At 45.5% G+C, this 287057-nt stretch overlaps 5 protein-coding genes and 1 pseudogene across 10 annotated transcripts; all 6 read right to left on the bottom strand.

The window, feature by feature from the left end:
• Positions 1-3775: 3775 nt before the first annotated feature.
• On the bottom strand, positions 3776-39546 carry LZTS3 (leucine zipper tumor suppressor family member 3). 4 transcript variants are annotated; one of them, XM_087962669.1, is made up of 4 exons: positions 39522-39546; positions 9588-10019; positions 6290-7126; positions 3776-4632 (listed from the first exon to the last, which is right to left on the bottom strand). In XM_087962669.1, the coding sequence occupies exons 2-4, from the start codon at positions 9993-9995 to the stop codon at positions 3916-3918; spliced, it is 1962 nt and encodes a 653-aa protein (XP_087818795.1). In that variant the 5' UTR covers positions 9996-10019; positions 39522-39546; the 3' UTR covers positions 3776-3915. The 4 variants fall into 4 exon arrangements, with proteins under 4 accessions (XP_087818795.1, XP_087818794.1, XP_087818792.1 ...); XM_087962668.1 differs by lacking the exon at positions 39522-39546 and adding an exon at positions 28578-28768 and having other exon boundaries at positions 9588-10042; XM_087962666.1 differs by lacking the exon at positions 39522-39546 and adding an exon at positions 28578-28768.
• LOC148130628 (uncharacterized) lies at positions 24931-41575 on the bottom strand (annotated as a pseudogene).
• Positions 41576-76527: 34952 nt separating this feature from the next.
• Positions 76528-102966, bottom strand: DDRGK1 (DDRGK domain containing 1). 2 transcript variants are annotated; one of them, XM_087962686.1, is made up of 9 exons: positions 102852-102966; positions 95167-95322; positions 90226-90332; positions 87861-87962; positions 86079-86201; positions 83445-83483; positions 80610-80666; positions 79206-79254; positions 76528-77324 (listed from the first exon to the last, which is right to left on the bottom strand). In XM_087962686.1, the coding sequence occupies exons 1-9, from the start codon at positions 102937-102939 to the stop codon at positions 77152-77154; spliced, it is 894 nt and encodes a 297-aa protein (XP_087818812.1). In that variant the 5' UTR covers positions 102940-102966; the 3' UTR covers positions 76528-77151. The 2 variants fall into 2 exon arrangements, with proteins under 2 accessions (XP_087818812.1, XP_087818813.1); XM_087962687.1 differs by having other exon boundaries at positions 90226-90329.
• A 7958-nt stretch (positions 102967-110924) lies between these two features.
• On the bottom strand, positions 110925-111908 carry LOC113427341 (vomeronasal type-1 receptor 93). Its single transcript, XM_026689825.2, has one exon. The coding sequence runs from the start codon at positions 111906-111908 to the stop codon at positions 110925-110927; it is 984 nt and encodes a 327-aa protein (XP_026545610.1).
• Positions 111909-126840: 14932 nt separating this feature from the next.
• LOC113430274 (5-hydroxytryptamine receptor 7-like) lies at positions 126841-129157 on the bottom strand. Its single transcript, XM_026692731.2, has 2 exons — positions 128680-129157; positions 126841-127727 (listed from the first exon to the last, which is right to left on the bottom strand). Exons 1-2 carry the CDS (start codon positions 129081-129083, stop codon positions 126956-126958), a joined length of 1176 nt encoding a protein of 391 aa, XP_026548516.2. The 5' UTR covers positions 129084-129157; the 3' UTR covers positions 126841-126955.
• Positions 129158-143235: 14078 nt separating this feature from the next.
• On the bottom strand, positions 143236-278615 carry SLC4A11 (solute carrier family 4 member 11). Of its 2 annotated transcripts, XM_087962658.1 has the most exons (20): positions 278462-278615; positions 246651-246701; positions 229322-229474; positions 206894-206940; positions 200973-201204; positions 196836-196917; positions 183362-183485; positions 182025-182231; positions 179460-179544; positions 175813-175938; positions 171449-171562; positions 170179-170311; positions 169126-169199; positions 161999-162215; positions 160078-160184; positions 155957-156125; positions 153399-153572; positions 148522-148717; positions 146302-146471; positions 143236-144861 (listed from the first exon to the last, which is right to left on the bottom strand). In XM_087962658.1, the coding sequence occupies exons 1-20, from the start codon at positions 278499-278501 to the stop codon at positions 144798-144800; spliced, it is 2565 nt and encodes an 854-aa protein (XP_087818784.1). In that variant the 5' UTR covers positions 278502-278615; the 3' UTR covers positions 143236-144797. The 2 variants fall into 2 exon arrangements, with proteins under 2 accessions (XP_087818784.1, XP_087818785.1); XM_087962659.1 differs by lacking the exons at positions 206894-206940; positions 278462-278615.
• Positions 278616-287057: the final 8442 nt, after the last annotated feature.

The following is a 287057-nucleotide window of genomic DNA, read 5'->3' as shown; positions in this document are numbered from 1 at the left end:
GACCAGGGGAGACAGGAGATCAGGGTTCAAATATTTGAGGGGCTGCCACAGAGAGGAGGAAGGGGTCAAGCTATTCTCCAAGGCACCCAAAGGCCAGACAAGGAATAATGGATGGAAACTGAACAAGGAGAGATTCAACCTGGAAATAAGGAGGAATTTTCTGACAGTGAGAACAATCCACCAGTGGAACAGAAGTTGCCTTCAGATGTTGTGGGAGCTTCATCTCTAGAAGCTTTCAAAAAGAGATTGGACTGCCCTCTGTCAGAAATGGTGTAAGGTCTCCCGCTTGGGCAGGGGGTTGGACTAGATGACCTACAAGGTCCCTTCCAACTCTGATTATCTGTTATTATCTGTTAGGGAAGCCTCCTGGGTGGTGAAAAATTTTGAAGCCGTCTGAGGGAAGTACAACAGCGAAGAACGGGATCAGCTGTGCCGCGTGATTTAGATCGGCTAGAAAGCAAGAACTCCGATGATTTCCTGCTTTCTAGCTGATCTAAATCTTGTGGCACACCTGATTGTTGCCCCAGCTGATCGTCGGAAATACCGGGTTGGTCTGAACCGGTAGCACTTTTTTTTTTTTTATTACTGGTTCAGGCGAACCGGGCCGAACCGGCAGCATTTCATCTCTGGTCCTCGATTTCCAAGAGTTTAATTTAGTGATTGTTCAAAGTTACAACGGCACTGGAGGAAAGGACTTCTGACTTTTTCACACTTACGACCCATCGCAGTGTTTGGACATTCGACAACTGGTTCGTATTTATGACCGTGACGGTGTCCCCGGGGATCATGGTGATTCCCCTTTGGCATCCCTTAGGACAAGCAACGTCAATGGGGAAAGCCAGATTCGCTTAACGACTGTGTTAACCAATTTTAACATCTGCAGCGCTTCACTTTAACGGCTGTGGCAAGAAAGGTCATAAAAAAGGGGTTAAAACTCCCTTGACATACTGTCTTACTTAGCAACCGAAATGTTGGGCTCAGCTGCGGTCGTAAGGCAAGGACTACCTGTAGAGAATCTTAAAGGCCACTCGTCTGTAAGGGGTTAGGGTTAGAATTAGGCTGCACTCTCCTCCACCACCGTCTCTACGGGATGGTTTGGGTTCTGATGGACCTTCCAGCTGCGGCGGTATCGACGCCAGTTCTGGAGCCCCAGAATCGCTCGTCGTATCGTCGCGACGTCAGCCCTCCCCACCAAAACACCAATTTTGGATCCGCAACCTTCACCTGCAATGAAGACCTTGCCAACAGCAAATCAGGAACATGACGTGGGAGAGAGCAGGGATTGGACAAGAGCTACAACCAGGAGGAGATTAAGATACTTCCTGAACGATTAGACAAGAGCTCCAACCAGGAGGACATTAATATACTTCCTGAACTCCCACACTTCTCACTAGCTCCCATCTTTGGTCTAGAGGACCACAGCATACCCCACAATTATATGACAGTGCCAGATGGACCCAGTCACCACCATCCATTGATGGTTGGGTCAGGGTTGCTTCCGAACCTAAGATTGCTCTGAAAGGATTCAAATGATGTCCTTTAATTTCTGGCAGGCTTTAAAAAAGACGCCTTTTGAGGTATCCTATAGTCGAAGACTACTTTTAAACGTCTCAATAGGTAGGTAGGGTTCCTCTCAATGAACCTTGGGAATGGTAGTTCTCTTAGGGAAACGTGGCATTCTTTGGGAGACACCGCCTTCTCCCGGAGTGATGGAAGTTAAGAATTTCACAGAGGGAGAGGGGAAGGGCAAAGGAGGAGGTGGGTGAGGACAATCCCACCTGCCAGGAGTTCAGAGGCTCAAGAGAATATCTGTAGCCATGGGTTGAAATGAGGAGTCCTTGGGGCTCTCTGAGCTTGGTTGTTTTCTTGCAGACGTTTCATGACCCAACTCGGTAACATTATCAGTGGTGGAAAGGAGTGGGTTTGCAGAGAGGAGAAAGGAAGGAAGGAAGGGAGGGAGGGAAGGAGAGAGGGAGGGAGGGAAGGAGGGAGGGAGGAAAAGAAAGGAAGGAAGGAAGGGAGGGAGGGATGGAGGGAGGGAAGGAAGGAAGGAAGGAAAAGGAAGGAGGAAGGAAGGGAGGGAGGGAGGGAGGGAGGGAAGGAAGGAAGGAAAAGGAAGGAAGGAGGAAGGGAGGGAGGGAGGGAAGGAAGGAAGGAAGGAAAAGGAAGGAAGGAAGGAGGAAGGAAGGGAAGGAAGGAAGGAAAAGAAAGGAAGGAAGGGAGGAGGAAGGGAGGGAGGGAGGGAGGAAGGAAGGAAGGAAAAGGAAGGAAGGAAGGAAGGAAGGAAGGAAGGAAGGAAGGAAGGAAGGAAGGAAGGAAGGAAGGAAGGAAGGAAGGGAGGAGTGAGTGAGTGGGGGTATGCAGGGAAGGGAAGAAGGCAGCTTTGGGCTCCTTGGTGCTCTCTGAGCTTGGCTGTTTTCTTGCAGACGTTTTATGACCCAGCTAGGTAACATCATCAATGCTAGAAAGGAGTGGGGTTTACTCTCTGTTTATATACAAGTCAGTATTAGTGGAAGTATTCTAGGTAGTTCCTTGATTAGGCTGTCGTTTATTGTTTGTTTGTTTGTCCGAATTGTTAGTTCCTTGACTGGGGTACATTGTTTGCTTCTTGATGGTTGGTCTGGTATTAATCTTGGGTTTTAATCTCTGCTTATCTGGGTGACGTTTGCTGGTGAGGGCGTGTTTTTGTTTCCTTTGGGGCTTTTTGATTGTCTCTTTTGAATGGCATGTAAATGTTGTTTATCCCTATGTGTCTGTTGATGGCTGATTCGTCTGAGTGCCCAGCTTCCAGGAATTCTCTAGCATTTATGGACTTAACTTGGTCTAGGATGAAAACACTTTCCCAACTAAAACTATAGTTTGAGCTGTCCACATGTAGGAGTTTTCATCATGCCTGTTTCTCCTACAAAGCACTGATGTTCCCTAGTTGGGTCATGAAACGTCTGCAAGGAAACAATCAAGCTCAGAGAACAACCAGGACCCCACAGAGCTAAACATGCCATATGAAGAATTTGAGAAGTGCATTGTCTAATGGAGTCGTAACAGAAACCACGTCAACTCAAAGCCCAACACAACAACACACAGAGAACTCCTGATGTCAAGTCATCCCTGGAACACAAAAGTACACCTGTGGTTTTTCCCACCCCCTCACCCCTACCCCGTAAAAAGTTACCGTATTTATCGGCGTATAACACGCACAGGCGTATAACACGCATCTTCATTTTAAGAGGGAAATTTCACCCCACTCCCACCCACGCGCGCTTCAATCCACAGTGTCCCATTCTGCCTGCCTGCCTGCCTGCCTTAGTTTCTGGTTGTTTGGGAGCAGCTTCGGCTGAGAATAATAACTATTCGCCTCTTTTACTCAGCCGAAGCTGTTCCGATTCAACCATTAACGAAGGCAGGCAGGCAGGCAGAACGGAGCACTGCGGGCGGGCGGGCGGGCGGGCGGGATGGGGTGGGGGAGAAACGGGCGCTTCAGGAAGCTGCGGCGACAGGAAAAGCCCCCGCTTCTTTGAAGCAGTTTCTTCCTGTGCTGGTGGAGGAGCGAGAGAGCGACTGAGAGAGCTGACCCAAAGAGAAGGACAGGCTTCGGTTGCTTCCTCCCTCCCCTTCTTTCATTTGTGTCCTTGATCCCGATCCAGCAGCATTCACGAAGGCTTCTTAACATTATATCGGCGTATAACACGCATACATCATTTGCCCCTATTTTCAGGGGGAAAAAGTGCGTGTTATACGCCGATAAATACGGTAATTTGTAGAGCACCAAAGTATATTTTGAGGGGCCAAGTGCAAAGATTTATGCTGCTGGTTACGTCACATATTCTACTTGGGAAGATCTCCAGCTGAATTACAGGCACCGTAATTAGAAAGAAAAAAAAAATTGTACTCAAAAATGCCTTCTGGTTCTTTCCCTTAGATTTCTGTGGACTCTATCCTTTCCAGTCTGGATGGAGTCCACGTTTTTTTCTCCTCGGCGTGGGAGAGGCTGGTGGCCTTGTTGGCCATGTCGTTCACTTTGTGCTCCAGGAGTTGGTTCTTCTGATACATCTCCACATAGTTCAACTGCAGTTGCTTCTGGTACTTGATGACTTTCTCCTTCTCCTCCTGCCACGTGCAACGTTCCTCCTCGAAGTCCAGCACCTGCTGCTGCCGTGACTGGCGCTCGGCGTTCAGCTCCGCCTGGAGCCTCTCCACCTCCCTCTTCAGGGCATGAAGGCTCTCCTCACTCTGCCGTTTCATCTTGGCCTCGTCGCTCTCGCAGGCCAAGGGGTCCCGCGCCAGCCTCTCGGGGAGCTCCGACGGGACGTGGTTCGGGTGTCCCCCCAGGTGAGCCAAGGTCTGCTTCAAGTTGGAGACTTCCAGCTCGCACTGGCTGAGCTTCTCCCTCAGCATCTGGACCTCCGCCATCTTGAGCTGCAGCTCGTTCTCGCAGAAGTCCAGGCTGACGCTTTTGGTGCCGTAGGAGTCTTTCAGCGTCAAGATCTGCTCTTCCTTCTCTCGGAGGAAGCTCTTGCCTTCCTTGAGTTGGGTACGCAGCCCAACAATCTCGTTCAGCTTTTGGGAAACGTCAGCCTGGGAATCCTTCAGCTGTTGCTTCAGCAGGGAGATCTCACCTGCCTTTTGGCACACCTAGAAGAGAGAGAGAGATTCACATCAGGTAACCTCTTCAACAAAGCCGGTTACTGCGCATGACCAAATGAAGTCCCAGAGCTTCACAGAAAACAAACTGAGCCCTTGTGGAGTCCTACAATCGCCTGGTAGGCCGTCCCAAAGGTGTTTTTTTCCCCCCCCAAGAGGCACTTTCTGGTTTTTTCTTTGAAGACATTTTGCTTCTCGTCCAAGAAGCTTCTTCAGCTTCTTGGATGAGGAGAGATAGCCTTCTGCAGCATTTTCTCCATTTTCACCGGCAGGAAAGTGTTGTTGTGGTTCTCCGGCAGCCGGTGCAGACGACAGCGGAATCGGACAGTGGGGAAGAACGGGGACCAGTCTGGGAGTCTGGAGAGGACTCGGATGAGGGTCCTGCATTCAAGGCAGGGATGGGGCCAGGACCATCTGGGAGTGGGGTGCTGCCTTCGGAGCCTGGCAGCAACGAGGCAGAGGACCCAGGGGAGCCTGTTCCCAGTGCGCGTATGCGCAGAGCTGCTAGAAGGCGAGAGCAACTGAAACTAAAGGGGCCCCTCCCATAAGGGATAAAGGACAGGCAAAGGTGACGAAACCTTTGCAGGAAGCAAAGTTGTTCATTCGGTTCAGACTCATTCTTGAAGCTCTTTGTATTTCGGTTGGTTTTTTTCCCTAGTTCATTGGACACTTCTGTTATTGGCAGCACTTCACAGGGAAGAAAGGTGGGTGCTTATCTCGAGGGACTGTTTTGAGATTCATTACCGGCTGGGAATAAAAACAATTCCCAGCGTTGCAATAAAATAAGTCTTGTTTTTAAAATAAACGTATGCGTAATTACAGTCTAGGAAGCCTTGGTCAGAACAGCTGTCGCGGCTGAAAACGGGGCCTGAGGAGGCCATATGTGGCCCTCCCAAGTTCTGTTTTCACTGACAGAGGCACCGCGGGACAATCCTTTGCTGTTTCCAAAGTGGCCCCGCGGGTCAGATCTAAGCACCCCTGTGTTGTGGCCTGCTGGCGGCTAGCAGAGCTGGCAGCAGAGTCGGACAGTGAGGAGGTTGGGGAGGAATCCGGGCCAGTCCTGGAGGCTGAGGAAGGCTCGGACGTGGGCTCTGTGCCAGAGATGAGGCTGGCAATCGTCAGCTGCATTCGGGCTCGGACAGCAGTGAGGTGAGGAAGCTTCTGGAACCGGTTCCCAGCCTGCGCATGCGCAGAGCTGCCAAAAGAAAAGAACAATTACGAACTAAGGGTCAACGTGGCAGTAAGGCCACAGATGGACATCGAAAAGAGGAGCAAAAGAGGAGGGGAAACAATTCGTTCGTTGCAACAGTGTGAAGATCTGCCTGTGCATCTCACAGACTCTTTGCCGAGCCCTTCCTTGTCAGCACTGCGTTTGGAAATAGTTACTTGGCAGCTCTCCAAGCTAGATAAGGTCTGTGCTCCTAATTACACCCCTGAAAGACAGTTGGCCAGGCCTTTGACTGAATGTGAATGCAAGAAATTCACCTTTGTTTAATAAAAGGGGTTTTGCCGAGACAAAGAATTGGCCTAGTGTTTTTGGGGGAAGCCGAGGTCAGAATACCCTGCTGTAGAGACAATACATGCATAGCGCTCTCAAGTGACAAGTGTATGTGAATTTTCTCCATATACAAGTAAATCTGACTCTCACCTCCCATTTGGTCTCTTCAATCTTGGGAAGAAACTCCGCCTGTTCCTTTTTGAAAGCCACAAATTTCTTCTCCAGCTCTTCTCGTTGTTGAAGAAGTTGAGCCACGTCGTCTTGGAGCTTCTTCTTCTCCTGCTGGAGCTTGAAGATCTGGAACTGGAGCGCTTGTTGAGCTCTCTGGGTTTTCTTGGAGACTTGCTGGAGCTTGTTGGCATAGTTCTGCCTCAGCTCGTCCATCTCCCGTTCCCAAATCTTTTGCTTCTCCTCGAAGACTTGGTAGATGGCCGCCTCGCTCTTGTCCAGGTTCCTCCTCATCTGGAGGACCTCCTGTTCCTTCTCCCACAGCCGGTTTTCCAAGTCTTGGATGACGTCGTCCGTGGAAGGCGAGTGGAAAGGCATCGTTTCGTTGAGATGGTTGAGTCGGCTGAAGGAAGAGGTGCTCTTGGTGGAAGATCGGCCGCTGTCTGAGGTAGATATCCCGTTGTATCCCACAACGTTCTTCTCGCCGTAGGTGGTCCCGATACGGTTGATGTGACTGGTGGAGGCGCTCATGGGGCCCACGTGCTGGCTGTAGCCCGTGCCGTAGGTGGGCAAGCTGGTTAAAGAGTTGCGGCCAGAATCGGAGAGGCCGACTCCTGGGTTGGTAGTCCTGTTAAGGCTGGCCTTCTCCAGGCTGCTTTTGACCGGGGCAGGACTATTGCTGTGCGTGTGATTTAAAGTCTTCCGGTTCTCGGTGACGCCGTTGTTCTGCGGTGGACACAGGTTTTGCATGGAATGGAAGTTTTTAGGAACAACTGGCTTAAAGGCTGAAGGTCTAACTAAGGGCTCAGTATTCTGAAACTGAGAAGAAGACACCAAATAAAACAATTTATCTATTTATCTATTATCTATCCATTTATCTACCATATCTATCTATCTACCATATCTATCTATCTATCTATCTATCTATCTATCTATCTACCTATCTATCTATCTATCTATCTATCATCTATCCATCTCTTTTTCCATCCATCACTATCTACCTACCTATCTCTATCTGTATCTACCTACCTACCTACGTACCCACCTATCGTATCCATCTGTATCTATTTCTATCTATCTATCATCTATCTATCTATCTATCTATCTATCATCTATCTATCTATCTATCTATCTATCATCGTACCTGTGTGTGTGTCTATCTATCTACCACTCTCACTTTCTATTTGTCTGTCTGTATCTATCTATCCATCTATCTGTATCTATCTGTATCTATCTCTATCTATCTATCTATCTATCTATCTATCTATCTATCTATCTATCTATCATCTATCTATCTATCTATCCATTCATCTCTTTTTCTATCCATCTATCACTATCTACCTACCTATCTCTATCTGTATCTACCTACCTACCCACCTATCGTATCCATCTGTGTGTATCTATTTCTATCTATCTATCTATCTATCTATCTATCTATCTATCTATCTATCTATCTATCGTACCTGTGTGTCTATCTATCTACCACTCTCACTTTCTGTCTGTCTGTATCTATCTATCCATCTATCTATCTCTATCTATCTATCTATCTATCTATCTATCTATCTATCTATCTATCTATCTATCTATCTATCTATCTATCTATCTATCTATCTATCTCTATCTATCTGTATCTATTTCTCTAATTTATCTCTCTACGGTATCCATCTCTCTCTCTCTCTCTCTCTCTCTCTCTCTCTCTTCATCCATCACATTTATTAAATTGGACTTATTTATTTATTACATTCCCAGGAAGACCTTGACTTAAAACAGTTCATTTAGAGACCGTTCAGAGTTACAACGGCACTGAAAAAAAGTGACGTATAAATGTTTTTCACACTTACGACCGTTGCAGCCTCCCCGTGGTCACGTGATCAAAATCCAGGCGCTTGGCAACTGACTCATATTTATGACAGTCGCAGTGTCCTGGGGTCACGTGATATCTTTTTGCAACCTTCTGACAAGCAAAGTCAATGGGGAAGCCAGATTCACTTAACAAATGTGTTCCTCGCTTAACAATGGTTCATTTTACAACTGTGGCAAGAAAGGTTGTAAAACAGGGCAAAATTCACTTAACAGGTGTCTCGCTGAGCAACGGAAATGTGAGGCTCAATTGTGGTCGTAAATTGAAATACATTTAATAAATAAATAAAGCAACATTTTAGGTCAAGGATGGGGAATTGTGGATCTTTTAGGACCTGTGGACTTCAACTCCCAGAATTCCTCAGGAACTATGGGCCCTTTATGACTTGTGGACTTTAACACCCAGAATTCCTCAGCCAGCATGGGGAACGATGGCCATTTTATGACTTGTGGACTCCCAGAATTCCTCAGCTAGCATGGGGAATGATGGCCCTTTTATGACTTGTGGACTTCAATACCCAGAATTCCTGAGCCAGCATGGGGAACGATGGCCATTTTATGACTTGTGGACTTCAATACCCAGAATTCCTCAGCCAGCATGGGGAATGATGGGCCTTTTATGACCTGTGGACTTCAACTCCCAGAATTCCTCAGGAACTATGGCCCTTTTATGACTTGTGGACTTCAACACCCAGAATTCCTGAGCCAGCATGGGGAATTATAGCCCCTTTATGATTTGTGGACTTCAACACCCAGAATTCCTCAGGAACTATGGCCATTTTATGACTTGTGGACTCCCAGAATTCCTCAGCTAGCATGGGGAATGATGGCCCTTTTATGACTTGTGGACTTCAACACCCAGAATTCCTGAGCCAGCATGGGGAATTATAGCCCCTTTATGATTTGTGGACTTCAACACCCAGAATTCCTCAGCCAGCATGGGGAACGATGGCCATTTTATGACCTGTGGACTTCAACTCCCAGAATTCCTCAGGAACTATGGCCCCTTTATGATTTGGGGACTTCAACACCCAGAATTCCTGAGCCAGCATGGGGAATTATAGCCCCTTTATGACTTGTGGACTTCAACACCCAGAATTCCTCAGCCAGCATGGGGAACTATGGCCCTTTTATGACCTGTGGACTTCAACATCCAGAATTCCTCAGGAACTATGGCCCTTTTATGACTTGGGGACTTCAACACCCAGAATTCCTGAGCCAGCATGGGGAACGATGGCCCTTTTATGACTCCCAGAATTCTGGGATTTGAAGTCCACAAGCCTAAAGGGGAAACAGTTCCCCACCCATTAGGTTCTCTGTTGACTGGCAAAGAACCCACCCCCACCTTGGGGGTTGGACTAGAAGACCTCTAAGGCCCCTTCCAACTCTTCTGCTTCTCATCTGAAGACGGGACACCCACCTGGTCCAGTTTCCCAGAGACTGGCAATATCTTTGGTGGCTTATTGGCTTCTCTGTACTGGGGTAGCGGTGGAGGCATGTTCTTCTCGTTGTTGGCTGCCACGCTCCCACCAACCTCGCTCTTGCGCACGTCCCCATTGATGTAGACGGAACTGGAGGCCACCTTCTCCTCCCCGGCGTGGCGCGGGGCGAGGGAGTAGCTACTCCGCGTCCCGTCCAGCTGCTGGCTGGGGTTCTGAGGCCTGGCGACCACCAGGCTCTTCCCGGCAAAGTCCTTTTCGTGAGCGAGGCCGCTGCCCAGGCTGCTCTGCGAGGAGCACTCGGAGGTCCTCGGGTGGAAGGCATGGAAGGTCTCCTGGCTGTGGTAGCTGGCGTCACTCAGGACCGAGAGGGTCTCTAACTTGGCCATGGCAAAAGGTGGGCGTCGGTGGCTCTGGAAGAGAAGAAAACAGCCCCCTCAAAAGAGAGAAAAGAGCATTGAGAAGACGACAAAAATGCTATTTGTTTCTTTCTTTCTAGGCGGGAGTGAACATTACAGAAACACGGAGACTGCATAGCACAACCGCCTGGGTGAGGAGACGGGGGCTCTCAAAGCTGGACCAGGAGTAAGGATGAATATTTGGAGCTCGGGGTTGAATTGCATGTGTGGGGAGGGGGGGGATCATTGCTCTTCTGGGCTTGCTTGTTTTCTTGCAGACGTTTCATTACCCAACTAGGTAACATCCTCAGTGCCACAAGGGAGTGGGGTTTGTGGAGAGGAGGAGGAGGAGGAGGAGGAGGAGGAGGAGGAGGAGGAGGAGGAGGAGGAGGAGGAGGAGGAGGACTGTCATTGGTTATCTCTGGCCTTGTTTGTTTTCTTGCAGACGTTTCATTACCCAACTAGGTAACATCCTCAGTGCTACAAGGGAGTGGGGTTTGTGGAGAGGGGGGGGGGGGGGGGGGGGGGGGGGGGGGGGGGGGGGGGGGGGGGGGGGGGGGGGGGGGGGGGGGCGGGGGGGCGCCCCCCCCCCCCCCCCCCCCCCCCCCCCCCCCCCCCCCCCCCCCCCCCCCCCCCCCCCCCCCCCCCCCGCCGCGGGGGGCCCGGGGGGGGGGGGGGGGGGGGGGGGGGGGGGGGGGGGGGGGGGGGGGGGGGGGGGGGGGGGGGGGCGGGAGGAGGAGGGGCCCCCCGGGGGCCCCCCCCCCGCCCCCCCCGCCCCCCCCCCCCCCCGCGCCCCCCCCCCCGCCGAGGAGGAGGAGGAGGAGGAGGAGGAGGAGGAGGGGGAGGAGGAGGGGGGGACGAGGACTGTCATTGGTTATCTCTGGCCTTGTTTGTTTTCTTGCAGATGTTTCATTTGGGCCCAACTAGGTAACATCCTCAGTGCTACAAGGGAGCGGGGTTTGTGGAGAGGAGGAGGAGGAGGGGAGGAGGAGGGAGGAGGAGGAGGAGGAGGGGAGGAGGAGGATGGAGGACTGTCATTGGTTATCTCTTGGCCTTGTTTGTTTTCTACGCAGATGTTTCATTACCCAACTAGGTAACATCCTCAGTGCTACAAAAAAAAAAAAAAAAAAAAAAAAAAAAAGGGGGCGGGGTTTGTGGAGAGGAGGAGGAGAAGCGGGGTTTGTGGAGAGGAGGAGGAGAAGGAGGGGGAGGAGGAGATGATGATGGAGATGATTGTGGGGTCCTTGGTGCTCTCTGAGCGTGCTTGTTTTCTTGCAGACGTTTCATTATCCTACTAGATGACATTACCAGTGCTAGAAGGGAAGGGGTTTGCAGATAAGAGGAGGAGGAGGAAGGAGACTGTGGGGTCCTTGTTCTCTGAGCTTGGTGTTCTTTTGGCAGACATTTCATGATCCAATTAGGTAATGTTATCAGTATTAGAAGGAGGAGGAGGAGGAGGAGGAGGAGGAGGAGGAGGAGGAGGAGGAGGAGGAGGAGGAGGAGGAGGAGGAGGAGGAGGAGGAGGAAAAGAAGAGAGGACTATGAGCTTCTTTGTGTTCTCTGCGCTTGATGGTTTTTTTGCAGATGTTTCATGACCCAGCTGGGTAACATCATCAGTGCTAGAAGGGAATGGGGCTTGCAGGGAGGAAGAGGAGGAGGAGAGAGGTCCTTGTTGCTCTCTGGCAGAATTTATTGTTCATTTAATAAAAGTAGGTAACATCATCAGGTGCAAAACAGAAGAAAGAAGAGCCAGCCTTGTTCCAAAACAAGGAGAAAAAGTTAATGAGCGTTGCAGAAACTTGCTTGGATTCTGGCTTCTAACGTACAGGCACCCACCAACCATCCACTGCAAGCGAGAGAGCCCTTCAACAAACTTTACAGGTGCTTTTAAAAACTGACCGTGGTAACACCTGGCGATTGGGAGAGGTGTTACTTTTCCCACTTTCTAAACAGTGAGAGAACTGCCTGGAAGGGAGACATTTCGAGATGCAGAGATCAGGAAAAGAAAAAGAAAAAAACCATTCTGTGTGCTGCCTCTCGTTTAAGCTGTGAAAAGCCCAGGAATTGGGTCACAGCAAAAATAAAATAATCCTTTCCTTCAAGCTCATTTTATTTAAAAAAAAAAACAAAAAAACTAAATCCGGGTGGCAAATATCCAGCCAGCCACAAGAGGGCAGGAAAGGGTAAATGCTTTTCGGTATATAGCCATGATGGCGAACCTATGGCATGTGTGCCACAGGTGACACGCAGAGCCATTTGAGCTGCAGCCAAACTTACCTCACTGTGCATGCATGCACCTCACAGCTGATTTTCGGCTGGTTTGAGGCCTTTTTCGGCCTCCCAGAGGCTTGAGGAAGGCTTCTGCAGGCTTTGCAGGCCGAAAACTAGGCCCGTTTCGTCACTTCCTGTTTTTCTGGAAATACCGGAAGTGTGCGAAGCGGCCTAGGTTCGGCCTGTAAAGCCTGCAGAAGCCTCCTCAAGCCCTGGGAGGCGCCAAAAGCCTCAAACCGGCCAAAGCCTCAACTGTGAGCGCTGAGTGCAGGCAAGGAAGCGGAGGGGGTGGGTGGGTGGGAATTACGTACGTGCATAGGGGGTGAGGGGTGTGCATTGCCTTCTGGGTGCTGGCACGCGAGCACAAGTGTGCAAGCGCGCACACAGTTTTGGCACAGGAGCCCAAAAGGTTAGCCCCCACTGTCCTAGAAGACTGAAATATTTTGGGAAATATTAAAAAAAAAAAGGCAGGATAGAATATTTTCCCCTAAAGGAGAATTGGGGGGAAAAAATTCTTCAGGGAGGCAGAAACCAGCTCCAGTCTTCCCTGCCCGAAGCAGAAACGGAGGAGGCCACCTTTTAGAAATGCAGACTTGGTAATCCATTCGGAAAGGCTGGGTCAGGCGGAAAGTCCAGAGAAGCGATACTATTAGGCAAGACAAGATTAGCTCAGATAAACACCTAGGACTGCAATGGTGAACCTGTAGGGAAAGATGCGTGCTTGCATGCCTACCGAAGTGGCTCTGCGTGCCACAGGTTCCTTTTTTAACTCTCACAACTCTCAGCAAGCCTCCTTCGACGTTTGGAAAACACTGCACTTGAAGGGGATTTGCTAGACTCACAGAGGACTGGCCTCTTGCTTTTTAATTAGCTGAACTGTATTAAAAGTCTTCACGAACTCAACTGGGCCAACCTCCCCTTCTAAACCTGAGGTCTGATTTCCTCCTCGCTGTTCAACCTGGCCAAGACGGACGGCCAGATCGTTCTAGCAAAGCTATCCGGAAGCAAAGGTGATATTCAACCGGTTCGGACCGGTTCTCCAGAACCGGTAGCGAAATTGTGAGTAGTTCTAGAGAACCGGCCAATCCCACCTTTGACTGGCCCGCCATCCCCATCTCTTCTCTGCCTCCCATTGAGTCCCAGCTGATCGGCTGGGTCTCCTTGGGTTGCCCCCATGAGAGGAAGCGGAGCTGGAAAGCAGGTTAGTGGAGTACGGAGGAAATGGGGATTTTGCAGTATATCCTTCCCCTCAGGAGCAGGGAGAGAATGTGGTTTCTTCCCCAAACCCCAAAAACTTTAACCTTAGACTGTCTATTATTGACCTCACCCCTTTCCTAAGAGCCTGTAGGGGGCGTGCATAAGCGCACCAACGTGCCTATCGTCCCTGTCCTATTATTTCTCTTATTTTTCTTCTAAGTATCCATGTATTCATAACTATGTTTTTACTTATACCTATTATCTTGTAAGCAATTGACAAACCAAATAAATAAAATAAATAAATAGAATAAATAAATAAATAAATAGAATGGGGATTTTGCAGTAAACTTCCCCTGCCATGCCCACCAAGCCACACCACGCCACGCCTACCAAGCCACGGCCACAGAACCAGTAGTAAAAAAAAATTGAACCCTAAAATTTTGTTCGGAAGGCTGATTTTTCCCCCCCCAATTCTAATGCAATTAGCAATAAACTCTTTCTCTGGCTGAAGCTGGGAAGGATTTACTCCACAAAACTCCACTAAACCAAGAGTCAATATTTAACCAGCCCCTCCCCACTCCAAAGGCACTGAGTCTCTATTAAGATATTTTTTTAAAAAAAAAAAGACAAAAAGTGCTTTTCTTTTATTGAGGCCAATCTCAGCGGCCAACTCCATGGGGAGGAGTGGCGGTGGCTGAATTGGGAGTTATTTGCTTTGCTAATTCTAGGTTCGATTCCCCACTTCAAAAACCTTCAAAAGCAAACTCAAAATTCCTCCCCTTTTTTCTTTTTGGCCAGATTATAATATAGGTAGCCCTCAGCTTACGACCAACAAACGAGCCCAAAATTTCTATTGTTAAGTGAGACGTTTCTTAAGGGGGTTTCGCCCAATTCTACGCCCATTCTTTGCTTATGGTTATTAAGCGAGTCACTGCGGTTGTTCAGTTAGTAACCCGGTCGTTAAGGGAACCCAGGCTTCCCCGTTGACTTTGCTGGTCGCAAAAGGGGATCGCGTAACCGTCATAAATATGAGTCAGTTACCAAGCTTCCGAATTAAATCACGTGACCACGGGGATGCGACAATGGTCGTAAGTGTGAAAAAGGGTCATAAGTCACTTTTTTTCCTTCCAATCTCTAACTTTCTTTACTCACAGAGGATTTAAGGGAAGGAGGAAAAAAACAACAACTAAGAGTGCCATGAAAGATTTTTTCTCTGCAGGGTTTTGACATTTCCAGGAAAAAATATATATTTCACAACGTTATTGGCAAGAAAATTCTGCAGGATTTCAAAGGGGAAAAGGGATGTTTTTAGCCTGTATTTGCTTTCTTAATCAGAGTAGAGCTAGAGGGGACCTTGGAGGTCTTCTAGTCCAGCCCCCTGCTCAATCAGGTGTTCTCACCCAAACCTTGTTCCAAGGAAACAAACACCAAACAGAGGTAACAGCAAAACCTTTTAATGATTCTTTACAAATTCCGTTCCTTCCCGGTTAAAAGGTTGTTTCAAACTAACTGTTTCTGATAAGAACCAGCCTTGCCAAGGTGGTGCAAGGCTGCCAAGAACACGAGATAAAGTTGCCAAGAAATATTCCAAACACAAAAAGTCTCCAAACACAAACTAAGAGAGTCCGAACGTCCACAAAGCTTGAGTGCAAAAACGTCTTTGCTTCCTGCAAAGAACTCCGGTTCCTCAGCTGGCTTTTATCTCTTGTGGGAGGGGCGATCACCTTGCAGCCTTACTCCTGAGTTGCCCGTGCTGCTGCAGCAGCTCTTTCCTTCGAGCAGCCCTGCACGCATGCACATTGGGCACAGGCTCCTCGGGGGCCTCTTCCTCACTGCTGCCAGCCTCCACCATCTCCGAAGGCAGCACCCCACTCTCCGATAGTCCTGGCCCCATCCCTGCATCACACGCAGGCCCCTCGTCCGAGTCCTCGCTCTCCGAGACCTCAGCCATCCGTACCTGCTGTTGGCGAACCACAACAGCAGGAGACCCTATACCACTCCAGAAAATGGCTGTCCTATCTCTTCTTTAAAAACCTCCAGTGGTGAAGCACCCACAACTTCTGGTGGCAAGCTGTTCCACTGGGGAATTGTCCTCACTGTTAGGAAATTCCACCTTAATTTCAACTTGCTTCTCTCCTTGATCAGTTTCCACCCCTTGTTTCTTCTCTTACCTTCTGGTGGCTTTGCCAAATCAGTTGACCCCCTCTTCTTCTTTGTGGCAGCCCCTCAAATACTGGAAGTTAGTATGTCCCTCCTGGTCCTTCTTTTCTCCAGACTAGCCAAACCCAATTCCTGCAACCGTTATTCCTATGTTTTTATCTATTTATCTCATTATTTATACCTTATTTATCCCCCCAACTCAAAAGCCTGACTTGAGTAACTTCGGAAAAGTTGAAGGAGCCCCCAGAATTGCAAATTTTATTTATTTTTATACGCCCCAGTGAGTTTGGGAGCTCCTAAAAACCCTCCGTTTGCACAGAAAGAAAAGGGAGGAAAGAAAAACACAGAGACTTATTTGTGTCTTTTGTGAGCCAATAATGAGATAATTGTAGGGTTTTCTTGTCTGGAAAACAATATTGCGTTTCTGGCTTGCATCACCCATGGGTGGAAGCCATCGGAAGACAAAGGACAATTAAGACTTGACACTGACTGAAATCAACAACTATGCAATGATAACAATGACAGAAAACCAGAACATTCTTCTGTGTCCTCAGTTTCCCTTACATCCATGTTAAATTTGACCATGTAGGTCCTGAAAAAAACAATGTTCTGACTTCTCAAGATAACCCTATCCTGAGAACAATTTTTTCAATCTGACTTATTTTTTATTCTGCACACAAGGAATTTGTCTTTGGTGCATAAGCTCTCAGTGTGCGTAAGAAAAAAATAAAATACACTCATCAAGAATCATAAAATGCAACAGTGATAGTCATAGGTTACTAATACGCAATCAAAGCATACTAGGAAAACAAATAAAACCATATAAATTGTAAAGATAAAAGCAACACGGTTATAGTCATAAGTGGGAAGAGATAGGTAACAGGAAGGATGAGAAGAAGAATTTGTAATGCAGTCTTGCTAAGCAATTTGACAGCATTGTGGGAGTTAGTTGTTTAGCAGAGTGATGGCGTGTGGGGGAAAAACTGTCCTTATAAATAATATAAATAAATAGAATTGACTAAGATGAGAGAAAATGACTTAGGAGGAATGAATAGAAGGTGAAACTCATCAAATCTGCAGATGATCCCCAAACTGGAAACACCCCAGAAGGCAAGATCAGGATCCCAAAGGATTTTGATAGGGACCTTATCCAATAAATTGAAATTGAAATTTTGATAGTAAGAACAATCAACGCATGGAACAGAAGTTGCCCTCGGAAGTTGTGGGAGCGCCATCACTTGAGACTTTCAAGAAGAGATTGGACTGCCATCTGTCAGAAATGATGTAGGGTCTCTCCTGCTTGGGCGGAGGGTTGGACTAGATGACCCACAAGGTCCCTTCCAACTCTGATTACCTGTTATCTGTTAACGTGGAGAAAAGCAAGGTTTTACACCTGGGCAGGTAAAAACCAAGGGCACAAGTATGGATTAGGCGAAACCTGGCTCAAAAACAGACTGTCAGGATTCCAGCAATTGCCCTAATTAAATCATAAGCCTCGTGCCAAGTTTCAAAAAAACTTCAAAAGATTTATTAGGAGCGACACAGTCGCTGTGAGGGGGACCTTGGAGTCTGAGTGGACGATCCCTTAAACGTGGTGGCAGCCGAAACAGCTAATACGATCCTTGGTTGTATAAACAAGAGGCATGGAATCCAAATCACGCGAAGGATTAGTACCGCTTGATGAAACCTTAGTAAGGCCTCACCTGGAATACAGGTGTGACCATTTTTTTTCACAGTAAGGACCATTGCAGCATGATCATGTGTGATCAAAATTCCAACCCTTGACAACTGACTCACGTTTATGACCATTGTGCCAACTCATCAAATATTTCTATGGTCTTTTTAGAGTTGCCAACAGAAAGGGAGGGGGGAAAGGGGTTTGAAAGAGCAGTGCAGCAGCTTGGAAACCGAAAGCGCATTCCATAAATAGTTTTTCAAAGATAGCGACTAGGTGACTGAAGTTTCTGCCGTGCAAAATTCTAACTGGAGAGCCCGATTGATGACTCTGGGCTATGGACGTGTCCCATTGGAGAATACGAATTAGGATACACCCAGGGGTTGGCGGGGGGGAAACCAGGGTTAAGGGTGACAATGAATTATGTGTCTCAGAGTCGGCTACACCCAGGCAGTGCCGGACATGTCAACTCCCAGTAAATCCTTTGGAAGTTTGGCTCAAGACTCATGATTTAAATTGGGGGTCACTGCTGGAATCCTGTATTGTGGTTAGCCGGCAGCAGGGGCCAGGACCATCAGGGAGTGGAGTGCTGCCTTCAGAGATTGTGGGGGCCAGCAGCAGCAATGAGGAGGTTCCCGAGGAGCCTGTGCCAAGTGCACGTGCGCGCAGGGCTGCTCACAGGAAAGAGCAGCTACAACAGCACGGGCGACTCGGGAATAAAGCTGCAAGGTGATGGTCCCTCCTTCAAGAAGATAAAAGCCAGCTGTGAATCGGACGTTCTTTGCAGGAAGCAAAGACATTTTGAAACTCAGCCTCGTGGACATTGCAGTATCTTAAGTTGGTATTTGAAGACTTGTGTTGTAAAATATTTCTTATCTGTGATTCTTGGTAGCCTCGCAGAGTTTTGGCGAGGCTCATGCTTATCAAAGTTAATTAGTTTGCAGCAGCCTTTTAACTGGGGATTTGTACGAATCGTTAAAAGATTTCTGTTCCCTTTGGTTTGTGTTTGTTCTCTTGGAAAAGGGTTTGGGTTAGAACATCCTGACAGCTGTGTCCTGGACCTACGTGATCCCCTTTTGCAACTTCCAGACAAACAAAGTTAATGGGGAAGCCAGATTTGCTTCACAACCGGATTACTAACTTGTCGTCGTCGGCGATCCACTTAACAACGGTGACAAGGAAGGTGGTAAAATGAGGCAAAGCTTGCTTAACAAATGTCTCGCTTAACATAAGGAAATGTTGGGGCTCCATTGGGGTCGAGGACCGCCGGTAGTTGAATTTGACAGGCACAATACCAGCAGTCCTCGACTTACGACCGTTCGTTTAGCGAAGTTGCAACATCGCCGAATAAAGTGACTTATGACTAGCACTTGATACATTTATAGCATCACAGCGTCCTGACAGTCGCATGATCTGAATCTCGGCACTTGGCAACTGGCACATACAGCAGTATCTCGGGAGCACGGGATCATTGAAAAGCCAAGCCATTGGTGGAATCTGGATTCACTTAACGACCAGAGCCAACTCTATTGAGGTATCTGGATTCACTTAACGACCAGAGTGATTCACTTAACAACCATGAGGGGGAAAAAAGGTTGTAAATTCCAGAGTGACTCGCTGAACAACCGCTTCGTCCGGCAACTCCATTGAGATCGTAACTCGAGGACATCTTGTACCTAATTGGGGGGAAATGCCCAGCCAATGGCGGAATCCGGATTCATTTAACAACTAGAGTGATTCACTTAACAACCATGAGGGGAAAAAAGTTTGTAAATTCCAGAGTGACTCGCTGAACAACCGTTCTCCTGGCACCTCAACTGAGGTCGTAAGTCAAGGACTTCCTGTACCAAACTGGGGGGGAATGCCCAGGTCGTGGTCGGAAGCCCTTCCTATTTTGCTTCTCTGTCCTATTTCACGACGTCCCGAGTCTCTTTTGGTTCAAACCGAACCAGGAACGAAAGCCGAGACGGGCCCTGCGCCAAAGCCAGAATTCTTTCGGCATCAAAAGCCGTCGGTTCCTGCCAGAAAAATCAGGCTTGGCTCCAGCCGGTTTTACAAAGTCTTCGGGTCTCACGGGAAGATAAAAAGAGCATTGTGACTTTCCCGTATTTGATGTCAGGCCCCAGAAACGAATAATCCTTTTTTTAAAAAAAAAATAACAATGAAAAGGTTTTCCTGCCTAGTTTTTTTTTCTCCTTGAAAAGGCTCCCTTTTATGCAGGTGGTCCTCAACTTACGACCACGATAATCTAAAAAATAAAAAAAAATAGGTTCACCTGCCCACATTATTCTCCTGAAAATAACCTCTTTTATGCAGGTGGTCCTCAACCTACGACCGTAATAATCTAAAAAAAGAAAAAATAGGTTCACCTGTCTACCTATTTCTCCTGAAAATAACCTCTTTTATTTAGTAGGTCCTCAGCTTATGATCACAATCACCAGGAGACGGTGAGTTCTAGTCCCGCCTTAGGCATGAAAGCCGGCTGGGTGACTTTGGGCCAATCACCAGGAGACGGGGAGTTCTAGTCCCGCCTTAGGCTTTGAAGCCAGCTTGGGTGACTTTGGGCCAATCACCAGGAGACGGGGAGTTCTAGTCCCGCCTTAGGCTTTGAAGCCAGCTTGGGTGACTTTGGGCCAATCACCAGGAGACGGGGAGTTCTAGTCCCGCCTTAGGCTTTGAAGCCAGCTTGGGTGACTTTGGGCCAATCACCAGGAGACGGGGAGTTCTAGTCCCGCTTTGTGCATGAAAACCAGTTGGGTGACTTTGGTCTGCAATTGCTCGCTTAGCAACATCAATGCTGGGATCAATTGTGGTCATAAGACAGGGACTAGCTGTACACAGTTTGTAATTTCAGGTTCTCTTCCTTTCTAAATGTCGCTCAGCCCCACCCCCCACCCCCAAAAAATTGCTGGTGCCAGAGCAGGAGGCGTGGGTGGTGGGAACTGGACTTCTTGCCCTTGAAAATCTTTATACCTAGTTAATGACAAATCGGCCTTGTGTTCCTGGCGTGGGAGCTCAAACCATTTCCGCTTGCCTTAGGCATGAGGGTAACTTGCACCTCAGCTGCGGTGTACTTTTCCTTCTCCTAAGCACCTGGGACTTGAAGCGCTGAATTCTGTTCCTGCCTAGTCCCTTTCTTTTGTCATTTATAAACTGTCTTGGTTGTTTATTTATTTGTACAAAATAACTCAAGGCACCTGACAGATCCAGCCCACCTTCTTCCTCCTATTTTCCTTGCGACAATAACCCTGTAAAGCCCTGTATTGACACCTATGAGGTGGGTGGGGTGGAGGATGAGGGACGAACCAAAATCACCCAACTGGCATTCATGCATAAGGCGGAACTAGAACTCCCGTCTCCTGGTGATTGGCCCAAAGCCATCCAACTGACATTCATGCCTAAGGCGGAACTAGAACTCCCGTCTCCTGGTGATTGGCCCAAAGCCATCCAACTGACATTCATGCATAAGGCGGAACTAGAGTCTCCTGGTGATTGGCCCAAAGCCATCCAACTGACATTCATGCATAAGGCGGAACTAGAACTCACCGTCTCCTGGTGATTGGCCCAAAGCCATCCAACTGACATTCATGCATAAGGCGGAACTAGAACTCCTATCTCCTGGCGATTGGCCCAAAGCCATCCAACTGACATTCATGCATAAGGCGGAACTAGAACTCACCGTCTCCTGGTGATTGGCCAAAGCCATCCAACTGACATTCATGCATAAGGCGGAACTAGAACTCCCGTCTCCTGGTGATTGGCCCAAAGCCATCCAACTGACATTCATGCATAAGGCGGAACTAGAACTCCCTGTCTCCTGGTGATTGGCCCAAAGCCATCCAACTGACATTCATGCATAAAATGAACTAGAACTCCCCGTCTCCTGGTGATTGGCCCAAAGCCATCCAACTGACATTCATGCATAAGGCGGAACTAGAACTCCCCGTCTCCTGGTGATTGGCCCAAAGCCATCCAACTGACATTCATGCATAAGGCGGAACTAGAACTCCCGTCTCCTGGCGATTGGCCCAAAGCCATCCAACTGACATTCATGCATAAGGCGGAACTAGAACTCACCGTCTCCTGGCGATTGGCCCAAAGCCATCCAACTGACATTCATGCATAAAGGCGGAACTAAAACTCACCGTCTCCTGGTGATTGGCCCAAAGCCATCCAACTGACATTCATGCATAAGGCGGAACTAGAACTCCCTGTCTCCTGGTGATTGGCCCAAAGCCATCCAACTGACATTCATGCATAAGGCGGAACTAGAACTCACCGTCTCCTGGTGATTGGCCCAAAGCCATCCAACTGACATTCATGCATAAGGCGGAACTAGAACTCACCGTCTCCTGGTGATTGGCCCAAAGCCATCCAACTGACATTCATGCATAAGGCGGAACTAAAACTCACCGTCTCCTGGTGATTGGCCCAAAGCCATCCAACTGACATTCATGCATAAGGCGGAACTAGAACTCCCCGTCTCCTGGTGATTGGCCCAAAGCCATCCAACTGACATTCATGCATAAGGCGGAACTAGAACTCACCGTCTCCTGGTGATTGGCCCAAAGCCATCCAACTGACATTCATGCATAAGGCGGAACTAAAACTCACCGTCTCCTGGCGATTGGCCCAAAGCCATCCAACTGACATTCATGCATAAGGCGGAACTAAAACTCACCGTCTCCTGGTGATTGGCCCAAAGCCATCCAACTGACATTCATGCATAAGGCGGAACTAGAACTCCCGTCTCCTGGTGATTGGCCCAAAGCCATCCAACTGACATTCATGCATAAGGCGGAACTAAAACTCACCGTCTCCTGGTGATTGGCCCAAAGCCATCCAACTGACATTCATGCATAAGGCGGAACTAGAACTCACCGTCTCTGGTGATTGGCCCAAAGCCATCCAACTGACATTCATGCATAAGGCGGAACTAAAACTCACCGTCTCCTGGTGATTGGCCCAAGCATCCAACTGACATTCATGCATAAAGGGAACTAAAATTATCCCGTCTCCTGGTGATTGGCCCAAAGCCATCCAACTGACATTCATGCATAGGCGGAACTAGAACTCACCGTCTCCTGGTGATTGGCCCAAAGCCATCCAACTGACATTCATGCATAAGGCGGAACTAAAACTCACCGTCTCCTGGTGATTGGCCCAAAGCCATCCAACTGACATTCATGCATAAGGCGGAACTAGAACTCACCGTCTCCTGGTGATTGGCCCAAAGCCATCCAACTGACATTCATGCATAAGGCGGAACTAAAACTCCCGTCTCCTGGTGATTGGCCCAAAGCCATCCAACTGACATTCATGCATAAGGCGGAACTAGAACTCCCCGTCTCCTGGTGATTGGCCCAAAGCCATCCAACTGACATTCATGCATAAGGCGGAACTAAAACTCCCCGTCTCCTGGTGATTGGCCCAAAGCCATCCAGCGGGCTTTCATGCATAAGGCGGAACTAGAACTCCCCGTCTCCTGGTGATTGGCCCAAAGCCATCCAACTGACATTCATGCATAAGGCGGAACTAGAACTCCCCGTCTCCTGGTGATTGGCCCAAAGCCATCCAACTGACATTCATGCATAAGGCGGAACTAAAACTCACCGTCTCCTGGTGATTGGCCCAAAGCCATCCAACTGACATTCATGCATAAGGCGGAACTAGAACTCCCGTCTCCTGGTGATTGGCCCAAAGCCATCCAACTGACATTCATGCATAAGGCGGAACTAGAACTCCCCGTCTCCTGGTGATTGGCCCAAAGCCATCCAACTGACTATTCATGCATAAGGCGGAACTAGAACTCCCCGTCTCCTGGTGATTGGCCCAAAGCCATCCAGCGACATTCATGCATAAGGCGGAACTAGAACTCCCGTCTCCTGGCGATTGGCCCAAAGCCATCCAACTGACATTCATGCATAGGCGGAACTAGAACTCCCGTCTCCTGGTGATTGGCCCAAAGCCATCCAACTGACATTCATGCATAAGGCGGAACTAGAACTCACCGTCTCCTGGTGATTGGCCCAAAGCCATCCAACTGACATTCATGCAAGGCGGAACTAGAACTCCCCGTCTCCTGGTGATTGGCCCAAAGCCATCCAACTGACATTCATGCATAAGGCGGAACTAGAACTCACCGTCTCCTGGTGATTGGCCCAAAGCCATCCAACTGACATTCATGCATAAGGCGGAACTAGAACTCACCGTCTCCTGGTGATTGGCCCAAAGCCATCCAACTGACATTCATGCATAAGGCGGAACTAGAACTCCCCGTCTCCTGGTGATTGGCCCAAAGCCATCCAACTGACATTCATGCATAAGGCGGAACTAGAACTCCCTGTCTCCTGGTGATTGGCCCAAAGCCATCCAACTGACATTCATGCATAAGGCGGAACTAGAACTCCCCGTCTCCTGGTGATTGGCCCAAAGCCATCCAACTGACATTCATGCATAAGGCGGAACTAAAACTCACCATCTCCTGGTGATTGGCCCAAAGTCATCCTATTATTATTGTTGTTGTTGTTATTATTTGCAATTTTTTTCCCCCCAGAGAAAAATTTCCAGAGGGAAAAAAACTGCAGACTACAGGAACGATTAGAGGTGACCCTGAGGACCAGCGGTGGTATTCAGCCAGTTCGGACCAATTCTACAGAACCGGTAGCAGAAACGTTGAGTAGTTCTGGAGAAGCGGCCAATCCCACCTCCGACTGGCCCCGCCAATCTCATCTCTTCTCTGCCTCCCATTGAGTCCCAGCTGATCGGCTGGGTCTCCTTTGGTTGTCCTGCACAGGAGAAGGGAGCTGGAAAGCAGGTTAGTGGGGTGGGGAGGGAAGGGGGATTTTGCAGTATATCCTTCCCCTGCCACGCCCACCAAGCCACACCCACCAAGCCACACCCACCAAGCCATGCCCACCAGGCCATGCCCACAGAACCTACCCCTGCTCTAAAAGGATGCAAATGACCAGCTGTCTGCAAGGAGTATCAATCCTTCCCTTCCCCTCCATCCAGTCAGAGCTGAAGAAGCTTCTGGGATGAGAAGAGAAACATCTTCAAAGAAAAACCCAGAAAGTCCAGGTGTCTCTTGAAAAAGCACCTGTGGGACAACTGAGGACACAGACAAACTTCCAAGTGGCCTCAATGACTGTCCAAAAAGGATGCAAATGACCAGCTGTTTGTAAGGAATATAAATCCTTCCATTCCTCACCATTCAGTCAGAGCTGAAGAAACTTCTGGAAGGAGAAGTGAAATGTTTTCAAAAGAAAAAACAAGAAAGTCCAGTTGCCTCCTAAAAAAGCACCTTTGGGACAACCAGAACCTGGATGACTGAGACTCTCTGTAGATATTTTACTCTCCTCTCCTCTCCTTTGTCTTCCTTTCCTTTCCTCTCCTCTCATTTCCTCTCCCCTCCTCTCTGTTTCTTTCCTTTCCCTTCTTTTTCCTTCCTTTCCTTTCCTCTTCTCTTCTCTCCTCTCCCTCCCTCAAAGGTGCTTTTTTTCAAGAGTCAACCGGACTTTCTGGTTTTTCTTTGAAGACGTTTTGCTTCTCATCCGAGAAGCTTCTTCCGCTCTGACTGGATGGTGAGGAATGGAAGGATTTATACTCCTTGCAGACAGCTGGTCATTTGCATTCTTTTAGGGAGTTGTTGAGGCAAAACGTCTTGAAAAGAAAAGAAAAAAAGAAAAAAGAAAAGAAATGAAAAGAAAGAAATGAAAAGAAACAAAAAAAATGAAAAGAAAAGAAATGAAAAAAATGAAAAGGAACAAAAAAAATGAAAATAAAAGAAATGAAAAGAAACAAAAAGAAAGAAAAGAAAAAAACAAAAAAATGAAAAAAGAAATGACAGAAAAAATGAAAAGAAATGAAAAGAAAAGAAAAGAAAGGCAAAACAAAAAACAAACAAAAAGGAAAGGAAAGGGAAAGGAAAGGAAAGGAAAGGAAAGGAAAGGAAAGGAGGAAAGGAAAGGAAAGGAAAGGAAAGGACAAAACAAAGAAAGGAAAAAGGAAAGGAAAGGAACAAACAAAGAAAGAACAGAAAGGGAAAGGAAAGGAAAGGAAAGGAAAGGAAAGGAAAGTCCAGTTGCCTCCTGAAAAAGCCCCTTTGGGACAAACAGGACCTGGAGGATGGAGAATTTCTGCAGACTTTTTCCTGCAAACTGCACAGAGTCACCGTGAGTGAAAAGGGCAGCCATAACCATTTTCTCAATAACTAATAAATAAATAAAACACCTTTTTCTTCCTCAAGTGGCTTTCCTTCTGTTTTGTGCGCATCACCAGCAAAGCGCTGATGCAATTGTTGATCGTCTTCTCTCAGCTCTCCTTTGGGATCCAAGTCAACACTCCGCCCTCCGAACCGAAGTCCCTAATCGGTGACTTCATTCCGCGGCTCTGGGGCCAAATCCGTTACAAGCCGAGCCCTCAAGCAGCTCAGCTCAAGCCAACTTCAAGGCCTGCAATCTGTGAACACCACGATGTAACTTTCTAAAGAACTGCTGCTGCGGCACCGAAGAGCACAGATAATGCTCTAGAATTGTCCGGGTTCTAGATTCCTGCCCCCTTCAAAGCAAACATTCAACAGAGGGCCGGCAATCATATTATTTGTACAATATTGCTTTTGTTACAGTTGTTTTGACCCTCCTACTCGATTAAATCCTCTATCATATCACATTCTAGGTCTACTCATCCTGATTGCTAGGTGGTTTTCTTGCAGACGTTTCATGACCCAGTTAAGTAACATCATCAGTGCTGCAAAAGAGGAGGAGGAGGAGGAGGAGGAGGAGGAGGAGGAGGAGGAGGAGGAGGAGGAGGAGGAAACGACTATGGGGTCCTTGGTGCTCTCTGAGCTTGGTGGTTTTCTTGTGGATGTTTCAAGACCCACTTAGGTAACATCATCAGTGCTGTAGTAATAGTAGAGCAATCAGTAACATCACTAGCACTGATGATGTTACCTAGGTGGGTCTTGAAACGTCTGCCAGAAAACCACCAAGCTTAGAGAGCAAGAGACCCCACAGTGCCTCCCTCCTCCTCCTCCTCCTCCTCCCAAGCCCCACTCCCTTCTAGCACTGATGATATTACCTAGGTGGGTCATGAAACGTCTGCCAGAAAACCACCAAGCTCAGAGAGCAACACAGCTAAAGTTCCATACTTAGGTAATTCCCTAATTAAGTAATTCCCTAAATCAAGGAACTACCAAGAAAAAAAACAACCCACAGCCCCGCCAGCATTAGCAAGGCAAACCACTTGTACTTTGAGAGCAAACCCCATTCCCTTCTAGCATTGATGATGTTACCTGGTTGGGTCATGAAATGTCTGCAAGAAAACCACCAAGCTCAGAGAGCACCAAGGACCCCACAGTCCTCCTCTTTCTCCTCCTCCTCCTCCTCTCCTTCTTCTCCTTCTTCTTCCTCCTCCTCCTGCTGCTCCTACGCCTCTCCACAAATATTACCCCCTTCTAACACTGATGAAGTTACCTAGTTGGGTCATGAAACGTCTGCAAGAAAACAACCAAGCTCAGAGAGCACCAAGGACACTGCAATTTCATTCTTCTCCCTCCCCCTCCTCCTTTCTAGCACTGATGGTGTTACCTAGTTGGGTCATGAAACGTCTGCCAGAAAACCACCGAGCTCAGAGAACACCAAGGACCCCACAGTTCAACCCTCAACTACAAATAATTCTCTTCAAGAATTACATTACAAGAATTACATATATTCACTCATTTATTGGGGGCCTATCTCTTTTCCTCCATTGCCACTACATTCTTCCTCCCTCCTTCCTTCTCTTCCCTTAATTTGATCCACAACAAAACCCTCCGAAGGAAGTCAACTGCAAATATCACAACTGGTCCACAATCAACGAGTGAACTCAGTGACCAACCCTGGACTTGAACTCAGAACAGAAAGGACAAATTTCACAGAAAACCCTTATCAGGCTGCTTACCATAACAGAAAACTCTTTTCTCTAACTTTCCATATTAGAGAACGTGTTATGTAATCTAATATTTGTTTCAAGTTTGGGAAAGTTTATAACTATTTGTAGACCTGTTATGTAAACACATGAGATACTTTTGATGTTTGTTAGCATTCAGACAGGATGGGTTTTTTTACACTGAATATTAATATGAATGATATATTTATTATTTTTATACACTTTTTTATTAGTACCAGGTGACAGTCAGCTTGATTCTTCTTTTTTTTCTTTATTTTGTATTCTAACTTTGGCAAAAAATAATAATTAAAACCCCTTTTCTCATTTAAGCTGCCTCTGCTTTGCAAAACCGCCGAGAGTTTCTAGAAATAAACCCACTGAAGACAAGCCACGATTGTCCAAACTCACATCAAACCAGAATAAAGACTCAGCCTCTGGTCCTTATTAAAAAAAAAAAAAAACCAGCTGAAATTCTTCTGCAGGCCAGAGCTGTTGTTCAAAAACAAAGAGTTGCTCAATGCATATGCAGAGTGCCAGCCATGCTGATTGCCACCTTCCCAAATGCATTCCAAATGCCTGAGAGCCATTTTTAAACAACGACCCACAATTGCAAAAGGAAAAAAATTATTCTGGTTTTTTTTCCTACCACAAATTTGTCCCTCCAGAGTTTATTTTCTCCAAAGATAGAAAGTCAAGGCTGGCTTTAAGAACCCAAATAAAAGTTATTTTTAAGCTCCGCTCGGCATGCCGCTCCAACGGGAACATGCAATTATTGTTTATTTCAAGATAATTCGCCTGCTGCCTTCATAGTTGGCATTCTTGGCTTGCGTTCACCCAGAACCTTTGCCCGTACTTAAGTAAATATACACCCTTTGATTCAATTAATCAGGATTTTTCCGCTGCAAACCCCCACCCCCACCCCCCTAAAATCACAAACTCACCCCAAGAGATGAATGCAGAAAAACTCACTTAAGTCCAAACAGAGTGGGCTGATCTTTGGCTGAACAGGTTGTGTGAATGCAACCCAAACTTTGATCCCTGGGCTCACATATGGGTTGCAATTCCAGGCAAGGCTCAGCAAAACAATCCGAGAAATTTAACCAGGCAACATTGGGGGGGGTGGGTGGAGGAAGACTCCCCAAAATCCAAGCAGGAGGAGGGGCTTAAACCCCCCATCTCCTCCCCAAGTTCTTTGAAAGCCCCCTGCTCCTCAAATCAGTTTTCAAAGAGACTTGCCTGCTTGTAAAAGCCTGTTGAGAAAGTTCTCTGTGCAAGAACGAATGCAAAGAACGACACACAAAAACGTTTCGGAAACGAAACCTACTTTTTCTCCAGACCCTTACCTGGAAGATGTCCCAGGGAGAGTTTCCTTCACATAATTCCACCAGAAACTCGGGTTTAAGGGGTTTCCTCGCCTCGTAGGCACTCTGGAGAAAGAGAAAAAGGGAAAAGCAGAGGCTAATACTTGGGAGTAAGTCCGTGCATCACCTGTTCGCTCAACTGAAGCAGGACTGAGCCTTGTTCCTGCCGATGGCTGAAGCCAACCAGGAAGTCCTCAAGCTCACAAACGGCCAGATTCGTTAACTCTTCTCTGGCAAGCTGGCAAATTTTCAAAAAAAATAAGCCAGACAGGAAAAGGGACTCCGATTGGGACACCGCCAAAGAATTCGGAGGTACCGCAAAGAGCTGATAATCCTTTGGGCCGTTTGCAGATTTTATAACCACAATACAGGGTGCAAAATTTCCCCTGTTAAGTGATTGATGTTTCATTAGAATATTTTGGACATGGGATGCAACACCAGGAGAACTCACCGTCTCCTAGTGACTGGCCCAAAATCACCTAGCCAGCTTTCAAGGCAGGACTAGAACTCACCGTCTCCTGGTGATTGGCCCATAGTCACCCAGCTACCTTTAAAGCCTAAGGCAGAACTAGAACTCACCGTCATCTAGTGATTAGCCCAAAGTCACCCAGCCAACTCTCATGCCTAAAGCGGAACTAGAACTCACCATCTCCTGGTGATTGGCCCAAAGTCACCCAGCTGCCTTTAAAGCCTAAGGCAGAACTAGAACTCTCAGTCTCCTGGTGATTTGTCCAAAAGTCATCCAGCTGGCTTTCATGGCTAAGGCAGGACTAGAACTCACTGTCTCCTAGTGATTGGCCCAAAGTCACCCAGCCATCTTTCATGCTTAAGGCGGTACTAGAACTCACTGTCTCCTGGTGATTGGCCCAAAGTCACCCAGCCGGCTTTCATGCCTAAGGCGGGACTAGAACTCTCAGTCTCCTGGTGATTGGCCCAAAGTCACCCAGCTGCCTTTAAAGCCTAAGTCAGGACTAGAACTCACCGTCTCCTGGTGATTGGCTCGAAATCACCCATCCAGCTTTCGTGCTTAAGGTGGGATTAGAACTCAGACCCTCCTGGGTGATTGGCCCAAAGTCACCCACCTGGTTTTCCTACTTAAAAGGCAAAACTAGAACTCACCATCTCTAGCCTGGTGCCTCAATCCCTAAACCTCTGGACTTTCACTCTCTCTTTTTTTTTCCTGCTGCATCCTCACAACTTTGTTTTCAAATCAACCCTTGTGGTAAACCCAGGTCATCCTTTTTTACCTAGTTCAGTTTCAAAACAAGGCTTTCTCTTTCTTGCAGCCGACAAAGCTCAGCTCTTTTACCTGGGCACAATCCGACATACTTTATGCTTGGCCACTGTTTTATTTTATTTTATATTTATTTTATTTTGTCAAGCAATTATAAGATAACAGGTATAAGTGTAAACATAGTTATGGATACATGAAATGGATACATAAAAGAAAAATAATGTAAAAATGTAGGCTAGCACACACAGACGCACACACACCTCTCCAGTCCTGTAGCCACTGTCCCCCAGATCACAGGACGATCAGGTTGTTTTTCGAACCAACCTTTTCCTTGTACTCACCTGTCAACCTTCAAGGTAGACCTTACCTACCCAACCACAATCACGCCGGCTAATCCTGCTCTGGCTTATAAGGTTACAGTAATAGAATCCCTGCAGGTCTGAATGCACTTCCGGCCTCCCCCTTTCTACCTGCGTGGGAACTAGGGAGGGTTTTTTTTTCTGAGGCGCTTTCTCAGGTTACGGTTCTGGCCCGGACTCAGTTTTTCATTTTTCTTTTTTTTAAATCTGAGCGTGGTCTTGGTTGCAACTTTTCCTCCTGTTTCTCAAGGGCGTTTCCTTCCGCCCATCAGACCACCAGATCTCTGGGTCGATCCAGAGATCCTCCTTCTCCTCTCCTCTCTCCTTTTCCTTCCCCTCCACAAACCCCACTCCCTTCTAGCACTGATGATGTTCCCTAGTTGGGTAATGAAACGTCTGCAAGAAAACTACCAAGCTCAGAGAGCACCAAGGACCCCACAATCATTTTCTTCCTCCTCCTCCTCCTCCTCCTCCTCCTCCTCCTCCTCCTCCTCCTCCTCCTCTCCACAATCCCCACTTCCTTCTAGCACTGATGATGTTACCTAGTTGGGTAATGAAATGTCTGCACAAAAACAGCCAATCTCAGAGAGCACCAAGGACGCTAAAGTTGTCATTGTCATCCTCCTCCTCCTCCTCTTCTTCCCCATAAACCCCACTCCCTTCTAGCACTGATGAGGTTACCCAGTTGGGTCATGAAACGTCTGCAGGAAAAGCACCAAGCTCAGAGAGCACTAAGGACCTCACTGCCCTCCTCCTCCTCCCAACAAACCCTACTTCCTTCTAGCATTGATGTTACCTAGTTGGGTCATGAAACGTCTGCAAGAAAACCACCAAGCTCAGAGAGCACCAAGGACCCCACAATCATTTTCTTCCTCCTCCTCTTTCTCCTCCTCCTCCTCCTCTCCACAATCCCCACTTCCTTCTAGCACTGATGAGGTTACCTAGTTGGGTCATGAAATGTCTGCCCCAAAACAGCCAATCTCAGAGAGCACCAAGGACCCTAAAGTCGCCATTGTCATCATTCTCCTCCTCCTCCCTTTCTCCACAAACCCACTCCCTTCTAGCACTCATGAGGTTACCTAGTTGGGTCATGAAACGTCTGCAAGAAAACTACTAAGCTCAGAAAGCACCAAGGACCCCGCAGTCATTTTCCTCCTCCTCCTTCTCCTCCTCCTCCTCCTCCTCTCCACAATCCCCACTCTCTTCTAGCACTGATGTGGTTACCTCCTTGGGTCATGAAACGTCTGCAAGAAAACTACCAAGTTGAGAGAGCACCAAGAATTCCTTGTGTGGTGCAGGAAATTTGGGGGCCTTAACAAATGTGTCACTTAACAACAGAAACACTGGTCATAAGCGGAGGACTACCTTGCATATGCAGAGATACATTTTTGGGACTGTGAGCTGCCCAGAATTACCCTGTGGTACGATGGGCAGCCAATGCATGTTATAAACACATTTTATTCATACACGCCGTGACTCTTTATGCAAGAGACGAAAAGGGCAGCTGACAACATGGCCTTGCAATGACCTACCCAGTCTCTTCTAATAATTGATATATGGCTGTGTTCGTCAGTTGATTCACGGGGCCATTAAATTAATCAATGTGTTCCCCTCCATGCTTAAAAAGCCACACGAGTTGGAACGCTGGGGAAAGAGGAGGGAAATGGAGGCGCATTAAAGGATTTCTCAGATGCGTGGAGCGCATGTGTCCTAGCAGCTGCTTGGAGGCCGACTGAGGCCTCTGCTGACGAGAAGTCACTGCGAAGAGAGTCTGGAAGAAAAAAAAGACTTATGACCACCTTCCACACTTACGACCATAAGAATGTAGTTTTTAAATGTGAATGAAACTGATATATTTTCTTTTTTCTTTAATTGCTTTTTAAGGATTATTTTTAATTTATACATGGATAAGAACACAAAGACTATCGTTAAAATGCATTATGAGGATCCTAGTGAAAAGACTAATATCAGTTTTCTATAATTAACTGAATAGATCGATATATTTGAAATAATAAATGACTTAGAAAGTAATTGAGGGAAAAGAATGTCATGCAGAATCTTGCTTAAAATATATATATGCACATGTGACATATAGTAGTTAAGAGATTGTTGTTATTAAACTAGAATGTGGTAATTATATAGTGATCATATTATAAATTTTGATTATGGATTAAAGGGGAATAAATTGAGGGGTGTATAAGATAAAAGGGTGGCATGCTCTAATTGGTAATTAAAGGGGGAAAATTTTGGTATTAATAGATTTAAGTTAAAATTTACTGAATAATGAAACAAAAGTATGTGATAAAATTACAAATATGACAGATAAAAGTATAAAGGAATAATGAATTTAGAATAAAAAAATATGAATGTTAGACTATGAAACAAAGTATATTTAAAGAAAGAGGAATTAAGTTAAGATATAAATTGAACATGGATTTAATAAGTGTAAAGAAAATAAGAATATTGGAGAAAATTTATTGTCAAATGGAAGTAGATAAAGAATTGAATGTGAAAGATAAACATATACTAAGGTCATGTTTGTGTTGAAGTGTAAAAACCTGGAACCACATTGGTCACGGAAAGAGATGTTTCTAAAATGTACAAATAAAAAATTGATTGCAAAAAAAAAAATATTTATGACGCTTGGCAACTGACTCACAGTTATGACAGTTGCAAGCCAAGCCCATGGACGGGGAAGGCAGATTCACTTAAGAACCGTGTGACTAACGAACAACTGATGGGGTTGGGGCAAGAAAAATGGGGCAAAATTCATTTAACGACGGTCTCACATCACAACAGAAATTCTGGGCTGAATTGTGTCCGCAAGTTGAGGATTACCTGTGTGGTTTTGCTCAAAAACAGGGCTTGCAGGAGTACATGAACACCACACAAGGTTGCCTTTTAATGTATGTGAACCCCTAGAAAAATACCTGTGTCAAGAGTGATGGGTTTACAAGTATATATTTAAGGCCCAAGAAAGGCAGAGGCTGTTATTAGCATTTTATAATGCCATTTGTCATATTAAAATAAATAATTAAAATAGAGTCCCCGGGAGTCAGCAGGTATATCAATTTAATAAATTGCTGTTATTACTATTATTGAAGCCTGTTTTGCATCCCGTTTAAAGAACAGCGGGCCCAATATAATCCCTTGCAGTCTGGCTTCTAAATGGGAATATTTAGAATATTTTGTCTACAAATATTGCAAATTAGTAGATACATTAAAAGGGGGAAAAAATCAGAAACCCAACTGTTCTTTTTTACTTTCCCTTTTATTTTTTCCCCCCCCTTTCTGGTGTTTTAATTCTTGTTAACTTTGCCTCATTTCTTTTTTTTTTTTTTTCCTTCCTTTCATCGGCATGTACAAAGACAGACAGATGCTAGGAAACAAAACAATGGAGACGTTGGTGTACAATAATCAAGGTTAAGATTGAAATCTTTATTGCATCGCAAATATTTGGATGGGAATCACAGCTGCCCGTTCTACTCTCCTTTGGATGAAAAAGGCAAATCCTTTCATACTTGTAATGTTGACAACCTAAATTGTAACGGATGCTGCAACAGTCGTTAAGTGTGAAAAGCCATCACTTTTTTTCCAGCGATGTTGTAACTTCGAACGGTCACTATATGAACTCAAAGACTCTCTGTACATGACAGTTACAGTAGGCAGTCCAATAATAATAATAATGATAAAAACAACGAAGAAAAAAAGCTACGCTTTTAGACACATACACAGATGGTCCTCACTCAACAACCTCAGTCGAGACTGGAATTGCGACCACAGTCTAAATCAGTGATGGCGAACCTTTTCGGAACCGAGTGCCCAAACTGGAACCTGTGTGCATGTGCCAGAGTGTCAGAAACCCAAAGACCAGCTGGCCGATGCGCGCATGCCTGTTTTTTGGCTGTTTCTGGCCCTTTGGGGGGGCGTTTTTCAGGCCATTTTTGGGCTGTTTTTCAGGCCATTTCAGGCTGTTTTGGGGGCATTTTCAGGCTGTTTTCTGGGCCTTTTTAGGCCATTTGGGGGCCATTTTCAAACAGTTTTTTGGGCTGTTTTCAGGCTGTTTTTGGACCATTTTCAGGCAGTTTTGGAGGCCATTTTCAGGCTGTTTTCTGGGCTGTTTTCCAAGCCATTTCAGGCCGTTTTTGGCCCAAAAAACAGCCTGAAAGCACCTTGAAAAAGCCCTGGCGGACGGCCTGAAAAAGGCCTGAAACAGGTCCGAAAAAGGCCGTTTCCCAGGCTGTTTTCTGGTGCTCCAGCACCCCGAAGACCAGCCGGCGCACATGTGCATGCCAGAAACCAGACGAGCAGCTGGCAATGGTGCGCGTGCCCCAGAGAGGGCTCTCTGGCACGTGTGCCATAGGTTCTCCATCACGGGTCTAAATGAAGCAGTCATTTGAGGGGAAAGCATCACGTGACCACACTTATGATGGCCGCCGTGTCTCCAGGTCACGTGAAGTCCCCTTTTGCGGCCTTCTGACCAGCAAAGTCAATGGGGAAGCCAGATGGTTCACTTAACGACCGGATTATTAACTAAACAAAACTGTGGGGGGGGGGTCTACCTAACCAGGGTGGCAAGAAAGGTTGTTAAAACGAGGCAAAGCTCAAATGAACCACTGTTTCACTTAGCAACAGAAGCGTTAGGCTGCACTGTGGTCATAAGTTCGAGGACTACCTGTAATAAAAACCGCTCGGCCTCAGACAAGGGTGCCAAGCTCTGTGCGGTTGTGTGTGTGTGTGTTCCTCATCTCTGCCCCTGCCAACACACTTACAACATGCCCAGCCAGTCTGGAAATAAAACACAAGCGCTCGGAACCCAGCTAAAAGAGGATTTATTTCCTGGATTTTTCCTGAACGCAACCCTGCAGATTTGAGTTGCTCTCGCTCTTTTAAGAAAAAGAAAATAAAAGCTGCCACTAAAATGCACGTACACACTCCCCAAAGCACTGGGATTAGATGCCGAGCTACACAAAATACCCCTCTCTGGATTTGTCCTGCAGCCATGCCATCCACCAGACCAGACCACGATTGGGGGCGGGGGGAATATCTAAAAATAAATAATAATAATAAGATTCAGCAGAATAAGCCATTTTATTTCTCTCCTCTCCTGCTAGCTAGACAGTCAGGAAAAAAAATTATGTCTCTCCTGACATCGGTGCAAGCTCATGTTAAGTGTTCCAGTGCAGGAAGTTAACACCCGCCCCTCACCTAAAAATGAAATATTCTAGGAAATATTAAAAAGGCAGAATATTTCCCCTAAAAAAGAGTAAAGTAGAAACTCAGAGAGGCAGAAGTTCACCCCCCACCTTCATTAATAAGTGGGCCATTAAGGCCAGGGCCAGCCTAGTCTACATAACAAAGATCTACTCCACGTAGAGCTATAATAGGAATTGCCCAAAGCCCTTTCATGACATCATCATCCAGCAAGGCTCAACCAAGCCTGGGACTCAGGACAGCCTATAGAGTTGCCCCTGCACGGCCCCATGGGAGTCTGACAACCAATCAGAATACAGGCTCCAATTCAAATCCCAGCAGAGGGTATCAAACCCAGGCGCTCTCAGCATCTCAGTCCTCTTTCTTGACCTTCTCTTCTCCCCTTGAAGCATGTGACCATCCTTTTCACTTTGGAGCTTCAAAGCCATGTGGTCCTGCTGTCCGCCCATTAAACCTTCCAAACCGCCTCCATGTTTCCAGTGTCTTTTCCCCCCCACTTGGAACTGAACCCAGAAGGATATTTCTTCCAACAGGAGATTTTAAAAAACAACATTTTCTGAGGGAGGGGGAAAATAAGACCAATTTCCAATCAACCCAGAGAGGCACAAGAACTGACTTTTAAAACATTCGCCAGGGACGAAAAAAATTTAATTAAACAAATCCCAAATTACTGGCGTGCAGGAGAGACCCACCTGCATTCCAGCTAAAAGGGATTTAAAAAGTTGTTGGTTTTTTTGCAAGGGGATAGGATCAAAGACCAGGGAGAAAAGCAAAAGACTTGCCAAAAACAAAAAAAACCCAAAAGGATACTTTTTAAATGTATTTATTTATTTAGCTTACTGGCATATCTTAACAGGGATTTGCATATTAATGTTTCATCTCAATTAAAAACAGTAAAATACAAACTTTCAAAAAAATACCAGTGTCTTAGGCCATCTAACTGTCTCAAAAAGCACAGTGAAAAAAAATCAGATACTAGACCGGTATGTGTATGTGTGTGTGTGTGTGTGTGTGTGTGTGTGTGTGTAAGTATGCATGTATGTACGAAACTATGTGGTCGGGCTTAGTTTTTGGGGAGGAAAATAAGAGGGGGGGAATTCTGCCTCTGCCTACCAGCCTCCATCGGTATTCATCTGGCTAGCATCCTGTCAGTGTGTGAGAGACTGAAGGGGTGAAAGAGTATTTGCTGTGTGAGCAAGGAGACAGCAAGGAGCCTGGGCAGGGCTTAGCTCAACTGTTGTGTACTAAAGCTGCTTGGTGCTGCTGTGAAACTGAAACTGAGACTCCTCTCCTCTGCTTGCTGTTTGCATTTGGAAGAGACTTCTTCAGGGGTGGGATTCAAATTTTTTAACAACAGGTTCTGTGGGTGTGGCTTAGGTGGTGGGCGTGGCTTGGTGGTCATGTGACTGGGTGGGCATGGCTTAGGTGGTCATGTTACTGGCTGGGCGTGGCCAACTCAACATCACTCACATCGAGGCACGCATCTCCTTGCCTGGACTCTCATGTGACTGTGGGGATAGTTCAACAGTTGTAAGTGTGAAAAATGGTCATAAGTTACTTTTTTCAGTGCCATTGTAACTTGGAATGGTCACTCCACACAAGCAAAGTACCAGCAAAGGAGGGAAAAATAACTCCAGAGAAGTTCCTGAGACAGGAAGTCCAGTCCTGCCAAGAATGTAATGAGGGTTAACGGAGAGGCAGTTTCTGTAAGCAACACCAGAATGTTTCCTTCCTGCCTTCCTTACAGGATTAGCTCAGTAATTTCTTCTAACAACCGGTTCTCCGAACTGCTTAGAAGGTTAACAACCGGTTCTAGCGAATAGGTGCGAACTGGGAGAATCCCACCCTTGGACTTCTTTCCAGGTGGGGAGGGGGAGTAGATCTCCTTAGCATTAGAGCATGTTAATAATAATAACAATAACAATAATGATATAGAAAATGCTCTAAATGCTCTGATGGTCTTTTGGAAAAAATCCTTTCTTAGTGAGCCCCTAGAAGCCAAGAGGAACATAGATGCCTAATTTCAAGTTTGTAGGCTTTGCGGTTCTGGAGATTTTATGATGATGCGTGAGGGGTTTTCGCTTTTTATATATATATATATATATATATATATATATATATATATATATATATATATATATATATATATATATATATATGTATGTATGTATATGTATATGTATGTATATGATGTATGTATGTATATGTATGTATGTATATGTATATGTATATGTATATGGTATTCAGCTTTGTTAGGGTATTTTCCCACGTCATTACAGTTGTGCTTTTAAAGTTGTAGCAACGTTTCGGCAGCATCTCATCTGCCATCATCGTATTGATATACAGAATACAGAATCAATACAGAAGCCTGATGATGTCAGATGAGATTCTGCCGAAACGTTGCTACAACTTTAAAAGCACAACTACAATGACGTGGGAAAATACCCAACAAAGCTGAATGCCATACATGTAAGTACCATGAAAACTTAAGAAAACATATCTCTATCTCTATCTCTATCTCTATCTATCTATCTATCTCTATGTATCTCTCTAATCTGTCTCTATCTATCTATCTATCTATCTATCTATCTATCTATCTATCTATCTATCTATCTATCTATCTATATCTATCTATCTATCTATCTATCTATCTATCTATCTATCTATCTATCTATCTATCTATAACTATCGGTCTATGTATCTCTATCTATCTATCTATCTATCTATCTATCTATCTATCTATCTATCTATCTATCTATCTATCTATCTATCTATCTATCTATCACACACACACACACACACACACACGATCAGGGGGAAAAGGACTGGACTTTATTTCCGAAAGAGGCTACAATATTTAAAAAGTGACCGGTCTATATTTAAATCAGGGGTGTCCAACCTTGGCAACTTTAAGACTTGTGGACTTCAACTCCCAGAATTCCTCAGCCAGCAATGCTGGCTGAGGAATTCTGGGAGTTGAAGTCCACAAGTCTTAAAGTTGCCAAGGTTGGACACCCCTGATCTAAATAAAGTCCAGTCCTTCTTCCCCCTCCACCTCCATCGTTCTATATCCTGCCTCCACCTGCATTCCCAATGACAAGCAGAGGGTGCTTTTTTTTTATCCTAAGCCCAGATAGGTTTGCAAATGTCTGTCTGTCTGTCTGTCTGTCTGTCTGTCTATCTAGGATTAAAATCCTTTGCCTCTCTCTGCTCTCTTTTCCCATCTCTCTGCATCATTACTCAGCCCCCAAAAGGGTGGCGTGATCAGCCAGCCTCCCCACACAGGATGACATAATCGGAGCCGCCGCCGGCTGCTCTCCAAAATCCAGGCCCCCCCCCTCCCTCCCCCCCTCCCGCTCCATCCTCTCCCGGACGCCGGACGGTCCCCGCCTTTACGACCTCCTCCTCCGTCCCCAAATCAAACCCATTTTTTAAAAAATTGATTTCTAAAAATCCAAACTAAACCCAAACCTCCCTTGCACCCGACACGCATCCTTCTTCTTCACAAACACACCCACCCTTACCCAGCACATACACTCTTCCTTCCTTTTCCCCCCCCCACCCCCAATCCCCACAACGCCTTCTCTCCACGGGACCTGGACACGCGTCTGCTGCACACCCGGGGGAGACGCAAACAGGCACGCGCCTCGTCCGTGCAACCTTTTTTTTTTTTTTTTGCACGGGGACGGAGCAAACGTGTTGGTTTTTTTTGCAGGCGATGCCTATTTATTTGCAACGGAGCGCACAACACTCCTCTTCCGACGCATGCACGCACACACACACACACACACACGAGCATCCTTCCTCCCCACCCGCGAGGTAGCTTCTTCTCCTCCCAGGTGGGTGTGCTTTGCACGCACGTACACACACACACACACACAGGCGCGCGCACGGAGGAGCCGCGGATGTTCACGCAGCAGCCACGGGGCGGGGGGGCAGGTTGCAAAAGCCCCCACACCCCCCCAGCGGAGCTTTCCCTCTTCCACGCCCCGCTCCCACCCTTGCCCCAAATCCCCTCCGGCCGGGGTGCAAAGGGAGGGAAGGGGGAACCCCGGGGATTCCCTCCCCACCCACCCACCCTCCTCCTCCTCCTCCTCCAGCGCGCTTTGCCCTCCTTACTCTTTGCAAGCTCAGGTGCTCGGGCGCTTTTTTTTGCTTTTGCTTTTTGCAATCCAAAGGCGGCTGGGATAGGATCGCGTGTCTGGGGTGGGGGTTCCTCAACCCCGAGCCCAGCCCAGGCAGACCCGCCTCCGGCTCTCGGAGCGATCCGGACGGCCCGCGCAAGCCGGCGAGGAGGAAAGCGAGCGCCGCGACCGGCGGGCTGGCATGGCAAAAGCCCGAGAGTCGAGCCGAACCGCGTCCCCTCGCCGACACGCGTCTTTCGCTCCCTTTTCTTGCGGCAAACGGCGGCCACGCCCCCCCTCCCGGCCGGCTCCGGCCTCAGCCTATCAGCGGGCAGGATCGAGGAGGAGGGTGGATCGCCGGCTTTCTAACTCTTCCCCCCGCCCCCTCCCGCAGAGCGATGCCCCCGGGGCTGCGAGTGGCTTCGGGTCCGGTGGTCCCCACGTGCACCACGCGGGAAGGGAGCGTAACGTGGGAATGCAAAGGGGAGGGGTGCTTGCGCCGGAGGAGAAGCCCCCACGTGCTGCTTGGTTGGGTGGTGCGTATCGGGGGCTGGTCCCCTACCGGAAAGCGAAAGGCAGGGTTGTCGTGTGAAAGGGGCTGACGTTCGCGCTGGCGTGTTGGGCCTGCATCGGCTTGGGCGGACAGCCTGCCCTGCACGTGTGCAGGTATATATATGCCTGCGGTTGTGTGCGCGCGTCGTTGCGTGGATGCGTGGAGACACCCTGCCTAGCTATGTATCTATTATAGACAGGTAGACAGATGATACACAGAGGATAGAATAGGTTGGATGGATGGACAGACGGGCCCAGATAAGAGGATAGAGTAGAGAGTAGACCGATAAATACAGAACTGGTAGATCATAGAAAGAGACAGACAGATAGACAGATTATCCAGACAGATGGTAGGGTGGTAGGTAGGTAGATACGTGGGTGGATGGATAGATAAGACGGTATATAGATGGATAGGCAGGTCGGTAGGTAGACAGAGATAGAAATAGATAGATAGATAGATAGATAGATAGATAGATAGATAGATAGATAGATAGATAGATAGATAGATAGATAGATAGATAGATGATAGATGATAGATAGATAGATAGAACAGTAGATAGATGGATAGGTAGGTAGGTAGGTAGATAGGATGGTAAATGGATGCATGGATAGGATGGTATATAGATGGATAGGTAGGTCGGTAGGTAGAGATAGAAGGTAGGTAGGTAGGTAGGACAGTAGATAGATGGAAAGGTAGGTAGGTAGATAGGACAGTGGATGGATGGATGGATAGATAGATGGATAGATAAATAGATAGAACAGTAGATAGATGGATAGGTAGGTGGGTAGGTAGATAAGACGATGGATGGATGGATAGGTAGGTCAGTAGATAGAGATAGAAATAGATAGATAGATAGATAGATAGATAGATAGATAGATAGATAGATAGATAGATAGATAGATAGATAGATAGATAGATAGATAGATAGATAGATAGATAGGACAGTAGATAGATGGATAGGTAGGTAGGTAGATAGGATGGTAAATGGATGCATGGATAGGATGGTATATAGATGGATAGGTAGGTCGGTAGGTAGAGATAGAAGGTAGGTAGGTAGGACAGTGGATGGATGGATGGATGGATGGATGGATAGATAAATAGATAGATGGATAGTAGATAGATGGATAGATGGATAGGTAGGTGGGTAGGTAGATAAGACGGTAGATGGATGGATGGATAGGTAGGTCAGTAGATAGAGATAGAAATAGGTAGGTAGGTAGATAGATAGATAGATAGATAGATAGATAGATAGATAGATAGATAGATAGATAGATAGATAGATAGATAGAACAGTAGATAGATGGATAGGTAGGATGGATGGTGGATGGATGGATGGATGGATGGATGGATGGATAGGTAGGTCAGTAGATAGAGATAGATGGATGGATGGATGGATGGATAGATAGATAGATAGATAGATAGATAGATAGATAGATAGATAGATAGATAGATAGATAGATAGATAGATAGATAGATAGATAGATAGATAGATATGGATAGAACAGTAGATAGATGGATAGGTAGGTGGGTAGGTAGATAGGACGGTGGATGGATGGATAGGTAGGTCAGTAGATAGAGATAGAAACAGGTAGATAGGTAGGTAGGTAGATAGGACGGTAGATGGATGGATTGGATGGACGGTAGATGGATGGATTGGATTGGATGGAAAGGACGATTGATGGATGGATGGATGGATAGATAGGACGATGAATGGATAGGTAGATGAATAGATGAGAGAATCAAAGAGTAGATTGTAGAAAGAAAGAAAAAGAAAGAAAGAAAAGAAAGAAAGAAAGAAAGAAATGGATGGAGGATAGATATTATGGAAAGAAAGATAGATAGTGATATTCCCACTTGATTGATGGTGTCTGTGTATAAGTCTTCAAGGGCAGCCCCGTGGAGAGTGAATTGCAGTAATCTAATCCAGGAACACCAAGGGTGCAAGCAATCGCCCTGAGTGGCCCCTGTTCAAGGCAAAAGTGATGCAGAGCTGGTCAAAAGTCCTCCAAGCTACCGTCGCTCATCTGCCTGGTGGCAGCAACTAACCAACTTTGGCTAACATCGGTGACCCATCTAACCTTGGCATCGGTGGGCTGAGGAATCCACCGGCTCCTCCATCTTGCTTGGATTGAATCTGAGCCTCTCCTGAATTTCCATCTCCTGGGGAGGAACTCTTGGGGGCAGGGGGGACAGGGCAGGTCATCTTCCAGCTAATAAAGTAATGAATTTTACAAGGGTCCCACACAGACCCCCCCTCCCATTTGCCCCCTTGCACCCACCTTTGTTGCAGGAATTGGGTGTGTCTTGTAGTTTAAGGAAAAGACAAAGTAGGGACGGCATGGTAACTCTTCCAACTTTGGAGGGGCTATCACAGAGAGTGGGGCGGGCATCCACCTATTCTACAAACCCCCTGAAGACAGGACAAGAAGCAACGGATGGAGACTCATCAAGGAGAAAAGCAACCTAGAACTAAGGAATAATTTCTTGACAGTGAGAACAATTAAACCGGTGGAACAGCTTGCCACCAGAAGTTGTGGGTGCTTCCTCACGGGAGGTTTTCAAGAAGAGACTGGACAGCCATTCATCTGGACGGCTATTGGTTCTCCTGCTTGAGGAAGGGGCTGGATTAGAAGACCTCCAAGGTCGCATCCAGCTCTGCGGTTCTGTACTTTTGCCATTCCTGCACTGGCTTTTTCCATCTCCCACGGATATTATGCTGCTATAGAGACAGGGCTGAAATAAACTCCAACTTGCTAAGCACACAAGTGAAAGTCATTATACAACGGCAATGCTGCCGGTGCATCACACGTCTTTTTTTCAACCGGGGCAGGAATACTTGGCACGATTTTTATGTTAGTAAGGTAAGAGGTAGGCAGAAGTCAGGATCCTGAAGGTAGAGAAGGGTTTGAAAGAAGAAGAATTACGAGAAGAAGGACCTGGGCATCTTATCATTTTCTTGCAGATGTTGTGTTACCGAACTGGGTAATATCATCAGTGCTAGAAGTGGAGTTTGCAGGGGAGAGCAAGACTGTGGGGTCCTTGCACTTGATTGTTTGCTGGCAGATGTTTCATGACCCCACAAGGTAACATAATCAATGCTAGAAAAGAGTGAGGTATGATGTCTATTATATACAGTAGTGTGCCCTCTTAATTGGAAGGTGGTATTTTCTCCTTGGTAGTTCCTTAATTAGGGAGGCGGTGGCTCAGGGGCTAAGACTAAGGCTGAGCTTGTCAATCAGAAAGGTCGGCGGTTCGAATCCCTCGCACCATGTCACAGAGTGAGCTTCCCGTTCCTTGTCCCAGCTTCTGCCAACCTAGCAGTTCGAAAGCACGTAAAAAATGCAAGTAGAAAAATAGGGACCCCTTTGGTGGGAAGGGAACGGCGTTTCGTGCGCCTTTGGCGTTTTGTCCTGCTGGCCACATGACCACGGAGACGTCTTCGGACAGTGCTGGCTCTTCAGCTTTGTCACGGAGATGAGCACTGCCCCCTAGAGCCAGAAACGACTAGAGGGAAAACTTTACCTTTTAGTTCCTTAATTAAGGTATGGTTTTCTGCTTGATTGTTTGATTGTCTGGGGCTTAATCCCTGCTTATCTGGATGCTGGAGAGGAGTTTTCTGCATGGTGTATGAACACCTAGCGAGGTGACCCCACCCCAGCCATGAAACTGGAGGAAAGGAGCTCCAGGTTTAAGATACCACCTCAGGGGGAGGCCATGTTTGCAAACCTCCCCCTTTGGAACATTCCCGCTGGTAAAGTATCTGCGTGTTGGTGCAATTTTGCCAACTGCGGCTTTGGCATTTGATCTGTTTTCATCCAGCAGAAGAACATTCGTAGGCGTTATGGAGGCTCCAAGGCACAGCTTTCGACGGGCTCCTTTGCTCAGGCGCAAAACGTAGCAGAAGAGAAGGCTGTCCCAGGTCCTGCAGGCAGAATTGCTGGTTTGTGTTCGCACAACACACCGAGTCGCCGTAGAAGGTTGATTGGTCTGTGCAGGGACATATAGTAGCGCTGTCTTATTCACCATTCCTATTCTAGCCCAGCCCCTCCAGGACAATCTAGCAGGGTGCATTAAAAAGATGGACGAAGGAGCCTCTTGTAGGCCTCTTCCTTGGGATCTTCTGGTGGTCTCCCATCCAGGTATTAACTGTGGGATACTTCAAAGTGTTTTCCCTCCTTCTTTTCTGCAAAATGTCTTGGTAACTATTTTAAACATCTTTCCCCCTCCTTCCTTCTTTCTTTCCTTCCTCCCCTTCCTTTCTTTATCCATCCCTCCCTCCCTTCCTCTCCTTTTTCTTCCTTCCTTTTTTCCTTCTCCCTTTTTTCTTCCTCCCTCTCTTCCTTCCTCCCTTCCCTCCCTCTTCCTTTTTCTTCCTTCCTTTTTTCCTTCCCCTTTTCTTCCTCCCTCCCTCTCTCCCTTCCTCTTTCTTTTCTTTCTTTCTTTCTTTCTTTCTTTCTTTCTTTCTTTCTTTCTTTCTTTCTTTCTTTCTTTCTTTCTTTCTCCTTCCTTCCTTCCCCTTTTCTCTCTCCTTCCTTCCCTTCCTTCCTTCCCTCCTTTCTCCCTACCTCCCTCTCTCCCTCTTTCTTTCTTTCTTTCTTTCTTTCTTTCTTTCTTTCTTTCTTTCTTTCTTTCCTTCCTTCTTCCTTCCTTCCTTCCTTCCTTCTTCCTTCTTTCTTTCTTTCTTCCTTTCTTTTCTTTCTTTTTCTCTTTCTTTCTTTCTTTCTTTCTTTCTTTTTCTTTCTTTCTTTCTTTCTTTCTTTCTTTCTTTCTTTCTTCTTTCTTTTTTTTCTTTCTTTCCTTCTTTCTTTCTCTCCCTCCCTCCCTCCCTTCCTCTCCCACAAATACCTAACACAAATACCCCCAGATGTTCTGGGCTTCAATGCCCAAACACTGGTGGGGGGAAAAAGCACATCTGGGCCAAGCTGCCTGTCTCCCTTTCCTCCTCCACCTTCCATTTTAAATTAGAAAATGCCATTCTCCCTCATCTTCTTTTTCTATTTAGCTGAGGAGCGATTACTTTTGCCAAGATCTCCCACTGATTTCTCTGGCATATTTGTGGGTGGACAAATTGGAATGGATTTCTTTCTTTCTTTCTTTCTTTCTTTCTTTCTTTCTTTCTTTCTTTCTTTCTTTCTTTCTTTCTTAATTTCTGAATTTCTGAATTTCTGAATTTCTTTCTGAATTTCTTTCTGAATTTCTTTCTTTCTTTCTGAATTTCTTTTGCCATGGAGGAAAATCTCTTAATTTCAGAGGAATTCTGCTTTAGAAGTGACAGAAGAAGCTGCATTAGTCAATAAGACCCCCTCAGCCAAGAATTCCCTCCTGACGTCTTATCCCAAAGATGTTTGTTTTTTTCAAAAAAGGCAACTGGACTTTTTTTTTTTTTTTTTTTTCCCCCTTGAAAATGTTTCACTTCTCATTTAAGAAGCTTCTTCAGTTCTAAGTGAATGGCAGGGAAATGAAAGACTGATAGGTAGTCCTTGAATTACAACCACAATTGAGCCAAAAATTTCTTTTTTTCTGTGTGAGACATGGGAGTTTAGCCCGTTTTACACCCTTTCTTGCCACGGTTGTTAAATTAATCACTGTAGTTGTTAAGTTAGTAACACGGTTGTTGACTTTGCTTGTCAGAAGGTCAAAAGGGGGGGAAATCACGTGAGCCCGAGGCACTGCAACCGTCATAAATATGAGCCAGTTCTCAAGCATCCGAATTTTTGATCCTGTCGCCACAGAGATGCTACAATGGTTATAAGGGTGAAAAATGGTCATCATTCACTTTTTTCCAATGCTGTTGGGATTTTGGGCAGTCCTCAACTTACAATGGTTCATTTAGTGACTGTTCAAAGCTACAATGGTACTGAAAAAGCTGCCTTATGACCGTTTTTCACAGTTACGATCTTCCCCGTATAATAATCCTGTGATCAAAATTCAGATACTTGGCAATTGGTTCATAGTTATGACCGTTGCTGTGTCCTAAGGTCATCTGATCCCCTTTTGTGACCTTTTTGTGACAAGGAAAGTCCAGGGGGAAGCCAGATTCATTTAACGACTGGGTGACTAATGTAGCGACTGCAGTGATTCACTTAACAACTGTGGCAAGGAAGGTCTCAAAATGGGGCAACTCCCTCAACAAAAGTCTCGCTGAGCAACAGGAAGTTTGGCTCCATTTTTGCCATACGTTGAGGACTACCGGTATATATTTTTTTGCAAAGAATATAAATCCATTGTGTCGTGTTCTTTTTTTCTCCTTCCTTCTACCTTTTACAACATTGGAGCCTTCTCCAGAGAGCTGCCAACATTTTCGGTCCATCGATCGATCAGAATAGAGCTGGAAGGTACTTCGGAGGACATCTAGTCCAGCCCCCTGCTCAGGCAGGAGACCCTATTATAGACCATTTCAGACAAGTGGCTGTCGACAAGTGATGACACGATGGATTTATATGCTTTGCAGTCATCTGAGGGGAGGACCCTTAGCCTGCCGATGACCATGTGCCTGTAAAAACTATACAGATCGTCTTCGAGTGACGACCACAATGAAGCCCAAATTTCTGTTTTTAAGGAAGACATTGGTTAAGTGATGTTTTCTTCTTAAAAAAAAATCTCCCACAAAACAGCTGGGTCATGAAGCACCCGCAACACAGCTGGGTCTTAATCTCTGTTTAGATATTTAAAATTTAATAGCCGGAGTAGTGAAGGATTAGACAACAAGTAAAGACTGTGCAGGTGTAGCTAATTGATTAAAGAGACTGCTGCATGGCCGCTGCATGAGGGAATCTGAGCTGTGATTGGTTGCAGAGTGTAAAGGGGGCGTTACCTATTTTCCCGCCTTTTTCCCCTCATGTGCCGAGTGGGCTCTCTGTGATTTACCTCATGAGGCTCCTGTTTGCCTCTCTTATTTACTTATTTATATACTGTATTTATTTAGCACCTGCTGATACAATTCTACAGAAGAATTATGGAGTCTGTCATTTGTACCTTTATAACTATTGGCCGCTATAGAGCATTGCATGCCGAAACAAGCGGACATATAGATTTCCCCCACCATGCCATCACTTTGGGGTTGGACTAGATGACCTACAAGGTCCCTCCCAACTCTTGTTCACTCTGTATCTGACTACCTGTGTCTGACTTTGCCAAACAACTAATTCCCACAATGTCAAAACTGCCTAGTAGAGCAGTAGTACTATTATCCTTCTCGTCTTATGACTATAACTTCGTGGCTTGTATCTTATGATTTGTATTAATTGCTTTATTTAGTATCCTAGTTGGATTTGGGTCGATTGCTTATTGAGTAGCCTATGACCACCACTGAGATGGTTGTATCTTATGATTTCTGACAAATGTGTTTCTTATGGTTGTAACGATCATGATTTATCACATATGGCTTGTATGTACACAGAGTGCTTAGGCGCTGGAGTCAAATCCTTTGTGTGTGTTCAATCACACTTGGCCAAAAAAGAATTCTAATCCTAATTCTAAATAAAACCACAAGTTCTTGTCAGCGTCTCTGACTCAGTTTAGACACCAACCACGCAATTCCCTGAAAACATCATGTGTCCACAAAGGAGGATAATTCGATCATTTGGTCATTTGTGCCTTGAGTGACATCTCTGGGTTGATAGAATGGAATGGAATGGAACAGAACGGAACAGAACAGAATAGAATAGAATAGGAATTTAGAATAGAATAGAATTTAGAATAGAAAATAGAATAGAATAGAATAGAATAGAATTTAGAATAGAAAATAGAATAGAATACAGAATAGAATATAATTATCTTTTTACTTATACCTATTATCTTGTAAGCAATTGACAAAAAAAATAAAAAAAGAATAGAATAGTATAGTATAGAATAGAATAAATAATAGGAATAGAATAGAATAGAATAATAGAATAGAATAGAATACAGAATGGAATACAATAGGAATACAATAGTATAATAGAATAGAATAGAAATACAGAATAGAATAGAACAGAATAGAATATAGAACAGAATAGAACAGAACAGAACAGAATAGAATAGAATAGAATAGAATAGAATAGAATAGAATAAGAACAAAATAGAATAAGAATAGAATAGAATAAGAACAGAACAGAATAAGAATAGAATAGAATAAGAATAGAATAGAATTAGAATTAGAATTAGAATAGAATAGAATAGAATAGAATAGAATAGAATAGAATAGAATAACAGAGTTGGAAGGGACCCTGGAGGTCTTCTAGTCCAACCCCCTGCTTAGGCAGGAAACCCTACACCACTTCAGACAAATAGTTATCCAACATCTTTTTAAAAACGTCTAATGTTGGAGCTTCCACAACTTCTGGAGGCACGTTGTTCCACTGATTAATTGTTCTAACTGTCAAGAAATTTCTCCTTAGTTCTAAGTTGCTTCTCTCCTTGATGAGTTTCCACCCATTGCTTCTTGTCCTGCCTTCAGGGGCTTTGGATGATAGCTTGACTCCCTCTTCTTTGGGGCAGCCCCTGAGATATTGCAACACTGCTATCCTGTCTCCCCTGGTCCTTCTTTTCATCAAATTAGCCAGGCCCAGTTCCTGCAACCGTTCTTTCTATGTTTTATCCTCCAGTCTCCTAACCATCTCTGTCGCTCTTCTCTGCACTCTTTCATTGGTTCGATGCTCCATTCGTTTTTCATGGCTTTCGTGTTTCGTGACTCTCCACCGTCTTCTCAGGCATCTTCTCAACACCAAAATTCAAAGCTGCCTTTCTCTCCCTTCGAGTCCAACTTTGGCTTCCACAGAGAGGGGCCACGGTGAAAAACCATAGCTTGCACAATTCACTTCAGGGACTAACTTTTGCTTTTTAAAAATAACGTTAATAGATTACATAAGTTTTTAATTTAATTGAGCGATGAGTCACTCCGTTTCGCAACTGAAGGGGAGATTTCTATCTCTTTTTGGAACTCCAATAGTAAACCGAAGCGTGCGCGCACACGCACACACACACACACACAGAGACATATGTTCCCACTACAGCTTTGAGGCTGGGGTTGTAGCTCGAATCTCTGTTATGAGAATAGCACTAGCACTTAGACTTAAGTACTGCTTCACAGTGCTTTCCAGCCCACTCAGCGGTTTACAGAGTCAGCCTCTTGCCCCGCAACAATCTGGGCCCACATTTTACCAACCTCGGAAAGAGGGAAGATTTGAGTCAACCTTGAGCCGGTTAGGATCGAACTGCCAGCAGTAGGCAGAATTAGCCTGCAATATTACATTCTAACCACTGCACCAACAGGAAAAGGGATGAGAAAGGGAAGGAAGGAAGGAAGGAAGGAAGGAAGGAAGGAAGGAAGGAAGGAAGGAAGGAAGGAAGGAAGGAAGGAAGGAAGGAAGGAAAAGCACTTAGACTTATATACTGCTTTACAGTGCTTTCCAGCCCCCTCTAAGTGGTTTACAGAGTCAGCCCTTTGCCCCCCAACAATCTGGACCCTCATTTTATCAACCTCGGGAGAATAGAAGGCTGAGTCAACCGTGAGCTGGCCAGGATTGAACTGGCAGAGTGGGCAGAATTAGCCTGCAATATTACATTCTAACCACTGCACCAGCAGGAAAAAGAATGAGAAAGGGAATTAAGAGAGGAAGGAAGGAAAGGAAAGGAAAGGAAAGGAAAGGAAAGGAAAGGAAAGGAAAGGAAAGGAGGGAAGGGAAGGGAAGGGAAGGAAAGGAGATAGCAGCAGCACTTAGACTTATATACCACTTCACAGTATTTCCCAGCCCTTTCTAAGCAGTTTACAGAGTCAGCCTCTTACCCCCCAAACAATCTGGGTCCTCGTTTTACCCACCTCAGAAGGACGGAAGGCTGAGTCAATGTTGAGCCTGGTGAGATTCAAACTGCCAAATTGTAGGCAGCCGGCAGTCAGCAGAAGTAGCCTGCAGTACTGCATTCTGACCACTGCACCACCATGGCACTATAGATAGAATGTATAGGTAGTCCTTGATTTAAGACCACAGTTGGTGCTGGAACTTCCATTGCTAAGCAAGGGTGTTCTTAAGTGAGCCGCGCTCTATTTTACAACTTTTTGCTGCCATGGTCGTTACATGAATCACTGAGATTGTGAAGTGGAATACAGGGTCATTAAGCAAATCCTTGTAAATGACAATCACATGACCTGGGCCACTGCAACTGTCATGACTCCATGCCAGTGGCCAACCACCCACCCTTTGATCCCATGACATCAAGGACGCTGTGATAAATGTGAGGAGCAGTTGTGTAAGTCGTTTTTTTTTTTCAATGCTCTCGTAACTTTGAACAGTCGTGAAACAAATGGATTAAATGTGAACCTTCCCCCAAATTAAATTCATTTTTTACTCCATATATATATACTTACTCCAAGAAGCACAAAGCCGAAGACACAAGCCTGAAGATGATGAATGAGACTTCATCAAAACGTCGCCTAGATACTTCCAATTTTACGAGGTAGAAAACCCAAATAACCAAAGATCTACATACAAATACCCGTGAAAACCTCAGAATAAATAAATAAATATAAATATAAATATAAATAAATATAAATAAATATAAATATAAATATAAATATAAATATAAATATAAATATAAATATAAATATAAATATAAATATAAATATATATATATATATATATATATATATATATATATATATATATATATATATATATATATGTTTTCTTAAGTTTGGTACTTACATGTATGGGTTTGACAGCTCTGGGTATTTTCCACGTCATTGTAGTTCTTTTAAAGTTGTAGCGTTTCAGCAGATCTCATCTGCCATCATCAGGCCTGATGATGGCAGATGAGATTCTGCTGAAACGTTGCTACAACTTTAAAAGAACTACAATGACGTGGGAAAATACCGAGCTGTTTAACACCATATATATATATATATATATATATATATATATATATATATATATATATATATATATATATATATATATATATATATATATATATATATATATTTGTTTTCTTAAGTTTTCATGGTACTTACATGTATGGCCTTCAGCTTTGTTCGGGTATTTTCCCACGTCATAGTAGTGGTGCTTTTAAAGTTGTAGCAACGTTTCAGCAGAATCTCATCTGCCATCATCAGATGAACACTATACAGAAGCCTGACTTTAAAAATACCAGAACTATCGCCAAAACCCAACACTTCAACAACAGAATAATCAGAGAAGCCATAGAGATAGAAAAACGCCCACACAGCATGAATAAAAGAGATGACACCTCCCGCTTACCAGCCATTTGGAAACCCGCCCTCATGAACAGACGAGTGCCTAACATGATGAATGACACCAGACCCACACCCACGAGGGCCACACAAGATGCCACCACCACACTTCCACGTAAAAGCAGACTCACACCCACACAGAAGATGAGACACGACCACAGACCAGAAGCCGCACTGCAGCTGCATCATTACCCACTTCAAACCCTCCGAGCCATACATGAAGCGAACTGACCTCCACCATGAAGATGCGGCACGACCACGAACTTCGGAAGCCAAACAGCAGAATCACAGCTCACCAGCTCAAATCCCCAGCAACTAAGACTAACCTGAGCACAACCAAGCCCCCACCTGAACAGAACACACCTCCAGCCAATCAGAACACGGCCAACCCCCAACCAATCAGAACACAGCCAAACCCCCAACCAATGAGAACACACCCCACCCAATCAGACACAGCCAAGCCCCCACCCAATCAAGTCACGCCCCCACTAGCAGTTAAAAGGAAGAAGCAGCTGCAAGCTCACGTCACTCTGAGAAGCACAGAGCTGAAGACACAAGCCTGAAGATGATGAATGAGACTTCATCGAAAACGTTGCCTAGATACTTCCAACCTTACGCGGGAGAGAAACCCGAATAACCAAAGATAGATAGATAGATAGATAGATAGATAGATATAGATATATAGATATATAGATGATATAGATATAGATATAGATATATATAGATTAGATAGATAGATAGATAGATAGATAGATAGATAGATAGATAGATAGATAGATAGATATTTTCTTAAGTTTTCGGGTACTTACATGTATGGCATTCAGCTTTGTTCGGGTATTTTCCCCACGTCATTGTAGTTGTGCTTTTAAAGTTGTAGCAACGCTTGGCAGAATCTCACATCACTCTGAGAAGCACAGAGCCGAAGACACAAGCCTGAAGATGATGAATGAGACTTCATCAAAACATTGCCTAGATACTTCCAACCTTACGCAGGAGAAAACCTGAATAACCAAAGATCCACATACAAATACCAGCGAGAACCTCAGAAAACAAATTATTATATATATATATATATATATATATATATATATATATATATATATATATATATATATATATATACACACATACATACATACCTACATATACATATACATATACATATACATATACATATACATATACATATACATATACATATACATATACATATATACATATACATGTACATACACATATATATATATATATATATATATATATATATATATATATATATATATATATATATATATATATATATATATATATAAATTTTTATAAACGATTATACATCAAGAACCAATGGTTGGAAGCTAATCAAGGGGAGAAGCAAGCTGGAATTCAGGAGAAACTTTCTAACAATTAGAACAATTAAACAGTGGAACAAGTTATCTCCAGAAGTGGTGGCTGTTTCATTACTGGAGGCTTTTAAGAAGGCAGTCATTGTCTGAAATTATATAGGGCTTGAGCAGGGGGCTGGACTAGAAGACCTCAAAGGTCCCTTCCAGTTTCTATTCTACTCTATATACATTTTTCATCAATACTCATTAGATTACATTAAGTTACATTACATTCAGCAGGTACTTCAACCCTGATTTTGTTTATCTGGGTTTTAGCCATTTGATTTCAGCAGGCATCCATTTCACCATACAATATACAAGTAGTCCTCAACTTACAACAGTGTCAGGACTCCAACAAATCCACCCCCATTCAAATCATGTCTCTAGCCGCATCTCTCAGGGAAAAGAAAATTGATTTATTAGAAGTGGCCATGTTGGTGTTAGCTGGATGCAGCTGACTCCAAGAGACATCATTCATTTCCCCTTAGACCCTGGTCTTCCCTCCACCCCCTGGATGTATATTCTCCAATGGGACACATCCATAGCCAAGAGTCATCAATCAGGCTCTCCAGCAATATTCTTGCACTCCAACAACTTTGGGCTGCCAGGGTGATTATCTAGGCACTTAAGGAATGCACTGTTTTACTCCACTCCCTTTTTCTGGCAGCTAAAAAGACCAAAGGAGTATCTTCTTAGTTGACAAACAGTTCATTTAGCGACCAAAGTTACAACAGCACAGAGAAAAGTGGCGTATGACGGATTTTGATACAACCGTTGAGGCTTCCCTGTGGCCACGAAATCACTGACTCATACTTATGATGGTTGCAGTCTCTCCGTTCGCAGGATTCCCCTTTTGCGACCTTCTGACAAGCAGACGGGGAAGCCAGATCCATTTAACAACCATGTTACTAAGTTGACAACTGCAATGATTCCCTTAACAACTGTGGCAAGAAAGAGGCCATTAAAAAGAGGCCCTGGTCTACTTTAGCAACAGAAATTTTGGGGCTCCGTTGGGGTTGTAAGTTGGGGAGGTTCCTAACTGTTGGGGGAAAATCACATCAAGGGTTTAGGAGAATTCCCAAGGAGTTCATCGAGAAGAACTGAATTCAAGAACTGTTAGATCGGGTAGATCGGTCCCATAGAGACGCGAGACCAAAGTGAACAGTCAGCTCTTTATTGAATATACAGTTCTGTACAAGACCTGCGATTCGCGGCGGCTCTTCATATAGAGCTAGCGCGCGGCTTGGCGGCCAATGACATCGCTTTGAATCTCCCGCGATCGGCTCGGCCAATCGCGGTAGATTCTTAGCGCACCAATCACGGCCGCTTAGTCGGCCAATCAGGTTGCGGTCCGTGCGGACCAATCAGAATTCAGGATTTGGAGAATGTTAATATAGAACAAGAACCTATGAATGCTAACCGTTCTGGTGACAGAAGGCTAAGAATATATATCACCAGTGACCTAAATTTCACTCTCCAAATAGCCCGGAAAGTCCTTTGGTGACCTTGGAGGGAATATGAGCACAGAGGAGGAATTTAATAGTTGCACAGACCTGCGCAAAAATGGAGGTCGCCCAAGGAAGGTTGTGAACTGCACAGAGTGGATGAATTAAAGGTAAAGCCTACTTCAAAGGACTGGTTTAGTTTAATGGTGAAGGCACCAGCCTAGAAACTGGGAGATGGTGAGTTCTAGTCCTGCCTTAGGCATGAAACTCAGCTGGGCAACTGGGTCAGCCCTTCTCTTTCAGACCAACCCACCTCTCAGGGTGGTTGTTGTGGGGGAAAGGGGGAAGAGGAAAGGAGTATTAAGCAAATTCACTACCTTAAATGACTGATAAAGTAACAAAGGCGGGATAAAAATCTACTAAAATAAACCCCCATCACTTGTTGTTTATTTGCTTCTCTGCAGCCTGTCAGCCTTCCCATTTATCCACTTTTAGAAAGCACAAAAACGGACTTTCCTTAGAATGATTTGTCCCCAGCTTGCTGCTTCGGTGATATCTCCAGCGAAGAACAAAATAGAAATAGAAATAATAGAAATAGAAGAAATGGAATAGAATAGAATGCAACGCAATGCAATGCAAAGGAGAGAACAGAACAGAACAGAATATAGAATAGAATAGAATAGAATAGAATAGAATAGAATAGAATAGAATAGAATAGAACAATAGAACAGAATATAGAATAGAATAGAAATACAGAATAGAACAATAGAACAGAACAAAATATAGAATAGAATAGAATTAGAATCGAATAGAAATACAGAATAGAAATACAGAATAGAACATAGAACAGAACGGAACAGAATATAGAATAGAATAGAATAAAATAGAACAGAAATACAGAATAGAAATACAGAATAGAATAGAACAATAGAACAGAACAGAATATAGAATAGAATAGAAATACAGAATAGAAATACATAATACAATAGAATAGAAATATAGAATGGAACAATAGAACAGAACAGAATAGAACAATATTTATTTATTTATTTATTTGATTTGTCAATTGTTTACAAGATAATAAAGTATAAATGTATACATAGTTGTGAATACATGAAATGGGTACATATAAGAAAAATAAAAGAATAAGAGAAACAATAGGACAGGGACGGTAGGCACGTTGGTGCGCTTATGCACTTATGCGCTTATCTAGACTAGACTAGACTAGAACAGAACAGAATAGAACAGAATAGAATAAACAGAGTTGAAAGGGACCTTGGAGGTCTTCTAGTCCACCCCCCTGCTCAGGCAGGAAACCCTGTACCATTTCAGACAAATCTCTTCTTAAAAAGCTTCCAGTGTTTTTATTCAGAACTTCTGAAGTTATTCCACTGATTAATTATTCCCACTGTCAGGAAATTCCTTCTTAGTTCCAGGTTCCTTCTCTCCTTGATTACTTTCCATCCGTCGCTTCTTGACAGAAGAAACTTTTCCTGAGTCTTTTTCAACTTGCAAAGCGTAAGCATTAAAAAAAAAAAACCCACCAAAAAACCATCTCAGCCAACAGCATCAATGCTTGCTTCCAGCTATAAAGTCAGCAAACCCCCCACCCACCCAAAAAAACGCCAACACCAGAGAAAGATGAAAGCAAATCTCTTAAAAGAACACAGAAAAAGTGAAAGTCTCTTTTTTTTAGGGTAAGAAAACATGTCAGAAATCGCAAAGCATATTTTAGCACGGCAAGAACATTTGATGTGGGTTCTTTACAAGTGGCAGCCTCAGCTTCAGAGGTAGATGCTGCTGTTAGGCCCTTCCTTCATATCCCTTTTTTTAGGGCAGGGAATTGCTTATTTTGAAATAGAGACACCGAGGATTGCACAGTTGTTCCCTGCTGCAGGTAGTCCTCGACTTGTGACCACAATCAAGCCCACTATTTTATAGGTGGCATCTCCCTTCAGCAGGACTGGCCAAAATGCTCAGAAATCTATCACCGAAATGTTGGAAATGCAAGGTTGTATCGGGAACATACTATCACATGTGGTGGACATGTAACCACGCAAGGAAATATTGGCGACAGATTCAGAAAGGGTTAGAGCAAACGGTGGGAGAACATATACAATTTAAGAATGATTCCTATTAGGAATAATAACAGACCTACAGTAAAGGCTCAACTGTGATGACCCAAGGGGGCATTGACACAAAAGCAACAAAGTCACAAAAGTAGGTAAAGTCCCTTGAATTCCTCCAACTTGGCCCCCAACGTCCAGTTATCATCGGATGGAGAAAAAACTCTCCCAAGAACAGTTTTTAAGGGGAAGAAATTCAGTCCGAACCCAAAGTACATCTAAATTATAAATAAAAACCAACACAAACCACACTGCAGCAATTAACGAGACAAGGCAGGATAAGGAATTGAAGACTTCAAAAGATAACGAAACACACACAGTTGGGAGGACACCAGAACCCAGATAAGACTTGACAAACAAAGATAACTCACGCTTTGCTTCCAGCAAGTTGCTGTGCGCAAACACCCTTTTTAAACCCTGTTCTCCCAGCTGCAACCAATGAAAGGGATCAGGACCCTTTTCTCTCCCGTAAGCCAGTTTGCTCCCTTCTCCATTCCTCCCTGCGTGCCCTAGGATGAAGAGGGGTTTGCCCTGGATCTTCCTCTGAATGCCCAGCCGGAGTGTGCCCTTCCCCAGTTTCCTCCACAGCCACCAGAGCCACACTCCCACTCCCTGTCAGCTGCTCAACCTCCCCCTCAGAATCAGATTCCAACAGGGGCATGACACAAACATATTTAATACCACATATACTGACAGCGGCGAGAATGGTTTAGGTGCAGCAATGAAAGAATATTAATACAGCATCAGAAAGAGAGATAATAAGGAAAATACTGGCTTGTGCAGAACTAGATAGACTAACTTTAGAATTGAAAAACAAGGAGGAAACAGAATACGATGATACTTGGAACAAGTTATATCATTGGTTGCAAAAGAGAGGGAGAGGTGGGAACAAAAAGTAACCAGGATGAATAGACCTAGAATGTGATATGATAGACCAGTGGTGGGTAAACTTTTTCGGCTCCCGTACTGATAATTATGCGTGCGCTCGGTTGCGTGCGCTTGTGTGCCAGCACCTAGAAGGCAATGCATGCTGGCCTCCCCCATGCCCCCTGTGCATGCTCGTGCGACCCTCACACGCCGTGCATCTGTGTATGCATGTGCAATTCCCCCCTCATGTGCCGTGCGTCTTTGCATGCTCACACATTCCCCTCGCACGCCATGCAATTCCCCCTTGTGCACATGCGCCTTTGCACATGCATGCATGACTCCCTCCTCATGTGCTGCATGTCTGCACATGCACACGCTTTTCCCCCTCGTGCGCAATGATCCCCTTGTGCACAGCGCATCCCTGCACATGCGCACGCGTCTCCTGCACAGCCCCCCTCTGCCCCCTGTGCATGCGCACTAGATATCCGACAATCAGCTGTCAGGTGGTGGCACACGTGTGTATGCGCAGTGGGGCACTTCCGGCAGGGGTGGGATTCAAATTTCTTAACACCAATAGGAGAGGGTCTCCTCTCCTATTTTTACACACAGACACATATAATGAAATGTGCTTTGTGGAATATATGGGGCAGATATTGACACTTTTTTTTTTACAATGTTTGAAGACAGCATTAAATTAGGTTCACACCTTTTTCAGCTGTATAATAAAAAGTGTGAACAAGTTCCCTGAAGACAACAAAAATTAACTTCTTAGAATGTACTGCTAGCTCACACAGCAAGAAGAGTGGGCTCGTAGTAACTTACATACCATAGTATAAGGTAGTTCAGTGCATACTGACTGGCTGGGGAATTCTGGGGGTTGAAGTCCATACATCTTAAACTGGCCAAGATTAAGGAATATAGTTCTAAAAGATGGAAGCTCACATTCCAACTTTCTCTGAAAAGAAAGTGATTGGCCCAAAGTCACTAGTTGGTTTTCATGCCTAACGCAGGACTAGAACTCACCGTCTCCTAGTGATTGGACCAAACTCTCCCAGTTGGCTTTCATGCCTAAGGTGAGACTAGAACTCATAGTCTCCTGGTGATTGGCCCAAAGTCACCCAACTGGCTTTCATGTCTAAGGCAGGACTAGAACTCACCGTCTCCTGGTGATTGGACCAAAGTCATCCAGCTGTCTTTCATGCCTAAGGCGGGACTAGAACTCCCCGTCTCCTGGTGATTGGACCAAAGTCATCCAGCTGTCTTTGATGCCTAAGGCGGGACTAGAACTCCCCGTCTCCTGGTGATTGGACCAAAGTCATCCAGCTGTCTTTCATGCCTAAGGCGGGACTAGAACTCCCCGTCTCCTGGTGATTGGACCAAAGTCATCCAGCTGTCTTTCATGCCTAAGGCGGGACTAGAACTCCCGTCTCCTGGTGATTGGACCAAAGTCATCCAGCTGTCTTTCATGCCTAAGGCGGGACTAGAACTCACCGTCTCCTGGTGATTGTGACCAAGCCTGAAGTCAACAAAATTAACTTCTTAGAATGTACTGCTAGCTCACACAGCAAGAAGAGTGGGCTCCCGTCTCCTGGTGATTGGACCAAAGTCATCCAGCTGTCTTTCATGCCTAAGGCGGGACTAGAACTCCCCGTCTCCTGGTGATTGGACCAAAGTCATCCAGCTGAATATAGTTCTAAAAGATGGAAGCTCACATTCCAACTTTCTCTGAAAAGAAAGTGATTGGCCCAAAGTCACCTAGTTGGTTTTCATGCCTAACGCAGGACTAGAACTCACCGTCTCCTAGTGATTGGACCAAACTCTCCCAGTTGGCTTTCATGCCTAAAGTGGGACTAGAACTCTCCATCTCCTGCTGATTGGACCAAAGTCATCCAGCTGTCTTTCATGCCTAAGGCGGGACTAGAACTCCCCGTCTCCTGGTGATTGGACCAAAGTCATCCAGCTGTCTTTCATGCCTAAGGCGGGACTAGAACTCCCCGTCTCCTGGTGATTGGACCAAAGTCATCCAGCTGTCTTTCATGCCTAAGGCGGGACTAGAACTCACCGTCTCCTGGTGATTGGACCAAAGTCATCCAGCTGTCTTTCATGCCTAAGGCGGGACTAGAACTCACCGTCTCCTGGTGATTGGACCAAAGTCATCCAGCTGTCTTTCATGCCTAAGGCGGGACTAGAACTCACCGTCTCCTGGTGATTGGACCAAAGTCACCCAACTGGCTTTCATGTCTAAGGCAGGACTAGAACTCACCGTCTCCTGGTGATTGGACCAAAGTCATCCAGCTGTCTTTCATGCCTAAGGCGGGACTAGAACTCCCCGTCTCCTGGTGATTGGACCAAAGTCATCCAGCTGTCTTTCATGCCTAAGGCGGGACTAGAACTCCCCGTCTCCTGGTGATTGGATCCAAGCCACCCAGCTGGCTTTCATGCCTAAGGCGGGACTAGAACTCACCGTCTCCTGGTGATTGACCATTGCAAAGTTGCCTGAAGCCCTTACATTCTGTGCCTCAGTCACCTCTTCCTTTAATGCAGGCATAGAAATGAAATATCCCAAGGCTGCTTAAAAAGCATCCAGCATCCAGCCAGCCTCTGTATGCACAGGGGACATCTGGAGGGCACAGACACCCACCCCGGGGGGGGGGGATTTTTAGAGACAAAGCCAGTGGAAATTCTTGCAGATCTCAAAACCCTCTGTAACAACTACTAAATGGCTTTGTTAAAGCTCATTGAACAAGCCCGTCGTAATGCGACATCAGCCACTGATCTAATCCCTGGGTTGTTGATCCATTCAGAGCCGAGTGTTTGATGGATATACAGCATGACACGGCTTCCGGGATGGGAAAAAACGACGGGCTGCAGATACTGGAAAAGATAATTAAAAAACAGATCTGTCAACATCTAGAAACAAGTAAAGGAATAACGAGCAGTCAGCACGGGTTTGGTAAGAACAGATCATGCCAAATCAATCTTATTTTATTCTTCAACACAGTGACTAAATTAGTAGACCAGCAAAATACTGTGGACATAAGATATTTAGATTTCAGCAAGGCATTCAACAAAGTAGACCACAACCTACTTCTTAGTAAGCTAGAAAAAAGTGGAATAGATAGCACCACCACTGCATGGACTCGCAACTGGCTGACACATTGTACTCAACGAGTAGTCCTTAATGGGTCTAAGTCTACATGGAGGGAAGTAAGCAGTGGGGTGCCACAAGGTTCCGTCTTAGGCCCAGGACTCTTCAATATCCTCACTAATGACTTAGATGAGGGAATAGAAGGGGAACTTACCAAATTTGCAGATGATACTAAGCTGGCAGGAATAGCTAACACCCAAGAAGATAGGCTCAAGGTCCAGATGAATCTCGACAGACTAGAAATACTGGGCCCTATCTAACAAAATGAAATTCAACTTAGAGAAAAGGAAAGTCCTACACTTAGGCAAGAAAAACCAAAAGTCCACATATAGACTGGGTGAAACCAGGCTCAATAACAGGAACTGGGAGAGAGATCTTGGAGTCTTAGTGGACAACCAGCTAAATAGGAGCCAGCCATGTGCAGCAGCCACCAAAAAAGCCAATGCAATCCTAAGTTGCATTAAAAGAGGGATACAGTCAAGATCAAGGGAGGTACTAATACCACTCTATAAAGCCTTAGTAAGGTCACACGTAGAGTACAGCATCCAGTTTTGGTCACCACACTATAAAAAAGATGTTGAGACTCTAGAAAAAGTGTTAGATAAGAGCAGGGGTGGGATTCAATTCTTTTAAACAACCGGTTCTGTGGGTGTGGCTTAGGTGGTGGGTGTGGCTTGGTGGTCATGTGACTGGGTGGACATGGCTTGGTAGTCGTGTTATTGGCTGGGCGTGGCCAACTCAACATCATTCACATCGAGGCACGCATCTCCTCGCCTGGCCTCTCATGACTGTGGGGATGCTGCAACAGTTGTACGTGTGAAAAATGGTCATAAGTCAGTTTTTTCAGTGCCATTGTAACTTGGAATGGTCCCTCCACACAAGCAAAGTGCCAGCAAAGGAGGGAAAAATAACTCCAGAGAAGTTCCAGAGACAGGAAGTCCAGTCCTGCCAAGAATGTAATAAGGGTCAACGGAGAGGCAGTTTCTGTAAGCAACACCAGAATGTTTCCTTCCTGCCTTCCTTACAGGATTAGCCCAGTAATTTCTTCTAACAACCGATTGTCCAAACTGCTTAGAATGTTAACAATCAGTTCTAACGAATAGGTGCGAACTGGTAGAATCCCACCCCTGGATAAGAGCAACCAGGATGATTAGGGGATTGGAGACTAAACATATGATGAATGGTTGCAGGAACTGGGCCTGGCTAGTCCAGTGAAGAGAAAGACCAGGGGAGACAGGAGAGCTGCCTTCCAGTATTTGAGGGGCTGCCCCAGAGAGGAGGAAGGGGGTCAAGCTATTTTCTAAAGCCCCTGAAGGCCAGACAAGGAATAATGGATGGAAACTGAACAAGGAGAGATTCAATTACAGAAATATGGAGGAATTTTCTGACAGGGAGAACAATCAACCCATGGAACAGAAGCTGCCTTCAGAAGTTGTAGGAAATTCATCCCTGGCGGCTTTCAAGAAGAGATTGGACTGCCATTTGGTGTAGGGTCTCCTCCTTGGGCAGGGGGTTGGACTAGATGACCTACAAAGTCCCTTCCAACTCTGATTGTCTGTTATCTGTAAATTGAGATGGCGGCAGAACAATTGGCATGGGAGGGGGGAGAAGGAATGGGATTGGTGGTTCTCTGAACTGCGCAGAATCTTAGCATAGGGGCTCCTCTGAAACCCTGCGCACCCCCAGCAGCCCTGCCCTGGTTTCCCCCCCATTTCAGCTCTCATTTATATCCCAGAAGCATTTGGTTCCAGGATAATTATGCCAAAAAAATCCAGAAAATATGGTTGTCACGCACTCAACTTCGACATCCAGCTGGGTTTCATGGCTAACATGAGACTAGAACTCATCTCCTGGTGATTGGCCCGAAGTCACCTAGCTGACTTTAATTTTCTAAAGCAGGACGAGAATTCACTGTCTCCCGGTGATTGGCCCATAGTCACCCAGTTGGTTTTCATGCCTAAGGTGGGACTAGAACTCCCCGTCTCCTGGTGATTGGACCAAAGTCACCCAGCCGGCTTTCATGCCTAAGGTGGGACTAGAACTCACCATCTCCTGGTGATTGGACCAAAGTCACCCAGCTGGCTTTGAAGTATGACTAGAACTCCCCGTCTCCTGGTGATTGGCCCAAAGTCACCCAACTGGCTTTCATGCCTAAGGTGGGACTAGAACTCACCGTCTCCTGGTGATAGGCCCAAAGTTACCCAGCTTTCATGATTAAACCGGGATGAGGACACCAAGTTTCATGCATTATTTTGGCGGGCCAAACCATGGATGTGGCCAGCCAGAATTGTCTCTCGCTTTTTTCGTGATGTGGATGTAATGGGAACCGTTTCCTCCATCCCTGCATAGACCAATCGGGGGAACGTTGAACCTTTCCAAAGTCACAGCAACACTTTAATTTCGCACAGCCGCGGTGGCCACGAAGGGTAAACCGAGCTGTAAAGGGCCCCTCGTGGGTGCCCATTTCTGAATGGCATAGCCGCTGCAGGCAGCTGTGGTACAATTACACACCATAGTCATTTGCTGCATAATTCGATTAAATCTTTGCTCGGCTTTTAACTCAGCGTGCCAAGGCCTCCACTGGAGTCATTGTAAGTCGGATTAGGGGCTAACTAACTAGCTACCTAGCTAACTAGGAGGGTGGTTAGCATGGCACAGTGGTTAGAATGCAGTATTGCAGGCTAATTTTGCTGACTTCATCTAATATATATATTTAAAAAGGGCTTTTGGAAATAAAACAGGTCTAGGACTATGGTAAATAGTTAAATAACCTTTATTTTTAAGTTTTCTTATTTTTTTTTTTATAGAAGCAGAGGAAGGTCTGTCTTGATCCCTCTGAGTCGATCCCAAGATAATAACTCTATGAATGCTGGATTCGAAAGACGTGCCCCCCAACTCCCAGCCTCCAAGTAATTTTTTCCCTGTCCTCTTTTCCTACTGTGGAGATCCCACCTAGCCAGAATGCCGCATGGTGTCTCCAATTGAGATATCTCCATCTTTTTGGGTAGAAGACGGGATTCTGCGGTAAAGAGAGGGTTGGGTTTTTTTTTTACCATATCACAAAAAGAGTAGGAAGGAAGGAATAAAGGGAAGGACAGAAGAGAGGAAAGGAGGGAGGGAGGGGAGGGAGTGAAGAAGGAAATGGAGAGGGAGGATGGAGAAGGAGGGAGGGAGGAAATGGAGAGGGAAGGAGGGAGAGGGAGGAAGGGGGAAGGAAGGAAAGTGGGAGGGAGGGATGGAGAGGGAGAGGGAGGGAGGAAATGATGGGGAGAGAGGGAGGAAGGAAAGAAATAGGGATGGTGGAAACGGAGAGGGAGGGAGGGAGAAGGGGAGGGAGGGAAGAAGGAAGTGAGGAAGGAAGTGAGGGAGGAAATGGAGCGGGAGAGAGGAAATTGAGAGGGAGGGAGGGAGGAAAAGGAGAAGGAAGGAGGAAGAGGGGAGGGTGAGGGAGGAAGGAAGAAAAGGGAAAGGGAGGGATGGAAAGGGATGATGGGGAGGGAAGGAGGGAGGGAGGAAAAAATAGAGAGGGAGGGTGGAAATGAAGAGGGAGAAAGGGATGTAGGGGTTGGGAGGGAGGGAGGGAAGGAGGGAGAAATCACGAAATGCAAGATTTGGGTCAGATGTTTTCCTTGTGGCTCTCAAGGACAGAAGCCAAGTTTTGAAGTGGCCCGTTTTGTGTGTGTGTGTGTGTGTGTGTCTTCTATTGCTTTGCGTCGGGAGCTTTGCTGGGTGTCTTCAGCTTCAAGTTCAGCCTGATGGCGCAGAGGGTGAAGGTCACAGCCCAGGTGACACAGCCGAAGGCCAACAAGCCGATGTAGAAACTCTCTCCAAAGTGGACCATCATTGGGTATTTCTTCCCTTCGGATTCCACGAACCATCGACTCACCTTCTCAAAGCACCAAACGCAGATCGCCACGAGGACCATGGTGGATATCCCTGTAAAGAGGAGAAGGTGGGATCCAGGGGTGGGATTCAAATTTTGTTAACCACTGGTTCTGTGGGCGTGGTCGGGCGGACGTGGCCATGTGACTGTGTGGGCATGGCTTCTTTGGGGGGCAGCACCCTCTCCCCTGTTTTGGGGCATCCTGGGCCTCAGGGAAGCCTCCTGGGCAAAGCAGCGAGGGGGATCCTGGCACAGCTGATCATCGGAACAGCTAATTGTCCTCTCCTTCCTTCCTCCTCTCCTCTCCCTTCCTCCTTCCTTCCTTCCTTCCTTCCTTCCTTCCTTCCTTCCTTCCTTCCTTCCTTCCCTCCTGGGCGGAGCAGTAAGACAGCGAGGGGATCCCGGCACAGCTGATCATTGGAACAGCTGATTGTCCTCTCCTTCCTTCCTCCTCTCCTTCCTTCCTCCTCTCCTTCCTTCCTTCCTTCCTTCCTCCAGGGTGAAGCAGTAAGACAGCGAGGGGGATCTCAGCACAGCTGATCATCGAAATAGATGATCGTCTCTCCTTCCTTCCTCTTCTCCTTCCTTCCTCCTCCTTCCTTCCTTCCTCCTCCTCTCCTTCCTTCCTCCCTTCCTTCTTTCCTCCTTCCTTCTTTCCTCCCTTCCTCCCTCCTGGGCGAGAAGCAGTAAGACAGTGAGGGGATCCCGGCACAGCTGATCATAGGAACAGCTAATTGTCCTCTCCTTCCTTCCTCTTCTTCTTCCCTCCTCCTCCTCCTTCCTTCCTTCCTCCTCCTTCCTTCCTTCCTCCTCCTCTCTTTCCTTCCTCCCTTCCTCCCTTCCTTCTTTCCTTCCTTCTTTCCTTCCTTCCTTCCTCCTGGGCGAAGCAGTAAGACAGTGAGGGGGATCCTGGCACAGCTGATCGTCGGAACAGCTAATTGTCCTCTCCTTCCTTCCTCCTCCTTCCTTCCTTCCTCCTCCTCTCCTTCCTTCCTCCCTTCCTTCTTTCCTTCCGTCCTTCTTTCCTTCCTTCTTTCCTTCCTCCCTTCCTCCTGGGCAAAGCAGTAAGACAGCGAGGGGGATCCCGGCACAGCTGATCATCGGAACAGCTAATTGTCCTCTCCTTCCTTCCTCTTCTTCTTCCTTCCTCCTCCTTCCTTCCTTCCTCCTCCTTCCTTCCTTCCTCCTCCTCTCTTTCCTTCCTCCCTTCCTCCCTTCCTCCCTTCCTCCCTTCTTTCCTTCCTTCCTTCCTCCTGGGCAAAGCAGTAAGACAGCGAGGGGATCCCGGCACAGCTGATCGTGGAACAGCTAATTGTCCTCTCCTTCCTTCCTCCTCCTTCCTTCCTTCCTCCTCCTCTCCTTCCTTCCTCCCTTCCTTCTTTCTTTCTTTCCTTCCTTCTTTCCTTCCTTCTTTCCTTCCTCCCTTCCTCCTGGCGAAGCAGTAAGACAGCGAGGGGATTCCGGCACAGCTGATCATCCGGAACAGCTAATTGTCCTCTCCTTCCTTCCTCTTCTTCTTCCTTCCTCCTCCTTCCTTCCTTCCTCCTCCTTCCTTCCTTCCTCCTCCTCTCTTTCCTTCCTCCCTTCCTCCCTTCCTTCTTTCCTTCCTTCTTTCCTTCCTTCCTTCCTCCTGGGTGAAGCAGTAAGACAGTGAGGGGATCCCAGCACAGCTGATCGTCGGGAACAGCTAATTGTCCTCTCCTTCCTTCCTCCTCTCCTTCCTTCTTCCTCCTTCCTTCCTTCCTCCTCCTCTCCTTCCTTCCTCCCTTCCTTCTTTCCTTCCTTCCTTCCTTCCTTCCTTCCTTCCTCCTGGGCGAAGCAGTAAGACAGTGAGGGGGATCCCGGCACAGCTGATCATCGGAACAGCTAATTGTCCTCTCCTTCCTTCCTCTTCTTCTTCCTTCCTCCTCCTTCCTTCCTTCCTCCTCCTCTCTTTCCTTCCTATCTTCCTCCTTGCCTTCCTTCCTTCCTTCCTTCCTTCTTTCCTTCCTTCCTTCCTCCTGGGCGAAGCAGTAAGACAGTGAGAGGATCCCGGCACAGCTGATCATCGGAACAGCTAATTGTCCTCTCCTTCCTTCCTCCTCCTTCCTTCCTTCCTCCTCTCCTTCCTTCCTCCCTTCCTTCTTTCCTTCCGTCCTTCTTTCCTTCCTTCTTTCCTTCCTCCCTTCCTCCTGGGCAAAGCAGTAAGACAGCGAGGGGATCGGCACAGCTGATCATCGGAACAGCTAATTGTCCTCTCCTTCCTTCCTCTTCTTCTTCCTTCCTCCTCCTTCCTTCCTTCCTCCTCCTTCCTTCCTTCCTCCTCCTCTCTTTCCTTCCTCCCTTCCTCCCTTCCTCCTTCCTCCCTTCTTTCCTTCCTTCCTTCCTCCTGGGCAAAGCAGTAAGACAGTGAGGGGATCCCGGCACAGCTGATCGTCGGAACAGCTAATTGTCCTCTCCTTCCTTCCTCCTCCTTCCTTCCTTCCTCCTCCTCTCCTTCCTTCCTCCCTTCCTTCTTTCTTTCTTTCCTTCCTTCTTTCCTTCCTTCTTTCCTTCCTCCCTTCCTCCTGGGCGAAGCAGTAAGACAGCGAGGGGGGTTCCGGCACAGCTGATCATCGGAACAGCTAATTGTCCTCTCCTTCCTTCCTCTTCTTCTTCCTTCCTCCTCCTTCCTTCCTTCCTCCTCCTTCCTTCCTTCCTCCTCCTCTCTTTCCTTCCTCCCTTCCTCCCTTCCTTCTTTCCTTCCTTCTTTCCTTCCTTCCTTCCTCCTGGGCGAAGCAGTAAGACAGTGAGGGGATCCCGGCACAGCTGATCGTCGGAACAGCTAATTGTCCTCTCTTCCTTCCTCCTCTCCTTCCTTCTTCCTCCTTCCTTCCTTCCTCCTCCTCTCCTTCCTTCCTCCTTCCTTCTTTCCTTCCTTCCTTCCTTCCTTCCTTCCTTCCTTCCTTCCTTCCTTCCTTCCTCCTGGGCGAAGCAGTAAGACAGTGAGGGGATCCCGGCACAGCTGATCATCGGAACAGCTAATTGTCCTCTCCTTCCTTCCTCTTCTTCTTCCTTCCTCCTCCTTCCTTCCTTCCTCCTCCTCCTCTCTTTCCTTCCTATCTTCCTCCTTGCCTTCCTTCCTTCCTTCCTTCCTTCTTTCCTTCCTTCCTTCCTCCTGGGCGAAGCAGTAAGACAGTGAGGGGGATCCCGGCACAGCTGATCGTCGGAACAGCTAATTGTCCTCTCCTTCCTTCCTCCTCTCCTTCCTTCTTCCTCCTTCCTTCCTTCCTCCTCCTCTCCTTCCTTCCTCCGTTCCTTCTTTCCTTCCTTCCTTCCTTCCTTCCTCCTGGGCAAAGCAGTATGACAGTGAGGGGATCCCGGCACAGCTGATCGTCGGAACAGCTAATTGTCCTCTCCTTCCTTCCTCCTCTCCTTCCTTCTTCCTCCTTCCTTCCTCCCTCCTCCTCTCCTTCCTTCCTCCCTTCCTTCTTTCCTTCCTTCCTTCCTTCCTTCCTTCCTCCTGGGCGAAGCAGTAAGACAGTGAGGGGATCCCGGCACAGCTGATCGTCGGAACAGCTAATTGTCCTCTCCTTCCTTCCTCCTCTCCTTCCTTCCTCCTCCTCTCCTTCCTTCCTCCCTTCCTTCTTTCCTTCCTTCTTTCCTTCCTCCCTTCCTCCTGGGCGAAGCAGTAAGAGAGCGAGGGGTATCCTGGCACAGCTGATCATAGGAACAGCTGATCGTTCGGAGGGGGAAAAAAGAAATACCGTAAGAAGTGACTGGGTGGGGAGAACGCAGTCAGCCATGTGTTGTGCATACATGATAAGGACTGACTGAGTGGGGAGGGGAGGGGCAGGCAGAGAGAGGAGGGGAGGGGCCAGCCAGGGGCACAATTTGCCAATTCTCCGAACTGTGCAGAATCATAACAACCAGTTCCATAGAACCAGTCTGAACCGGTAGAATCCCACCCCTGGTGGGATCCCTCTTATGGGCAGAAGAGACAGGGCCAACATGCCAAGATCCCAGTTCTCCAGATCCAGGCTGAGACACGAAGGCTGGGTGTGCAGAGATGCACAACAAGACACAGAGTCACTGCAGCATCTGAGCACCTGAGGAATTTAGCCCCTGGCAATTTTCTCTGCAAGAAAAACCCAAAATTCTGTTTTATAGTGTTCCTTTCAAAATGCAAGCTAGGTTTGATAGACATGATGGAATGCTGTCCATCCTGAGAAATGGAGGTAGTCCTTGACTTAATGACCACAATTGGGATTGGATATTCTGTCGCTTAGTGATGCACCAATTCAGTGTCCCATTTCGCTACTTTTCATTTTTGCTGCAGTTGTTTAGCAAATCAGACACTTGTTACGCAAATCCGGCTTCTCCCACTGGCTTTGCTTGTTGGAAGCTGGCCAGGAAGCTCACAAATAGGGATCATGTGATCCTGGGATGCAACCATCCTAGATACATGCTGGTTGCCAGGTGCCCAAATTGGAATTGTGTGGTCATGGAGATGCTGCCACAGTCATAAGGGTAACGAGTCGGTCATAAGTCACTTTTTTTCAATGCTGTTTAAACTTTAAACCAAGGGTTTTCCAACTTGGCAAGTTTAAGACTTGTGGACTTCAACTCCCAGAATTCCTGAACTAACATGATTGGAGGAGGAATTCTGGGAGCTGAAGTCCACGAGTCTTAAAGCTGTCAAATTTGAAGACCCTTGAATTCTATCATTTATCTGTCTGTCTGTCTATTGTCTCCCCATCCATCCATCCATCATCTATCACCAGGGTCTCCAAACTTGGCAAGGTTAAGACTTGTGGACTTCAACTCCCAGAATTCCTGGAGCTAACATGACTGGAGGAGGAATTCTGGGAGCTGAAGTCCACAAAGTCTTAAAGCTGTCAAGTTTGAAGACCCCTGAATTCTATCATTTATCTGTCTGTCTATCGTCTCCCCATCCATCATCTATCACCAGGGTCCTCAAGCTTGGCAAGGTTAAGACTTGTGGACTTCAACTCCCAGAATTCCTGAACTAACATGATTGGAGGAGGAATTCTGGGAGCTGAAGTCCACGAGTCTTAAAGCTGTCATGTTTGAAGACCCCTGCTTTAAACTATTGTTAAACAAATGGTTTTAAGGTGTGGGATATCTGTAATTCTCCAGTTCTCATGCAGGCCTTTGCTTCACCAGGACAGGAAGTCGAGTGGTTAAGTATCAGGCTAGAAACCAGGAGATGCTGAATTCTAGTCCCACCTTAGACACTAAAACCAGTGGGGAAGGAGGAGGAGAGGGAGGAGGAGGAGGAGGAGGAGGAGGAGGAGGAGGAGAGTGAGGAGAAGGAGGAGGAGGAGGAGGAGGAGGAGGAGGAGGAGGAGGAGGAGGAGGAGGAGGAGGAGGAAAAGAAGGAGAAGAAATAGAAAATGGAAAAAGAACTAGAAAAACTAGATGAGAAAAGAAAAAGAACTAGAAGAACTAGAAGTAGAAGTAGAAGATAAAAGAAAAAGAACTAGATGAGAGAAGAACTAGAAGAGAAAAGAACTAAAAGAACTAGAACCAGAGAAATTAGAAGAGAGAAGAAGAACTAGAAGAATTGGAACTAGAAGAACTAAAAGAACTAGAAGATAGAAGAAAAGGAACTGGAGAGAACAAAAAGAACTAGAAGAGAGAAGAAAACTAGAACTAGAAGAATTAGAACTAGAACTAGATGTAGAAGATGGAAGAAAAAGAACCAGAAGAACTAGAAGCAGAACTAGATGATAGAAGAAAAAGAAGAGAACTAGAAGAGAGAACTAGAAGAATTAGAACTAGAACTAGACAAACTAGAAGATAGAAGAACTAGAAGAACTAGAAGTGGAACTAGATGATAGAAGAAAAGAACTAGAACTAGAAGAGAGAACTAGAAGAATTAGAACTAAAAGATAGAAGAAAAAGAACTAGAAGAGAAGAAAACTAGAAGAGAACTAGAAGAATTAGAACTAGAACCAGATGTAGAAGATAGAAAAAAAAGAACTAGATGAGAGAAGAACTAGAAGAGAAAAGAACTAAAAGAACTAGAACCAGAGAAATTAGAAGAGAGAAGAAGAACTAGAAGAATTGGAACTAGAAGAACTAAAAGAACTAGAAGATAGAAGAAAAGGAACTGGAGAGAACAAAAGAACTAGAAGAGAAGAAGAAAACTAGAACTAGAAGAATTAGAACTAGAACTAGATGTAGAAGATGGAAGAAAAAGAACCAGAAGAACTAGAAGCAGAACTAGATGATAGAAGAAAAAGAAGAGAACTAGAAGAGAGAACTAGAAGAATTAGAACTAGAACTAGACAAACTAGAAGATAGAAGAACTAGAAGAACTAGAAGTGGAACTAGATGATAGAAGAAAAAGAACTAGAACTAGAAGAGAGAACTAGAAGAATTAGAACTAAAAGATAGAAGAAAAAGAACTAGAAGAGAAGAAAACTAGAAGAGAACTAGAAGAATTAGAACTAGAACCAGATGTAGAAGATAGAAGAAAAAGAACTAGAAGCAGGACTAGATGATAGAAGAAAAAGAGAACTAGAAGAGATAACTAGAAGAATTAGAACTAGAACTAGACAAACTAGAAGATAGAAGAAGAACTAGAAGTAGAATTAGTTGATAGAAGAAAAAGAACTAAAATTAGAGATAAGAACTAGAAGAGAGAACTAGAAGAATTAGAACTAGAACTAGAAGATAGAAGAACTAGAGGAGGAGGAGGAGGAGGAGGAGGAGGAGGAGGAGGAGCAGGAGGAGGAGGAGGAAGGAGGAGAAGAAGAAGAAGAAGAAGAAGAAGAAGAAGAAGAAGAAGAAGAAGAAGAAGAAGAAGAAGAAGAAGAAGAAGAAGAAGAAGAAGATGGTCACGAAGCCAGCCCTGTCCAGATATGAGCAGATCCAGATTCCTTCTCAACCTCTCCCCAAAGAAATCACTAAAACAGAGCAAGCCAATCTCTAACTCCTTAAAAACAGGGGGGCAGCCAGGCCATTACCTGAGAAAATGTGGAAGGAAGAGACCAGCATAATCCGATACTTCTCCAGCACCTGGAATTCCAGGTAGTCCAGGAGAAAGGCTGTGATGCCAAAGCACAGGTTCAGAAAGCAAACAGCGATCACAACTAGCTTGAGCACATGTTGGTCCTTCTGGAAAAAATATAAATATTCTGAAAAAAAAAAAGAGAGAGAGAGAGAGAAAGAAGACCAAGACGTAGGTCATCAAATGCACATTGGCAAAAGGCAGGAGCAGAGTCTTATTGGCTTTACAGGGAGTCCTTGAGTTAAGACCACAATGGAGCCCCGAATTTATGTCGCTAAGGGAGAAATGCGTTGAGCGAGTTTGCCCCATTTTATGACTTTTCTTGCCATGGTTGTTAAGCGAATCACTGCAATTGTTAAGTTAGGAACACGGTTGTTAAGTGAATCTGGCTGTTCTGACCCAGGCGTCGTAAACCATAATTATTCACATACTTGCTTTAAAAGCAAAACCTATTTTATTGCAACGCTGGGAATTATTTTCATTCCCAGCCTGTAATGAATCTCAAACCGTCCCTCGAGATAAGCACCCACCTTTCTTCCCTGTGAAGAGCTGCCAATAACAGAAGTGTCCAATGAACTAGAAAAAGACCCAACCGAAATACAAAGAGCTTCAAGAATTAACCTGAACGACTTTGCTTCCTGCAAAGGTTTCATCGTCTTGGCCTGACTTTTATCCCTTAGGGGAGGGGCCATCACCTCCCAGTCTTACTCTCAAGTCGCCCCTTTTGTCTCAGCTGGCTCTCGCCTTCTAGCAGCTCTGCGCATACGCGCACTGGGAACAGGCTCTCCTGGTTCCTCTTCTTCGCTGCTGCCAGACTCCAAAGGCTCTGGAGGCAGCACCCCACTCCCAGATGGTCCTGGCCCCATCTCTGTATCGGACGCAGGACCCTCGTCCGAGTCCTCTCCAGACTCCCAGACTGGTCCCCGTTCTTCCCCACTGTCCGATTCCGCTGCCGTCTGTACAGGCTGCTGGCGAACAACAACACCGGCTTCCCCACAGACTTCGCTTGTCAGAAGGTCGCAAAAGCGGATCACGTGACATTCAGGAGGCTGCAACCGTCATAAATATGAGTCACTTGCCAAGCGTCCAAATTTGGATCAGGTGACCGTGGGGAATACTGCAACGATCGTGTGAAAAATAGTAATGTCACACAATTCCTTGGATTGCTGTGAATTGCCCAGAGTTGTCATGCCCCTGTTGGAGATTGACTCCGAGGGAGAGGAGGAACAGCCGACAGGGAGTGGGAGTATGGCTCCAGATGTTGTGGAGGAAACTGGGGAAGGGCACAGGCCAGCTGGGCATTCAGAGGAAGACCCAGGCCCATCCCCTTTCCATCTGAGGGCACGCAGGGAGGAGAGGATAAGGGAGAGACGTGAATGGCATGGTCTATGGGGGAGGAAAGGGCCTTGATCCCCTTCATGGGCTGCAGCTATGAGAACTGTTTAAAAGGCTGGAAGCAAAGCATGGAAATGTCTTTAGTCTGTCCATTCCTATCTGAGTTTGGCATCCTTCCCAGTGTGTGTTCCGATATCTGTGGACGTCTTCAAGCCCTTATCTTGCCTGGTTCCCTTAATTGCTTCAGTGTGGTTTGTGTTGTTTTTGCTCTTTATAATTTATAGGCATTTTTAGTTTAAACGGCGTTTCCTCCTTTTCGTAACTGCTTGTGGGGGAGTTTTTTTTTGTCTCCAGTCAAGGATATTTGGAGCTTTGAAGCCAAGCTGAAGGAATAAAAGGAGCTTCACCTGTTTTTGTGACTGTGTTTATTTTGTATCCCACCCTGGGATAAGAGTCATTGAGTCGGAGAGTATACACATGTGCTCTACAAGTAGTCCTATGACCTGTGACCAGAAGGAAGCCTACAATTCCTGCTCTTAAATGAGGCCTTTGTAAAGTGAGGTTTTCCTCCATTTCATGAACTCTCACCACGCTTCTTAAGTGAATCACTGCAATGGATTGGTTAGTCACCCGGTTGTTAAGTGAATCCGGCTTCCCCATGGACTCGGCTTGTCCGAAGGTCGCAAAAGGGGATCACAAGACCCAGGGAAGCTGCACCAGTCATAAGTGTGAGTCAGTTGCCAAGTGTCTGAATTTTGATCCCGTGAACATGGGGGAATACTGCAACGGTCATAAGGGTGAAAAAATGGTCATCAGTCACTTTTTTCAGAGCCGTTGTAACTTTGAACTGTTGTAAGTCAACAGTTGTGTACTTTAGTTGTAAAACGGGGGCAAAGCTCACTTAACAAATTCCTCATTTAAGGACAGAAAGGTTGGGCCCAATTGTGGCCTTGTTGAGGACTACTTGTGTAAGGCGGCTTGGCTGTCATCCAAGGTCCCCCTCTAGCCATCATCGTCACCTTTGAACGACCCCACAATCCCTTGCGTGGGGTGGAGTCTGGGGCAACTGAACGGAGCTAGCAGAGTGTTTACCGGCCGGATGCCTTTCCCGTTGCCAATGAGGGGTTTTGTTCGGCAGATAATATTCTCATTGTGCCCAGAGAGAGTGAGATATCTGCCTCTGGCCCAGGATCGAACTCACAGCCTCCTGATTGTGAGGCGAGAAACTCCACCTCTAGGCCACCACCGCACCACTCCAAAGGTGTTCCTCCCCCCCCCCAGCCATCCTGGGTGCCAATAGGTGTGTCCGGGACGTGCTCTCACCTGAGGCGTTCCTCGAGGTGTTCATCTTGTAGGGTAGCCCGAAGGTGTAGAAGACCAACGGCTGGGGTCCGAGCTGGGCTTCGTCGGGCTCCAGCCAAACCCAATTCTGCATATAGATGGCCACGCAGAGGAGGACCATCCCGATGACCTGCATCAGGGCAGCCAGGAGGTTGTAGGCCTCGGGCAGCGAAAGGTCCTCGGCGATCACCTGGGGCTCCGACAGGCGGCTGGAAGAGCGCCTCATGGCTGGCTGGATGGCGGGCAGGCTCAGCATCTGCCCCAAAGGAGAAGCAGCCGGGCCTCAGGGTCCCAATCCGCCCTGGCCCTCCCTCCCTCCTTCCTTCCTTCCTTCCTTCCTCTTCTGTTCCTTCCTCTTCTTCCTTCCTTCCCTTTTCTCTTTCCTTCGTCCCTCCCTTTTCCTTCCTTCCTTTCTCCCCTCTCCCCTTCCCTCCTCTTCCCTTCCTTCTTCTTCCTCCTTCCCTTCCTCCCTCTTAAATTCAACCTTCCTTCCTCCTCTCATTTTCCTCCCTCCCTCCCTCCTTCCCTCTTATCTTCCCCCTCACCTCATTTTCCTCCCTCCCTCCCTCCCCTTCCTTTCTTCCCTTTTTCCTTCCTTCCTTCCTCCCCTCCCCTCCCCTTCTCTTCCATTCCTTTCTTCCCTCCTTCCCTTATCTTCCCCCCACCTTATTTTCCTCCCTCCCTCCTTCCCTCCTTCCCTTTTCTTTCCTCCCTCCCTCCTTTCCCTTCCTTTCCCTTCCTTCCTCCCCTTCCCTTCTCTTCCATTCCTTTCTTCCTTCCTTCCCTTTTCTTTCCTTCCTCTCTCCCTCCCTCCCAACTTTCCCTTCCTTTCTTTCCTTTTCCTTTCTTTCCTTCCTCTCTTCCCTTTTTCTCCCTTCCTTCCTTCCTTCCTTCCTTTCATTCCTTCCTCCCCTTTTCTCCTCCCTCGCTCCCCTTTCCTCCTCCTCCTTCCTTCCTCCTCCCTTCCTTCCCAACCCAACTACCCTGATACTAAACCAAGCTTCATGGGGGGAAGTCAACAAAGACAAGATGGCAGCTATGTCCCTCTTTTTATGGGCATCCAATCACGTGACCCCCGGCTACCATCTGATCTTCCCACGCCCCTCCCCCCCTTCCCTGCAGTCAAAGTTACGACAACCCAGTGCCCACCCGGGTCTCCTGTGATAGTCTCAACAAGGGATTGTGGGAGATGTAGTCCCAGCCATCTGACGGGCACCAGCTCGTGCCAGTTGCATGAGCTCAGCCCGGACTTTGGGGAGGGGGGGGTCTTCTCCCCTCTTTAAGCCCCCTCAGAAGACAAAGGCCCAAGGCCAGGTTTTGCCCCCTGCCCTGCCAATTCTGCCAATGGTGGCTGTGGTACCTGGCTTTTTTTATGCTCCTGTTCTGGCTCTCACTTGTGTCCGGCGGTTGGCTTCCAGCCTGTTTTCTCCAGTGTAGTGTGTGTGTGTGTGTGTATGTATAGGAAGGGACAACTTCTATGGAACCGACAGTTGTGGGCAGACAACTCTGATGACAAGCATCACTGATGGCCAATTGTTGGTCGCCTGGCAACCATATTCAACAACGGAGAAGGCGGTTTGGCTCCATCTGTTTCCAGAATTCCTAGTCTGCCCTTCGCCCCCTCCCGCCCCGAGATTTCCTTGTGGTGCCCTGTTCTGGGTTACTGTTGGGAGTCTGAATCCGAGGAGGCAGATAGACAGCCGACAGGGAGCGGGAGTGTGGCTCCGTTGACTGTGGAGGAAACTGGGGAAGGGCAAAGTCTGGCTGGGCAGAGCAAGGGAGAGGTAGAACAAGGGAGTTCAGAGGAAGACTCAGGCCTGCCCCCTCTTCATCCTAGGGCACGCAGAGAGGAACGAGAAGGGAGCAACGTGGGTTGCGTGACTTACGGGGGAGGAAAGGGCTCTGATTCCCTTCATTAGCCACAGCTGGGAAGAGAGTTTAAAAGAAATACATGCTGAGTGCAGCAGCTGCTGGGAACAAATATGAATTTATCTTGTGTTGACTTTGCTTATCTGCGTTCCTGGCGCCTTCCCAACTGTGTTGAATTACTGCCGTTCCTTCATGTCTGGAATTCCTTCTCCTGCCCTGCCGGACTAATTACCTCATTTTGCCTTGATTGGACTTATAGTTACAGTTTATGTTGACCATCTTTTGGACTTGATTCCCTGCAGCCCAAGGCTGTTCCTGGGAGGGTTTTTCTCCAGCCCAGAAGGTAACCGGGACACTGGGGGCAAAATTGGAGCTAATAAAGGGACTCCTACTGATTATCTGGCTGTGTTGCCTTTGTGCCACACACAGAAAAAATATTGGTTCTCCATGCAACATGCATGTCTGCATAACCTATTCATTTGTCCCAAATAGACAATTCTTTTCCCTATTTAAAATGACAAGAACCAGTTTGGCTGTGGCATATGGAACAGGGGGAGGATTACTTTTGAGGCTGTGTCTCAAAAACCACCTTTCTCTAGACAGTTTTAAAGCACTTCCTCAGAGATCTGGTGAAGTATTTATAATCCAGAATTGCCTTTACTAAATGGGATTATATTTATCTCGGATATGTTTTTTTAAAAAATGACAATAGGTTTCAAGTATAATTTGATCATCTAGTTTAGGGGTGGGGGAAACACAATTTCTGCCTTTGCTGTAAATATTGAACATCATAAATCCAGTTAAAAACAACCACCACCAAAGATTGTGTATTTTTCTCCACATTTATTCACAGTTCAGGAGAAAGTCAAATCTTGAAATAGCCAATATCTTTGCCCTCATTTTTGTATCAGTATCCATAACTTTGAGACACACACACATCAACTAAAGTCATAATCCCATACCAATTATCCTCTTCTTTTCCATATAATACAAATTGGAAAAATGATAATAAGAAAACTGCAGTCGTTCAAAAGCTATTGCAATGGTTCGATTTTGAATCTCTGGGACTGTTGTGACGCAGGGCAATTTAAACGGGAAATGTATTTCTTTTAATCAGAACTGTTGGGTCACAGCTTGTCTACCTTCCTGGGTGGATCAGGAGTATGGGAGTTGTAGTAGAGAAAGGCTGTGATTAGAAATAGAGGCGAAGGCCTACAACTTCCCAGTTCTAAACTTTCAATACTGGTTGCGACCTTCCACAAACAGCAAACAATTCACCAGGAAAAGCCTGGGTAAAGGATGCTCCCTGTTGTATTCTTAAGTGACTTCTTTATATAAATGTATTCCGAATGCATCAATGTGACTGAGTGACCCTAAGGGCCCCCCGATCCCAAAAAGCAAACAAAAAAAGACTTTATTTTATTGGTCCCTCCCAAGTATAGAGGGGGCTTCTCAGCCCACGCTTTGGCTAAGGAAACCGGCCTCCATCTGCAGGTTGATGAGGGAGTTGCTTTCTTGAGCCAGCTCTGTAATGGAGACGCGTCCTCGACGCCGAATGAACTCCGCCACGGCCGTCAACTCTTGGGGTGTGATGTAGATGAATTTGCCTCGGTCATCGATCACCCCTGCAGGGAAAAGGACAGATGGCCCTACATTAAAACCCGGCCCTGTCTATTGGGGTTGAATTAAAAGGGAGGGACATGGGGCCTCCATTTTTCCAGTATTTTTTTTTTCTTTTTCTTTATGTACACTGAGAGCATTTGCACCAAAGACAAAATTCCTGGCGTGTCCAATCACACTTGGCCAATAAAAGAATTCTAATCTATTCCAGTATTTCAAAAGGTGAAAGACGCGCCATTCACGAAGGGGATTGAAAGGGTCTCGCTATTTAAATGGGAAAGTTTGTTTGCATTCCCTTTCGTAGATGTACCTGCATTCCAGGTAGAGTGGGATGCTTCCTCTTCCTCTCCCCTTTTTTCTCTCCCTTCCTTCCTTCCCTCTCTCTCTTCCTTGTCTGTCCTCCCTCCCTTTCTTTCTTTCCCTTTCTCCTTTCCTTGTCCCCTCCCTCCCTTTTTCCTTTCTCCCTCCCTTCTCTTGTCTCCTCCCTCCCTTTTTCTCCTCCTTTTCCCTTCCTTCCTCTCTCCTTTCTTTTCTCTCCTCCCTTCTCTTGTCTCCTCCCTCCTTCCTTTCTTCCTTTTCCTTCTCTTCTTCCTTTCCTTGTCCCCTCCCTCCCTTTTCACTTTCTCCCTCCCTTCCATGTTCCTCCCTCCCTCCCTTCTCCTCTCCCTCCCTTTTTCTCCTTCCTTTCCCTTCCTTCTTTCCTCTCTCCTCTTCCTTCTCTCCTCCCTCCCTCCTTCCTTTCTTCCTCTTCTTCCTTTCCTTCTCTTCTTCCTTTCATTGTCCTGTCCCTCCCATCTCCCTTCCTTCTCCTCTCTCCTTTCTTTTCCTACCTTTTTTTCTTCCTTCTCATCCTCCCTTCCTCCCTCTCTCCTCCTTCCCTTTTCTCTTCCTCCCTTCTCCTCTCACCCTTCTTCCCTTTCCCTTTTCTTTCCTCCCTCCCTCCCTCCCATTTTCTCCTCCCTTTCCCTTCCTTCCTTCCTCTCTCCTTTCTTTTCTCTCCTCCCTTCTCTTGTCTCCTCCCTCCTTCCTTTCTTCCTTTTCCTTCTCTTCTTCCTTTCCTTGTCCCCTCCCTCCCTTTTCACTTTCTCCCTCCCTTCCATGTTCCTCCCTCCCTTCCCCTCTCCCTCCCTTTTTCTCCTCCCTTTCCCTTCCTTCCTTCCTCTCTCCTCTTCCTTCTCTCCTCCCTCCCTCCTTTCTTCCTCTTCTTCCTTTCCTTCTCTTCTTCCTTTCATTGTCCTGTCCCTCCCATCTCCCTTCCTTCTCCTCTCTCCCTTCTTTCTTCCTTCTCATCCTCCCTTCCTCCCTCTCCTCCTTCCCTTTTCTCTTCCTCCCTTCTCCTCTCACCCTTCTTCCCTTTCCCTTTTCTTTCCTCCCTCCCTCCTCTCTCCTTTTCTCTCCTTTTTCCCTCCCTCCATCCATTCTCTCCACCTGATGACTGAGAAAGCATCTTGGGATCTGAATTTGAAGGATTATACCGAAAAAAAACCCCTGTGCAGTGTGGCAGCTTGGGAGGAGGGGGGTGGAGAAGCAGCTCTAACCACTACACCACGGCAGGTGCAAGCAAAGGTAAGGAAGCAACCACGCACAAGGATGACATCCTCCCGAAATAAGTCAAAAGCCTCCACTCGGCCCAGGCAAAATCAGCATATTTTGGCCAACCAGCTGTGAGCCAATGAAATATCCCAACCGTGACATATTTTGGACCTATTTCGCTGCGTTGTATGTATGTTCTGGAGCCCAAAGAGCTGTTATTTTCTGAGCCGCCATAACCTTGGCAAAGAGCCATTTGCAACCGAACAGAAGCGATCGTCGACATCGGCAGAAGATGGCGACACCCGCTTTGGCCTATACAAGGCCAGGAAATCCCGCCAGGGGTCGGCTCTCACCTGTGAGCGTGCCGTCGGCCATCAGGTCTTGCACCCTGTTGATGGCATCCTGTGAAGGGAAAAACCAAGCAGGTAAACTGCACCTCTAGGACTGTCTGGCTCGGTTCTGCAACCCAACAGGAATATGCAGGGGTGGGATTCTACCTGGTCGGACCAATTCTATAGAACCGGTTGTTACGATTCTGCACAGTTCGGAGAACCGACAAATCGTGCCAGTGGCTGGCCCCTCCCCTCCTCTCCCCTCCCGTCCCCGCTGACTCCTTACTGGCATGCAGGCCATCCAACCTGCCTGCGTTTGGTAAGTTGCTATTTTTTCCTATTTTCCCCCCAGACCCATCAGCTGTTGTGCTGGACATCATCGCGTTCCTTGCTTTCAAGCTAATCTAAAAGCAGAGCCGAACCTTCCTCAGGGCTGAAGCTTCTATTATTCAGGGCAGACTCGGGCAGCAGATTGTAGAAAGGTAGATCTCTGAGTGAATCTGTGATTCTGTGAGCAACTCAATCTGCCTGCCCGCTTTGCCTGATTTTGGGTCAAAGTTGCTCTTTTTTAAATAAAAAATTCAATATTTACATGCATGGTGTGTTGTGAGTTAATTTTGTGAGTTTACTCGCAAGCAAATTTTATGTGACAGACTCAGGTAGCAGATTGCAGAAAGATAGATCTCTGAGTGACTCTGTGATTCTGCGAGCAACTCAATCTGCCTGCCCGCTTTGCCTGATTTTGGGTCAAAGTTGCTTTCTTCTTTTTTTTTTTATAAAAAATTCAATATTTACAGAAATATTTATAATATTTATATACAAGTCACGCCCACCCAGTCACATGACCAAGCAATGCCCAGCCAGCAAGCCACGCCCACCCAGTCACATAACCACCAAGCCACACCCACAAATTAGGCCACGCCCACAGAAGTATTTGTTGAGGCATTTGAATCCCACCCGAGAATGTATCTACTGAACAAAACTCCGCATCGGCGACAGGAAGGGAATCCGGCCAAGGATTACAGAGTCATTAAAAGACACACACACACAAAAGTAGGCATTGCATACTGAACAGGTAGTCCTTGACATATGACCACAAGGAAGCCCAAAATGTCTGTTGCTACGTGGGACAGTTCTTAGGTGAGTTTTTGCCTCATTTTACGACCTTTCTTGCCACCCTTGCTAAGCGAATGACTGCAGTTGTTCAATTAGAAACACAAGCGTGAAAAGTGGTCACAAGTCAGTTTTTTTTTTCCTCAGTGTCATCATAGCTTCGAACGGTCAGTAAACAAAGTGGCCGCAAGTCGAGGACTACCCGAATTTGGTCACCAGGCATCCACCCGTGGGGAACTTGACCATCGCTAATGGAAAGAGGGACACAGACTCGCGGACAATCGGCAACGCCCAGCTCGCAAACACACCTACCTGTGTTCGGAGGCCCAGGTGAGAAGCCAGATCTTCCAAAAGGACCACTTTTGCATTCTAGGTGAAAGGGACAAGTTTGGAAATTATTATTTCGTTCCTTCGTTCATTTTAAATAATTGAATGGGGAGGAATTTCTTGACAGCGAGAACAATTGATCAGCGCCAGCCAGAGGGGTGAGTGCTCCATCACTGGAGGTTTTCATAAAAAGATTGGGCAATCGTTTGTCCAGGATGGTATCAAGACTCCTGCCTTGGGGTGGACTAGAAGGCCTCAAAGGTCCCTTCCAGGCTTATGAGTCTATAATTCATATAGCCACCCATCTTAATTGAGGAGGAGGGGAGGAGGAGGAGAAAAAGGAGAAGGAGGAGGAAGAAGGAAAGAAGAGGAAGAGGAGAGGAGAAGAGGAAGAAGAGGAAGACGAAAGGAGGAGGGAGGAGGAAGAGAAGAAGAGGAAGAAGAGAAGAGGAGGAGGAGGAGGAGGAGGAGGACAGAGGAGGAGGAGGAGAGAAGGAGAGGAAGAGGAAGAGGAGACGAGGAGGAGGAGGAGGAAGAAGAGAGAGAGGAAGAAGACGAAGAGGAGGAGGAGGAGGGAGAGAAGAGAGGAGGAAGAGAAGAGGAAGAGGAGGAGGAAGAGGAGAAGGAGGAGGAAGAGAAGGAGAGGAAGAAGACAAAGAGGAGGAGGAGAAGGAGGAGAAGAGGAGGAGGAGGAGGAAGAGACAAGGAGGAGGAGGAGGAGACAAAGGAGGAGGAGGAAGGAGGAGAGGAAGAGACGAGAAGAGAAGAGGAGGAGGAAGAGAGAAGGAGGAGGAAGAGAAGAGGAAGAAGAGGAGGAGGAGAGGAGGAGGAGAGAGAGGAGGGAGAAGAGGAGGAGCAGGAGGACTGTGAGGTCTTCAGTGCTCTATGAGCTTGGTTGCTTTGTTGCAGACATTTCATGACCCAACTAGGGAACATCATCAGTGCTACGTAGGACAAACAGGACGAAGACTAGCCTCCATGAACACCAAGGAGTAGTCAGAAGACATGAGGACAACTTGCTAATTTCACAATGCATGGAGAGAGCCAACCGTCATTGCAACTGGGGCACTGAATATCCCAGATCAAAACCCCTAGAGAATGCCTAGAATCCTGGCACTCAAACAAATCAATCTATACAGATTTAACAGAGTTGGAAGGGACCTTGTAGGTCTTCTAGTCTAACCCCCTGCTCAACCAGGAGGTCTTACACCATTTCAGACCTGTGACTGTCCAATCTCTTCTGAAAAACCTCCATGGTTGGAGCACCCACAACTTTCTCCTTAATTCCAGGTTGCTTCTCTCCTTGGCTAGTTCCCATCCATCATTTCTTGCCTTGCCTTGGAAGAAACAGGCACACAGAGGTAAACCACAACTACACGCCATTCAAATGAGACAATCAAGATGTTTCATAGATGGCATTGGACACCGGCGAGATTGGCCAAAATATACCCTAATATGAAACCGCAAGGCTGGAAATGTAAGCTCGCAGACGGAACATACTATCATATGTGGTGGCAATGCCCCCAAAGTTAAAAAAATACTGGGAAAAATTGAAAAAAATGGGTAAGATAAATTACAGGGTACGACATTGAATTTAAGCCAGAAGCGTGTTTTTTTTTTTGCTGGGGATGATTAAAGGAAACCCAAAGAAACCTATCTAATACAAAAGCTGGAATATAGATGATGTACCTTCAGAAAAATATGATCATAAATAAAATGCTTGATTGTGCCAAGATGGACAGACTGACGAGAAAACTAAAAGGTAAAGAGGAGTCTGAGTTTTATGAGGTTTGGGAAATGTTGTATATATATATATATATATATATATATATATGGATCTTTGGTTATTCAGGTTTTCTCCGCGTAAGATTGGAAGTACCTGGCAGCGTTTCGATGAAGTCTCATTCATCATCTTCAGGCTTGTGTCTTCTGCTCTGTGCTTCTCAAAGTGAGAAGCACAGAGCAGAAGACACAAACCTGAAGATGATGAATGAGACTTCATCAAACGTTGCCTAGGTACTTCAATCTTAGGCGGGAGAAAACCCGAATAACCAAAGATCCACATACAAATACCGCGAGAACCTCAGAATGAATATATATATATATATTTTCTTAAGTTTTCGAGGTACTTACATGTATGGCCTTCAGCTTTGTTAGGGTATTTTCCCACGTCATAGTAGTGGTGCTTTTAAAGTTGTAGCAACGTTTCAGCAGAATCTCATCTGCCATCATCAGGCTTCACAGAAGCCTGATGATGGCAGATGAGATTCTGCTGCGTGCTACAACTTTAAAAGCACCACTACTATGCGGGGAAAATACCCGAAAACTGAGCCAACAATACATACATACATACATACATACATACATACATACATACATATATATATATATATATATATATATATATGGTTAGATAAAAGAAATAAGGTTTGATATGAGGGAAGAATTGTAAATATTGTATTTAAGTATAGAAGTAACACTTGACACAGAACTGTTAAAATGTAAATTTTATGTGTATTTTGAAAATAAATAATTTTTTTAAAAAGAGAGAGAGAAAGACAATCAAGTAGGTGAACGCCATCTGTACCAATGATATTGCCCTGATGACATTATCTAGTAGGGTGATGAAACGTCTGCCAAGAAAGCCACCCAGCTCAGAGGGCACTAAAGACCCCAGAGAGAGACCTGATTGGCACCAAAGAGGAGGTGATAGTATTTTACTCCTAAGTGAGCCATTGCTTGAAGTATAGCAAAGGCCAGGAAGTAGGAAAGAACTGGGTAGAGATGCGGAAAGACTTCAAGTACGGAAGAGGAACTTACCTTAATGTAATTGAGCAGCTCTGTGACGAAACTACGGGACTGGACACAACAAGAGGAAGAACAATAATTAATTCACCAGAGAAGGAAGTACAAGGTAGTCCTTGACTTACAACAGTTTCATTTAGTGACCGTTCAAAGTTACAATGGAAAAAAGTGACTTTTTCATACTTTTCCACACGATCTTGGTTTAAGAGCCCCATGATCACGTGAATAAAAATCCAGAGGCTTGGCCATGGGTTCATACTTATGACAGTTGCTGCATCCCAAGGTCGTGTGATTTCCCCTCTGGCTTAACGACCCGGCTTACTCACTTTATGCCCTGCAGCGATTCGCTTACCAACCGGGGCGAGAAAGGCTGCAAAATGGGACAACGCTCGCTTAACAACAGAATATTTGGGGCTTCGATTGCGGTCGTTAAGTCGAGGACTGCTTGTAGATGCATTTTAAGAAGCAGTTTCTTATCCAGGGCTGAAAAAAACAAACAAACCCCGAATGCTGATTGTGGTGGCCTGTTGGTTCCTGCGTAAATAATACATTTTTACGCCTGGGCAGGAATCTAAATACATATTCAGAATGCCAATAAATAATAGCTAATTACTAGAAATCATCTGAGTACATTCCAGGCAGGGAAATTAAATTTGCTGCACAGGCCTGTTACGGCGGAGTTTTTGATGTGACACAATTACGTCTTCTGGCCTTTTGAAGATTTGGAAGCTGTCCTTCCCGGCTGCAACTAATCTCTTGTTTGATGGCTAATTTTGCATATAAATGATAAATGACCCCACGAAGAAAGGCTCAGCCGACGGATCTATGGACTTGCGGGGGAAAAAATGCTCAGACTGCCCAAGGAGCTGCTGATCCGGTTCTACAGAGGAATGACTGAGTCTGTCATCTGCACCTCTATCACTGTCCGGTTTGGTTCTGCAACCCAAGAAGACAGACACAGACTCCAGAGAGGAATTAGGACTGTGGAAAAAAGCAATTACTACCAACCTGCCTTCCATGGAGGACCTGTATGTACACTGCACGAGTCCAAAAGAGGGCTGTGAAAATATTTACAGACCCCTCACATCCTGGACATAAACTGTTTCAACTCCTTCCCTCAAAATGACACTATAGAGCCCTGCACACCAGAACAACTAGACACGCGAGAGTTTTCCCCCCGAAAGCCATCACTCTGCTAAAGAAATAATTCCCTCAACACTGTCCAACTATTTAGAAAGTCTGCACTACTATTACTGTTAATCTTCTCATCACTCCTTATCACCCATCCCCTCCCACTTGTGACTATAGAACTGTAACTTTGTTGCTTGTATCCTTACGATTTATATTTACTATTTCCTAGTATGATTTGATTGCTTATTAGTAACTATGACTATCACTGAGTATTGTATCTTATGATTCTTAATGAATGTACTTTATTTTTTCTTCATGTACACTGTGACCATTTGCACCAAGACAAATTCCTTGTGTGTCCAATCACACTTGGCCAATAAAGAATTCTATTCTATTCTATTCTATTCTATTCTATTCTATTCTATTCTATTCTATTCTATTCTATTCTATTCTATTCTATTCTATTCCATTCCATTCCATTCCATTCCATTCTATTTCTGTATTTCTATTCTATTATGTATTTCTATTCTATTCTATTCTATTCTATTCTATTTATTCTATTCTATTCTATTCTATTCTATTCTCCATTCATTCTATTTCTGATTTCTATTCTATTCTGTTTTCTTCATCATTCATTCTATCTATTCTATTCTATCTATTCTATTCATTCATTCTATTCAGTAAATCAGAAAGGGGCAGTTCAGAAGCAGTGCCTTAGAAGGTTTTCCTGCAGTTCTGTCTTATTTTGTCCTTTTACCTCCTATTCTAGTTTGTCTGAGGGTCAGGCTTAAGGGCAGATTTTAGTTAAAATCATAAATGTAAAGACAGTATTTATGCAATGATTCTTCTCCAATCATCCCTCTCTTCTTTGTTCTTTCATCCCTATCTCTCTCTCCCCTTCTTCCCTTCCCAACATTCCCTTCTCTTCTCTCCCTTTCTCTCCTTCCTTCCCTCCTTCTCTACCCACTCTTCCTTCCTTCCACTTCCTTCCCTTTTTCCTGTATTTCTTCCTCTTTCCTTCCCTTTCTTCCATCCCCTCCCTTTCTCTCCTTCCTTCCCTCCTTCTCTACCCATACTTCCTCCTTCCCTCCCTTTTCCTTCTTTTGTCTATTCTTCCTCTGACCTTCTCTTTCCTTCCCTCCTTCCTTCCCTTTCTTCCATCTTCTCCCTTTCTCTCCTCCCTCCCTCCTTCTTCAGCCATCAATCCTTCCCTTTCTCTTCTCCTTCCTGACGTTCCCTTCTTTTCCCTCCTTCCTTCCATCCTCTCCCATTCTCTCCCCTCCCTCCCTTCTTTCATCTTCTCCTTTCCTTCCTTCCTTCCTTCCTTCCTTCCTTCCTTCCTTCCTTCCTTCCTTCCTTCCTTCCTCCCTCCCTCCCTCCCTCCCTCCCTCCCTCCCTCCCCCTCTCATACAGCTGAGCTCTTCCTTCTCTTAAAAACAACTAATCCCATCACACCATTCTTATCTTCCACTCTTCCGCCTCGTACCTGCCCTCTCCAAACCAGCCGACCCAACGTACCTGCTCCTCCGTCATGGCTTCATCCATCCCTTCTTCTTCCACCACAAATCCCTCCTTCAGCTTCAGGTATTCCTCGTACTCCCGCCTCTCCTCTTCCTCCTTGGCCTTCTTCAGCTCTTCCTCCTGCGCGGAGGGAGGGAGGCTCGGGTGAGTTTATGCTTCTCCTATATATAAAAGGGCTGTTGGGTTAGCCTTTCCCAACCCAAGGTTGGACTCCAACTCCCAAGATACTCAGCTACTATAAGGCCAGACCTTTAAAGCCAACTACACCAGGATTTTTTTTCCCATTCTGTCCACTGTTTATCAATGGCTGTTGTATTGCTTCATTGAGTGGCAGGATTCTTAACCAACTTCCAGGTTGTTAAAAGAGTCTCTCAAAGCAGCTCCGTGAAAAGGCGAGAGTGTCCCTATGCTCAGGTGCACAGAGTGAGAGACACGCTAAGAAAGGAGGGAGGGAGGGAGGCTAAATACCCAGAAAAAAAGTGATCAACATTAATTTTGCATCAATTAAATTAAAGACAGCCCTTTCCTTCTGCCAAATTCCTCCTATTTTCCCCACAAGAACAACCCTGTGAGTTGGCCTGGGCTGAAAAAAAGTGACTGGCCCAAAATCACCCCGCTGGCTTTCAGGCCTAAGGCAGGACTAGAACTCACCGTCTCCTGGTAATTGGATCAAAATCATTCACCCAGCTGTCTATCATTCCTAAGGCGGGACTAGAACTCACCATCTCCTGGTGATTGGCCCAAAGTCACCCAGCTGTCTATCATTCCTAAGGCGGGACTAGAACTCACCATCTCCTGGTGATTGACCCAAAGTCACCCAGCTGTCTATCATTCCTAAGGCGGGACTAAATTCACAATCTCCTGGTGATTGGCCCAAAGTCACCCAGCTGTCTATCATTCCTAAGGCGGGACTAGAACTCACCGTCTCCTGGTGATTGACCCAAAGTCACCCAGCTGTCTATCATTCCTAAGGCGGGACTAAAATTCACGTCTCACAGTCTCCTGGTGATTGACCCAAAGTCACCCAGCTGTCTATCATTCCTAAGGCAGGACTAGAACTCACCATCTCCTGGTGATTGACCCAAAGTCACCCAGCTGTCTATCATTCCTAAGGCGGGACTAGAACTCACAGTCTCCTGGTGATTGGCCCAAAGTCACCCAGCTGTCTATCATTCCTAAGGCAGGACTAGAACTCACCGTCTCCTGGTGATTGGCCCAAAGTCACCCAGCTGTCTATCATTCCTAAGGCAGGACTAGAACTCACCGACTCCTAATGATTGGCTCAAAATCACCCAGCTGTCTATCATTCCTAAGGCGGGACTAGAACTCACCGTCTCCTGATGATTGGCCCAAAATCACCCATTCAGCTTTCATGCCCAAGGCGGGACTAGAACTCACCATCTCCTGGTGATTGGCCTAAAGTCACCCAACTGGCTTTCCTGCCTAAGGCGGGACTAGAACTCACCATCTCCGACTTTCTAACCTGTCACCTTGACCCTTAGACCAAATTAATCAAGGAACTCCCAAAGACAAAAACCACACCTCCACCAACACTGGCAGGACGAACAACTTATACAAATGGGAAGGAAACCCCACCCTCGCTAGCCCTGATTGCGTTACTTAGTTGGGTGATGAAATGTCTGCAGGAAAAGTTCCCAGCTCAGAGAGACTCCAACCCTGAGCTACAGATAACCTCTTCTAGGGGAATACAGAAGAGAAATCCATCCTGGTTTCGGTCCATTTTGGGCATCCCAACTTGGTTCATCTCTCACACCTCACCTTCCTCTCCTCCTCCTGCCGCAGCCGTTCTTCTTCCAAACGCCGTTCTTCGTCCCGTTTTTGTTCCACTTTCTTTCTTTCTTCCCGTTCAGCCTCTTCAGCCTTTGGACACGGAGAAGGGGGAGAAAAGTAAGAGTGTGTTTGTTTGTGTGGGTGGGGCACTAATACCGCTCTATAAAGCCTTAGTAAGGCCACCCCTGGAGTCCCGCATCCAGTTTTGGTCACCACATTATAAAAAAGAGGCTGAGAACTCCGGAAAAAGAGCAGAGAAGAGCAACCAGGAGGATGAGGGGATGACTGGAGGCTAAAACATACAATGAACGGTTGCAGGAACTGGGCCTGGATGGTCTAGGGAAGAGAAGGACCAGGGGAGACAGGATAGCGGTCTTCCAATATTTGAGGGTGGGGGGTTGGACTAGATGACCTACAAGGTCCCTTCCAACTCTATTAATCTGACTTTAATCTGATTTTAATGGACAAAAGGACCATGGGAGACAGGATAGCAGCCTTCCAATACTTGAGGGGCTGCCACAGGGAGGAGGAGGGGGGTCAAGCTATTTTTCTAAAGCGCCTGTAGGCCAGACAAGGAATAATGGATGGAAGCTGAACAAGGAGAGATTCAACCTGGAAATAAGGAGAAACTTTCTGACAGGGAGATCAGCCAATGGAACAGAAGTTGCCTCTGGAAGTTGTGGGAGCTTCATCATCACTGGTGGCTTTGAAGAAGAGACTGGACTGCCCTCTGTCAGAAATGGTGTAGGGTCTCCTGCTTGGGTGGGGGGTTGGACTAGATGACCTACAAGGTCCCTTCCAACTCTGATTATCTGTTATCTGTTGTGGAAAACTCCCTCCTTCCTGAAGCACGTCCCTCAGACGATTTTAAAAATGTTTCCACACCCCCCCACATCTTGACACAGAAGCAAATATACATACATACATATTACAACAAGGAAACGCCGCCGCGCCTGAGATCTGCATGGATAGTCCTCACTTTACGACTACAATTAAGCCCGATGTTTCTGCTGCTGAGCAAGACAGTTAAGTCACTTTTTGCGCCATTTTATGGTATTTTTGCCACTGTTGTTAAGAGAAACACTGTACTGGTCCTACAACAGTTTGTTTAGTGACAATTCAAAGTTACTGAACTTCGAGGCGCTAAGAGAAAAAAAAAGGGGGGAACTTCCACTTACGACCAATGCAGCAACGCCGTAGAGACGTGATCAAAATTCTGACACTTCACAACCGGTTCATATTTATGACCATTGCAGCGTCCTGGGGGGTGGTGGTGGGGGTGGTCATGTGATCCCCTTTGACAAGCAAAGTTTCACTTAACAACCACGTTAGTAACTTATCAACTGCCACAATTCACTTCACGAGTGTGGCAAGGAAGGTCGTAAAATGGGTTTGTTAAGGCTCGCTTAACAAATGCCTCACTTAGCGACAGAAATCTGGGGGCTCCATGGTAGTCGTAGAATGAAAACGACCTGCGCTTAAAAATTCCCAGGGCTTGTTAGAAAGAGAAGTTCTTCTGTCTACCAACAACCACATTTTAATTTGTGACTGTCATGGAGTCTGATTCTGAGGGGCAGATTGGGCATCTGACAGGGAGTGGGAGTGAGGCTCTGGTGGCTGTGGAAGAAACTGGGGAAAGGCCCAGTCCGGCTGGGCATTCAGAGGAAGACCCAGGGCCACCCGCCCTCTTCATCCTAGGGCACGCAGGGAGGAACGGAGAAGGGAGCAACGTGGCTTATGGGAGAGGAAAAGGCCCTGATTCCCTTCATTATCTGCAGCTGGGAGAACAGGATATAAGTGGGGCGTTTGCACACAGCTCCTTGCTGGAAGCAAAGCGTGCATTATCTTGGTCGAGGCTTATCTGGGTTTTGGCGTCCTCCCAACTGTGGGTGCTGCGTTATCTTGTGGAAGTCTGCAATTTATCATCCTGGCCTGCCGTGTTAATGACTTCAGCGTGGTTTGTGTTGGGTTTTAAAAAATTTCTAATTATTTTTACTTTGGGTTCGGACTGCATTTCTGCCCTTCGTAGACTGTTTTTGGAAGAGTTTGATCTCCAGCCGAGGATAAATGGACATTGGGGGCCAAGTTGGAGGCATTAAAGGGAATTTATTCTCTTTTTGTGACGTTGTTATTTTTGGGCCATGCCCCAGGTCACCGCAGTGACTTAAAACAAAAATACAAATAATGGTTCCGTTTCCCTACGCCTGGGAATTGTGTTCCCTTCTCTTTACGCCAGGATGCGTTCTCTTAACTCGGTCCCTTCTGAGTTTACTACGACTACAACGCCCTGGATCCCTAAGGGGAACGATCCAATCAAAGAATGCTGATTTATAAAATGCAGCGGGAGACTCACCTCTCTCTGAACTTTCCTTGCCTGCTTCTCCTCTAACTTCCGCTGTTTCTTTGCTCCAATCTTTCCGGAAATTTGGAATTCAGCCGGTTCGGCTCCATCGTCTTCTTCTAGTTTAACAATGGTTTTTGAAGGAGGAAAAAAAGAAAACGGAGAAGGATCATCAAAGTGCTAGAAAGGAGAGGTGTGTGTGGAATGATGGAGGAGGAGGAGGAGGAGGGAGGAGGGACTACTACAGTGGAGTCCTTGGAGCTCTTGGAGGTTGGTTGTTTCCTTACGGATGTTTCATGACCCAACTAGGTAACATCATCAGGGCTAGAAGAAAGTGGGGTTTATAGAGAGGAGGAGGAGGAGGGAGAGGAGGAGGGAGAGGAGGAGGAGGAGGAGGAGGAGGAGGAGGAGGAGGAGGAGAACAGAGGGGTCCTTGGTGCTCTCTGAGGTTGGTTGTTTCCTGGCAGACGTCTCATGACACGACTAGGGAACATCATCAGTGCTAGAAGGGAGTAGGGTTGGCTTTCTGGCTAACCCTGTATGTGTTGGTGGAATGTTCCCCAGAAACCACCAAAAACAGCCCCCATCAACAGTGCCAGGGCAAGCCATAAGTATGTAAACAGAGAACAATCCCCCCTCCTCCCTTCTAACGCTGATGATGTGTTACCTGGTTCGGCTCACGAAATGTCTGCTAGAGCAGTGGTCGCCAACCAGTGGTCCGCAGAGAAAATTTTGGTGGGCTGCAAAGAAATGTCCCCCCACCCAAAAAAAAGCAATTAATCCAGGCTGCACGGGAACACAAGGCTGCGTCACTCGCCCCACGCACCTGGCCTGGCCACTGGGCTGCTTCTTTCCGCTTCTTTCTTCTTCTTCTGCTTTTGGCTGAACGCAAGGAAAGCAGCAGAAGTCTTTCTTTCTCTCCCCCAAACTCCACCAGAAATGAGTCTTTGGGACCCTGCAAGGCCTCCTGCTCCAAGAGGCTGTGCCGGTGTGACAAGTCTCACAAAGACTAATTTCTGGTGGAGTTTGGGGGAGAGAAAGAAAGACTTCTGCTGCTTCTGCTGTTTTCCTTGCATGAAGCCAAAAGTCTCTCCCCTTCTCTCTCTCTTTCCCCTTGAGAACGGAGCTGGAGACGGTATCCTGCGATCCCAAATAAAGAACGATCGATCGGTAGGAAAACAGGGTGGGGGATTTTCCAGCAGACTTTTGGGGGGATTTTCCCAGGGTCTCTGGTCTGTAGGATTTCAAATGATGAGTTTGGGGGTCCCTGAGGTCCAAAAGGCTGGGGACTCCTGTGCTAGAAAGCCACCCAGCTCTGGGAACACCAAACCTGTTTGCATCAGCTCATAACCAAGCTTAATTTTTTTTAAAAAAAAAATCCCTTTATTTACTGGAGTGTTTAACGTCTCTGGATCAAAAACAAAAACACCCCTAATTGCCTGAGTACCCAAATGCTGCAAAGCAGAAACGTACTGAAGTATCAAAGGGAGTGCCATTCCTTGAGCATTAAAGATGCTCCAAAATTGGATAAAAATAATAAAACGCACTGTAAACTTGGATGGGCATCTAAGGCGGAAGAAGTGATATATTGCCTTCTCAAATAATAACATTGGCCAACTGATTTGGGTCTCTTAACTTGAGTAGCCCTGGCTCCTTTATCCATCTTTTTTTTTTTTTCCTGAGCTGAGAGATGCCGCCCGTAGCCTTCGAGGAAACTTCAAGGAAGATGGGTAAATTGGACGGAAACGAGAAGCCAAAGGCTGCCCTGGAAACATCAAAATCCCCCTATTTCCCCTTTCTTCTTCTTCTTCTGATTTTATTCTTTCCCCCCCCCCTCCCGAAACGCAAATTTTGCACTTCAAAGACATCCAACCTGGGTTGAAAAGTTCAGGCTTCTCAACCGAGCAGCACAAAAGCAGCTGGTGTCAATTCCGCCCTGGGCCAAGTTGGGAGAGCAGAAAGAGAAAGGGATGGGGGGGGGGGGGGTGGGGGGGGTGCGGGCTCCGTCAAAGTGGGGAGGGGACAGAGAAGCGCCAGGAAAGGAAAAGCAGGAGGGGAGGGGAGGGAAAGGGGGAGAACGCGTAAGTATGGAGACCGGCCTACCAACGGTGAGTTGCTGCTGCCTGCCCACCCCGGGAGGTGTGTGTGTGTGTGGAAAAGCTAGGGAGCGATTTTCGTGCTGATAACATTTCCCCAATAAGAAAATGGATGCAATTGGCGAAAGTCAGGTTTATCTAGGAGCGGAAGGAGGAGATGGTGAGTTCTAGTGCTGCCTTAGCCATAGAATAGAATAGAATAGAATAGAACAGAACAGAATAGAAATATAGAATAGAATAGAATAGAATAGAATAGAATAGAATAGAATAGAATAGAATAGAATAAAAATACAGAATAGAATAGAATAGAATAGAATAGAAATACAGAATAGAATAGAATAGAATAGAATAGAATAGAATAGAATAGAATAGAATAGAATAGAATAGAATAGAATAGAATAGAAATACAGAATAGAATAGAATAGAATAGAATAGAAATACAGAATAGAATAGAAATACAGAATAGAATAGAATATAGAATAGAATAGGATAGAATAGGATAGAATAGAATATAGAGTAGAATAGAATAGAATAGAAATACAGAATAGAATAGAATAGAAATACAGAATAGAATAGAATATAGAATAGAATAGGATAGAATAGGAATAGAATAGAATATAGAATAGAATAGAATATAGAACAGAATAGAATAGAACAGAATAGAATAGAATAGAATAGAATACTTTATTGTCCAAGTGTGATTGGACACACAAGGAATTTGTCTTGGTGCAAATACTCTCAGTGTGCATAAAAGAAAAGGTACATTCGTTAAGAGTCAAGAATCATAACGTACAACACTTAATGATAGTCATAGGGTACAATCAGCAATCAAATCATACTAGAAAACAGTCAAGTGGGAGGGGATGGGTGAGAAGGAGAGATGAGAAGATTAACAGTAATAGTAGTGCAGACTTTCTAAATAGTTGGACAGTGTTGAGGGAATTATTTGTTTAGCAGAGTGATGGCTTTCGGGGGGAAACTCCCCTTGTGTCTAGTTGATCTGGTGTGCAGGGCTCTATAGCATCATTTTGAGGGTGGGAGTTGAAACAGTTTACGTCCGGGATGTGAGGGGTCTGTAGATATTTTCACAGCCCCCTTTTTGACTCCTGCAGGATACAGGTCCTCCATGGAAGGCAGGTTGGTAGTAATTGCTTTTTTCCACAGTCCTAATTACTCTCTGGAATCTGTGTCTGTCCTGTTGGGTTGCAGAACCAAACCGGACAGTTATAGAGGTGCGGATGACAGACTCCGTCATTCCTCTGCAGAACTGGATTAGCAGCTCCTTGGGCAGTTTGAGCTTCCCGAGTTGGCGCAGAAAGAACATTCTGACTTTGGGCCAATCACCAGGAGACATTGAGTTCTAGTCCCGCCTTAGGCATGAAAGCTGGCTGGGTGACTTTCAGCCAATCACCAGGACACGATGAGTTCTAGTCCTGTCTTAGATATGAAACCTGGATGGGTGACTGAGCCAATCACCAGAAGACAGGGAGTTTTAGTGCCGCATTAGCCATGAAAGCCGGCTGGGTGACTTTGGGCCAATCACCAGGAGACTGGGTGTTCTAGTCCCGCCATAGGCATGAAAGCCGGCTGGGTGACTTTGCGCCAATCACCAGGAGACTGGGTGTTCTAGTCCCGCCATAGGCATGAAAGCCGGCTGGGTGACTTTGCGCCAATCACCAGGAGACTGGGTGTTCTAGTCCCGCCATAGGCATGAAAGCCGGCTGGGTGACTTTGCGCCAATCACCAGGACACGATGAGTTCTAGTCCTGTCTTAGATATGAAACCTGGATGGGTGACTGAGCCAATCACCAGAAGACAGGGAGTTTTAGTGCCGCATTAGCCATGAAAGCCGGCTGGGTGACTTTGGGCCAATCACCAGGAGACTGGGTGTTCTAGTCCCGCCATAGGCATGAAAGCTGGCTGGGTGACTTTCAGCCAATCACCAGGACACGATGAGTTCTAGTCCTGTCTTAGATATGAAACCTGGATGGGTGACTGAGCCAATCACCAGAAGACAGGGAGTTTTAGTGCCGCATTAGCCATGAAAGCCGGCTGGGTGACTTTGGGCCAATCACCAGGAGACTGGGTGTTCTAGTCCCTAGGCATGAAAGCCGGCTGGGTGACCAATCACCAGGAGACTGGGTGTTCTAGTCCCGCCATAGGCATGAAAGCCGGCTGGGTGACTTTGCGCCAATCACCAGGACACGATGAGTTCTAGTCCTGTCTTAGATATGAAACCTGGATGGGTGACTGAGCCAATCACCAGAAGACAGGGAGTTTTATGTGCCGCATTAGCCATGAAAGCCGGCTGGGTGACTTTGCGCCAATCACCAGGAGACTGGGTGTTCTAGTCCCGCCATAGGCATGAAAGCCGGCTGGGTGACTTTGCGCCAATCACCAGGAGACTGGGTGTTCTAGTCCCGCCATAGGCATGAAAGCCGGCTGGGTGACTTTGCGCCAATCACCAGGACACGATGAGTTCTAGTCCTGTCTTAGATATGAAACCTGGATGGGTGACTGAGCCAATCACCAGAAGACAGGGAGTTTTAGTGCCGCATTAGCCATGAAAGCCGGCTGGGTGACTTTGGGCCAATCACCAGGAGACGGTGAGTTCTAGTCCCTCCTTAGGCATGAAAGCCAGTTGAGTTGACTTTGGGCCAGTCCCTCTCTCTCTCAGCCCTTTCCACCTCACTGATCTGTTGCTGTTGTAGGGATAACAGGAGGAAGACGACACATGAGGTGTGCTCCCCGCCTTAAACTATTTGCCAAAATAATATAGGCGGGATATCAATCCATAAAATCAGGAGCAGGCAAACATTAGTTTTAAAACCTGGACCCCAAGGAGCTGCTACGGTACCTTCCGCTGCCTCCTCCGCTTGCTGCGAGCGTCGCAGGGCCACCAGCCTGTTTCTTCGGTGCCTGGGCATCCCTTCGCCCCGCTCGGCCGCGACGGGCTGGGGTCGGGCGGCTGCTGCCACTGCTGCTGCCACATTCTGACGGTGTTCTTCATCGCCTAGATGAGAAAAGGAAGGAGTTTTAGGGGGCGCTGCAGATAAATGAGGGGGTAGTTTGGTGCAGTGGTTAAAAGCACAAGGCTAGCAAACAAGAGGGCCGTTTTTGCTTTAAACCAAAAGTTCTTTTTTTTTTTTTTCCAAGAGGCAACTGGGACTTTCTGGGTTTTTTTTTTCTTTGAAGACGTTTCGCTTCTCATCCCAGAAGCTTCTTCAACTCTGATTGAATCTGTTGAGGTAATTCCCCGTTAGGAGAATGAGCGCATACAGGGAGAGATGTATTTGAGAGCAGTGTTTGAATAATACACACACAGCACACAGATACACTGTACAGTAAATGTAGGTTTTTACTTCCAATAAAGGTTTTAAGCAAAGTCCAAAATAAGCAATCCAAAGTCATTCACAAGTTAAATCAGTCAGTTTTCAATCCAGGGATAATCCAAATAGGAAAGTCCAGTGTGAAAAAACAGTTCAGTATCAGACTTACATTAAATCCAGTAATATCAGTCAGTTAGAAGAAATGGAGCAACGGCAGTACTTTCCAACAGAAGGAAACAGAGATACTCACTCAGACGCACTCTCTTCTGAGACTAAGACTAAAACAAACCAGGTTTCTGGCTCCATCTTATGGCCGTTTGAGAAACCACACCCAATTACACTTTTAGAATTCTCTTAAAGAGACAGTACGAAAATGTCTATCCTGGTTTATATATTTGTAACCCAAATACCTGTTAGGTGACTTATATTCCTAACAGAATCATTCCCCACCATCCTGTCAGAGCTGAAGAAGCTTCTGGGATGAGAAGTGAAACGTCTTCAAAGAAAAAAAAACCCAGTTGCCTCTTGAAAAAAAGAACCTTTGTGACAACCATCACCTGGATGACTGAGAATCTCTACAAACTTCCAGACAGTTGGAACAATTAATCAGGGGAATGGGAGTTGCTTTCAGCAGTTATGGGTGCCCCATCGCTGGAGGTTTTCGAGAAGAGGTTGAACAGCCATGTGTATTGAATGGTATAGGGCAGAGGTCTCCAAACCTGGCCACTTTTAAGACTGGTGGACTTCAACTCCCAGGATTCTCCAGCCAGCTATGCTGGGAGTTGAAGTCCACCAGTCTTAAAAGTGGCCAAGTTTGGGGACCCCTGGTATAGCGCCTCCTCTTTGAGCAGGGGGTTGGACTAGAACAGCGATTGCCAACAAGGGAACCAGGGACCACTGGTGGCCCGTGAGAAAATTTTGTGGTCCCCAGAGAAGTGTCACCCACAAAGCACTCCCAAAAACAATGGATTCAGGATGTGTGCACTGCCCACATGGCCCGCGGGAACACAAGGCTTGCGTCGCTTGCATTGCGAACAACAGGAGGTAGTGAGGGGAGGAGAGAAAGGGCGGAGTGGGGGAACTTGCCCCACTCACCCCACACGCCTGGCCTGGCGACCAGGCTGCTTCTTTCCACTTCTTTCTCCTTCTTCTGCTTTTGGCTACACGCAAGGAAATCAGCCAAAGTCTTTCTTTCTCTCCCCCAAACTCCGCCAGAAATGAGTCTTTGGGACCCTGCAAGGCCTCCTGCTCCAAGAGGCTGCGCTGGCAAAGACTCATTTCTGGTGGAGTTTGGAGGAGAGAAAGAAAGACTTCTGCTGCTTCTGCTGCTTTCCTTGCATGAAGCCAAAAGTCTCTCCCTTTCTCTCTCTCTTTCCCCCTGAGAACGGAGCTGGAGATGGTATCCTGCAATCCCATCGATAGGTAGGAAAATGGGGTGGGGAATTTTTCTGCAGAATTTTGGGGGGCGATTTTCCCAGGGTCTCTGGTCTGCAGGATTTAAAATTATGAGTTTGGGGATCCCTGAGATCCAAAAGGTTGGCGACCCCTGAACTAGAAGACCTCCAAATCACTCCATAAAAACACTTATCCAGACCATAGCAACATCACCCCACATCCCCAACATTAGTGCCATTTAGATTCTTCCTTAAAAAAAATAAAATCATTTTAAAAGTGTCTTGTTCTGGCACCAAATAGAAACTAAGACACCCTCTAAATAAGACATTCTATTAATGGATGTCTCATTAGGCAAAGTCTGAATCTAAACATACAGACAAGCTGGGGGGGGGAAATTTTTTTATTGTTGCCAAGGTAATAATAAAGATTATTGTGATCCCGTTCATTATGATCCTTATTCATCGATAATAGGCATATTAATTTCTGCAATTATATTTTACTTATATTCATGCCCGTTTTTCTTTTGCACAATTTCCTCCTCCTGCTTTATACATATATTTTAAAATGGGCCAGATTAATTGATGAAGCAAAGTAATTTGTCGTTAAAACGGCAGGGGATAAAAAATGCAAGGGTAAAAATTTCTCGTCGCTCATATTGCTCTCCTGGATACGTTCTTGGCGGAAAGCTTGAGTGGGGTAGCCTGTTTTTCTTTTTTAAAAAATGTTTTTTTAATTAAATATAATTTAAAAAACATTGAACGTAGTGGAGTTGTTTTGACATAACTTTTGGTCCTCATTCTAGTGAAATAGAATAGAATATAGATCTTATATACATTATATAAGTACATATATATATATATATATACACATATATATATTTATTCATCCTTATTTACATCTTCCAGCACTCTTGGAATAATTTAAGTCTGATGATCACAGATCTTAACAATTCTGTTCAAACTTAAACCCTTCCTTTCTGTCCCCACCAATAGTAAAATCGATTCCAAATGATATAATATTCCGATTCATCCTTATTTTTCATCTCTAGTATTAGTCTATCCATTTCAGCGCAAATCAAAATTTTATTTATTACTTCATCTTCACTAGGAATTTCTTTCTCTTTCCACTTCTGGGCAAATACCATTCTTGCTGTGGTGATGACGTGTATCATCAAATAGAACTCTTCCTTATATTTTTTGGGTATTTGATATATATATTTTTTTCCAACCAAGACATTTTATTAAAAATCCATTTTTGTGCTGTAGTACAGTTTGGAGCTAAGCACTCTGTGCATTTCATGAAGCTGCAGCTTATGAAATCTAAAAAAATAATAATAATAGTGCCATCAGCAACTCCATTTCAAAATATTCAGAGAGAGAGAGAGAGAGAGAGAGAGAGAGAGAGAGAGAGAGAGAAACTGGGTTAAACTCAGAATTCCACAGAACTCAGGTTTTGTTTTTTCTAAACAAAGAGGAAAAACAGAATTGCAGAAGCTTGTTGTGGTTTGCTGGCAGCTGGTAGCAGAATGGGGGCCAGTCTGGGAGTCTGGGGAGGACTCGGACGAGGGTCCTGTGTCCGATGCAGAGATGGGACCGGGGCCGTCTGGGAGTGGGGTGCTGCCTCTGGAGCCTCTGGAGTCTGGCAGCAGCGAGGAAGAGGAACAAGGGGAGCCTATTCCCAGTGTGCGTATGCACAGAGCTGCTAGATGGTGAGAGCAGCTGAAACAGAAGGGGCAACTCGGGAAAAAGGCTGGAAGGTGATTGTCCCTCCCATAAGGGATAAAGGACAGGCCAAGATAATGAAACCTTTGCAGGAAGCAAAGTCATTCATTCTGTTCGGATTAATCCTTGAAGCTCTGTGTGGACTTTGTACTTCGGTTGGGTTTTTATAGTTCATTTGGCACTTTAGTTGTTGGCAGCAATTCAAAGGAGAGAAAGGTGGGTGCTTATCTCGAGGAACTGTTTAGGACCCATTATGGGCTGGGAATGAACATAATTCCCAGCGTTGAAATAAAACAAGAGTTGTTTTAACTAAGTGTGTGCTTAATTACAGTCTCAGGAAGCCTTGGTTAGAACAAGGCTTAAGTGTGGTCTACTCATGATTCAACACCACTATCCAAAAGATTAGATCCATTAATTCAACCCCAGTGCAGAAGAACATGCCAAACTATACAGATAGTCCTCAACTTACAACAGTTCGTTTAGTGACCGCTCAAAGTTACAACGGCATTGAAAAAAAGGGACTTATGACCGTTTTTCAGAGTTACCACCTTTGCAGCCTCCCCGTTGGTCACGTGATCCAAATTCGGATCCTTGGCAACTGACTCATACTTACGACCGTTGCTGTGATCCCAAGGTCACGTGATCCCCTTTTACGACCTTCTGACAAGCAAAGTCAATGGGGGAAGCCAGATTCACTTAACGACCGGGTGACTAACTGATCAGCTGTGGTGATTCACTTAACAACCGTGGCCAAAAAGGTCGTAAAACGGGGCAAAACTCACTTGACAAATGTCTCACTTAACCACAGAAATTTTTGGTTCAATTGTGGTCATAAGTCAGGGACTAGCCTGTACTAGGAGTAATGAGCAAAGTGATGCTTGCATGGGTGAAAATAAATACTTTTTCCTCTGGTTCAGTATATCCATATATCCATATGCTTATATCTATCTATCTATCTATCTATCTATCTATCTATCTATCATCTATCTATCTATCTATCTATCTATCTATCTATCCATAGTTTTATCTATCTATCTATCCATCCATCCATCCATCCATCCATAGTTTTATCTTTCTATCTCTATCTATCTATCTATCTATCTATCTATCTATCTATCTATCTATCTATCTAATCTCTCTCTCTCCCTCTCTCTCTCTCTATATATATATATATATCCCAATTTTTTCGTACCTATTTCCTGTATTCTTACTCATGTTTATACTTATACCTATTGTCTTGTAAGCTATTGACAAATCAAATATATATACAGAAGCCTGATGATGGCAGATGAGATTCTGCCGAAACGTTGCTACAACTTTAAAAGCACAACTATAACAACATGGGAAAATACTCGAACAAAGCTGAATACCATATATGTGTGTGTGTGTGTGTGTGTATACATACATACACACATATACATACATACTTACATACATACATATATATGTATGTATGTATATACAGTATAAAGCATTATTGTAAGCGGGGGGAAATGCAAAAAATAATCTTTTTTTCATATAGGGAAACATTATATATTCCTTATCTGCGTGTGAATAAGAACTGGAGTACTTTATGTAACGGTTAAGACAGAGTCTTGCACACATAGGAGGAATGCAGAGGAGTCTGCAAAATAGACTATGGTACAACTACACTTACCAAAGAAGCTAACGGACTGCGAATATCACATCCTGTGGAAGCCCACACTGCCTGAGACATACCAATTCAGACCAGCTAAGTTGTGAAAGATCACACCTGATGTGTCACAGGTGGTTGGATACAGCTTGAACCGTTGCAGGATTTGGGTTTGGCTAGTCTAGAGAAAAGAAAGACCAGGGGGGACATGATAGCAGTATTTGAGGGCCTGCCCCAAAGAAGAGAGTGGGGCGGGGGTCAAGCTATTTTCCAAAGTAGTAGTCTCCAACTTTGGCAACTTTAAGACTTGTGGACTTCAATTCCCAGAATTCCTCAGCCAGCAAAGCTGGCTGAGGAATTCTGGGAGTTGAACTCCACAAGTCTTAAAGTTGCCAAGTTTGGAGACACCTGCTCCAAAGCATGGCAAGACAAGAAACAAAGGGTGGAAACTAATCCAGGAGAGAAGCAACCTGGAATTAAGGAGGAATTTCCTAACAGTGAGGTCAATTAACCAGCGGAACAGCTTGCCACCAGAAGCTGTGGATGCTCCATCACTGGAGGTTTTTAAGAAGAGACTGGACAGCCACTTGTCTGGAATGGTATAGCATTTCCCACTTCAGCAGGGGATTGGACTAGCTAAAGTTAGTCATTATGCCTAATAATAATGTAAGCCAACTACTCAGGTCCATAAACAATAGTTTTAAGTTGACTTGTCTGGCAAAGCTGGAGTTAAGTTTCACCAGTTGGTTGTGGTATTGCCATGAAAAGGAATAACAGAGTTGGAAGAGATCTTGGAGGTCATCTAGTCCAACCCCCTCCTCTCAAAGGAGATCTATACTATTTCTGACAAATGGCTATCCAGACTCTTCTTAAAAGCCTCCAATGATTGGGCAAAGGCAATTTGCTCCAGTGGTTAATTGTTCTCACTGTTAGGAAGTTTCTCCTTAGTTCTAAAGTTGCTCCTCTCCTTCATGAGTTTCTGTCAGAGGATTTGCAGTGTGACTGCTACTGTGAGACAACCCAGGAGCAAAACACAGCACAAAGAGCCTTAGACATTTAACAGTGGTTTATATACAACAGTTATATACAGACATATATGTGGTAAGCAGAATACCTTACAAGCAATCTATCTTCTTCTAGAAACGGAGAACTCTGCAATGAATACAGGACACAAGAAGAGAGAACACGCCCTCTAACGGCTGCCTTTATATAAACACCTCTTAAAGGAGAAGAACCCATCAGATAACAGATAATCAGAGTTAGAAGGGACCTTGTAGGTTATCTAGTCCAACCCTCTACCCAAGCAGGAGACCCTACACAATGTCTGACAGATGGCAGTCCACTCTCTTCTTGAAAGTCTCAAGTGATGAAGCTCCCACAACTTCCGAGGGCAACTTCTGTTCCATGGGTTGATTGTTCTCATTGTCAGAAAGTTTCTCCTTATTTCTAGGTTGAATCTCTCCTTATTCAGTTTCCATCCATTATTCCTTGTCTGGCCTTTGGGGGCTTTAGAAAATAGCTTGACCTCTTCCTCTCTGTGGCAGCCCCCATTCCCAGTCTTAAAGAGAAATACCCATGCTATGGTGATTCATCCCTATTGCATCAGCCGCATCTGATCAGCTTCACTGCTGGTTCGACTCTTAAATCCCAAGACTTTTCCATCCATTATCCCTTGTCCTGCCTTCAGGTGCTTTGGTGAATAAGTTGACCTCCTCTTCTTTGGGGAAGCCCCTGAGATATTGAAACACAGCTCTCTCATGCCACTCTTAGTCCTTTAAGCGAGACATTCCCAATTCCTGCAACCGTTCTTGGTATGTTTTATCCTCCAGTCCCCTAATCCTCTTCGTGGCTCTTCTCTGCACTTTTTCCAGAATCTCAACATCTCTTTTGTATCATAGCGACCGTGCAGTACTCCAGGTGTGGCCTTAACATTATAAAGGTGGTATTAACATTTTACAGTGATCTTGATTCTGTCCCTCTGTTTATGCAACCTAGAATTGTGTCAGCTCTTTTGGCAGCTGCAGCAAACACAGCTGGCCCATGTTTAACTGATTGTCCATTAAGACTCCAAGATCCCTCTTGCAATTGCTACTATTGTACCAACTAGTCCAAGGGTCCCCAAACTTGGCCAGTTTAAGACTTGTGGACTTCAACTCCCAGAATTCCTGGAGCTACCATGACTGGAGGAGGAATTCTGGGAGTTGAGGTCCACAAGTCTTAAACTGGCCAAGTTTGGAGACCCCTGGCTTTAAGGGAGTCAGTGAAGAAGGCGCTGGACTACAACTCCCAGACTCTCCAGACAGCGCAGGTGCTTAGACGCTGGCCAGAGGGATTGTGGGAGTTGTAGTTCCAGACGAACGGAGGCCTCCGGCCAAACTAGGCCTTCGCTCTCGCCCGGAAGGCTGCTTCTCCCCCACCCACCCCTCGCTGCAGACCCAACGACCCCTTTAGGCGAGGGTCCTACCCGCGCGCGCCTGTCCCCGGACGCGGCTGACGAAGACGAGGAGCGCCGCCAGCAGCACCGCCGCCACCACGTAAAGCACCGGGTCCATGTTCGTCACGTGGCCTCCGTAAGCCCCGCCTCTTCCGGTCGGGCCTCTCGGGACAGCCGAGCAATCCAGAAGCGAAGGTAAGGAAAGCGGAGGGCGGGGATCGGAGGCTATGGCCACGCCCACTCTTTGCCTGCCTGTTTGCCTGGTTGGTTGGCGCGCGGGCGGAAGAGGCAAAGGAAGGCGATCGGGGTTCGCCCTCCCGCGGCGTCGCCTAGCAACCCGAAGGCTCGACATCGGGCTTTGCTCCCCCGATGAGCTGTCCGACGAGGTGCCTGATTTGAAAAAAAATACTTTTGCCTTTATTTTGGCCTTGGAAATAGGCCAGGCAATTAATGAAGAGATTCCCAGATACACTGCGCTGTCTAGATATTTTATGAACGAAAGTTTAGAGCGGGTTTGTGTCTCCAAACTGGGCCACTTTAAGACTTGTGCACTTCAACTCCCAGAAGTCCTCAGCTATACATGGCTGGCTGAGGAATTCTGGGAGTTAAAAACGGATTAATAGATAATCAGAGTTGGAAGGGACCGCGTAGGTCATCTAGTCCAACCCCCACCCCGTCCAAGTGGGAGACCCAACACCATTTGTGACAAATGGCAGTCCACTCTCTTCTTGAAAGTCTCCAGTGATGGCACTCCCACAACTTCCGAGGGCAACTTCTGTTCCATGGGCTGATTGTTCTCATTGTCAGAAAGTTTCTCCTTATTTCCAGGTTGAATCTCTCCTTGTTCAGTTTCCATCCATTGTTCCTTGTCTGGCCTTCGGGTGCCTTGGAGAATAGCTTGACCCCTTTCCTCCTCTCTCTGGCAGCCCCTCAAATATTGGAAGTCTGCTATCATGTCTCCCCTGGTCCTTCTCTTCTCTAGACTAGCCAGGCCCAGTTCCTGCAACTGTTCATCGTATGTTTTATCCTCCAGTCCCCTCATCATCCTGGTTGCTCTTCTCTGTACTATTTCTAGAGTCTCAACATCTTTTTTATAGTGTGGTGACCAAAACTGGATGCAGTACTCTAGGTATAGTCTTACTAAGGCTTTATAGAGTGGGATTAGTACTTCCCTTGATCTGGATTGTATCCCTCTGTGAATGCAATTTAGGATTGCATTGGCTTTTTTAGCTGCTGCTGCACACTGCTGGCTCCTATTTAGCTGGTTGTCCACTAAGACTCCAAGATCCCTCTCACAGTTCCTGCTATTGAGCCTGGTTTCACCCAGTCTGTATGTGTGGCTTTTGGTTTTTCTTGCCTAAGTGTAGGACTTTACTTTTCTCTACATTGAATTTCATTTTGTTAGATACGGCCCAGGGTTCCAGTCTGTCTAGATCCATCTGGATCTTGAGCCTATCTTCTTGGGTGTTAGCTATTCCTGCCAGCTTAGTATCATCTGCAAATTTGCTAAGTTCCCCTTCTATTCCCTCATCTAAGTCGTTAGTGAAGATATTGAAAAGTCCTGGGCTTAAGACAGAACCTTGTGGCACCCCACTGCTTCCTTCCCTCCAGGTAGACTTAGACCCATTAAGGACTGACTACTCATTGAGTACAGTCTGTCAGCCAGTTGCAAGTCCATCTAGTGGTGGTGCTATCTATTCCACTTTTTCTAGCTTACTAAGAAGTAGGTTGTGGTCTACTTCAGTGATCCCCAACCTTTTTTATGCCGCGGCCCGGTACGGCATCAACTGGGCGCCACCATCTTTTTGATGAAAAAGTGCTTCCGGTGACCTCAGCCTTTGCTTTCGATTTGCCAGAGAGAGTTGCAGTTCCTATGTCATAAAGCCTCCAAATTTAGAGACTTCTGGTTTTAGGGTCTTTTTAAGGGCCTTCCCAGTAGCTTGTAGGAACAATAAGGAGGTGTCTAAGCTTCTGCCTGAGTGCAGGTGCCATGAAAGTGGCATAGAGAAGGTTGTGACTGCACCGGAATTCAGATAAAATAAAATAAAACTATCCATTGCAATGCCCTATAGTCCATGACTACTTCAGCTTCAGCTTCAACCTCAACAATACACAATAGATACAAACTCAGGGGTAAGCTCATGTACTCATAATCATGTTTGTACTTATATATGTTATCTAATACATGCTTGACTAAATAAATAAATAACTAAATAACTAAATAAATAAATAAATAAATAAATAAAATGCAACTTTTGCTATTTCCAGTACGTGCATGGGCTTTCTCTAAGAAATACTGCAGAGCACTCGAGCAACGTGCACCCACTTCTGCACAAAGCCAAATCAAACGTTAGTTTAAAAAAAAAAAACCATCAGGAAGGGGGGAAAGAAAACTAATTCGCAATCACAGATCTGATAGCATTTTTTTCAAACTCAGATCAAATTTAAGATGTGTGGGGCAACTGCCAGGAGTGCCCAGCCAGCATGCTGACTTCAACCAAGCTTTATACATCCATTGCCTCCCTTCCTTTCCCCTTCCCTTCTACTTATCCATCTATCTAGGTATTATCTGTATAGTTATTTATGTCCCTTCCCCTACTTATTATCCATGTGTCATAATATATACATTTTCCTTCTTTCTTTCCTCCTTATCCACCCATCCATAATACCCAATAATCTCACCTCCCCTTCTATTCATCCATCATATATCCTTTCTCTTCCCCTTCCTTTCTTCCTCCCTCCCCTCCTTTCCTCCCTTCCTCCCTCCTGTTCCCTTTCCTCTCCTTCCTTCCTTCCTTCCCCTTCCTTCCTCCCTTACTCCCTCCCTCCTTCTGTCTCCTTCCTTCCTTCTCATTCCCTCCCTCCTTCCTTCCCCTTCCTTCCTTTCCTCCCTCCCTCCCTCCTCCCTCCTTCTTCCTTCCTCCCTCCCTTTCCCTCCCCCTTCCTTCCCTTCTCCTTCCTTCCCCTTTCATTCCCCTCCCTCCTTCCTTCCCTTCCTTCCTTCCTTCTTCCTCCTCCTCCTTCCCTCTTTCTCCCTCCCTCCTTCTCTTTCCCTTCCCTCTCCTTCCTTCCTTCCCTCCTTCCCTTCCCCTTCCTCCCTCCCTCTTTCCCTTCTCTCTCCTTCCTTCCCTTCTTCTCTTCCCCTTCCTTCCCCAGTAGAATGATTATGTTCACTCCAAGGGGGTGTGTATGCGTGTTATCTATGCTGCATCAATTTGAACAAGAACACAACAGGTTGCATACTGCCTCCCTGTGGTCAGTCTTGAATGCAAACCATTTGTTCAGTAACCCAGGTTACAACGGCAGTGAAAAAAGTAACTTATGACTGTTTTTCACACTTATGGCCATTGCAGCATCCCCATGGTCCTGTGGTCAAAGTTCAGGCATTTGGCCACTGACTCATATTTATGACGGTTGAAGTGTCCCAGGGTCACGCGAATGTCTGACCTGCAATGGGGAAGCCGGATTCACTTAGCAACTCGCGATTCCCTTAACAACCGCGGTATGGCAAGTCGTAAAACGGGGGGCAAAATTCACGTAACACAGGTTTCACTGAGCAACAGAAGGACTCCCTGTAATGAGATTTTCTTTTTTTTTTTTCAGGCCTCTGCTGAAAGTATCGGAAAAGCCATTAGCAAATCTGCTGAAAGATATACTGTATAAACATTCACTCAGTCTGACATCCACATGCACACACAAACCCGGGTGCACGGACATCATGCACGCTGCTGTATTGATTCTGCCTTCAGCTCTTTGGTGTACTCAAATAAAGAAAGAAACCCCTTTGTTTGCCGATGGTAATTAGCCTTCCTTGAGAATATATGACTATCTGACAGTTATTCTTTTCCCCTAAAAGTGATGGTGTTACAATAGAGCAGCTGACAAGGGAAACTAAAGTCCTCCACCATTCAGAGCCTGCAGGAAGAAGAATGGCAAACGTGACCGGCAGATAAGGTTGGGTAAGTCCTCGCCTATTTGTTTGCTCTTTGTCCCAAAAGTGTTTTTCAAAAGGCAACTAACTGGACTTTGCTGGTTTTTCCTCCCCACCCCTGAAAACATTTTGTTTTTCATCCAAGAAGCTTCTTCGCCTCTGGCCAAACGGTGGAGGGTGGAAGGATTTCTATTCCTTGCAGCCATCTGCTTGTTAGCATTCTTTCTGATCCTATGAAATATTACTACTGCTTTGTAAAACCTTAGTAAGGCCACACCGGGAATCCTACATCCAGTTTTGGTCCCCACATTACAAAAAAAGGATGCTGAGACTTTGGAAAAAGTGCAGAGAAGAGCGACTAGGATGATTTTAAAGGCCTGGAGGCAGAAACATATCCAGAACGGTTGCAGGAATTAGGTATGGCCAGTCTGGAGGGAAAAAAAAAGCGCAAGGGATGACATGATAGCAATATTCCAGTATTTTGAGGGGCTGCCACAAAGAGGGGGGTCAACTTACTTTTCAAAGCCCCTGAGGGCAGGACAAGAAGCAACTAATAGAAACTAATCAAGGAGAGAAGCAACCTAGAAATAAGGAGAAACTTCCTAACAGTGAGAACAATTAACCAGTGGAACAGCTTGCCACCAGAAGTTGTAGGTGCTTCATCACTGGGTTTTTTTTAAAGAAGAGTCTGGACAGCTACTTGTCTGAAATGATATAAGTTATCCTGCTTGAGCAGAAGGTTGGACTAGAAGACCTCCAAGGTCCCTTCCACCCTATTCTATTCCTATTCTATTCCTATTCTATTCTATTCTATTCTATTCTATTCTATTCTATTCCATGTCTATTCTATTCTATTCCATTCCTATTCCTATTCCTTATTCTATTCTATTCTATTCTATTCTATTCTATTCTATTCTATTCTATTCTATTCCATTCCATTCCATTCTATTCCATGTCTATTCTATTCCATTCCATTCCATGTCTATTTTATTCTGTTCTGTTCTATTCTATTCTATTCTATTCTATTCTATTCTATTCTATTCTATTCTATTCTATTCTATCCTATCCTATCCTATCCTATCCTATTCCATTCCATTCCATTCCATTCCATTCCATTCCATGTCTGTTCCGTTCTGTTCCGTTCCATTCTAATTCCAATTCCATTCCATTTCTGCTCTTCTCTGCTCTATTCCCTATTCCTTATTCCCTATTCCCTATTCCATTCTATTTCTATCCCATCCCATCCCATCCTATCCTATCCTCCAGATTTGGGGAATTAATCTGTGCACCCAGAAATGTAATCCTAATGATGAGAAGAAAAGCATTTAAACTTGCTGAAGCATCCCGTAAGCAATGGAATTTTTGAAGCCAATATCTTTGAGATGCTTAGCTGGCTTTTGCTTTTTGCTTTTGCTCGTGTGTGTGTGTGTGTGTGTGTTTTTCCCCCCCTTGATTGTGCAAGGGGACCGAGAGTGAACATTGCAGCCCTTGAGGGCTTCTAGTTTTATTCTAGTGTTCCCGGGAGATAAACCTGGCAGCTGTTCATTTGTACGTAACGGACGGGAAGCAGATATTTATCCACTTTTTGCACGGGAAATAGCATATGTAAATGTACATTGTATGGTCACTCAGTGAGAGTGAACAGCGGGCTTGTTCCACGCTACTGTCATTTGCAGGAAGTAGAAGGAATAGAGAGGGGAGAAGGAAGAAGAGAAGTAGGAGGGAGGAGAAGGGGAAAGAGGAGGGTGAAGAAGAGGAAGAAGACAGTTAAGAAGTTTGTATAGAGGAAGAGGATGAAGAAGAAGAGGTAAAGGAGAAGAAGAAAAAGGAAGAAGGAAGAGGTGAGGAGAAGAGAAGGAAGAGGAGGAAGGAAAAAGAGAAAGAGGAGGAAGAAGAAGAGGAGGCAAAAGAGGAAGAAGAAGACAGGTTAAAAGTTTACAGGTCCATTCGGAGGAGGAGGAGAAGAGGAGGAGGAGGACGAGGAGGAGGCAGAAATTTAAACGTCCATAAATGAGATTGTAAAAATGTTCACTTTATTAAAAAAGACAAACACATTGTAATCCAAATATTGTACATCCTGCAAAATGACACTTGCAAAATTCCTACTCTTGGGTCAAGAATTACAGTCCAAACTGACCTCTCTGCTGTTGCTTGTGTTGTTCTGAGGAAGCAACAAATTTGTGTGCTCTCTTCTAAATTTTGCAAGATTTGAGACCGAGCAAATACTCCCCCCCCCCCCCTCTATTCAGCTTCCATCTTTTATTAAATATGTTTTTATCCTGCTTTTGTTATTTTTACAAGTAATTCAAGGCGGTAAATATACGGTGTATAACTCTCCTTCCTCTTCCTCTTCCCCCCCACAAACAACAACCCTGTGAGGTTGGAGAGAGAGAGAGAGAGAGAGAGAGAGAGAGAAGGAGGGAGGGAGAGAGAGGAGGGGGGGGACTGGCCCAAAGTTACCCAGCCAGCTTTCCTGCCTAAGGCGAGACTAGAACTCACTGCTCCTGCTTTCTAAGTCAGCACCTTAATCGTTACACCAAACTGCTTCTCATCTCCCTCCCTCCCTCCTTCCCAGTTTCTCAGAGTCACCACTGCTTCTTACTTCGTGCTTCCTCCTCCTTTTCTCTGGAGTCCACGCAATGAGAAGCCTCCATCGTGAATTTTAAAAACGCCTCCCTCCCTTGTCGATGCCTCTATTTGTGGGCCTCTCTTCCTTCCTCCATAACATCCACTGCAATATTATCTATCTGGTTAGAAGCCCCAACCTGAGATGCTTTCTCAAATGGAAGCTGATAAGCCCATAATTTTTGCAAACGGTGAAGAAGAGCGGAAAGCAGAGCTCAAAATTGCTGTCACTCCTTCCTTTTTGTCTGGCTGACATTCTCTTCCTGGAATTTGTCATCCCCATGGAGCCCAGAATCCAACAACCAGCAATAGTTTATTTTATTTTATTTTATTGCCGTTGCACCTCATACAACGAAATTAAATACCATCTTCAGTGTACATTATGACTATGAAAATAAACACAAACACATATCCTTCGCAATTGAATTGAAAACCCCTGATATTGCATTAATATTGCACTATAAGTAGAATTCAGTAGAGTTACTGCTATGGGATAGAAGCTGTTTTACAGCTTGTTTGTCCTTGTTTTTATTATTATCCTATTATTATTAGCTGCCAGATGGCAATAGTTAAAAAAAAAAGGGTGCCCAGGTTGAGATGGATCTTTGAGGATATTTTGAAGTTTCTTAAGGCAGCGGGAGCTATAAAGCTCTTCCAAAGAGGGGAGAGGGCAACCAATTGATCCTCAGGGCAATGACATTAAACCCTCTGGAGCATTGTCCTATCTGCCCCTGTGCAATTGGCAAACCATACAGGTGTGCAGTAAGTTAAGATACTCTCTATGGTGCAGCGGTAGAAGGTCACCAGCAGTTTTCCATCCACATTGTTGTTTCCTGAGAAGCCTCAGGTAGTATAATCTCTGCTGGGCCCTTTTGAGCAGGGCTGCAATGTGAGCCCCCCAGGTCAGGTCCTCTTTTAGGGTAACACCCAGAAACTTAAAACCGGCCACTTGCTCCCCTCGGTCTCCACTGATAAGCAAGGGCTGGATTTCTGACCTGTTCCTTCTATATAGTCCACTATCATCTCCTTGGTCTTCTTGGTGTTGAGGACCAAGTTATTGTCTCCACACCACGAAAACAACTGTTGGTCCACCTCATCTTGGTAGGCAGACTTATCCCCCCAAGAGATGAGTCTCACCACTGTTGTATCATATGGTTCCAGAAGTTGAAATGTTGAGGTTCAGACACCACACCAGCTCCAGAACCGATCCCGTTTTGTCTAGGTTGTAGCTTTCTCCACCAAGGACCAAAATTATGACACCCTCAAAGACAGTGGTTCTGTGAGTACGCACCTAAAGCGCGCAGCATTCAAAATACACCAATTTGAATCTCTACAGGGCAGCCCCGGTAAGTAGAACAGCTGAGCTACGCAAAATCCACTGTGCCGCGTGAATCAGTTGAGTTGAAAAAGACGGAAATATAGGACAGGATAGCGGGGCCAGCTGATCGACGGAACTACAGGTTCGCTAGAACCGCTCCAAACTGGCAGCATCCCACCACTGCTCGAAGAACAGTGTTGAGTTGTCCACTTGGAGGAGAACTTCTCCGTCATCTGGGGAGCGCATCCACCAAGGAGACTGCCTGAACCATCGTGGTCCTTCCACATCGCAAGCACCAGCACGTTTCTGCAAGATATTCACGGACCTTTTTGTACCCAAACACCATCACGTACGAGCTGGCGGAATAATATATGGAGGAGAGCACGCCGTACATGGCACTCAGAAAGCTACTCTCCATGTTGTTCCCGTTATATCCCAAGATGATCATGAGCCAGACCATGTCGTTCGCGATCCAGCAGACCACGTAAATGGAGAGCAAGGAGAGCAGGATTTTGGTGGCTTGGGCCGTGTGTTTATTCCACCCAGTCCCTCCAACAGAGGACGACGCTTTGACCTTCCTGTGGTGCTTCCAGAGAAGGTCTATGATGAAGCTGTTGAGGATCACGACCAAGAGAATGAGCACCAAGTCAAGGCTAATGGATGTGTAGGTGGTAAACTTCATGGCGAAGCTCTCCGTGGCTCTCAAGCAAGTAGAAGTTGCCAAGAAGGGAATCGTCTTATTTCTCTGACCGCCGGTCTTCTCGTACTGCAAATAAGGGATTTGCAGTAGGACACTGGCCACCCAACAACCAATGAGAGTGACGTTGACGTAGCGGGACTGATGCCTGTGGATCAACATTGTCCATCGGTAGTTGGGCCTTCGGATCTTGATGAGGTGGAGGATACTCAAGTTCTCCACTGACCAGATGCTGATCAGCCTGAGGGTGTGGTAGGTGTACAGGAGAACCCGGCAGCCCTCCACACCGAAGACTTTGGTGCTGCTGAAAACCAGCATCCCAGGAATGGCCTTGTAGCAACAGAGGAAGAAGTTCACCAGGCCCATGTTGACAATGATGCGGTCCAGAGGTTGGAGGGCCTTGTGCCGGACAGCGTGCGTCAGGAAGGCAAAGAGGACAATGAGGTTGCCGATCATGCCGACGAAGGAAGAGAGGTAGATCAGGATGGACACGAAGAACATGAAGCTGGAGGCCATGACGGTCCCATTTGGCTTTGGCCTTCAGACACTTCCTAGCCAGGCGTTGGTTCTCCTCCTTTGGCCCCAGAGATAGTGGGAGCTGAGATACATTGGTGGTTTTTTTTTTGCTTCTCAGTTCACCTGTCCAAGGAGGTTTTTCTTTTACTCCGCTCCGCTCCAGAGATCAGCTCCTTTTTTAGAAGTTCTGCCTGCCCACTGCACCTTCGCCGCGTTACGCGCAGCCACAATTACGCCTCTGTTTGTCTAAGGGACTCTTATCTCGGTTTGGCTGAAAAGCCTGAGGAACACAACCGATTGGCCAAAAGACAGATTGAAAGGGTGGGAAAAAAAGGACTCCGGAGAAGGGGAGGGAGAAGACCAAAGAAGGATGGGAACAGCCTCCTCCACCCCATCACCGGTCAATCTACCCCATTCTGATGTTTTACTTGACCTCCTGGTGTAGTTCTCAACTTTGCGACCACAATTTGAGCCCAAGGAGCCATGCAAAAATGAGACAAATCTTAAAAGCAATTAAAACAATTTTTTTTTTTTAAAAAAAAAAAACCCCATTCAGTAGGCGCTGTTTGGTTTTAGAACTTTAGAAATTGCTTCTGGAAAAAACAAACCCAGCAAAGAACGAGAGCAGGGGTGGAATTCTACTGGTTCGGCCCGGTTCTATAGAACCGGTAGCTCCGAAGAGCAGCTGACGCCAAACTAGTTCTGAAGATCTTTTCTTCGGTTGGGCCCACCTGCCCACTTGGGCTCTAGTCCAGTGGTCGCCAACCAGTGGGCCGGGGACCATTGGTGGTCCGCAAGAAAATTTTGGTAGTTCACATAGAAATGTCCCCCCCAAAGCAATTAATTCAGGCTGTGTGGGAACACAAGGCTGCGCCGCCCACATGGCCCACGGAACACAAGTCTTGTGTCGCTTGCATTGCAAACGACACAAGGTAATGAGGGGAGAGAAGAAAGGGGGAAAGGGCAGATGGGGGGAACTTGCCCCACTTGCCCCACTTGCCCCACGCACCTCGCCTGGCCACCGGGCTGCTCCTTTCCACTTCTTTCTTCTTCCGCTTTTGGCTGCACACAAGGAAAGCAGCAGAAGTCTTTCTTTCTCTCCCCCAAACTCCACCAGAAATGAGTCTTTGGGACCCTGCAAGGCCTCCTGCTCCAAGAGGCTGCGCCGGCAAAAAGTCTCACAAAGACTCGTTTCCTGCAGAGGTTGGGGGAGAGAAAGAAAGACTTCTGCGGCTTCTGCTGTTTTTCTTGCACGAAGCCAAAAGTCTCTCTTTCTCTCTCTCTCTCTCCCTGAGAACGGAGCTGGAGACGGTCTCCTGCGATCCCAAATAAAGAACGATCGATCGGTAGGAAAACGGGGTGGGGGATTTTCCTGCAGACTTTTTTGGGGGGGATTTTCCCAGGGTCTCTGCTCCGTGGGATTTAAAATTGTGAGTTTGGGGGTCCCTGAGGTCCAAAAGGTTGGCAACCCCTGGACTAGGTTGTCCTTTATTCTTACCTTAGTTGCTTTGTGCGGCACAGCTGACTCCCGCACAGCAGCAGGAGAAGGCGATTGCTTGCGGGAGAAGTCGTTTTGCAAGTACTGTGCATGCGCACGCAACTCACCGAACCGGTTGTTGTGCCCACCTCTGAACGAAGGCGAAAGAACTTGCCTCTTCCACAGCCTTCCCGGCTTTCCAAAGTTTGTGGGTGCCCCCCAAAAGTTAATTCCAGGTTGTTCCTCAACTTACGGCGACTGTCGAGCCCCAAACTTTTGTCACGTGAACTTTGCCCCGTTTTACGACCTTGCTTGCCACGGTTGTTAAGCGAAATCCCTGCAGCGGTTGAGTTAGCCACACGGTCGTTCAGTGAATCTGGCTTTTCCCCTTGGACTTTGCTTGTCCGAAGGTCGCAAAAGGGGGTCACGTGACACCCCCCCCCCCAGGGACGTTGCGGCCATTGTAAATACGAACCAGTTGAACTTGGATCACGTGACTCTGGGGAATGCCACAACGGTCGTAAGTGTGAAATCAGTCATAGGTCACTTTTTTCAGTGCTGTTGTAACTTTGGAACGGTCGCTAAATGAACGGGGGTAAGCTGAGGGCCCACTTGTACAGCAGCATCCCATAATAGGAGATAAGTGCACCCCTCATTTCAGGTAGAGCAGGGGTGTCAAACTCAAGGCCTGCTGGCTGGATTCAGACTGTGGGGTACTTAGATCTGGACCGCGGGGCCATCCTGCAAACAGCGAAGGACCAGCCCGTGGTGCCCCTGGCTAGCAAAAATGGAGTTTGGGGGGGCTATGCGCAGCCCCCCCAAGCTCCATTTTCACTGGCAGAGGGCTATCGAAGCAAACTGCAAGCAAAAGAAAAGGAGAAATGTTTCCCTTTTTGCATCTGAGCATCCAAGAAGGGGCAGGAAAGGAGAAAGGGAAAGAGGAAAGAGAAAAAAGAAGGGAAGGTGGGAAGAGAGCAAGGAAGGAAAAAGAAGGAAAGAGGGGAAGGAAGAAGGAAGGAAAAAGAAGGAAGGGAGGTAAGGTAAGAAGGAGAGGGAAAGAGGATAGACAAAGAAAAAGAAGGGAAGATGGGAAGAGAGGAAGGAAGAAAAAAAAGGAAAGAGGGGAGAAGAAGAAGGAAGAAGGAAGGAAAAAGGAGAAAGAAGGAGAAAGGAAGGAGAGGGAAAGACAAAGAAAAAGAAGGGAAGCGGGGAAGAGAGGAAGGAAGGAAAAAAAGATGGGGAGGAAGAAGAAAGAAGGAAGAAGGAAGAAGGGAAGAAGGAGAAGGAAGGAAAGAAGAAGAAAAGAAGGAAAAGGAAGAGAGGAAGGAAGAAAAAGAAAAAGAAGGGAAGAAGAAGGAAGGAAGAAGGAAGGAAAAAAAGGAAAGACAAAGAAAAGAAGGCAGGGGGAAGGAAGGAAAAGAAAGAAGGAGGAAGGAAGAAGAAAAAAAGGAGAAAGAAGGCAGGAAGAGAAAAGGAAGGAAAAAAGAAGAAAAGAGGGAGAAAAAAGGAAGGAAGGAGAGGAAAAGAGGAAAGACAAAGAAAAAAGGGAAGAAGGGAAGATGGGAAGAGAGGAAGGAAGGAAAAAGAAGAAAAAAGGGAAGGAAGAAGAAAGAATAAAGAAAGAAGGAAGGAAGGAAGGAAGGAGATTATAATGAGAGTGAGGGAGGGTCTCGGGGAAGTCCTGCCTTGGCCACCACAGGTGCCCCCGACACGAGTCCCGTGTCCCACCCATCAAGGCCACAAACCCCTGGCCACGCATGCACCACCACCCCGGCCTTGCGAGGTCAAACACAACCCTAATGCATCCCTCAATGAAATGTAGTTTGACACCCCTGAGACAGACCGATCAGGTCAGTTTAAAGCCAGCCTGACTCTCTAAAAATGAAAGACCCCAGTGGCACCCTGATGTCCTTTACAGTCTTTGGCTCTGGTGCCACCTAGTGGCCATTGCTAGGTGTTAGGAATGATAGTCACCTAACAGTTGGGGGTTGGAAATACGTATATAAACCAGGATAGTTATTTAATACTGTTGTATCTTTAAGAGAATGCTGTAATTGTGATTGGCTGAAGTTCCTCCAACGGCCATAAGATGGAGCCAGAAACCTGGTTTGTTCTCTTCTTGCATTTCCTGTTTTGCTGTTTTGCCTGATTGTCGTTCTGCTTGGATTGCTGTGAGTTTTGCAACTGTTAGCAAACTCCATTTACTGAACTTTGTTTATGATACTTGACTTCGTTTTTGGATTATCCCTGGACTGATACTAACTGATTTAACCATGTATGATTTGGACTGTTTGTTGGACTTTGTTTACCCGTTTAGTGGAAGTAAAACCTACATTTTACTATTCAGCGTATCTGTATGCTGGTTGTGTGTTATTCAACATCACTCTCACTACGTTTCCCCGAGTGCACTCATTCTCCTAATGGGGAATACCTCAACACTAGGTTTTAGATACATGGACATATTTGTCTCTGTGCTAAAAAGGTAGGCTGAAGGTAGGAACCGGAGCTGAAGAAGCTTCTTGAACGAATAACAGAATATCAGAATAACAGAGTTAAAAGGGACCTTGGAGATCTTCTAGTCCAACCCCCTGCACAAGCAGATTAATCAGTGGGTATCCCAGGTTGTGTTTCAAAAAGTGAAAGATGGCTGCTACGATGGGGCGAGCAATGCCGATCCCACCACCGTGGCTGCCATCTTGACTTTTTCGCCCACACTCTGGGGCGGCCCTGAAGATTGGTTAAAAAGAAAACTTGACAACATTTGTCAACGTTAAAACTGGGTCAGGATTTCCCCAGGTCGCATCGCGTGCTTTGAATGTCGAGCTGGAAATTCTGGCTTCTTGCTACACAAAGGTTGATCGTTTGGGAGAAAATGCATTGAAAGACATTTTTTTTAAAAAATATGATATTTCCCTGCAAATGTGTGTACTTTTTTTAAAAAAAACAGATGATTACAAACACAGGATGTGATTTGGTTCATCTTGGGAGGGAACGCCCACAAAAGAGACCTCAAAAGAGTGATTAATTGTTTAAGGTCAGAATTTGAGATTAGGAATTAAAGCATTCAAACTGTGGGAAGAAAATATCCATCTGGTTCAGTTCCAAGCCGGGAGAAAGGCCTTGGAGACAAAATGGAGGCTGACTGGAAAGAGGGTTTCATGATGAAGCAGAACCACATGGAGTTGAGAGTGAGGGGTTTTTACACCTTCTCTTGGGCTTTGCCCATGAGCTTCCTGTTCCTGTGCAAGAACATGTGTTCTATTGGCTGTTGTAGGACTCCCATGGTGCCATGTAGGCAGTGGTGGGATTCAATTTTTTTTTTACTACCGATTCTGTAGGCATGGCAGGGGAAGGATACTGTAAAATCTCCAGTCAGAGGTGGCATTTGCAGGTTCTCCAAACTACTCAAAATTTCCGCTACCGGTTCTCCAGAACTGGTCAGAACCTGTTGAATACCACCTCTGCATGTAGGGGTTACGTAGGGGTCATAGATGGCTCTATAGGTAAAGTACAAATCCTAGGTGTTTGTCTGAGCTAGGTTTGGTAGAAGTTTGGACCGGTGAGAAGACACAATGAAGAGGCTTGTGGTTCTGAAAGGGTGTTGGGCAGTTCTTATTATGGCTTAATGCAGTGATCCCCAACCTTTTTGATGCCACGGCCCGGTACGGCATCAGCTGGGCGCCGCGACCCGGTACCGGCATCAGCTGGGCGCCGCCATCTTTTTTGATGAAAAAGTGCTTCCGGTGACCTCACGGGGACGTTTTCATCCTAAAAAGATGGCGGCGCCAGCGCTCGGTGAGCTTTTCTACCGGAAAAGCTCACCGGGCGCTGGCGCCGCCATCTGTTTGATGAAAGCGTGCTTCCGGTGAGCTTTCCCAGAAAAGCTCACCGGAAGCACTTTTTCATGAAAAAAGATGGCGGCGCCCAATAGCCAGCGGCCCGGTAGGAGTTGTTCCGCGGACGGTACCGGTCCGCGGACCGTGGTTGGGGACCCCTGGCTTAATGGCTTTCTCCTGGTTTGGTTCTTGGGTGAGGTGATTTGCTTATGGATAGAGCTATCTATTTTTCAAGAAGCTCTTTATCTCTTTAAGTACTGACATCTGCTGAGGGCTATTAAGAAAGGTGGGGAACTGCTTTCTGACTCCAAGAGCACGTTTCTTCGTTCCTCCTTTAGGGGAAATATAATATTCTGCCTTTTAAATATTTTCTCAAATATTTCACTCTTCTAGGAGAGGGGTGGGTGCTAACTTTCTACAAAGCAATTCAAGAATGAAAGCAAGGTCCCTTCCAACTCGGTTATTCTGTTATTTCCCCCCCCCCCCCAATAAACGCAAAAACACCCCTTCAGTTAAGTCAAATTGCATTGCTGGTGATTTCACAGACCCCGGCTTAGTTATTTTGCTCAAGTACAATATATAATGGGGAATTAATTAATAATTTTTTCTGTCATTGACTTCTTATAATGAATTTTTTATTTATTTACTTGCTTATTATTTATTTACTTGCTTGCTTGCTTGCTCAATCCCTTACTTACTTATTAAAGTTATTTTTTTCTAATTAAAAATTTCTTTTAAAGGACCCGATAGCCAAACTGTCCAGCCAATTATAAATCACTTATTATTATTATTATTATTCACTTATTATAAACACTACTGCTATTTGTTGTTCTTGATAGGCAATTCTTGTCCATATCCCACTAATGTTCTGTGTGGGACATGATATGATGTCCTTTCCTATTGTATGTCCTTCCATATATTGTGTGGAAGCTAAATTGTTATGATGAACGATTGCAGGAACTGTATGGTCTGGTTTAATGAAAGGAAGTGAAATGAAAAATGAAATGGTATTGAATCTCCTGCTGGAGCAGAGGATTGGAATGGAATGGAATGGAATAGAATAGAATAGAATGGAATGGAATGGAATAGAATAGAATAGAATAGAATAGAATAGAATAGAATAGAATAGAATGAGAATAGAATAGAAGAATGGAATGGAATGGAATGGAATGGAATGGAATGGAATAGAATAGAATGGAATGGAATGGAATGGAATGGAATGGAATGGAATGGAATGGAATGGAATGGAATGGAATAGAATAGAATAGAATAGAATAGAATAGAATAGAATAGAATAGATGGGATAGAAGAGGATAGGATAGATATTGGAATGAAGAATTAGAACAGAACATAGAATAGAATAGAATAGAATAGAATAGAATAGAATAGAATAGAAATACAGAATAGAATAGAATAGAATAGAATAGAATAGAATAGAAATACAGAATAGAATAGAATAAAAATACAGAATAGAATAGAAATACAGAATAGAATAGAATAGAATAGAATAGAATAGAATAGAATAGAATAGAATAGAATAGAAATACAGAATAGAATAGAAATACAGAATAGAATAGAATAGAACAGAACAGAACAGAATAGAATACGGAATAGAATAGAATAGAATAGAATAGAATAGAATAGAATAGAATGGGATAGAATGGGATAGGATAGGATAGATATTGGAATGAAGAATTAGAACAGAACATAGAATAGAATAGAATAGAATAGAATAGAATAGAATAGAATAGAATAGAATAGAATAGAATAGAATAGAAATACAGAACAGAATAGAATAGAATAGAATAGAATAGAATAGAAATACAGAATAGAATAGAATAAAAATACAGAATAGAATAGAATAGAAATACAGAATAGAATAGAATAGAATAGAAGAAATACAGAATAGAATAGAAATACAGAATAGAATAGAATAGAACAGAACAGAACAGAATAGAAATACGGAATAGAATAGAATAGAATAGAATAGAATGGGATAGAATGGGATAGGATAGGATAGATATTGGAATGAAGAATTAGAACAGAACATGAAGAATAGAATAGAATAGAATAGATAGAATAGAATAGAATAGAATAGAAATACAGAATAGAATAGAATAAAAATACAGAATAGAATAGAATAGAAATACAGAATAGAATAGAATAGAATAGAATAGAATAGAATAGAATAGAATAGAATAGAAATACAGAATAGAATAGAAAACAGAATAGAATAGAATAGAACAGAACAGAACAGAATAGAAATACGAATAGAATAGAACAGAACAGAACAGAACAGAACAGAAAGAATAGAATAGAACAGAATAGAATAGAAATACAGAATAGAATAGAATAGAAATACAGAATAGAATAGAATAGAAATACAGAATAGAATAGAATAGAATAGAATAGAATAGAATAGAATAGAATAGAATAGAATAGAATAGAATAGAAATACAGAATAGAATAGAATAAAAATACAGAATAGAATAGAATAGAAATACAGAATAGAATAGAATAGAATAGAATAGAATAGAATAGAATAGAATAGAATAGAAATACAGAATAGAATAGAAATACAGAATAGAATAGAATAGAACAGAACAGAACAGAATAGAAATACGGAATAGAATAGAATAGAACAGAACAGAACAGAACAGAACAGAACAGAATAGAATAGAATAGAATAGAATAGAATAGAATAGAATAGAATAGAATAGAATAGAAATACAGAATAGAATAGAATAGAAATACAGAATAGAATAGAATAGAAATACAGAACAGAACAGAATAGAAATACGGAATAGAATAGAATAGAATAGAATAGAATAGAATAGAATAGAATAGAATGGGATAGAATGGGATAGGATAGGATAGATATTGGAATGAAGAATTAGAACAGAACATAGAATAGAATAGAATAGAATAGAATAGAATAGAATAGAATAGAAATACAGAATAGAATAGAATAAAAATACAGAATAGAATAGAATAGAAATACAGAATAGAATAGAATAGAATAGAATAGAATAGAATAGAATAGAATAGAAATACAGAATAGAATAGAAATACAGAATAGAATAGAATAGAACAGAACAGAACGAACAGAATAGAAATACGGAATAGAATAGAATAGAACAGAACAGAACAGAACAGAACAGAACAGAACAGAATAGAATAGAATAGAATAGAATAGAATAGAAATACAGAATAGAATAGAATAGAAATACAGAATAGAATAGAATAGAATAGAATAGAATAGAATAGAATAGAATAGAAATGCAGAATAGAATAGAATAAAAATACAGAATAGAATAGAATAGAAATACAGAATAGAATAGAATAGAATAGAATAGAATAGAATAGAATAGAATAGAATAGAATAGAAATACAGAATAGAATAGAAATACAGAATAGAATAGAATAGAACAGAACAGAACAGAATAGAAATACGGAATAGAATAGAATAGAACAGAACAGAACAGAACAGAACAGAACAGAATAGAATAGAATAGAATAGAATAGAATAGAATAGAAATACAGAATAGAATAGAATAGAAATACAGAATAGAATAGAATAGAAATACAGAATAGAATAGAATAGAAATACAGAATAGAATAGAATAGAAATACAGAATAGAATAGAATAGAAAGAACAGAATAGAATAGTGCCTACACTACTTCAGACAAATGGTTATCCAACATCTTTTTAAAAATGTCCAGTGTTGGAGCATTCATAACTTCTGGAGGCAACTTGTTCCACTGATCAATTGTTCTAGCTGTCGGGTTGGACTAGAAGACCTTCAAGGTCCCTTCCCTTCCAACTCTGTTATTCTGTATCAGGACAAGGGGTGACATGATAGCAGCCTTCCAGTATCTGAGGGGCTGCCCCAAAGAAGAGGGAGTCAAGCTGTTCTCCAAAGCATCTGAGGGAAGGACAAGAAGCAACGGATGGAAACTAATCCAGGAGAGAAGCAACCTGGAACTGAGGAGGAATTTCCTGACAATTAATTAGAAAAATTAATCAGTGGAATGACTTGCCTCCAGAAGTCTGGCTGCTCCATCACTGGAGGCTTTCAAGAAGAGACTGGGCAGCCATTTGTCAGGGATGGTATAAGGACTTGGGCACGGGGTTGGACTAGACAACCTCCAAGGGTCCCTTCGAGCCCTAGGACTAACCCAAATCCTCAACGGATGAAGCTACCAAAGTTGATTTTGGTAGGGTTATAATGACAAATTCTGTGTTGGACAAAAACTCCCCCTCTCCGTACGGTCTGGAAGCAGATGACTCCCAATAAATCAATTTGATTTTTTTTTTTCCTAATAAAAGTTCTGAAGGTTTTTGGCAGATGGTGGGTGGGAGGGAGCAAGGGAAGAGAGCCTTTTCTAAATGTGATGCCAACATGACGGGGGCAAAACCAACTGTGGATGAATTTACAGGAGGTCCTTCAAACACAGCATGGTTTCAATTGCTTTGTTTTAAATAAAAAATCTCTCTCTCTCTCTCTCTCTCTCTCTCCTTGTCTATTGTTTTCCTTATCGGCCATTTTCCTTCCCTGTCATGCCCCCCACTTCGGAGTCCGAATCTGAGGAAGAAGACGAGCAGCCAACAGGGAGCGGGAGTGTGGCTCCGTTGGCTGTGGAGGAAACTGGGGAAGAGCAAAGCCCGGCTGGGCAGAGCAGGGGAGAGGTAGAACAAGGGAGAGGGAGTTCGGAGAAAGACCCAGGCCCAGCCCCTCTTCATCCTAAGGCACGCAGGGAGGAACGGAGAAGAGAGCAACGTGGGTTGCGTGGCTTACAGGGGAGGAAAGGGCCCTGATTCCCTTCCCTAGGCACACCTGGGGAGGCAGTTTAAAGGAGAGGCAGCTGAGAGTGGCGGCTGCTGGGAACAAACGTGAGTTTATCTTGAGTTGACTGCGGTTAACTGTGTTCCTGACATCCTCCCAACTGGGTTGATTTACTGCCGTGTTGCTTCACTTCTGGAACTCCTTATCTTGCCCTGCCGCACATTTGCCCTGTTGGATTGATAATCTAAAGTTTTCTGTTTACAACATTTGGATTGGAATATCTGCAGCCAAAGACTGTTGCAGGTTCGTGGGAGAGTTTTTTTCTCCAGACCGGAAAATAACCGGGACATTGGGGGCAAAGTTGGAGCTAATAAAGGGACCCCTATTTATTCTTTGGCTGACTTGCCTTTGTGCCATGCCCCAGGTCATCACATTCCCTCATGTCTTCTCCAAAGAAAAGCAAAAATCCGAGGAGGGCTAGAGAAGAAACAAACTCATCTTAACTTTGCTCCAGATGATCCAGGAACAGGACACAGGTAGTCCTCAACTTACAACGGTTTGTTTAGTAACCGTTCAAAGTTACAACGGTCCTGAAAAAAGGGGACTTTTGTCTGCTTTTCACACTTACGGCCATTGCAGTGTCCCTGTGGTCACATGATCAAAATTCAGATGCTTGGCAAAAAATTCAGATGCTTGACTTATATTTATGACGGTTGCAGTGTCTCAGGGTCACATGCAAAGTGAATGGGGAAGCCAGATTCACTTAACGACCAGATTACTAATTTATGACCTGTGGGGATTCACTTCACCACGGCAGCAAGAAAAGTAATAAAATGGGGCAGAATTCATTTAACGAGCATCTCTCTTAGCAACAGAAATTTCGATCTCTATTGTGGTTGCAAGTCGAGAACTGCCCGTACTACAAATTTTTGAGCTAGATATGCCAGTTTTTGTTTTTGTTTTGTTAAAAACCCACTGTTGATTATTTAAAATTAAAAATCAATTAAGAGGTTTCTCCAACACGAGTCCATAGTGTGAATCAATTTAATTTCTCCAGAACAAAATATTTTCCAATAGGTTTCCTTATATTTCTGGCCAGAGAACCTGTTCCAACTGGTCTACATCAGGGGTTGCCAACCTTTTGGACCTCAGTGACCACCAAACTCATCATTTTAAATCCCGCAGACCAGAGACCCTGGGAAAATCCCCCCAAAAATTCTGCAGGAAAATTCCCCACCCCATTTTCCTACCTATCGATGGGATTGCAGGATACCATCTCCAGCTCCGTTCTCAGGGGGAAAGGGAGAGAGAAAGGGAGAGACTTTGGGCTTCATGCAAGGAAAGCAGCAGAAGCCGCAGAAGTCTTACTTTCTCTTTCCCAAACTCCGCCAGAAACGAGTCTTTACCAGTGCAGCCACTTGGAGCAGGAGGCCTTGCAGGGTCCCAAAGACTCATTTCAGGCGGAGTTTGGGGGAGAGAAAGAAAGACTTCGGCTGCTTTCCTTGCGTGCAGCCAAAAACAGAAGAAGAAAGAAGCGGAAAGAAGCAGCCCGGTGGCCAGGCCAGGCGCGGGGGGCGAGTTCCCCCCCTCCACCCTTTCCCCCCTCCCCTCCCTACCTCGTGTTGTTCACAATGCAAGTGATGCAAGCCTTGTGTTCCCGCGAGCCGTGTGGGCGGCGCAGCCTTGTGTTCCTGCACAGCCTGGATTAATTGCTTTGGGGGGGGGGGGCATTTCTCTGCGGACCACCAACATTTTCTCGCAGACCACCAGTGGTCTCAGCCCCACTGGTTGACGATCACTGGTCTACACGATGTAAATACCACATCTCAGTGACATAGACAGGAGTGGTGCCTAAAGGTGGAGTTCTCGCCTCACAATCATATCTGCTGAACAAAACTCCACACTGGAAACGGGAAGGGCATCCAGCCCGTTAAACCCTCTGCTAGCTCCATTCAGTTGCCCAAACTCCACCCCAATGCAAGGGATGATGGGGGTCATTCAAAGAAGAAGATGATCTCAGTGACAAGTCACCTTTCCATCCTATCCTGCATCAGTTGGATCCTGAAGGTGGATAAAATACAGGGTCAGCTTCGACGTCCAACCACAACGGAGCTCCGAATTTCCACTGGTAAGAGAGATGGTTCTTCAAGTGAGTTTTGTCCCATTTCACGGCCTTGCTTCTCGCAGTCGTTAAGTGAACTGCTTAGCAACCCAGTTGTTAAGTGAACCTGGCTTCCCTGTTGACTTTGATCAACAGTCGTTAATGTGAAAACATAAGTCAGTTTTTTTTTCTGTGCCGTTGTAAACTTTGTTCATTAAACAAATGGTAGTAAGTCAAGAATACCTGTACAGGTACTCTTCGATTTACAGCGGTTCTCTTAATGACCGTTCCAAGTTACAACAGCACTTTTTTCAGACCATTTATTCACACAGAGCTATATTCGGATGCTTCATACCTGACTCACATTTATGACGGTTGCAAAGTCCCGGGAGTCACACGATCCTTTTAGCGATGTTGACAAGCAAAGCCAATCAGGATTCCAGATTCACTTAATGACCTTGTTACTCACTTAACAACCGCAGCGATTCACTTAATGAACGGGGCAAGAGGAGTCATAAAATGGAGCCAAACACTTAACACATTTCTCGTGTAGCAGTGTATATGTTGGGCTCCATCATGGTGGCAAGCTGAGGACTTCCCGAATGGGCACTACTTTTATTTTCTTTCATAAAGTCTTTCTTGCTTCTGTTTGAGAGTCTTTGCATTTTGGGATTTTTTTTCCCCCAGTTCTTTCTCTTTTTGTGATGACCCAGAGTGTAACACAAACGTCACAAAATCCAAAACGTAAATAAATGTCCTTTAATGCCTCCAACTTGGCCCCACTGTTCAATAATTCCCAGTTGGAGATAAAACTTACTCAAAAATAGTCTTCAAAAGAAAGCAATTCAGTCCAAACTCAATGAGCAGATAGAGGTGAAATAAAAAACCAAAACAAACTACAATGAAGGAATTTCCACAACAAACCAGGATAAGTAATTACCAACTTCAAGGAGATCACAAGGCACAGTCTGTTGGAAGGATGCCAACCAAGATAACTTCAGCCCAAAATAAAACACGCTTTGCTTCTGGCAACGCTGTGTTTTAACCGTCTCTCTTATATACTATTCTCCCCAGCTGCAACCAATGAGGGGGATCATGGCCGCTTCCTCTCTCGTAAGCCAAGTTGTTTCCTTCTCTGTTCCTCCCTGCGTGTCCTAGGATGAAGAGGGGATGGGCCTGGTTCTTCCTCTGACTGCCCAGTTGGCCTCTGCCCTTACCCAGCCTCCTCCACAACCTTTGGAGCCATACTTCCACTCCCTGTCGGCTGTTCCTCCTCTCCCTCAGAGTTTGCCTCTAACAAGGCCATGACCCACTTCGCTTCTGCTATCTCCAAGTACCAACCACTGATCCAATATCCATTTATTTTGTATTCCTTATCAAAAATGCTTCATTCTTCCTGTCTCCTAGCAGAATCACCGGCTATGTTTGCCAGCGTTTAGGCCCCTCTTTCTCTTTTTGCACGCGTATTTCGCAAGGCAGCCTTTCCTAATTTCGGGAAAAGGTCACGTTAATTAAATAAATGGCCCCCGAGGAATGGAAATAGCGGGGTCTGCGCTCCGACAAGGAGAACCATCCAGCTGAGATAATTATTATGGGTAAGAAGTGTGAAATTAGATCATTACATTCAGACTCAAAATGGGGTGTTTTCGTTGGCGAGAAGGGGGGAGAGAGAGAGAGAGGAGGATTAAAGAAAGAAAGGCAACATTCATTCAATAATGGTAGAATATGGAGTTGGAAGGGACCTTGGAGGTCATCTAGTCCAACCCCCCCCAATCCAAGCACAGACCCTACTACAGCATTTCTGACAAATGGCAGTGCAATCTCTTCTTGAAAGTCTCCAAATGTTTCTTCATTTGAGGTCACTTCATTCCCGCCTGACATGCAGCTTCAGGGAGGCAGAAAGACAAACGTTATTCACCTGGAAATTGAGGTCCCGTGGGAAAAAGATGATACTTTTATTTAATTCAACAAACAAATTTAGGCAATTGTTTTTAAGCGACTGATTGTGTGTGTGTGGCAGGCATAAAGGAACGTGACTTCCTTGAATTACCTTTAATTATGCAACCATTCCTCCTCCTCCTCCTCCTCCTCCTCCTCCTCCTCCTCCTCCTCCCTCCTCCTCCTCCTCCTCCTCCTCCTTTCCATGTATTTCCCTCTCTTCTAGAACTGATGACGTTCCCTAGTTGGGTCATGAAACGTCTGCAATAAAACCACCAAGCTCAGAGAGCACCCAGGACCCCACAATCATTTTCCTCCTCCTCCTCCTCCCTCCTCCTCCTCCTCCTCCTCCTCCTCCTCCTCCTCCTCCTCCTCCTCCTCCTCCTCCTCCTCCTCCTCCTCCTCCTCCTCCTCCTCCTCCTCCTTTCCATGTATTTTCTCTTCTAGAACTGATGATGTTCCCTAGTTGGGTAACAAACATCTACAAAGAAAACAACCAAGAGAACACTAGGACCTCTTAGTCTTCCTCCTCCCTCCTCCTCCTCCTCCTCCTCCTCCTCCTCCTCCTCCTCCTCCTCCTCCTCCTCCTCCTCCTCCTCCTTTCCATGTATTTCCTCTCTTCTAGAACTGATACGTTCCCTAGTTGGGTCATGAAACGTCTGCCATAAAACCACCAAGCTCAGAGAGCGCCAAGGACCCCACTGGTTCAACCCTGAGCTACAAATAATTTCTCCCTTGTTGAGATCTAATTGTGGATTCCCTACAAGGCCAGGAATGCCCTACCTACCTCAATGAGATTTCATGAGCTTTCGCTGTCCTGGGCTACTTGTAGGTGGGTAGTTGGAGTTCTTGAGAATGGGCGGGGGGGGGGGGGCAACATTTCTAACATTGCCAAGGGTTCCCGTGTTTTAAAATACCCCCTCGTGCTTTTCGGTGGCTTTTAAGGCCTCGTGCATGCTTGCCGCCGAAAGTCTCCGGTTAATGTTCCGATAATTGCAGCGCAGAAGGTTCCAGAAAGTAGTCCTCAGGTCGCGGTTGAAGAAGGCGTAAATCAAGGGGTTGATGAGGGAGTTGGTGTAGCCCAACCACAACAAAGTCCGCTCCAACCACAGCGGGATGCAACTGCACCAGCTGCCGCAGAGGAAAGGCCGGGCGGTGGACATCAAGAAGAACGGCAGCCAGCAAACGGTGAAGGTGCCCACGATGATGCCGAGAGTCCGGGCGGCCTTCTGCTCCCTCTTGAAGATGGAGATGTTCTTGTGGTCTTCCTGAAGGAACTTGGACAACGGGGCACACTCCTTGGCGGCCTGGCTGCGTTTGACGCTGCGTGGTGGCCGTACGCCAGAGTCTACGCAGGAGATACGGTCCCGGTGGCGAGGCCTCGGGAAGTCCACGAAGCGGTGTTTCCGAGCGCAGGCTTTGGCCGCTTGGTAGATCCTGTGGTACATGACCAGCATAACAGTCGTGGGGATGTAGAAGGCCACGCCGGTGGAGTAGATGGTGTAGCCAACATCCTGGCTGATAAGACACACACAGTCCACCGTGACGTTCTTGGCCCAGCCGAACAAGGGAGGGAGAGTGATGGAAGCAGAAAGAAGCCAAACCACGAAGACCATCTTGGCCATCAGTTTCCCGTCTTGTCTCACCGGGTAGGTCAAAGGTCGAGTGATTCCCAGGTACCTGGAAAACATCGGTTCAGATTGAATGTACGGAGAGGCCTCAACTTAGGATTGGTCACTTAGCAGACATGCAAAGTTATGACAGACCTCCCCAAGGGCCTGTACTTTTTATCTAACTTTCTTTTATTGCTTGCCTGTTTTATTCTATTATTTAATTTAATCCCATTTAGTCATCCATCTGAGGATAATTCAGCTAAGGCTGTTTCCAGTAACTCTTACTTTATTGCAGTGTATTGGATTGTTTTACTTTTATTTTATTTTTATTTTACTGTTTCATTTTGTCTGTGCTTCTTAATCTAACTTTCTTTTATTGTTTACCTGTTTTATTCTATTATTTAATTTACTCCATGATCACTTCCCTCTTCTATGATCAAACCTGTCCTGCCCCTGGTGGAGATTAACTCTGAGGGAGACAGGAATAGCTGACAGGGAGTGGAAGTGGGGCTCCGGAGGTTGTGGAGGAGGCTGGGGAAGGGCAGAGGCCGGCTGGGCAGTTAGAGGAGGACCCAGGCCCACCCCCTCTCCATCCTAGAGCATGCAGGGAGGAGAGGATAAGGGAGAGACGGGGTCTACTCCGAAGGAGAGGGCTTTGATCCTCTTCATGGGCTGCAGCTGTGACAACTGGTTAAAAGGACGGACATGCGTATGGGCCAATGCTGGAAACCAAGCATGGAAATATCTCTAGTTTATAGTTCCTCTCTGAGTTTGGCGTCCTTCCCAGTGTGTGTTATCTGTGGACATCCTCCAGCCCTTATCTTGCCTGGTTTGTGTTGCTTTTTCCCTTCTTCGTGTAAAATGTGTGGGAGTTGTTTTGGTCTTCCATCAAAGATATTTGGAGCTTGGAAACAAACTGAATGAATAAAAGGGGCTTCACCTGTGTTCTGGGACTGTGTTTGCTTTGTATCCCACCCTGGGGCATCACAAAACCTGAAGAACATCCTCGCTGCCCTTACCTGTCCACACTGATGACGCAGAGGGTCATGATGGACGCTGTACAACACATGACGTCCATGGCAATGAAGAGGTTGCAGAAGACTTCCCCGAACAGCCATTTCCCTCCTACCAAATCCGTGATGATCACAAATGGCATGACCGCCAGGGCGACGGACAGATCTGCAGCGGCCAAAGAAACCACCAGGTAATTGGACGGTTGCCGAAGCTTTTTCACGGTGCACACGGAGATGACCACCAGGCTGTTCCCTGCAATGGTCAACAGGGTGATAGCGGAGATGACTATCCCAATGACCACTTTTTCCGCGTCCCCATACAGCACGGCATCCTCTCCGCAATCGGTAGAGCCGGTGGCATTGGAGAGCAGGGCCCTGGGTTCATTGAGTTGGGAAAGTCCTTCAGTCATGAATGTTGACTTCCAGGAGAAGGCGCTCCTGCTTCGTAGTCTCCAAAAGGAGTGGTTGCAGCTCCCAGAGTTGACTGGATCGAGTCTTGATCCACATCTTCAAGCTGACAGCTGCATGGAGAAGAGGAACGGAGCATGAGTTGGCTTTAGGTTTTCATAACCGGGGTGGGATTCTACCTGATCGGACTGGTTCTATAGAAACGGTTGTTACGATCCTGCACAGTTCGGAGAGCTGGCAAATCGCGCCACTGGATGGCCCCGCCACTCCCCTCCTTACCACTCCTTACTCACTCCTTACCTGGCATGCATGCCATCCAACTTGCCTGCCTTGTGCCTTCGCCTAATTTGTAATAAGTTACTGTTTTTCCTTTTTTTCCCCCGACAATCAGCTTTTCCGACTATCAGCTGTGATATTTAGATTAGCTAGAAAGCAGAAAATTGTTGGACTTCTTGCTTTCTAGCTAATCTAAAAGCAGAGCTGAACCTTCTTTAGGACCGAAACTTCTATTTTTCAGTGCAGACTCAGGCAGCAGATTGCAGAGTGGGAGATCTCTGAGTGAATCTGTGATTCTGCGAGCAACTCAATCTGCCTGCCCACTTTGCCTGATTTTGGGTAAAAGTTGCTCTTTTTTTAAATAAAAAAAAATGCAATATTTACATACCTGGTGTGTTGTGAGTTAATTTTGTGAGTTTGCTCGCAAGCAAATTTTATGTGACAGACTCGGGCAGCAGATTTCAGAAAGATAGATCTCTGAGTGAATCTGTGATTCGGTGAGCAACTCAATCTGCCTGCCTGCTTTGCCTGATTTTGGGTAAAATGGCTCCTTTTTTAATAAAAAAAAATTCAATATTTACATGAATATTTACAATATTGACATACAAGCCACGCCCACCCAGTCACGTGACCACCAAGCCACACCCACAAATTAGGCATATGCCCACAGAACCGGTTGTTAAGAAATTTGAATCTCATCCCTGTTCATAACAGTGCAGTGGTGAAATGCTACGGGTTCAGCCCGGTGGGGAAAAAAGCTCCGACGATCAGAAGAGAAAAGTGCAGGATCGCCCCTGTGCTTTTCCCTTCTTTCTCCCCTCAGCTGATGTTTGAGAAGCTGCGTGCATGCGCAAAGTGCGTGATGACCGAACCAGTAGGAAAACTGGTAGAGTCCACAGTGAGCAGTTAGCTACAGCAGATGACCTTGAAGCCAAAGTCATTGTTGTGGTTCGCCGGCAGCAGGTGCAGACGGCTGAGGTCTTGGAGAGCGAGGACTCAGAAGAGGGGCCTGCGTGGGATGCAGGGATGGGGCCAGGACCGTCAGTGCTGCCTTCGGAGGTTGTGGAGGCTGGCAGCAGCGACGAAGAGGACCCCGAGGAGCCTGTGCTCAGTGTGGGTGCGTGCAGGGCTGCTCGTAGGAAAGAGCAGCTGCAGCAACATGGGAGACTCGGGAGTAAGGCTGCAAAGTGATGGCCCCTCCCTTAAGGGATAAAAGCCAGCCCTCAGAGGTGGGATTCTTTGCAGGAAGCAAGGACGTTCTTGTACTTCAAGCCTTGTGGAAGTTCGGACTATCCCTGGTTTGTGTTTAGAGACCTTTGGTTTTGATTATTTCCTTGCAATTTAATCTAGTGTTCTTGGCAGCCTTGCACCACCTTGGCAAGGCTCGTTCTTATCAGAGACCATTAGTTTTTAACAGCGTTTTCCTGTGAATGAACAAAATTCACAGAGAAGCATTAAAAGGTTTTGCTTTTATCTCTGGGTTTGGTATTTGTTTGCTTTGAACGAGGCTTGGGTCAGAACAGTCATGGAGATACTTCGTCCTTTCCTCCATAAATGTCTGAGGAAGGACCCCAGCTACACAACCACCAACATGGCAGTCCTCAACTTACAACGGTCCATTTAGTGACCGTTGGAAGTTACCACGGCACTGAAAAAAGTGACTTAGGACATAGGACCATTTTTCACACTTATGACATCCCCAGGTCAGGTGATCCAAATTCCAACACTTGGCGGCTGACTCATATATTTATGACGGTCGCCGTATCCCGGAGTCACATGATCCCCTTTTGCGACCTTCTGAGGAACCAAGTCCATGGGGAAGCCAGATTCACTTAAATGACTGGGTGACTAACTCAATGACTGCACTGACTTGCTTAACAACCGTGGAAAGAATGGGGCAAAATTCACTTAACGACTGTCCTGCTTAGCAACAGACATTGTGGGCTCAATTATGGTCGTAAGTTGAGAACCATGTGAATTTGCATTACCTTTAATTCAAGCTTTTTCTGTAACCACACAATGATTTCAATCTTGAAATAAAAGTCTCATTTCTTTTTTTTCTATTCCGAGCTTAAAAATAACAGAAGCAATTTCCCCATGGAATCAGGACGGAATAAAATCTCCTCTTTTTTAAAAAACTGTTGACACTGCTACCCCAATCTCAAAACCATTTTCTCTCCCATCCATTTTTTCCCCCTCCGTGGTGAGAAATAATCCACCTTTCTCTTTATGTTTATTTGATTTTTCTGCACCATCTTCCTCTATTGTATCTGCGCCGAATCTTAACGAATAATAAAATAACAGAATGGAGTAAATTAAATAATTGAATAAAACAGACAAACAATAAAAGTTAGATTAAAGAGTACAGACAAAATAAAACAGTAAAATAAAATAATAATAGTAAAACAATACAATACACTGCAATAAAATCAAAGTTACTGGAAAAAGCCTTAGCTGAATTATCCTCAGACAGATGATTAAATGGGAAGCATTTGGAAATGAATCAAAATTGGCTATATACTACAAAAAAGGAGGAATTCTGAGAAGATGACAGCCAAAAAGACTTTCAGGAAGCAGAAAAGAAATAATATTTTTTGAGTGGGTGGGGAGAGATTTTTATGAGAGTCACAAGAGATTGAAAGCAATCAGCAATGAAATAGCCACAACCAGTAAAATCTTTTTCACCGTCTGTATCTCCTGCTTTTCATTTTTTCCTCTCATCCATCGTTTGCTTCTTCTTTAGCTTAGCCAGGACTGTATCTTAACTCCTGTTTCAAGATAGCCCCTCTTACATCTTGACCAAGGTGCTCCCCAAACATGATGAACTTTTCAATTCCCACCAGACTGTTAATTTGGTGCAATAAACTAACCCGGATACACCTGTGCAATTTCTTTCTTTTTTTTTTAAACATTACCTTTGGAAACATGGCTTTGAATAGGCGCGTATCGCTTGCGTTCCCTTTCAGGGCGAAGTATTTTCTATCAAATAAAAGATAAGCAATCCATTGGATGCTGCAATTCGAACGGCATATTATTAAAAGGGAGACCTTTTGCCTTAGCAAGAATTAAAAGTGTCAGACAGGAGGATGAACTTGGCTGCGATAGCTTGTGGTCAAGACAGGCAGTCCGTTCATTTAATAAATCGATAAAAATAAAATGGAGAGGAGAGGATCTTCCACTGAATCTTGTCTCTTTTTTCGTCAAGCAACAGGCCAGTGGTCCCTTTGTGCAATTTAGAACCAGGAGATGAGATTTCCTTTCGAAAGGATGAGGGGAGGGGGGAAAGAAATGTTACCTTGAAAGAGGCAAAGGAGAAGAGAAGGGTAGCCAATATCTCCTCTTGGGTTGTGGCATCTCCTATCCAGGGCTTCTCCTTTGTGGTCAAACTGAAGGATGCAGTCCAGGGCTTCAGCTGCAAGTGAGGAAGATGCTGCTAGCTAGAGTGAGACTAGATGCCAGTCTGGGGGGGAGGAAGGGGGGGTGCTGGCTTCAACTTTGCCTCCTCTTCCTAGCCAGCCCCAAAGAATTGGTTTGCTCCTGAGTCTTTGCTCCCAGATCTCCTCTCCCTTTTGGTTGGGGAGAGTAGGAAGGGAGGAATTGACAGGAGGGAGGGAGGCAGGAAGGGAAGGCAGAGAGGGAGGGAGGGAGGGAGGGAGGGAGGGAGGGAGGGAGGGAAGGAAGGAAGGAAGGAAGGAAGGAAGGAAGGAAGGAAGGAAGGAAGGAAGGAAGGAAGGAAAACAACCTCAGAGGGAGAAAAGAGGGATGGATGGGAAGGAAAGACAGAGAGAGGAAGGAAAAGAGGGAAGGAAGGAAAGAAGGGAGGGAGGAAGGAAGAGAAGGTAATGTCAGGGAGAAAGAAGAAAGATTGATAGGAAAAAAGGAAGGAAGGAAGGGGAATCTCAGGGAGAAAAGAGAGGGATTGGTGGGAAGGAAAGATGGGAGAGGAAGGAAGAGAGGGAAGGAAGAAAAGGAGGGAGGGAGGAAGAGAAGGTAATGTCAGGGAGAAAGAAGAAAAATTGATAGGAAAAAGGAAGGAAGGAAGGAAAATCTCAGAGAAAAGAGGAATTGGTGGGAAAGAAAAAAGGGAGAGAGGAAGGGAGGAGAAGAGGGAAGGAAGGAAAGAAGGGAGGGAGGGAGGAAGAGAAGGAAATGTCAGGGAGAAAGAAGAAAGATTGATAGGAAGGAAGGGGAATTTCAGAGAGAGAAAAGAGGGATTGGTGGGAAGGAAAGAAGGGAGAGAGGAAGGAAAAGAGGGAAGGAAGAAGAGAAGAGGAAGGGAGGAAGAGAAAGAAATGCCAGAGGGAGAAAGAAGAAAGATTGATAGGAAGGAAGGAGGGAGGGAGGGAGGGAAGGAAGGAACGAAAAGGAGATATCAGAAGGAGAAAGAAGAAGGATGGGAGGGAAGGAAGGAAGGAAGGAAGGAAGGAAGGAAAAGGAAGGAAGGCTTCACAGGTTCTTAAACTGAAATCAAAATCTTGCCTGCATTTCTGCTTTATAATCTTCATCATCTCCAATGATAAGTAAAACATTGCATCTCCTGGGAAACCTAAAACTGCTCTTTATCTTCAGTTTCTTTCAAAATATTCCTTGGGTTACCCATATAAATCATTAGAGAGTACCTGCCATCTGTGCCAATCACATGGCAAGGGAAATATCTTTAGCTCCTAGAACAAGTGAATTACTTCTTAAGATTGGAGAAGCGTAAATTAAGGGGCAGGATCCCCTCAGATGAGACAAAAGCTGAACCAAAAATAAATTTAAAAATTCATTAAGTATACAAATGTTTTAAATGGCATTTATTTAAATGTCAGGTATTTTTCCAAGAATTTGTTAGGATTATTCAGCGGTGGAATCATATTTTTTTTCTGCTTTTCTTTTTATGATGCGTTCCTTTGGGTTTCAGCCGCTGTAAGCTTCTCAGCTTTCTCTACCTAAGCATGGCTGGCTGGGGAATTCTGGGAGTTGAAGTCCACACAACTTAAAGTTGTCAAGATTGAGAAACACACTTCTGCACCAGCGTGGGGAATGATGGCCCTTTTGTGACCGGTGGACTTCCACTCCCAGAATTCCCAAGCCAACATGGGGAATGACGGTCCTTTTATGACTTGTGGACTTCAACTCCCAGGATTCCTGAGCCAGCATGAGGGAACGATGGTCCATTTATGACTTATGGACTTCAACTCCCATAATTCATGAGGGAACAATAGTCCATTTATGACTTATGGACTTCAACTACCAGAATTCATGAGGGAACGATGGTCCGTTTATAACTTATGGACTTCAACTCCCAGAATTCATGAGGGAACGATGGTCCATTTATGACTTATGGACTTCAACTCCCAGAATTCATGAGGGAACGATGGTCCTTTTATGACTTGTGGACTTCAACTCCCAGGATTCTTGAGCCAGCATGAGGGAACGATGGTCCATTTATGACTTATGGACTTCAACTCCCATAATTCATGAGGGAACAATAGTCCATTTATGACTTATGGACTTCAACTCCCATAATTCATGAGGGAACGATGGTCCATTTATGACTTATGGACTTCAACTCCCAGAATTCATGAGGGAACGATGGTTCATTTATGACTTATGGACTTCAACTCCCATAATTCATGAGGGAACGATGGTCCATTTATGACTTATGGACTTCAACTCCCATAATTCATGAGGCAGTAGCAAGGCTGGCTCAGGAATTCTGGGAGTTGAAGTTCACAAGTTCTGAAAGGGCCATCGTTCCCCACTCCTGCTCTATACCAGGGGTGTCAAACTCATGACATGCGGACCGGATGCGTCATGTGCTAGCATACCCATCACCATTTGCTAAAAGGGGTAAAAAGTCGCAATATGTCATGTAACGACAGAATGACACAAGTTTGACACCCCTGCTCTACACAGTCCATTAAAAAACAAAGCTACAATCCATCATTTTTTTTTGTATGTAAAAGAAGGCAATTTTGTAAAACCTGGGCTGCAAACAGAGTTCCATTCAGTTTTAATTCCAGCGAGGCAACATTCGAGCCACGTCCCGGTTCAATTTTCTTTTTCCAAGAGATTTTATTTTTTGTTTGCAAAACACCCTGGTATTTATGGATCACTGACTCCCAATCCAGAGCTTTCCAGAAGTTTTTGTTCTCAGGCTGGGGAAACAAAACAGCCCCTTCACAAACAGCGTGGCACAACATAGGAGAACAAACCCATCGGGATAAGATTCAGGTAAGATCCACCTGCATTGGACAGACAAAGGCTGCTCTTTTGAAGACGGCAAAGTCCCCATTTTGGGCAGAGAAGACCTCTGGTTTGAAAGAGGGGCTCAAAGAGGCCATCTATCTCGGGGGGGGGATGCAAATATTTTTATTACTGGTTCTGTGGGCGTGGCTAGGTGGGCAGGGCCATGTGACTCGGTGGGTGAGGTTTTTTCAATTTTTTTTGCAGCACCTCCCCAGCGCTCCATGTTTTTGCCTCCTGGGCCTCAGGGAAGCCTCCTGGGCAAAGCAGTAAGACAGCGAGGGGCATCCCAGCACAGCTGATCATCAGAACAACTGATAATCCTCCTCTTCCTTCCTTCCTTCCTTCCTTCTTCCTTCCTCCCTCCCTCCCTCCCTCCCTCCCTCCATCCTGGGTGAAGCAGTAAGACAGTGAGGGGGATCCCGGCACAGCTGATCATCAGAACAGCTGATAATCCTCCTCTTCCTTCCTTCCTTCCTCCTGGGTGAAGCAGTAAGACAGCGAGGAGGATCCCGACACAGCTGATCGTTGGAACAGCTGATTGTCCTCTCCTTCGTCCTCTCTCCTCCCTCCTCTCCTCTACTTCCTTCCTTCTTCTTTCCTTCCTCCTGGGAGAAACAATAGACAGCAAGGGGATCCCAGCACAGCTGATCATAGGAACAGCTAATCATCCTCTCCTTCCTTCCTCCTCCTCTCCTCTCTTTCCTTCCTTCCTCCTTCCTTCCTCCTCCTCTCCTTCCTTCCTTCCTCCCTCCTGGGTGAAGCAGTAAGACAGGGAGGAGGATCCCGACACAGCTGATCATTGGAACAGCTGATCCTCCTCTCCTTCCTTCTTTCCTTCCTCCTGGGAGAAGCAGTAAGACAGTGAGGGGGAGCCCAGCACAGCTGATCATTAGAACAGCTGATCATCCTCCTCTTCCTTCCTCCTTTCCTCCTCCTCCTCTCCTCTCTTTCCTTCCTTCCTCCTTCCTTCCTCCTCCTCTGCTTCCTTCTTTCCTTCCTCCTGGTGAAGCAGTAAGACAGCGAGGGGGAGCCCAGCACAGCTGATTGTCAGAACTGAGGATCGTTGGGAGGAAAGCAAAGAAATACTGGTTCGGCCGAACTGGTAGATGTTTTCTTATTACTGCTCTGGCTGAACGGGAGCATTTTTTACTACCAGTTCACTTGAACTGGGATGAACCGGTAGAATACCACCACCGATCTATCTCAAAAGTGCACATATTCTTTGCAAGAAGCAACCGTCATAACCCACATTTTTTTCAGTGTCGTGATAATTTCAAATGGTCACTAAATGAATTGGTGTAAGCCAAGGACTAACCTGTAGCAACATCTTGAAATTAGAAACCCAGTGCAGGATTTAAATGGTGGACCAAATGTCTCCTGGAGAACATCTTCCCACCAAGGAGGCTTCTCCTGTTCCAAGATGCCTGATGAAGTTTTCTGCTTTGAATTTCTGGCTCTTTGCCCAGAATTATAATTATATTATTCTCCTGGGGGAATCAGAAGAGAGGAAGCGGGAGGTATGACACGGGTGCCTGAAATACTTGACTTATTATTCCTGTGCATCTTGTTATTTCTTTTAAAATATACCCCGTTAGTCATCTCCCCATCTGGCCGGTCGAAAGAGCCAAACTGTGCAAAGAATTGGAGATTATTTATCATGTTTATTCATAGCTCATCACCCCATCAGGCGCTCCGGGTGTCCAGGCTTGGAGACTAGAACATGTGAAGAACAGTTGCAGGATTGGGGCTTGGCTAGTCTAAAGAAAAGGACTAGGGGGAACATGATAGCAGGATTCCAATATTTGAGGAGCTGCCACAAAGAGGAAGGGGTCAAGTTATTCTCCAAAGCACCTAAAGGCAGGACAAGAAGGATGGAAACTAATCAAGGAGAGAAGCAGCCTGGAATGTAGGAAAAGCTTCCTAACACTGAGGACAATTAACCAGTGGAACAGCCTGCCACCAGAAGTTGTGGATGCTTCATCAATGGACCAGGGTGGGATTCTACCAGTTCACACCTATTCGCTAGAACCGGTTGTTAACCTTCTAAGCAGTTTGGAGAACCGGTTGTTAGAAGAAATTACAGGGCTAATCCTGTAAGGAAGGCAGGAAGGAAACATTCTGGTGTTGCTTACAGAAACTGCCTCTCCGTTAACCCTTATTACATTCTTGGCAGGACTAGACTTCCTGTCTCAGGAACTTCTCTGGAGTTATTTTTCCCTCCTTTGCTGGTACTTTGCTTGTGTAGAGGGACCATTCAAAGTCACAATGGCACTGAAAAAAGTGACTTATGACCATTTTTCACACTTACGACTATTGCAGCATTCCCCACAGTCATGAGAGGCCAGGCGAGGAGATGCGTGCCTCGATGTGAGTGATATTGAGTAAGCCACACCCAGCCAATAACATCACCACCAAGCCACGCCCACCCAGACACATGACCACCAAGCCACACCCACCACCTAAACCACGTTCACAGAACCGGTTGTTAAAATATTTGAATCCCACCCCTGCACTGGAGGTCTTTAAGAAGAGTGGACAGTGGTGGCAAACCTTTTCCGGCTCCTGTGCCAATAATTGCACACGCACTTGTGTACTCACGCTTGCATGCCAGCACCCAGAAGGCAATGCATGCTGAGTGTTAGGAATCTGTCCACCAATTAGTTGGGTTGGCAATATATAAACCAACAATGTATGTTTTGTAGCTTTAAGACAAAATCACTGTATTGATTTATACTATATTCCAATTGGTTGATTATATTACAAATTACCATAAGAGGGAGCTAGAGATCATAGCTTGCTCTGACATCCTCTCTCTCTCTGACATTCTGTTGCTATCTAAGGTTCCCTGTTGTATTTATGCTGTGCTTATACTTTGATATCTTTGTTTACTGTAAATGACTAAGGCAACTGGTAAGAAGACTTTGTAGTTGGATATTCTTTGGACTGTTAACCGTATATGACCTGGACTGTTTATTGGACTGTGCTATTGCTTAAAGTAAACTTTAACTCAGTGCAGTGTATGGCTGTGTGTGGCTGGATAATTATTCATAACTATTCTCATAAATGTTTCCATGTGCATATCCTTGTTACTCAAGGGTTATTCCGTACATATCATAATACTGCGCGCATGTCTCCAACACACATGCGTGCCAGATACTCGACAATCAGCTGTCGGATGGCGGCGTGCGCTTGTGCAGTGGGGCTCTTCAGGGCACGCTCTCGCGTACCAGGGGAAAATGACTCTGCGTGCCACTTCTGAAACGTGTGGCATAGGTTCGCCATCACGGGCATAGGATCTCCTGCTTGAGCAGGGGGCTGGACTAGAAGACCTCCAAGGTCCCTTCCAGCTCTATTCTGATTCTGAAGCTGGTTTGCTCTCGCAACCTGGGGATGTTCCAAAAAGACAAGATGGCGGAAGGCGATGATGCAACCGAAGCTCTGAAATGCCTCTCAAAAAAGCAAACTGTGCATAAATCAGAGGTCCCCAAACTTGGCCACTTTAAGACATGTGGACTTCAACTCCTAGAATTCTCCAGCCACATTAGTCACACGGTCGTTAAGTGAGGTTTTGCTGACTGGAGAATTCTGGGAGTTGAAGTCCACAAGTCGTAAAGTGGCCAAGTTTGGGGACCTCTGATCTCCTGCTTGAGCAGGGGGCTGGACTAGAAGACCTCCAAGGTCCCTCCCAACCCTATTTTTGTACGTTCTATGTACTTTTGCCAAGAGTGCATTTGCTCCCTGCAAACAGTAGGTGGCAGCTTCATTCCACCTTTGGAGAGAAGAGGAAAGGAGGAAACACATCTAAAATTCACCAAAAATATTGTGTTCGGTGGAGGCGAAGGCAAGGAAAGCCCCTTTATTGCAAACCAGCAGGATCTTCAAAGACATACTAGAAGAGAGGACGTAGGTAGGTACAGGTTAACAGAGCTGGAAGGGACCTTGTAGGTCATCTAGACTAATCCCCCCGCCCAAACAGGACAGCCTACAGACAGATGGCAGATGGCAGTCCAATCTCTTCTGACAGATGGGAGTCCAGTCTCTTCTTGAAAGTCTCAAGTGATGAAGCTCCCACCACTTCCGAGGGCAACTTCTGTTCCATGGGTTGATTGTTCTCACTGTCAGAAAGTTTCTCCTTATTTCCAGGTTGAATCTCTCCTTGTTCAGCCTTCAGAGGCCTTGGAAAATAGCTTGACCCCCTTCCTCCTCTCTGGGGCAGCCCCTCAAATATTGGAAGGCTGCTCTCCTGTCTCCACCTGTCAGAAATGGTGTAGGGTCTCCCGCTTGGGCGGGGGTTGGACTAGATGACCCACAATGTCCCTTCCAACTCTGATTATCTGTTATCTGTTATCCTGCTTGCCAACCTCCCGACAAGCAAAGTCCATGGGGAAGCCAGAATTCATTTAATAACCGTGTTACTAACTTAACAACTGCACTGATTCACTTAACAATCATGGCAAGGAAGGTCATAAAATGGGGGCAAAACTCACTTACAAATGTCTCGCTTAATAGTAGAAGTGTTGGGCTCAGTTGTGGTCGTACGTTGTGGCTGTAGCATTCCAGACAAGTGGTTATCCAATCCCTTCTTAAAAACTTCCAGTATTGGAGCATTTACAACTTCTAGTGGCAAGCGGTTCCACTGATTAATTGTTCCTACCTATCAGGAAATTTCTCCTTAGTTTTAGATTGCTTCTCTCTTTGGGTTAGTTTCCATCCATTGCTTCTAAGCAGAGTTGGAAGGGACCTTGTAGGTCATCTAGTCCAACCCCCTGCCCAAGCAGACCCTACACTATTTCTGACAGATGGCAGCCCAGTCTCTTCTTGAAAGCCTCCAGGGATGAAGCTCCCACCACTTCCGAAGGCAACTCCTGTTCCATGGGCTGATTGTTCAGAAAATTTCTCCTTGTTTCCGGGTTGAATCTCTCCTTGTTCAGTTTCCTTCCATTGTTCCTTGTCTGGCCTTCGGGGACTTTGGAGAAGAGATTGACCCCCTCCTCCTCTCTGGGGCAGCCCCTCAAATGTTGGAAGATGCTATCATGTATGTAACTGTTAGACCTTCTCTTCGTTAGCCTAAGACAGGGGCCTTCAAACTTGAGAGCTTTAAGACGTGTGGACTTCAACTCCCAGAATTCCTCCTGCAGTCATGTTAGCTCAGGAATTCTGGGAGGTGAAGTCCACACGTCTTAAAGCTGTCAAGTTTGAAGTCCCTTGTAATAGATGATAGATGGATGGATGGATGGATGGATGGAGAGATGACAGACAGACAGACAGACAGATAGATGGTATAATTCAGGGGTCTTCAAACTTGACAGCTTTAAGACTTGTTGACTTCAACTCCCAGAATTCCTCCTCCGGTCATGTTAGCTCAGGAATTCTGGGAGGTGAAGTCCACACGTCTTAAAGCTGTCAAATTTGAAGTCCCTTGTGATAGATGATAGATGGATGGATGGATGGATGGATGAGATGACAGACAGACAGACAGATGGTAGAATTCAGGGGTCTTCAAACTTGACAGCTTTAAGACTTGTTGACTTCAACTCCCAGAATTCCTCCTCCGGTCATGTCAGTGCAGGAATTGTTTATTTCCCTCTCTTTCTGGAAGTTGAAGCCCACAAAGTCTTCAACGGGTTGAGCCAAGTTGGAAGACCCCTGGGCTAATTCCTGCAATCGTTCTTCATATGTTTTAGCTTCCAGCCCTCCAATTACCTTTGTTGCTTGTCTCTCCACGCTCTTTCAAGATGCTGAGACTCTAAAAATGTGCCCTGTTGGTACCCAGCTTAAAATGATAGGTGATGTGCAACGGAATAGGGCGCATGTAATGGAACAAATGGGCTTGGCTTCCATTTGCCCCTTTTCCTTATTAAGAGCTCTTCTCCTGAACGCATGGTGAAGCTGAGCCACCAGTTCAAAAGGAGCCAACCTGGCTACAATTCCTGTTGGCTCAGCAACAGAATGATGTGATTTTCATCAGAGCGATACAGCCGCCGGCCCTGCAGAGAATTGCGGTGTGTGTGTGTTATCTTAAATTGCGTTCTTGTGCCTGCAGGAAAAGCTGGCCTTTGGGGCCTACCTGTTGTGGATGCCATATTCTGCGGGGTCCGGGGTGCTCTCTGAGCCCTTTGGTTTTCCTGCAGACGTTTCATGACCCAACTATGTAACATCGTCAGTGCTAGAAAGGTGTGGGGTTGGTGCCCTCTCAACCTGTTTGTTGTCTTGCAGATGTTTCATGACCCAACTAGGTTACATCATCAGTACAAAAAGGGAGTCGGGTTTGGGGTGACGAAGAGGAGGAGGAGGAGGAGGAAAATGACTGAGGGGTCCTTGGCGCTCTCGGAGCTTGGTGGTTTTCTTGCATATGTTTCATAACCCAACTAGGTAACATCATCAGTGCTAGAAGGAAGTGGAGTTTGTGGACAGGAGGAGAAGGAGGAGGATTGTGGGTTCCTTGGTGCCCTCTGAGGTTGGTAATTTTCTTATAGGTATTTCATGACCCAACTTGATAACATCATCAGTGCTAGGAGTGGGGATATGACACCAGCTATCTCCAGTCTACAACCCTGTCCTTTCAGAAGCTCCAAGGAGGCTCCACACCCATTTGCAACACTCAGGTGACCCTGAGCACACAGACAAACCTCCAAGTGGCCTCAACGACCCTCTAAAAAAGGATACAAATGACCAGCTGTCCGCAAGGAGTATCAATCCTTCCGTTCTTTACCATCCACTCAGAGCTGAAGAAGCTTCTGGGATGAGAAGCGAAATGTCTTCAAAGAAAAAAAACACTAGAAAATCCAGTCGCCTCTTGGAAAAAGCAATGTTGGGAGAACCACGACCTGGATGGCTGAGAATCTCTACACCAGGAGTCTTCCAACTTGACAGCTTTAAGACTTGTGGACTTCGACTCCCAGAATTCCTCCTCCAGTCCTGTTAGCTCCAGGAATTCTGGGAGTTGAAGTCCACAAGATTTAAACTTGCCAAGTTGGAAGACCCTTGTGATAGATAGATGACGGATGGATGGATGGATGGATGAGAAGACGATAGATAAGACAGACAGGCAGATGATAGAATTCAGGTGTCTTCAAACCTGGCAGCTTTAAGATTTGTGGACTTCAACTCCCAGAATTCCTCCTCCAGTCACGTTAGCTCAGGAATTCTGGGAGTCGAAATCCACAAGTCTTAAAGTAGCCAAGTTGGAAGACCCTTGGGCTAGAGACATGATAAACTTGGGGATTGTCCTTGAGAACAAAGATCTTAATCTTCCTTCCAATCTCCCTTTTCATAATGCCCCCCCCGCTATCCATTTTATTTCCTGCAATGGGAACAATTAATCCGTGGAACGACTTGCCTCCAGAAGTTGCGGGTGTTTCAACACTGGAGGTTGTTTTGAAGAAGAGACTGGGACAGTCACTTGTCCGGAATGGGCACAGCGTCTCCTGCTTGATCAGGGGGTGGACTAAAAGACCTCCAAAGCCCCTTGCAATTCTCTTATTTGATGTTCTAACATTTTAGGACTCTCCCTCCATCTCTCTCTCTCTCTCTCTCTCTCCCTCCCTCCCTCCGGCTCCAGGCCTCGCGGGCGATTTCTTACATCCCACAAAAAGGAAGAGCGAGAAGGGGAAAAAAAGAAAAAGAAAAACAAAGACTCCGATCTCAAATATAACATGTGTTTTCTTTCTTTTCTTTTCGTCTTTTTCCAGGCCTCTGAAGGAGAGGGGTCAAAAGGGGACAAAACAGCCCCAATGCAGAAAACAAGTGACAATCCGGAGAAAATTACAAACTTTGAACATCATTCCAGAAGTACGATTTTGTGGGGAGGGGAGAGAAAAAAAAAACAACCAAAACTGGGAAGCCCGTGATAGAAATTACAAAGGGGGAGGAAAAAAGAAAAAAGAAAAAAGCAACGAGACCAAACCTTTGGTAAATTTTCTAGGAATTAAAAAGACTTCTTTGGAAGGTCTTGGGCTAAAGGTTCCCATCCTCCTGGGCTAATGGTGGACGATGGGAATCGAAACCTCCTCTCCCACCAACCCACTGGAAAGGCACCAAGCTGTGAAAAGCTGGCCAGAGCCAATCGAATACCCCACCCCCAAACACCCCCCACTCTCCAACGCCAGCAGCAATCCCGAGCGATGGGAATTAAAAGGCCAGAACCAACCCAATCACCCCACCCACCCGAAAAAATCATGTCAGCGATCCATGTAAACAAGGGGAAGAAAAATAATAACGCAAAATAGCAGTCTGTAAGAATTAAAAAAATAAACAAAATTGGGGGCGGGGGGTGAAGAGAGAAAATAACGAACGAGGTTCGGTTACAGTACGAGTTAACACTGATTGCACAAAAATCCTCCCCGTCTCTGGAAAGGACAGGCCTCCAGATATCCAGGGACACGGTATTGATATGCAAAATATATACAGAAAATTTAGATCCCCGCTATGTATATTTATGTACAAAGGGAAGGTAGTACTTGATACCCGGGCCAAGAGGAGGGAGGATCAAAGTCATAATGCACGTCGGAGGAGAGACTACTGCTGGGGGGGAAGCCAGCAGGCCAAGCCACACTGTGGTCGACCGGAAAGCAATCTCTCCAAAACAGTCTCGGGTTTCTTTGGCTGGGTTTGGGCGCTACGCCGGAACGCGCTTCCGCAACCCTCGCCGTGGGCGAAGACGACCCCGATGGAACGGGAGGCCGAAAACCCCCAACGGGGAGGACGCCTCGGTGTCTCCAGCAAACTCCTTGTTTGGAGGGAGGGGATGGGGGAATGGGACAACGGGGTACGTCTCATCCGGAAGATGACGGGCGTTCAAGGACCACAAATGGCTGGACAACGGAGCTCCCGAAATTTGCATAGAATTCACGTCCCAACGAAAAAGGGATCCGGAGCGTAATCGAGTGATCCGTCTATAAAAGAGGGGAGAGGTCTCCTTGCTTGTCCCTCTTGTGTCGTTTTTCCCCCCCTCCCTCCTCACACCCTGAAACGGGGAGGGAGTGGGGGGGGACACAACTTGGTCGGTCGATGGGGGTCAGGACTTTCGGTTGGAGTTTATAGTGCAGTACTAAAAGAAGGTCGCAGGTTTCTGCCCCGCGGTTGCAGAAACAAGCCAACGTCCAAACGAGCCGGTCGGTCGGTCGGTCGCACGGGCGGCTCCCTTATCCGTTCTGGAAGGCCAAAACAAGGGACGAAACGCCGCCAGGATGAAGATCCTTGTGTGGTTAGTGTTCGGCATCCATGGCGTCTAAATATTTCGCTTCAATGATGCTGGGGAGCAGGTTGTACCTGAGCGAGAAGAAGAGAAGAAACGGCACGTTGTTAAAGACGTTTTTTTTTTTTTTTGCCAGACGACTTGAGGAAACTTTTAATCCCTGTAGATAGTCCTCGATTTATGATCGTAATCAATGAGCTCGGTCATTTTAAGTGGGCCATCATGATGGATGTGGTTTTAGGATCTTTTTTTTTTTGGCAGCGGTTGTAAAACGAACGCTACGGTCATTAAGTGAAGCCACTGAAGTAAAACCTGGCTTCAGGTCATAAAAGGTTGTAAATTGTGATAATGTGAGTGTGGGATCGTGCCACAAAGAGTTGTAAGTGGGGCTGACTCAGCAGTGGCATTCTACTGGTTCCGCACGGTTCACCTGAACCGGTAGCTTTGAGGATCATTTGTGCGTGAACCGGCTGGCTCCGACGATCAGCTGTTGGCCCTCCCACCCGCCCCGGCTCTACTGATCTTTATTTCCTGCTTTTCAACCTCAGCCGCTTTGCGCGGCACAGCTGATTAACGCGCGGGAGCTGTTTTACACACAGGGCTTGCAGCAGAAGGTGAGTTGCAAACGCGGCGTGCACGCACGCAAAAGCACACACTCACATTGGACTGGTAGGAAAACTTTTTCAAACCCACCACTGGGCTGACTGCAGAATGTCTGAAATGTGAACATGTGACCTGGACGGGAGTGTTGTGGTTCACCGGCAGTTGGTGTGGACGGCAGCGGAATCAGACAGTGGGGAAGAATGGGGTCTGGGAGTCTGGAGAGGACTCAGTCGAGGGTCCTGCATCTGATTCAGGGATGGGGCCAGGACCATCTGGGAGTGGGGTGCTGCCTCCGGAGGCTTTGGAGTCTGGCAGCAGCGAGGAAGAGGAACAAGGGGAGCCTGTTCCCAGTACGCGTGTGCCCAGAGCTGCTAGAAGGCGAGAGCAGCCGAGACAAAAGGGACAACTCGGGAGTAAGGCTGGGAGATGATGGCTCCTCCCCAAAGGCATAAAAGTCAGGCCAAGATGATGAAACCTTTGCAGGAAGCAAAGTCATTCGATCGGTTCAGATTCATCCTTGAAGCTCTTTGGGCTTCGGTTGGCTTTTTTTTGTACTTTGGTTGGTTTTTTTCCTAGTTCATTTGATACTTCTGGTTTTGGCAGCACTTCACAGAAAAGAAAGGTGGGTGCTGATCTCGAGGGACTGTTTGAGATTCATTACCAGCTGGGAATGGCAACAATTCCCAGCGTTGCAATAAACCAAGTCTTGTTTTTAAAATAAGCGTGTGCGTACAGTCTAGGAAGCCCTGGTCAGAACAAGAGAAGTCATAGGAACCTCAAACCCAGATCGTAAGTAGCATAACTCTGTGAACAGACGCTAAGAGACGGGTCATTAAGTGAGGTCTCCCTGTATTTCCACCCTATCCTGTTGAAAGCAATCTCCGCAAAGGAAGCCACAGCCAAGATCTCACCTGATCGGGATCATTCCAATCATAATGAGCGGGAATATCATCTTCATGTAGGGCAGAGGAGACATCCCAAAGCTGCAGAGGATCAGAAGCTGGACGACCTGCAGGCCGGTGAAATAGTGGATCTTCCTTTGGGGCACTCGGCGGATGTAGTGCGTTGGAGGGTAGGCCGTCTGGAAGGAAGGAAAGAATCAGCACCCAACAGATACAGGTAGTATCTGAGTCATGGTGGTGCAGGGATTAGAATGGAGTAAAGGTAAAGGTTCCCCTGGCGCATGCGTGCTAGTCGTTTCCGGCTTTAGGGGGCAGTGCTCATCTCCATCACAAAGCCAAAGAAGAGCCAGCGCTGTCCGGAGACGTCTCCGTGGTCATGTGGCTGGCATGACTAAATGCCTTCAAAGGCGCACAGAGCGCTGTTCCCTTCCCACCAAAGGGGTCCCTATTTTCCTATTTGCATTTTTTACGTGCTTTCGAACTGCTAGGACCGTGAGGGCAGAGCCATTTGTGCCGGCAGGCAAGCTGCAGGCAAATTTACCTCATTGCGCATGTGCGCGCCTCACAGCCGATTTTTGGCTGGTTTGAGGCCTCTTCGGCCTCCCAAAGGCTTGAGGAAGGCTTCTGCAGGCTTTGCAGGCAGAAAACTAGGCCTGTTTCATCACTTCCTGTTTTTCTGAAAATACCGGAAGTGATGAAACGGGGCTAGATTTCGGCCTACAAAGCTTGCAGAAGCCTTCCTCAAGCCTTTGGGGGGGCCGAAAAAGGCCTCAAGCCGGCCAAAAATCAGCTGTGAGGCGCAGTGCAGGTAAGGGGATGGCAAGAGGGTGGGTGAGTATTGTGTGTGCATGCGTAGGGGATGTTGGGGGGGGGCATGCATTGCCTTCTGGGTACTGGCATGCAAGCGCGAGCATGCAAGCGCGCACACAATTTTTGGCACAGAAGCCCAACAAGGTAGCCACCACTGTGATAGGACAAAGGAACAGAAGCTCCCTCCGTTACGCGGCCCTCGGGATTCGAACCGCCGAACTGCTGACCTTTCTGATCGACAAGCTCAGTGTCTCAGCCACTGAAGCATCCCTTCAAATGCAATATGGCAGGCTAATATTGCCCACTGCCAGCGGTTCGATCCTGACCGGCTCAAGGTTGACTCAGCCTTCTGTCCTTCCGAGGTCAGTAAAATGGGGACCCAGATGGCTGGGAGGCAATATGCTGACTCTGAAAACTGCTTAGGGAGGGCTGTAAGGCACTGTGAAGTGGGATATAAGCCGAAGTGCTATTCCTACTTTTTCTAATTCTAATTCTATTATTTCTAATTCTAATTGTATTATTTCTAATTCTAATTCTATTATTTCTAATTCTATTTCTAAGTCTAAGTCTAATTCTATCTCTATTCTAATTCTAATTCTATTATTTCTAAGTTAATTCTATTTCTATTCTATTTCTAATTCTATTATTTCTAATTCTAATTCTATTATTTCTAATTATCATTTCTCATTCTAAATATATTTCTAATTCTAGTCCTAATTCTATTGCCATAGTAGCAGAGTTTAGAATGCAGTATTGCAGGCTAATTCTGCCCACTGTCGGCAGTTCGATCCTGACCTGCTCCAGGTTGACTCAGCCTTCTGTCCTTCCGAGGTCGGTAAAATGAGGACCCAGATTGTTGGGGGGCAAGAGGCTGACTGTGTAAACCCCTTAGAGAGGTCTGGAAAGCACTGTGAAGTGGCATATAAGTCTAAGTGCTATTGCTAGCCCTCAACTTATTATCACAATTGAGCCCAAATTTTTTGTTGCTAAATGAGAGAGTTCAGTGAGTTTTGCCTCATTTTACAACCTTGCTTTTCCCACAGTTAAGCTAATCCCTGCAGTTGTTCGAATCGCTTGCCAAGCAGCTAAATTTTGAGGGATGCTACAACGGTCATGTAACAAGTGTCAAAAACTGGTCACTTTTTTGAGCGCCGTTGTCACTCCGAATGGTCACTAAACGAACTGTCGTTAAACCGAGGACTAACTCTACCTAGCAAACCCCCTGGGAGGACACTCAAGGCCGCCAGCAGGGGCCTGTGACCAAGGAAGCCAGATCATAGATAGCAATCCGAGGGGACACCACAGCCGCGTTTTCCAAGGTGACGCAACCAACTCGGGAGGATGAGCTCCCTCGGGAAACGGCATCGGCCGTTGCTCTGCAGGGCCCAACCGGCTGCCCCGCCCCGTTGGAAGTTTTACCTGCTCCTTGAGCAAAAGGGCCACCCTCTCGAACAGCTGGTTCCCATCGATGGAGGTCAGGGCGATGTAGAGGAAGAGTCCATACAGGACGGGCTTCGGGATGAGCTGGAGGGGGAAAGGGAGCAGCAGGAGAGAAAGGCCGACCAGGGAGTTGGCCACCAACGTGGTCAGACGCGTCTCCTTCACGCTCACAATCCTAAGACAGGGAGAAAAATCAGGGTCGGTGTTGGACAGGTGGAGTTTGAGGTGGTGTTGATTTATTATTTCTGTCAGGGTTCCAGCGATTGCCCTAATTAAATTGTGAGACTCGAGCCAAGAATCCAAAAGATTTATTAGGATATGTCCGGCATTATCCCAGTTGAAGCCAACTCTGACACACATGATTTACAGTCACCTGTGACCCTGCTGGGTATGTCATCAATCAGATTCTCCAACAAAGAACATTCACAGGTTAGGCGTCATCAATCACATTTTCCAATGAAGAATTTTTGAGATCCGGTAGCCTAGCTACAATCTTTGTAAGGTAAGCGTGGAATGTACTTCTGAGTTTTTCCCTCCCTGATTACGGCAACTCAACATAGGAATGCTTTACGAGTTGACAATTTCGGTGTTTCTCAATCTCGGCCAGTGGAAGACGGGTGGACTTCAACTCCCAGAATTCTGGGAGTTGAAGTCCACCTGTCTTCCAGTGGCTGAGATTGAGAAACACTTAATAATTTTATTTCTATCTGGGCTTTATTGTTCTTGTGAACAATTCAAGGGGGCGAACGTACCTAACCGCTCCTTCTTCCCCATTTTCCACAGTGCAATCTTGTGAGGTGTGGTTGGGCTGAGAGAGTGTGATTGGACCAAAGTCACCCAGCGGGCTTTTATGCCTAAGGCGGGACTAGAACTTCCGTTCTCCTAGTGATTGGCCCAAAGTCACCCAGATGTCTTTCATGACAAAGGTGGGACCAGAACACCTGGTCTCCTGGTGATTGGCCCAAATTCACCCAGAGGGCTTTCACTCCTAAGGCAGAACTAGAACTCACCGTCTCCTGGTGATTGACCCAAAATCACCCAGCCAGCTTTCATTCTTAAGGCAGAACTAGAACTCACCGTCTCCTGGTGATTGACCCAAAATCACCCAGCCAGCTTTCATTCCTAAGGCAGAACTAGAACTCACCATCTCCTGGTAATTGGGCCAAAGTCAGCGAGCTGTCTTTCACATCTACAGTGGGACTAGAACTCACGGTCTCCTGCTTTTCTTTTGAGCCTGCTGCCTTAACCACTAGGCCGCGCTGCACTGCCTCTCGAATTAACCAAGCCAAGGCTGGTAAAGACCTTCTACTCCCATCTCTGGATGGGAGGCGTTTCAAATGATGACTTGCCGTTGAAGGAAGTCTAGGGATAGAGCTAGTTCTCGACTTATGACAGCTCGTTTAGTGACCAAAGTTAGAACCTCAGCGGGGAAAAAAGGGGCTTACAACCATTTCTCACACTTACGTCCGTTGAGGCATCCCCCAATGGTCACGTGATCACAGTTCGAAAGCTTGGCAACCGATTCATACTTATGACGGTTGCTATGTCCTGGGTTCTAAAAAGCAAAGCCAAAGTGGGGGCGGGGGGAGCCAGATTTACTTAACAACCAGGTTACTAACTTAACCCACCACAGCTTTACAACTGTGGCAAGAAAGGTCGTAAAATGGGACAGAACTCACTTAACACTGCCTCACTTAGCAACGGAAATTTGGGGCTCCATTGTGGACGTAAGTCGGGGACTAGCTCTATCCTGGGTTGTTTTTTTTTTTTAAAAAAAATGTCTGCTTTTGCTTTGATCTTAAAAAGCATGGCTCTATCCACCGAAAAAGACCAAACAAGATTTTGGGAAATACTCTTGAAATTCCCATTTCCATTCCGGCTAATGCATTTTGTTTCAACCCTTTCATGCCTTCCAATCGTCGGAGCTTAAAAGAAAAATGACAGACTCTGCTAAGCTTTTATCTCGCCGTGCCAGGCTCCCTTCTGCCTTTTTTAATCCTTCCTGGAAGCATCTCCTCCCCAAGGTTGGCCATCCAATCTTTCAACTTTCTTTTTTTTCAGAGCATTAAAAGAAAAGGGAGGCACGGAGGCGGGGAAGAAGGAAATAGGACAAGTCGAAAAAACAGGAGCTCAGCTTGGCAATTTATTTATTTTTAAATGTTCCTCTTTGACTGACCCAGTTGTTTCGATTGAACATCTGGATCAAACAAAAGACCTTTATTAATTCAACATTATCCCTGGGATGAAGTTTCAGCTCTTGAGCAAATGATGGAAAACACGCTTTAATGACAGCTGGTCCTTTGCATTCTTTCAGAGGTGTTGAGACCACTTGGAGATTTGTCGGTGTCCTCAGTTGTCCCACAGGTGCTTTTGCAAGAGGCCACTGGACTTTCTTGTTTTATTCTTTGAAGACATTTCACTTCTCACCCAAGAAGCTTCTTCAGCTCTGACCAGATGGAACAGAAGGATTTATATTCCTTGCAGACAAAGCTCTGGTCATTTGCATCCTTTTAAGGAGCCGTTGAGGCCACCTGGAGGTTTGTCTGTGTCCTCAAGGTCACCTGAGTGCTGCAAATGGGGTGTGGAGACTTCTTGGAAAGGACCATGTTGTGGAGCTGTTTTCTGCAGGATTCTTTATTCCCCGTGTCCCTTCCCTGTTGAACCCAGGTGCAGGCTGTTGGGCCTGAGTCTGTGCTGCCTCTGCACCTCAAACTGAAGCCCAAATAGTTCCTAAAGTCTGCCATTTTTTTCTGGAAATCCGTTGATACTCCTGCACTGTTCGAAGGACGTTCATCCCAAAGTCCATAACTAAATAACTGTGGAGATGTTCGGTCTATTTTCAAAGAAAACCCAGAAGGCCCAGTTGCCTCTGGGACAAAGGAGGACACAGACAAAACCTCCAAGTGGCCCGAATGACTCTCTAAAAAGGATGAAAATGACCAGCTGTCTGCAAGGAGTATCAATCCTTCCATTCCCCACCATCCGGTCAGAGCTGAAGAAGCTTCTGGGATGAGAAGCGAAACGTCTTCAAGGCAAAACAAAGAAAGTCCAGTTGCCTCTTGAAAAAGCACCTCTGGGACAACCGAGGACAGAGACAAACCTCCAAGTGGCCTCAATGACTCTCTAAAAAGGATGCAAATGACCAGCTGTCTGCAAGGAGTTAGAAATCCTTCCGTTCCCCACCACCCAGTCAGAGCTGAAGAAGCTTCTGGGATGAGGAGCAAAATGTCTTCAAAGAAAAAACAAGAAAGTCCAGGTGCCTCTTGAAAAAAAAAAAAAAGCACCTTTGGGAGATCCTGTTAAAGAAAGTCTACCTGTGGGATTTCTAAGAATCAATACTGGCTTTTCATGTTTTTTTAAAGTCAATTTGCATCCGCAAACTCCTAGGTCTGAAGCCACCTGAGATACAGGTAAGAGCTGGTCCAAAAAGATCTCTCGAACAAGTGCTGCCCTCTGGTGGCAGAGAGCTGCATTTTGTTTTCCTTCCTGCCAGGAAGAATAAACTTTCCAACCTGCTTGCTGACGGCCTGATCCCTTGAGAAAAAAAATGGCATTTCTTGCTTTTTAAAAAGTTAACTAAATAATTAAAAAAAATATTTAGGGACAAAGCAATGTAAATTTATTTATTTATTTGTTGAATTTCGCCCATGGCGACTCGAGGCGGCTTACAGAATGTAAAACCATATTTAAAACAAAAACATAAAAACTAACAAAAAGAATCAAATTAATAAATATAATAGAACAAAATTACTATTAATCCTCCCATCACTCCTTATCACCCATCCCCTCCCACTTGTGACTGTAGGACTGTAACTTTGTCTCTTGTATCCTAACAATTTATATGGGCTGTTTCCTAGTCTGATTTGACGGCTTATTGTATGTACCCTGTGACTATTATTAAGTGGTGCACCTGATGATTCTTGACTCTTGATGAATTTATTTATTTTATTTTATTTTATTTATTTGATTTGTCAATTGTTTACAAGATAATAAGTATAAGTGTATACATAGTTATGAATACATGAAATGGGTACATATAAGAAAAATAAAATAAAATAAAAGAAACAATAGGACAGGGACGGTAGGCACGTTGGTGCGCTTATGCACGCCCCCTACAGACCTCTTAGGAAAGGGGTGAGGTCAATAGTAGACAGTCTAAGGTTAAAGTTTTTGGGGTTTGGAGAAGAAACCACAGAGTCAGGTAGAGGATTCTAGACATTGACCACTCTATTGCTGAAGTCGTATTTCCTGCAATCAAGTTTGGTGCGGTTAACCTTGAGTTTGTATCTATTGTGTGCTCTTGTGTAGTTATGGTTGAAGCTGAAGTATTCATTGACAGGTAGGACATTGCAATGTATGATTTTATATACCATACTTAGATCAGACCGAAGGTGGCGTAGTTCTAGGTTTTCTAGGTCTAGAATTTCAACTCTGGTGGCATAAGGTATTCTACAACGAGTAGAGGAGTGGAGAACTCTTCTTGTGAAATATTTCTGGACTTTCTCAACTGTGCCAATATCAGATACGTAATGTGGGTTCCAGACTGATGAGCTGTATTCGAGTATTGGTCTAGCAAATGTTTTGTATGCTCTAGTTAGTAGTGTGATATTACCAGAGAAAAAGCTACGTAGGATTAGGTTAATGTATGAATGTATCTTTGCTTTTATGTACACTGAGAGCATTTGCACCAAGACAAATTCCTTGTGTGTCCAATCACACTTGGCCAATAAAGAATTCATTCATTCATTCATTCATTCATTCTTTCATTCATTCATCCATCCATCCATTTCACAGCCATCAGCCATCAGATGGCTTTGGACTCAACCCAAACAGAGCGACTTCTTCCCAGGACTTACGTCTCATAGATGTGGCCGTTCTCAACTCTTTCCTCCACATAGGCCAGGGCCCGGACGTGCATCGGTGAGTGAGGAAAGGCCGCGTGGATCCAAGGTAATCCGAAGACGGAGAGCCCCGTGTTGATCAGTGCTACCAGGAGCAGGTCCCAGTGATAAGCTGTCCCCTTCACCAACCTGGAATAAAATCTTTGTTAGAATCAAGATTCAGCGTAGGAACCCAGCCGGGACCAGGCCAGAACCATCTGTAACCCAAGAATCAGAACAATTCGGGTCTCCAATAGAAGAGAATAATTGTGGCTCAGGGTTGAACTTTACTAGGGGGTCCTTGGTGCTCTCTCTGACCTTGGCTGTTTTTTTTGCAGACATTTTGTGACCCAACTAGGTAACGTCATCAATGCTAGAAGAGGGAGGAGGAGAACTGTGGAGTCCTTGGTGCTCTCTGAACTTGGTGGTTTTTATGGCACTTTTCATGACCCAACTAGGTAACGTTATCAGTGCTAGAAGGGAGTGGGGTTTGTGGAGAAGAGGAGGAGGTGGAGGAAGACGACTATCGGGTCCTTCATGTTGGTGGTTTTCTTGCAGACATTTCATTACCAAACTAGGTAACAGCATCATGCTAGAAAGGATTGAGTTTTACCAGGAGGAGGAGGAGGAGGAGGAGGAGAATGACGACGACTGTGGGGTCCTTGATGCTCTCTGAGTTTGGTGGTTTTCTTGCAGACATTTCATTACCAAACTCGGTAACAGCACTGATAATGTTATCTAGTTGGGTAATAAAATGTCTGCAAGAAAGCAACCAAGCTCACAGAGTACCAAAGACCCCACATTTAATGTCTCATTAGCAAAACCTTGCCTTTAGCAAAGTTTATTTAGCTGTGGAACACCTTCAGATTTAATACTTAAAAATCAATTTCTAGTTGCATATTTTAATGAGCAAGGGAGGCAGAGTAATTTATAAATTCTACGGACCAACTTCCAGAGCTGTTGTAAGAGCCGTGGTGGCGCAGTGGTTAGAATGCAGTATTGCAGGCAAACTCTGCCGGCTGCCAGAAGTTCGATCCTAACCGGCTCAAGGTTGACTCAGCCTTCTGAGGTGGGTAAAATGAGGACCCAGATTGTTGGGGGCAAGAGGCTGACTCTATAAACTGCTTTAAAGCACTGTGAAGTCTTAAGTGCTGTTGTTATTCCTATCTGCTTATCTACATAGCTAGCTAGCTACTGTATACAGAATCTTATCCTATCCTATCTTATTCTGTTCTTATTCTCTTATTCTATTCTTATTCTTATTCTATATTGTATCGTATCTATCTATCCATCTGAGCCATGGGTGGCCCAGTGGTTAGAATGCCGTATTGCAGGCTAAGTCTGCCCACTGCCAGCAGTTCGATCCTGACCGGCTCAAGATTGATTCAGCCTTCCCTCCTTCCGAGGTGGGTAAAATGAGGGCACATATTGTTGGAGGGCATGAGGCTGACCCTGTAAACCGCTTAGAGAGGACTGTAAAAGCACTGTGAAGCAGTATATAAGTGCTGTTGCTATCTTCCTTCCTTCCTTCCTTCCTTCCTTCCTTCCTTCCTTCCTTCCTTCCTTCCTTCCTTCCTTCTTTCTTTCTTTCTTTCTTTCTTTCTTTCTTTCTTTCCTTCCTTCCTTCCTTCCTTCCTTCCTTCCTTCCTTCCTTCCTTCCTTCCTTCCTTCCTTCCCTTTCTCATTCTCCTTCCTGGTGATGCAGTGGTTAAAATGCCGTATTGCAGGCTAAGTCTGCCCACTGCCGGCAGTTCGATCCTAACTGGCTCAAGGTTGACTCAGCCTTCCCTCCTTCCGAGGTGGGTAAAATGAGGGCACATATTGTTGGAGGGCATGAGGCTGACCCTGTAAGCCGCTTAGAGAGGACTGTAAAAGCACTGCGAAGCAGTACATAAGTGCTGTTGCTATCTTCCTTCCTTCTTCCTTCCTTCCTTCCTTCCTTCCCCCTTCCTCCCCTTTCCTCCCTCCCTCCCTCCTGGGAGAAGCAGTAAGACAGTGAGAAGATCCTGGCACAGCTGATCATCCGAACAGCTGATCGTTCTTCCTTCCTTCCTTCCTCCTCCTTCCTTCCTTCCTTCCTTCCTTCCTTCCTTCCTTCCTTCCTTCCTTCCTTCCTTCCTTCCCTTTCTCATTCTCCTTCCTGGTGATGCAGTGGTTAAAATGCCGTATTGCAGGCTAAGTCTGCCCACTGCCAGCAGTTCGATCCTGACTGGCTCTAGGTTGACTCAGCCTTCCCTCCTTCCCAGGTGGGTAAAATGAGGACCCAGATTGTTGGGGGGGCAAGAGGCTGGCTCTGCAAACCGCTTAGAGAGGGCTATAAAAGCACTATGAAGCGGTATATAAGTCTGAGTGCCATTGCTGTTCAGAAATGCTGCAGAAACCCTTCGTCTGAGTCAGCGCTGGCTGCAGGTGAGGCCCATTGCCAACTCTGCGCATCCTCAGAGATCCCTCATTTTGTTCCAAGACGGGCCTTCAGCCAGAGAATCCCAACCTGAAACCCAAAAGCCGACGGGCCGCGCTATGGAAAAACCTACCTGTTCTCTGGGGCGTTGGTGAGCGAGGCCACGATGTTTTGCTCTATGAAGAAAAGCATAGAGAGGAGGAACCCCAGCCCCATGGCACTCATCACCGAGCCAAGGTGGAGATCCTTCAAGGGAGCCAAGACGAACAAGCTCTCCGACTGATTGTAGTTAAATTTGGACACTGGGGGGGAAAAAAGGAGGAAAGTGAACAGACCCACTCCATCAATGGGAGGCCTTCAAGAAGGAGAAAATATATTTGCTTGTTCGTGTATTAACTGCGGCTAGAATTGCATTTGCTCAAAATTCTTACTGATTCCTACCGATAAAAACTGTGATTAGAAAACTATGAGAGTGTGCAGAAAGGAATAGAATAAACACGTGCAATTAAGGAGAAGGAGCAAACTGAATATTATAAGAGATGGGAACTATTTTATCGATGGCTAGAGGAAAAAAATACGAAAGCTAGAAATAGCTAATAGATCAGCGAAATATAAAAAAAATAGGTTTGCAGAATTAAACATGCTAAGAAGAGGAGTGTTACAGTAACGTAATAATTAATATTGTACATTAATCGGATAAGAATAAGATAGGAATAGAGAATTAATACCTAAGTAATGAACATGGATGTAAGTTTTAATTGTTACTGCACAAGATATTTCTACCCAGATGACACACCGTTCAATGGGTGATGACTTTTATGTACCTTAAATAAATTTTTTTTTACACACACATACACAAAAAGAAGAGATTGCAGAGCCATTTGCCCAAAATAATAAGGTTAAGGGTGTCCAGCCTTAGCAAGTTTAAAGACTTGTGGAGTTCAACTCCCAGATTTCCCCAGACAGCCATTCCCTCCCTTCTTCCTGGGGGCGGAAGTTTTAATTTAAAAGGACCAGGAGACGATGAGTTCTAGTCCCAGCCTAGGCACAAAAGCTGGCTTTGTGACTTTGGGCCAATCACCAAAAGACGGGAGTTCTAGTTCTATCTTTGACATGAAAGCTGGCTGGGTGACTGTGGGCCAATCACCAGGTGATGGTGAGTTCTAGTCCTGCCTTAGGCCTGAAAGCCAACTGGGTGACTGTGGGCCAGTCACCAGGAGATGGTGAGTTCTAGTCCTACCTTAAGCATGAAAGCCAACTAGGTGACTTTCACTCAATCAAAAGGCGACGGTGAGTTCTAGTCCTCTCCTAGCCCCGAAAGCCAGCTGGGTGTCTTTGGACCAGTCCTTCTCTCTCAGCCCAACCCACCTCAGAAGGTTGTCGTTGTGGGGAAAATATAAAGGCGGAGGACCTATTAGGTATGTTCACCACCTCGAGTGGTATACAAACAGTAATGAAGGCAGGATACAAATAAATACGAGGGCTATCCACAAAATACATTACGTTTTCGTCTGTAGCAAGAAGGGGCGGAGCTAGCGCGGCCATCTTTGGTCTGTGCGTCCGCCGCTCAGTCTGCATCTAGTCGTGCTAGTGGGAGGTTCGTATCGTTGCCCGTTATTTCACAGCAAACGTTTGAAATGTGTGCTGCAATTGAAAATCCCGCGAGTTGTGAGGTGCGATCAGTGATAAGGTTTCTGTTGGCAAAAAAACCATAAACCGGTTGAAATTTTGGGCAACTGTGTGAAGTGTACGGGGACAACATCATCATTGAAGGTGGAGTGCGCCAGTGGTGCATTCAGTTTAAAAATGGCCGAACTACGGCACTCGAGAAGTCCTGAATGCTTTCAAGTGGGAGATTTTTCCTCATCTGCCCTACAGCCCCGATCACAGCGCTTTGATGACGACACGGAACTGCGGGAGGGCGTGACTGACTGGCTCAAATCTCAGGCGCCAAAGCGCTGTGTTCCAAGCCAGGTCTTCCTCCTCGGAAACAAGTGGTAGTCGCTTGGTGCAAGATCGGGGCTGTAGGGCGGATGAGGAAAAATCTCCCACTTGAAAGCATTCAGGACTTCTCAAGTGCCGTAGTTCGGCCATTTTTAAACTGAATGCACCACTGGCGCACTCCACCTTCAATGATGATGATGTCCCCCTACACTTCACACAGTTGCTGAAAAACTTCAACCGGTTTATGGTTTTTTTGCCAACAGAAACCTTATCACTGATCGCACCTCACAACTCGCGGGATTTTCAATTGCAGCACACATTTCAAACGTTTGCTGTGAAATAACGGGCAGCGATACGAACCTCCCACTAGCACGACTAGATGCAGACTGAGCGGCGGACGCACAGACCAAAGATGGCCGCGCTAGCTCCGCCCCTTCTTGCTACAGACGAAAACGTAATGTATTTTGTGGATAGCCCTCGTAGCTTAAAAAATAAATAAAACAAACAGGCACAGAGGCGTCTCTTCCCTCTTCGCAGCCGTGATGGATTTTGTGCATCCTTTCCAGGGCAAAGCAAAATCAGTGATGCTTAAAAGCACGGAGAAGTTGTCGCTTTGCAGCGAGGGAGCAAGGACACTGTTGTGTCAAGTCAACACATCTGCAGAGGTTTTGCCCCTTTCCGGTTCCAGGCGGGTGGAAATGCGACCCACACAAAAGGGGGGAGGAGGAGGAGGGGGCAGCGTGGGAGTTCTTCATTCCCTTTCATCCCTGTCCACACATTTCCAACCCACGTCATTCAGAGGATGGAGAATTGGGTTTTTCCCTTCCTCCTGCGGAAAAGGTGATCCGTTGGACCCCCCAACGGCAGCCGTGGATAATATTTTAGATTTCCTTCGACGTCCGATGCTCCTAAGGCAGCAGATGTTCCGGACCGTTTGCGCCGTTTTAACGAGCAAAATACAAAACAGCAGCATAAAAAGACAAAAAAAAAAAAAATCAAAGCCGGAGGGGAAAAAACCTCATCAAACTCATCCCTTTTGCACCACCTGTCTGTCCATCAGCGGTTCTTCCGGCCTCTGGAAAGTGAGGTAGTTGTTTTGCTGGATGCCAGAATAATTGTGTGTGTGTGGGGAAAATAAAAGGTTTTTTTTCTTCTTCTCAAAAACAAAACAAAAAAAACCCCACAACCCGTCAGTAAAGGTGCCTTTTTCCACGATAGCGAAATTAAACGGTGGACTAGAATCATTCAGAGAATTGAATATTCTGCGAATAGATGCTCGGTGTGGAGCGAGGAATTATAGGGACAAGTTCAAAGGGACACCGCTCAGGCCGAGATTGGAAAATTTCTGGTTATCGAGATATAGATCGGAACTCGGGTTGTTTGGCAGGACTAGAACTCCCAGTCTCCTGGTGATTGGCCCAAAGTCACCCAACTGGCTTTCATGCCTAAGGCAGGACTAGAACTCACCGTCCCCTGGTGATTGGCCCAAAGTCACCCATCCAGGTTTCATGGCTAATGCGGCACTAGAACTCTCTGTCTCCTGGTGATTGGCCCAAAGCCACCCATCCAGGTTTCATATCTAAGACAGGACTAGAACTCATCGTGTCCTGGTGATTGGCCCAAAGTCACCCAACTGGCTTTCATGCCTAAGGCAGGACTAGAACTCACAGCCTCCTAGTGATTGGTCCAAAGTTACCCATCCGGCTTTCATGCCTAAGGCAGGACTAGAACTCATTGTGTCCTGGTGATTGGCCCAAAGTTACCCAACTGGCTTTCATGCCTAAGGCAGGACTAGAACTCACAGCCTCCTAGTGATTGGTCCAAAGTTACCCAACTGGCTTTCATGCCTAAGGCAGGACTAGAACTCTCAATCTACTGGTGATTGGCTGAAAGTTACCCATCCGGCTTTCATGCCCAAGGAGGGACTAGAACTCATCGTCTCCTGGTGATTGGCCCAAAGTCACCCAGCCGGTCATTAACAACCGCAGCAAGAATGGGGAGAAAACTCACTTAACAACTTTCTCAGTTAGCCACAGAAATGCCTGGCACCATTGCAGTTGCAAGTTAAGTACTACTCATACTTTTCGACTCACAATATTATCTTAAAATAACCCTACCATAAAACAGAATTAGCTCATCTGGTAGTGATTCCAGCCTGGTTCCCCTGGCAAGGCAGACGCCATCTTGCAACGACACAGAGTTGTTTGCCACGAGGACGTTTGCGGCAAATAAATTCCGTGGATAAATCAAGGCTGGGAATTCCCTCCTCCCTTCCACTTCAACCTCACCCCCACCCGAGAGAGAACTTACTTTTTATTTCCTCAAAGAAGTGGGATCCGATCACAGAGAAGGTGAGGACCGAAATGGGCAGCGCACAATCCGAGAGGATCTCGCGGACGCGCGGATGGAGGTAGGGGCTGCAACGAAATTAGAAACACCGAATTAGGACTCCTGCCCTGTTGAAGGTGGTTGAAAGATCAGGATGAAACTCCCAACGATTGCTATACATTTTTTAATTTTTATTCCTTTAAACATCTCTTTAAGCTAACGATGTGATTTCAGGTTGTAGCCTACGTATATAATCATAATTACACGTTCGGCTTCCTTATTCAGTTTCATATGGTATCATTTACCTACTCCATTTTTCTTTTAACAACTCCCAACTATTGCTGGCCCAGAGGAAATGACCCTTTGCCTCAGCTGCTCAAGGAGAATCATTAGAAGGTCTCCAAGAGGCATGTTGGCCAAGTTTTCAAGGTTGGTCAAGATGCCAACATCCATGCCTAGTTAGGATGCTGGCCCATCACTCAGCCTCCCTCTCTCTCTGTTGAGTTCTGTTGAACAAGGTTCAGAGTGTAGGAGTTTTCCTTGGAGAAATGATAGTTATGGGGGTCCCTGGTGCTCTCTGAGCTTGGTTGTCTTCTTTCAGATGTTTAATGACCCAACTAGATAACATCATTAGTGCTAGAAGGGAGTGGGCTTTGTAGAGAGGAGGAGGAGGAGGAGGAGGAGGAGGGAGAAGAAGGAGGAAGAGGAGGAGGAGGAGGAGGAGGAGGAGGAAGAAGAGGAGGAAGGAGGAAGAGGAGGGAGAAGGAGGAGGAGAAGGACGACTGCCCTCTGAGATTTGTGATTTTCTTATAAACCAGGGGTCCCCAAACCTAGCAACTTTAAGACTTGTGGACTTCAACTCCCAGAATTCTCCAGCCAGCATAGCTTAAAGTCTTAAAAGTTGCCAAATTTGGAGACCTCTGCTACAGACATTTCATGACCCAACTCGGTAACATCATCAGTGCTAAAAGGGAATGAGATTTGCTCTCTGCTTATATACAAGTGGATTGCCCTGTGGTGTTAAGAGGTTGTATTGTTTTCTTCTTGGTACTTTCTTGATTAGGCTATTGTTTATTGTTAGCCTGTTTGTCTAAGATGGCAGTTCCTCCTACCACGTTCCTTTCACCCTATCAACGGGCTCTTTTGAGCCCTGTCACCACATTTTTTGCCGTTTTGGATCTATCCTTTCCTCTCTCCCATTCGGATCGTTCTCTTACACGGTTTTTTTTGTCCCAGCCTTCCAAAACGGAGCATCATTTCTCAACCGTGTCGACTTCAAGAGGCATGGCTGGGTGATTCTGGGAGTTGAAGTCCACAAGCCTTAAAGTTTCCCTGTTTGGAGACAGCCCCCCCCCCCAAATCTAGATGGCTGGCTGGGGGATTCTGGGAGTTGAAGTCCACGCGTCTGCAAGTTGCAGAAAACACTGATGGGGAGAAACAGTCAGCGGGCTCTGTGCACACAATTTACACCGGAAGGTAGCTTATGTCAACTCATAAAACATTCCTATGCCTGTTTTAGTAGTTGCCATTAAAAAAAGTGGGGGAGGAAGGAAATCTGGAAGAGTCGTGCAGCAGTTGGGAAGCGAGAGTACATTCCAACTCTTTATCTTTAAAAGATTGTAACTAAACTACCCAGTTTTTGCCCGGGAATATATTTAATTGGAGAACGTGATTGATGACACCCAGCTTGTGAAGGTGTTCAGTTGGAGAATCTGATTGATGACACACCCAGGGGAGAGGGAGGAAACAGGGTCCCAGGGGACTGTAAATGACATAGGCCAGATTTGGCTTCATACCGGACAGGGCCAGTATGTCGCCTCTAATAAATCCTTGGAAGTTTTTTGAAGTTTGGCACGAGAATCATGATTTCATTAGGGCGATTGCTGGAATGCCGACAGCTTACCTTTTCTTGAACTGATAGAGAGTGTGACCAAGCCACAACGTCCCCAGCATCAGCATGAGACTCAAAACGGCCGTTTCTCGCCCCTCATGCGGGGTGGCCGAAGGACCGTCGCTCTGATTTCCCATCGACGAACGTTCGGTGGAGATGTTCAGCAATAAGTTGGTGTTGTTGAGGGTCAAACTGTGAGATCTTGGGCCGTGGTAGTAGTTTGTAAAAACTGGAAAAAGAAAAACAAACTTATATATATATATCATATATATCACCCCTTTATTTAGACCCATGGACACATTTTGTTGTGGCCCGCTGGCAGCTAGCGGAGCTGGCAGCAGAGTCGGACAGTAGTGAGGAAGTTGGGGGAGGAACGTGGGCCAGTCCTGGAGGCCGAGGAAGGCTCGGACAAGGGCTCTGTGTCGGAGGCAGAGATGGGGCCAGGGCCGTCCGACAGTTATCAGCTGCCTTCGGAGTTGGAATTCAGTGGGGCAGAAGAACAGCTGGAGCCTATTCCCAGTGTGCACATGTGCAGAGCTGCCAGAAGAAGGGAACAGCTAAGGAACAAGGGTCGAATCGGGAGTAAGGCCACAGGTGGGCGCTGAATGGCCCCTCCCATAGGGATTAAAAGAGAAGCAAATGAGGAGGGGAAACAATTCGTCCGTTGCAGCCGTGTGAAGATCTGCCTGTGCATCTCACAGACTCTTTGCCGAGCCCTTCCTTGTCAGCACTGCGTTTGGAAATAGTTACTTGGCAGCTCTCCAAGCTAAATAAGGTCTGTGCTCCAAATTACACCCTTGAAAGACCATTGGCCAGGCCTTTGGCTGAAGGTGAACGCCAAAAATTCACCTTCATTTAATAAAAGGGGTTTTAGAGTCGGCTTAGTGCTTTTTGGGGGAAGCCAAGGTCAGAACACATTTATCAGAATTAGCTGTTATGCGAATGCTTCACTGGGGAGAAAGGGATTACAAGAGATTAAGCAATTACACAATGAAGAATACAGTCATTATTTGCATAGTACGCCCAATGGCTACTAATGTCTCCACGCTCCTTTCTATGTGCACAGATAATCCTTGACTTATAGCAATTCATTCAATGACCAAAGTTGTAACAGCACTAAAAAAAAAGGTGACTTGCAACTGATAGTCGCACTTGAAATGATGCAGCGTCCTCATGGTCACGTTATCAAAATTTGAGGGCTCAACAACTAGCATGCACAGTGTTTATGATGGATGGAGTATCCTCAGGCTACGTGATTGCCATTTGTGGCCTTTCCAGCTGGCTTCCGACAAGCGAGCTCCACGGGGGAGACCAGATTTCTTTTTTTAAGAGTCATGCAGTGAACAACTTGCAGAGATTTGGTTAACAACGATGGCAATAAAAGGTCACAAAATTGATTTGCACTTAACAATCGGCTTGCTTAAGCCATGGAAATTCTGATTCCACTTGTAGTAAAAAAAATTGAGGACTACCTTTATTTCACACAACGTTTCCTCTCTTATAATCCCTTCCTCTCCAATCTCTTCCGTCTGGCTTGTGGATGGGGAAAGTGGGGGGAAAAGTTGGATACAGGACAACGCTTATCTGACCACTGTCTTTGTAGTAGCTTTTCTTCGTATCCTTCAGGGCTATCCCCATATTCTCTGGCAGGATTAGCTAACACCCAAGAAGATAGGCTCAAGATCCAGACGGATCTTGACGGACTGGAACCCTGGGCCGTATCTAACAAAATGAAATTCAGTGTAGAGAAAAGTAAAGTCTTACACTTAGGCAAGAAAAACCCAAAGGACCCATATAGACTGGGTGAAACCAGGCTCAATAGCAGGAACTGTCAGAGGGATCTTGGAGTCTGAGTGGACAACCAGCTAAATGGGAGCCAGCTGTGTGCAGCAGCAGCCAAAAAATCCAATGCAATCCTAAATTGCATTAACAGAGGGATACAATCCAGATCAAGGGAGGTACTAATACCACTCTATAAAGCCTTAGTAAGGCCACACCTAAAGTACTGCATCCAGTTTTGGTCACCACACTATAAAAATGATGTTGAGACTCTAGAAAAAGTGCAGAGAAGAGCAACAAAGAGGATTAGGGGACTAAAACATACAACAAACAGTTGCAGGAACTGGGCTTGGCTTGTCTAGTAAAGAGAAGGACCAGGGGAGACAGGAGAGCAGGGTTCAAATATCTGGGGGGCTGCCACAGAGAGAAGGAAGGGCTCAAGCTATTTTCCAAAGCACCCGAAGGCCAGACAAGGAATAATGGATGGAAACTGAACAAGGAGAGATTCAACCTGGAAACAAGGAGAAACTTTCTGACAGTGAGAACAATCAACTAATGGAACAGAAGTTGCCCTCGGAAGTTGTGGGAGCTTCATCCCTGGAAGCTTTGAAGAAAAGACCGGACTCCCATCTGTCAGAAATGGTGTAGGGTCTCCCGCTTGGGCTGGGGGTTGGACTAGATGACCTACAAGGTCCCTTGCAACTCTGATGATCTGTTATTTACGCTCAGTTTCAAAAGAAAGCTATTTTGAGTGGGAGATACTTTGCAAATATGGAGACGCTCCTTTACTCCCTTATGACAGGGGGCTGTGCATCTAAAATTGATGCGAATTTGAAATGCTCCGCAGACGGTCATCATAAATCTCACTATAGGGGAAAGAAGAGTCCTCGTTGTCCCACGAACTGGACCTTACAGAAGACATCGTCCTGGATCAATTACGTTATGACTCATCCCGAGCCTTTTGCAAAGACAGGTCGTCCTCAATTTACAACAGTTCGTTCAGTGACCGCTTGAAATCACGACATCATTGAAAAAAAGGGATGTGACCATTTTTGACCATTTTTTTCCCACACTTACAACCACTGCAGCATCCTCACAGTCACGTGACCAAGGTTTGGATGCTTGACTCATATTTATGACGGTTGCATAATTTGATCCGGGCAAGTCAAGTCAAGAGGGAAGCCAGATTCAATTAACGACGGGGTTGGGGTTATCAATTTAACAGCAAAGATTCACTTAATGGCAGCGGCAAAAAAAAAGTCATCAAATGAGGCAAAGCTGGCTTAACAAATCTCTCACTTAGTGACATAAATTTGAGGCTCAATTATGGCCGTAAGCCAAGGACTACCTGTACATAGGACACCATATGAGAATTAAAATCTGTCTTACATAACAGAAGTTTAAATAAAATTAAGCAGGAATGGCTTCCATTCATATTTCATATTAGACAATTAGATAAAAACCAAATATTTAAAGTATGGTGTTTTTTTTTTAAGCCTGCATCAACAGATACTGTAAAATATTGGAGCACAAGAAAGAAAGACGGAAGTCAGAAACTAAATAGTTAACCATATTAATTTTTTCTTTTTAAATTGTTTGTAAATTATAACATAGTGGAAGTTTGGGGCATTAAAACTCAAAACTTTATGCTGCTTTTAGCTTTATATAAAGTAAGGTATGTCATAAAACAACTTGATATACTCAGCTCAATACCTTTTATTAATGTTATATTTATCAATAACCATGTTAACTTCAGGAATTACAATACTGGAAACACATCAAGGAGAGAAGCAACCTGGAATTAAGAAGGAACTTCCGGAGAGTGAGGACAATTGACCAGTGGAATGACCTGCCACCAGAAATGGTGGGGGCTCCATCACTGGAGGCTTTTAAAGAAGAGACTACTATCGAAAGTGCTATAGGATCTCCAGTTTGAGCAGGGGGCTGGACTAGAAGACCTCCAAGGTCCCTTCCAACTCTTTTATATTCTGGTTACCTGTATCAATGAACCGGTGGAACGGCTTCCCTGCAGAAGTTGTGGCTGCTGCACCATCATTGGAGGTTTTTCAAGGTGAGACTGGACAATAGTTTGTAATGGCATAGGGTTCCCCCTACCTGAGCAGGGGGGAGGGGTTGGACTAGATGACCTCTAAGGTCCCATCCCCCTCTGTTAGTCTGTATACAAAACGCTACCTTTCATCTTTCCCTTCCCAAAGATTGAGAACGTCACAATTTGCAGCAACATTCCAGGACGTGCTATGGGTCAGCGGCTTGCAACAGGCTAACAAAACTACACATCCTTTTGTCTGTGTGTGTGTGTGTGTGTCTTTATCAGTGTGGCAAGGGAGTTATTTAAGGTCCTTCTAATCCCATTCGCTGTCTCTTGTTTGCTTCGAAACCGGCTGCTCGCCCCGTTGTGTGTTTCCTGCCCGAGAGCAAAAGTCAAGATCAAACAGGTAGTGTTGCATCACGGCCACCACCACCCCGGTCGAAAAAGAAAACAGCAACCTTGCAGACCCCCCCCCTGTTCTTCCCCTTGACCTCCCCGCCCCCCTCTTCCCCCCCCCTTGCAATGTGATTTTTAAAACACAAAACACACCCGCCCACCCCTTTCCTGCTGGTGGTGGGGCACGAGAGCGCGAGGCATGAAAAGAAATATTCCGCTAAGCTTCCTTTCAGAAGGAAACCGGACGGACGGACGGACGGACGGACAGACGGGGGGCGCTTCCCAAGCCACCGGGGGGGGGGGTGGCTTTGAAAAAAGGTTTTGGAGATGAAATGAGAGCGAAGGGTTTAAAATTGTTTCCCGGGACGGCAGGGCCAAGAGAGGGTGAGAGACAGAGAGAGAGACAGAGAGAGACAGAGAGAGACAAAGAGAGAGAGAGAGACAGAGACAAAGAGAGAGACAGAGAGTAACAGAGAGAGAGAGAGAGAAGGGGACAGAGGGGGGACAGAGAGGGAGGGAGAGAGACAGAGAGAGAGAGAGAGAGAGAGAGAGAGAGAGAGAGAGAGAGAGAGAGAGAGAGACAGAGAGAGAGAGAGAGAGAGAGAGAGAGAGAGAGAGAGAGACAGAGAGACAGAGAGAGAGAGAGAGAGAGAGAGAGAGAGAGAGAGAGAGAGAGAGAGAGAGAGAGAGAGAGAGAGACAGAGACAGAGAGAGAGAGACAGAGAGAGAGAGAGAGAGAGAGACAGAGAGAGACAGAGAGAGAGAGAGAGAGAGAGAGAGAGAGAGAGAGAGAGAAAGAGAGAAAGAGAGAGAGAGAGACAGAGACAGAGACAGAGAGAGAGAGAGAGAGAGAGAGAGAGAGAGAGAGACAGAGACAGAGAGAGAGAGAGAGACAGAGAGAGAGAGAGAGAGAGAGAGAGAGAGAGAGAGAGAGAGAGACAGAGAGAGAGAGAGAGAGAGAGAGAGAGAGAGACAGAGACAGAGAGACAGAGAGACACACACAGAGAGAGAGACAGAGACAGAGAGACAGAGAGAGAAAGACAGAGAGAGACAGAGAGACACACACACAGAGAGAGAGACAGAGAGAGAGAGAGAGAGAGAGAGACAGACACACACACACAGAGAGAGAGAGAGAGAGACAGAGACACACAGAGTGAGAGAGACAGAGACAGAGAGACAGAGAGAGAGACAGAGATGGAGACAGAGACAGAGAGAGACAGAGAGAAAGAGAGAGAGGTTGGGGAGAGGAAAAGAAAAAGAAAAAAAAGGGAAATGATTATTTACATGGCTCGCCTTTGATGGAGGAAATTACAACAATGTGGCAACCTCTGGTTCTCCACTCGGAGCCAAAATCAAAAAAACGGGTTTTCTTTCGTCATGAAAAGCTGAGCTCAGTGCAGACAGCTGGCAACCTCACATCTGCAGCCCTTCCCCCCCATGCCAAAAATGAGGGGCAGCCTGTCTAATTTTGCAAAAGAAAGAAAAGTTGCGGAGTGACGGGGGGTTAGGGGTCTCCAGGAAAGTCTCTAAAATGGGGGAGAAGCAGACCTCAGGACTGGGTGAAAACAAGGGACAGAAATCTATGGGGTAACACATAGGAGTGTTTGTGAGAGGCCTTGGGAGTGTTGTGGGAGTGTTGTGGTACCCCAGCGGCCGACGGAGATGGCAGCAGAGGCGGACAGTGGGGAGGAAAATGGGCCAGTCCGGGAGTCTGGGGAGGACTCGGACGAGGGTCCTGCGTCCGACCCAGAGATGGGGCCAGGGCCATCTGGGAGTTATAGGCTGACTCCAGAGCCTCCAGAATCTGACAGCAGCAAGGCAGAGGAATAGCGGGAGCCTGTTCCCAGTGCGCGTGTGCGTAGAGCTGCCAGAAGCCAAGAACAGTTAAGACAAAAGGGGCGACTCGGGAGTAAATCTGGGAGATGATTGGCCCCTCCCGCAAGACATAAAGGAAGAACAAAGGGACAGGAGCCTTTGCAGGAAGCAACTTTGTTTGTTCTGGTCGATTCAAACTCTGAAGTTCTGTATGGACTTTGTGCTCCGTTTGGTCTTGTACAGCAAACTGGCAATTTAGTTGTTGGCAGCATTTCAAGGGAGATAAAGGTGGGTGCTTATCAGACTTATCCCAAAGGATTACGGGCTGTGAATGCATATAATTCACATATAATTCACAGCCGTTGACATAAAAACCAGGTTTTTGGGAACAGCATGTGATTGTTACTGTCTCAGGAAGCCTTGGTCAGAACAGGGAGGCTCAAAGAGTAGATATGCCTGCGCTAGGCCTCCCTCACCTGAAGCACCCCATTTCTCCCCCCCCTTTTTTTAATGACCCCGTGTTAAATTTAACATCTACGGAGATTCTCCGCCATTCAGATCGTTGTTGCCTCAAAGGTGCTTTTTCAAAAGGCAACTGGGCTTTGTTTTTTTTTCCCCATTGAAGAGGTTTCGCTTCTCATCCAAGAAGCTTCCTCGCTTCTGAGTTAATGGTGGAAGGATTTATTATTCCTTGTGGACATCTGATCGTTAGCGCTCTCTCTGAGAGTCGTGGAGGCCACTTGGAGGTTTATGTGACCTCATTTAGGGCACAGATAAACCCTCAAGTGGCCTCAAATCCTGGGACATTGCAACTTGTCAAGCCTCTCATAGGTGTAAAAAAGGGTCGTAAGTCACTTTTTTCAATGCCGTTGTAACTTTGGATGGTCACTAAATGAGCTTGTAAGTTGAGGACTACCTGTCAATGCATCTTTTGGGGGGAATTAAGACTAACCTGAAAGCAAAATTTGCTGCTCCCTGTGTAAAAAGTCTCATATCTAAGCATGGGAAACATTGTTTTCTGCAGAAAGAAAGGCCTGCTTTGCGTGAAGAAGAATTAATGAAGTAGCCAGGTGAGATATTTTTTTCCCACCAGATTTACCTTTTGTGATTCCTTTCAGGGCATCGAGCACGAATGTGATGGAAATAAAAAGTGCAATGATTTCTTCTGTGGACCTACAAAAAGACACACACACACACACACACACAACAGGAGAAGAGCGTCAACCAAAAGGCCAGAAATGACATCACGTCTCTCTCTAGGAGCATCTTTCGATACCTTTCTTGTCACAGCCGTTAAGTGAATCACTGCAGATGGAAGAATAGAGTAGAGAATAGAATAAAATAGAAAACAGGATAGGATAGGATAGAAAAAAAAAATAGAATGGAATGGAAAAGAAAAGAAAAGAAAAAATTGAAGAGAAACGGAAGAGAAAGAAGAGAAGAGAAAATAGAATAAACAGAACAAAACAAAACAGAATAAAGTTGGAGGGGCCTTCGAGGTCTTCTAGTCCAACCCCCTGTTCAGGCAAAACAGACTGTATAGCCATGATGGTGAACCTGTGGCAAGCTGCAGGCAAACGTACCTCACTGGGCATGTGCGCGACTCACAGCTGATTTTCGGCTGGTTTGAGGCCTTTTTCGGCCTCCCAAAGGCTTGAAGAAGGCTTCGGCAGGCCGAAAACTAGGCCCGTTTTGTCACTTCCTGTTTTTCTGAAAATACTAGAAGTGACAAAACGGGCCTAGTTTTTGGCCTGCAAAGCTTGCAGAAGCCTTCCTCAAGCCTCTGGGAGGCCGAAAATCAGCTGTGAGACGCAGTGCAAGTAAGGGGGCGGCGGGGTTGGTGTGGATTGCATGCGCATGCGTAGGGTCGTGTGGGAGGAAGAGGAGGATGGGGTGGAGGAAGAGGAAGAGGAGGAGGAGGAGAAAGAAGAGGAGGAGGAAGGAGAAAGGAGGGAGAAGAAGAAGAGGAGGAGGAGGAAGAGGAGGAAGGAGAAGAGAGAAGGAGAAGGAGAAGGAGAAGGAGAAGAAGAGAAGAAGAAGAAGAAGAAGAAGAAGAAGAAAGAAGAAGAAGAAGAAGAAGAAGAAGAAGAAGAAGAAGAAGAAGAAGAAGAAGAAGAAGAAGAAGAAGAAGAAGAAGAAGATTATTCCTTACCTTTTAAAGAGCTTCATTAAAAGACTGAAGTTGAAGAGGGAGTACAATACAAGGAAGAAACTATTCCAGAGTCCAACCCACGCATAAAACGCACGGAAGTCCAAGTTGTAATCATCACAGATTCCTTTGATCACTGGAAGCAAGGAAGCAAGAGAGCCAGTTTGATCTACTGATAAAAGTACTAAGTTGGAAACCAGGAGACCGTGAATTCTAGTCCTGCCTTAGACTTGCAAGCCAGCTGGGTGATTTGGGGCCGATTACCAGGACACCGTGAGTTCTAATCCTACTTCAGCCATGAATGTCAATGGAGTGGCTTTGGGTCTATAACCAGGAGATGGTGAGTTCTAGTTCCACCTTGCACCTGAAAGCCGGCAGGGTGACTTTGGGCCAATCACCAGGAGAAGGTGAGTTTCCAGCATAAGCGCGCCATCTTGCCTACCGTCTCTGTCCTACTGTCCCCATTTATTCGTATCTGTTTCCTGTATTCTTACTCACGTTTATACTCAGGCCCCTGTTGGAATCTGATTTGGAGGGGGAGGCCGAGTAGCCGACAGGGAGCAGGAGTGTGGCTCCAGTGGCTGTGGAAGAAAGTGGGGAAGGGCAAAGTCCAGCTCGACAGAGCAGGGGAGAGGTCGAGCAAGGGAGAGGGGGTTCAGAGGAAGATCCAGGCCCACCCCCTCTTCATCCTAGAGCACGCAGGGAAGAATGGAGAAGGGAGCAACGTGGGTTGCGTGGCTTACGGGGGAGGAAAGGGCCCTGATTCCCTTCATTAGCTGCAGCTGGGAACATAGGGTTTAAAAAGGGAAGCTGCACACAGCAAACTGTTGGGAGCAAATTGTGAATTATCTGGTATTGTGGAGGCTTATCTGGGTTCCTGGCGTCTTCCCAACTGTGTGTGGTTTGCTGGCCTTTCAAGTCTGCAATTCCTTCTCCTGCCTTGTCAAGTGAATCACTGCAGCGCGGTTTGTGTGGATTTTTAGTTACAGCTTGTATGTACTTTGTTTTCAGACTGAATTTTCTACAGTCAAAAACTGTTCCTGGGAGAGTTTTTCTCCAGCCCAGAAGGTAACCAGGACACTGGGGGCAAAGTTGGAGATAAAAAAAGGGATTCTTCTTGCTTATTTGACTGTGTTGCTTTAGTGCCACGCCCCTTTGGGTCATCACATTTATACTCATTCCTATTATCTTGTAAGCGATTGACAAATCAAAATAAATAGAGTAAAAAAATAAATAAAATAAAGTACAGAAAACCGAGAAAGGATGAACTCACCATTGATATACAGAGCCAAAGGAGCTGTGGTTAAAAGCACCACAAGCGGCTGGCCGGCAAAGAGCGCGTAAACCAGGCCGCCGATGCACTGGCCCACGATCGACTTTTGCACGTCTGGAAATCAAAAGACAACACCGGAGGGGGGGAAAACAATTCAGAATCAGCTGGAGTCAACCTGCTTTAAACCGCAGCATCGTCAGGCAGGAAAAACCAAGTCCAGGTTCAAAAGTCCAATTCAACCGCTTTATTGCTAAAGGGCTACGCGCAGGAATCTTCTCCACTTGAGGTAGTCCTCAACCTATGACTACGATTGACCCCGTGTTTTGTCAGAGTCTATTCATGAACTGGAATAGAGCATGGTAACAAGGTCAAGCAATGAATAGGCGTAGCAACTAAGTCAGCCAATGAGGACTGTTTGGAAACTGAAACTAGAAGGCTCTATATTAAGCTCTGCAACTTTGCAGCTATGTTGAGCTCTGAGTCTGTCTATTGAAGATGAAACGGCTTCTCTCCTCTGCTTGCCTGCTGAACTCAAGTGAAACTGAGGTCTGTTTCGGAGCTCCTGAGTTGCTCGATGGAGCTCTGAACTTGTAACATGTCTACCTCTGTCTGCGTTTGCTCCATGTTGGAGAAATCTACAACTGGTTTGTAAAATCTACTTATTGTGTTTATAAAGAGGTTCAATGAAGCATCAGCCATCGGTGTTTATTTTTCTGGCGCTGAATTATCGCTGTAAAACTCTGAATACGTTTCTGTCGCCCAGCGGCCGTTGTTAAAGTGAGTTTCGCCCCTGCGACTTTTCTCGCCACGGTTGTTAAGGGAATCTGGCTTCCCCCCCCTTGGACTCTGCTTGTTGGGAAGGTCGCAAAAGGCGATCCCGGGACGCTGCACCCGTCACAAATACGAGTCAGTTGCCAAGTGTCTGAATTTGGAGCTCTTGACCACGGGGTCAACATGCCGCAACAGTCATTAAGTGTGAAAGACGGCTGTTACGTCCCTTCGATCAGGGCCGTTGTTAATTTTGAGCAGTCACGGAATGAATGGTTGTAAATCAGTGGTGGTATTCTACGTTCAGCCCGGTTTGCGCGAACCGGTAGTCAAAAATGCTACCATTCGGCCAAACCGGTAGTAAAAAAAACAGCTACCGGTTCGGCCGAACCAGTATTTCTTTCTCTCTTTTTTCTTTTTCCTCCCAACAATCAGCTGTTCCGATGATCAGCTATGCCTGGATCCCCCTTGCTGTCTTACTGCTTTGACCAGGTGGTTTCCCTGAGGCCACGGAGGCAAGAAAAACCTGACCCATGAATGTTTTTCACACATATGACCATTGCAGCATCTCCGTGATCACATGATCAAAATTCAGGCGCTTGGCAACTGGCATGTACTTAATCAGTCGCAGCATCCCGGGGTTCATTTGTAACCTTCCGGCAAGCCAAATCAATGGGGGGGGGAGCCAGATTCGCTTAATGGCCGCACGATCCACTTAACAACTGCGGGGATTCTCTTGAACGACGCTGGCAAGAAAGGTTGTAAAGAGGCAAAACTCACTTTAACAACCGGAAAGTTTGGAGTCAACTGCGGTCGTAAATCGAGCACTGTTTGTATCCTCACACACCACAAGAAAGGCAAAGGATATTGCTATTTGGAGAGGAACACCACCCTGCTGGGGATGATGGTTTCTGAAACCTATCCAGTCTGGTTAAGAGAGGACAGAGAACAGAAACGTTTTGTTCCTTGCTCTGCCAAATTTAATTTCGTCGAAAATATTGTTAAGAGGAGCCTCTAGGAATAAACAAGGTTGAAGCCATAGTCTGAGACTCCTTTAGGTTTTCAGGGAGGTGTCTATGTGTATTTGTGTGTGTGTGTGTGTGTGTGTGTGTGTCAACTCATAAAACATTTTGTATACATGTTTTATAGTTGACAACAGAAAGAAGGGGGAGATTCAAAGGGCAGGCGGCACTGTGGGATCGAAAGTACATTCCGTTCCTATTTTCTTCAAACACGGATTAGATGACTGAAGCTTCTGCCAAGCAAAAATCGAATTAATCTAATTGATGACTCTTGGTTATGGACATTTTTCATTGGATGGTACACCCAGAGAGGTGGAGGGAAAAGCAGGATCAAGGGTGACAGTGAATTATGTATCTCAGAGTTGACTACACCCAGGTAAATGCCAGAATTTTACCTTCAAATAAATCTTTTTTTTTTTTAGTTTTGGGAGTGTGGCTCAAGGCTCATGATTTAATTGGAGTAACTGCCGGAATCCTGACATTTTTTTTGTGTGCCTTAGCACAACTCTGTCCCTGCAGCTCAGCAAGATCGGCTGTTCTTATCTTTTATATAACCTTCAAAATCAGGGAAAAAAATGGAATTTCCTGGACTTTGGGCCCCAGTAGACAAAAGCAGAAAAATAAAGCTAAGAGATCTTGGTCTGGTTCCAACAAAGGCTTGTGTTTTCCTTTGGACAGAAGACTGTTTTTAATTTTTTTTTAAAAAAATAAATCCTTGCTACGGCCTTTTATTTATTTTTAGAGCCGTCTCTAGCTAAAACGACCATTTTTAAAAGCCGTCCTTCCTTGCAAAGGGGTTTTATTTTATTTTTTTGCTGTTCATCGCTGCACTCCAACATTTTATCGGGTTTTTAAAGGCGGGGAGTCCTCAACATACATACGACCCGCAATGCAGCCCAAAATTTACATCGCTAAGTGAAGACATTTGTGAAGTGACCGTTTTGCCCCATTTTACGACTTTTCTTGCCTCGGTTGTGAAGGGAATCCCTGCAGTTGTTAAGTCAGTCACAGGGTTGTTAAGTGAGTCGGGCTTCCCCCGTCAACTTGGCTTGTCAAAAAGTCTCAAAAAAACAAACAAACAAGGGTCGGATTCACACAACTCCGGGACGCTGCAACCGTCATAAATGTGAGTTGGTTTTCAAGCATTCTGGAGGTAAATCACATTAACCGTGCGGGGATGCTGCTACAACGGTCGTTAAGTGTGGAAAAATGGTCACAAGCCACTCTTTTCAATGCCGTTGTAACTTCGAACGGTCACTAAAACGAGCTGTCGTTAAATCCAAGACTTAACCTGTACAAAGTAAATTCTGCAAATAATTCAAATATACATGTCAGGATTCCGGCACTTACCCCCAATTAAATCCTGAGTCTCGAGCCAAAACTTCCAAAACTTCAAAAGGATTTATTGGATGTTAAATGTCCGGCACTGCCTGGATGTAGCTGACTCTGAGGCACATCATTCATTGTCACCCTTGACCCTGGTTCTCCCCCCTGTACCTCCTGGGTGTGTCATAATTCATATTCTCCAATGGGACACCTCCATAGTCCCGAGTCATGCTCTCCAGTTAGGTATTTGCGCGGCAGAAACTTCAGTCATCTACTTCCTATCTTTGAAAACATTTATGGAATGCACTTTCAGTTTGCAAGCTGCCGCACTGCTCCCCCCTCCCTTTCTGTTGGCAACTCTAAAAAGACCAGAGACCTATTTTATGAGTTGACAGTACAGATGTTCCCAGTGTGCCAATTCGATTGAGGAGGGTTCGCAAAACTGACTTAAACCAGATTTCTCGCTTAGCAACAGAAATTTGGAAGGCAATTGCGGTCGTTAAGTTGAGGACTGCCTGTACTTTTCTGCTAGAGTGTTGTGGTTCACCGGCAGCAGGTGCGGACGGCTGAGGTCTCGGAGAGTGAGGACTCGGATGAGGGGCCTGCGTGTGATGCAGGGATGGGGCCAGGACCATCAGGGAGTGGAGTGCTGCCTTCGGAGATCGTGGAGGCTGGCAGCAGTGAGGAAGAGGCCCCCAAGGAGCCTGTGCTGAGTGCGCATGCGTGCAGGGCTGCTCGAAAGAAAGAGCAGCTGCAGCAGCACGGGCGACTGAGGAATAAGGCTGCAAAGCAATGACCCCTCCCTCAAGAGATAAAAGCCAGCTGAGAAACCGGAGTTCTTTGCAGGAAGCAAAGATGTTTTTGCACTCGAGCCTTGTGGACGTCCGGAATATCTTGGTTTGTGTTTGGAGACTCTTTGTGTTTGAAATATTCCTTGGCAACTTTATCTGGTGTTCTTGGCAGCCTTGCACCACCTTGGCAAGGCTCATTCTTATCAGAAACAGTTAATTTGAAACAGCCTTTTAACCGGGAAGGAACGGAATTCGTAAAGAATCATGACAAGGTTTTGCTGTTACCTCCGTTTGGTGTTTGTTTCCTTGGAACGAGATTTGGGTCAGAACAGAGAGGGATTATTTTTTTCCCCTTCTGCGCAGGACATGTTGACAAAGGGATTTTCCCCCCAATGCCCAGAAGGTTCCCTCCACCCCGCCGGGAATCCTGAAAGTCACGAAGGCAAGGCCAACTCACCGATGACCCCCTCGGTGTTTTCGTCATTGAGGGAGCCGAAAGCGATGGTGGGCAGGAGGCAGGCGAAGTAGAGGAAGATCATGGTGGTGATGTATTTCCCTATCGCTTTGTTGGTGCCGATGATGCCTAAAACAAAGGCCAGAGAGCGGGTTAAAAACCGTAGAAATGCACCAGGTGTGGGCCTAGGGGATTCTGGGAACTGTAGTCACAACAGCGTGAGGGCCATTGAGATTATTAGATATGGGCCTTCCTTCCTTTCCTTTACCTTCCCCTCTTTATTTCTTCCCTTCCCTTTCTTTCTTTTCCTCCCTCCCTTTATTTTTTCTTCCTTTATCTTCCTTCCTTAGTTCCCCTTTCATTTATTCCCTCTTTACTCTTCCTTCCCACTCCCCCTTTTTTCCATCCATCCTCTCATTATTTTCCTCCCTCCCTCCCTCCTTCCCTTCCTTCCTTCTTTCTTTCTTTCCTTTCTTTCTTTTCCTTCCTCTCTTCTTTATTCTTCCATTCTTCCACTTGCTTGCTTAGTTCCTTTCATTCTTTTCCTCTTGCTTCCCACTTTATTCTTCCTTCCCTCATTCCCTCTCCCTTTTCCAACTGCCCATCCTCCTTTTCCTTCCTTCCTTCCTTATTTCTTCTCCTCCCTCCCTCCCCTTTTTCTTTCTTTTCCTTTTCTTTTCCTCTTCTTTATTCTTTCTTCCTCTTGCATCCTTAGCTCCCCTTTTGTTCTTTTCCTCCCTTCCTCCTTCCCTTTCTTCTTCCTTCCCTCCCTCCCTCTTCCATCTATCCATCCATCCATCCATCCATCCATCCATCCATCCATCCTTCCATCCGTTCTCCCCTCCTTCCCTTGTATTCCTTCATCCCTCCCTCCCATCCTTTTATATTGCTGAGTTAAAACTTTCACCCCACCCCCAACTATTAGGATCAATAGTTACGGACAGGTAAGATTTATCAACTGAAGCATCAGAATGAAGCTGATGAAATAAGGTGTTCTATTCTGGGCAGTAAATCCTTCCTTATCCAGACCTTTTATAGCAAAGCCCAAGGAGAAATTTTTTGTTATATTTCATCTGAGTCTCCAAATAGCATGCAAACCTTGCAGAAAGACCCTTCACAGCCCTAGTTGCCCTTATTATATTTCAAAATGCTGGTTCTTCAACATTCCTTCACGCTCCATTGTCACCAATGAAATTAAAAATGGGGCAACGCGGAAGGAAGGAGTGGAGCTATTTTAAGTTCAAGCAGACAAAAATAACAATAATAAATGAAATACTCTTTCATTTTCTCTCCTATAATGGGAAGGTAGCTATGCATCCCTAAGAACGACATGCAACTGGGTCCCACATTTTCCCCTTGCTAAGCGTGACCATTGTGAAGTGAGTTCTGCCCCATTTTACGACTTTCCTTGCCGCAGTTGTTAAGTGAATCCCTGCAGCTGTTCAATTAGTGACGCGTTCGTTAAGTGAATCCGGCTTCCCCATTGGTTTTGCTTGTCGGAAGGTCTCAAAAGTGACCCTGGGACACTAAAACCGTCATAAATGCGAGTCGCTTGCCAAGCGCCTGACTTTAAAACATGGGAGGGATGGTCGTAAGTGTGAAAAACGGCCATAAGTCACTTTTTTCCAGTGCCGTTGTAACTTTGAACCATCGCTAAAGAAAGGTGGTTAAGTCGGGAATTACCTGTATTAGGAATGGCAGCTGTGCATTTCTGAGAAGGATGAATGATGTACAGTTAAGGGAATTCTGTATGTCTAGCTTAACAAAGAGAAAGACCAAGAGGACATGAGAGACAGCTTTAGATGCTTGAAGGGCTGCCCCAAAGAGGAGGGAGTCAAGACTCTTGTCTTGAGGAAGGAGGAGGAGGAGGAGGAGGAGGAGGAGGAGGAGGAGGAGGAGGAGGAGGAGGAGGAGGAGGAGGAGGAGGACAACTGTGGGGTCCTTGGTGCTCTCTGAGCTTGGTAGTTTTCTTGCTGGCGTTTCATTAGCAAACTATGTAACAGCATCAATACTACAAGGGGATTTATAACTATGTAAATAATTATGCAAATAAATATGTGAATATATGCCTTAAATTGAATGTAGAAATAACTGTAATAGTAATAACCTATACGTCCAGAAATGTGCCAATGTGAGTGAACACTGTTATGAACACGCTGTAATGAGTGGAAATGTGTTTTTAATTGTGAAAATAAATTGTTTAATAAAGATTTTTAAAATTTAAAAAAAATACTAAAGGGGATGAAGTTTGCAGAGAGGAGGAGGAGGAGGAGGAGGAAAATGATTGTGGGGTCCTTGGTGCTCTCTGAGCTTGGTGGTTTTATTGCAGACGTTTCATGACCCAACTAGGGAACATCATCAGTTCTAGAAGAGAGGGAAATACATGGAAAGGAGGAGGGGGAGGAGGGGGAGGAGGAGGAGCAGGAGGAGAACTGTGAGGTCCTTGGTGCTCCCTGAGCTTGGTAGTTTTCTTGCAGGCGTTTCATTACCAAACTATGTAACAGCATCAAGGGGATGCATAACTATGTAAATAAATATGTGAATATATGCCTTAAACTGAATGTAGAAATAACTGTAATAATACTTAGTAATAACCTATACGTCTAGAAATGTGTCAATGCGAGTGAACACTGTTATGAACATGCTGTAATGAGTGGAAATGTGTTTTTAATTGTGAAAATATGTTTAATAAAGATTTTTAAAATTAAAAAAAAGATACTAGAAGGGGATGAAGATTGCAGAGAGGAGGAGGAGGAGGAGGAGGAGGAGGAGGAGGAGGAGGAGGAGGAAGGAGGAGAAGGAGGAGGAGGAGGGGAGGGGAGGAGGAGGAGGAGGAGGAGGAGGAGGAGGAGGAGGAGGAGGAGGAGGAGGAGAAGAACTGTGGGGTCCCTGGTGCTCTCTGAGCTTGGTAGTATTCTTGCAGACGTTTCATTACCAAACTATGTAATAGCATCAATGCTATAAGATGATGGAGTTTGCAGAGAGGAGGGGGAAGGAGGAGGAGGAAGAGGAGGAGGAAGAGAAGGAGGAAGAGGACAAGGATGAAGAGGAAGAGGAGGAGGAGAAGGAGGAAGAGAAGGAGGAAGAGGAGGAGGAGGAAGAGGAGGAAAAGGAGGAGGAGGAGGAGAACTGTGGGATCCCTGGTGCTCTCTGAGCTTGGTAGTATTCTTGCAGACGTTTCATTACCAAGCCAGGTAAGAGCATCAGTGCTAGAAGGCAAGGGGGGTTTGGTGCAGGTATTTACTGCCCCTAAAGAAATGCTACCTAGTTTAGCAATGAAACGTCTGCAAAAAAACAACAACCCCCCCCTCAAACCGAGATCAGGGAGCACCGAGGACCCCCGTCAAACTCTATTTAAAAGGTGACTCTGCGAATGGGCAGGGGAATAACCACGCCGCGTGTTGCTCCTGCATGTAAACCTCTTGGCGCACCTGGATGACCCTGGGATGTGGTCGAGGCGGCGGGGCGGCATCCCTTCTGGCTGGAGACAGTGGGAATCAACCCCGCCGCTGCCCCAGCGCTCCATTTCCCTTTCAACAACGAGGCCGAATTGTCAGGCGCCGCCGGAAAACAGGACACGGGAGAAACGTGGCTCTCTTGGCCCCCCCCTCCAACACCCCTCCCCTCCCCGTAAACAACGGCTCGCCTACCGTCGGTGAAATCCAGAGCGTAGACTGGGAACCTCCGTGCGATGTCATCAAAAATCCCTTTGCCGACATTGCAGAACTCGTGCAGCTGAGGGAAGGAAGGAAATGTTTATTATTTTCGGGTCACACACACACACCCCCGCCAAAAAAAAACCCCACTCTATTGTTGGGAGGGAGAAGAAAAAAAGTCCGAGGGCCACGCCGGCCTTTCGCCAGCCAGGCGGGACAAAATCCGCGGCCGGGCTGCGTTCAAAGAAAGGAGGAGCGGGCACCCTGTACGCTGGGAGGAACTTTTAAAAGGAAGGAGGGAGGGAGGGGGGGGGAAACGGGGCCCTTCCAAAATGGCACCCGGGGTGCTCGAGAGGCACCGCGAAGAGGCCCAAGTGGGCCTGGCATTTGCACCGCAAAGCCATCGAAACCACCGCCAAAACTCAGGCAAAGTTGATTTGAGAAAAAGGTCTTTGAAGGTCGGGGGTTGAGTTCGGTGGTGGTTCTTGCAGATGTTTCATGACCCAGCTAGGTCATTTTGTCAGTGTTAGAAGGGAGTGAAGTTGAGGAGGAGGAGGAGGACGACGACTGTGGAATCCTTGGTGTTCTTTGAGCTGGGTGGTTTTCTTGCAGACGTTTCATGACCCAACTAGGGAACATCATCAGTGCTAGAAGGGAGAAGGATTTGTGGAGAGGAGGAAGAAGGGAAGGAGGAGGAGGGGGAGATGGTGGTGGTCTTTGGTATTCTCTCGAGCTTGGTGGTATTCTTAAAGATGTTTCATTACCCAGCTGGATAACGGCATTAGTGCTAGAAGGGAGAAGGATTTGAAGAGAGGAGGAGGAGGAGGAGGAGGAGGAGGAGGAGGAGGAGGAGGAGGAGGAGGAGGAGGAGGAGGAGGAGGAGGAGGAGGAGGAGGAGGAGGAGGAGGAGGAGGAGGAGGAGGAGGACTGTGAGGTGTTTGGTGTTCTCTGAGCTTGATGACGTTCTTGCAAGGGTTTCATTACCAAACTAGGTAACATCCTCAGTGCTAGAAGAGTGTGAGGTGTGTGGATTGGAAGATGAGGAGGAGGAGCAGGAGGACTGTGGGGCCTGACTTTGGTGGTTGTCTTGCAGGTTATTTCATCACCCAACAAAGTAACATCCTACTGATGTAGTAACAGCACAGTAATCAGAAACATCACTTGGCTAGCACTGATAATGTTACATAGCTGGGTAATGAAACGTCCCAAGAAAACCACCAAGCTCAGAGAGCACCAAGGACCCTATAGTCTTCCTCCTTCCTTCCTTCCTTCCTTCCTTCCTTCCTTCCTTCCTTCCTTCCTTCCTTCTTTCCTCCTCCCTCCCTCCCTCCCTCCCTCCCCCCTCTCAAACTCCACTCTCTTCTAGCACTGATGACGTTACCTATTTTGGTAATGAAACGTCCTGCAAGAAAACCACCAAGCTCAGAGAGCACCAAGGACCCCATAGTCTTCCTCCTTCCTTCCTTCCTCCTCCCTCCCTCCTCCCCCTCTCAAACTCCACTCTCTTCTAGCACTGATGACGTTACCTATTTTGGTAATGAAACGTCCGCAAGAAAACCACCAAGCTCAAAGAGCACCAAGGACCCCATAGTCTTCCTCCTTCCTTCCTTCCTTCCTCCCTCCCTCCCTCCCCCCTCTCAAACTCCACTCTCTTCTAGCACTGATGACGTTACCTATTTTGGTAATGAAACGTCCGCAAGAAAACCACCAAGCTCAAAGAGCACCAAGGACCCCATAGTCTTCTCCTCCTTCCTTCCTTCCTTCCTTCCTCCCTCCCTCCCTCCCTCCCCCTCCCTCCCCCTCCCCCCTCTCAAACTCCACTCTCTTCTAGCACTGATGACGTTACCTAGTTTGATAATGAAACGTCTGCAAGAAAACCACCCAGCTCAGAAAAGCACCAAGGATCCCCCCAAAATGAATTTCGCTTTCTGTTGTTTGCTGGCCGGCTGCTCCCCTGTCCGTCTTTGAGGGTCTTTATCCCTCAACTTTCAACCAACCTCCTCCTCCAGGTGAGGTTACGTAGCGGAGCATAAAAATTAAAACTACGTACAGGTAATCCTTGACTTACCACCATTCATTTGGTGAGCGTGAGAACCCACAACCCCACTAAGAAATAAAAAAAGTGACGTATCGCCGATGTTTCACACTTACGACCGTTGCAGCCATCCCAGGGGCATTGGGTCAAAGCACGGACCCTTGGCCTCTGACTCAGATTTACGACGGTCGCAGCGTCCCTGGGAGGGGGGGCAAAATCACACGATCCCCCTTCTGCGACCTTCTGACCAGCCACGGGGAAGCCCGATTCACTTACAACCACGGGGCTAAGTTCACAACCGTGGCGCTGCGCTTAACAACTCTAGCGAGGGAGGTCACAAAACGTGACTCTCTTGCTTAGCCATGGAAACTCTGGCCTCAACGGTGGCCGTAAGTCAAGGACCACCCGTCATTACACTTCCTTGAACTTAGGACGAGACCTGCAAGCAGCAACTCTTCTAAGAGAGACACGGTCGTATTCCAAGGACCTGAAACCAGGCGACGGCCACGCCCGTCCTCCCGTACCTTCAGCGGTTTGGAACCATGAGCCTTGTGGTCGCCGGTCACTGCCGAGGGCCTCTGGTTGACCACCATCAGCAAGTGACGCTGGTGGACTAAAGCCTCTTTGAATTCTTCCTCCGTCTTGGTTTCCAGGAGTTTCTGTCGGAAGGTGATGTCCGAAAACATGGTGGCAAAAGTCCGGCCCACTTCGGTTGCCGTTTTGGTACTTTTCTGAGGAGGCAAACGCCAGCAAAGTAAGGGAGCCGCGCTTTGAATGAATTAATTTCAATTAATCAGGGGAACAACTTGTCTCCAGAGGTTGGAAATGCTCCAACGCTGGAAGTTTTTAAAAAGATGTTGGATGACCATTTTGTCTGAAGTGGTGTAGGGTTTCCTGCCTAGGCAGAGGGTTGGACTAGAAGACCTCCAGGGTCCCTTCCAACTCTTGTTATTCTATTCTGTTCTGTTTCGTTCCGCTCCGCTAGATTCCACTCTATTCCTATTCTGTTCCACTCCACTCCACTCTATTCTATTCTATTCTACATTCCAATATTTATTCTATTCTCTATTCTATTCTCTATTCCAATATTCTATTCTATTCTATTCTATTCTATTCTATTCTATTCTACATTCAATATTTATTCTAATTCTATTCTGTTCTGTTCTGTTCTGTTCTGTTCTATTCTGTTCTATTCTATTCTAATTCTGTTCTTGTTCTGTTCTGTTCTAATTCTATTCTGTTCCAATATTCTATTCTAATTCTATTCTAATTCTATTCTTTTCTAATTCTATTCTATTCTACATTCCAATATTTATTCTAATTCTATTCTAATTCTATTCTAATTCTATTCTGTTCTATTCTATCCTATTCTATTCTTATTCTATTCTAATTCTATTCTACATTCCAATATTTATTCTAATTCTATTCTAATTCTATTCTATTCTACATTCCAATATTCCATTCCATTCCATTTCTCTGTTCTGTTCTATTCTATTCTACATTCCAATATCTAATCAATCCTATCCTATCCTATCCTATCCTATTCTATCCTATCCTATTCTAATTCTATTCTACATTCCAATATATCTATTCTATTCTATTCTATTCTATTCTATTCTATTCTATTCTATTCTATTCTATTCTATTCTATTCTATTCTATTCTATTCTATTCTATTCTATTCTAATCCTATTCTACATTCTAATATTTATTCTGTTCTGTTCTTTTCTATTCTATTCATATGATATCCCACATGGGAGTTCTTTCACCATCACTGGAATTACGGACGGATTCTGCTTGGAAACTCCACCCAGGCAAGGAAGATCAAGTCCCACACCAGCCCAGAAGGAAAGCAAACGTACCATTTTTGGAGGGGCCAGCACCAAAATGACGAACCTCACTTCACAGGAATTCTCCCCCCAATTCTGGGGTCTTTCAAGGCGGCTGATACAAACGTGACGTCGTTGGAGCGATTTTATAGTGCAACTGTCAAAACAAGATAGGAGGGTTTATCAGAGATCTAGATCGGGGTCGTCAACCTTTTGGACCTCAGGGACCACCAAACTTATCATTTTACATCCCGCGGACCAGAGACCCTGGGAAAATCCCCCCAAAAGTCTGCAGGAAAATCCCCCACCCCGTTTTCCTACCGTTCTTTATTTGGGATCGCAGGATACCGTCTCCAGCCCTGTTCTCAGGGGGAGAGAGAGAGACACACATACACACAGAGAGAGACTTTTGGCTTCGTGCAAGGAAAACAGCAGAAGCAGCAGAAGTCTTTCTTTCTCTCCCCCAACCTCCGCAGGAAATGAGTCTTTGCCAGCACATCCTCTTGGAGCAGGAGGCCTTGCAGGGTCCCAAAGACTCATTTCTGGCATATTTGGGGGAAAGGAAGAAAGACTTTTGCTGTTTTCCTTGCATGCAGCCAAAAGCAGAAGAAAGAAGCCGAAAGGAGCAGCCTGCCGGCCAGGCCAGGCGCGTGGGGTGAGTGAGGCAAGTTCCCCCCCCCCCGTGCCCTTTTCCCCCTCCCCTCACTACATGTTGTTCACAATGCAAGCGACGCAAGCCTTGTGTTCCCATGCAGCCTGGATTAATTGCTTTGGGGGTGACATTTCTCTGCGGACCACCAAAATCTTCTTGCGGACCACCATTGGTGCCCACCCCACTGGTTGGCGACCACTGTTCTAGAATATGGTTGCGATCATTTTCGGGGAAGGAAGGAAGTTGGCTTGAAAGGAAGGAACAATTAGCCCTTGCTTCCAAGGTGGATGAGTGAACCTGGGACCGATTAGGGAAGACTCTCATAATTAGCACAAAAAAATGTACCACACAGGCATCAAGCGCTTATTTCTTGGAAGGATCGTGAGGAAGTGACCCATTAACCCCCTTGAAAAAAAAAGGAAGGAGAATGTCAACAGAGATAAAACAATTGATTTCTCTCGTCTCTTGAGGATTCATGTAGAAACATGGGGTCCTTGGGGCTCTCTTAGGCTTGGTTGCTCTCCGGCAGACATTTCATGACCCAACTAGGTAACATCATCAGTGCTAGAAGGGAGTGGTGCAGGTGGAGGAGGAGGAGGAGGAGGAGGAGGAGGAAGAGAACTGTGGGGTCCTTGGTGCTCTCTGAGCTTGGTTGCTTTCCTGCAGACATTTCATGACCCAACTAGGTAACATCATCAGTGCTAGAAGGGAGTGGGGTTTGCGGAGAGGAGGAGGAGGAGGAGGAGGAGGAGGAGGAGGAGGAGGAGGAGGAGGAGGAGGAGGAGGAGGAGGAGGAGGAGGAGGAGGAGGAGAAAGAGAACTGTGGGTTCCTTGGTGCTCTCTGAGCTTGGTTGCTCTCCTGCAGACATTTCATGACCCAACTAGGTAACATCATCAGTGCTAGAAGGAAGGAGTGGGGACATTTCATTCAGTGCTAGAAGGAGTGGGTTTGCGGGAGAGGAGGAGGAGGAGGAGGAGGAGGAGGAGGAGGGAGGAGGAGGAGGAGGAGGAGGAGGAGGAGGAGGAGGAGGAGGAGGAGGAGGAGGAGGAAGAGAACTGTGGGTTCCTTGGTGCTCTTTGAGCTTGGTTGCTCTCCTGCAGACATTTCATGACCCAACTATGCAACATCATCAGTGCTACAAAGGAGTGGGATTGGTCTTTGTTTATAAACAATTAGCTTATCCTGTCAATGTTGGCGAGAGCGTTTTTGTGGTTTCTTGATTAGGCTGGACACCATTCATTTTTTCTCTCATTTCAGGATATTCTTCCCATATTTTTAATGTTAGGATAGCTGAAGGCCAAAATTCTCCTCCTCCTTTTTGATGTGGTTTGTCTTCCAGGCCTGCAAGTTGCTGATTGAGGGTTAAAGGAGTGGCAGTCCCCCATCAGATCTGAAAGTCCCCCGAGTCCAGTCTCTCTTCTAAAGGACTCAATCAAAAAAAGGGGGAAATTCATTCCATTGCTTCTTGTCCTGCCTTCAGGTCCTTGGGGGAATAATTTGACCCCCTCCTCCTTGTGGCAGCCCCTCAAATACCGGAATATTGCTATCATGTCCCCCTCTTCTCTTGACTGGCCAAACTCAAATCTTGCAACCGTTCTTCGTATGTTTTAGTCTCCAGGCCTTTCATGATCATCTGGATGCCTGGATGACTGAGAATCTCCGTAGTCACCCAGTGACAGTTCATCAATTAAAAATTAAAAATCTGTAAGAAATCTGGCTAATGAGACTTATAGGCTAAGCAGTTCATATCGCATTGATGTTGCTCAGCTCCACTGTGGATGGCTGAGAAAATCTTCCATCTGCAAAAAAGTTGGTTGCGTGTCCATTTCTCGCACAAACTTCCATTTAATTGCCATTAACGGGCAGCAGATGCAAGAGAATTTCTGGGTTATCTGTCAAATTCCCTGGCTTCTTAGATGGCTGGCGCCCTCATGTATATTCATCAGCCAAAACTGGTGCAAGAAGAGACCTGCTTAATGCCCTATTTGCAATTCAGGGTTTTGTTCTTCGCATCCACTAAGATGGCAGAACTTCCATTTTTATTCAATTGCAATAACATTGATTCCATCTCGGAGGGGACGGAAAAAAAAAGGCGTATTATTTCATTATTATATTTGGGAAACGCTGTGTTCCTCAAAGCATGTCCTTCTAGTGAAAAAACACTATAGGCAGGCTTCGGCCTAACGACCACAACAGAGCCCCCAAATTTCTGTTGCCAAGTGAGACAGTTGTGAAGTGAATGTTGTCCCATTTTAAGACCTTCCTTGCTATAACTGTTAAGTGAATCATCTGGACTTTGGTAAGTATGAGCGAGTTGCTAGCGCCTGGTTGTTGAGGTGGAAAACGGCCGGGAAGTCAACTTGTTCAGGTGTGTTAAAACGTAAGTCACTAAATAATGCGGGTGCTGTTGTAACTTCAGCCCGTGAAATTTGCCGTGACACAATCTTTTTGGAGGCCTTAAATGACCCGAAATCCAAGGAATTCATCCACCCCACCTCCTTGCAACCTACAAGGCAGCTGAGATTTCATAGTTTGGCTTGAAAAATAAAATTGCATTTTAAAATGAAATTCAGGGGCCCGAGAAGGCTTTGTGAAAAGCATCCTGAAGTGTGAAGAGAAGTTCTCACACTTGTCAGAAGTTTAAGAAAAAAAATATCTTGATGGCAGATCTGTCCATCTCTCTCTCTATATAAAAGCAAAATACCACTCACGCATCATCACAAAATCTCCAGAACCGTAAAGCCTACAAACTTGAAATTTGGGCACCTATCATCCTCTTGGCTTCTAGGGGCTCACTAAGAAAGGATTTTTCGAAATGACCATCAGAACATTTAGAGTATTTCCTATATTATTATTATTATTAACATGCTCTGATGCTAAGGAGTTCTTCTCCCCCTCCCCATCTGGAAAGAAATCTATTCCAAATACAAAACACAAGAGAGGAGAGGAATTTTGGTTTCAGTTTCACAGCAGCAGCAAGCAGCTTGAGTACAGAACAGTTGAGCTAAGCCACGCCCAGGCTCCTTGCTGTCTCCTTCTTGCTCATACAGCAAATACTCTTTCAGTTTCCAAACAGCCCTCAGCTCTCTCACACCCTGACAGGATGCTAGCCAGATGAACACTGATGGATGCTGGCAGCCAGAGGCAAAAATTTTATCTCCTTATTTTCCTCCCCAGAAACTAAGCCCGACCACATAGTTTCGTAGTGAAGCACGGGGTATCTATCTAGTTAACAATAACGAAAGCAGATGGAAACTGTGCTTTCAGCCCCAAAACGAAGGCTGTCCAACACAGTGGATATTGGGCAAGGGAAAAAAGAGAAAATTTGAATGCTGAATTGACTATAAATAGTTCTCTAGCTCCACCAAAGTGGCCAAAATTCTCCTGTAATCACTTTTTAGTTGTTTTTTGACGATCAAAAGCCCTTTTCAAAAGTTCTTGGAGGTTTGTGTGGCTAAACTGGTTCCTAAATCCAAAAATCTACCTTGGATTTTAGAGGGATTGAATAAAAGGCATTTCTATAAAAGACAAGAGATGATAGATATAGATTTTTTTGATTTTTTTTTAACATGGTGGTTCTTCGAAAACAGAGGTAGAAAGTAGAAATTGGGAAAATAGTATTATATATCCTGAAATATAATAGAACATATTATAATTAGTAAGGCATACACAAATGTTAGAAGTTGAAAAATTACGATTATGTATATTTAAATGATAATTAAATATTACCAATTTTCATTTAAATGGTAATCAAATATTACCATTTTGCAAAAAAGTATATTGATCCAGACAATGCATTGTTCGCCAAGCACTTTTGGATGTTAAAGAAAAAAAAATCATAAATAAAATTATAAAAAGAAAAAGAGGAATTTCTGGAGAAATTCAGAATCCAGCGAAGAAGGTGGCCTAAGCCATTATATACTACACAGGACCGTTGTTGTTTTTTAAAGATATAGGTAGTCCTCAACTTACAACAATTCGTTTAGTGACCGTTTGAAGTCACAATAGTCCTGAAAAGAGTGACTTACGACCGTTTTCACACTTATGACCATTGTAGCATCGATGTGACTTCTTTATATGCAAAGAAGTAAATAAATAAAGTGAATTAATAATTCCTAGGAAAACTACTCAGAAATGAGGTGGGATTCCCACCAGGTATCTTATGGTACCACCGCGTAGTATTTCATACTGTGGTTGAGTTATGGATTCAATGCTTCAGAGCTGGTCTCCCAGCATAAGAGAAAAACCAAAAGCAATAATAATAATGGAAAACAGATAAATTGCTTACATCACCCCAGAGGTTAGCTTTGTATTAAATCATGACGTTTTTTTTCAGCCCTTTGGAAATAAACAAAAAAAACCCTGCTCTTTTAAAACCATTGTTTGATAATGACCTGGATTACGCACGGTAATTCGGTCCCGCTAATGTAGGAGCTGCCTCCCTTCCAAGCAGGAGGCATAAAATTACTTTTAAATCACTTGCAGAAAATGATTCCGTGCTTCTCGGGGCATTTATGGCTCCTGCGGAGACGGGAAACGTGTCATCCCGAGACAAACGGCTGGCACAAAAAAAAGCCAAGTGGCCGTTGGCCAGTTTAATACAGAAGAAGAAGGGAGGGAACCCGAAGGTCTTCTAGTCCAACCCCTTCTCTAGCGGGAGCCCCCCTACCGTCCCAGGGAGCGCAGCACTGCAGGCTCATTCTGCTGACGGCCTGGAGTGCGATCTTCACCAGGCTCAAGGTTGACTCAGCCATCCCGTCCTTCCGAGGTCGGTAAGAATGAGGACCCAGATTATTGGGAGTTTTTCGGGGGCGATACTAGGGATGAGAGAAGTGGTTTGGTGAAGCAGTTAAGGTGCTCACCTAGAAACCAGGTGATGGTGTGTTCTAGTCCCGCTTTAGGCATGAAAGCTGGCTGGGTGGCTTTGGGCCAATCACCACGAGATGGTGAGGTCTAGTCCAGACTTAGGCCTGTAAGATGGCTGGGTGACTATGGGCCAATCACCAGGTGATGGGGAATTCTAGTTCTGCCTTAGGCATGATAGGCAACTAGATAGCTTTGAGCCAAGTCACCAGGGAGAATGGGAGTTCTAGTTCCGCCTTAGGCATGAAAGCTGGCTGGGTGGCTTTGGGCCAATCACTAGGAGACGGTGAGTTCTAATCCCACATGGCGTAGTAGCTTTCAATCAATTGAGTTCTAGTAGGCATGAAAGTCAATTGGGTACCTTTTGGCCAATCACTAGGAGACAGTGAATTCTAGTCCCACCTTTGGCATGAAAGCCGGCTAGGTAGCTTTCAGTCAATCACCAGGAGACGGTGAGTTCTAGTCCCGCCTTAGGCATGAAAGCTGGCTGGGTGGCTTTCGGTCAATCACCAGGAGACGGTGAGTTCTAGTTCTGCCTCATGCATGAAAGCCGTCTCTCTCAGCTCAGCCCAGCCCACCTCTCAGGGTTGTTGTTGGAGGTGAAGGCACATAGAAATCTGGGCCACTTCACTATTAAATAAGGACCAGGGCCCTTTTACTGCTATGAAAACGTTTCAACAGTTAATTCCCGGCCCCCCCTTCAAATCGATAGAAAACCAAAATATAGGAGAATATCTTAGGCCCGCCAGTACTTTTGCTTCCCGAGCCCTTCCAAAACCTCCAAGGAAACATTACTCAGCTCCTGCATTACTCAGTAAATGAATTACCCCAATCCTTATGGCAAGTGCATTTAATTAAAGGGAACATTTGCACAATTAAAAAAAAGCATCTTTTCTATCATCAAAGTGACAAGGGGGGGGGGAACAACCCCTAAGGCGGTAGAAGAGGAAGAATCTCTTGGAAGAATAATTTATATTTGCAATTGTTGGTTCTTCTCCTAAATTCTCAGGGTCTGGCATTTGGCTAAAAGAGAAAACAGGGAGTCAGAATAAGTCCTTAGGAACTAAGGCAGGAACGTGAATTCTACGGGCGGTCCTCGTCTTACAACGGAGCCCCAAATTTCCGTTGGTGAGACAGCTGTTAAGTCAGTTTTGTCCCGTGTTACGACCTTCCTTGCCACCGCTGTTAAGGGAATCCCTGCGGCGATTCCGTTAGTAACCTGGTTGTTAAGTGAATCGGGCTTCCCCGTTGACTGTGCTTGTCGGACGGCCGCAAAAGGGGATCACCCGGCCCCCGGGACACTGCAACCGTCATACATGTGAGTCAGTTGAGAGTCTGGATTTTGAACGTGTGACCACGCGGATGCTGCAACCGTCGTTAAGTGTGAAAAATGTTCCTATCACTTTTTTTTTCAACTTTGAACGGTCACTCAATGAACTGTTCTTAAGTCAAGGGCTCCCTGCAGACAAATGGCTCAAAAAAAATAAAGATTGATAAATGTCCACCTATTCTTTATTGCCCCTAGATCCTGAATATTACACAACGGTCCATGAATTAAAAAGTGCAACTTTTAAAGTTGCCAAGGTTGGACATCCCAGTTTTTGATTTAAGTTAAATTTTATTTTTTATTTTATTTTTTGGCAGTGAGCGTTCCTGGCTATAGGTAATTCGCATATATATATATGTCAGTTAACGCCTCCAACTTTCCCTCAGAATATTTTTTCCAACACTTCCTTGGGGACTTGTTAAAGTGAGGTCTTCTCGCATGCCCAGCCCACGGCCATAAACAGCTAAAATTGTGTTTTCCAGCTCAAAATAATTGAAACCTTCAAACTGGAATGTGAAAAAACAATACCAAACCCCACCGTACCTGAGTGCTTCAAAATAGGGTGAAGAAATGGTTAGAAGAAATATGTAGGATCAAAATAGAATATAGACCGGAGTTTTTTCTGTTAGGGATTAATGTGGGGGAAATATGATAAGGATAACATATATTTAATAATTCATATAATTACAGCTGCGAGATTGGCTTATGCACGACTATGGAAAGGTAAAGAAATTCCAAATGAATTAGAAATAATTAGGAAAATTTGGATCTGCGCAGAAATGGACCAATTGACGAAGAAATTAAAAAATAAGGATGAATCGGATTATTACAAAGTATGGGATAAGTTTTATGGTTGGTTAGAAAAGAGGAAGGATCAAGACAATAAGAAATGATTAACTGTATATATATATATGTATATATACTATATATAGAATGTAAATTAAATGTAAATATGTATTATTTTATGTGTGATTAAGCAACGTAAGACAAATATGTGGGTTAGGAGGATTGCACCATGTTCAATGTTTTTAATATAGGGCCAAGAATGTTTGGAACTCAAAAGTGGTGTAAAAAGTATGTCATTTTGAACAAAAGGGCCTTTTTTTTCCTACCAAGAAATTCTAAATTGTAAGGTTGCCTTAAAGCTTCGGAAATTTTCTTCCGATTAATGCAATAAGAGATTATTAATAATGTTAGCGTGAATTGGATTAATACGAATGATACTTAGTCAAAACTTCCCCATATGGTTATTGTGAATCAGTATGAAAAAAAATGGATAGAAATGGATATAATAATACGATTTGTTATAAAATAAACTAAGTAAATTAGTTATCTCATTAAAGTATGAATTAATAAAATTATAGTCAAATGATTGATATTTTATATAATTGATGATTGATAATATGAGTTATTATTTAATATAAATACAATGGAGACTATGAAATGGATGCACAAAAAAGAGTGGTAAACCAACCGATACACTGTCTGTAAATTTATGAAGGAGGATGATGCTTTTATGGTTTATGTTTTATATGTTTTTGCTCGTTGTTAAAACCAATACAACTTTTTTTCAAAAAAAAAAGAAATGGATATAATAATACAAGGAGGATTACATCAATATGATAAATCTGAGAGAGACTACTAACGGTGTTAGCGTGAATTGGATCAAATATGGAATGAAACTTTAAGTTAAATCTGTTTATGTACAATAGAGAAATGTTTAGATTGAATAAGAAAGATATAGATGAAGATAAAGATGAGGAGTTAGGCATTTTTCGCTTATATACAGTTGAAAAGCCTAATGACTTAAATTGGATAAATGTGATAGAGATTACTAACACTGTTAATGTGATTTTGATTAATATAAATGATACCCGGAACTAACTCTGTTCACAAACAACATGGATGTATATTTTTAAGTGTGTGTGTGTGTGTGTGTGTGTGTGATGCCGCTGTTGGAGTCCGACTCCGAGGGAGAGGAGGAACAGCCAACAGGGAGTGGTAGTGTGGCTCCGAAGGTTGTGGAGGAAACTGGGGAAGGGCACAGGCTGGCTGGGCATTCAGAGGAAGACCCAGGCCCATCCCCTCTTCATCCTAGGGCATGCAGGGAGAAACATGAATGGCGTGTCTACGGGGGAGGAAGGGGCCCTGATCCCCTTCATGGGCTGCAGCTGTGAGGACTGTTTAAAAGGACAAACTGTGCATGGGCCAGTGCTGGAAGCAAAGCGTGAAAATATTTCTAGTCATTCAGTTCTTGCGTCCATTCCAGTGTGTGTATTTCAATATCTGTGGACGTCTTCAAGCCCTTATCCTGCCTTGTCTCCTTAATTGCTTCAGTGTGGTTTGTGTTGTTGTTTTTCCTATTTATAATTTATAGGTGTTTTTAGTTTAAAGGCATTGTCTCCTTTTTGTAACTGTTTGTGGGGGAGTTTTTTGTCTCCAGTCAAGGATATTTGGAGCTTTGAAGCCAAGTTGAAGGAATTAAAGGGACTTCACCTGTTTTTGTGACTTTGTTGCCTTTATATACTACCATGGGTCATCACAGTGTGTGTGTGTGTGTGTGTGTGTGTGTATAAATAAAAGAAATTGTCTTCGTGAATACTGTATGTAAGTAAAATACAGGTAATTCTAGACTCAAATCCATTTGTTGAGTAACGGCATTGAAAAAAAAGTTATTGATCAATTTTTCACACTTACGACCAATTGCAGCATTCCCCCGTGGTCACGTGATCAAAATTCAGATGCTCGGCAACTGGCATGTACTTATGACTGTTTCAGTGTCCCAGGGGTCATGTGATCCCCCTTTGCAACCTTCTGACAAGCAATTCAATGGGGAAAAATCCAGAATCACTGAACAACCTTGTGACTAATTTGACAACTACACTGCAACGATTTACTTAACAACCGTGGCGAGAAAGGTCGTAAAAAGGGGCAAAGCTCATTTAACAAATCTTTCATTTAGCAACAACATAAATCCGGGGCTCGGTTGCGGTCGTAAGTTGAAGCCTACCTGCGCAGGTAGACCTCACTTAGCAACCGTCTGAAGATACAACAGCGTGACTTACAATCGATCCTCGCACTTATGACGGTTGCAGCACCCCCTGTGGTCGCCTGATTAAATTTTGGATGTCTAGCCTGACAGATGTATGACGATTGCAACTTTTGGGATCCTGTGATTGCCATTTGTGACTTTCCCAGCCGGCGTCTGACGAACAAAGTTGACAGGGTATAAGCTGGATTCGCTTAAGGACCGCATGATTCACTTAACGAATGCAGTGATTTGCTTAACAATCATGGGCAAAAAAGATCATCAAACCAGGCACAAATCACTTAACGATCGCCTTTCTTGGCAAACAAACTTCTGGTCCCAATTGTCGTTGTAAGTCAAGGACTAAGTCATAAATTACACTCAAATTTCTGGTCTTTTGCCTTTCTAAAGGAAGGAAATTTATTCCTTCATGATTTTCTCTCCCACGGTACCAAAAAAGGAAAGTAGAATATATATAAAAGCTTTTAAAAAATTCACCAACTTCCAAAGGACTGAAAATTTGTCCCATTTGTTCTCTGTACCACGGTTTTATTCTGCTTCAGCAGGTGCTGCTGGCATTGTATTCCTTCATTTTGCATTAAAGAATAATTTGGCTTTAAAAAAAAACTCAATAGTTAAGCTGAAAAGGAAGTTTCTCAGCTGAAAAGTCGAACAAAGAAAACTAGATAAATTAAGAAAGGTTACTTCGACCTGTACTTTTGTCTTCATTTTCACTTCCCACACCATATTAATTAAGAAGAGATGATGGAATAAATGCACAAAATGTTTTTGGGGAATACAGGTAGTCCTTGACTTACGACGGTAATTGGGCCCAACATTTCTGTTGCTAAGCAAAACATTTGTTAAGTGACTGACGGGCTCCGTAGCAAACTCAAACCCAACGCTAACCTTGCCTGACTTTTAGCCTTTCTTGTCAGATAAGAGTAGTTGCTGTTTGCTGATCTATGAACAAACCATCATTGTACTACAAAGAAGCTAGAGTTTGTATTCCTTTTAGGACAAACCTTCAGTACTCAAGGACTGGCTGAGAGTGACTTTGTCATGTTTTTACGACCTTTCCTGTCACAGCTGTTAAGGAAATCACTGCAGTTCTTCAGTTAATAACACCGTTGTCCTATACACCCAATAAAATTGTTTTCTTTTTGTGTTGTTCAAGAAGTGAGGGGAGCCGAATGTCAACTCATAAAATATTTCAATGGTCTTTTTAGAGTTGCCAACAGAAAGGGAAGGGGGGGGGAGCAGTGGGGCAGCTTGGAAATTGAAAGCACATTCCATAAATGGTTTTTCAAAAATAGTAACTAGGTGACCGAAGTTTCTGCCGCGCAAAATTCTAACTGGAGAGCATGACTGATGACTCTGGGCTATGGAGTTGTCCCATTGGAGAATATGAATTACGATACATCCGGGGGTGGAGGGAAAACCAGGGTCAAGGGTGACAATGAATTATGTGCCTCAGAGTAGGCTGCACCCAGGCAGCGCCAGACATGTTAACCCCCAATAAATCCTTTGAAATTTTGGAAGTTTGGCTTGTGACTCATGATTTAAACTGGGGGGTAATTGGGGACGCTGGCTTCCTCATTGACTTTGCTCATAAGACGATCACAAAAGGGAATCACTTGACTCCAAGACACTATAACTGTCATAAATGCGAGTCAGTCGCCAAACATCTGAATTTTGACCACGGGGGCTGCTGCAATGGCCGTAAGGATGAAAAACGGTCCTAAATCACATTTTGTTCAGAGCCGTCATAGCTTCGAATGAACTGTATTCACCCCAGCATCTAATATTTATCTGAGAAGATTCTTGGCCACGCAGGCAATCCAATTCAGTGCAGTGAAGGAACAGAGTCACAGAAGAGTTGCAAGGGACCTTGGAGGTCATCTAGTCCAACCCCCTGCTCAGGCAGGAAACCCTATCCCATTTCAGACAACGGTTGTCCCATCTCTTCTTAAAAACATCCCCCACAACCTCTGGAAACCGAAGTTGTAACCCCAAGTAGTACTCCGAGTCCTTGAAAATTACCGATTTCCCAAGGACTTGGAAGAACCAGTTCCTTAGAAGGACCAACTACTTCAACACCCTTTTCAAAAAAGACAATAAAAGCTAAGAAGAAAATTAAAAACAACAACACATCCTCTCCAGCAGCCAACAGACAGATAAGCAAGGATTAACGCCAGACAAACAGTCAAGCAGAAAACAGTACAAGAAAACTACCAACTCAGACGAACAACAACCTAATCAAGGAACCACCAGACTACTCCTACCAACACTAACAAGGCATATAAAAAGAGACCAAACCCCACTCCCTTCTAGCGCTGATGATGTTATCTAGTTGGGTAATGAAACGTCTGAAAGCAAATAACCAAGCTCAGAGAGCACCAAGGAGAGTTAAAATTCCTTTGATCAAGCCATTCCCTAACTAAGTAGTTCCTTAATGAGGGAACTAGTAAGGAAAAAAACCCCACATCCTCACAAACACTGGCAGCACAAGCTACTGTATTTAAACAGGGAGCAAACCCCTCTCCGTTCTAACGTTGATGATGTTATCTAGTTGGGTAATAAAACGTCTGCAGGGAAACAACCAAGTTCAGAGAGCACCAAGGTCCCCAAAGTCCTCCCCTTCCTCTTACCCCATTTTTCCTCCACCCTGCACACCTCACCTCACTCCCTTCTAGCACTGATAATGTTACCTAGTTGGGTCATGAGACGTCTGCAAAAAAAACCACCCAGCTCAGAGAGCACCAAGGACGGTTCAACCCCAATGTACAGCTATTCTCTTCTAACAGAATGCCAAGTTATTAATATGGGACCAAGGGTGCAAAACCTAAACCCTCTTTGATATTCAGCCTCTTGGGGGGGATGTTACCCTGTCGTAAATTCTATCACAGGAATGTTTTGTACTCCTGAATGCGCTATGAAGGGATTATAAACTATCAAACTAGAAAATTAAGCCCTTCTGTATAATTACTACATTGTTTCATTGCTTTTCTTTTCTTTCTTTCTTTCTTTCTTTCTTTCTTTTCTTTCTTTCTTTCTTTCTTTCTTTCTTTCTTTCTTTCTTTCTTCTTTCTTTTTTCTCTTTCCTTTCTTTCTTTCTCTTTCTTTCTTTCTTTCTTTCTCTCTTTCTTTCTTTCTTTCTTTCTCTTTCTTTCTTTCTTCTCTTTCTTTCTCTCTCTCTCTTTCTTTCTTTTTCCTTCTTTCTTTTTCTTTCTTTCTCAAGAATACAGCTCAAAGCAGCATCCCCAGGTCTCTAAGTGAGACGTCCCAGCGACTAATTTTCTTTTTAAACTGCCACCTAGTCACTACTCATTTAGTAGTTTGAAATAAAATATCCACCATCCTTAAATCTTGCACAAGTAGTCCTCAACCTACGTCCACAATTGGAACCAGCATTCCTGTTATTAAACAAAGCCGTTGTCAGCTATTAAATCTCCTATATCTTAACACAATTGCTTAGTAACAGAGGTTTTGGGCTTATTTCTACCTGTATAAACCTTCCACTAAGGCAGTAAACCAAACAGATAAGGAGATTTATTTCTGCGATAGAAGATTCGTAATTCTGCTGGCACCAAAATATTCCGGTCATTCTTTCAGATAAATTTTTGAAAGACTCACATGATACAGAGCCACGATTGCTGATACTGGATACCGGTAACTGTGGCCGTCACACCCTGAATTGTGTCCGACAAAAGGTGAACTAGACAAGAGAGAGAGAGAGAGAGAACACATTTTGATTTATCTATATACATATATAAGTGAAATTACCACTCATGCATCATCACAAAACCTCCAGAACCGTCAAGCCTACATCCTTGAAATGTGGCACCTAGGTTCATCCTTGAAATGTGGCACCTAGCATTATTATTATTATTATTATTATTATTATTATTATTATTAATTACATTATTATCAATTATCATCATCATCATGCTCGATGCTAAGGAGTTCTACTCCCTCCCCACCTGGAAAGAAATCTCTTCCAAAGGCAAAACACAAGCAGCCAGTTCAGTCAGAGCATAGCAGCTTTAGTACATAACAGTTGAGCTAAGCCACGCCCAGGCTCCTTGCTGTCTCCTTCTTGCTCACACAGCAATACTGTCTTAGTTTCCAAACAGCCCTCAACTCTCTACACACAGAGGACACTAGCCAGGTGAATACCGATGGAGGCTGGTTTTTTTTTCTCCTTATTTTCCTCCCCAAAAACTAAGCCCCACCACAGTTTCGAGCGAAGCACGGAGACCCAGCTAGTTTTTACATATACAGATGCACTTTCGTTCGCCCGACGTTTGCAAGAATGCTAGTATCTACAGCCAAACCTCGACTTACAACAGTTCATTTAGTGACCGTTCGAACTTACAACGGCACTGAAAAAAGTGATTGATATCCTTTTTTCCACGCTTACGACCATGGCGGTATTCTCCCCCCCCCAACAGTCACGTGATTTACATTCGGATGCTTGACAGCTGACTCGCACTTATGATGGGTTGCAGCGGGGAGGGGGTGTTTACATGATTCCCCTTTTGCGACATTTGATGAGGACAGTCGATGGGGAAAAGCCCGATTCACTTAACGACCGGGTGACTCATTTAACAAACGGCATCGATTCCCTTAACGAAGGTGGCGAGGAAAGTCGTACAACGAAGCAAAACTCACTGCATAAATGTCTCACTTAACAACATACGTGTTGGGCTCAGTTCTGGTCATTAACTTGGGGACTTCCTGTATGGCGGGGTATAGAAAATTCAGTTTTCTATATTCAGTTTTATGTTTCCTTCCAGTGGCCAAATCACAAAAAGGATGTCTCATTTATTCTGTCCATGCGATGTGGGGGAATTCTCTGGAGCCAGCAATTACGGTTAGTCCTTGACTTACGAGCACAACTGAGCCCCACATTTCTGTCACTAAGCGAGACGTTTAAGGGAATTCTCCCCCCCCTCCAATTTTACGGTATTTCTTGACACAAGTGTTAAGTCAATCAGTGCAGCGGTTAAATTAGTCACACGGTTGAGAAGTGAATCTGGCTTCCCCATTGACGTTACAGATTTACAGAGTTGGAAGGGACCTTGTAGGTCATCTAGTCCAACCCCCCGGCTGAGCAGGAGACCCTGCACCATTTCTGACAGATGGCAGTCCAATCTCTTCTTGAAAGCCTCCAGTGATGAAGCTCCTTCCGAAGGCAACTTCTGTTCCACTGGTTGATTGTTCTCCCTGTCAGAAAATTTCCTCCTTATTTCCAGGTTGAATCTCTCCTTGTTCAGTTTCCATCCATTCTTCCTTGTTTGGCTTACAGGCATTTTAGAAAATACCTTGACCCCCTTCCTCCTCTCTGGGGCAGCCCCTCAGATATTGGAAGACCGCTATCGTGTCTCCCCTGGTCCTTCTCTTCCCTAGACTAGCCAGGCCCAGTTCCTGCAACCGTTCTTCGTATGTTTTAGTCTCCAGTCCCCTAATCCTCCTGGTTGCTCTTCTCTGCTCTCTTTCTAGAGCCTCAGCGTCTTTTTTTCATCTCTTCTTTGTGGCAAGGCCTGAGATACTGGAAGACTGCTATCATGTCACCCCATCCTTCTTTTCCTTAAACTAGACATGTCTTCTGTCCATCCATGGTTTGCTCAGATGTCTCTCTTTCTTTCTTTTTCTTTCTTTCTTTCCTTTCTCTCTCTCTCTCTCATTCCTTCCTTCCTTCCTTTTGCTTTGGAAAATAGCTTGACCTCCTCCACCTCTCTGGGTCAGCCCCTCAAATATTGGAAGGCTGCTATCCTGCCTCCCCTGGTCCTTCTCTTCCCTAGACTACCCAGGCCCAGTTCCTGCAACTGTTCATCATAGGTTTTAGCCTCCAGTCCCCCCATCATCCTGGTTGCTCTTCTCTGCACTTTTTCTAGAGCCTCAACATCTTTTTTTTATCTCTTTGCGGCAAGCCCTGAGATATTGGAAGGCTGCTCTCCTGTCTCCCCTGGTCCTTCTTTTCCTTAAACTAGACATGTCTTCTGTCCATCCATGGTTTGCTCAGATGTCTCTTTCTTTCTTTCTTTCTTTCTTTCTTTCTTTCTTTCTTTCTTTCTTTCTTTCTTTCTTTCTTTCTTTCTTTCTTTCTTTCTTTCCTTTCTCTCTCCTTCCTTCCTTCCTTTTGCTTTGGGAAATAGCTTGACCCCCTCCTCCTCTCTGGGGCAGCCCCTCAGATATTGGAAGACCGCTATCATGTCTCCCCTGGTCCTTCTCTTCCTTAGACTAGCCAGGCCCAGTTCCTGCAACCGTTCTTCGTACGTTTTAGTCTCTAATCCTCCTGGTTGCTCTTCTCTGCACTTTTTCTACTTTCCTTGTCAGAAGGTCTCAAAAGGGGATCGTGTGACACGGGAACGCTGCGACTGTCGTATATGTGAGTCAGCTGTCAAGCATCCAGATATAAATCCCGTTGATCACGAGAATGCTGCAACTGTTATGTGAAAAACAATCGGAAATCACTTTTTTTTTTCCAGTGCCGTTAACTTTGAGCCGGTCGCTAAATGAACCGTTGTAAATTGAGAACTATCTGTATAAGAATTCCTCCCCTGGGAATGGGGGTTGAAGACCTCAAAGGTTGCTTCTACCCTTAGGATAATGTTTTCTACACAGTTAGTCATCAACTTACAAATGAGCCCAACATTTATGTGGCTAAGTGAACATTCGTTGGGTTTTTGCCTCATTTCACGACATTTCTTGCCACGGTTATTAAGTGAATCTCCACAGTTCATAAGCTGGTAACCTGGTTGTTAAGTGAATCTGGCATTGACTTAGCACGCCAGAAGGTTGCCAATGTGGCCACCTAACCCCAACCGTCATAAGTATGAACCAGTTGCCAAGCACCTGAATTTTGACCACAGGATCTTGGGGGATGCTGCAAAGGTTGTAACTTTGAAAAACGTTCTCAGGTCCCTTTGTTTTCAGTGCCGTTGTACTTTTGAACGGTCACTAAGTGAACTGTTGTAAGTCAAGGACTATTCTGCGTAAATTAAGGAGCAAGGTAATGCTAGGATCAAGCTGTAAGCATTTTCCAATGTTACAGAGGGAGACTACTATGGATTGGGGAGGGGGTACCCAGAACATCAGTTATGCCCCTTGTCGGAGTCTGAATCCGAGGAGGAAGTCGAACCACCGACAGGGAGTGGGAGTGGGGCTCCGTTGGCTGTGGAGGAAACTGAGGAAGGGCACAGTCTGGTTGGGCAGAGCAGGGAAGAGGGAGAACAAGGGAGAGGGAGTTCACAGGAAGACCCAGGCCCACCTCCTCTTCATCCTAGCAGGGAGGAACGGAAAAGGGAACAACGTGGGTTGCAAGGCTTATGGGGGAGGAAAGGGCCCTGATTCCCTTCATTACCCACACCTGGGAATGAGACTTTAAAAGGGATGCAAGCTGAGAGCGGCAGTTGCTGGGAACAAACATGAGTTTATCTTGTGTTGACTTTGCTTATCTGTGTTCCTAGCATCCTCTCAACCGTGTTGAGTTATTGCCGTTCCTTCACGTCTGGAATTCCTTCTCTTGCCCTGCTGGACTAATGACCCTCATCTTGCCTTGATTGGACTTATAGTTACAGTTTCTGTTGACCATGTTTTGGACTTGAGTCCCTGCAGCCAAAGGCTGTTCCTGGGGGAGTTTTTCTCCAGCCCAGAAGGTAACCGGGACATTGGGGGCAAAGTTGGAGCTAATAAAGGGACTCCTAGGGATTATCTGGCTGTGTGGCCTTTGTGCCACGCCCCTAGACAGACGAGAAGCAACTGTACCATTGCCCTCTCGAGGCGTCCCTGAATCGGTGAATAAAGTGCTCATAATTTTGTCAAAGTTGCAGCTTGGCTCGGTGTTGTCCGAGTCTTCAGAGAAGTGTTTTAACATCTCCCGCAAAACGTCGTCCAGAGAAGTGGCCGACTCGTCCAGAATGATGCTCGCTCTGGCCAGGAAGCCGTCCAGATCACGGTGGGCTCTGACCTCCTCTTCAAAATTCTTTAATTTTAGGTACTGCGAGAAAGAAAAGAAAAACAGAAAAACGAGGGGATGTTTTTCTCTGGGACGAGCCACAACTCAGGAAAAACACATTTTCCTTGTCCCCCGGGTTGAGTGCAAACACAGTGACTCATCTACACTATTTATTTATTAAATTCATCTCACCATCAAGCAGCAACTTATTTATTTATTTATAAAATATATTGGCTGCCCGTCTTACCGTAAGGGGAAGTCTGGGCGGCTTACAGACATAAAAATGTAATCTGGCATTATTAAAACATGAATAAATTAAAACCAAAGATATAAAACCAAAGACACATGTACAAGTCGTTCAAAATTTACAACCGCAATTAGGGAACGAAATCTTCTGGTTACAGTCGTTAAGCTGTCTCGAAGGCCTGTAAGCGATAGTCCTTAATTTACGACAAGAGTTTACGACATAGAGCAGTGGTGGCTAACCTTTTGGGGCTCCCGTGAGCCAAAGGCAATGCGTCCCGCCCCTCTGGCCATGCGTGCGCAACACCCCCCGTGCCCCCTTACCTGCACTGCGCATGCGCGCGCCCTCCCAACTGATCTTCGGCCTGTTTGAGGCCTTTTTCAGCCTCCTGGAGGCTTGAGGGAAGCCTTTGCAGCCTTGGGAGGCCGAAAAACAGGCTTTCTGGAAATACCGGAAGTGCCTAAACGGACCTGTTTTTCGGCCTCCCGAGGCTGCAGAGGCTTCCCTTGAGCCTCCAGGAGAGGGAAAACGGCCTCAAACGGGCCAAAAATCAGCTGGGAGGCGCGCGCATGTGCAGTGCAGGTAAGTTTGGCTGGGGCTCGTGTGCCATCACAGGTATAGAACATTATTACAGGTAGAACTGGAGTTACAACAGTTCACTTAGCAACCCGGCCTGGGAGCGCCCCCCCCCCCCCCCCCCCCCCCCCCCCCCCCCCCCCTGCTCCCCCCCCCCCCCCCTTACGAGGGCATTGGAAAAAAAAGAGATTGACCATATTTCACACTTAAATGACCACTGCAGCATTCCCCACGGTCACGTGATTTACATTTGGGTATTTGACCACTGACTCACATTTATGACGATGGCAGTGTCCGGCGGTCATGCGATCCCCTTTTAACAACCGCGTATCTAACTTAACAACTGCACCGGTTGACACGAGAGATGTGGCAAGGGAAGTCGGAAGAATGGGGCAAAGCTCCCTTAACCAAGATTTCTCTTAGCGACATAAATTTCGGCCTCCATTGTGGTGGTAACTCAAGGGCTATCTAAACCCTACCTAAACCCTACAAGTTGTTTTTCTCAACTTTTGGCAGGATGGGTGGGTTACAACGCCGGGAATTCCCCGAATTGCCTTCGCCCGTGCCCATAATGTTTATAATTGACCTTTAGTCTCTGCACGACGACATCAAGGCCAATAAAACAACCCCATCGGGATATACGGTGCTTCCTTCTCCACCCAACTTTGATGAAGCGCCCCCCAAAAGAGGCGAATTGCAAGTTTTTGCACATCCTTTGGGCCTTCCTTCCGCGGAAGGAAGGGCCACGAGCGATGTCAGAAGTCAGCGAAGCCATCAAAGGCTCGGCTGGAAGCGAACGGTGGAAGTGCCAACGAGGTTAACTCGTTCGTCGGTCCGTTTGGAAAACTGGCACCGGCATTCGTCCAGCAGGAAATGAGACTTTCCTTTTACAATCATTTTATATTTCTCCACGCACTACTCAAATTCGTCAAAGGGGACAGATGGGACTGTGCCGCTTATAGAAGAGCAACCCATAAATGAGAAAACGTGCATTGAGGTAGCAGGATGTGGCTTCAAATTCTTTGATTGAAGGTTATGGGTATTACCGCGCATTGAGGGCGCAGTAGGGTGTCCGGCTGTTTGTATCCCGTGGCTCGGACTTCCCAAACCTGGGACTTTCTGAACGGGATTACTAGGGTTTCATGTCTCCATGCCAAGCAGGGACAAATATTTTGAGTGAGGAACATTTGGGAGTGTCCCATGACTTAGGCAGAGGTGTTATTCAGCCAGTTCGGACCGGTTCTGGAAAACCAATAGCGGAAATTTGGAATGGTTCGGAGAACCGGCCAATCCCGCCTCTGACTGGCCCCGCCAACCCCCGTCTCTTCTCCTGCCTCCCTTCGAGTCCCAGCTGATCGGCTGGGTCTCCTTTGGTTGCCCTGCACAGGAGAACGGAGCTGGAAAGCAGGTTAGTGGGGTGGGGAGGGAAGGGAAGGGGGATTTTGCAGTATATCCTTCCCCTGCCACGCCCACCATGCCACAGCCACCGAACTGGTAGTAAAAAAAATTGAATCCCACCACTGGATAGATAGATGGATAGATGGATGGATGGATGGATGGATGGATATATATAATTTCAGACAATGACTTTCCAAGTCTCTTCTTAAAGGCCTCCAGTGATGCAGCACCCACATCTTCTAGAGCAGGGGTGTCCAACCTTGGCAACTTTAAGCCTGGAGGACTTCAACTCCCAGAATTCCCCAGCCAGCAAAGCTGGCTGGGGAATTCTGGGAGTTGAAGTCCTCCAGGCTTAAAGTTGCCAAGGTTGGACACCCCTGTTCTAGAGATAAGTTGTTCCACTGTTTAATTGTTCTAATTGTTAGGAAGTTTCTCCTGAATTCCAGGGTTGCTTCTCTCCTTGATTAGTTTCCAACCACTGTTTCCAACCCAATCCAGGTAGTCCTCGGCTTACGACCACCACTGAACCCAACATTTATGTCGCTAAGCGAGACGGGTGTTCAGTGAGTCTTTGCCCCGTGAGACAATCTTTCTTGCCACTGTTACTAAGTGAATCTCCGCAGTGGTTAACCTAGGAACATGGTTGTTAAGTGAATCCCCATGGACGCTGCTTGTCAGAAAGGTTGCAAAAGGGGAGACCCCAGAACTCTGGGACGCTGCAACCGTCATAAATATGAGTCCGTTGCCAAGCGTCTGAATTTTGATCACGTGACCACGGAGATGCTACAGGGGTCATCAGTGGGGGGAAAACGGCCATAAGTCACTTTTTTTCAGGGCTGTCGTAACTTCGGTCATTAAGCAAAATGTTGAGGAAGATGACTTGCACCATTTTCACCACCACCATTTTTCAGGGACCTGCAATATTAATTTTTCAGGTTTGTGAGGCAATCGGAGATCATCCAGATGTGCCATCAATTCTATCGGCTGAAATGGAAAGGGGTTCCTTGCTTCCTAAATTCATCCAAGGTGTTTCCAGAACAGGCCATAATATCATAAACTAAAATTATTAAAAGAGTGTGTGTGTGTGTGTGTGTGTGTTTGTGTGTAAAAAAAGAAACAGACATCCTGCGATCTCCGGAACTTAAAATTACATTTAATGTACTTATTAAGCTTCCGTCAGCCTCTACTGACATTGTCAGAGTATTAAGCTACCATTACAGAGATCTTTGCCTTTATATATCATTAATCAATTAAGGTCCAGAAATCGCAGGATGTCTGTTTCTTCTTTTACAAGTATACCTGGAACTCGTATTTTTAGAAGAGTTTGTAATATATATATATACACGGGTACAGGTATGCAGGTCTTGGTGTGTTCGGGTCTTTTCCCGTGTAAGATTGAGAGCATCTTGGTAACGTTTCGACGGGGTCCCACTCGCCATCTTCAGGCTGGTGCTTTCGGCTTCGTGCTTGTGCGAGCAAAACGTGATCGGAGCTGCCGTCTCCCTATATATACTGGTGGGGAGGTTGGCTGTGTTGTCATTTCCCCACCAGTAGTATATATAGGGAGACGGCAGCTCCGATCACGTTTTGCTCGCACAAGCACGAAGCCAAGCACCAGCCTGAAGATGGCGAGTGGGATCTATCTATCTATCTATCTATCTATCTATCTATCTATCTATCTATCTATCTATCTATCTATATCTATCTATCATCTATGTTTATCTATCTATCACCCATCTATGCTTATCATCAATCTATGTTTATCTATCTATATATCTATCTATCTATCTATCTATCTATCTATCTATCTATCTATCTCTATCTATCTATCTATCTATCTATCTATCTATCTATCTATCTATCTATCTATGTTTATCTATCTATCATCTATGTTTATCTATCTATCACCCATCTATGCTTATCATCAATCTATGTTTATCTATCTATAACTATCTATCTATCTATCTATCTATCTATCTATCTATCTATCTATCTATCTATCTATCTATCTATCTATCTATCTATCTATCTATCTATCTATCTATCTATCTATCTATCTATCTATCTATCTATCTATCTATCTATCTATCTATCTATCTATGTTTATCTATCTATCATCTATGTTTATCTATCTATCACCCATCTATGCTTATCATCAATCTATGTTTATCTATCTATCTATCTATCTATCTATCTATCTATCTATCTATCTATCTATCTATCTCTCTCTATCTATCTATCTATCTATCTATGTTTATCTATCTATCATCTATGTTTATCTATCTATTTATTTATTTATTTATTTGATTTGCCAATTGTTTACAAGATAATAAGTATAAGTGTATACATAGTTGTGAATACATGAAATGGGTACATATAAGAAAAATAAAAGAAGAATAAGAGAAACAATAGGACAGGGACGGTAGGCACGTTGGTGCGCTTTATGCACGCCCCCTACAGACCTCTTAGGAAAGGGGTGAGGTCAATAGTAGACAGTCTAAGGTTAAAGTTTTTGGGGTTTGGGGAAGAAACTACAGAGTCAGGTAGAGTATTCCAGGCATTGACCACTCTGTTGCTGAAGTCGTATTTCCTGCAATCAAGTTTGGTGCGGTTAACTTTGAGTTTGTATCTATTGTGTGCTCTTGTGTTGTTATGGTTGAAGCTGAAGTATTCATTGACAGGTAGGACATTGCAATGTATGATTTTATATACCATGCTTAAATCAGACCGAAGACGGCGTAATTCAAGGTTTTCTAGTTCTAGAATTTCAAGTCTGGTGGCATAAATCTATCACCCATCTATGTTTATCATCCATCTATGTTTATCTATCTATCTATCTATCTATCTATCTATCTATCTATCTATCTATCTATCTATCTATCTATCTATCTATCTATCTATCTATCTATCTATCTATCTATCTCTACCTACCTACCTATCTGTTTATCTATCTATGTTTATCTATCTATCATCTATGTTTATTTATCTATCACCCATCTATGTTTATCATCCATCTATGTTTATCTATCTATAACTATCTATAACTATCTATCTATCTATCTATCTATCTATCTATCTATCTAATTATCTACCTACCTACACATACACACACACACATACATATATTACACCGGAGACAAGTTCAGAGGTTAAGATAAAAAGATAACTCGAGGACCACAAAACCTGATCCCAGCTGGCCTGTTATGAAGACCACAACTGACAAAACACGAAGCTGGTGCCTATGTTTTTGGAAATGCTACAAATCCCTTGATTAATACGTATATAGGGGGGCAGGTATGTATGTATATAGCATGTGTAGATGTGTGTTATATATGTGTTTGGGTAGATATATACTTTTTCTTGAGAGCAGGCAAACAGAATTTCATTTTTAATGTGGGCCAGTATGCTCACAGTAAAAAAAATGACAATAAAAGTTATCTTTATATATCTTATCTCATTTTACAAAGCGGAACGACTGAGATAGAACAATAGTTAAAGCAAAATTGTACCTACTTTTCTTGATGTGTGCAATAAAACGCACCCAGAGCCATCGCTTTCGGCTAAAAGAAAAAAAGAGAGAGAGAGAGAGAGAGAAAAGTTACTATTTGCTGATGGATGGATGGATGGATGGATGGACTGAACTGTTGGCTGACCTTCATTTGGGGCAGCTTTGGTCTCAAGCTGTTCTATACAAGGTCTCCTCTCATCCCAGAACAGCCCTGTGAGGTAGGCCGGGCTGAACAAGACCAGCAAAGCCTGAACTCACATTGTGGGGTTCACTGTATTATAGGGGTTTAAGCCCTTTCTTCCCAAATTTTATCTGTTATTAATAGTTCTTTCGCTAGGAAAAGAAGAATGCAAATTTCGTTGAAACTCTCAAGCCGGCTTATACACCTGTGTTTTCCCAAAAATAAGACCTTGTCTTATATTTATTTTGGCCACAAAAAAAAAGGCACCAGGTCTTATTTTCGGGGGACGTCATCCACTGACTAACCTCACTTGCGTGCATCACCCCCTGGCCTCCTTTTCGCTGTCAGAGGCCTTCAGGAGCTGCTTCTTCTGCAGCCGGCAAGGCTTTCCGGAAGGCCTCTGCAGAGGATAACAAGGGCTCTGGATCGATCCTGAGCTTTGTCCTCGGCTACAGAGGCCTTCAGGAAAGCCTTCCAGGTCTTGCTGGCTGCAGAAGAAATGGACCCGCAAGACAGGTGTCGGGGTGTGTGAGGCCTGGCTACAACTGTCCAAAGGTAAGTAGTAGAGCAGCTCCACACACCCCCCAATCCTCACCCTAGCTTAATTTTTACCCGTCCACTTTGCAGTGGGCGGGATCTTCATTAGGGCTTATTTTGTGGGTGGTAGGGCTTATATTGGGCGCACGTGTAAAAATCAAGCTAGGGCTTACTTTCAGGGTAGGTGGTATTTTTGGGGAAACAGGGTGTGTATGTAGACAGACAGATGCAGATATATATACACACATACATAAGTCTCTCTCTTTCTCTCTCTCTCATCTATCTGTCTGTCTGTCTGTCTGTCTGTCTGTCTATCTATCTATCTATCTATCTATCTATCTATCTATCTATCTATCTATCTATCATCTATCTATCTATCTATCTATCTATCTATCTAATATCTATCGGTCTCATCCATCATTATAGCTATACATGTATTTATATTTATCTATCTATCTATCTATCGATCTATCGATCTATCTATCATCTATCTATCTATCATCTATCTATCTATCTATCTATCTATCTATCTATCGGCAAGATTTAAATAAATAAATAGATCCACTCAAAATGAGTTTGGGTTGCCACTGATCCAGCTCTAAAAGTTATTTCTCCCTCCAGCATGAAGAGCCAAAGAAGGGGGGAATTTGGTTTTTCAAGACAATTTTCACCCGTCCACTCTGGAGTGGGTGGGATCTTCATTAGGGCTTATTTTGGAGGCAGTAGGGCTTATATTGGGCGCACGTGTAAAAATCAAGCTAGGGTAGAGGTTGTATTTTCGGGGGAAACAGGATATTTAAATATTTGCCGTGCCACCTTAAAAGATTGGATCGTGCACCCCTCACTGTTTTCCAGGATAACTGTAGTCCTCGGCTTACGTCCACAATCGAGGCCAAAAATTTTATTTATTATTTATTTATGAAATATATCGGCCGCCCATCCTACCATAAGGTAACTCTGGGTGGCTTACAAACATAATAATACAGGTAGTCCTTGACTTACGAACCACAAGGGAGCCCAAGATTTCCACTGGTAAGCAAGACAGTTGTTAAAGTGAGTTTTACCGCCATTTTACCGCCTTTCTTGCCACCGTTGTTAAGTGACGTCTGAAAACCAACCCACATTTCCCCCTTTTTAACCTAGTTGGGAAAAAAAACCACTATTATAGATAGTCCTTTACTTACAACCACAATTGAAGCTCGAATTTCTATTGCTAGGCGAGCCGGTTGTTAAGTGAGTTTTGCCCCGCTTTGCGACCTTTCCTGCCACCGTTGGGAAGCGAACCCCTGCAACCGTCGTAAATATGAATCGGTTGCCAAGCGTTTGATCACGTGACCGCGGGGATGCTGTAACGGTTGTGTGGAAAACGGTCCCACGTCGCGGTGTTCAGTGCCGTTGTAACTTTGAACGGTCGCTAAATGAATCATTGTAAGTTGAGGACTATTGGTAATACGGTTCGATGGCAGGCGTGGCCCTTTTTCTGCAACGATTCCCCTCTTAAATTTATATTTTAATCAGCTCTTTCCAATCTACAAGAATAGACACAACAGAGCTGGAACTGAAATAATTTTATTTCATGCAAAAGCCACTCGCATCTGAATGCAAACAGCCTAAAGTTGTTTTTCTGTTCTATTTTGGATCCGCTGAGATTATTTCATCACACTCTGCTAAACAAATAATTCCCTCAACACTGTCCAACTATTTATAAAGTCTGCATTACAATTATTCTTCTCATCCTTCCTAGTACCTACCTCTTCCCACTTATGGCTATAAATGTGTTGCTTGTATCTTTATAATTTATATTGTTTTATTTGTTTTCCTAGTATGTGATTGCGTATTAGTAGCCTATGTCTATCACTGTTGCATCTTATGATTCTTGATGAATGTATTTTCCCCCTTTATGTACACTGAGAGCTTATGCACCAAAGTGTGTCCAATCACACTTGGCCAATAAAGAATTCTACTCTACTCTACTCTACTCTACTCTACTCTACTCTACTCTACTCTACTCTACTCTACTCTACTCTACTCTACTCTACTCTACTCCACTCCACTCCACTCCACTCCACTCCACTCCACTCCACTCCACTCCCTCCACTCTCCACTCTCCACTCTCCCTCTCCACTCCTCTGTTCTACTCTACTCCACTCCACTCCTCTGTTCTACTCTACTCTACTCTACTCTACTCTACTCTACTCTACTCTATTCAGTTCTACATTCTATTCTATTCTAAATTCTATTCTATATTCTATTCTAAATTCTATTTTATTCTGTTATATTCTATTCTATTCTAAATTCTATTCAATTCTATTCTAAATTCCTATTCTAACTTCCTATTCTAAATTTCTATTCTATTCTATTCTATTCTATTCTATTCTATTCTATTCTATTCTACTCTACTCTACTCTATTCTATTCTACTCCACTCCACTCCTCTGTTCTACTCTACTCTACTCTATTCAGTTCTACATTCTATTCTATTCTAAATTCTATTTTATTCTGTTATATTCTATTCTATTCTAAATTCTATTCAATTCTATTCTAAATTCTATTCCTAAATTCTATTCCTAAATTCCTATTCTAAATTCCTATTCTATTCTATTCTATTCTATTCTATTCTATTCTATTCTATTCTATTCTATTCTATTCTATTCTACTCTACTCTACTCTACTCTACTCTACTCTATACTCTATGCTATTCCACTCCACTCCATTCCTCAAGGATCATTTTTGATTATTTGGGATCTCCAGAGCTGAAATGAATTAATTTCAGGGTTGGGCGGTGTGTTTTTTTTTTTTTAAACCAGGTGGTTGGTGGAAAGGAAATTGAGATCGACTGTTTGCAACAGGCTATGCCCCCCACCCTGCCAGAAAATCTGCCAAGAGTCGGGCTCCCATCATCCCCAACCACTGCATCATCACCCTTGGCTGAGGATGATGGAAGGGATAACAATGCACATCTGGAGGTCAGGAGGCCCCTCCAGAGGATGCCCTGTTTTCCTGGCCTGATCCTAAAGTTTCAGTAATATGGAAGCAGGAGAAAGAGAGATCATCCTAAGCCTTGCATTGCACTGAGATATAGAGATAGTCCTTGACTTACAACCAAAATTCAGCCCAAAATTCCCATTGCTAAAGCAACACGGCTGTCCAGCAAATTTGGCCCCATTTTACGATCTTTCTTGCCATTGTCGTTAAGTGAATCGCTGCAGTTCTTAGCTTAGCAACATGGTTGTTAAGTGAATCGGGCTTCCCTTATTGACTCCGCTTGTTGGAAGGTCGCAAAAGGGGATCACTGTGGCCATCATAACGACGAGTCAGTTGGCCAAGCGCCTGACTTTTGGATGCTGCAGCGGTCCTTAAGTGTGAAAAAATGGCCGTAAGTCACTTCTTTCTGTGCTGTTGCAACTTACAACGGTCACTAAACGACCAGTTGTTAAGTTCAGGGCTACCTCCCGATGTATGTCGAAGTGCCAAATCCAGTGCACCCACTTTCCCCTCCTAATCCCAAAGGTGCTTTTTTTCAAGAGACACCTGGGCTTTCTTATTTTTCTTTGAAGACATTTCACTTCTCCTTCCAGAAGCTTCTTCAGCTCTGACTGAATGGTGAGGAATGGAAGGATTTATACTCCTTACAGACAGCTGGTCATTTGCATCCTTTTTGGACAGTCATTGAGGCCACTTGGAGGTTTGTCTGTGTCCTCAGTTGTCCCAGAGGTGCTTTTACAAGAGGCACCTGGACTTTCTTATTTTTCTTTGAAGACGTTTCACTTCTCATTCCAGAAGCTTCTTCAGCTCTGACTGGATGGAGGGGAAGGGAAGGATTGATACTCCTTGCAGACAGCTGGTCATTTGCATCCTTTTTAGAAAGTCATTGAGGCCACTTGGAGATTCGCCTGTGTCCTCAGTTGTCCCAGAGGTGCTTTTACAAGAGGCACCTGGACTTTCTTATTTTTCTTTGAAGACGTTTCACTTCTCCTTCCAGAAGCTTCTTCAGCTCTGACTGGATGGAGGGGAAGGGAAGGATTGATACTCCTTGCAGACAGCTGGTCATTTGCATCCTTTTTAGAAAGTCATTGAGGCCACTTGGAGATTCGCCTGTGTCCTCAGTTGTCCCAGAGGTGCTTTTACAAGAGGCACCTGGACTTTCTTATTTTTCTTTGAAGACGTTTCACTTCTCATTCCAGAAGCTTCTTCAGCTCTGACTGGATGGAGGGGAAGGGAAGGATTGATACTCCTTGCAGACAGCTGGTCATTTGCATCCTTTTAGAAAGTCATTGAGGCCACTTGGAGATTCGCCTGTGTCCTCAGTTGTCCCAGAGGTGCTTTTACAAGAGGCACCTGGACTTTCTTATTTTCTTTGAAGACATTTCACTTCTCCTTCCAGAAGCTTCTTCAGCTCTGACTGGATGGAGGGAAGGGAAGGATTGATACTCCTTGCAGACAGCTGGTCATTTGCATCCTTTTAGAAAGTCATTGAGGCCACTTGGAGATTCGCCTGTGTCCTCCAGTTGTCCCAGAGGTGCTTTTACAAGAGGCACCTGGACTTTCTTATTTTTCTTTGAAGACATTTCACTTCTCCTTCCAGAAGCTTCTTCAGCTCTGACTGGATGGAGGGAAGGGAAGGATTGATACTCCTTGCAGACAGCTGGTCATTTGCATCCTTTTAGAAAGTCATTGAGGCCACTTGGAGGTTTGTCTGTGCCCTCAGTTGTCCCAGAGGTGCTTTTACAAGAGGCACCTGGACTTTCTTATTTTTCTTTGAAGACATTTCACTTCTCCTTCCAGAAGCTTCTTCAGCTCTGACTGGATGGAGGGGAAGGGAAGGATTGATACTCCTTGCAGACAGCTGGTCATTTGCATCCTTTTAGAGGGTTGTTGAGGCCCACTTGGAGGTTGGCCTGTGTCCTTAGCATCACCTGAGTAGTGCAAATGGGTGTGAAGCCTCCCTGGAGCTTCTGCATTGTAAAAAGGTTCCACCCCCATTTGCGCTTTTTAGGTGACCCTGAAGGCACAGATAAACCTCCAAGTGGTCTCCGGCTCTCAGTCGAAACTATTAGCAGCTGCTCTACATCATCTATCTCCAGTCTACAACCACTCGGGTGACCCTGAGATTGCAGATAAACCTCCAAGTGGTGTCAAGGACTCCCAACAAGGATGCAAATGACTAGTTTTCTGCAAGGGATATAAAGCCTTCCATCCTCCACCATCCACTCAGAGCGGAAGAAGCTTCTTGGGATGAGAAGCGAAACGTCTTCAAGAAAACCCAGAAAGTCCAGTTGCCTCCTGAAAAACAACTGAGGACACACAGAAACCTCCAAGTGGCCCTCAACGCCTCGCTAAAACGGAGGCAAATGACCAGCTGTGTCTGCAAGGAGTATCAATCCTTCCACCCCCCGCCATCCAGTCAGAGCTGAAGAAGCTTCTGGGATGAGAAGCGAAACGTCTTCAAGAAAACCCAGAAAGTCCAGTTGCCTCCTGAAAAACAACTGAGGACACACAGACAAACCTCCAAGTGGCCTGAATGACTCTCTAAAAAGGATGCAAATGACCAGCTGTCTGCAAGGAGTATCAATCCTTCCATCCCCCGCCATCCAGTCAGAGCTGAAGAAGCTTCTGGGATGAGAAGCGAAACGTCTTCAAGAAAACCCAGAAAGTCCAGTTGCCTCCTGAAAAACAACTGAGGACACACAGACAAACCTCCAAGTGGCCTGAATGACTCTCTAAAAGGATGCAAATGACCAGCTGTCTGCAAGGGTATCAATCCTTCCATCCCCGCCATCCAGTCAAGCTGAAGAAGCTTCTGGGATGAGAAGCGAAACGTCTTCAAGAAAACCCAGAAAGTCCAGTTGCCTCCTGAAAACAACTGAGGACACACAGACAAACCTCCAAGTGGCCCTCAACGCCTCGCTAAACGGAGGCAAATGACCAGCTGTCTGCAAGGAGTATCCATCCTTCCATCCCCGCCATCCAGTCAGAGCTGAAGAAGCTTCTGGGACGAGAAGCGAAACGTCTTCAAAGACAAATACCAGAAACTCCAGTTGCCTCTTGGGGAAAAAAGAAAAGAAAAAAGAAAAGGCACTTTTGGGACAACCAGGACCTGGGATGACGGAGAATCTCCCCAGACAATAGAGGCAGGAGTTTTGCTTGGACGTTCCCCTCCCGATGAAAACAAAAAAGCCCTTAAGTGGCCGGCCTCCCGCTCCTTCTACCAGCTTTCTAAAATAAGAATTTTTATCAGACGGGGCTTGTACGGTGGGCTATTGTGCCGGCCTTTAATGCAAGGAAACGCAGGCCATTGTCTTGTGGTAGCAATGGGCATTCCGTCTCCAAACACACGGGCCCCGTCTTCGCTTGGAAAGGAATGCGCTGGCGCCACTCAAACGGGCTTCCCTTCGGCTCTCCTTTCTACCAATTCTTCCAAGGAGCCAAATTCCGATCCCTCCTGCCTCCCACCTCCTGCTGGGGTTTGGAAACTATTCCGCCGGTCAAGCCGCCGGCCGGGCTCCGTGTGCGTGCCTGCGTGCGCCTCGGGAGCCTTTCCGGAAACCCTTGACTCCTGAATTTGGGGAAAAGCTATTGTGCTGAAAGGTGGGGACGAGATCCATCAGTTGGCGCTTGTCTGCCCACAGGGCCGGCCTTGCCTCATTATTAGAGTGAACAAAGGCACTTCCTGCTTGCTGCAAATAAGTCTTTTTTCTTTTTCTTTTTAAAAAAACCAAACGTGGAGAACTTGGACCAAAAAATAAAGCAGAGGTTTGTGTGTGCTGCGTTCCTCGTTTTGACTGTTTAGCCGCCGTGCAATTACGATCACAACAGAGCCCAACATTTCTGCTCTTCAGTGAGACACTGGTTCAGTCAGTTTTGCCACAAGTTGCTAAGTGAGTCCAGCGTTGATTTTGCTTTTCAGGAGGCCGGAAAAAGGGGGGATCGCGGGACCCCGGGAGGCTGCGGCCGTCATAAATACGGGTCAGTTGCCAAGCATCCGAATTCGGGGGATGCTGCAACGGCGAAATGGCCCTAAGTTCCTTTTTTTCTGTACTGTTGGAGCTTCGAATGTTCACGGAGTGAAACACTGCTAAGCCAAGGATAATGTGGTTTGCTTGGTTGGGCTCAGGATATTATTGGATTAGCTCCGTGACTCTGGCTTACAAACTGTGGTTTACTCAGAGCAAACAATAATCGATATCATGACAACTGCACTTCCCGTAGGAAAGGCTTAGTACACAACCTGCAGAATCGGTTGCCGACTACTTCAGCTTTACACAGCCTGGTCTCAGTGCAGTGGTGAGACTACAGTCCCCATTATCCATAGACAGGATGGGGCATGCCTGCTGTTGCTGAAAAATTTATTTATTATGTTTTTAGCCTGGCTTTGTTACTTTACAAATAACTCAAGGTGGTGAACATACGTAATTGCTCCTTCCTCCTCCTATTTTCCACACAACTCACCGTCTCCTACTGACTGGCCCAAAGTCACCTGGTCATTTTTGATGCTTAAAGCAAGACTAGAACTCACTGTCACCTGGTGATTGGCCCAAAGTCACCCAGCTGGCTTTCCTGCCTAAGGTGGGACTTGAACTCACCGTCTCCTGGTGATTGGACCAAAGTAACCAAGTCATCTTTGATGCTTAAAGCAGTACTAGAACTCACTGTCACCTGGTGATTGGTCCAAAGTCACCCAGACAGCTTTCATGGGTAAGGCAGGACTAGAACTCACTGTCTCCTACTGACTGGCCCAAAGTCACCCAGCTGGCTTTCATGCCTAAGGTGAGACTAGAACTCCCAGTCTCCTGGGGACTGGCCCAACGTCACCCAGCCAGCTTTTATGCCTAAGACAGGACTAGAACTCACCGTCTCCTACTGACTGGCTCAAAGTCACCTGGTCATTTTTGATGCTTAAAGCAAGACTAGAACTCACTGTCACCTGGTGATTGGCCCAAAGTCACCCAGCTGGCTTTCATGCCTGTCGGGACTAGAACTCACCATCTTCTGGTTTCTGGACCAGCACCTTAACATCTTCACATTATCTGCCCGAAGACTTTCCTAACATTATCACAACAACTATGGACCTTTTGCACACACAGCCTTCATTTTACTAACTGGAGATAACACAAGAGAGCTTTACAACAGGGAGAAAATATCTTCTTGGTTGTATTTTCTACAAATCCCCCCAGCTCAGGTTCTCGTAGGCCGAGGAAACCAAAGCCAATAAAAATAAATCAGGTCCCTCAAGGCCCCGCAATATCTTTGCAGAGAGTTTTAATTACAACTAAGATGCTACCGCTAGCAACTGGGCTTGCATTTAAAACTAAACAGATTGTGGCTTCTAGCAACGCCACGAGCGTCCCTGGGGCCCACACGGACCCGCAGAAATGATTACTGCCTTGTTTTTGACCAATGCTTCTCTCTCCCTCGGCACAATGCGGTAATTAGAGAGAGTGCGGTAATTACACAGCAAGCCCCGTTGCAATTACTAAAGAAATCTCCGTGGAGGTGTAAGAAAAGATGACAAAGGCGTGATCAGAAGTGCCAGAGGAGGAAGAGGGACACATAAATCGTGGAAGAATGTATTCCAAATCAGGTTCGAATCGAAAAGCAGGCCTGGCGTTGTTTCCCTTGTAAAAACCACGGGGAAGATTTACACCTGAGGCGCCAAAAGACATTAAAACCAAGAGCTCCTTTCTGTGAGTAAGGCCACACCTAGAGTATGGCATTCAATTTTGGTCACCGCATTATAGAAAAGATGTTGAGACTCTAGAAAAAGTGCAGAGAAGAGCAACCAGGATGATGAGGGGACTGGAGACTAAAACATACAATGAACAGTTGCAGGAACTGGGCCTGGCTAGTCTAGGGAAGAGAAGCACCAGAGGAGACAGGAGAGCATCTTCCAATATTTGAGGGGCTTCCCCAGAGAGGAGGAAGGGGGTCAAGCTATTTTCTAAAGCGCCTGTAGGCCAGACAAGGAATAATGGATGGAAGCTGATCAAGGAGAGATTCAACCTGGAAACAAGGAGAAACTTTCTGACCGTGAGAACCATCCACCCATGGAACAGAAGTTGTGGGAGCTTCGTCACTGCAGGCTTTCAAGAAGAGACTGGACTGCCATCAGTCAGAAATGGTGTCAGGTCTCCTGCTTGGGCAAGGGGTTGGACTAGATGACCTACAAGGTCCCTTCCAACTCGGATTATCTGTTATCTGTGAAATCCTGGTACAATTCAGCATTGGATCATCACCACAGCAGCCGATCGGGAGCAGCGCTTCAACCTTAAACACTCCAAGAGCCATTGGGACCAGTTTCCCACCGAAAAGAAAACACAGGTAGCCACAAAACCTGGGTGGGCGTGGCCCATTCAACGTCACTCCCACACACCTGCCACGCCTACCTAGGTTTTTTGGCTCTTGGTGTTTTCTGTGGGAAATGTCTCTCTTTCCCACCCTCTCCTTTCTGTTTTTTTTTTGTGTTTTACTTTCTCCAGGGGTGGGATTCTACCGGTTCCGAGAGGGAGGGAGAGGGAGGGAGGGAGAGAGGGAGAGAAAAGGAGAGAGAGAAGGAGAGAGGGAGAAAGGTAAGGAGAGAGAGAAGGAGAAGGAGAGAGAAGAAAAGAGGGAGAGGGGGAGAGGAAAGGAGAGAGGGAAAGAGAAGAAAGGAGAGGGAGAGGGAGGGAGGGAGAGAAAAGAGAGAGAGAATGAGGAGAAAGAAGAAAAGAGGGAGAGGGAGAGAGGAAAGGAGAGAGAGAGGGAAAAGAAGAAAGGAGAGGGAGAGGGAGAGGGAGAGAGGGAGAGAAAGAGAGAGAGAAAGGGAGAGAGAAGAAAGAGGGAGAGTGAGAGAGGAAAGGAGAGAGAGAGGAAAAGAGAAGAAAGGAGAGGGAGAGGGAGGGAGAGAGGGAAGGAGAGAGAGAAGGAGAAGGAGAGAGAAGAAAAGAGGGAGAGGGAGAGAGGAAAGGAGAGAGAGAGAGGGAAAGAGAAGAAAGGAGAGGGAGAGGGAGGGAGAGGGAGAGAAAAGAAAGGAGAGAGAAAAAGAGAGAGGGAGAGAAAAGAAAGGAGAGAGAGGAAGGGAGAGAGGAAAGGAGAGAGAGAGGAAAAGAGAAGAAAGGAGAGGGAGAGAGTCAGCTTATGGAATCTGGGTCCTCACTTTACTGACCATGGAAGGACGAGTCAACCGACCTCATGCTTCTACCTTCTCACGCACCCTTCCTCGCTTTATCCTGGCCGCTTTAGCAAACCGGCAACTTTGGAAATCCTCCCAGGTGGAGTGAAAGATTTATTGGCGGCAGCGAGCAAGATTTCAAAACCCAATTAATAGCGACGGGACTTTCAAAACCAACCCCACGCGCGCACGCACGCACACACACACACACACACACACCCTGACGCATACGGGTAGTAGACAATGCCGACCCACTGGGTAATGGTTAAATGCTTCCAGACAACCGAGACAGGAAATGTTCAAATTAAAGAGTTTTAAGTGGGGTAAAAAAAAATTAAAAAAAACAAAAAAAAACAAAACTGACTCCATTGTAAAATGGTCGGTTGTACCGGTGCCAACTTCTCCAATTGCTTTGGATTACAACACCCATCATTACACACCATCTCCCCCCACCCCAACTCCACACACCCCCCCCACCGAGCTGGGCTTCTTGGGGGGAAGGGGGGAAAAAAACGGGGTTTAAATATACGTATAACAGCATCTGGAAGGCATTAAAATCTAGCTTAAGGCGCAAGAGAGGGATTTGACAGGGTTTCCTAACTCCAGCCAAAAATTCGAGAGCGACTCAGGCGATGAAGGAGGACGTTTCAAATAAAGGAGCATCGCTTGCGAGGACCGTCTACAAAAAGCCTATTGCAGGGGGTCCTCGACTTACAACGGTTCGTTTAGTGACCGTCCGCAAAAGGCACCCCAAAAGGGATTGAGTGCCATGCCCCTGGTGGAGACGGACTCTGAGGAAGAGGAGGAACAGCCAACAGGGAGTGGGAGTGTGGCTCCGGAGGTGGCGGAGGAGGCTGGGGAAGGGCAGAGGACGGCTGGGCGGTCAGAGGAGGACCCAGGCCCGTCCCCTCTCCATCCTAGGTCACGCAGGGAGGAGAGGATCAGGGAAAAACGTGGTCTACTCAGGAGGAGATTACCATGATCCTCCTCGTGGCTTGCAGGTGGCAGCTATGTATATAAGTTTGCAACTGCGCAGTCAGAATTGCTGGAGTCAATTTAGTGTTTGCTTTGAAAGAGGTTTATCTTTGCTGGCGTTCTTCCCATGGACTTTTCTCGGTTATTTTCCTGGAGTTTATGATTAGTTCTCTTGGCTTGCTTCGGAACTCTCATCAATGCGGTTTGTTTTGGTTTTCTGTTTGCCTCATTATTTACTTTTGTGACTTTAAACTGTGCCTAATAAAACAGTGAAGTTTAAGCTGAAGGCCTTACCGGACTTCAATGTATGTTTTGGGTTTGGGGTTACTTTGAGAGACTCCGGGTCATCGCAATGAGTGTCGCTTCTCATACTTATGGAGCGTTGCAGCATCCAGGTGGAATAGGATTGGGGGTTTGGACTGCAGGCCGTCCTCGGCTTACAACACAGTTCCGTTTAGTGACGGTGTGGTGGTTCGCTGGCAGCCGGTGCAGACGGCAGCGGAGTCGGACAGTGAGCAAGAAAGGGGTCCAGTCAAGGAGTCTGGGGAGGACTCAGACGAGGGTCCTGCATCCAATGCAGGGATGGGGACAGGACCATCTGGGAGGAGGGTCTCCTCTCCACAATCCCCACTCCCTTTCTACACTGATGATGTTCCCTAGTTGGGTCATGAAACGTCTGCAAGAAATCCGCCAAGCTCAGGGAGCACCAAGGACCCCACAGTCATTGTCCTCCTCCTCCTCCTCCTCCCTCCTCCCTCCTCCTCCTCCTCCTCCTCCTCCTCCTCCTCCTCTCCACAATCCCCACTCCCTTCCTACACTGATGATGTTCCCTAGTTGGGTCATGAAACGTCTGCAAGAAATCCGCCAAGCTCAGGGAGCACCAAGGACCCCAGAGTCATTGTTGTCCGTGTCCTCCTCCTCCTCCTCCTCCTCCTCCTTTCCACAATCCCTACTCCCTTCCTACACTGATGATGTCCCCTAGTTGGGTCATGAAACATCTGCAAGAAATCCGCCAAGCTCAGGGAGCACCAAGGACCCCACAGTCATTGTCCTCCTCCTCCTCCTCCTCCTCCTCCTCCTCCTCCTCCTCCTCCTCTCCACAATCCCTACTCCCTTCCTACACTGATGATGTCCCCTAGTTGGGTCATGAAACGTCTGCAAGAAATCCGCCAAGCTCAGGGAGCACCAAGGACCCCACAGTCATTGTCCTCTCCTCCTCCTCCTCCTCCTCCTCCTCCTCCTCCTCCTCCTCCTCTCCACAATCCCTACTCCCTTCCTACACTGATGATGTTCCCTAGTTGGGTCATGAAACGTCTGCAAGAAATCCGCCAAGCTCACGGAGCACCAAGGACCGTCCCCACAACAGCCTCCCTTCTTGCTGCCAATGTATCATTGGATGTCTTCCCATTTCAAAGACCATTTTCTCCTTCCCTTTATCCTGTTGCAGCCACCTCCAGCGGTTACTACTTATCTGCATATTACCCATTGTGGGAAGGGATCGCCTGAAAAGCGAAGCGTGTGGATTTTTATCACTAACAGCCCGCTGGTTCCCAGGCAGATTCCGATCAGAACGGGCTCCCCCAAAACCAGAGAAGGTGTGAGTCACCTTCTGTCTACGCAAGACGGGGATATATTTTTTCCTTGTTTTTTCTTTTTCTTTTTTTTTTGCATATTGGGGGCGTGCATAAGCGCACCAACGTGCCTACCGTCCCTGTCCTATTGTTTCTCTTATTCTTCTTTTATTTTTCTTATATATTAACACCTGGTGGTCTAGAGCGAGCCCGGCAATCTGCTGGCCTCCAGGCAAAACATTCTGTCACGCAATGCTTCCCTCCGCAGAAGAAGAAGAAGAAGCAGCGGCCGCCGTGGGAAGGAATCAACAAGGAGGCGCTCGCTGATAAAGGAGAACATTTGAAAAATGCCCTTCTAATCGGTTTGGGGAAAGATCAGTGGGGGCCATATTCCTTCCTCTTTCTCTTCCTTCCTCCCTCCCCTTTCTTCTCTTCCCTTCCCTCCCCCTCCGTCCGTCTCCTTCCTTCCTTCCTTTCTCCCCTTTCTTTCTCCTCTTCCCTTCTTCCCTCCATCCTCCCTCCCCTTTCCTTCCCCTGTCCCTCTCCTTCCTTCCTTCCTTCCACTTTCTTTCTCCCTTCTTTCCTTCCTTCCCTCCCTCCCCTTTCCTTCCCCCGTCCCTCTCCTTCCTTCTTTCCTTCCTTCCACTTTCTTTCTCCCCTTCCTTCTTTTCCTTCTTTCCTTCCCTCCCTCCCTTCCTCCACTTTTTTTCCCTCCCTCCCTCCTTCCCTCCCTTCCCTTTCTTTCTTTTCCTTCCTTCCTTCCTTCCACTTTCTTTCTCCCTTCTTTCCTTCTTTCCTTCCCCCTCCCTTTCTTTCTCCCCTTCCCTCCCCCTTCATCCCTCTCCTTCCTTCCTTCCTTTCTCCCCTTTCTTTCTCCTCTTCCCTTCTTCCCTCCCTCCCTCCCTCCACTTTTTTCCCTCCCTCCACTTTTTTCCCTTCCTCCCTCCCTCCCTCCCTTCCCTTTCTTTCTTTTCCTTCCTTCCTTCCTTCCACTTTCTTTCTCCCTTCTTTCCTTCTTTCCTTCCCTCCCTCCCCTTTCTTTCTCCCCTTCCCTTCCCTCCCCCTTCATCCCTCTCCTTCCTTCCTTCCTTCCTTTCTCCCCTTTCTTTCTCCTCTTCCCTTCTTCCCTCCCTCCCCTTTCCTTCCCCCGTCCCTCTCCTTCCTTCTTTCCTTCCTTCCACTTTCTTTCTCCCTTCGTTCCTTCTTTCCTTCCCTCCCTCCTCTTTCTTTCTCCCCTTCCCTCCCCCTTCATCCCTCTCCTTCCTTCCTTCCTTTCTCCCCTTCCTTTCTCCTCTCCCCTTCTTCCCTCCATCCTCCCTCCCCTTTCCTTCCCCCGTCCCCCTCCTTCCTTCTTTCCTTCCTTCCACTTTCTTTCTCCCCTTCCTTCTTTCCTTCCCTCCCTCCCTTCTTTCTCCCCTTCCTTTTCCATCCCCCTCCATCCCTCCTTCCTCCCTCCCTCCCTCCCTCTCTCCACTTTTTCCCTCCCTCCCTCCCTCCCTTTCTTTCTTTTCCTTCCTTCCTTCCTTCCCTTTATTGGCTGCCCTGCTTACCACAAGGTGACCCTGGGCAGCTTAAGCTATACAAAAGAATACCACAAAACTACAAAAACACTAAACACAATTGTTAAAAGGCTTATTTGCAGCTCTTTAAACCTCTCATCCCATGGTGGAGAAGAAGAAAACCTGGAAATTCTTTTCAACTTCGCCCTGAAGGTTCAACAGGAACCTTTCCTAACCATTTGCAAATGGACTCTTTCCGATTTTCAGAGGGCAAAAAAAGGCAAACCTGAATTTAACCTGGAACTAAGAAGGAATTTCCTGGCCTCCAGGAGTTATGGGATGCCCCATCGCTGGAGGTTCCCCCAAAAAAGTTCAGGCAACCATTTGTGGAACAGGATCTCCTGTTTGAGTCGGGGGGTGGACTAGAAGACCTCCAAGGTCCCTTCCCACCTCTTCTGCTTCTCTGTTCTATACCTCTGGAGAATTCCCATTTGCACCTCAGATGCTACAGAGACGAAACTACTTTCTTGGCTTGAATGGTTCCCCAAGGATTTTAAAACAAACAAACAAACAAACAATTGCATTAAATACATTTATCAGTTCATAAATTTCTCCGGCACATTTTGCAGCTGCTACCCCGAGAGATGCTCCGATGCTCCTACTATTCCAACTTGGGAATATAAATTGCAGATCTACAAGACTTCCGACACATCCGATGGTTTTGCACCCTGGCTGTGCAAGGTTTACCCTTCGGATCCCAAACTACGATTCTGGAATGAGGCAGATGCTTTAAAGCAGTGGTCGCCAACCGGTGGGCCGTGGCCCATTGGCCATCCACGTGAAAATGTTGGTGGTCCGCAGAGAAATGTGACCCGCACAGCAACACCTCCCCCCCTTAAAGCAATTAATCCAGGCTGCACAGGAACACAAGGCTGTGCCGCCCACATGGCCCGCAGGAACCCTCCCTGCTTACTCACTCCTTACTCAGCAAACTTGCCTGCTAAGTTGCTATTTTTCCTTCCCCCCCACAACCAACAGCTGTTCTGCTGTGCCGGGAGATTTAGATTAGCTAGGAAGCAGGAAATCGTTGCATTTCTTGCTTTCTTGCTAATCTTTAGATCTTCGGCTTTGCTTTTAAGCAGGGCTGAACCTTCCTTAGGACGGAAATTTCCATTATTCAGTGCAGACTCAGGTAGCAGATTGCAGAAAGGTAGATCTCTGAGTGAATCTGTGATTCCAGGAGCAACTCAATCTGCCTGCCTGCTGTGCCTGATTTTGGGTATAAGTTGCTCTTTCTTTTATAAAAAAAAAATTCAATATTTACACACGTGGTGTGTTGTGAGTTAATTTTGTGAGTTTGCTTATGTGACAGACTCAGGCAGCTGATGGCAGAAAGATAGATCTCTGAGTGATTCTGTGAGCCCAGACAGTCACATGAACACCAAGCCACACCCACAAATTAGGCCACGCCCACAGAACCGGTGGTTAAGAAATTTGAATCCCACCCCTTCCTTTGTGTGTTTGTGTGTGTGTGTGTGTGTGTGTGTGTGTGAGTGTGAGAGAGAGAGAGGGAGGGAGGGAGAGAGGTTAGATCAGATCTCTCTCTCTCCCCCACCAATATCAGCAAGCCATTATCAGTCAAAATTCATTAGTGGTCCCCGGGATTTAAAATTATGGGTTTGGTGGTCCCTGAGGTCCAAAAGGTTGGCGACCCCTGTTTTAAAGAGCTAGTGGGGGAGACTGTATGGGTACTCCTTGACTTACAAACCCGTTCACTTTAGTGACGGTTCAAAATTACAACGGCCCTGAAACGAGTGACTTGTGACCGCTTTTCACCCTGACGACCGTTGCAGTGTCCCCACCACAGTCATGTGATCAAAATTCGGGTGCTTGGCAACCAACTCGTATTTATGACGGTGGCAGTGTCCTGGGGTCACGTGATCCCCTTTTTGCGACCTTCTGATCCACAAAAGTCAACGGGGAAGCCAGATTCACTTAACAACCAGCTTACTAACTTATCAATGGCAGTGATTGACTTAACAACCGTGGCAAGAAATGTGGGTGAAATGAGGCAAAACTGAAAGTCTCACTTAACAACTTAGATTTTGGACTGAATTGTGGTCAGAAGTCCAGGACAACCGGTACCTAGAGGTGGAGCTCTCGCCTCACAATCAGGAGGCTGTGAGTTCGATTCTAGGGAGAGGCTAATATTTGGAATAGGCTCTCCTGCTCCAGCAGGGGGTTGGACTAGATGACCTCCAAGGTCCCTTCCAAATCTGTTATTCCATTCCATTCCATATTTTCTATTCTGTTCTGTTCTGTTCTACTCTATTCTATTCCAATTCTATTCTATTCCAATTCTATTCTCTCCCATTCTATTCTATTCCTATTTCAATTCCTATTCCTATTCTATTCTATATTCCATTCTATATTCCATTCTATATTCTATTCTATTCTATTCTATTCTATACTATACTATTCTATTCTATTTCTATTCTATATTCTATTCTATTCTATTCTATTTTCTATTCTATTTTCCATTCTATATTCTATTCTATTCTATTCTATTCTATTCTATTCTATTCCATTCCATTCCATTCCATTCCATTCTATATTCTATTCTATTCTATATTCTATTCTATTCTATTTTCTATTCTATTTTCCATTCTATATTCTATTCTATTCTATTCTATTCTATTCTATTTTCTATTCTATTTTCCATTCTATATTCCATTCTATTCTATTTCTATTTCTATTTTATTCTATTCTATTCTATTCTATTCTATTTTCTATTCTATTTTCTATTCTATTCTATTCTATTCTATTCTATTCTATTCTATTCTATTCTATTCTATTCTATTCTATTTTCTATTCTATTTTCCATTCTATATTCTATTCTATTCTATTTCTATTCTATTCTACGTGACAGTACTCATAATACTATTCTTCCAATTTCGAGAGAAAGTGAGAACTTTGCCTTGGCTTGGATTGATTGATGACTTTGGGGCTGTTCTATTTTTTTTAAAATATCTTGGTTGTTGCAAGAAAGAAGGGGGAACAAAAAGAAAAGAAAAGATTTATAATGGCTTTTTCTGCTGAGGAACTGAGAAAAGAATATGAGCAAACAAAAAAAAATGGCAAAGATGGTGTGAAAGAAGCCTTCCTTTTTTTAGAAATGGCGCTTGCTAACTATCAACAAACATTACAACAGATGGAGGCAGCAGAAGAAGAAGAAGGAGAAGAAGAAGCCATCTTTAATGAATTTCAGAACTTAACTAAGAAAGAAGGAAGAGGGAAAGGAAGGAAAATGAAGGACTTAAGATTTAAAAAAACACTTAAGAAAGGGAAAAATAAGGTGCAAAATCAATATAATGATAGTAAACAAAAGGAAAAAGGAACACAACAGAGAAGGGAAGCCAGTAAGGCAGAGGCTAGAAGAAGGGTGGGTAGAAAGGTCTGGTGGGGGAAGAAAGGAAGGGAAAAGGTGGAGAAAAGCCACAAAGTTTTGAAATTAGATGGGAAAAAAGGAATCTTTTTTAGGGACAAAGGGTAAAGTATAATTTCTTTAAAAAAGATTTTGCAAGGTACACAAGATGGTATTGTAGCATTGTATTAGAAATAGAAAATTAGAATGGTTTAAGAGTTAATAAGAGATTAAAATGTTGAAATGTTTAGAAATGATTGATTTTAAAATTTAATAAAATATTAAAGGGAATGTTTAGAATATTGAGTTTTAATTAAAGAGTTTAATAAGACTATGGTATTGATGTTATTATAAAAAAATTTTATTGTAGCATTTGTCTTTGGAAAAGGCAATGGGAATGTTATAAGATTCAATATTTAGATCTACTGCTTAACTATGTATTTAATCATTTTGGATTTATTATTTTTTGTTTATTTAAAAAAAAAATTAGTAGATAGAATGTACCAAGCAGAATCAGATTGGGTATTAGGTGTTATTTTAAATGTTAATTTGATTAATTTAGGGGGAAGATAGAAAGGCATCATACTCTGATTAGTGATTTCAGGAGAAATTCTTTTTTTTTTATTATAAGGAACGAGACAAAGGGATAATAAAGAATGGACAAAAGATACAAATATAATGACTCAAATTAAGATGGATTAATTAAGATAGAATTAAGAAGAGTAAAATGTGTGGAGAAGCTAACATAGAAGACATAGAATGGTAAATAAAATAAGTAATGACATGTAAGATGAGCATGAATATAATTGAAGTCCATGAAGAGAGAGATACCTGGGGCCAAGTTACTTTCCTAAAAGATTTTTTTTATGTTTTGTGTGTTGTGTGTTTATGTTTCTGGGAGAATTAATAAAACCTTGCAGAAATATAGAATGAGAAGTAAAGAGAAACTGGACAAGAGGTATTTGTATGCTTATATGGAAATGGTTTAAAATAGAATTATATTGTATAAAATAAGGTTTTATTTGACTTGTAAAATTTATAATGGAAAAAGGTTTAAGTATGTAATGGTTAATGATGATTTGTTTGTTTTTAAAAATTAATAAAACTTGTTTAAAAAAAAAATACTATTCTTCCAATTTCTAATTTCTACCTCTCTTTTCTCGTCTTTAACAAGGCAAAATATCAAAGGCTGCTCTCGATGTCTCCAGTTTAAGTTATTCCCTCTGTTATGCAGGAGGGAGAAGTTATCCGCATGAGAAATTCAGCCGTCTTAGCGCTGGGGACGGGGACGCTGTGCCAGTCAACACAAAGCAGGACCACGTGCTTAGGGCCCAAACTCGACAACTGACGGGGAAGGGAGCCGGAGGAAGCCACCAATAAGTGGCTCAACTGGTTTTGGAAGGCCACGAGTGTGAGAAAGCTGGCCTCTTGTTTCAACACACCTGAATACAACACAGCACTGAAATTCAGCCGGTTGTCTTGTCTAACCTGGTAAAATTCTTATTCACCCACTTGTCCACCACGGCAAAAGCTCAGCACACAAAGGACGACCCCGACAGCTGCAGCCAACCCTCGACTCACAACAGTTCATTCGGTGACCGTTCCAGGTTACGACAGCCATGGGGGGAGAAAGGGACTTGTGAGCATTTTTCACCCTTACGACCCTTTGCCCCAACCCCGTTGGTCACGCGATTCATACTTACGACGGTCGCCGTGTCGTATGATCCACTTTTGCAACCTTCTGACCAGCCAGAGTCAATATTCATGTAACAGTTGCAGTGATGCACTTAACAACGGTGGCAAGAAAGGTCCGTAAAAAGGGGGCAAAGTTCGCTCAACAAATGTCTCGGTTGGCGATAGAAATTTTGGGTTCAATTGTGGCCACACGTTGCTTGGGCGGGGGGTTGGACTAGATGACCCACAAGGTCCCTTCCAACGCTGATTATCTGTTATCTACAGGACTATCCGTGTTATTATTATGGTTGGTTGCACAGTCAGCATAGATGTTTAGACTGGATTTTGCATTTTTTATCCATTTATCACGTTTTTTTCCCAAGCACCTGTGTTAGGCGGTTGTGGATGTTTGATGTATATACAACCATAAAATCCAAGACAGTGAGTGATCCAAGAAAATCACAAGTACATTCCTCTGTAGGCCTATCCTAAGAGCCAATTCTCAGACCGATCAAAATTCTGCAAACTTTCTCCTTTGAAGAGGATAGAAAGGTTTATCAGAAAGAAAATCGTAACGTCTCCACCCTCGTTATGTATAGATGGGAAATCTGCTGGAATGTTTCCAGACTCGTTCCACTTCTCTGCAATAAATCTTGCTAAAGAAATCCCTGTCAGAATCCTACCTTGATGGAATTACCTTTGGGGTTTAGGCAACTGCCGAAAGGAAATAGCAGTATAATGAGATTTATGAACCAGTAATCTGTCTTGGTTTACTTTTATCTGTTGTGAAGTCAAACGGCTTGAGGCACGGGGCAAATCTAATTGACTATGAATTTGAATTGTGAGCTATGCCAACAGGCACACACACATAACCAAGCACCATGAGACAAAACATGGCTTATTAATCTAAAATCACAGATTGGCTAATTTAGCATGACGATCTCTACACCCTCTGGAAACAAGCCATTAGAAGATAATATTTCTAGCTCAGGAGCAACCACAAAAGAATAAACATCTAAGGAAGAAACAAACAGACCAGAACACGTGCTCTATAGCAGGCAGACCTTATTCTTAACATTGGTACGCCACAGGGTTGAGTGTTGAATCCCTTACTTTATACTCTTTATGTGCATGACTGCATTCCAACTCACACTAGTAATACTATTGCTAAATTTGGAGGTGATACAACAGTGGTGGGACTCATCTCCGGGGGGTGGACCTCATGTGGTGTGGAGACAATAACTTGGTCCTCAACACCAAGAAGACCAAGGAGATGATAGTGGACTATATAGAAGGAACAGGTCAGACATCCAGCCCTTGCTCATCAAGGGAGACCGAGGGGAGCAAGTGGCCAGTTTGAAGTTTCTGGGTGTTACCCTAAAAGAGGACCTGACCTGGGGGGGCTCACATTGCAGCCCTGGTCAAAAGGGCCCAGCAGAGATTAGACTACCTGAGGCTCCTCAGGAAACAACAACTGAATGAAAAACTGCTGGTGACCTTCTACCGCTGCACCATAGAGAGTATCTTAACTTACTGCACACCTGTGCATGGTTTGCCAATTGCACAGGAGCAGATAGGAAAGAGGGTGAACGTCATTGCCCAGAGGATCAATTGGTTGCCCTCTCCCCTCTTTGGAAGAGCTTTATAGCTCCCGCTGCCTTAAGAAAGTTCAAAACATCCTCAAAGATCCATCTCATCCTGGGCACCCTTTTTTTGAACTATTACCATCTGGCAGATGGTACAGGATAATAATAAAAACAGGGACAAATAGGCTGAAAAACCGCTTCTATCCCAGGGCAGGAGCTCTTTTGAATTCTGCTGTATAGTGCAATATTAATGCAATATCAAGGGTTTTCAATTCAATCTATATAGAATGTGAAGGATGTACGTTTGTGTTTTATTTTCATAGCTGAAATGTACACTGGAGATGGTATTTCATTTCGTTGCACGAGGGGCAATGACAATAAAGTAAACTAAACCAAACAACACCCAGATAAGCAGAGTTTAACACCAGACAAACATTCAAGCAGTAAACAACAGCATAATCAAGGAACTACAAAGAAGAAAGCCACACTCCACCAGCATTGACAGGGCACTGTTTTCAAAGAAAACCGCCAAGCTCAGAGATCACTAAGAGTCCCACAGTCCTTCTTCTCCTTCTCCCCTCTGCAAATCCCACTCCCTTCTAACACTGATGATGTTACCTAGCTGGGTTATGAAACGTCTGCAAGAACACAACCAGGCTCAGATAGCACCAAGTCCTGCTCCTCCTTCATTCCGCAAACCCCAGTCCCTTCCTGCACTGATGGTATTACCTAGTTGGGTCACGAAACGTCCGTAAGCGCAGAGAGCACCAAGGGGCCCACAGAACAAACCGTCACAGGCCCAGGGCAACCAGGTGAGGTTTCATGGGGAAGCGTCCTTACCTGTAACGTTCTGCTGAACATCCAAGTTGACGTTCACGAAGAATCGGATGCTGTCCCCGGACACAATGGAGGAGTTGACCGTGTCGAAGAGTTCTTCCCCTCCAACTTCCTCTTTGTTGTCACAGCCGTCATCCGTATCGCACTTAAGGTAACCTGACACACGAGAAGAGCCATTATTGACCATTTCCTGCTATCCTTATCAAGAAAGCAAAGCCAAGTCTCAATGGGGTATATTGCTATAAGCCAAGAGTCTTCACATTTGGCTCCTTGAAGACCTGTGAACTTCAACTCCCAGAATTCCCCAGCGAGCATTCTGGGAGTTGAAGTCCACAAGTCTTAAAGCCGTTAGGTTTGGAGATTCCCTCCTACATATTTAACAAAATGAAATTCAACGTAGAGAAAAGTCAAGTCCTACACTTAGGCAGGAAAAACCCAAAGGACACATATAGACTGGGTGAAACCAGGCTCAATAGCAGGAACTGGGAGAGGGATCTTGGAGTCTGAGTGGACAACCAGCTAAATGGGAGCCAGCCGTGTGCAGTAGCAGCTAAAAAAGCCAATGCAATCCTAAATTGCATTAACAGAGGGATACAATCCAGATCAAGGGAGGTAATAATACCACTCTATAAAGCCTTAGTAAGGCCACACCTAGAGTACTGCATCCAGTTTTGGTCACCACACTATGAAAAAGATGTTGAGACTCTAGAAAAAGTGCAGGGAAGAGCAACCAGGATGATTAGGGGACTGGAGGATAAAACATACGATGAACGGTTGCAGGAACTGGGCCTGGCTAGTCTAGGGAAGAGAAGGACCAGGGGAGACAGGATAGCAGTTTTCCACTATTTGAGGGGCTGCCCCAGAGAGGAGGGAGTCAAGCTATTCTCCAAGGCACCCAAAGGCCAGACAAGGAATAATGGATGGAAACTGAACAAGGAGAGATTCAACCTGGAAATAAGGAGAAACTTTCTGACAGTGAAAACAATCCACCGATGGAACAGAAGTTGCCTTCAAAAGTTGTGGGAGGCTTTCAAGAAGAGATTGGACTGTCATCTGTCAGAAATGGTGTAGGGTCACCTGCTTGGGCGGGGATGGGTGGGGGCGGCTTGGACTAGATGACCTCCAAGGTCCCTTCCAACTCTGGAATTATCTGTTATAAGAAAAGCCATTTTTTCCCCCTTATGCAGGTGATGCTCCTGTACGAAACATTTTCTGAGGAGGTCAGAGAAATGAGTAACTCATGGAAAGAGAGAGGTTAGGGGTTCCGAAAAGTACTTTGATCCAGGGATTGTGCATGTCATCTTTTGTTTTATGGGGAAACATGGTTTCAAGAACGGTAATCCCATAAAAAAATGCATGTTCTGAAAATTCTTCACGAAAGGCGAGTTGGGCTGAGAGAGGGGTACTGGCCCAAAACCAGTCAGTTGGCTTTCATGGCTAAGGTCTGGCTAGAACTCACCGCCTCCTATTTTCTACAAGGACCCCTGGACCCCTTCGCTGGGCTCAATAATATTCCTGCAATTGAAAATAACGTTGGCCAATCATAAAGTGCTTTAGCTAGTTCTATCTTTCATGTCTCTTTTCTTTTATGTACACTGAGAGCATTTGCACCAAGACAAATTCCTTGTGTGTGCAATCACACTTGGCCAATAAAAGAATTCTATTCTATTCTATTCTCTATTCTATTCTCTATTCTCCATTTTATTCCATTCTATTCTATATCCCATTCCATCCCATCCCATTTAAATTCTATTCCTATATCCTTCTATTCTATTCTATTGTACCCTATGACTATTATTAAGTGTTGCACCTTATGATTCTTGACTCTTGGTGAAAGTATCTTTTCTTTTATGTACACTGAGAGCATTTGCACCAAAGACAAATTCCTTGTGTGTCCAATCACACTTGGCCAATAAAGAATTCTCTATTCTATTCTATTCTATTCTATTCTATTCTATTCTATTCTATTCTTTCCTTATTCTATTCTATTCTATTCTTTCCTTATTCTATTCTATTCTGTTTTATTCTGTTCTATTCTATTGTACCCTATGACTATCATTAAGTGTTGTACCTGATGATTCTTGACTCTTGACGAATGTATCTTTTCTTTTATGTACACTGAGAGCATTTGCACCAAAGACAAATTCCTTGTGTGTCCAATCACACTTGGCCAATAAAAGAATTCTGTTCTATTCTATTCTATTCTATTCTATTCTATTCTATTCTATTCTATATTTTCCATTTTATTCTATTCTATTCTATATCCCATTCCCATCCCATCCCATTTAAATTCTATTCCTATATCCTTCTATTCTATTCTATTGTACCCTATGACTATTACTAAGTGCTGTACCTGATGACTCTTGACGAATGTATATTTTCTTTTTATGTACACTCAGAGCATTTGCACCAAGACAAATTCCTTGTGTGTCCAATCACATTTGGACACCAATAAAGAATTCTGTTCTATTCTATTCTATTCTATTCTATTCTATTCTATTCTATTCTATTCTATATTTTCCATTTTATTCTATTCTATTCTATATCCCATTCCATCCCATCCCATCCCATTTAAATTCTATTCCTATATCCTTCTATTCTATTCTATTGTACCCTATGACTATTATTAAGTGCTGTACCTGATGACTCTTGACGAATGTATATTTTCTTTTTATGTACACTCAGAGCATTTGCACCAAGACAAATTCCTTGTGTGTCCAATCACACTTGGCCAATAAAAGAATTCTAATGTTCTTTTAATCAAGAAAGGATACTATTTTCCAAAGCACCAGAAGGCAGGAGACGAAGCAACGGATGGAAACTGATCAAGCAACCTGGACTAAGGTGGAATTTCCTAACAGTGAGGACAATCGACCAGTGGAACAGCCTGCCACCAGAAGTTGTGGGTGCTTGATCACTGGAGGTTTTCAAGAAGAGACCGGACAGTCACTTGTCTGAAATGATACAGGAGTCTCCTGCTTGGGCATGGGGTTGGACTAGAGGACCTCCAAGGTCCCTTCCAGCTCTGTCGTTCTGTTACTCTGGAGAGGAACACCTCAAGCAAATTTGCAAAGATGTCATTCCTCTTAACTGAAGTTTTGCAAGCTCGATCATCGTCCCATCTTCAAAGAAAGCCAATCCAGCACCCCTCCGGATTATACATCCTGGAAGGGGATTCAGGTAGTCCTCGATTTATAATAGTTCATTTAGCGACCGTTCAAAGATACAACGGGCACTGGAAAAAGTGACTTGTGACCGTTTTTCGCACTTACGACTGTTGTAGCATCCCCGTGGTCATATGATTTATAGTCAGACGCTTAGCAACCGACTCGTATTTACGACAGTCGCAGTGTCCTGGGGTCACGTGATCCCCTTTTGTGACCTTCTGGCAGGGCAAAGTCCGTGAGGAGGCCAGATTCATTCACTTAACAATTGTGTGACTGCCGTGGTTCACTTAGGGACGGTCGTAAAATGGGGCAAAACTCACTTAAGTTAGCAACAGAACTATTGGGCTCAATTGCGGTCGTTAAGTCGGTCTATAGTGGAAGGGAATAAACCCAAGGTGTGAGGACCCGGGGCGTGACACAAAAATAACAACATCACAAAAGTAGAATAAATTCCCTTTAATGCCTCCAACCTGGGCCTCAATGTCCAGTTATCCTTGGCTGGAGATCAAACTCTTCCAAAAACAGTCTACAAATGGAGTAAATGCAGTCCTAACCCAAAGTAAAGATAATTAGAAATTTAAAAAAACCAACACAAATCACACTGAAGTCATTAACACGGCAAGCCAGGATGATAAATTGCAGACTTCCACAAGATAACGCAGCAACCGCAGTTGGGAGGACGTTAAAACCCAGATAAGCCTTGACAAAGATAATGCACGCTTTGCATCCAGCAAGGAGCTGTGTGCAAACGCTCCACTTATACCCTGTTCTCCCAGCTGCAACCAATGAAAGGGATCAGGGCCCTTTTCTCCCCCATAATCCACCTTGCTCCCTTCTCCGTTCCTCCCTTCGTGCCCTAGGATGAAGAGGGGGCCGGACTGGGCCCTTCCACCGGAGCCATACCGTCAGCTGCTCGGCCTCCCCCTCAGAATCAGACTCCAACAAGGGCATGACACAAGGTTTCTTTTTTTGGGCTGGAAAAAAGAGGAAAATCAGAACGAATTGAAATGGAAAAATTTCTTAGGCGATGCTGGCTAGTTTGAGGAAAACTTTTTCCTTTTTGATTTTGGTGGAATTAAAAAAAACAAACGACAAGACTGCTTTGTGGGGAAAAAAAAAATCTACATTACTAGTATTTATTGTAGGTAATTTATTGTTCCCGTTGCCCTGTGCTTTTAATTGTGGTTGGCCGCCTGGATTCACTACAATAAGGAAGGGCAGTCGTATAAATGGGATAATAAAACCGATTTTTTTAAAAAATAAAAATAAATGGAACCCTCTTGAGAGAAGGAAGGTTGTGTTTTGCGTAGGTTTGGAAGGACATTCAGGAAAACATTTTAAAGGGGCAGCAGTCCTGAGGTAGCGGGGGTGGGATTGGAAATTAATGATCATTAATCCCAGTGGTGGCTAACCTTTTTGGGCTCCTGGGCCCAAAATTGTGCGTCACTGCACCGTGCAGCATCCAGAAGGCAATGTGCACCCGATGCTGCACACAATCCTCACCACCGCCTCTGCACTGCACCTCACCGCTGATTATCGGCGATTTGAGGCCTTTTCGGCCTCCTCCCAGAGGCTTCAGGAAGGCTTCTGCAGGCTTTGCAGGTTGAAAACTAGGCCCATTTCGTCACTTCCAGTATTTCCAGAAAAATAGGAAGTGATGAAACAGGCCTAGTTTTTGACCTGCAAAGCCTGCAGAAGCCTTCCTCAAGCCTCTGGAAGGCCAAAAAGGCTTCAAACTGGCTGAAAATCAGGTGTGAGGCGCGTGTATGCGCAGTAAGGTAAATTTGCCTGCACCTTGCATGCTGGCACAAATGGCTCTGCGTGCCACCTGTAGCACACACGCCATAGGTGCGCCATCACGGATTTATCCCCTTCTGAGGAAAATTCTCATTTGTGGGTAATTGCACAAACTGTGAAGGTAATGCTCCAATTACTAAATGGGTGACACCAAAGTGTGAATTGCTCAACCCTACGAGAGAAACAAGCTTCAATTATACCACAGTTGCTTGTTATTTCTAGACGTTTATAAATTTTTTTCGCACCCAGCAAACACAGACGTTCCTTTTCTGCTCAGCTGAAAATTTAGGGTGTCTGCCTTATGGGTGTATAGGTAGTCCTCAACTTACAACCATGACTGAGCCCAACATTTCCGTGGCTCACCAAGGCAGTGAGTTCTGCTCCGTTTTATGACTTTTCTTGCCACCATGGTTAAGTGAATCACGGCAGTTCTTCACTTAGCGACCCGGTTGTTAAGTGAATCTGGCTTCCCCATTGATTTCTGCTTGTCAGAAGGTCGCAAAAGGGGATCATGTGACCTCCCCCCCCGGGAGACTGCGACTGTCGTGTGAGTCCTTACCAAGCGTCAGAATTTGGATCAGACAAAATAAGACGAGCCACTGTCTGACTAACAACCTATATACAGGTAGTCCTCGACTTACAACGGTTGGGTTCGTGACCTTCTGAAGTTACAATGGCCCTGAAAAGAGCAGCTTGCGACCGTTTTTCACCCTTATGCCCATTCCTGCATCTCCATGATCACGTGATTTACATTCAACTGACTCGTAGTTACGACGGGGGCAGTATTCCTGTGATCCCCTTTTGTGGCCTTCTGACGAGCAAAGTCAACGGGGAAGCCCGATTTGCTTAATGACCGTGTTTACTACCTTGACAACTGCAGTGTTTCACTTAACAACAGTGTCAAGAAAAGGCCGTAAAACAGGGCTAAACTCACTTAGCAACTTTCTGACTCGGCAAGGGAGATTTGGGGCTGAATTGGGGTCGTAAGTTGAGGACGATGGGATTTGCGCTCCCCCTCCTGACTTCGATTCTGCACTGACAACAAAGAGTACTTAAAACATATTGGCCCCCGTCCAAAACCCTGAGTGACATATCCTACTCGGCACACAACGATCTGTGGGACGCGGCAGGAGGGCGAAAACAGAGTGTTTTTCGGCATCGGATGAAAGGGAAGATTCGTTTGTTCCAGGATTGGACAAAATGCCACCAGGGAGGGGCCGGTTGTGCAAGGAAGGTTGGTGACACAAAAGGGAGCACACACTTAACTCTTTCCGGGACAGTGGCTTGACTTCTAAAGCTCTCCTCACAAGACGAACAGCCAGCCCTGGTTAAGGCGCCGGCAAGAAAGTGGGAAACTGTGAATTCTAGTGCCGACTAACACAGGAAAGGTGGCCGGGTGACTTTGGGCCGATCACCAGGAGGCGGTGAGTTCTAGTCCTGCCTTAGGTGGGAAAGCTAGTTGGGGGTGTTTGGGTCAATCATCAGAGACAGTGAGTTCTACTCCTGCCACAGACAAAAACTCAACTAGGTGACTTTGGGCTAATCACCAGGAGACAGTGAGTTCTAGTCCTGCCCCAGGGATAAAAGTTGACTAGGTGACTTTGGGTCAATCACCAGGAGACGGTGAGTTCTAGTTCCACCTCAGGCACGAAAGCCAGCTGGAAGACTTTGGGCTGATCATCTGGAGACGGAGAGTTGTAGTCCAGCCTTAGGGAGGAAAAGTGGCTAGGTGACTTTGGGCCAATCACCAGGAGACGATGAGTTCTAGTCCTGCCCCAGGGCCAAAAGTCGGCTAGGTGACTTTGAGCCAATCACCAGGAGACGGTGAGTTCTAGTCCCACCGTAGATATGAGAGACGGCTGGGTGACTTTGGGCCAGTCGTTCTTTCTCAGCCCAACACACCTCACAGGGTTGTTGTTTTGGGGGAATAGGAGGAGGATGGAGTACAGATAAACCTTGACTTACAACAATTCATTTCGATCAAAGTTACAACGGCACTGAAAAAAGTGACTTACAACCATTTTTCACACTTACGACTTTTAAAGCATCTCCATGATCATGTGATCAAAATTCAGACGCTTGGCAACTGACTCATACTTATGACGGTTGCAGTATCCCAGGGTTATGTGATTCCCTTTTGCCTACTTCTGACGAGCAAAGTCGATGGGAAAGCCAGATTCATTTAACGACCGGGCTACTAACGTATCAACCGCAATGATTCACGTAACAACTGTGGCCAGAAAGGTCATGGAATGGGGCAAAACTCACTTAATAAATGTCTCACTTCACAACAGACTCCATTGTAGTTGTAAGTTGAGAACTACCTGTATTATGCACGCTGACTGCCTTGTGTTACTTCGAAAGTAATAAAAGTCTAATAAACACACACACACACACACACACACACACACGTTGACTAATTTGTTCCCCCCAGGTACAAAAACTTTTGAATAAAGTTTCCTTATCAGAAAACACAATTGGCAACTTTGATAGAGTAGAGTAGAGTAGAACAGAACAGAATATAGGTTAATATAGAAAGAGAAGAGAAGATAATACAGGAATGGAATGGAATGGAATGGAATGGAATAGAATATTTTTTTATTTATTGGAATTTGTCTTCAGTATATAAGATCTCATCGTTCATAAAAGTGATAAATCATGATCATACTCATCATAAAATGCATTCATCAAAAATATATCATAAGATACAACACTTAGTGATAGAATCAATATAAATCGTACTAGGAAATTAAATAAAACTATAGAAATTGTAAAGATACAAGCAACAAAGTTATAGTGATTAAGTAGAAAAGAAGATAAGAAAGATGAGAAGAATAATATTAGTCTTACTAAATAGTTTCACAGTGTTTGTTGTTATTTCAATATCTAGTTTATATTATTGTGTAAAAGTAAAAAGTTGAGATGTGATGTTAATGCCTTATTTTACTGCACCAAAGTGAGCCAGAAATCAATGATTTTCTTTTCCCCCCCTTGATTTCCACACTTTTCCCTTCCCTAATCTACTTCTGTATTTTCTTTGTATGCTATATTATAAACTAATAAAAAAAATGTTTAAAAAGACAAAACAAAACTGCCAAAGGGTCATCTTGCTTACATCCCATCGCATTCCACTTATACCTTTCAAAACCAGTTGTGCTTTTCAGGTTCACTTCCCACCAAGAATACTTTTAGCCATATCAGAAAAAAACACAAATCCAAATACACCCAAACAGAAAAATCATATTCATCGCGATGCTTTCTTTAAACTTATTTGGAAACACGTACCCAGCTGCAGGGGGGGAAAAAAATTGAAACCAAATCTATTCCTGTAATTAAAAGAACAACCCTGCAAGTTGTGAGCATGCTGCACCACAACAGCACATGGCTGTTCCATCTTGAATGTCACCACAAACCAAGCCCATCATAAACGCTGCTAATATGGGTGCTGCCAGCACCTTTTAATCATCCCTTTTGGCTGTCCAACAAGCCATGAAAAATGAACAGCTGATGAGAACGAGAAATTAACAACATTTCTTTTATCTCACAAGCCATCCTTGGCAAAGCTGTGGCACAAAACATGTTTGCGACAAATGCATAACAAAACGACAGCGCCGGCCTGACGACATTTTTAAAATGTTTATTTAAGCACTGAAAATAAGAAGCACCAATCCAAAAAACAGGGGTGGGATTCTACCGGTTCAGAGCGGTTCTATAGAACCGGTTGTTACGATTCCGCACAGCTCAGAGAGGACTGGCAAATCGCGCCCCTGGCTGGCCCCTCCCCTCCCGGCCCAGTCATTCCTTATCACGCATACGCAACACTGTGTGCCTGCCTGACATCGCTGACTGCATTCTCTCCCGCCCTGTTGTGGTTAGCCGGCAGCAATGAGGAGGAGGGTCCCGAAGAGCCCGTGCTAAGGCTTTTCTGTCAAGGCTTTTCTGTCCAGCCTTTTCTGGTTGGACTAATTGGCTGCAAGCCATCTTTTCTCTACGAAGAAGTTATTTGTAGATTAAAGCTGTGAAAGCCTGAGTTGCAAAGTTTGTCTGTGTTTTCTCTCTGGGAACCCGGTTGGGTCAGAACACGCCCAGTCACTCCTTAAGGTATTTTTCCCCCTCCCGACGATCAGCTGTTCCGATGATCAGCTGTGCCAGGATCCCCCAGGAGGCAAAAAGGGCTGCCTGGGGGGGAGGGCGTGTGTGTGTGTGTGTGTGTGTATTGCAACCCCTCTGAGCTTCATTTTTTGCCTTCCTGAGCCTCAGGAAAGCTTCCTGAGAGCAAAAACGCCCCCCGGGAAGCTTCCCTGAAGCCCAGGAGGACAAAAAATGGGGTGCGCAGGGGGGTTTTTGTTAGGGATATACACCCTAGCAGAACGTGCAACGGCAGTCTAGCAGGCAGGCAGATATGTGAGACAAAACGTTGTAGTAGCTTACACTCAGTAAGACAGATACACTGTGCAAGTTAAATAGTTTTTATTCCAGCAAGAGTTATAGCATAGTCAAACAGTCCATATGTCATACACTAAGTTCAGTCAGTCCGGGGGTTATTCAGTTTGCAAAGTCCAGTGTCGAAAAAGAGTTCATTAAACTTACAATCAATCAGTCCAGTGATATATCTCTTTTGCAGTCAGAGATATGAAGAAAAATCAAACCCCTTTTCTTCTCTCAGCAAACACGCAGTTATCACCATCAATCCATTATTGTCAGCATTCCAGTATAAGCCAGGGCAAACAGTGAGCTCCCTTGCTCCTTCTTATGGTGATTTTACAACCGCACCCAAAAACTTGGTTTACAGTTTAAAGTGATACATACACTTAAACTAACTAACATAGTTTATATATTATTTTTTATCCAAACTAAGTTAGGTAACCAATGTTATCCCTAACAGGTTTGCTGCAAAAAAAGGAGCTATGCCCATCCAGTCACATGCCACGCCCACCTAGCCACGCCCACCTAGCCACGCCCACAGAACTGGTAGCAAAAATATTTGCATCCCACCCCTGCCACAAAACCTACCTGGGTTTTGTATCGCACAACCCGAAATGCCCCCATGTTGCTTCTTTAAAGCCCTGTGGTACGACCTCGACAGCTTTTGGCCGTTGTGTGGTGTGGGGACTTCCTGGGATCGTATTTACTTACAGCTGCAACGGAGGCTCAAATTTCGGCAGCTAAGCCAGAGAGTGGTTGGTTTTGCCTCGTTTTACGACCTTTTCTGTGGAGAAATGAACCTGGTTAAGGGGAAAGTGATTTTTGGCAAACGGCTGTTGCAGGCGTCGTTAAACGAATCTGGCTTTCCCAGTGGAGTTTTCTGGTCGGAAGGTCGCCAAAAAGGGATCGTGTGGACTCCTGGGATACTGCGACCGTCGTAAATACGAGGCGGTGGCCAAGTGGCTGACTTTTGATCATGGGACCCTGGGGAATGCTGCAACGGTCTTCAGGGTGAAAAATGGACATAATGGCTTCCAGTATGGCCATTTGTGGAGGAGTACCCGTATTAAGTTAGGAAGAGTAATAGGAACAGGTAGTCCTCGACTTACAACGAAGCCCAACACTTCTGTTGCAAAATGAAACGTTTGTGAAGTGAGTACTGCCCCATTTTCTGGCTTTTCTGGCCACGGTTGTTAAGGTGAATCACCTCGGTTAAGTTAGGAACCTGGTCGTTAAGTGAATCTGGCTTTCCCATGCACTTTGCTTGTCAGGAGGTCGCAAAAGGGGATCACATGACCCCTGGGGACACATTGCGACCATTGTAAATATGAATCAGTGGCCAAGGGTCCGAATTTTGATCATGTGACCTTCTCTCTCTCCTCTCTCATCTACCTACCTACCTACCTACCCACCTCTACGTTATCTGTCAATCTATCTTTATCTGTCTATTATCTAGTTATCTATTTCTCTCTCTCATCTCTCCCTCTCTCTAAAGATAAAAACTCTATCTAGTTTTACTTATCTCCTTAATTATCCTTATATCCTTATCTCTATCATCTCCCTTTTACCTCTTTTATCATCTTTCTCTATCATCTCTAGTTTCTCTCTCATCTCTGTCGCTATAAGAGATATATAAATATATATAAACCATCTATCTAGTTTTATCTCCTTAGCTTTCAGCTCTATTATCTCCCTCTTATCTCCATCATCTATACTATATCATCTACTTATTTCTCTTTCTCTCTCTTTCTCTCTTATTTCTATCTATACTATAATCTCTTATTTCTCCCTCTCTCTCAATCTCTCTCTTATTTCTATCTATATCATCTACTTATTTCCCCCCCCTCTCATTCTCTCTTATTCCTATCTAAAGTATATCATCTAATTTCTTTTCTCTCTCTCTCATTCTCTCTCTTATTTCTATCTATACTATAATCTCTTATTTCTCCCTCTCTCTCAATCTCTCTCTTATTTCTATCTATATCATCTACTTATTTCCCCCCCCTCTCATTCTCTCTTATTCCTATCTAAAGTATATCATCTAATTTCTTTTTTCTCTCTCTCTCATTCTCTCTCTTATTTCTATCTATACTATAATCTCTTATTTCTCCCTCTCTCATTCTCTTATTCCTATCTAAAGTATATCATCTAATTTCTTTTCTCTCTCTCTCTCTCTCTCTCTTATTTCTATCTATACCAGGGGTGGGCAACACGCCCGCGGCCACATCCGGCCCGTTGGTCTGTCCAATCCGGCCCGCCCTGAAAAAAATAGCTGGGCGTGGCGTATTGCCCTGCGCCGCTGCCCAAAGCTGCAAAACAGTGCGGAGCGCTCTCGGGTAGGAAAGAAAGAAGAACTTTGCAAAGGCCTCGGCTAGGAGTTCAAATCACCTTGAGTGCGACCTTTCTGAAGGTGAATCCCGCCGATCCCCTTTTTTTCGGGTTCAGGCTTAAACTTTGCAAAGGCAAAGTTTGCAGGCGGAGCGTCTTCCGGCCGAGGAGTGGAAGGGTTCCGCCCGGCGGGCGGGCGGCTGCTTGAGCCACCAAAAGCTAGCCGCTGCTGGTGGAGCCTTGCCCTGCCTTGGTGCCCCGTTTCCGGCTCAGCGGTCCTGCTCGGGCGGCACTTTAAAAGCCTGCTTCCAGCAGCTGAGCAACTTCCCAGCCACTTGCGGCTTCCTTTTTCCTTGCGGGCGCCGCGCCTGGCTCAGAGCCGCGCAGCGAGGGGAAGCCTGGCGGGCGGGCGGGCTGCTTGGAGGAGGCGACCGGCGGTGCTCCGGCAGCAGCAACAGGCAGTTCCGCCCGGCTCCGCTCAGGTGTCTGGCTGGGGCTGTCAGGAGTTGCTACCGCGGCGCAGCTCCGCGCGGCTCCAGTCCGCGTTGCCTTGGGAAGGAAAAGGCAAACCAGGAGCCCCTGAGCCTCCGGGTGCCGCTGCTGCCGTTGCAAAGCACCGCCACGGCTCTTCCTTTTTGCCTTTCCCTTCCCGAGGCAATGCGGGACTGAGCCGCGCGAGCTGCGCCGGCGGTAGCAACTCCTGACTCAGGGGGCCTCCGAGGGGAGGGGAAGGAGGAGAAGGGGGGAAGGGGAGGCGATTCCCAAAAATCTTGTGCTGACCTGGCCCGTCTGTCAAATTTTAAAAGTCAATGCGGCCCCGAGCCAAAAGTTTGCCCACCCTGATCTATACTATAATCTCTTATTTCTCCCTCTCTCTCATTCTCTCTTATTCCTATCTAAAGTATATCATCTAATTTATTTCTCTCTCTCTCTCATTCTCTCTCTTATTTCTATCTATACTATAATCTCTTATTTCTCCCTCTCTCATCTCTCTTATTCCTATCTAAAGTATATCATCTAATTTCTTTTCTCTCTCTCTCATTCTCTCTTATTTCTATCTATGCTATATCTACTTATTTCTCCCTCTCTCTCAATCTCTCTCTTATTTCTATCTATATCATCTACTTATTTCTCTCTCTCTCTCTCTCTCATTCTCTCTCTTATTCCTATCTAAAGTATATCATCTAATTTCTTTTCTCTCTCTCTCTCTCTCTTAATCTCTCTCTTATTTCTATCTATATCATCTACTTATTTCTCCCTCTCTCTCTCTCATTCTTCTCTCTCTTATTTCTATCTATACTATGTAATCTACTTATTTCTCCCTCACTCTCATTTTCATTCTCTCTCTCTCTCTCTCTCTCTTTTACACCACTCATGGTGATTATGGTTTTTTTTGCTTCTTCCCCATATATTCTTTTTGGCCAAAACTCCAGCTTGCTAAAGACTTTTGGCCAAGTGGGAAAGTTTGCAAGCTCCTGGGTGACATTTTTAGCTGCTCTTAATCAAAATCCGAGCCCTTATATGGATGCTGAATCTCTTTCTCCCCAAGGATCCGGATGCCAGCACTTTGGCTCTTGGATGCTCAAAAGAAGGACGGGGGGGAAAAAAAGGGGAGGAAAGTCACATTTGGTGTCCTGAAAACTTGCCGGCCCGTAGAGGACACGACACAATTGGGCTGATTTATTATTTGCAACGATTAAACTGCCTTTATTAAGGACGTTTATTGATTTTTTTATTTTATTTTTGAGCTGGGCAGCCTTACTCCTGGGGGCTTTGCTAGTAAAAAGATGGCAATGTTTATAGACTTGCAAAACAGATCGGAGCTCCAAGCTCCCGATGAGTGATTGGAACCATTCTGAGTTGGCCATTTTGAATTCAGAAGGGCTAATTTGGAGCAGGTTGAATGTGATTTGACGGTTTCAAACACTGAATGACAGTATGACGACAGGTGTTACGTTATAAGATGAGGAGAGAGTTACATTACAGGCCACCTTCAGAATAACAGAATACAGCCAACTCCTCGACCTACGACTACAGTGGAGGCCAAAATTTCCACTGCTAAGTGAGACTGTCGTTAAGTGAATTTTGCCCCGTTTTATGACCCTTCTAGCCACGCTGTCAGGATTCCGACGATTGCCCTAATTAAATCATGAGCCTCGGCCCAAGCTTCAAAATAATTCAAAAGATTTATTAGGAGTAACATGCCTGCATGGACCTGTATGAAGCCAACTCTAGCATACGTAATTTACACTCACCTGTGACCCTGTTTCCCCCCTCCCCCCTGGACGTGTCATAAATCAGATTCTCCAATGAAGCACCTTCACAGGCTGAGTGTCATCAATCATGTCCTCCAATTAAGAACTTTCCCGGGCTTTAAACTGCCGCACTGCTCCTTCAGACTTCCTTTCCGCTCCCCTTGTTTACGGCAACTCGAAAACAGGCATAGGGATGCTTTACGAGTTGACACACAGCTGTTTAAGTGAATCCCTGGAACTGTTACGTTAGTAACACGGTTGTTCAGTGAAGCTGGCTTCCCCGCTGATTTTGCTTGTCAAAAAAGGGGCACAGCGACGGTTGTAAGTATGAACCGGTTGCCAAGCATCTCAACTTTGGTCACGTGATCGAAGGGATGCCGCAACGGTCCTCAATGGAAAATGGGCCTTTGTAATGTTGAACGGTCACTAAATGAACTTGTTGCAAGTCAAGGACTGCCTATACAATTTTTGACTTTGAACTGCTCCCAATGCAAAACATATTGCGTACTGTTACAAACGCAGGTTGTCCTTCACTTACGACCACCAGTGAGTCCAAAATTTCTGTTTGCGAAGCGAGACAATTGTTTAAGGGAGTTTTCCTCCATTTTACGACTTCTTCACCGCCATTGTTAAGTGAACCACTGCAGGTGTAAAGCTAGTTACACAGTTGTTAAGGGAATCTGGATTCCCCAACTACTTCGCTTGTCAGAAGGTCACAAAAGTGACCTCGGCACCCAGCAAGGGTCGTAAGTAGGAATCCGTTGCCAAGCGTGTGAATTTTGATCATGTGACCGCAGGGATGCTGCAACGGTCGTAAGTGTGAAAAATGGTCATGTCACGTTTTTTCAGTGCCACTGTAACTTTGAACAGTCGTTAAACGAACTGTTGTAAATCCAGGACTGCTTGCATTTTCTATGTCTTAACCCAGTGATGGCGAACCTTTTTGTTGTGGTGTGCCAAAAGCACACACACACACACGCGGACCAGCACCCACAATGCAATGTGCCCCACCTGCACATGCACGCGCAACCCCCCCAACTCTTACCTGCACGGCGCATGCGCGCACTTCCCAGCTGATTTTCAGCTGTTTGAGGCCTTTTTCACCCTCCCGAGGGTTCGAGGGAAGCCTCTGCAGCCTTTGGAGGCCGAAAAATGGGCCCGTTTTGGCACTTCCGGTTTCAGCACTTCTGGTATTTCCGGAAGCCCTGTTTTTCGGCCTCCAAAGGCTGCAGAGGCTCCCCTCGAGCCCCCGGGAAGGCAAAAAAGGCCTCAAACGGGCCAAAAATCAGCTGGGAGGCGTGCGCATGCGCAGTGCAGGTGAGTTTGGCTGGAGCTCGCGTGCCCAAATGACTCAGCGTGCTACCTGTGGCACGCGTGCCATAGGTTCACCATCACGGCCTCAACCTGTTGGCAAAATTTGGGACGTATTTGTGAAGAAGGCGGATTAACACTGCTTTCCAAAATACAACTTTCTCTGTCATTTGTCTCAATTTTTAGCCCAGGTGGGTCAAGGGACGTGCAAAAATGTACACGGTGAACATTTGGCATTGTTCTAGAGTAACGTATTGTATTACTTTACTCAACCCAACACAGACTAGTGTATAATTTTTTTTTGAGGGTGGAGGGAAGATATGTGGGAGTATTTCCTGTTCTCGATGCCAGCTCCTCTTAGATTTCTCTAACTCCAACTCCTTACAGGGTATGAAAATGTAAGGTTGAAATAGATTACAAGTTTCATCAGTTCTGTGCAATTATTAAACCATCCTTGAGAGGTGATTTTTCTGGCCTCTCCTTAAAAACCTCCAGAGTTGGAGAGCCTACAGTCTCCGTAGGATGCCTTTTCTGAGGGGAAAAAAATGTGTTTTTCCTAATATTTAAGTGAAATCTAGACAGCTACGAATCGTATCTGTTCTAGTTTCTGTAATCAAAAGAAAAAGTTCTTGATCGCCCACCATGTAACAGATAGATAACAGATAATCAGAGTTGGAAGGGATCTTGTAGGTCATCTAGTCCAACCCCCTGCCCAAGCTGGAGACCCTACACCATTTCTGACAAATGGCAGTCCAATCTCTTCTTGAAAGTCTCAAGGGATGGCGCTCCCACAACTTCCAATGGCAATTTCTGTTCCATCGGTTGATCTCACTGTCAGAAATATGTAACTAGGGCTGTGAAAGTTGGACCATATAAGGAAGGCTGAGCGCCAAAGAGTGGAGGCCTTTGAACTCTGGTGCTGAAGAAGACTCTTGCAAGTCCCTTGAACTGCATGGCCATCCAACCGGCCAGTCCTAGAGGAGATCAACCCTGGCTGCTCTTGAGAAGGCCAGATCCTGAAGAGGAAACTCAAAGACTTTGGCCACCTCATGAGAAGGAAGGAAGGAAGGACTCCCTGGAGAAGAAGAGCCGAATGCTGGGAACGATGGAGGGCAGAAGAGGACGGCAGAGAAGGAGGGGGCTGGATGGAGCCCCTTGAAGCAGACGGCGTGAGCTTAAATGGACTCCAGAAGATGGTAGAGAAGGCCTGGAGGAACACTGTCCATGGGGTCGTGATGGGTCGGACACGACTTCGCAACTAACAACAACAATTCATGTCTCACCTCCGTGGCCTTTTTAGGAAACTGTTCCACTTCCCTATAGATCTTACAGTTGGGAAGTTTCCACTTAAACTTCAGCAAAACTAAAGTTGATATAACTTGCACCTGTGTGTTTTCTAGCCCTATCTTGTCCAACTTCAACGTAGTTCCATTGTATATGTGCGGCTTCTAGAGCTGTATTTCATGGTTATTATCTGACATAATGTTATTTATATAAACAAAAATGTACATGGGCAACTCTGATTTGGTTTGAATTACAACAGAGGGTGAGGGAGGGAAGAGAGGAAGGGGGAGAGAAAAGGATGGACAGAAGGAAGGGAGGGAGGAGAGAGGGAAGGAAGGAGAGAGGGAGGAGGAAGAAGGAAGGGCATGGAATGGGAGGCAGGAAGGAAGGAAGGAGGGAGGGAGCCAGTGAAAGAGAAAAGGAAGAAAGGGAGAGAGAGGGGAAGGAAGGAAGGAGTGAGGAACAGAAAAAAGGAAGGAAGGAAGGAAGGCAGAAGAGGGAGAGGGAAGAAGGAAGGAGGGAGGGAGAGAGAAAAGGAAGGAACGAGAGATGGGGAAGGAAGGAGGGCAGGAAGAAGAGGAAATGGAAGGAAGGAGGGAGGGAGGGAGGGAGAAAAGGAAAAAATGGAGGGTGGGAAGGATGAGGAAGGAAGGAAGGAAGGAAGGAAGGAAGGAAGGAAGGAAGGAAGGAAGGAAGGAAGGAAGGAAGGAAGGAAGGAAGGAAGGAAGGAATGGAAGGAATAGAAGGAAGGCAATGAATGCTTACCTGTTTCTTCAAAGAAGTACCCATTTCTGGACATCGCAGCTGGTGGACTTTCTAGGAAGGAAAAAAATAGAGAAACCTAAGTAAGATAGTAGCTCAAACTGTCCACTTCTGTTTCCAAAAAAGCAAGCATTCGTTCAAAAGTAAAATGAGCCTGCAGCCCTTTCCATTTACAAGATTCCCTCTTTTTCTCCATGCCAAGGAGCTATGCGTAACCCTCTCTATTTTGATGCGCCCTCCCCAAAAGGGATGCTCCTTGTTTCCCCACCCCCAGTTCTACTCCATCACTGTCCCCACCTACACCACAAGAATACAGATGTTTGCCTCTGTCAGCCGATAGCCTGGGTCAGTCCACCCATTTTAGTCCCTTCACTTAAGCTTTTTTTTTTTTTAAATAAATCAGGATGGGGAAACATGGCACCCCAGATTATTAAACTACATCTCCCAGCATCCCCCACTTCTTAACACAACAGCTGCTGGACCTGGCCTTCACAGACCTTGTCTGTCCATCTTGACTCTACATCAAGAATCTGACATTCTTCATCTCAGGCTAAAATGGTTAACCACTGTTAGCCACCGCTCAACAGCTGTGGCTAGGAAGGTTGTCAAATGAGGCATATCTCATTTAACAACTGCCTCGCTTAACCACATAAATTTTGGGATCAAGGGGAGTTGTAAGCTGAAGACTACCTATATTAGCAAATAACGGGCCAGCATTCAGTCTTAATCAGCAAGTCTACCAGAAATATATATATTTTAACTGTAAACAAGTAAATTCATTTCATATTCATGCATAATGTTTATCTCTAAATATACAAAAAAAACAACCTCTTTTTTCCCAAATCTCATCTCCATAAACAAATCTTTAAAGCTTCACCGTTCAAAGTTAATCAGGAAAAAAGACCATTAAGAGCTACCAGAAACAACCTATTAAAATCTAATTCCATCAAATAATACCCCACAAATTAATTTCTTATCACCGTCTCTTCATCTCCTCTGAGAAAAAAACTCTTTCACAAGCATAACACTTTCCTTCCATTTTAATATTGTGGCTTATTACTTTCTCTCAATATACAGCAACAAAAAAATTATCTTTTTAACCCATATCTTATCTACAAACAAATCTTTAAAGCCTCATCAGTCAGCCCTGGGTTTGTTTGGTTTTTAAAAAGAACATTAAAGGCTGCTGGCAAAAAAAAACCAAAAAAATAAACCATCATGTACATTGAATTGAGTTCTTAAGATTTGATTTCTTAAGACTGTTTGTTTGTTTGTTTCTAAATTAAATCTCATGAGAGATATTTTGCTCCAAACATTGATCAGTTCTAGCATTCGTGTATGGGTTTAGACACCACCTCATATGAACCCATCATATGCACTAAATTTCCCATAAATTCCTAAACAATCTGGAAAAGCATTGGTAAAGATTCCCTTTGCAATTTTAAGTGAAGAATTAGGGTACTTCAAGGAGTCTTTGGTGCTCTTCCAAGTTTGCTGGTTTTCTTGCAGACGTTTCATCGCCAAACTAGGTAACGTCATCAGTGCTACTTAGGTTACCGGTTCCTGTACTGTTACTACATCCCAATGGTACTGTTACCTAGTTTGGTGATGAAACGTCTGCAAGAAAAATACCAAGCTCAGAGAGCATAAAGTCCCTATTCTCCTCCTCCTCCTCCTCCTCCTCCTCTCCAGAACTGATGCTGTTACCTAGTTTGGTAATTAAATGTCTGCAAGAAAACAACCAAGCTCAGAGAGCACCAAGGACCCCACAGTTCCCCCCCCTCCTCCTCCCGCAAACCCCACTCCCTTCTAGCACTGAGGATGTTACTTAGTTGGGCAATGAAATGTCTGCAAGAAAACCACCCAGCTCCAACCAACCAACCAATCATGGTTCTGGAGCCACCTATTTGATTCCGAAAGCGCAGCACCTTTAAAAAGAAAACCTGCCCCCCCTCAATAGCCCCTCCAATCATCCCACCCATCACCCATCGAGTGCTGCCCCCACAGCACCATTGCTTCTATCCACCACCCAATTTTGAGTGGGGGGGGCCTATTTGTCCCAGGCGGTGGACAATGGACCATTGGCGGTGGACAATGGAGAGAGGAAGGCCAGCAGAGGAGGAAAACTGGCTTGGAATTGGCTGAAGAGGGTGGCAGGGGGAGCGGGCACATCGAAGGGGCTCAGTGCCTACATGTCCTAGGCCAGTGGTCGCCAACCAGTGGGCCAGGAACCACTGGTGGTCCGCAGAGAAAATTTGGGTGGTACGCAGAGAAATGTCCCCCCCAAAGCAATTAATCCAGGCTGCGCCGCCCACAAGGCCCTCAGAAACACAAGGCTTATGTCACTTGCATTGCGAACAACACAAGGTAGTGAGGGGAGGGGGGAAGGGCAGGTGGGGCGACTTGTCCCACACGCCTGGCCGGGCCACTGGGCTGCTTCTTTCCGCTTCTTTCTTCTTCTGCTTTTGGCTGCACACAAGGAAAGCAGCCAAAATCTTTCTTTCTCTCCCCCAAACTCTACCTGAAATGAGTCTTTGGGACCCTGCAAGGCCTCCAGCTCCAAGAGGCTGTGCTGCAAAGACTCGTTTCTGGCGGAGTTCGGGGGAGAGAAAGAAAGACTTCTGCTGCTTCTGCTGCTTTCCTTGAATGCAGCCAAAAGTCTCTCTCTCTCTCTCTCTCTCCCTGAGAATGGAGCTGGAGACGGTCTCCTGCGATCCCAAATAAAGAACGATCGATCGGTAGGAAAATGGGGTGGGGGATTTTCCTGCAGACTTTTGGGGGGATTTTCCCAGGGTCTCTGGTCCGCGGGATTTAAAATTACGAGTTTGGTGGTCCCTGACGTCCAAAAGGTTGGCGACCCTTGGACTAGAAGACCCTTGAAAAAAAGTCATATCACCATTTTTCACACTTAACGCCCGTTGCAGCATCCCCATGGCCACGTGATCAAAACTCAAGGACGCTTGCCCACCGGTGGTGCCCCTGACCACCAGGGAAGAAAGACCCCTGAAAGCTTGGCCACTTGACTCATATTTATGACGATGGGGGTCATGTAATCCCATTTTACAACCTTCAGACGAGCGAAATCAACAGGGGAAGCCAGACTGACCACAACCAGGCGACTAACTTCAAAATGGCGGCGATTCTCTTAACCAGGTTGGCAAGAACGGTCCTAAAAATGGAGACCCAAGCCCACTTTCACCAATGCCTTACTCAGCAACGGAAATGTTTGGGCTCAGAGGCAGCCATAGGTCGAAGACTAGCTGCCTCCTTTCCGCAGACGGAGTTTGCGTGCATCGCATGAATTTCGCAGCGCAAATATTATCCCGTACACCCCATTATATTCTCCTTGCAAATTACCGAGAGGGACCAACAATAAGGTAAATAGCCTGCTCTAAATAAATCTTTTCAACCACCGTTGAAAAAAAAAAAAGCCAAGGAATGCCCAAATAGGAGTCAGTGTTTGCTTCGCTGATTTACACAAAGGCTTTTGATTGTGTCAGCCACATCATGCTGTGGAAAGTGGTCCGAAAAATGAAACACCCAGCACATCCCTTTGTGTCCCGATGAGAAAAATTATGTGCAGGTCAGGAAGTCACAGCGTGGACGGAACATGGAGAAATAGATTGGGGCCAGGCTGGCCAAGGAATTACAGAATTGCAGAGCGAACAGAATCAGAAGGGAACTTGGAGGTCATCTAATCCAACCCCCCCCCTGCTCAAACTGGAAATTCTATAGTGTTTTCAGACAAATGGCTGTCCAATCTCTTGATCGCCACACTATAAAAAAGAGGTTGAGACTCTGGAAAAAGGGCAGAGAAGAGCAACCAGGAGGATTAGGGGACTGGAGGCTAAAACATACGAAGAACGGTTGCAGGAACTGGGCCTGGCTAATCTAGGGAAGAGAAGGACCAGGGGAGGCAGGAGAGCGGTCTTCCAATATTCGAGGGGCTGCCACAGGGAGGAGGAGGGGGTCAAACTATTCTCCAAGGCACCAGACAAGGAATAAAGGATGGAAACTGAACAAGGAGAGATTCAACCTGGAAATAAGGAGAAACTTTCTGACAGTGAGAATAATCAGCCAATGGAACAGAAGTTGCCTTTGGAAGTTGCAGTTGCCTGAATCCCTAAAACTTTAAAGATGAATATTAATCACCACTGGTCCAAAGACGTGCATCCATAAAGACATGCACCCACAAAGCAAAGAACAATTTCAGAAGTTACCTAATTGCAAAGACAATGGAGAACTATTAAGAGTTGGAAGGGACCTTGGAGGTCTTCTAGTCCAACCCCCTGCTCAGGAAGAAAACCCCTATATTGTTTCAGACAAATGGCTGTCCAATGTCTTGTTAAAAGCCTCCAGTGATGGATTCCCCCACAACTTCTGGTGGCAAGCAGTTCCACTGGTCAACTGTCCTCACTGTTTGGAAATTCTTCCTTAGTTCCAGGTTGCTTCTCTCCTTAATGCGTTGCCATCCGTTGCTCAGCAGAATAAAATGGATTATTTTTACCCGTTTTCCATAAAGAAAGGGAACCATCAGTTAATCCAAAGCTTCACAGCTTATTATTTTGAATAACACGTTATTGAATCACGCAGTTTTTGAACATCATCGTTTGAGGGGTGTGTGTGTGTCTTGGTTATTCCCACCCCACCCAAAGGATAAAGACGGCTGGGCTCGCTTCTTAGATCCTTGAGAGGCTGAAGACACAAACCCACCCACATACCCACAACACACACACACACACACACACACACACACACACGCATCAGAAATGGAGTGATGATGCTTTTCAGAGGAGGAGGGAAGAGAGCAAGGCTGCCTGCCTGCCTTGGCAGGGCTGATCCTTTGAAGGCAAACATCCACCCACGCGCCAGGGAAGGGAGTGGGGGAGATCGGCGGAGTCTGGAAGTCCTGCCCCCCCCCCACTCCACTAATCCCCAATTTCTAGGTTGCAAATGTCATTTCCAGCAAGCCGACTGCAAACCGGGGATCTGCTCGGCTCCAGCCATGCTGGAGGAGAGAGAAAAAGTACGTCAAAAATAGAATGAGAGAGTTGGAAAAGGGACCTTGGGAGGCCTTCTAGCCCAACCCAGGCAGGAAACCCCCTACATACCGTTTCAGGCAAACGGTTTTGTCCCAATCTCTTCTCGAAGGGGGGCTCCCAACCAGCTTTAACAAGCCAACACTGCCAAGCAAATCCACCAGGTTTCGCAAGGCGTGAAAGCTGCCCACGGAGAAGTGGGTTTCATGGGCGACCCTCGGATGCCCAGATCAGCCAGGCGGTGTGTGGGTGCATACTGTTGTGTTGTGTTTGTGGGTTTCTGCTCCTCTCAGCTCCCCTGTGATAGCCTTTCCCATACAGGTGGCCCCCTCCCCCACTTCCAAGGGCCACCCTCTTCCCTCTAACCCACCCACTCACCCCCAATTCCAGGGTTGTTGGATTTTATTTTATTTTATTTTTGCAGCAACCGGTCGCCAGGATTTTTGCACAAAGCAACACGGGAGCCAGGTGCATGTCGGGATTTAGGATCCTAGTCAGGATCGCGTAAACAGGAAAAAAGGGGTCATTTCTTTCTTTTTCTTTTTTCTGATTTTTTGAAAGAGGGCAGATGAGAGAGAAAGAAAAAAAACCCCAAAACACAGACCTTGCTTTTTTCACGGCTCTGCTGGAAAGAAGGTGGTTTCCTTCCAGCAATCGTGGTCAGCGGAAATCCTAGTCTAATTCCCCCCATGTGATCTTCGCACATCCCCGTTTTGCAGCCTTACAGGAAGTCCTCGGCGTGCAGCCGCACCGGAGCCGAAAATGTCTGTGGCTAACGCGAGACCGTCGTTAAGCGAGTTTTGCCTCCATTTCATGGCCTTTCTCGCCACCGTGGTTAAGTGTTAACGCTAGTAAAACGGTTGTTAAGTGAATCTGGCTTGTCCCCATTGACTCTGCTTGTCAGGAGGATGCAGAAGGGGATCGTGTGAGCCCCGGGATGCTGCGCCCCGTCACAAATACGAGTCAGTTGCCAAGCAAGAATTTTGAAAACATGACCGTGGAGATGCTGGCAACTGTCGATAAGGGTGAAAAAAACGGTCATACTGTAAGTCCCTTGTTTCAGTGCCATTGTAATTTCATACAGTCACTAAATGAACTGTCGTAAGTCGAGGACTACCTATACAAACCAAGAAGTTTGTTCTCAGCGTGATAAAAATTTCCAGCATCGAGGTTTGCCATACTCCGTGAACCCACCCCGGTGTTAGATTAAATCAATTATTTTAGGAAATAATTTGAATTTTTAATACATATTTCTACACAATGCTCAAAAATCCACTCATAGCCCTCTTGGCCCGCCGCTAAGGAGCCTCTGCTGCACATATCTTAAATAGAACCACGCCCTGATTTTAAACAGCGCCATTTCCTATCACGATAAGCTTGTTTTCCAGCATGTTTCTAGTCCTCATGATTCCATTATTTAAAAAATAAATAAATAAATGGGGTTTCCCTCTACGGTACAGCATCCTGTATGAAAAGTCACCAAGGAAAAGGGTGTGAAGGGATCGTTTTTAAAATCAGGGCAACTGGCAAATCTCGCCCGTGGGCCTCAGTCTTCCATTTGTGGAATGGGCAGAATCCCAACTTGCCACGGAAGAGAAATTTTTAAAAAAGGGATTACGCAGCAGCTGGCCATTTCGGCACCCTGGAAAATCCTATTTGGACGGTCAGCTTTCGCAATCTTTTCACATATTTTAATAGAAGTGTAATTGCATCAAGCTCTCTTCAAACTTAAATGGGGCAAAATTACCTCAACGGCATTCCTCAAGCCGCAGAAATCCATCCCAGTGCCAGAAACGGGACGGATCCGGCTCAAATTGTCTCCCAGTTATGTCATATCAGAATCTCCCTTTGGCAATTAACAAGGCTGCATATGCCTTTTTCAATCGATAAAAGCAAAAAAATAAAAATAAAAATAAATCAGGACTAATGCATTGTCATTTTAAAAGCTTCCCTCCCTCTGGCCTCGAGATCCTTCGGTCTTCTCCAAATCTCCATTTATGTAATTCACCTTATTCATCCTTATTTCTCAAAGGCATCTGGCTAACTTTGGACCCGAAGGGAAAACCATTTCAAGGAAATTGTACTTTTTATTTACATTTTTGACATTCCGAAGCCAGGCAAAAAGGAAACTTGATCGAACCTTTTTCCTATTTTAATTTTGGGAGGGCTGCGTTTCCAACTAAAAACACGAGCAACTCTCAGTAATTAAGCTGATAGGTTAAATAAACCAAGAAGCAGGACAATAAATATATATATAAAAATTGGTAAATCACTGCAATCTGGGAAATATCAATCTTCCACAGACCCTCACTGGATCAATTTGATTTGGGCATTATTTTCACTGAGTTTTTTTAACTGGGATAGGGAGATTAAATTATTTTCAAATTTATATTCCTAACACAGCAAATGGGGAATTAGCCAGTGAAGGAACTGCCTATTTCTTTATCTCCATCGGACAAGTGGGTGATGCAAAAAAACATTAATCCAGCATATTAGAAACTTGCAAATCCATACAAATATATATATATATTGCACTTTATTCCCAAATAAAAGCAAGTTCTCAGGTCTTTAAATCTATGAAGGAAACTGGAATTATGATAAAAGAAAACTGTAGGTAAATAATCCAGGGACCCTGTTTGGAAATCAAAGGCTCAAGTTTAAGTAAGATCTCTTTTGGGTCTGTTCCCCCCTCCCCCAAAAAAAATTCCAGTTTACTTCGCTTTGTTCACACTTTCTTATTTTATTTATTTGTTTAATTAAATTTCCATGTCGCCTATTTCCACTACAAGGTGACTCTAGGCGGCATAGAAATTTAATAAAATAATGTGTTACTTTTATTATATACTTTTATAAAAACACCCGCTTTACCACCCGGTGCTTCATCTAGGTTAAAAGAAGATCCTCGGCTAAATTAAACCGTCCTTGAGAACCAACGAAACCAACATTGACGATCAATTCATCAATAAACGGATTTTATCCCTCTCTCTCATGTGTGGTGCCACAAAGATTTGTGCGATCAGCTGTTTGCAGGCACGCACAGCCCCACGCACAACACAACACACCCACAAAAAAACAGCTCTGGGTCTGTTTTCCTTCCCGACACGAAAACTCCAGAGGCCCTGCTAAATATATATTTATTCCACTTCTGCCTTGGAAAAAACACATTTGCACATTTTCTCTGCTCCAAAAGCGAGAGGGGACGAATGCTTCCTTAAAGCCAGGGATTGGGGGGGAAAGAAAAAGAGAGAAAAAAACAACCCACAAGAACCTCACAAATATCAGTTTACTTTGGGATTAAATAATTAAAGAGCATCATGGCTTGCTGGAAACCAGCTGTAGAGGTGCGGATGGAAAAAGCCAACCTTACCTAAGGCTGCAACTTTGGAGACTGGACAGGATGCAGTGCAAGACGATGGCCGGTGGTTTTTTTTTTTTCCCTGTCTCCTCCCGGGCACCCAAAAAATCCACGCCAGCCTGGTTTGCACACTCAGGTGGCCTTGCACGCTCAGGTGGACGAGAGAGAGCCCGGCAGAAGAGGGAGCTCCTGGCCCCGGCCTTCCATATTAATAGCCGTCCGGCTGAGGCATCCTTGCTCACTTCCAATTGGCGAGCCGGGGAAAATGGGTGGGCAGAGCCACCATCAATCCCAGGTGCGGGGGGAGAAAGAGAGGGGAGGGGTGGAAATAGGGGAGGGGTGGTCAGGAAAAGCCAGGGGGGGAATCAGGACGGAGGGGAGTTGGGGGCGTGGACTCAATTCCCAGGGGGGAAAAGAAACTAGATATTTGGTGGTTCTGCAGGATCAGGAACCCAAACTGGGATCTCGCTGCCTTTGGCGTCCGTCCGTCCACCCTCTTCTCGTGGCTTTCTCTTCGGATGGATGGATGGATAGAAGGAGGGGTGGAGAAAAGGACGGGGGGAAGATTGGAAGAGGGAAGAGATGGGTGAGTGGAGAGAAAGAGGAAGGGAGAGAGAGAAATAGAGAAGGAAAGAGAGGAGGGGAGCTCAGAGAAGGAAGGAAGAAGAGAGAGATGGGAAGGAGGGATGGGGAAGAAGAGAGAAGAGATGGATGAGTGGAGGGAGAGGAGGGAGGAGAGAGAAAGGGAGAGGATGGGGAGAATGAAAGAGAGGGAGAGAGGGGGGATCAGGAGAAGAACAGGTGGAGAGAGAGGAGAAAGGGAGAGGAGGAGGGAGAGAGAAAGAGAGAGGAGGGAAGGAAGGGAAGGAAGGAAGGTCAGAGGAAGAAAGAAGAAGGGAAGGGAAGGAGGGACGGAGGAAAGAAAGAAGGAAGGACCAGGGGAAAGAAAGAAGAGAGGTGAGTGGAGAGAGAGAGAGAGGAGTGAGATAAAGGGAAAGGATAGAAAGGGGAGGAAGGAGGGAAAGTCAGAGGAAGAAAGGGGAGAGAGAAGGGAGGAAGGATCAGGGGAAGAAAGAAGAGATAGATGAGTGGAGAGAGGGAAAAGAAGAAGAGAGAAGGAGAGAGAGAGAAAGGATAAAAGGGGAGGAAGGAGGGAAAGTCAGAGGAAGAAACTGAGAGAGAGGAGGGAGGGAGGAAGGATCAGGGGAAGAACGAAGAGATAGATGAGAGGGGGAGAGAGAGAGAAAGGGAAAGGATAGAAAGGGAAGGAAGGAGGGAAAGTCAGAGGAAGAAAAGAGAGAAGAGAGAAGGATCAGGGAAGAAGAAGAGGAGGATCAGGGGAAGAAAGAAGAGATGGATGAGTGGAGAGAGGGAAAAGAAGAAGAAGAGAAGGAGAGAGAGAAAGGGAGAGGATAGAAGGAAGGAAAGTAACGGAAGGAAAGAGGGAGGAGGGAGGGAGGGAGGGAGGAAGGAAGGAACCAAGGAAGGAACCGGCAAGCTGTACCGGGTCTACTGCTGGTGAATAAGGAGGGAGGGGACGGGAAAGAGAAGGGAGGAAACCCCATTAAAATGACCCAGCACTTTTCCTGGCGCTTCTCCTAAGTCAGCAGGATTGCCCGGAGCGACGCAAAGCCACAAAGCGGCTGCCAGCCCTTGCAAGGCCATTTCAATGGATGAAAGCTTTCAGGCGCTCCGTTTTCATCTCTCTTCCCTGGTGCCTTCAACCCTGCGCCAGAAAGCACCGGAGTACCCTGGCACGGGGAGCCGTGTGTGTGTGTGTGTGTGTGTGTGTGTGTGTGTGTGTGTGTGTAACCATGGCAGCAGTTGGGGGGGTTGAGGATGGGAAGAGGGGCTGCTAATGTTCTCCGGCCTTAAATCGCGATATACTAGTCTGCAATCATGCAATATGTGACTTTAAAGAAAGATGGTTTGGGAAGCTAGAAGAAAGGGGGCGCTCACCACCGAGGTTTGGGACACCCCCCCCCCCCAAATCCTTCTAGATGACCACTGGGGAACCCAGAAGTTGACCTCTACGGGCTTGGGATTCGATCTGCCTTCAGGGGAATTTGCACACTTTTTTGAGGAAGTGCTAACCCAAATCCTACAGAGCAATTTCTGAGCTTTGCTTACAAAAAAATAATAATAATTGAACCCCCCCAAAATGTAATAAAACCCAAGGGAAAATATTGGGGTTTTCTTTTTTTTTTCAGTGAAGTGGCCCATTTCCAACATGGTTAAAGCTCCTGTCCTTCTCACACACGTAGAATGTAAGTGTGCATTGTCGACAGCACTGTGCCAGGGTTTGCTAACCACATTTCCATGACTAAACCACCATCTGCCGTATTTGCGCCACACGCCAAGCCGTAAACCACAGTTTGCAAAGTGCACAACAAGGGGGTTTGCGTCCCCAAACAGCCCAGATTACAACTTGGTGCAATCTGCAAAGAGGATCCTGCGGCTCTCTTCCGCCGAGTTCCAAAGCTGCCTAGAGACAAGCCATCATTACAAGGGATAAGACATTGCAACGTGGATTGAGGACAAAACCTGGTTTGGGAGCTAAGCCTCAAAGTAGAGAGCACCCAGCAGGAGTCGTTGATTGCTCTCAAATTATTTCAAAAAAAGATAAATCCAGAGCAAAATCTTAAAAGGGAAAAAAAAAAACCCAATATGAACCATAATACCAGAGAAAGTCAAATAACCACACATAATTTTTTTCTGCACGTGTGTATTGTTAACTCTAAAATTCACATGTGTATTGTTAACTCAGGGAGTCCTCAACTTATAGCAGTTCGTTTAGTGACCGTTCCAAGTTACAAGAGTACTGAAAGAAGCAACTTCTGACCGTTTTTCATTTACTTACGATCGTTGCAGCATCTCAGCAATCAAAATTCAGGCCCTTGGCCCCTGACTCGTATTTATGACGGTTGCCATGTCCCCAGGTTACGTGATTCCCCTTTTGCGACCGTCTGACAAATCAAAATCGATGGGGAAACCAGGTTCACTTAACAACTGTGTTACTAATTTAATAACTGCAGAGACTCACTTTAACAACAGTGGCCAGAAAGGTCACAGAATGGGGCAACGCTCAACACCTGTCTCATTTAGCAACCAGAAATATTGGGCTCAATTGTGCTCGTAACCCAAGGACTACCTGTGTTTTCCCGAAAATGCTGCCATGTTTTCCCGAAAATAAGTCTTATTTTCGGGAAAATAGTTAGGCAGACAGGAATTGCAGTTTAAGTCCCTTTCTGCACCATTCCTCGCTAAATTTTGCAAATTCTACCTTTAGTTCAATCACAAGACTCATTTTGCTTTTAAGCTACTTGAACGTTTGCAAGCGCGTGTCTTAAAAAGGGGCAACGGGATGTGAATGAGGAGCAAAAATTAAACAGATGAAAGATCGATTCGCAAGGCACAACCTCAAAAAAATAAATAAATCCAAAGCTCATCTCCAGCTGGAGCTTCAGGTTTGAAAATCAGCGTTCAGGAGCGTCGCTCTCTGTCAGAAATTAAAAAGTCAATCAAAAAGCAAGAAGTTGAACTGAGCAAAAATCATTTGTGATTTTCATCCTCCGAGGGACTCGGTTCGACCTAGCAGACAAGCAACTTGAGTGTCGTGCCCCTGCTGGAGTCTGACTCATAGAGAGAGGAGGAACAGCCAACAGGGAGTGGGAGTGTGGCTCCGAAGGTTGTGGAGGAAACTGGGGAAGGGCACAGGCTGGCTGGGCATTCAGAGGAAGACCCAGGCCCATCCCCTCTTCATCCCCTCTTCATTCAGGGAGGAGCAGATAAGGGAGAAACCTGAATGGCATGGTCTACGGGGCAGAAAAGGGCCCTGATCCCCTTCATGGGCTGCAGCTGCGTGGACTGTTTATAAGGACAAACTGCGCATGACCCAGTGCTGGAAGCAAAGTGTGCAATATTTCTAGTCTTTCAGTTCTTATCTGAGTTCTGGCGTCCTTCCCAGTGTGTGTATTTCGATATCTGTGGACGTCTTCAAGCCCTTATCCTGCCTTGTCTCATGAATTGCTTCAGTGCGGTTTGTGTTGTTTTTTCTATTTATAATTTATATGTATTTTGAGTTTGAACAGAATTTCTTCCTTTTCGCAACTGTTTGTGGGGGAGTTTTTTCTCCAGTCAATGATAATTAAGCTCTGAAGCCAAGTTGAAGGAATTAAAGGGGCTTCCCCTGTTTTTGTGACTTTGTTGCCTTTGTATCAAACCCTGGGTCATCACACTGAGAGGGCAGGTGGATCGTATGTCTAGACAGCTCTTGAAAAGAGTTGCCCACTCAAAAGACCCCCATGGTCATAGGGGGCCACACCCATCATGAGATGCAGCGAATCCTCGATTCAAGGTGGCACAAGAGACAACTCCAATATTTAATCAAGTGAAAGGGCAACCCCTTATCAGAGGCGTCATGTGTAAAGAGTAAGAACTTCCAAGCCGATCGCCTTGTGACGAGGTCCCATGCAGAAAATCCAACCAAACCTGGGCAGGGGGAGGTGTTTCACAACCTTAAGTTCTATACATGCAATCAATCTGGGTTGTTTTGTGTGTATGTGTTGTAAAAGGTCACCTTCAAGAAGCGAGGGGAGCCGAATGTCAATCATAAAACATTTATATGCCCGTTTCATAGTTACCAACAGAAAGGGTGCAATAGCTTGGAATCGAAAGTGCATCCCATCCATAACTTGCAGAGATTGTAACTAGGCGACCCGAGTTTTTGCCGAGCAAATCTCTAATTGGAAACGTGATTGATGACTCTTGGCTATGGACGTGTTTCGGTTGGAGAATATGAATTATGATGCACCCAGAGGGGTGGGGGGGAAACCAGGGTCAAGGGTGACAGTGAATTACATGTCTCAGAATCGGCTTCAAACAGGTCCTGCCGACATGCTCGCTCCTAATAAATTCATTAGAGGTTTTGAAGTTTGGCTCTAGGCTCATGATTTAATTAGGGCAATTGCCAGAATCCTGACACCAGGAAGGCATTCAAGATAAAATTATTTTAATTCCTTAACAAGCTGGAGTTTTGGACCCTGGAGAACATCATCCAGATGCGTGGAAGAACAATTGAGAAGACAAATTTGGGTCAACTGTAAAAGCAACCGGTGAGATGTTTGAGTTGGGTTTAGAAGCCTCTTTGACCCAACATGTCGACCTAGCTAAGATCTGTCTTGATCTAAGGCAGGCCTACTTGGGTCTACAATGATGGCCCTCAAGCTGGTGTTTTCTAACCATGTTAGGATGTAACAACCATCATTCCTGGCCAAGAGAACCCTTGGCTGTCTTGATGGGGGGTTGAATGGAGTTGACGTTTGCTCCCTGGAGGCCATCAACCACATGCATGGAAGAATAGGGGTGTTATTGAGAAGACCACTTGGTCAATTGTAAAGCCAACGGGTGAGGAGATGGTTGTCATGTTTAGAAGGTCCTATGACACCAAGATGTTGACCCAGCAAAGGTCCACCTTGATCTGAGGCAGGCCTACTTGGGGTCTACGATGGTGGTCCTTCAAGATGCTGCTCTCCAACCATTTTAGGATGCAACAACCCATTATTCCTGGCTTGCTCTCCAACAATGTTAGGATGCAACAACCCGTCATTCCTGGTTTGCTCTCCAACAATGTTAGGATGCAACAACCGTTATTCCTGGCTTGCTCTCCAACAATGTTAGGATGCAACAAACTGGCCAACAGAACCATGGGCTGTCTTGGTGGGGTTGAAGTGAGTTGGAATCCAACAACTCTTAACATTTAGACCAAAGACCATAGAATAACAGTGTTGGAAGGGACCCTGGAGGTCATCTAGCCCAATCCCCTGTTCGAGCAAAAGACTGTCTACCTTAGTTGCCTCTTAGATATAACATAAGTCACTTTTTTGTCACTGTTGTTAACTTAGAACAGTCACTAAACGAATGGTTGTAAGTCAAAGATGACCTGTAACTGGGCTAAAATCATTAGGAGTTAACTACAATTTGCTTAAACTAGTGTTTTCCTAACTAGGAAACTTTAAGGTGTGTGGACTTCAACTCCCAGAATTCCCCAGGCAGCACAATGGCCATAGTTACTCTCAAATTGTACAGGGTTAAATCACTACAGTTAGCCATGCCGCTAGTCCTCATGGTTTTAGCTTGGCTCTGCCACATCAGAGGCAGTTTGTGTGCTGTGGGAAACAGGTCCCCGAGGCCTATGAGGAAATAAAAAGGAACAGATTCTAACTGGATTTAAGGCCTTCCGGAAAAAACTAGTCAGTCACTGAGGGAAAAGGATGCTGGATCAAATCCTGGCTTGTATTGTTACAGGAGATTCAGAACATGAGGAAGATGGAAGAAGGAAGGAGCATTATGTATGCTTGTGTGTCACCTTGAGTTCTTTATAAAGCAATAAAAATCTAATCAATAAATAAAAAAATTTAAAACCCCACAACTTTGCAACCATAACTCTGGAGCAAAGTACTTCCTGATAATCCAAAACAGAAAAGCCATCAACTCTTCGCAGAGACATGCTCAAAAAAACTCTTTTATAAATGCGCACATTTACCAAAAATACGGAGATGCACTACTTAGAAAAACTTAGAAAAACTTTGTCACTAAATATGGATGGATGGATGGATGGATGGATGGATGGATGGATGGATGGATGGATGGATATATGTATGGTATTCAGCTTTGTTCGGGTATTTTCCCACGTCATTATAGTTGTGCTTTTAAAGTTGTAGCAACGTTTCGGCAGCATCTCATCTGCCATCATCGGGCTTCTGTATTGTGTTCGTCTGTGAGTCAGTACAATACAGAAGCACAATACAGAAGCCTGATGATGGCAGATGAGATTCTGCCAAAACGTTGCTACAACTTTAAAAGCACAACTATAATGACATGGGAAAATACCCGAACAAAGCTGAATACCATGGTCTAAAACTTAAGAAAATATATATATATATATATATATATATATGTATGTATGTATGTATGTATGTTTGTTTGTTTGTTTGTTTTCTGAGGTTTTTGCAGGTATTTGTATGCGGATCTTTGGTTATTCGGGTTTTCTCCCGTGTAAAATTGGAAGTATTTTGGCGACGTTTCGACGAAATCTCATTCGTCATCTTCAGGCTTGTGTCTTCGGCTTTGTGCTTCTCGAAGTAATGTGAGCTTGCAGCTGCTTCTTCTTTTTAACTGCCAGTGGGGGTGTGACTTGATTGGGTGGGGGCTTGGCTGTGTTCTGATTGGGTGGGGTGTGTTCTCATTGCTTGGGGGCCTGGCTGTGATCTGATTGGTTGGGGGGTTGGCTGTGTTCTGATTGGCTGGGGGGTGTTCTGTTCAGGTGGGGGCTTGGCTGTGTTCAGGTTAGTCTTAGTTGCTGGGGGATTTGAGCTGGTGAGCTGTTTGGCTTCGCATTCGTGGTCGTGCCACATCTTCATGGTAGCCGTCCGTTCGCTTCATGTATGCGTCGGAGGGGTTTGAAGCGGGTAGTGATGCAGCTGCGGTACGGCTTCTGGTCCGTGGTCATGTCTCATCTTCTGTGTGGGTGTGAGTCTGCTTTCTATGTGGAAGTGTGGTGGTAGCATCTTGTGTGGCCCTCGTGGGTGTGGGTCTGGTGTCATTCTCCATGTTAGGTACTCGTTTGTTAATGAGGACGGGTTTCCAAATGGCTGGTAGGCGGGAGGTATCATCTCGTTTATTCATGCTGTGTGGGCGTTTTCCTATCTCTATGGCTTCTCTGATTATTCTGTTGTTGAAGTGTTCGGTTTTGGCGATAGTTCTGGTATTTTTAAAGTCAATCTCATGTCCCGTGGCTTTGAGGTGCTGGACCAGGGAAGAGGTCAGTTCTTCTTTTTTGATTGAGTTCTTGTGTTCTTCAATGCGTGCACTAATTCTTCTGTTGGTTTGTCCGATGTATGTGGTGGGGCAGGCGGTGCAAGGGATTTCGTATACTCCTTGGTTTTCTAACTCGATTCTGTCTTTAGGGTTTCTTAGGATGGTGGATATTTTTCTGTTTGTGCAGAATGCTGTCTTAATGTTGTGTTTTTGGAGGATCTTGCTGATTTTGTCTGTAGTGCCTTTTATATATGGGAGGAGGGCTTTGCCGTTCTCTTGTTCTCTGTCTTGGATTTTGGTTGGGGTTTGTTTTTGGATTAGGTAGGTAATCTTTCTTTGGAATCCATTGGCTGTTAGTACGTTAGTGAGAGTGTGTAGTTCGGTTTTTAGGTGTTGTTTGTCGGCTAAGCATTTTGTTCTGGAGATGAGTGTCTCGGCTACGGAATTGATCTGTGCTGGGTGGTGGTGTGAGAGTGTGTGTAGATAGCAGTTTGTATGTGTTTTTTTCTGGTAGATGGTGTGTCTTAGGGAGCCATTGGATTTTTTGTATACTAAGACATCTAGGAAGGGAAGTTGATTGTTAGCTTCTGTTTCCATGGTGAATTGTATTTTGGGGTGTAGGCTGTTGAGGTGTGTGAGGAAGTTGTTCAGTTTTTCTTTCCCGTGTGGCCAGATTATGAAGGTGTCATCTACGTATCTGAGCCAGAGTTTGGGTTTGTGATCATATTTTTCTAGAGCTTGTGTTTCAAAGTGTTCCATGTAGAGGTTTGCGATGACAGGTGAGAGGGGTGATCCCATGGGTGCTCCTTCTATTTGTTTGTATTTTTGTCCGTTGTAGGTGAAGTATGTATTGGATAGGCAGTGGTTGGTCAGATCTAGGATGTGCTTGAGGGGGTTGTATTTGTTTTGGATGGCTGTCAAGGCTTCTTTTATAGGCACTTGGGTGAAGAGGGATATGACATCGAAACTCACTAGTAGGTCGCTGGACTGTAAGTTTTGTTTCTTTATGATCTCGATGAACTGGAATGAGTTTCTTACGGGTGAGTTGATGGATTCTGCATAGGGCTGTAGTTGTTTGGTGAGAAATTTGGCTAGGTTTTGTAGAGGTGAGCCTATGGAGCTGACTATTGGTCTAAGTGGAGTTCCTTCTTTGTGTATCTTAGGGAGACCATAAAGCTTAGGGCATCTGGATGATTTCTCTCTGGGTATGATTCTTTGCTGGATTTCTTCGCTGATGGGGGAGGCTTTTATTTTGGATCTGGTGGTTTTTTCTAGGTAGGTGGTGGGGTCTGTGTTTAGGGGTTTGTATGTGGGGTTTTGGAGTAGGTTGGTTAACTTGGTTTGGTAGTCAGATGAGTTCATAACCACTGTCGCATTGCCCTTGTCTGCTGGTAGGATTATTATGCTGGTGTCTTTTTTCAGGTTAAGTAGTGCAGTTTGTTCTTCTTTGGATAAGTTGCTTTTGGGTGGTTTGCTGGTGCAGAGGATGTTGGTGATTTCGAGTCTGATTCTATTAGCATCATCAGGGTTGGTTTTGGTCAGGCTGGTTTCAACTCCGCATATGATGGTTTCTGTGGGGATGTGTTTGGGAGCGACAGCAAAGTTGAATCCTTTTGAAAGGACCTTGGTTTCGGCTTCGGTGAGGATCTTGTCTGAGATGTTGTGCACTGTTTGTTTCATGTGTGGATGTGAGGGGGGAGGAGTTGGTTTCTGGCATTGTTGTAGTTTTCTGAGTTTGTTAGTGTGTGTGTCTGTCTTGAGGGTGGTCTGTGTTTCGGCTCTCCAGACAGCAAGTTGTTTGGATTTGTCCCAAAGTGAACAGGGGTGAATCTTGTTGCTGAGTCTGAGGTGAAGTGTGAGGAGATCTTTGTTGATTTGGTCTAGGAGGAATCTTTTTGTGTGAAGTTCATTTCTGATTAGGGCCAATTCTGTTCTTTTTAGGATGCGTTTGGTGGCTGCTGTGTTGGCGTGGAATTTCAATTGGAAGCTTGTGGGGGTTAAATTTTGATCTCGGCAGTTGCGTAGGAATGCGAGGTCACATAAAATGGAAGCTCTTTGGACTTTAAGTTTTTGATATGTCCTGGTCAGGTGGTGGGTTTCCTCCCCGTAGAGGTGCAATATTTGTTTTCTGAGGTTGTTTATATTTGTTTTCTAATGTTTTTCTCACATTACTCCAAGAAGCACAAAGCCGAAGACACAAGCCTGAAGATGACGAATGAGATTTTGTCGAAACGTTGCCAAAATACTTCCAATTTTACGCGGGAGAAAACCCGAATAACCAAAGATCCACACACACACACACACACATATGTATGTATGTATGTATGTATGTATGTATGTTTCGGCAGAATCTCATCTGCCATCATCAGGCTTCTGTATTGTGTTCAGATGAACCCAACACACGAGCCTGATGATGGCAGATGAGATTCTGCCGAAACATTGCTACAACTTTAAAAGCACAACTACAATGGCGTGGGAAAATACCCGAGCAAAGCTGAATACCATATATGTAAGTACCCGAAAACTTAACATATATATATATATATATATACACACACACACACACACACACAGAGAGAGAGAGAGAGAGAGAGAGAGAGAGAGAGAAATTAGTTGATGTATACATGTACACGGCGAGAAAAATGAATCTTGCAAGTTTACCAGACGGATGGCATGGGAAAAGTTCTGCAAACCATAATCCTGGGCCCTTAGTTTTGTCTCCACTTCTGAAAAGCAGCCAGGGCCCTAAATTGCTCCATTGTAAAACAAAAAACAAAAAAACATTTCTTTTTACAACTCTGTGCTGCCACCTGGTCATCCAAGCTGGCTAATTCCTGCCCTGGACCCTCCAAAAAGGCAGCGCCTTCTGCAACCTGGCGCCCTTCGCAATACTATATTCTCCGAGCGCTTTGCCAGATCCCTCCCTTAGTGGTTGCCGGAAGCTCACCATATCTTTGCCCCAGCACAGGGGCTTCCTAACCACAACTTATGCGCCTTGTGTGTGTGTGTGTGTGTGTGTGTGTGTGTGTGTGTGTGTGTATGTGTGTGATGAAGAGGATGCAAAAGAAGAGGATTGGCAAAACTTGACTAAACAAAAACGAAGCTGTCAATCATCCCCAGTCACAAAGCTTTCCTGATATAAAAGTAAGCCATGAAATATCACAAAATATCGCAACCTGGCCCTCGAAACGACGCGATTATGGATTGGATCAGATTAACAAGAGTTGGAAGGGACCCTGTAGGTCATCTAGCCCAACCCTTGAGTTACATCCTCAACTTAACGATGACGATTGAGCCCAAAATTCCTGTGGCTAAGCAAGGCACCACAGGGAAACCAGATTCACTTAACAACGCTGTTAGTAATCTCACAACCGCATTGATTTGCTTAACGACTGTGGCCAGAAAAACCATAAAAATGAGGCAAAACTCACTTAACAGCCGTCTTGCTTAGCGACAGAAATATAGACCTCATATGTGGTCATAAATCGAGGACTACCTGCATTTTCCTTGTTTTCCAGGGCTAAAACATGTTTTTTGACACCCGGCTCATACTTACGATGGTCGCAGCATCCCCCTTTTGTGACCTGACAAGCAAAGCCTGTGGGGAAGCCAGATTCACTTAACAACCGCCTTCCTAATTTAACAATGGCAGTGACTCACTTAACAACCGCCTGGCAGGAAAGGTCGTAAAAATGGGGCAAAACTCACTGGACAGCTGTGTGGCTTAGCAACAGAAATTGTGGGCCTACCTGTGCTATATTTAGCTGAATTTTAACTTTTCAGGCCTAATGTTCTAATGCTTTTTCCCCCTCAATTCTGTCCTTGTCTCTGTCTGTATTTATGGCCGGGTGAGTTGTGCGGAGACAGAGGGAGGAGGGGAGAGAGAGAGAGAGAAAGAGAAATTTCATAAGCCATTTTAATGACCACCCCACTTAGCAACCTCAGAAAATCCTGTGCTCAGCTGGGGTTGTACGTCAATTACCTGGGTGAGAGCAATCCACCCATGGGACAGAAGTTGCCCTCGGAAGTTGTGGCAGCGCCACCACTTGAGGCTTTCAAGAAGAGATTGGACTGCCATTTGTCAGAAATGGTGTAGGGTCTTCTGTTTGGGCAGGGGGTTGGACTAGATGACCTACGAGGTCCCTTCCAACTTTGATCACCTGTATTACCTGGGTTGTTTTTAAAACTCAAAAAAGAGGCTTTTCTGACCTGAAGAGACCCTGGCGTGGATGTAACTTGGGCGTGCCTTAGACCCATTTCCCAGCCTGGGAAACCAAGGCCCTTCGAAGAAAACTTTGCCAAATGCATGAGGTAACAGGTGCTGCTATTCAACTCGCAATAGCCACACCTTGGAAAGTGCCTATAATTAGAAGGTAAACAACCACAAGAGGATTGTCGTCTTACACCCCCACCTGGCAACCCAACCCTACGCAAGCACACCGGTCCCTCCCTCTCTGGCGCTCTCACAGGCAGCCCAAGGGGAGTCCTTGCATTATTAGCGAGAAAAATGGCTTCTTTCCAAAATGGCTACAGGTAATCCTCGGCTTACGACCACGTTTCTGTGGCCAGGCGAGACATTAGTTACAAGAGAGTTTTGCTCCGTTTTATGGACTTTCTTGCCGGACAGTTGCTAAGTGAGTTTAGCCCCATTTAACGGGCTTTTCTTGACACCGTTGTTAAGCGAATCGCTGCAGCTGTTAAGTAAGTGAATCATCCTTGGTAAGTGAATCTGCCTTCCCCGTCGATGTTGCTTGTCAGAAGGGGGATGACGTGACCGCCCCCCACCAGCACGCCGTGGCCATCGTAAGTGTGAGTCGGTTGCCAAGCGTCTGAATTTTGACCGTGTGACCACAGGGAATGCGGTCGTTAAGTGTGAAAACTGGCGATCCCTCACTTTTTTTTTCAGTATTGTTGTTGACTTCAAACGTTCACTAAATGGATGGCCTCAAGTGCAGGTTGTCCTCCACTTACGACCACAATTGAGCCCAAAATTTCAGGGGTAAAAGCGAAAGAAATGAGCTCTGCCCCATTTTATGACTTTTCTCACCAGAAGTTTGTTAAGCAAACTGCTGCGGCTACTCAGTTAGCAACACCGTTGTTAAGTGGATCTGGGCTTCCCCGTCAACTTCGCTCCTCAGGTGGTCACAAAAGGGGATCATCAATCACATGACCCCAGGACATTTTAACTGTTGCAAAATATACAAATCCGTTGTAGAATGTCCCCATGCTGCGACCATCGTTAAATGTGAGTCAGTTGCCAAGCGGCTGAATTTTGATCACGTGACCACGGGCGAGGGGGGCACCGCGATGATCGTTAAGTGTGAAAAACGGTCATTGTTCTTTTTTTTTCAACCGTCACTAAACGAACGGTCGTAAGCCAAGGACTACATGCCTTCACAAGAACAGCTTAAGCAAGCAACATTGCCGATCGCTTTTCTTGATTATTGAGATTATTTCTTCTTCTTTCTTTTTTTAATCAAGTTTTTTTGTTTCAATCTACACATATGCCTCAACACATAAACAGCGTAGCACCAATACATTATACATTTTATTCTGAGAGTATTTGCACCAAGACAAATTCCTTGTTGTCTAACCACACTTGCTCAATAAACAATTCTGTTCTTGGTGGTGCATTTAAATTGATAATTCAGGGGGGGAGACTAATTTTTAGAAGGAATATATCTAATTAGAATGTAAGATGAAATATACAAATGTGACAGTTAAAAGTGTTAAAGTAGAATAATTATGAATTTAATATAGATGAATTAAATAAGAGATAAGCATTTGGAATAATATAATAAAATAGAAAATGTATAAAAGCATTCTTAAGATGAGAAGTTGAATATAAAAACTGAATATATAACTATGGTCATATTTGTATGTATATGTGAAACCTGTAATCGTGCTGTTCGCTAAAAAGAGATGTTTTTAAAATGTGGAAAATTGAATAAAACTTATTTTAAAAAAAGAATTCTTTTCTTTTCTACTCTATTCTTATTGTACCCTATGACTATTATTAAGTGCTGTGCCTGATGATTCTTGACTCTTGAAGAATGTATCTTTTCTTTTTATGTACACTGAGAGCATTTGCACCAAGACAAATTTCTTGTGTGTCCAATCGCACTTGGCCAATAAAAGAATTCTATTCTATTCTACATTTTAGTACAAGCAAAATTAATAAAAGCAACCATATCTCTTGATAGACACATTCGCATTAATATTATAATCTTTCATTGCTTAATTTTTCAACATTTCCATACTCTCCCCTAGTGCCAATCACTGTATCATTGAAACGTACCTAGTAATTTCATTATTCAATTTTCTCTCCTATATTTTCATTTTTTTTTAAAATAAAAATTCTCATTTGGCAAGCGGTGTGTGGTTCCAGGTTTCGCATCTCAACACAAAAATGACCGTAGTTACCTATTCTTCTTCTTCTTATTATTATTATTATTATTAATTATTATTATTTATTTTGTATTACATGATTCCTTCTCGATATTAAGTTCGTTAAAGCTTGTTTTATCCAGTCTCAGCTCATATTATCATTTTTCTCATATCTTTATTTTTACAGCATTATTCTTGTCTCGTTTCTATATTCATGTCCCATATTGCGAGAACTGGGATTTTTTCAAATGTTTTGCAACTCTGTTTTTTTGCAATTGTGGAGTGAAAAATTAAAAAAGGGGTGGGTGGGTGGAAATTAGGCATGTAGATTTGCAAATCACTGGAACGTTGGCATCTCTCTTCTCCAATTTTTTTTTTTTTTTTTGCCCCACGCCTACAGATCGCAGGAACGACCTTGCACAACTGCGACGACAGCAAGAGGACATTTTTCTAGACCCCAATATAGCAATAGCAACTGCACTTAGACTTATATACCGCTTTATAGTGCTTTTCAGCCCACTCTAAGTGGTTTATAGGGTCAGCCTCTTGCCCCCAACAATTTTGGGTCCTCATTTGACCCACCTCGGAAGGACGGAAGGCTGAGTCAACCTGGAGCCAGTTAGGATCGAACTGCTGGCAGTGGGCAGAATTAGCCTGCAATACTACATTCTAACCAATGCACCACAAGGAAGGAGAATGAGAAAGGGAAAGAAGAGAAGAGAGGAAGGAAGGAAGGAAGGAAGGAAGGAAGGAAGGAAGGAAGGAAGGAAGGAAGGAAGGAAGGAAGGAAGGAAGGAAGGAAGGAAGGAATAGCAATAGCATTTACATGCCACTTCCCAGTGCTTCCCATCCCTCTCTAAGCGGTTTACAGAGTCAGCCTCTTGCCCTCAACAATCTGGGTCCTCGTTTGACCCACCTCGGAAGGACGGAAAGCTGAGTCAACCTGGAGCCTGGTGAGATTCGAACTGCCAAATTGCAGGCAGCCGGCTGCAGCAGAAGTAGCTTGCAGTACTGCATTCTCACCACTGAGGCTCCTGTAAGATACACCATTTAAAAAAAAAATTCCTCTTAAAGTACATCCTACACTTATGACCAATCGCTTAACGGACGTTTGACATTACGACAGGCTCAAAAAAGGGATTCAGGACCTGGATTTAAACCTACAACATGCACTCCCCCCCACACACACACATATGATCAGTTTGTGTGTGTTCGACAACCAGCCTGCATTTATGACCACTGCAGCATCCCCCAATCACGTTTTGCAGCAAATCCTCAACTTACAACAGTTCCTTTAGTGACCGTTCAATGTTACAACGGAGACTTATGACCCTTTTCCACACTTACGACCGCTGCAAGCATCCCCGTGGCCATGCGATTCAAAACTCAGAGACTTGGCAATGGACTCGTATTTACGACAGTCGTAACAATTGGGGCAGGAAATGTTTGCAAAAGGGAACAAAATTTGCTTTAACAAATGGTGAATAATCTCAGTCATTTGAGTTTTCTGCTTTTGTCCATTTGGGTTTTTATTACTGTACTAGCTCTAATAAAAACCCAAAATGGACAAAAGCAGAAAACCCAAATGACTCATACCTGAGCTTCGCTACGAAACGATGTGGCCGGCCTTAGTTTTGGGCGAGGAAAATAAGGGGATAAAAATCCTGCCTCTGCCTACCAGCGTCCATTGGTATTCATCTGGCTAGCGTCCTGTCAGTGGGTGAGAGAGCTGAGGGCTGTTTGGAAACTGAAACAGTATTTGCTGTGTGAGCAAGGAGACAGCAAGGAGCCTGGGCGTGGCTTAGCTCAACTGTTCCGTCCTAAAGCTGCTTGGTGCTGCTGTGAAACTGAGACTGAAAGTCCTCTGCCTGTGTTTTGCATTTGGAAGAGATTTCTTTTTTTCAGGTGGGGAGGGGGAGTAGAACTCCTTAGCATCAGAGCGTGTTAATAATAATAATAATATAGGAAATATTCTAAATGCTCTGAGGGCCATTTCTAAAAATCTTTTCTTAGGGAGTACCTAGAAGCCAAGAGGAACATACGAGCCAAATTTCAAATTTGTAGGCTTTACAGTTCTGGACATTTTGTGATGATGCCTGAGTGCTATTTCGCTTTTATATATATAGTTTTATTGTCCTCTGTGTTTGTAATCTCTGTACAAGCCCAAAGTCGCTGGGAATCTGGCTGCATTTAATGAAATTAATACATTTAATAATATAAATTACCAGTAAGATAGCTGTACTAATAATGCGTTATTGGACTATCAGAGTGAAAATCACAACCACTGTGAGTATCTTGACCTAACCATTTTGTTTTCAGGACAGGACAATTTTTATTTTGTTTTATTTTTTGCAAAAAAAAGGAGGGGAGGGAAAGAGAAAAGAAATAATAAGATGAACTCATTGTTCCTTCTGCATAATTACAGGAAAAGATTCTCCCACCACAACTCTACTAATGATCGCCATTCATTGCAAACAATAAAGTGGGGCCGGTGAGTGACACTCTTATCTCCTGTGTTGTACTCTCTGTAGCACATACTGTAAGACAACCCTGAATTTAAGAGCATTTTCAGAAAGAAAATTAGCATTTCTTCAGAAAGGAAGGAGGAGAGAGGAAGGGAGGGAGAAAGGTAGATTGTGTGAGAGGGAAGGGAAAAAGGGAGGGAGGGAGAAAGAAGGAAGGAAAGAAAAAGAGAGGAAGAAACAGGAAGAAAGGGAGGGAGAGAGGTAGATTGTATGAGGGAAGGGAAAAGAGGGAAAAAGAGAGGGAGGAAGAGAGGGAAGAGGAAGGAAGGAAGGCAAGCAGGAAGTAAGGAAAGAAAAATGAGGAGAGGGAAGGAGGAAGGAAAACGAGAAGGAGGGAGGGAGGAGGAAGGAAGGAAGGAAGGAAGCAAGCAAGGAAGGAAAAATGAGGAGAGGGAAGGAGGGAGGAAAAATGAGAGGGAGGGAGGAAGGGAGGGAGGGAGGGAGAAGGAAGGAAGGAAGGAAGGAAGGAAGAATGAGGAGAGGGAAGGAGGAAGGAAAACGAGGAGGGAGGAAGAAGGAAGGGAGGGAGGGAGGAGGAAGGAAGGAAGGAAAGAAAGAAAAATGAGGAGAGGGAAGGAGGAAGGAAAAACGAGAGGGAGGGAGGAAGAAGGGAGGGAGGGAGGGAGGAAGGAAGGAAGGAAGGAAGGAAGGAAGGAAGGAAGGAAGGAAGGAAAAATGAGGAGAGGGAAGGAGGAAGGAAAAACGAGGAGGGAGGAAGAAGGAAGGGAGGGAGGGAGGAGGAAGGAAGGAAGGAAGGAAAGAAAAATGAGGAGAGGGAAGGAGGAAGGAAAAACGAGAAGGAGGGGGGAAGAAGGAAGGGAGGAAGGAAAAATGAGAAAAGAGAGGGAGGAAGAAGGAAGGAAGGAAAAAGAGAGGGAGGAAGAAAAAGAAAGGGAGGGAGGGGGAAGGAAGGAAAGAAAGAAAGAAAAAACGAATACAGGTAGTCGACTTACAACAGTTCATTCAGAGACCTATTTATTTACTCATTTTATTTATTAATCTAATTTATATCTCTCCAATCCCATGGAAAGTGACTGTGGATGGCATACAATGTCATCCCCCCCCTATTTTCAAGTGGAGAAGAGAAACCTCGCTCTAACTCATATTCCAAATCCGTGAGAACAATTACTCAGTGGAAGGACTTGCCATCCGAGGTTGTGGCTGCTCCAACACTTGGGAGTTTTCAAGAAGAGACTGGACAGCCATTCGTCTGGGATGGCCAAGGATCTCCTTGCCCGAGCCAGGGGGTTGGACTAGATGACCTCCAAGCCTCCCTTCCAACTCTGTTATTCTGTGCATCGTTATACTCCCAGATATTACAGTCCAGCATTTAGCCCAAGCCCATCTGAAGACCCACAAAACTGCACTTTTTAGAAGTTTGCTGGGACTCTGGGACTTTCACCCATGGCTTTCTCTTATTTATGCAAAGCGTTTCAAACACCAGCTATTCCCACTTTCGGACATTCCTCTCCTGACTCCAGAAAACCTCTGGTAGCTCCTGAGCAGAGGTGGGTATTCAGCCGGTTCGGACCGGTTCTAGTAGCGGAAATTTGGAGTCGTTCTGGAGAACCGGCCAATCCCGCCTCTGACTGGCCCCGCCAACCCCATATCTCCTCTGCCTCCCATTGAGTCCCAGCTGATCGGCTGGGTCTCCTTTGGTTGCCCTGCCCAGGAGAACGGAGCTGGAAAGCAGGTTAGTGGGGGGGGGAAGGAAGGGGGATTTTGCTGTAACCTTCCCCTGCCACACCCACAAAGCCACACCCACAGAACCGGTAGTGAAAGATTTTGAATCCCACCACTGTTCCTGAGGGACGTTTCACCCAAGCTTTGCAGAGGCCTCAAGCGATAAAGAGTTACGAAGGAAAGTACCAATTCAGAAGGTTTCTGGGACCTGAAGTCCACATTATCTGAAGGCCACGCCATTAGACACTGGCCAGCTCCCACAATTCCTAGCCAGCACCTGAGAATTCTGGGAGATGTCAAGTCAGCACCTTTCAGAGGGCACCAGGTAAGGGAAAAAAGGTGGCTCTGCCTTCATTTTCCTTCGTCCGTCAATTAAATTTATTGATAATTAAATCTTATTCTGGTACAGGCAGCCCACAACTTACTTGTTGTCTTCTGGCAAAAATCATCCAGATGGTTTTTGTGCGGAAGGCAAAACTAGAACTCACTGTCTCCTGGGGATTGACACAAAGTCACCCAACTGGCTTTTGTGCCTAAGGCAAAACTAGAACTCACTGTCTCCTGGGGATTGACACAAAGTCACCCAACTGGCTTTCATGCTTAAGGCAAAACTAGAACTCACTGTCTCCTGGGGATTGACACAAAGTCACCCAACTGGCTTTTGTGCCTAAGGCAAAACTAGAACTCACTGTCTCCTGGGGATTGACACAAAGTCACCCAACTGGCTTTCATGCTTAAGGCAAAACTAGAACTCACTGTCTCCTGGGGATTGACACAAAGTCACCCAACTGGCTTTCATGCCTAAGGCAAAACTAGAACTCACTGTCTCCTGGGGATTGGCCCAAAGTCACCCAACTGGCTTTCATGCTTAAGGCAAAACTAGAACTCACTGTCTCCTGGGGATTGACACAAAGTCACCCAACTGGCTTTCATGCTTAAGGCAAAACTAGAACTCACTGTCTCCTGGGGATTGGCCCAAAGTCACCCAACTGGCTTTCATGCCTAAGGCAAAACTAGAACTCACTGTCTCCTGGGGATTGACCCAAAGTCACCCAACTGGCTTTCATGCCTAAGGCAAAACTAGAACTCACTGTCTCCTGGGGATTGACACAAAGTCACCCAACTGGCTTTCATGCCTAAGGCAAAACTAGAACTCACTGTCTCCTGGGGATTGGCCCAAAGTCACCCAACTGGCTTTCATGCTTAAGGCAAAACTAGAACTCACTGTCTCCTGGGGATTGACACAAAGTCACCCAACTGGCTTTCATGCTTAAGGCAAAACTAGAACTCACTGTCTCCTGGGGATTGACACAAAGTCACCCAACTGGCTTTCATGCCTAAGGCAAAACTAGAACTCACTGTCTCCTGGGGATTGGCCCAAAGTCACCCAACTGGCTTTCATGCTTAAGGCAAAACTAGAACTCACTGTCTCCTGGGGATTGGCCCAAAGTCACCCAACTGGCTTTCATGCTTAAGGCAAAACTAGAACTCACTGTCTCCTGGGGATTGACACAAAGTCACCCAACTGGCTTTCATGCTTAAGGCAAAACTAGAACTCACTGTCTCCTGGGGATTGACACAAAGTCACCCAACTGGCTTTCATGCTTAAGGCAAAACTAGAACTCACTGTCTCCTGGGGATTGACACAAAGTCACCCAACTGGCTTTCATGCCTAAGGCAAAACTAGAACTCACTGTCTCCTGGGGATTGGCCCAAAGTCACCCAACTGGCTTTCATGCCTAAGGCAAAACTAGAACTCACTGTCTCCTGGGGATTGACACAAAGTCACCCAACTGGCTTTCATGCCTAAGGCAAAACTAGAACTCACTGTCTCCTGGGGATTGACACAAAGTCACCCAACTGGCTTTCATGCCTAAGGCAAAACTAGAACTCACTGTCTCCTGGGGATTGGCCCAAAGTCACCCAACTGGCTTTCATGCTTAAGGCAAAACTAGAACTCACTGTCTCCTGGGATTGACACAAAGTCACCCAACTGGCTTTTGTGCCTAAGGCAAAACTAGAACTCACTGTCTCCTGGGGATTGACACAAAGTCACCCAACTGGCTTTCATGCCTAAGGCAAAACTAGAACTCACTGTCTCCTGGGGATTGACACAAAGTCACCCAACTGGCTTTCATGCCTAAGGCAAAACTAGAACTCACTGTCTCCTGGGGATTGACACAAAGTCACCCAACTGGCTTTCATGCCTAAGGCAAAACTAGAACTCACTGTCTCCTGGGGATTGGCCCAAAGTCACCCAACTGGCTTTCATGCTTAAGGCAAAACTAGAACTCACTGTCTCCTGGGGATTGACACAAAGTCACCCAACTGGCTTTCATGCTTAAGGCAAAACTAGAACTCACTGTCTCCTGGGGATTGACACAAAGTCACCCAACTGGCTTTCATGCCTAAGGCAAAACTAGAACTCACTGTCTCCTGGGGATTGACACAAAGTCACCCAACTGGCTTTCATGCCTAAGGCAAAACTAGAACTCCCAATCTCCTGGGGATTGGCCCAAAGTCACCCAACTGGCTTTCGTGCCTAAGGCAAAACTAGAACTCCCCGTCTCCTGATTTCTAAGCCAACACCTTAACCACTCTCCAAGCATTATCTAAGCAATATTGTGCTTCTGCCAATATGGCTAATCCTATCAAGCCAGATAAAAAGTGGAGAAGGAAAAAAATAGCAGCAGATCCCGGTTTCTGTAAGGAATGCAGCGTCTTTCCCGAGAAAGACATCAAGTGCCAGCAACATTCTGCCTCCAGCTGAAGATTTTTCAATGGATTGTATATTTTAATCACGGAGATTTTTTCCCATTAGTTTTTTTTTGTTTTTTGGGTTAAATCTATTATCCTGTTAAGGTTCATCACCTGGGAAGAGCTCTCTGCTTTGGAACAAAATCAAAATAAAAGACACAGGAAAGGCTTTCACTGCACGGGGCTTTCTGCTTTTGTGTGAGGATCACAGAGGATGGGCTTTGTAATACTCGAAACATGGCTTTTGTAGTACTGCTGCACTGTCTAACAACTCCCCCGGGTTTTCTTGTGGAAATGATTAGCAACACAAGTGGAAAAGCAACTTTAAAACACAAGGAAACCCATGGGAGGAGTTAGCCAGTGCAGAAGTACTACAAAAACCAGGTTTCAAGTATTACAAAGTCCATCCTCCGTGGCCCTCAAAAGAGGAAAACCCAGAATAAAGACACAAGAGGAAAACTTCCCTGGAAGAAATTTCTCTGTTTCTTCAGAAAAATCAGAAAGAAAAAAAAAAAAGCACCTTTTTCAATGGCTCAGCACTTCCCTTCCAGATTGCGCCGGTGACTTTCTGTTTCTAAGAAAGTGGGAAGGAAAAGGGGGGGCCGGGGGGGCGGATGGGACAACCCCAAGCCGACAACAACACAAGCCCAGCGATCCCACAACACGTTGGAGGAAGCGCGAGGAAAACCACAAAACAAAACAAAACCACTCCAAAAAAAAGAGAAAAACACAACCCAACCCGGGTGTTGCTGTTGCGCAACGCGCAGAGAAACCCGGAGCGCGCAGCAAAAGGAGGCGGCTTGGTTTCCAAGCAGTGAAAGCCCTTTTATTGGGAGGGGGATGCACATGCACAGACACACACACACAAACACACGCACAAACAGCGAGCAGCAGAGGAAGGATGTGGCCAAAAACACAAGCGAGCATCCTCCAAAGCATCAAAACAAGAGGTAGCCAAACGAGAGGGATTCCACGCGAGGAAGAGGGGGCTCGCCTGCCCGCCTGGCTTTGCACCCTACACACACCCACACTCACAGCTACACTTTGGACTGGGGGTGGGTGGTTCCCCCCTTCCAGCGAGGCTTTAGGGTGGGGTGGGAGGAGAAGCTCCCGGTTGCAAGCCGGTCCGGCGCGCGCTTGTTCTGGCAAAAGTTGGGGAAGAGGGTTGGCGAACCTGGGTGGGGGAGGAGAGGAGGAAGGAGAGAGGGAGAAGAGGAGGAAGGAGGAAGAAGGAGGAGGAGGAGGAAGGGAAAGTAGAGGAAGGGTCAAGAGGAGAAGGAATGAGAGGCAACAAAAGAACCAGGAGGAAGAAAGGAAGGTAGCAGAAGGAAGAAGATAAAGCAAAAGGACTAGGAGGAAAAGGAGAAGTGGGAGGAGGAAGAGGAAGGAGAGGGAGCAGGAGGAAGGAGGAAGAGGAAGCAAAAGGGCTAGGAGGAGAAGGAGAGGGAGCAGGAGGAGGAAGAGGAAGGAGAGGGAGCAAGAGGAAGCAAAAGGACTAGGAGCAGAAGGAGAGGGAGCAGGAGGAGGAAGAGGAAGGAGAGGGAGCAAGAGGAAGCAAAAGGACTAGGAGCAGAACGAGAGGGAGCAGGAGGAAGAATTAGGAGTAGCAGAAGGACCAGGAGGAAGAAGAAGAGGAGGAGGAAGATAAAGCAAAAGGACTAGGTGGAGAAGGAGAGGGAGCAGGAGGAGGAAGAGGAAGGAGAGGGAGCAGGAGGAAGAGGAAGGAGAGGGAGCAAGAAGAAGCAAAAGGATTAGAGTAGCAGAAGGACCAGGAGGAGGAAGAAGATAAAGCAAAAAGACTAAGTGGAGAAGGAGAGGGAGCAGGAGGAGGAAGAGGAAGGAGAGGGAGCAGGAGGAAGAGGAAGGAGAGGGAGCAAGAAGAAGCAAAAGGATTAGGAGTAGCAGAAGGACCAGGAGGAGGAAGAAGATAAAGCAAAAAGACTAAGTGGAGAAGGAGAGGGAGCAAGAGGAGAAGAGGAGGATGAGGAAGAATTAGGAGTAGCAGAAGGATCAGGAGGAGGAAGAGGAGGAGGAAGGCGAGGTAACAGCAGCAACAGGAGGAGGAGGAGGAGGAGGAAGCAGCAGGAGAAGGACCAGGAGGAGGAAGAGGAGGAGAAGGACGCGGAGCCTGAGGAGTTGCAAGCCAGCCCAGCCGGCGGGGCCCCTTCTCCTCCCGGGCCAGGGGGCTCCTCCTCCCCGGCCGCCCCCCCACTCCCTCCCTCCCTCCCTCCGCAGCCCCGCCGCTCTCACCGCATGGCTGGAGGTGGAAGACCCGCCGGGCCGCTGCCATCGCCCCGGGCAACGGCTCGCCGCCTCCGTAGCCACGAGCGGAGCAGCCCGAAGTGAGCGGCCGGGCGGGGCGGGGGCCGGGGAGGACGCCCAGCAGCGACACACCTCCCGCGGGCCGCCCCCGCGCCGGTCCTAGCGCGCTCCCTTGGCCCGCCCGCCAGGCAGGCAGGCAGGCAGGCGCGCCTTTGCTGCGGGCGCCACCGCGGGCGCCTTTGCCTATAGCGTCGGCTGGGAAGGGCGCGCTGGGTTGGAGAACCAACGCCGGTTGGTGGTTGGGGCGGGCGCCCTCTGCAAGCAGGCAAGTCCTCGACTTACAACCGTTCGTTTAGTGACCGCTACAACGGCACTGAAAAGAGGTGACTTAGGACCCTTGTTCGCCCTTATGACCCCTTGCAGCATCCCCGCAACGGACTCGTTGTTTATGTGTCCCGGAGTCACACGGTCTCCTTTTGCGACCAAGTCAACCAGGTCCACTTAACGACCGTGTGACTAATTTTTTTTTGCAACGGCGGGGATTCACTTTAACAAAGCTGGCAAATTTTTTTTAAAAAGGCATCAAATGGGGCAAAAGTCACGGAGCACATTTCTCACTTAACAACGTAAATGTGGGGGCTCTGTCGTGAGTTGAGGACTGTCTTTACAATTAGTCCTCGAGTTACGACCACAAAGGGAGCCCAGCCTTTCTGGGGCTAACTGAAATATTTTTTTTAATTCACAATTTGAGGGGTTTATGTTATACAAAAGCAAAGAGGAGGAAAAATAGGGAAGGGAGAAGTGTGGAAAAGAAGAGGGGAAAAAAGAAATTAAAAGGCATTGATTTCCAAAAGAATAGCACCTTCGCATTCAAACTCAATTTTTTATTTTTTCATCATAGTTTAAACTTTCTATAACAACAAATCTATCTAATTGTTAAAACCCAAAAATAAAAGTTTCATTCTTTTCCCCCACCTCGCTAATGGAAACATTTGTTAAGTCAACCTTTGTCCTGTTTTATGACTTTTCTTGCCTCCGTTGTTAAGTGAATCCCTGCAGTGGTTCAATTAGCGACATGGTCGTTAAGTGGATCTGGCTTTCCCAGTTGACTTTGCTTGTCAGAAAGTCGCAAAAGGGGATCACATGACCCTCCCAGGGACGCTGCCACCGTCATAAATACGAGTCAGTTGCCAAGCGTCTGAATTTGGATCATAGGGATGATTGCAAAGTGTGAAAAATGGACATAAGTCACTTTTCCCACTGCCGTTGTGACTTTGAATGGTCCCTGAATGAATTGCTGTAAGTCAAGGACTACCTGATTACCTTAGAACCATTTATTTAGTCACCATTTGAAGCTCTAACACCACATAAAAGTGACTTACGACTGTGTTTCACACTTACGACCGTTTTTCGCACTTACAGTTAAGGGAATAGCTTGTAAAGTCAATCCAGCTTAACTTTGCTCGTCAGATGGTCGCAAAGGGGGAAATCACATGACCCCCCCCCAGAACCGTCATAAATACGAGTCAGTTCCCAAGCGTCCAGATTGTGGTCACGTCACAATGGGAATGCTTCGAAGGTCGTAACTGTGAGAAATGGCGTAAGTTTGAACAGTCACTAAATGAATGATTGTGAAATCGACCCCCTCCCCCCTGTACAAATTAGTTGTTTTAAAAGGGCTGCAAAAGTTTGACAAACACAACAGGAAGCTCCAAAATCCAGCTCACGAGCACAAAGAGATAGTCCTCTACCTACGACCCAATTACGTACTTATGACTCAGATTTCAAGTTCCAAAAGTCATATGATTATATTTGGGGCATTTTGCAACCGGCCGGGATTTAACAATCCTATGACTATAATTTATGGCATTTTGGGGGGCTATAAATCAGTGTTGACTTCCCGTTTCTGGCAACACAACCCCCCAAAAAAAAACGCCCATTGCAGAAAATGGGTTTACTCAACTGCCACATTTATCTATCAATCAAAATAGAGCTGGAAGGGATCTTGGAGGCCTTCTAGTCCAGCCCCCTGCTCAATCAGGAGACCCTACACCATTTGGAACAAAAGGTTGCCTAGTCTCCTCTTACAAGCCTCCAGTGATGGAGCACCCACAACTTCTAGTGGCAAGTTGTTCCCCTGGTTAATTGTCTTCACTGTTAGGAAGTTTCTCCCTAGTTCCAGGTTGCTTCTTTCCTTGATTAGTTTCCACCCATTGCCCTTCCTTCCTTTCTTCCTTTTTCTTTTCCTTCCTTCCTTCCTTCCTTCCTTCCTTCCTTCCTTCCTTCCTTCCTTCCTTTTTCTTTTCCTTCCTTCCTTCTTTCCTTCCTTCCTTTCTTCCTTTTTTTCTTTTCCTTCCTTCCTTCCTTCCTTCCTTTTTTCTTTTCTTCCTTCCTTCCTTCCTTCCTTCCTTCCTTCCTTCTTTTCCTTCCTTCCTTCCTTCCTTCCTTTCTTCCTTTTTGCTTTTCCTTCCTTTTCCTTCCTTTTTCTTCTTTTCTTCCTTCCTTCCTTTTTTCTTTCCTTCCTTCCTTCCTTCCTTTTTTTTTTTCCTTCCTTCCTTCCTTTTTTCTTTTCCTTCCTTCCTTCCTTCCTTCCTTCCTTCCTTCCTTCCTTCCTTCCTTCCTTCCTTTCTTTCTTTTCTTTCTTTTCTTTTCTTCCTTCCTTCCTTCCTTCCTTCCTTCCTTCCTTCCTTCCTTCCTTCCTTCCTTCCTTCCTTCCTTCCTTCCTTTTTCTTTTCCTTCCTTCCTTTTTTCTTTCCTTCCTTCCTTCCTTCCTTCCTTCCTTCCTTCCTCCCTTCCTCCCTTCCTCCTCCCTCCCTCCCTCCCTCCCTTACCATCTGGTGTTTGACCCAAAGTCACCCAGCTGGCTTTCATACCTAAGGAGGGAACTACAACTCGCTGTCTCCTGGTTTCTAATCTGGCGCCTCAACCACCAGACCTGACTGGCTCTCCTAAACCCATCCAGCAGGTTGGGTTGGCACCATAAACGGTGCCACTAAAGAGGGAGAAAAATGAACTAACCGAGCCGCTCATCTGGTGAATCAGGTTGTAGAAGCAGAGCCCTGGAGTTACCAGGGCAACCTTTGGAAAAAAGAAAAAAGAAAAGGAGAAACAACCAATACCTGTATGCTTGCAATTGAAAAGTGGAACCGGAGTGGCTGTTCCTGGTTAAAAGTGACCAGCCAAATGCTTTTACGAAACTCGATGCCAGCTTTCAAAAGTGGCATCTGGATATTGCGCTGGCCACTGAATGTGTTGGTCTTGGCACTGGGTGAAGCCAGCCTGCTCTGGCTGGGAAAACATGCCAATCACGTATGCCAATCACTTGTAAAACAACACAATCGCTTATTGTGTTCTCTGGACGCGTCCCATGGTGGTTGAAATGCTTGCTGGGTGTTTCAAACAGACTCCAGTTTAGGGTAACCTGCTTCTCTCGCCTCTAAATTGGATGGAAGGCTTGTAAAAATTAATGGTGGACTGAAGGGGGGGGAATTTCCATTTACCAAATTCTGGTTATTTCTGAGACACCCAACAGCAAAGTTTCTTAACCTTGGGGACTTTAAGATGGGAGGACTTCAACTTGCAGAAGGAAGGAAGGAAGGAAGGAAGGAAAGAAGGAAAGAAGGAAGGAAGGAAGGAAGGAAGGAAGGAAGGAAGGAAGGAAGGAAGGAAGGGAAGAAGGGGGAAGGGGGAGAAAGAAGGAAGGAAGGAGAAGAGGAGAAAAGATAAAAGATGAAGGGAAGGGATATGTGATGATAGATGGAAGGGGAGAAAAGAAAAAAGGAGGGAAAAGAGGAAAAGAAAGATGAAAGAAAGAAAGAAGAGAAAAAGAAGAAAAGAAAAGAAAAAAAGGAAAGAGAAAGAAAAAAAGGATAGAAAAGAAAGGAAGGAAATAGTTCAGGTTTTGTTTGCTTTGCTCTCAAATATACACACCTTCTTGGGTTGCAATGAGAAATACTCGATGATTGCTAGCATGCATCCCAAAACAGACCATTTTGAAAAAAAAAAAAAAAGAGTACACAACAGGCAATTAGTTCCCCGAACTCGAAACCGAGGGGAAGAATAGCCAGGCTGCCCCCACCCAGCTCAAAGCTGCAGGGTAAACAAGACAGAGGAAACTGGATCCTGATTCCCAGGGAATTAAATGAGAACGAAATCAGGCTGGGAGGGGACAAGTGAAGGCTGGCGGCAGGAGAGGAGGCCTTCTCGGGCGCTGGGTGGCATCTGCAGCGATCTCAACCAAGGGCACAGAGGCTCCTGGGCAGCTCCCTGCCAGCTGGGGTCTGAAGGCCCGGAGCCATCGTGGAGGGGAGGTCTTGTCCGCCGCCAGGCTGGCCTCTGCATGGGGAGAGGCCTTGCTACAAGGGAGGGAGGGTGATAAGGGAGGGAGGGAGGGAGGGAGGGAAGAAGGAAGAGATTAAGGAGAGAGGGGAGGGAGGGAGGAAAGAAGGGAAGGGAAGGAAGAAAGGAAGGAGGAGGAGGTAAGGAAGAAAGGAGGGGGGTGGAAGGGAGGGAAGGAAGAGAGGAAGGGAAGCAGGAAGGAAGTTAGAAAGGAGAAAGGAGGGAGGGAGGGAGGAAGGGGAGAGAAGGAAGGGAAGGAGGGAGGGAAGAAGGAAGAAAGGAGATTGGAGGGAGGAAGAAAGGTAAGGAAGAGAGGAAAGGAAGGAAGGGAGGAGAAAGGGAGGAAAGAGAAGGAAAGGAAGGAGGGAAGGAAGAAAGGAGAGAGAAAAGGGAGGGAAGGAAGAGAGGAAGGGAAGCAGGGAAGGAAGTTAGAAAGGAGGGAGGGAGGGAGGAAGGAAGGGGAGAGAGAAGGAAGGGAAGGAGGGAGGAAGAAGGAAGAAAGGAGATTGGAGGGAGGGAAGAAAGGTAAGGAAGAGAGGAAGGAAGGGAAGCAGGGAAGGAAGTTAGAAAGGGAGGGAGGAAAGGAGGAAGGAAGGGGAGAGAAGGAAGAGAAGGAGGGAGGGAAGAAGGAAGAAAGGAGAGTGGAGGGAGGGAAGAAAGGTAAGGAAGAGAGGAAAGGAAGGAAGAAGGAAGAAAGGAGAGGGAGGAGAAAGGGAGGAAAGAGAAGGAAAGGAAGGAGGTAAGGAAGAAAGGAGAGAGAGAGGGAGGGAAGGAAGAGAAGGAGGGAAGGAAGTTAGAAGGTAGAAAGAGGAGAGGAAGGAAGGGGAGAGAAGGAGAGGGAGGAAGGGAGGAAAGAAGGAAGAAGAGAGGAGGGAAGGAAGCAAACAAGGAAAAATTCAAGAGTTTGTCTGTGTTTTGTTCTCCAACCAACACCCTTCATGTTTGGCAATGCTTAAATATGGTCCCTACTTCCACAGACACCCTAAAAACATCCCCTTTCCCCATCCAAAGCCCCTGCCCCCATTATCAACCCCTCCCAAATTCCCCCTTCTTTCCAGAAGGGGCAAAACTGATTAGTTCCCAGTCCCCCCCATCCCAGAAGCCCCCAAAACCTTTGGCTGCTTGGATGGGCCGGGGAGAAAATTTGCAGCAGCTTTGCTCTCTTCCAGCCCTCCCTCCCTTCCCTCCTTCCTCCCTTCCTTCCTTCCTTCCCTCCTGCTTTTTTTCCCTTCTTCGCTCGGAGCCGAAGTGCTGGTGTGGACAGCTCCTCATCCTCGCACAATCAATGGGTGTGCAGCCTTCAAAGGGAGGAGAAGTGTGCAGAGAAGAATTAAAAACAAAAACACCCTATCAGGGAGCGAGGCACTATAGTTCCTCCAGGGCTGAGGTTTGCAATGAAAATTAAGAAAATAAAAATAAAACTATTAGAGCCCATTGCACGGACTGGATAGTACAGGCCGTCCTGGATTCACAACAGTTCATTTAGTGGCCGCTCAAAGTTACAACGGCACTGGAAAAAGTCCGTTTTTTCGCAGATATGACCTTGGCAGCATTGCCATGAAGATGTGATCAACATTCAGACACTTGGCCGCTGGTTCACACTTATGACTGTTGCTGTGTCCCAGGGTCACATGTTCCCCTTTTGGGATCTTCTTAGGAGCAAAGTCAATGACTGGGGAAGTGAGATTCACTTAAGGACCGTGTTACTAAGTGAACAACTGCAGTCATTCCCTTAACAATAAACTACACAGAGAAGAACAACCAGGATGATGAGGGGACTGGAGACTAAAACATATGAAGAACGGTTGCAGGAACTGGGCCTGGCTAGTCTAGGGAAGAGAAGGACCAGGGGAGACAGGAGATCAGGGTTCAAATATTTGAGGGGCTGCCACAGAGAGGAGGAAGGGGGTCAAGCTATTCTCCAAGGCACCCAAAGGCCAGACAAGGAACAACGGATGGAAACTGAACCAGGAGAGATTCAACCTGGAAATAAGGAGGAATTTTCTGACAGTGAGAACAATCAGCCCATGGAACAGAAGTTGCCTTCGGAAGTTGTGGGAGCTTCATCCCTGGAGGCTTTCAAGAAGAGACTGGACTCCCCTCTGTCAGAAATGGTGTAGGGTCTCCCGCTTGGGCAGGGGGTTGGACTAGATGACCTCCAAGGTCCCTTCCAACTCTGTTAATCTGTTAAAAGGTGCTTTCCTTACCAGTGGAAGATGACTAATGGCAGCATTCAGGACAATGTTTCCTTTGAGAAGATTTAGGAAGGCCACACCTGGAATCCTACCTCCAGTTTTGGTCACCCCATTACCAGAAAAGAAGTTGAGACTTTGGAAAAAGCGCAAAGAAGAGCAACTAAGATGATTTTAAAGGCCTGGAGACAAAAACATATGAAAAACGGTTGCAGGATTTGGGTTTGGCCAGTCTGGAGAAGAGAAGGACTGGGGGGGGGGCGGGGGACAGGATAACAGTCTTCCAGTATTTGAGGGGCTGCCCCAAAGAAGAGGGAGTCAAGCTATTCTCCAAAGCACCGAAGAAGGCCAGACAAAAAACAATGGATGGAAACTAATCAAGGAGAGGAGCAACCTGGGACTAAGGAGAAACTTCCTGATAGCGAAGACAATTAAGCAGTGGAACAGCTTGCCACCGGAAGTTGTGGGTGCTCCATATCACGGGAGGTTTTTAAGAAGAGACTGAACAACCGTTTGTCCCAAATGGCATAGGATCTCCTGCTTGAGCAGGGGGTTGGGCTAGAAGACCTCCAAGGTCCCTTCCAGCTCCGTTCTGATTGATTTTTTGCACCGTGGCAGGAAAGGAAAGCCTTCAAAGTTGCGGCATTTATAGCGTTGGAGATCAAACGGGAGCCGCAATTGAGTTGAAGTCCCAAAGAGACAGATTTCCGAGGCTTCGTGCCAGCTCTCCCTCATGCATCCCTCATTTGATCTTCCTGAAAAGAGCATTGATATTTTTTTTTCTTCCCCCTCAAAGCAAATGCAACATGAATAATTTTTTTTTTTTCCAGCCTACCAACCACTTTGGGCACAGCGGGCGGAATAATTGCATGATGCCACTCGCCGCTGAGATCCCTTCTGCTAAACCGTTACGGGAATGTCTGCCACTCCGATGAGTTGATGCGCAGGGCAGCTGCTTGGGGGCATGTGGGGGGGAGCCAAATGTATCCTTACAACAGGCCTCAGACACTTGGGGTGATTAAAGGTACCCCAGAAGAGCATCTGTGAGCCTTTTTCAGGATCTCAGTTAAGTTTCCTGCAAGTTCGAAGCAAAATATCAAAGGATGGGAAGTGATTTAAAATCATCTAATCCAGAGTTTCTCAGCCTTGGCCACTTGAAGACGGGTGGACTTCAACTCCCAGAATTCCATAGTCACACTCCCTTCTAGCACCGACGATGTTACCTAGTTGGGTGATGAAATGCCTGCAAGAAAATCACCAAACTCAGAGAGCACCAAGGGTACCACAGTTCTTCTCTTCCTCCTCCTCCTCCTCTTTGCATGCCCCACTCCCTTCTAACACCGATGACATTACCTAGTTGGGTGATGAGATGTCTGCAAGAAAACCACCAAGCTCAGAGAGCATCAAGGACCCCACAATTCTCCCTCTCCTCCTCCTCTCTACAAACCCCGCTCCCTTTTCGCATTGATGTTGTTATCTCTTTTGGGTAATGAAACGCTTTCAAGAAAACCACCAAGCTCAGAAAGTACTAAGTACAATTCAACCCGGAGCTACGAATATTTTCTTTGCTTCCTCCCAATTTATCATGGTCGTGTTTTCCTGCATAAACACAGTCCCACCAGAAATTGCAAGCTTCCCGTCTCAATAAAAGCAACAGGCCATAAATATGCGATGCACCCTTGTCGTCAGAAGAATGTAATCGTTCCCATGCGTGCAAAGAAGGACGGGATTTTACTGCATGGTTGTGATTGCCAACCTTGACTGCAAGGAGTTGTGTGCGTGGACTCGCAAAAGCTTCAAGTGCCTTGAAAGATGAGGTTAGTTTAGGAACTGAATAATTTTTGTTTAGCGTTAAGGTCCCCGTTTTACTTTCTAGCATTAATCCCTATTTTCCTCTGCAACGAAATAAATACGTTTACCCTGCCCTTTAAGCCTATCCTAAAAAATGAAAAACACTGCATATTTCTTCGGTTTGGCTTCCTCAATCAGGAGATCTAAACACGAAACTGAAACCAGCCGTCAATGTTTATGTAACTGTCACTGTCTTCATTAAA

This window comes from Notechis scutatus, chromosome 4 (genome assembly GCF_049901735.1).
Source record: "Notechis scutatus isolate UNSWTSFEM ecotype Mainland chromosome 4, rNotScu1.2, whole genome shotgun sequence".
NCBI lineage: Eukaryota > Metazoa > Chordata > Lepidosauria > Squamata > Elapidae > Notechis > Notechis scutatus.
Note: the sequence above shows the minus strand (reverse complement) of the source record. Positions and strands in the feature narration are given on the sequence as shown.

Excerpts from the sequence above, each read along its gene's own strand:
- LZTS3 (XM_087962669.1), bottom strand. The coding sequence starts at position 9,995 with ATGGCCAAGTTAGAGACCCTCTCGGTCCTGAGTGACGCCAGCTACCAC. Across the intron at positions 7,127-9,587 it reads TCTCTGGGAAACTGGACCAG|TTTCAGAATACTGAGCCCTT; the intron begins GTGGGTGTCCCG and ends TCTTCTTCTCAG. Across the intron at positions 4,633-6,289 it reads TTGAAGAGACCAAATGGGAG|GTGTGCCAAAAGGCAGGTGA; the intron begins GTGAGAGTCAGA and ends TCTCTCTTCTAG.
- DDRGK1 (XM_087962686.1), bottom strand. The coding sequence starts at position 102,939 with ATGGACCCGGTGCTTTACGTGGTGGCGGCGGTGCTGCTGGCGGCGCTC. Across the intron at positions 95,323-102,851 it reads CCGGGGACAGGCGCGCGCGG|GCGATGAAGAACACCGTCAG; the intron begins GTAGGACCCTCG and ends TTTCTCATCTAG. Across the intron at positions 80,667-83,444 it reads AGCTGCTCAATTACATTAAG|AATGCAAAAGTGGTCCTTTT; the intron begins GTAAGTTCCTCT and ends CCTTTCACCTAG.
- LOC113427341 (XM_026689825.2), bottom strand. The coding sequence starts at position 111,908 with ATGGCCTCCAGCTTCATGTTCTTCGTGTCCATCCTGATCTACCTCTCT.
- LOC113430274 (XM_026692731.2), bottom strand. The coding sequence starts at position 129,083 with ATGACTGAAGGACTTTCCCAACTCAATGAACCCAGGGCCCTGCTCTCC. Across the intron at positions 127,728-128,679 it reads TGCGTCATCAGTGTGGACAG|GTACCTGGGAATCACTCGAC; the intron begins GTAAGGGCAGCG and ends GATGTTTTCCAG.
- SLC4A11 (XM_087962658.1), bottom strand. The coding sequence starts at position 278,501 with ATGGCAGCGGCCCGGCGGGTCTTCCACCTCCAGCCATGCG. Across the intron at positions 246,702-278,461 it reads CTTCCACCTCCAGCCATGCG|AAAGTCCACCAGCTGCGATG; the intron begins GTGAGAGCGGCG and ends TTTCCTTCCTAG. Across the intron at positions 175,939-179,459 it reads CGCTCTGGATTTCACCGACG|GCATCATCGGCACCAACAAA; the intron begins GTAGGCGAGCCG and ends CCTTTGTTTTAG.